This window comes from Molothrus aeneus, chromosome Z (genome assembly GCF_037042795.1).
Source record: "Molothrus aeneus isolate 106 chromosome Z, BPBGC_Maene_1.0, whole genome shotgun sequence".
In the NCBI taxonomy this organism is placed as follows: Eukaryota; Metazoa; Chordata; class Aves; order Passeriformes; family Icteridae; genus Molothrus; species Molothrus aeneus.
This window is the reverse complement of record NC_089680.1, coordinates 46,821,658-47,110,015: the sequence shown is the minus strand read 5'-3', so window position 1 is coordinate 47,110,015 and position 288,358 is coordinate 46,821,658. Positions and strand designations below refer to the sequence as shown.

The 288,358-nt window shown below is 41.0% G+C and overlaps 3 protein-coding genes, 1 long non-coding RNA gene and 1 pseudogene across 5 annotated transcripts; 3 read left to right on the top strand and 2 right to left on the bottom strand.

Annotated features, from left to right (window-relative positions):
* Positions 1–95,886: 95,886 nt before the first annotated feature.
* On the bottom strand, positions 95,887–97,456 carry LOC136568842 (uncharacterized). Its single transcript, XR_010785285.1, has 2 exons — positions 97,249–97,456; positions 95,887–96,519 (listed from the first exon to the last, which is right to left on the bottom strand). It is a non-coding gene; the product is annotated as an uncharacterized lncRNA (long non-coding RNA).
* Positions 97,080–117,007, top strand: RIGI (RNA sensor RIG-I). Its single transcript, XM_066569040.1, is given in 18 exon segments — positions 97,080–97,185; positions 97,277–97,411; positions 99,244–99,542; positions 101,269–101,446; positions 102,271–102,384; positions 103,273–103,426; positions 104,288–104,546; positions 105,251–105,417; positions 105,828–105,925; positions 107,992–108,211; positions 108,838–109,048; positions 110,162–110,264; positions 110,947–111,103; positions 112,602–112,676; positions 112,678–112,753; positions 114,594–114,737; positions 116,433–116,469; positions 116,472–117,007. Coding segments are annotated over 18 exon segments (2,781 nt in total). The 3' UTR covers positions 116,720–117,007.
* A 2,741-nt stretch (positions 117,008–119,748) lies between these two features.
* Positions 119,749–175,189, bottom strand: ACO1 (aconitase 1). 2 transcript variants are annotated; one of them, XM_066569749.1, is made up of 21 exons: positions 174,946–175,189; positions 144,578–144,701; positions 142,692–142,860; positions 140,431–140,568; positions 139,015–139,084; positions 138,727–138,910; positions 135,631–135,770; positions 134,428–134,599; positions 133,886–133,986; positions 132,773–132,889; positions 131,344–131,503; positions 128,074–128,209; positions 127,185–127,269; positions 126,756–126,912; positions 126,085–126,209; positions 125,180–125,284; positions 124,380–124,522; positions 122,855–123,002; positions 122,316–122,438; positions 121,189–121,374; positions 119,749–120,445 (listed from the first exon to the last, which is right to left on the bottom strand). In XM_066569749.1, the coding sequence occupies exons 2-21, from the start codon at positions 144,672–144,674 to the stop codon at positions 120,332–120,334; spliced, it is 2,670 nt and encodes an 889-aa protein (XP_066425846.1). In that variant the 5' UTR covers positions 144,675–144,701; positions 174,946–175,189; the 3' UTR covers positions 119,749–120,331. The 2 variants fall into 2 exon arrangements, with proteins under 2 accessions (XP_066425846.1, XP_066425845.1); XM_066569748.1 differs by lacking the exon at positions 174,946–175,189 and adding an exon at positions 156,062–156,144.
* Positions 163,617–164,446, top strand: LOC136569285 (Golgi to ER traffic protein 4 homolog; annotated as a pseudogene).
* A 385-nt stretch (positions 175,190–175,574) lies between the features above and the next one.
* On the top strand, positions 175,575–256,961 carry DGKQ (diacylglycerol kinase theta). Its single transcript, XM_066569747.1, has 23 exons — positions 175,575–175,788; positions 198,376–198,455; positions 207,753–207,852; positions 212,496–212,581; positions 213,298–213,423; positions 214,882–215,035; positions 219,523–219,591; positions 227,056–227,156; positions 228,644–228,867; positions 229,699–229,789; positions 231,942–231,996; positions 233,147–233,208; positions 233,471–233,621; positions 234,431–234,469; positions 236,133–236,248; positions 243,880–244,031; positions 245,387–245,535; positions 246,138–246,319; positions 247,812–247,912; positions 252,095–252,241; positions 253,314–253,425; positions 254,815–254,967; positions 256,099–256,961. Exons 1-23 carry the CDS (start codon positions 175,575–175,577, stop codon positions 256,267–256,269), a joined length of 2,835 nt encoding a protein of 944 aa, XP_066425844.1. The 3' UTR covers positions 256,270–256,961.
* Positions 256,962–288,358: the final 31,397 nt, after the last annotated feature.

The following is a 288,358-nucleotide window of genomic DNA, read 5'->3' as shown; positions in this document are numbered from 1 at the left end:
GAATCAGTCCCATTGCACAAGCTTTTTGCATTTTGATCAAAAGTATGGTGGCCAAAATCAGCAAAAAGCTATTGATTTCTCACTACAGTTGGGCTGCATACAAGCACACTGAGATTCTGTAGATTCAATTTAATCTGGTAGTAAACTATCCTTAATGATTGTTGCATCTTTATTGCTATGTACTTATATCACCACAGGGAACAAAGGAAAAAGATTTCCCAGTTACAGTCAACTTGTATTCAGCTCATGTTGAATTATTCCAAATGGGGCTGGGGGGGTCAGAGACAGAGCAATTTAGTACATTATTACACTATACAGAAATTTTATTTACTTGAGCCAAGAGACATCAAGGATTACTTACTTTTTTCAATCTTTATCCAGACCATATGTCAGCTGGTTGCAAAGTGAGCTTTGCTGGCTGAGTGTTTAGTGAATGTTTCTGAAGTTTTTGGCAGCTGTGCTTGTTCTACGCTTAAGTAAGGAACACAGGGAGAAGATTAGGATATCTTTTAGAAGCTGACCTGCAAAGAATTTGTATTAAATTAGTTTCGTCCCACTTTTGTAAGGCCCATGAAGTTTGAAGAAAAAGAGAAGCATTAGGAGTTTTCTTTCCCTCTAGCCCAATTTGCTTTGTAGGTCAGCTAGAACATTAGTTGTTAGGAATACCAAACTTGATCTTCCCAACCTGTTTGGCAGACTACTGAGGAGAGGAGGAGTCTCTATTCAGTACAGGTATTAAAAACCCAAGGTATGAGTCACTAAATGACATGCTTTAGATTATCACATTATAACTCCCAGCAATTTTGGTGATCTTTAGCTTTTCTCTTAATTTTATCATCTCCTGTGGTCATGTTTTCAAACCTGTTTCATGAATCTAGGATCTTTCTTTTACCTAATCACACAGACCTATAAACTGACTATCAAAAAAGCAGGAAACAGGATAATGTCACTGCCCAGACTTGTCAGCAACTGAGACATGAACTCAGACTGGCAGGGCATCTGAATCACTCATTGATAGACAGAACCTGTTTTTATACATTATTTCAAGGCACAATACTTCCTTACATGGTAATTCTCACTACGTGATCTATCCCATGTTGCCACGTCAGCTTTCTAAATGTCCATCTATGGGGTGATCATGCCCTCTTCACCCATCTGTCACCTTTGGATAGGCGACTCTCCCATGGGGATCTGCCCAGTGGCACTTCCCCCCAAGGTCAGGTGCAGACAGACCTCTCTGTGCTGCCAGGTGCCTCTCTGTGCCACTGTGTGCTCCTTTGTGCTGCCAGATGCTTCTGAAGAGGCATCCCACAGCCCACAGCACAGCTCCTATCTCTTCCCACACAGACTGGTCACACCAAAGCATGTAAAAATTCACCAGAATGGTGAAGCATTGGCTTTATTCTAACCATGGCATTCTTTCTTCAGAACATTCATTAAGTGCTGGAAGTAGGTGTTTAGCTGAAAACTAGAGTATTTTCAAATCCATAAGCAGTTTTATTCCAAATATTGAATTTTCTTGCTTCTTGTCATGTCATAATTTCCCCTATTCATCAGGCTTCATACAGTCTTCCAAAATAAAGGAGGTGTTTACTCTGATAAGTCAACTTTACCTGATGTCTCTCAGACATCAAAACCAAGTCTTCCCACTAGCTTGGTCTTTTGTTATTTGCCATTCAAAGCCCTTTTGCAATAGCTAGAAAATGGAAACATGGATATGCAGATGATGCCTGAGGGTTTAATCAAACCTCACTCTTAGGCAGGCAAAAGTATGAGTTTCTGTGCTGCAAAAGGGATGGTACTGTTGAAGTGACTTTAAAACATTTGTGTCAAGGCACTCTGATCTCACTGAACTTACCTTAAACTATTTGATACTTAAAATACACTTACTTTTCCACCTACTAACTGACTCTTTGATAAATTACAAGGCAAATCTCTTTTGCCTTGGAAAAGGAAGCATAGGCTGGAATTTTAGATTCTATCTAGCTTTAGATTCTATCTATTCCACTTTTGAATATGGACAGTTTTTCCTTACTTTCTTATCAGTTTTGTTTTTTTTAAAAATATGTATTATAGCTTCAGGATATGCTGCCAAAAGTAACATCAGATAGCTCCAGTGTCAAGGGATGAGTTTTGGGTCTGAACCTGGACCAAGACCAAACCTAGGGATATGGTAGATCTGATTGAAGACATTCAGTATTTAGGAGGACTGATGATGGAATGGTGTTTGAAGTTTGGATTTCTTTATTATTCTGCAGTTTTTATGTACAGCACCACCCAGGAGGACTCATTATCCAGATAATTTGTTTGCAAAGTGTTTACACAAATAAAATAATTTTCAGTAAAATGGTGAGTGCATCTTATGTGTGCAGTATTGATCCATTTAACATGTGCTTTGTAGAGTGTGTATTTACTGCAGAAATGTTGATGATGGATGAATCAGGCAGTGGAAAGATATCTTCTCTACATTTCTAAAACACGATTTAGTCTTTGTCTGTATTCCACTTTAATGTGTTCACTGGTGTTTCTGATTCATGTGTTGTGACCTGAAGTGTATCCTTTCTGTGATTGCTTTCTAGAACCTTTCTAGGGTTCTACAGTTTCAACTGTTAAACACTCTGTTTTATTGGTAAGGTTTTCTTCTCTTTAACAATTTCAGGGGATGCTTGTTTATGTTTGTGTCTGTAGGCACAACTGGTGGTGAAAGTTAATATCTTCCACAGAAAAACAGGACTAATAAGGCAATCAAATCTGATGTTACACGTGTACAGTTATTTTAGTATTTACTGATGTTGTTTTCTATACAAGAATCTCAAAACACAAAATTCATCTATAAAACATTTTTATTATTTTTAGTTTATTGTTTATCCATAATAAACTACAAGGAGACACCATGTGATCAGGAAAGAGTTACCTTGATATTCTGCTGGTTTCTAAAAGGCCATGACCTTAGACTGAAGATAAAGTAGGTTTATTTTTAACATGAGAACACAGACGCTTTCTCTAAATAGAAAAATGAAAGAGATTTGCCTTGGAATTCATCAAACAGTCAGTGAGTAGATGGGATAATAAGTGTCTTTTAAGTATCAAGTATTTTAAGGCAAGCTCAGTAAAATCTTAGTATTTTGACACAAATGTTTTAAAGTAACCTCAAATTTATGGCAGTGCTGGAATTCTTGTGCACATATGATCTCATCAAATAGAATGGCATATTTTGTAAGACATACATAGACTACATGGTTTTAAACAAAAAAGAGAGTATGATATGGTTTCAAACTAAACTGTTTCTGCCTGAGGAGATCTCTGTTGTATGTGTTTTATCTTTTTCTTATTAGACTGGTTAAGCTGTAAGATTTCTGTCATTAAAACTCCTTTTTGGCTATTTAATTTTTTTTTAAATTGTAATGCTAAAGCCTGTGAAAGCCTTGTGTCACATTGCATTTTAAATTTCTTATGTAAGCAGCATTTTCTAGAAATACTTTGGTAAGACTACCTGTCAAAGAACAATCCCATGGAAATGTAGGTTGAGACATTTTTGTTTATGAACAAGTACAGTTAGTACAGTTTTCTCATGGTCCAGGAGGCACTGTGATTCTGGAGATTTTATGTGAAGAGTGATAGCAGACTCCTCACTACTTGCAGCCTTAAGGTGCTTTCTTAAAAGCTGAGTCACCTGACTAGCCTTGTTTCTCGTGATGCTGTATTTCATTATTTCTCTTCATATTTCTGTTTATCTTGGTTACACATAGTCACTGTAGCACCACAGACTTTGGTGAAATTAATCCAGCAAAAGCACAACCATCTGTTTGTGAGCCACAGAGGGTGCTCAGAGTGAGAAAAAGACAATATATTTACTAGTCTGTGTTGGCGGTTTTTTGTGAGAAAAAAAAAAACAAACAAAACAAAAAAAGAAAATAAAAAAAAGCTCAGGGTGATTTTGATGCCAAACAACCATTCACATCCCATTTCAGGGGCAGAATAGCTTCTGATTCTTTCATTGCTTTCCTGCAGAGGCTGAGTAGTTAGCCATGCAGCAGCTGCTGAGCATAGCAGGAGTATGTACCTAATCTGCTGCTTTTGATGCTCTGTGGATGCTGCAGTGCAAGCTGCTGTGTGTGGTACAATGAATTACCACATACTGTTTTATTGGGGACTGGGGACAGCCTATGATGGCTGCTGTCAAGCACATTTGGACATGTGTTTGTTTTCAAGTTACATATTCACAAAAGGCTTCTGCTTAGGAAACACAGGTGCTTTGCTTTCTCTTGCCTCTGGAATGGCACTGTGCCCTCCTGTCATAGGATACTTGCACATAAGTTACCATTCCTAAAGTCTCAGATATCCTTAACCACTGTGCAGTTCTCTATAAAGCTGTATTTATTAACTCCCAGTTTTATTTAAGTACGAAATTTGATTGAAAGTTTCTTCTGAAAAGGAAAGAAGGTTTTATTTACAATAAGGGAAAGCTGAGGGTTTGTTTTTGTTTTACTTCCCTTTCAGTTACTAATTTCTCTCATGTTTAATGATCTTCCACGCGCTGTGGAATCTTGCAGTGACCCGTAATGTACTAATGCAGTACATCTGCTTGATTGTGCTAGCTGCTCCCTTCAAGTCTAACATTCTACAGCTCAGGATCCCTTCTTCTATTACTCACACAGCAAAACTTCATTATCTGAAGTGCAACTTCCTGTCTGATTCCTCAGAGTAATGACAGGGTTTCTGCAGCTGGCAGGACAGCCTCCTTTGCAGAGGAAAGCCATTAAATCCCAGCCTAGGACCTGCTTGCCATGTCTTCATTCATCAGGCTTGCATCAGCCCTTCTGCTCCAAATCAGTGACTGTACCAAGCTGAGAGGCAGAAACCTTGGGTGCCGGAGTGTACCACCTGCTGCAGCAGGTGCAGTGCTGGCCTCCCAAGAATGGGTTAGTTTTGGTTGGTGTCATTTTCAGGTCTTTACAGTGTGTATCAAGCATGTGATTTCCTCCACGTGTGCTGAATATAGATTTTCCATCCACCCAGTTGAATGTGAGGGCTTCTGACTAGCAAAGTTTTATGCAGATTTTGAAAAAGCAAATTTTAAAAGACAGAAGAGTTGCTTAACAGTCAGCACTGAGAAAATGGAGAATTTTGGAAGACTTTGTGAATTGTACCTTATAATCTTAAGTTCATCCCTTTGCATTTTCTGATTGTATGCATACCTATATGGCCCATGATGGTTATGGCCTGTGGCCATCCTAGTTTTATGTGCTACTATATGTCTGGTGTTCCTTTGAGGTGACAGCAAAGCAGAGCACTATTACTGTGAGTGTTGTATGAATAAAGCTGTATGAGTAAAATAAATATAATGTGGCTGTTTGCTTATTTGTTTGCCCCTTCTCCCCCTAGAACCCCTATATTTTTAACAGCATATATTCAAACATCAGTAGTAAGCACCAGGACTTCCAAACACAGAGGAAAGAGTACAGTGAGGAAGTGATCAACAAGATTACTGCAAGAGAGGAACTCCCAGTGGTGGAGAGACGGGGCATGTGGTCAGTGTGATGTTTATCCATGGGTAATGCCTGCAAGCAATGGGATACTGTTTTTAATGGATGCGTGGTGTTTATACCTGTGTCAGATGCAACCATGGGCCATCTGGGTTGCAAAAATAGTCCAGGCAGGACCAGCACATGTAAAAGCACGTGCTGGCTTGGCACACTCCAGTTCCAGAAGGCGTGGCTCTGCTTTTGGGGCTGATGGTAAGCAGACCTCTCCATGTCTGTGGGAGATGGAAGGTTGCTCTGAGACAGCTCTAGGGCAGAACTAGGCTTTCCCATAATCTTCACGTGGTTATATTTTAATGTAAGTCAGTCTTCCATGTAAGACTGACTTTAACAGTCCAACCGTTTCCATGCCCTACCCCCAGATTTCAAAGCCAACTGCAATTTTTCAAGCATATGCTTTTTGAGGAAGGCTTTTACTCTTTGCAATCATTGCTTTTACCAGGGGATATCCAGCACGGTGCCTCATACCACACCTGCTGGCCTGCCTCTCCCTGCGGAGTCTGCAGCCTCACTCCTTGCCGGGGCGGCGGATCTGCTGCTTTCTATTTGTTTTAAAATTCGCAAGCTGGAAAAGCTGGCAAATGCCATGTCGGAGGCGAGTGCAGTTTTAGGAGAGGTACGTGTGCCATCTAGAGGAAGCGCTGCCGCCTGAGGGGAGACAGAGACGGGACGCGCAGCGCTGTGGTTTTGGAGCAAACTGAAATGAACATGGGAACCTGCAAAAAACCCCCCCATCACTCATTGGCGACTGAATCCCCTTGGGAAACCTCAGTAAATGGCGTGCTATACCTCTGTGTGTGCAAAGATTTTGCATATCCCTATGAAAAAACACTAAGAATGAGGTATTCTTTTCTATTCCAGTAAAAGAGGGAATGCCTGTTTGCATATTTTAGTAGCCCTGGCATTTATTAATGCTGTTCAGTTCCTAGCATGCAGCAAGAAACAGTTCTGACCTGGCAAAACTAGATTTCATCCTGCCTTCTTGCCATGTCTTTGTTTTTTGAATGTTGCACAATCGGAGGCTTCTGGCATGTATCAGCTTTCATCAGTAGACAGAAAGTTCAGAAATGGTTGTTTGTGAGGGTGTGAGCACCTTGAGAGCAGGTGACAGAACCTCATAACCTCATTCCCTGTACCCCAGATCTTGTAAGGCAGCAAAAAAAAAAAACCAAAAACTTTTTCAACTATGACAGCAAGATGAATCTGTGTGATGTGCATAACATTTCCTGTGGGTAAGAAACCCTCAAATACTGCAGGTGTGAATCTTCAGGCACTGCCACAACTGCAGAGCGAGGTTTCAGAGTGGCAGTCATTGCCTGACAAGGTCAGTTGGATGTTTTCCAATCAAAGTTTTAATGAATTTACCTTGTTAAAGGAACTGTCCCATCCCGGGGCCTTATATTAAAGTTGAAGGAGGAGAGAGGAAGTTAGATCTTGTTAATTCAAAGTCTACTAAGCACTGGCTCCTTGAAGACATGTAAATGCTGAGGCACAGTGAAATTAATTTGTGATTGTTGCTGCAAAACAGCAATCAACAGACAATCAACAGACAACAGACAAAAAACAGACAAACAGCTTGTTGTATTAGATAACTTTCTCCTGAATTTGTTGTCACATTAGAAGATTTTTCAATTGAAACTATTGTGACTCAATGACTTTAAAGAACTGAAAATTTTCCCTAAAGCTCATTGCCATATTGCTTGCAAAAAAAAAATCTTGAATAATAGTTAATATGCAGTACAGTCTATTCACATTTTGAAACCTATCATGACTTCTCTGATAATTAACTAATACTAGGGGATGACTAACAAGGATCAGTGTATATTTGGCTTGGTTTTCTCTGTGACTTCATTTGAATGACATCAACCTCACAACAAGGGTTCTGTTCGAAAGGACACTTTATAACATCTCAGTGACTGTTTGATACCACGAATTTTCCAAGTGTTTACTGCAAATTGTAAACCAATTAACAGCAAGGAATGTGAAGTACTTTGTCCTGTAGGTACGTCCCTTGCTCACTGTCAGAAGCTGAGGAAGGTGCAAAAACAGAAGGACAAGCTCAGGTGACAACTCGTGACTTGTCTTCTAGTGCATGATACTTTCTAACTGGCGCAAATGTGATGAAGCTTCTCCATCTGCATAAGGGGAACAAACAGCCTCCCCCCAACCCCACCAATTTACTCTGCCCTATTTAATGAGGTCACAGTCCACGGGGGCAGGCCAGATCTGCAGCTGTTCAGTATCACCCTGTGCAGCAGCAAAAGAACCTGCATCTGGGACACTGCACAGCAGCAAGAAGTAATATTGGGCAGTTGCTCTTGCAAAAGCAGATACCTTGTGAGAGCATCCTGGCATTCTAGAACATCTCTGCACAGCATCAGGTGGCACACACAGACCACAGACTTACTTGCACTACCTGGGAGCAGTCTGGCTTGCCTACTGAAGTCAGTGTGAAAGTGCATTTCATTGCTAAGTATTTAATTATTCTTCTGCTGTATTCATTGCTTCTCATGCTCATATGAGGCAAAAGCCATGTAAAGCAAGTCTGAGAGCATGGACACACAAGTGGTTTCTCCCTGTACGCAGCATAGAGTCTGTTTTCTGTTGTGTGTAGGGCAGATGTGAAGTTCGGCTTCCTGCTGCAGAGAAGAAAAATGCAGCCTCCCCAGCATGACAAGGTGACAGATTCACTTCTTAGAAGAGAATGTAGGATAAATTTAGTTCTTAGAAGATAAGTGGTCAAGTCATGAGTAAAGGAGTCATCAGAAGAAGAGGAGGTGCCTACAACTCCGTATTTCTTCCTAGCACCTCTTTGTCAGATGGCATTGCAGATGAAGTCATCTCTGGGTCAGGTTTATTATCAGAAATTAGATTGGGAGGCAGGGGAGGGGAGGTGGGGGATTGGGGTATCCCTTTCTCTTTTTAACAGAAGGAAGGCTTTCCACACAGGGAAATGGGGTCCTTCTATTAATCCATCCTGGGTCCTACATCAGCAGGCAGAGTTTTCAACTCAATTACTTTGATCCTATATCTTTCTGGAGAAAAGATAATTTTGACATTGGTCAGTTCACTTCATTATTTCCAAGCACACCTTCTGGGCCAATATGGAATTTAGAGGAGGCACCCACTAGGAACTTAGGTTGGAGTTTGGTTTTATTTTGATTTGCAGTAACAAAAGAGACAAAGCTCAGCAGAGAAGTAAATTAAAATTACATTAATTTTGAAGTCTAAGTAATACTTTCTGTTTGTACCATGTTTGGTTTCAACAAGCCAGACTTGCTTCTGCAAGCAAGATGTGTGGGGGCTTGTAGGACTGTAAGAAAAAAAAAATTGCAGGAAATGTTTTTTGCAAGATCAGTGGCATAATTATCTCTAGGTCTGTGTGCATCTCAAAGGTAGATTCTTAGTTGAATATTAATTAAGTAAAAAGGGCATGCCACAGCTCCCATTTAGAATACACAATGGTTGATCTTAAAAAAAACCCCAAAATTCACAGGGAAATGCCATAAAGAAACCAATGCTTTAAAGCAGATTTACACATACAGACATAATTTCTTTCCTTTCTATTCTGAAAAAGAATTGATCGCATACTAAGTAAATAGGATTAAATATGAAAATCTGCTGTGGACAAAAATATTTACTTATCCATGACTAGTAATGTTTAGCAACATGGGGTGGTTTAAAAATGATTAAGCATTTAAGGAAAAATAAAGGGTTGTGCATCTAATACCAAACTTAATATTATACATAGTGTACCTGCAAAGTGTGACTAAAGGTGAAACATTTTTAAAATACCTCTGATAATGAAAGGATTTGTTGTAAAATATGTCTTAAATTGTGCCCACACAATTAGAACAAAATACTCATTGTGTGGGCACAAAACTGCTTTATTCAGCAGTAATTCTTGGATTTAGCCCTTGATGGGGTTGAGGTGCAGGAAGAGTGAAGGATTTGACAGCAGGGGAGCTGGAATCCATAACAAACACCTTTTTAACATAGGGCCATAACCACAATGCGATTTGGAATGGGAGAGCTGAATTTGATTATTTTTTTCTGAGTGCCTGGAGTTACCACCGCATGTGCTAATATGCTCATAAAAAATGTATTTAATGTGCAAGATGTTGAGGACAGATACTGCATCAGAAAACTGCATGGCAGGTTCCTCCTCAAGATTTCAGAGTTCCCTTTGGTTAAGTGATCACAGAGCACAGGGTGTTGTCTTCTCTCTTTCTGTCAGCAATTATATCCTACTGTGTTTCCTCATTCTTTGCTGATTTGTACATGCTCAGGGCTCCTAGAAAGTCAGCCTTGCAAGCACTCTGAAGAATGATCAAATACCCTTACCAGATGCTTTTGGAAAAGCTGCACACACCAATTTTGCTCCTGATTCCCCAGTGTAAGAGTCTGTCTCACTTTTGCTCATTCATACTCTGAGAACATCTGAAAACAAAGAACTCAAAATTTGTCCCAGTGAGTAGCAAACAAGAAAGAAGTTGCTTTTTGCATGCTTTCTTTGAAAGTCGTCAGTTAATTAAAAAAAAATTGTTTCAGAGCCATGTATTAAAGCCCTTTTCCTTTTTTAAAACTTTCTTCTCACACAATCTTGTTCTGAAACTGCATGCTTTTATCTCTCTGATGATTTCTTATCTTCTTTTTGCTGTTTTCTTTTTGTGGGACTCATAGTGGTTCAGCTGGAAGGAGAGAAACTTCAAAAATTAGAAACTAGATTATAGATCAAAAAAGCCCTAAATATGGTTTGGAATAGCAAGTTTTGGCCCTTCTTTCCAGAGAAACAACCTTACCATGTGCTTTAAAAATCTCCCAGTCCAACTTAAACCCCATTTTTTCACCCATTTTAGATACACCTCTAGTCCAGCCAGGATTGTTAAAAGGTGCATCAATCAGTGGGCAGATTACAACATGACTTAACCAAACCTACCTTCTTTTTCATTTGGGTGGCTTCAGTGGAAATGAGTGGTACTTTTTGTGTACCTTTGTGTTGCTTACTAGCTGATGTTCCCCAGTCAGAGAGATGGGAACTCGTACGTTTCCTTGTTTCTATTGGCACCTGGGATTGCAATGATAGCTGAGTAAATACTGTGACAATCTTGTTCTGGATAGCTAGTTTTGATGTATGTGTGTGCCAAGCAGAATCAGTTACTGTGGTGAGTAAAATGTGTCAAGGCTATGTTCGTGGGTAAAGTGAAAGTGGCAGTGTCCCCACAGAATGCCATGCAGACCATCAGATGGTGTAAACTGTGGTGGAAGCTAACACAGGCCTAGGCTAATGCAGACTAGCTAGGGACCCAGCCCAATGTTTCCCACTTCCAGATTTTATATATCACCTCTAAAGCATAAAATTGGGAAGATAGAGCCTACAATCCCAATTCTCTGCTTTTTCTGTTTTTAAAGTGTCATAGACATATTTCTGTGTGTCAGGAAAGGCATCTTAAATAGAAAAAAGACACTTTCAAAACCAACACATACTGTAGGGGCTTAGATCATTATTACTTGTGGCTCATGCTACTTAATTTTGTCATGAAGAGATAACAATTAGATTATAATGAAACAAAGTCCACCTGTTGCTGGATGAAATTCAAGTCTTGCAGACTACTCTTTGGCCTTCTGCAACCTGGTGAAAACTGCGGTGAAAACTGTGAATTTGGAAATGCTGTGAGACTTTCTTAAGCAGTAACACACATGCTGGAGGAAGATGTACGTCATCTTGACACAGCCCACTGTGTTCCTGTTTCTGTCCTTCCCAGAAAGACAGCTGGCTTTTATTTCCCAGCTTTTCCAGCTGGCTGTCATTTGAAAATGAGCACAGTAAGGTGTCATGGTTACTTCAGTGCCAAATTTATGTTTTTGTGATGCTTGCTTACAAATTTTTAAGACTTAGAGGTTAAGGTAAAAGACCTTGGAGGTCCTTAGCTGTTCCTATCTCCCAGTCCCTAGGTTCAATGACAGTGCCTCTGGTACTGAAAGGAAAGGCTCCATCAGGAAATGAGACAGGTTCTTATTTTCATAAAGCAGAGCAGCGCCCCTGGGAGAGATTAAAATGTTTCAGGCTATTTAACTTCTAACTCTGTCTCTGATTTGTGGGGAAAAGAATGGATTTTTTAATATGTTTAAGGATCTTTATGTGGCTATGATTTGTAAGCTGAAACAACAAGGCGTTCAACAAGAAGACACTGATGCCCTGAAGGAGGGGTATGAACAAGATGAGGATCAGCAGGGGCCAGCTTGAGTTGAAATAGCATCTCATATATCCCTACAGACTAAAGAATTTTCTTCTAGAAAAGAAAATTTAATGCAAGTTAGGACTTGGAAGGAATAAAAAGGAACATAAGATAAAAAAAGTATAAACTGAAATTAGGATCCATAGAAATTCTGAAGTACAAATTCTTATAATTACAAGAACTGATAATAAGGTTTTCTAGTACAGCAGAAACAGAGAGACTAAAACCCAATCAGAGACTTTTTTAGCTGGTTAGAAGATAGAGAAACCCTGATACTATACATTCATCATTCATCCTTTCAATTTGCTGTTTTTTCCTGAGTAAGTTTGTAGACATATACTCCATGCTTACTATCTTCAAGCAATAGAGATATTGTGAAAGACAATTCCTATGAAATAACTAAACACTCTGTTTAACTGTACATGTCAGGTAAGAAGACAAAAAAGATAGATAGGAGTTGGCACTGAGTTTCAACTTGAGTCGATTCTTTATTCTGTAGCATTAAAAAACCTCCTGAATTTGAATTAATTTTGTTAGCTGCATATACTTATCCTCCTTTCAGACGAGTTGTTGAATGGATTAGCAAGGAATTTGTAAGTATCTTTGCTATTTCTTTCTCTATGTTAAAAGACATGATTCAGGGAAGAAATGGAGTCTTACCTCAATAATTTTTCCATACATTTCCATAAGGAAATCACAACCATCCCTAATTTTCTCATCTATTGGGAAGTCTCCAAACACCATTGAAGAAGTAACCAACAATTTAGCAGTTTCTGACCAGATTTATTCCTGAGCTTCACTAATTTATTTGTACTCTGATTTGTTTCGTACCATAACCGGGTTATAATTCTTCATGCAATTCTTTATGAAAGAATTACAAAATTCTTACTAAAAAATAGGAAATAGTCTCTCAGGTTACAGAACTCCAGATGTCTCTCTCAGAAGATTTGGGCATGAGATCAGATATTCATATGATGGGCTCTCAGCCATCAATCACCACACTTCCCGCAAACTGTTGCACCTGGGCAGATTTACGCAGCGCTCATAGGTGCACTGGTTTGCCTTGGCAGTGGTGGCATGCTAAACAGAATTCAGAGGGATTAATTTCATTGTTACAGCCACAACAAAGACAGGATTAAGGGTGTGTGTTCTTAATCATTTCCCCTGCAAATTTTTGAAAATGATAGTCATAAAAGGACTTGAAAGTTTGGGTATTACAAGCTCTTGCTACTCATGGGTTCAGCATAGGGCGAGTTTTTATTCTGCTCTTCCGTCAGAGAAGAGGCTGTGCAGGTGAGCCAGGCTGCAGTGTTGATTAACACGTAAATGTGGAAAGAATGCGTTGTCAGTGCTTCATGTATGTCATGAGGCAAACATGAAAGAAAGGGAGGGAGGTACCTGTCAGGTGATGCTACTGGAGAGGTTCAGCAACTGAATATATTTCAGCAGAAGTTACCATGGATTATTATGTACGAGTGTAAAGAGCAAATCTTGCTTTTCCTCTTCAGCTGCCATATAGATGTACCTGTTAGCCTTTTTTATCTCTACAGAATTTTACAGCACCATGAATTCCTTCTCCTTCTTACCTGGTATCCCAGCTTCATTGCCATCTGTCATCATACCTGAAACAACTAGCATGTCACATGCTGAGCTTCTCCCATTCATATTGGCTAGAAGACAGGGCTGAGATCCAAAAATTTTGTGACATAGGTTGAGGCATAGCCATATAAATCTGAGACAGATCAGGGTTTCATGGAATCACAGAACCATAGAATGGTTTGGGTTGGAAGAGACTTTTAGACTTTGTTGTTCTCCAGTCAGAGGAACGGACACCTTCCACTAGATCAGGTTGCTCAAAACTGCATCCAAACTGACCTTAAACACTTTCAGGGAGGAGGGATCTACAATTTCCCTGTAGATACCTGTGTCAGTATCTCACCACCCTCACAGTGAAGAATTTCTTCCCAATAGCTAATGTTAACATACTCTCTTTTAGTTTAAAGCCATTCCTCTTTGTCCTGTCACTACATGCCCTTGTAAAATAGTTCATCTTCAGATTTTCCTGTAGCCCCCTTTAGTTACTGGAAGGTGTTTTAAGGTGTCCCAGGAACCTTCTCCTCTCCAGGCTGAGCAATCCCAGTTTCTTCAACCTTTCCTAGTAGAAGAGGTGTTCCATTCCTCTGATCAAATTGAGGGTATCCCCTGGACTCGCTCCATTAGGGTGATGACCTTCCTTAGGACTTGGGACTTAGGGGGTCCTAGAGCTGTAAGCTCTGTCTAGTTCTTATGTCTGGTCTCATGTCTAATTCCCTTACTAACACCCATTTAAAAGTTTGATGAAGTCTTGAGTTGGAGTAACAGGATGCAGAACTTGAAACAGGGCTACAAATTACCTGGGAATAGACCCAAGTCCAAACATTTTCTTATACACTTTAGGAGCAAAATGGTGGCAGTTGCTTTTTACATGTATTTGAGGCAGAAGGTCTTTCCTCTGTCAGGGTTTTATTTGCAATGTTATCTAACTTGAGTTTTTGGTTGCACACGTATTAATGCAGTCATAATTTGCCTCAGGGGCAAAATTACTAAGATGTGTACCTGAAAAAAATAGAAGCTGATGCAAGACTGATACTAAAATTAAAGAAACAGATATATAAGCAACCATGTAAAATATATCTGACTTGCCAAACCCAGCATTACTGCTTTTAGAACTGTGTAGGGAAAATTTCCTGTAAATTTTTCCTGTTGTGAACCTGATGGACTATTGAATAGTGTCAATTTATTATTTTTCACTTTCAGCTGCTATGCTAACCTCATTTATAAGAACTGTGTTGGGTGAACACCTCTGGAAAGGAAAGAAGAATATTCCTCACTTCAAAAGCAATGGAATGTGCTCAAGGAAATATGGGCCCAGACAGTAAGGGGTGCCCTGATACCTGTCTAGATCCAGAGGAATGAGCAAGGAACCTTGCAACAGAGGTCTTGAAGGGAGCAAGATATATCCATAAAGTTCTAAAGGGTAGTCTAATGGTGAGTTAATTGGAAGAAAAATGTCTCAGCAAGTTTACCTCAAAGCTTGAAATACCATCAGAGTAAGGGCAGCTGAGACTGGGAAGACTTCATCCTTGAAGATCTTCCTCCTGTGTTTACAAAAGAAAAATCAATTGTTTCACAGAAGAAAACCTAGTCAGCACCAGTCATTGCTGGGCCAGTGGTGTTAAGTAATGCTCTGTCATTACTGGATCCCAGAGCCACCTAAACCCCTGATGAAGACTTCACATGGTCAGGTGCCAGATAGGCAATTCATCAAAGCCAGTGACCTGGTGAGGCACCTCTAGGAAATATCTGCAGAGGAGGAAGTTTCAGGAGGTAGAAGACTCTAAAAGCTGCCAAACAAATGGAAAAGTGCATCTCTTCACAGTTCACAGCCACAGATTTCTCCTGAAGTTAGACAAAGAAGCTGGTTTAGGTGATACTTCTAGGTTCCGCCTCTCTTCCTTCTATGTCCAAATACCGACCAGAAGTGTGAAAAAACACTGTTCAACTCTTCTTACTTCACCTGATTTTAACTGAATCTTGAAATAGATATTTGTCTTCCTTAAATATCTCCTTTTGAATGTTCTCTGCTTTGTTCAAGATATGGAGAATCTTGATGCTGTCCCAACCTGTGCTCTTATTCTCACTCTGATACTGTGCCATATTTTACTTCTCCGGGAAAAGGCTGAAAAACTGGAAAGCATTGGTTTCCATCTCTTTTTTCCTGCTCTCCTTGCTGCTGTGAAATTAACATTTCAGTATTAAATACTGACCAACATTTTTATTTAAGCTGTGGGGTTTTTTTCCTGATGCAAACACCCACCTTTGCATGCCTCCTTATAAAGATACAACTTCATCACTTCTCCAGTGCCACGCAAATGTGTAGTAAGACTGTGTGAGGGAACTCTTGTAATGTTCCTGAATATGTGTGATTAAATATGTCTACTATGAAAGAGTTAACTTTCTCTTTCTCCATGCATATACTGCTTCTGAGTTTTATGCGGAGTTCCTGAAGTCTGGGTTCATTTTAGCTAAACTAATTTTTGTTTGCCCTGTTTTAGAAATTTGGGTCCAAAAGCTTTGCTGACTATAGAGTATCAGAAAGGAGGAAATGCAATTGTTCATTTTTTCCCTAAAATATTCTTCCCTAAATGACTTGAATAAAGCTGCAGAGTTTAATGGCAACAGAAGCGAGGACTCAGGGGTATTGTAAACATTCAGTGTTGGCTTGTGTTACCTGGTGAGAAGACTCTTCTGAGAATAAACCATGAGGTAGTTTTTCCATTTGTCTTTGTTCTGGGAGAAAACCAGATGAAACATTTCTCATTTGTTTGCTTTCTGGGTATGTCTACAACTGAATCAGTTTACAAATTTGTTTCAATTTTAAGAGTTAAGAAGCTTCTAGTGATCTTTGCAAAATTAAAACTTTTTCCTGATAAAAGATACTTTTAAAACGCATAAAAGAGGTATATATATTTCATATATATCCCGCTGTGTATATTTGCACAGCAAAGTGGGAAACAGGAAGTTGCAGAAGTGGATAGATTTAAAGGGATTTGCTCTTTAAAACATTGAATGGGAGAACTCATGGCCTGTTTTATTCATCCAAATCTCAGTGAAGCTATCACTCACTGCGAAGACCACAACCAGATGACCAGACATTCTCTTTTACAATGCAGTTATTCCTCTCTCTTTCTGACATGTGCCCCACATGCAGCACTATCAATGTGGGATAAACCTGCAGTGCCATTACCCCTTCCTCAAGAAGTTCTTTATGTAGATGCTCTTTCTAAGCCCAGGGCAGTACAATATCCACACTGCTCTTGGTAGACAACTCTAAAAAATAGTCATTGCTTCTCAGCTGAACCACTTTATCATCCATCAGGCTGTTATTCCTGGTGATGTGTTTGTCATAAAAGGGTTGGTGTGCCCAACCTCCCTGGCAGAAGGTCAGTCCTGGGATAAGTTGTGGGTTTACAGCACCTTATTTGAGGAGCTATGCAAACACAGACATCGTTTTGATGTTTGGGCAGAAGAGGAGAGATATGGGTGGGAAGGGAGGACATGAGAACTACGAGCTGGAATCTGTGGTGGGAGCATACACAATGAGGGCAGGAAGGCTATTCCTTCTGTTTTATGCATACTCCATTTATACAAGCATGCCAATAACATCCACATCTCTGCCAATTTCAAAAAACTCTCAAAGCTCCCACCTGCTGCATCTTCCTTGGGACTGTAAAATAAAAACTGTCCCAACCTCCTGTCTCCAGAAGCCATATTGTCTAAGCTATGAGCTGCTATCTGTGTTTTTGTATTTCCCCAGTACACACAGTTTTACCCTAGAGTAGTAGAACTGGAGCATTTCTGGTTCTGGTCCCTCCTTTGCACTACTTCTCACTGTTTTATCTTGTTTCTTCTGCCTTTGTTGAGAGAGTATTAGCATACTTGCCTTTCTCCCAGCAGACTTGAATTGTAAAACCTCCTTGAAAGGCTGTAGGGTGCTGACTCAGGGCTGGTGGCCACAGCACTTTGTGTCAGTGTTGACTTTACCCATGTAGATGGGTGGAAAATTACATCAGAGTGCTGGGCTGGTATAAAGATATGAATTTTAACAGCATAAAAAACAAATTAGTCCTTTAAAGCAGAGGTCTTCATGGAAGAATACATCACCTAACTTGTCTCCCTCCAAGGAAACATGCTAAGACTAGTGCATGTAATTTCCCAGAAGTACCAGATCTGTCTGGGTTTGAGACATTGGGCCATTTCTGTAACCAGACAAGCCAAGTGGCAGCACATGAAGCCGGGAGGTTTGTTGGTGTTAGGTGTTTACCCCTGGGAAAGAAAAAAATTGATACAGGGCAATACATAATCTGCTCACTGTTTTGTTGTAAATGTGTAAAGGCTGCTGCCTTGTTTTCTCCTTTTGGTCAGTACACCTGGCTTTTGTTCTCTAAAAAAACTTTTAATCTAGGACTTCACAAACTCTCAGTTTGGACTAAACTGAGGATTTGCAGATAGTTCCCTGGATAAGGATACCAGTGGTATTTGCTTCCTTCACAAGATTGCCTTCCTTTGGCAAAAATTACCATTTCTCCCAATCTTGGAATAGTCATGAATATTAGGCTTATTGGAGGAGACAGAAGCAGAGATGGGCACTGTGAATAACAGTAACAACTATTTTCCTGTTACACTGAACATACTGGAAGCTGTTTCTGGAAATGTTTGCGGAACCTACTAAGAGATCCTGTGTCACAGAGTTTGGGTCTGCAAGTAGACTGCATTAGAAACTTCACAAGGGAACTAATCACACACAGTCTGCCCTTTTGATTCAATTCACTGTGCATCTTCTCTTATAAAATAAGCTTCAGAGTTCATTCTCTGCCCACCAGGCTACCATCATCCAGTGTATGAATGATTTACTTTTCAGTACTTCTCTACCATGTGGTCTGAAATGATCTGTAATAAACTGTGGCAGTTGGAAAGAACTTTGGAGGTCTCTGGTCCAACCAAAAAGTCCAAGGTGCTATTCTGGCTTGAGCTACACCATATGCACTCAGCTCTGTCCCCTGTGATTTGCAAGCAGATTCCCGTCAAGTGCCCCAGAACTGGATTTGTTACTGTCCCTGACTGGTCCCTGTCAACAGCCTGACACCACTGTGGGCATTGCCAGTGTTGGGGGCATACTCTTTGTGTGTGCCATGAAGCAGCCCCATCCTTACTGGGCCTTTCTGACAATATCAGTGAGGAAGTTGCTCCTCGAAGCAACAAAGAGCAGGAGAGTGAAAGGCAATGGCCAGAGACTGCAATAGGAGATGCTCAGTCTGATGAGAAGGGAAAGGCTTTTCCCCATGAAGGCAGCCCAACAATGCAGGAGGGGCCAAGAGAAGCAGTGCCATCACCATACTTGGAGTTTTGTCAGCCCAGTAGTATAAAAAGCCCTGAGATACCTGGTCTGACCCCATGCCTGAGTCTGCTCAGGGCAGGGGTTAGGCTGGAGTCTTCCCAAATCCCTGGTGAACTGCATGAGTCTGTGGTCCTCAGGCATGTAGGCAGGGTGTCTTCAGGCACTCTGCTGTGCTTCTATCAGGAACAAGAGTGCTTGTGTGCTCCTGCTGAGGAAGTCAGCACATTCCCTCTTTGCCTGAAAGCCATACTGTGGTTTCAGCCAAAGGCCTCAGAGATAGGGGGGATGTGAAGAAACAGATCTTGTGGGGTTGGGGAGCTGTCTATCCAACATGAACTAGCAGCTACAAGTTGAAATGAACATGAAATGCTCTGCTTGAGTTATTGGGCAATAGCAACAGAATTATTTGTCTGATATCATGGAAGAATGATGCCTATTGCATTTTAACTCTGTGTTATCCTTGCTTTTGTTCTCATGGTTGGGTTGGTTCTTACAAGAAGTTTGGTCACCAAATGAATTAAGGAAAGCCCTCCAATCTTCTTGAATACAAGGTCAGTTCTTTTTTGCAAAATGATCAGGTAGAAACAGTCTTTTGCAAGCATATGAAACTGAAATTAATTTTTTTAAGATTCGGCAAGCTGAACTAGTGACAGGAAACCTCAAGCACTGTATTACTAAGCAATTATACCAAGTATTACTTTCAGTAATTCCTGGAACTCATTCACAGTATTACTACATTTCTTGGTAATTTTGTGAAGGTATTTCCATCTGCCTCTCTTAAATTCTTCGTACTGGCTCCATTTGAAAAACAAAGTGCTAGAAGAATATTTGAACATAAACAAACAGAATAGAAGAAGCCTGAACATAAAAAAGGAGATCATTTAAATGCAAAAACTGTTGGGTTTTCTCAGAAAACCCTTGGTATGATCCAACCTAAGCAAAACAGTTTTCAACATAATGATAGAATGGGATACTGACAGACTAGTAATGCTCTTTCAGAGCAGGAATACAGAGGTCTGAAATGGAAAGACAGCTGTGACACTGCACTGTGAAGAGCACCATGTGAAGTGCCTGCAAACTTCAACACAAGATATGGAGCTCAGTGGCTCAGATGAGCCTTATATCACTTACAGGTTGCAGATATTATTTCTACTTGGCAGCATGAAAAACTGGAATATGTTTGCCTGACTGTGGCCACAGATAGATGCATGTACACATCCAGGATTAAGAGAGCTCCTGGCTCTTCCCCAGTTGGTGACCAGCGACAGCATCTCCCAAAGCTTGCTGTGAGATTAAATGTCAAGGAATAGGAAGGAAAATAGTGTGTTAATCTGAGAGACAAAAACATCAACCATGTAAAATTGATTCTTGGAGAGGTTTCTATGAACCAGTAAGGGTATGGAATAAAGGCAGAGCTTCCTCTTCTGTTAGAAGGATTCCACTCATGTTGCATTTGTTGGAGAAATTTCTTCTCCTTCTGAAGTGGATTCCTCTGTCTCTTCTGATTACCTGTCTCTTCCTGGTATGAGGACTGGCCTTTTTTCTTATATATATATAAGGTGGTTGGAAATGCAAACCACCTGAAGTTTCTATTCTAAATTTCTAAGTCCAAAGGAAGGTGAATTGCACAGACACACAGATGCACAGACACACACACACACACACAGAGATTGGTCTCATCTGCCACAACAGGGAAAAAGCAGTTTCAGGCTTTAGGGAAGTCTTGATTTTTATGAGTCAAACCTAGATTTTCTGAAAGAGACAGTCTGCCGTGGGGGAGCACAGTGGCAGCCTAGGGGAATTGTAGGAATCCTGGTAAGGCAAGAGGTGTAACTTGCAGTATTTTAAATTAACTGCTTCAAGATTCAAGGAATTGCCCTTTACTGATGGAGAGGTGCTTTCTTCGCATTATTATTATTTGTACTGAGCTGGTGATTTCAAGGTGTATTACATTGTAAATTTCTTTATTTAAAATTTAATACTGAAGAATTTGTGTTCAATACTAAAGCCAGCAGTGTAGATTTCAGTGAATCTCTACAGTTTTTGCAAGTGAGTACGGGAAAAATGCTTCCATCTGGAGCAAAAATGGACCTGCATACATGTATGAATTATATGAGGAATAGCAAAAAGCTATTTTATACCTTTTGCACTTGCAGTCCAAAGACATAAGGAAGTAAATATGTCTCCAGTAGCATAAAGGAGTGTTGGGACACTGCTGGGAATAGTACTTAGATGCAAAGTCTCAGAGTAGTACTCCCAGATTACAGCCTTGCCAGCTTCTGTGGAGAGGGCCCATTAAACTATCTGCTTGGTTTTGTATTGGTTTCTTGGTTTAATCTGGTCTTCCTGTGAAAAAGCTAGTGTTCTGTTTGGAAGATTTTGGATTTGAGTTTTTAAAAAGTCTTAAGCTTTTTCATAATGTCATACCATTGAAACTGAATGTGTTTAGCCCTGTCAGTGCAGGGAGCCTTAAAATCAAGACTTGCAAAAGAATAATGGAATTTTAATTTTTTCTCATTTCCTTTTCCAGACTAAAAAAAAATTATTGTTTTGAGATGATCTTAGAGGCAATAATAGAAAGATATTTCCATGGGGTAACAATGTAATTTTATCCCTTTCTCATATCTATGTTTCAAGTACTCCTTTCATTTAAAATTCTTTGATTTTTGATATTTCTGTAGTTTCTCCCTGTGATTGGGAATATTTTCTTCTTTTTTTCCCACAAAAATTCTTCCTACTTCACTCCTTGATGGTGTCTGTTCTTGGCTTCAGGTGTTAATCTTTCAAGGAAATTCCCAATTATTTGGTATTTTTAAAAGCAAACATGGGTTTTGCTTTTCTCAGATGAGAAGAGCAAAATGCTGGCTGTATTCCAAGACAACTTGTAGTGCCTTTACTGTAAGACTTGAGAGCAAGGTGCTAAAATATGAAAGTATTCCAAACCTGGCAGCATTGATAAAATAATTTTTATTATGATGTGCTCCAGGTTGGCTTTGGAGAAATGTATACATGTACAACATGTAATCCGTGTATCATTTGTATGTGATCTCTAACATAATATATTCTGCCAAGCCAAGAGTAGAATTGCCCATTTTGTCAGTTATAATCTAGGGCTGTGTAAGTTGCAAAATTTCAAAGCTTACTTGCTGCAACAAAAGCAAAAACAAAATAGGAGCATTACCGCACCCAGGGACCCCGACTTCCAGTTTTATTTTGATGGTCAGTGAGCAGTCAAAAGACTTCTGAAAAAGAGAGCTTCTTGAAGAAATTTTCTTTTGGCTTTGTTGCTTCTGTATAGAGGAACAAAGAGAAGTGTACTCAGGAATGGAAACCAATTGAAAAAATACACCTGGGAGGAAGGGGGAGGGGGAAAGAGGAGTAAGGGGTATAAGCTGCTACTGGAACATTCTGTGATGAAGAGTATGAGTGTGGGAAAAAACAACATTGAGGGGAAGATGGTGGTGGATCACCTGAAAGAAGTCTTGGGCTGTTACTGCATGGAGCTCAAATATGTTGATGAGGTTGATCAGGTGAGGGTTGACTCACGGCCAGCCTTCTATAGAGAAGGCATTTTCAACCCTTCTGCACTTCAGCTCTCAGGCTCTTTTAAAGAATCACAGAATCACTAGGTTGGAAGAGACCTTCAAGGAAGATCATCAAGTCCAACGTATGCTCAAATACCTCAATGAAACATAGCACCGAGTGCCACATCCAATCTTCTTTTAAACACATCCAGGGATGGTGAATCCACCTCCTCTCTGGGCAGACCATTCCAGTACTTTATCACCATTCCAGTAATTTATCACTCTTTCCATAAAATACTTTTTCTAATATCCAACCTAAACTTCCCTTGGCACAGCTTGAGACTGCATCCTCTCATTCTGTCATTTGCTGCCTGGAGAAAGAGACCAACCCCCACCTGACTACAGCCACCTTTCAGGGAGTTGTAGAGAGTGATAAGGTCACGTCTGAGTCTCCTTTTCTCCAGGCTAAACAACACTAGCTCCCTCAGCCATTCCTCACAGGGCTTGTGTTCCAAGCCCCTCACCAGTCTTGTTGCCTCCTCTGGACACGCTCAAGTGTCTCAACATCCTTCCCAAACTGAGGGGCCCAGAACTGGACACAGCACTCAGGTGTCGCCTCACCAGTGCCAGTACAGGAAGAATCACCTCCCTGCTCCTGCTGGCCACACTGTTCCTGACACAGGCCAGGATGCCATTGGCCTTCTTGACCCCCAGGGCACACTGCTGGCTCATGTTCAGCCGGCTGTGGACCAGCACCCCCGGGTCTCTTTCTGCCTGGGCACTGTCCAGCCACACCATCCCCAGCCTATAACGCTGCAGGGGGTTATTGTGGCCAAAATGCAGGACTCGGCACTTGGACTTATTAAACTCCATCTTACTGGACTCTGCCCTTCCACCCAACCATTCCAGGTCCCTTTGCAGAGCCCTCCCACCTTCCAGTGGATCCACACACACTCCCAGCTTAATGTCATCTGCAAATTTACTGATGAAAGACTCAATACCCTCATCCATGTTGTCAGTAAAAGTATTGAACAGAACTGGCCCCAGCACAGACCCCTGAGGGACACCACTGGTGAGCAGTCACCAGCTGGATGCAGCACCATTCACCAGCACTCTGGGCCCAGCCATCCAGCCAGTTTTGAACCCAGCAAGGAGTCCTCCTGTCCAAGCCATGGGCTGCCAGCTTTTCCAGAAGTGGGCTGTGGGAGACAGTGTCAAAGGCCTTGCTGAAGTCCAAATAGACAACATTCACAGCCTTTCCCACATCCACCTGATGAGTCACCTGGTTATAAAAGGAGATTAGGTTGGTCAGGTGGGACCTGTCTCTCCTAAACCTATGCTGGCTGGGTCTGATACTCTGGCCATCCTGTAAGTGCTGTGTGATGACACTCAGTATAAATTGTCCCATTACCTTTCTGGGTACTGAGGTCAGGCTAACTGGCCTGTAATTACCAGGATCCTCCTTCCCACACCTTTTGTGTTTGAACATCACAATGGCCAGCTTCCAGTCATCTGGAACCTTGCCAGTGAGCCAAGACTGTTGGTAAATGATGGAGAGTGGCTTCAAAAGCTCATCTACTAGCTCCTTCATCACCTAGTTGATGGGGTATAATCTTTTAAGGATGAGCTGTTATAGTTTGGAAACAAGGCTCCTTTTCTTCTATCTCTGGAAGCAAGGGCTCTCTCTCTCTCTGTCACCAGATCACAGCTTTTCAGCATACACATGCTCCAGCACAAGCACCTTTTTCTCACAGCCTGCGGGTGAATGGTGTATCCCCCCCATGCACTTCATGAATTACAGGGAAAGAGTTTGTTGTGTTACAGTCCTTACCATGGCTTGCAGAACAATCTCAACTCTGACATCTGGAACACCTCCTCCTCCCCTTCCCTCCTTTTCACCAACCATAGTGTTGCTGTGTTGTCCTCACATCTTCATTTTTTCCCTTTTCTCTGACTTGGGAGAGAATGGTGTTTTATGGGTGTTTTTTCAAGTTCTATCAATTGAAAAGTTGTTAAAGATTTCTGCAGTGCTGAAAGATTGATTTTGTCCAGGCTCTGCATCAGGGAATTGCTTGCCATGCCTCTTACTGCTGATCATGTGGTCCCCACTGGTACCATGCAGTGGGGGGATGTTTTAATCATGTTTTAATGATTTAATTTTAAGTTGAGACATCTTTATGAAGAACAGCTCAGTAGGCACCAAGTGTCCCAAAGAAGGGGTCTATAAAACCCAGAAGCGATCTAGCCAGCCACCACGGTACAGGCTCCACTTAGTGCCTCTCTTTGTGCAGGGTGCCCAAAAGGAGAAGCTGCTGCTGCTGCTGCGTCTGCCCTTCTGTTTGCAGTGTGGCAGGCTAGAAGCGGCCAGGCAGGCAAAGTCCATCACTGGCCATGCCAGGATGGCAGCAGCCACATGGCTGCTTCTGGCCTGCCACGCTTCAAACAAAAGGGCAGAAGGGTGGCAACAACCTCTCCTTTTTGGCACCTTGCAGGAAGAGAGGTGCTAAATGGAGCTCGCCACATGGTGGCCAGCCAGCAAGGCCCATGTGGTTGCTTGTGGTGCCAAGACGGCCTCCCCACAGCATGACCTTGGCAGCTGCAGCAGAAAGGGCCCTGGCCCTGCCAGGAAGGGGCCTGGCTGCCCTGCTGGAAAGGGGCCCTGGCCCCACTGGGAATAGGCCCTGCTGCCCTACTGGAAAGGGGCCCTGGCCCTGCTGAGAAGTGGCTCGACAGTCCCCTCCCCACTCCTCAGAGGCAAGGAAAAAAGAGAGTTTTCCACAATTTTTCCCCTTCTTAAATATGTTATCACAGAGGCATTACAAGCTTTTCTAATTGACTTAGCAGAGTGCCTGTTCTCAGAACCAGCCAGTGATTGGTTTTGCCAGGCACAGAGAAAGCTTTTAGCAGCTCCTCCCAGAAAATCACTTCTGTGGCTGGTTTCTTCCCGCCTGACCAAAAATGAAGCCATACCAGCAACGGTTCAAGTGCAGGGTCCCCAAAACACGGTCTTCACGTGCAGGGACAAAACAGCTTGTCTTGGCGGTCCTTGGCATAACACCTTCTTTCATTTGCCCCAGTCCTACCTACTTCTGATTTTGGGAAAGAGAGGCCATTCACACCATGTACCAACAGCGTAACATGCCATGAAAATTTTGGTGGCTGTGGAGACCTCTGTCTAGCCAAGGAAGAATCCAGACAGAAGGGCACAGATGAAGTAAAATAGTTTTAGCTGAAGATTTTGGGGCTGAAGTTTGCTCTTGGGGATTCAGGCTCTTCTTCCATTCTTGCCACATCTGCTTTCATTAGAGTGCAAACATTAAAAATGTCCTGTTTTAATGATTTAAGTTGAAAAGCCTTTATGAAGAACAGGTCAGTAGGCACTGAGTCTCCCAAAGAAGGGGTCTGTAAAACCCAGAAGAGATCTAGGTTCTGTTAATGCCAGGAAAGAAATGATTTTTACACTTACCAGAGTCCTTGATTTTAAAAAAAGAAATAACCATAAACCCATAGCTATTCTACTCTAGGTTTCTAAATGGTTAGTGCTATTTTTTTGTAATATTAGTTTAGGTGGCTGAGTTAGAGCCAGTTTAGTTCCCCCTACCTGTGTGTATTTGAGGCAAACCTCCCCAGGAAAGCATTTGCAGAAGTGAGAGCTTTTGCTCTCTCATAAACCACAGAATCTGCCTGTATTAGGGACCCAGCTTTTTATTAGAAAAAATTTACCTTTCCAATAGTCTTCTCCCTACATTTTTTAAGTGAGGGGGAGGAAAACAAAACATGCAGAAGCTCTACAGTCTTACATATTACATGATTTATGTCCCACTGCAGCAGAAATGGTATGAGTGTTCTGGAATAAATATGAAGTCTAAACTAGTCAGAAATCTCTTTTCCAGAAGGAATGCAACTCCACTGACTTACACCCACTCTCAGTTGGCTCCATGACCTGGGTGGAGCTTGCATTTGTTTATCTGTTAAAATAAACAAAGCAAATTTTGGTGGACTATAGAGTCTCAAAGCTTGTGGGGTCTGAATCAATGTAATTGAAAATACTTGTTTGTTCAAGAAAAAAGGTAGTTAAACATTTCTTACATTTCTGGAGTAAGCCATACTAAAGAAAATTACAGCATCTTTTCACTGCTTTCACAGGTACATATACTGTTCTCTTAAGACACTAGTTTTCATAGAACTACATCAGTTCTTATTAGATTGATTCAGAGCTCTGTAACTAAAAGATAAAATCCTGAAAACTACTATTTGTCATGTCCTTTTTCATTTTGGCAGTTGCTCACTACAATTACGAACATTCAAGAAAATTTTAAATAAAGTTGCTGTGCCTTGCTAAAGCTTTGAAAAAATTCCTCAAGTTTACTTGCACTAGATTTGATATGGAAATGAAAATAAAATTTTGGGCCAGGAAAATAATTTGGCATTGTGGAATTCATGCCACACTATCTTAAAATATATTTCTGAGGATAGAGAGGGAAGAATAATGTTGAAATAGAAAAAAATACACTCCCAAACATAGAACAGTAAAGATATGGTAGCATCAATCTATGTGAAATAAAATAATCAAAGATTCTTTTTAATAGGTATTATTTCAGGCTATTTGTGTCATCAATACTGTTGTTTCTAAATGCAAGCTTAGACCAAATTTTAATATAAGCAGGACTTATTTTTTTAACAAGGGCGTTTGCCAGACTGTCTTAGTGCGACCCCGACAAAGCTATAGAGATCAAAAATAGCACCTTGTAGGATATGTTCATCTTAAAAAGTAGCTGCTTCTCATCCACAAGCTAAAAAAGCGGATAAAAGTGCATTTTCAGGATGCTTGTCCTCAGCTGTTACTTGCAGGGATTCTTATATTATTTTGGGTGAAATTCTTACTCCAATGAGGTAAATGTAATAAGATTTTTTTTAATGAGGTCTTGATGAGTCATTTACATTGAGGTATTAAAAATTTTGAAAGTTGAAATCCTTGAACTCAAGTGTCATAGTTTCTTGGTTGCTCGCAGAAAACTCAATTTAGAGGGTATGAGTGATTATAACTTTGAAAATAAATATTGCATTTTTGTATTTGAATTTTTGATATATTTTTATTAAATGTGTCTCAAACACATGTGTTTATGTGGACCAGTGGGTTATTTTTTTTTTACATTTTCACATAAGAAAATCCTTGTGACTCCTGACAACAAACTTCTTTCCTACATAATTTTTTTCCAGGACAGTCAGTGGTCCAATCTGCAGGTGCTGTGCTGTCAGCAGAGGTGACCAGAGCTCCAATGTCCCCCTCTACTCTCGCCTCTGCCCTGGCTTATTTCATAGTCCTGGCAACCAGTCTAACACCTTGGGTGAGTCATTACCTGGTATAAATTGTCAGGGTGCCATGTAAGCCATTAGCACTGGCAGTGAGGCTCTGGCTCGATGTGCCTTGGTTTACTCTTGTGATTAAATGAGCAGAACTGGCTGTGCTTACGACATTATTTACCTTGTGTGTTGCACTGGGTGAATAATGAAAAGATGTCAAAGGCTCTGGGCTTCTCCAGTGGGGAAAAACCCAATCACCCACCAATAAAAGAAGGTGCAGGAATGGATAGGGGTGTTGTTATCTTCAGACGTCTTCATAGAGATGGCAATATATTATTAGGAAAATGAGCTGTGGTAAACACCATTTACACTTAATTCCTCATTAAAATATTTTATTACAGTTCTAAATTTGAGCCATTCTTTTGGAGTCATGGTACATTTGACTCATGTACTTTTTAACTTGCGGTATTTTATTTGCTCTAGATTTCAAAAGCATTACGAGCTCAAATGTTGCAGGAGAGAAAAAGTCAAGCAATATCTGAGTTTCAGTTGGGCTCCAGGAAGTCACAAGGTTCTTGCTTAAAAGTAAACACTTGCGCCTATATTTTGTTCATCACCAGCAGCTGCTAACTACTGTTATGCTACATGGTCTGAATTACAATTTTTTCCCCTAGGAAGATATCAGGTTGCTAAAATACAGAATTAGTCATACAAACCTAACTCTACATAATGAAAGTTACTTCTGCAAAGTACTGCTTGAAGCTTGGATTTTCTTGTTATATAATTTTTTATTTATTATTATTAATAATAATTTTTTTATAATAAGTTTTTTTTATAAGATGCAAAAAATATTTCTTTCCAAGTTTTAATAAAGAGCTGCCATGCAAATGATAGCAAAGAATTGGCAAAGTTCCTTCTGATGGTTTTCATGGCTGCTTACATTCTTTATCAGTCCTATGTCAGGAAACTGGAAAGTGGAGGAGCCAGTGCTATGACATGCCTGACACGAGAAGGGTGCAAGTGGCAACAAAGCCAGTGGGGAGCACAAGCTGTTCTCAGCTTGCAGAGATGTGGGATGCTGCTGCAGTGGGAGGTGGGGGGTGAGCAAGAGTGGGAGTCCTGGAGGTGTCCTGGGAGGTGGAGGATGGTCTCTGAGGAAACCTGGGGGGTCACCACTGGGCCTGAACACCTGGTGGCTCCAGGGACTGCAGTTTTAAGCCTGGTAACAAAAGCACATCTGCAGGCTTGCAAGTGCTCAATTTTAGTAATTGCTGATAAGACTATAATCTCTTAAAGGAACTGCGGTTGTAGGGTCATGGGAGTTCCAAAATTCATCCTATTTCTCAGAAGGCTAGACATGTTCAGTGAGGATACGCCTTCCTCAAAGCCACCCAGCAGCCACAGCAGGAAGCAAAGAAATCATCATTGGGGTGAGCTTGTGGAGTGGGGCTGTTTGATGCTCTACAAAGTGAAAGACTTCAGTGCTGTTACCCCACCACAGAGAGGAATCTCATTCCAAAATAAGAGCTGGGGAAAGTAAAGAGCTCCAAACGGGTGGTAGCAGCTTGCAATAGCTGTTCTTTGTTTCCATGTTCTACCTTTAACCTGCCCCTTCCTCTGGCTCTGGTCCTGCTGGTGCTGCAGGGTGCCCCCTGGTTGCTGTAAGCCCTGCAGGAACATCTTTCTCCTGCACTAGAATTAATTTGCAGGGCTGCAGCTTTTATGAGTAACTCAGGTACCTCCTTCCTGTTTGCTCTCTCTCAGCCTTGTTATATCTAAATTTTGTTAAATCATCCATACCAGCCTTTCTGAGAGTGAGTAGTATTGTAATGCTTGACAGGGACTGCTGGGAGGATGAACCTTGTTACAGCTTCCAGAAAATCTACACAGTTTAGGGTTGTTAAATGATTGTTTGACTACATGACTATTAATACCTCGTCAATGATCCTGGGAAAAAAAAATCAACACTTTAGGCAAAAATGTGTTTCCATGCAATCTGACATATTTTAGATTTGTACTCTTCTCATAAATCCAAAGAAATAATCTTTGCTATCCTTATTATCCCCACCTCCCAAAATTTAAAAAACATCTGCTTGCACATAAACTTAGAAAAACAAAGAGAGGAAATTATTCTACTAATTTAAGATATTTTAGAAAAACTTGAACCAAATGAGATCTCAGTTGAAGAGAAAAAAACCACAAAAGCCTGAGAAGTGATTTGATATAGCAACTAAAGAAACATGTATCTGTCCCGATGAACTGTACAAGGCCCATGCATGGTTCACTGGATACCAGTATTTCTATAACATAAGTAGGACTCTAGCCCTTGCTCTTGAACGCTTAATTTCCACCTGTGAACCAGATGGAGAGGGCTCATGGGTAAGGAGGAACACTTTCACCTCTGGTGTGGTACCAGACATGCTGGAGGAGCTCCGTCCCTTGCCCACCAGTGTTTCTCTCTCTGTACCATCACTTTCATGTTGCTCCGGAATAAATCTCCACAGTTCTGGGCATTGAATCTGTGGGGAGGGAAAAGCTAGTAAGCACCAACTACGAAAATAATGGCAGAGATACAAGATGGACATGGGGATGCTGTTACCTGCTTTGTATCTGCTGCAGTAGAAACTTGCTGAGCATTTTCACCTCTACCTGCTCCTCCTTTCCTATCCTTCCTCCAGCCTATTTAGAAAATGAATGACTTAGGGCATGGCCTGTCTTGACAGTGTGCATGTGTACAGTGTCTACTTATGATCTTATCTGAGATTGATGCTCCAGCTCCAGTAGCACCCAAAATACGTGTTTAAGAGCCAAGTAATTGAACTCTAATCTGTTAGTGAATGGTGGAAGTCCCCTCTGTTATACAGCAATCACAATTTCTGTTCTGAGTCAGTGCTTCCATACCAAACACTTTGGGATCTTTGAGAAGTTAAGTCTCAAGTGCAAAGGGTACATGGACAGCATTTTATGCTTTGAACATATCCATATGAAACTATTTTGCTCCTGTGTATGTAGGGCATGCTTCCCTGGTACTTGACAAATTCTCAAAGTCTCTTGTCAGGGATTTTTTGATAACAGTTTGCATTCCCATAATGTTTGTTCAATTCCTCTCACTTTCCCAACAGTACTGGACTAGACAGAGGTATTTAAAACAACTACCACTCTGTTTTATTTTTCTCTAACTATATTGCATCTCACATTTCTGAAACATTTTGATGGACACCCTGGGGATGTATGTCCTGTGCACTCCCTCAGTGAACTCCCCTTGAGACAGATGTTAGAAACATTTTCTCTGCATTGCTGGTGGAAAGTTGTAGACCCTGGTGTGGTGCCATTCCCACTGAGCTGAGATGGAAATGTACTCTTCAATGCTGGCAGTTAACTTATCTCCAGCTTATTAATAATTACAGTACTAAGCCTGTGCTGGAAGTTCTGAGCCATTGGAACTTCCTGTTGGAATTACAGCAGGCCACCCAGAAGTCAGACAGCAACAGCAGAAATGTAAATGCTGCAAGGCTTTTCTGCTTCTTGTACTTTGTGCTGCCATATGGCACATGTAACACAGTGCCTCCCAGAAACTCTTCCAACCTCCTCACTGGGACAGAACAGGATTTTGACTGGAGAAATTAAGGTGTTGCAAGCAGTGAAGCTAGTAATGAGGAGTAGCTGCAGACACAATCGTCACTGGAGATACACAGAGGTCAGACATTCTCCTTGCCAGGAGGTGCTCCTGGAAGATAAAGTTTTTGCCTGTCTTAATAGGAGATAAATGTAATCTTCTCCATTCTTTAGTTTAGAATAGCAAACTATGGAGAAGAACTAGTGTCCTGCTGGCAATATATCTAACACCTAAAGTAGAAAATCTCTCAAAAAAAATTTTTCAATTTGCGATGGAGTAACCTTAAAGTCTGTCTGTATGAGGCAGCAGATCATCCTAGTGCGAATTAACTGCATGAGATTGTTTTCAAATTTCTTTTTGCAAAACTGTGAATTAACCAGGCATCAGGTACATGACCCAACCTGCCATTACCCCAAAACGATGTGATGTTTAGTTTTCCACTGAAGCATGCAAAAATGGGTTTGTAGACATCAGAGTACAGTACAAAGAGGGGTAGTCTGACTGGGACAGCAAGAGGAACGTCTTGCATTTTTATGACCTAATGTCACATCTGGAAAGCTGCTGCCCTCTGGTGAGTCAGCACACAAAAGATCATGCGAGCCTGATCCTCCAATCACTTGTACGGACGAAATATGTTCTGCTCCTGCCAGCAGACTCATTATTACTAAGCCTCTCCCTTTATCAGGGAATTTTGAAAACCCTGCAAAGATACCACTAATAAACTTCCACCTGTTTTTCTTGGCTGTAGCCTTGGTTACTGCCACTGACTGTAACCTCCATTACTGCCACTTGCAGATTTTCTAATTGAAATAAATGTGTGTTGCTTGATGAGCCTTTACCAGCTGTGCTCTCACTGGATTGGGGCAGGAATATTTGTTTTTGACTGTTAGTGCATGTGTTTGTGTTCACACCTGAAGCACCACAGCCCTCTTTCAATATGAAGTGTAGTGGTGGGAATAATGCACCTGGCATGCTCCTCTTTTGGACAGTCTGGATCTAGTTCACAACTCATTTGCTGACAGGAAAAGCAGAAGTTCAGAGAAAATGTGTAAAAAGTAAATTTTTGTATCTTCCCTGTGGTTTGAAGTCTATAAAGGTTTCTTGCATATCTTTTAGTGCTGTCTGCCATGGCTCTTGAGATGCCAACCTAATTTTTGTTGTTGCTTCTGAGCATCTGTTCTCTTATTCACTGCACATTTTACTAGTAGGGAAAAAATTAGATACTGTCCTATCATAATGATTGCAAATATCAAACAGGCTCACATCAAACAGGTAAAGCATCTTTTTGTTGTGGTTTGCTTCAAGAACCCTGTTGTTTTCTGCTGCAAACCAATTAGAGAATTACTCAGTGTTACTTATCAGTGTCTCACATATTCTGTAATACCTCCTCCATGTTCCTTTCTCTAACTTTCCATCTTCAGAAATGCAAGAACCCCTGCAGAGAGAGATTAAGATGAAGACAAAGAGACTATTGTTCATCTGGGGAGAAAAGTGGGTACTTACCACCATCTCCAAACAGCATGGACTATCAATCTTGCTTAGTAATTTCTGTATGAACCCCACAGTTGTGCTTCAGTACGTCTGTGGAAAGATCAGTTTTATTTATCAGAAAACTTTCACTGGCAGACAACCAATCCTCATCTTAGTACCCAGTCACCCTCATTTTAAAAAACTATACATCATTTTTGTAGGCTTGATTCTGTTCAGTTTTAACTTCCAGCCATTAAATGGCATGTCTCTTTACTTGTTTGATTGAAAGAAGCAGATAGTATTGGAAATGTGCCCTAAATGTAGGTACTGACAGGCTGTGATCAAATCACTCTTTAGGCTTTTGTTGTGGTAGTTGGTTAGATTTCTTGTTTATCTCTTACTGAAAGGAAAATCTTTGTGATTAGGGATTGTCATTCTTTTTTGCCAGAATGTGCTCTGAAGCACAGACGTCAGGACTGGACAGAGACTTCCACAGTCAGTCGGCAACTGGTGTAATAGTTGCAGAAGCAACATAGAACTCCAATCCTTGCTAACAGCTCTGACAAATCTCTTGTGAGATCTAGGGTCTACAGCCTAAATATTCATATTCTGAAATAAAAATATATTTCACATATATTTTTATTAGTAGCAACAATTGACACCACCATTTTTGTGTGATTATAGCTTTATGAGAGTTATATGTCTAGTTCTTAGCAAATCCTTACAAAGCTGTTTTAAATTGAGTGGGACTTAACACATGGGAATTGACAGTTACTGAGAAGTACATTATTCTAGTCTTAATAAAAAATTAGAATCACCCTCAAATAAGTGTTCAAGACAAATAGGAAGAGTTACTTCCTGAAAGTGACTGTCTCTCAATGCAGAGGAACCCAAAACAGCTATTGTAGACTTATTTCCTGATTTTCAGACACCTAAAGGTGAAAACTTCCCAAATCATTTTACTGGTCTCTGTTCTGGATTTGAATAGGCTTATAGCTTTACAGGTAATGGTGCTGTTTCTCTGGTGGATTGCTGTCAGGGACTGGTGTTCAAGCATGAGAAACTGAGACTCTTTCAGGGCCTGGCAAGGCTTGCACACTGTAAGCATGGAGCGCCTGGACCTTAGATAGTGAGGCAGCTGCTTTTTCCTGAGGTGGGAAAGGGACTTCTCAGAAAAATCCTTCTCCCACCATTCCACTATTCCCCTCCGCTTTTCCTGAAAAAAACAAAATGAAACAAAACCCACAAAACAAACAAACAAAAAACCACCTAAAAAAACCAACCCTGCCCACCTGAAGGCTGTCCACAGAATTTCAGGAAACAGGCTACTTTTATTTCACTTGGATCCTAATAGCATGCTGGGAGGACCACTTCAGCTGAACAGGAAGGAAAAGAGGTTAGAGCATAGCATTATCCCAAAAAAACATTGCTGGCCTCTTCTGTTATCTCCTTGATGGCTGCTTTAAACAAACATCTCCTTTTCCATTCTGCATACAACTTCCTGGCTCACTCAGCTCTCTCAGACTTTCACACAGCCTTGAACTTTCACAAGGTCTGAGCGATTCTGCCCAGTCATTTTCCAGGTAAGTCTGAACAGGCTCTTGGCAGAGGTGCATCCCTGAAGCTCTCTTAGGACGGTTACTGCTCCAGGGCAAAGCCATGCACAGGTGTGTCCCAGGCAGCTAAGTGGGTATCAGAAAGGGTTTAGGGATGTGGAAATCTCTGGAAATTGGCCTCTGTACCTTGCTTTCTTCACAGTACCACCTAGAGGCTGCTTGAGACGTTTCTGTCCCTAAAGGAGCTTAAGATGAGTTGTAATGAAAGCTGGGTGGTGTTCATACCCACTGAATTTTATAAAGCTGTTCTGCACTAAAAAAAAAAACCACCAGAATTTGAAAGATGGAGAAAGAGCTGTTTTGAAGACCACATTAAAGAGTTTATTTTTTGGAGACTTTTCTCTACAAGGCTGTTGAACCTCAACATGAGAGAAGCAGTTATGAGCATATAATGTGTGAAAAATGCATGTTTGCTTTTCAGATTTAGCAATGGTATTAAAAGCTTCTTTTACAAGGAAGGTGGCATAGGCAAAAAAACCCTATAAACAAACCCAAACCAGGATATTTTCAAAAAGAGATATGAATTTAGTGAAAGCAAACTCTACCCTTACTGCTGTTGGTGGCTTCCTGGTGAATTCTGTGCTGTCAGGCAATAGCTGGGAAAGTCACTTCTTGAGTGGGCAGAATGTATGGAACACAGGCACAGCCACTCCTTCCTACCACTGCAGCATGAAACACCTGAAAACTCACCTGCAAAGGCAGGAGCACACCCAGCCAGTGTTGCCTGCAGCATCAGAAATTTGGGGATGCACACAATGCCAAGTGCATGAGCATATGAATACTTCTCCTGCATACAACATATTCATTTCATCACAGAGACAAAAATAGAGGTACCATTGCAGACTAGACTTAGAAGGTATTATTAGATTTTGGGATACCCATGCGGTCCCACTCCACAGAGTAGCAGATATCTTTGTTTACTCTTCAGAGAGTTTGTGTTAATGGCTTGAAGAATGCCTATTATTTCATCCAAGTGAATAAATACTTTATCTGATACCACATCAAAGATATTCCAGAGTAGATTTATTTTCATATTGTTAGAGAAATTGTGGTTATAGACCACCAACATTCATTGGGCATCTATCAGACAGACTCCTATGCACATTCCACAGAAATGCTGGGAAAAACATGTACAGTTTGCTATTACTGGCAAAATCCTACTCCATCCTATTAAGTGTGGGTAGCACAAAAAAGTAGATAGTAATAAATACAATATGTGGGTTTATTAAGTAGGCAAGTGTTTGGAAAAACAAAGACTAAACAAAAACCTATTTGAGAATTTTATGGCTTTAAAAAATTTGAGCATGGCAAAGAAGGGTAAGCTGCTATTTCCAGGAGTTGGTGGAAACAAAAACTAGAAACCTACTTAAAGAAAAAAAGAACACCCCCCCTCAAAAACAAAACAAAACAAAAAAAACAAATAAAAAAAAACCACCATAGAAAAAGGTTCATATTCTGTAATTTTCTGAGTGTAGTATCATAAGTTGCCATCCAGTCTAGCCATTCCGCCTGCACATAAATCACATGCTTACTTCTGTGGCCTGGAAATGGTGTGTGTGGAAGTCCTGCTGCTCCTAAATATAAATGTTCACCTCTGATTTTGGAACTACATTATGCCCCTTGTTAAGTACTGAGTCTCTGTTGAGGATGGGAAGAACTTCCTCCAAGTATAGGAAGCTCAGGGCAATACTGCTGCAACATTAGTCTGAACTGTTGGAACACCAGTTTAACCTAATTTCTACCACAAAACCAATGGGTTTCAGTGGTCAAGGCAGGACATTGGAGACAAAAGTCTCACCAATTGGTGCTGTTCAATGCATAGCTTTGGGATATTTCAGTTAATTTCTGCAGGCAGCTGTGTCAGTGTCCTGTTGAAAGGGAGGGCTGAATACTTCAGGTAAAGCCTTAGCTTTACCACAAACCTTTGTCAAAACTGGTTTGTGTGGCATGAGGAAAACTGAATCAGTCCTAGAGTACCTTGCCTGAAGGCTCGCTGCAGGGACCACTTCTGCTTGGGTCAGTTATTTTTGAAGAGCAGTGCTCAAATGCAGAGGAAGACCCCGGGCTCTGTGCCTTCAAGGACGCCTAGTTGCTGCTGGGAACCCGAAGGCTGCTTATGAGAAAGGAGTGAGATTGAGTCACACCTTTCTCTACTGTGTTTGCACAGAGGCTGGTTTTATTGTACTCCTTCCTTGAGTATTCTTCCCTCTGCTTCAACATGCAGGGACATTTGACTGTTGCTGACCTTTTGGATTTCACTCTAAGGACCAGACGCTGGAGTGTTAGGTAACTCAGCATCTGACTTGAGGTTAGGTTTTAATTATCCAGCCTTGAGTCGCATGTCTGAAGCTACTGAGCCAAAATCTCCCATGTTCAGAAGCCTGGTTTTTTGCAAGCATGGAATAAGAGCAAACTCCTTTTCCTCCACAGAATTTTCACTTAGTTTTTCACCAATATTGAAATGAAACGTGAGAAGAGACCTACATCTAACTCATCAGCAAATGCCTGAAAAAAATCTGACAGCTCCTGCCTGCCCCTTGCCTTTTCCCATGAGGGAGGATATCTAGAGGAAGGTGGCAGAAGACAATATCAGGCAAATCTGCAGTATAGTTCAGACTCATGAAAATTAGGGGCATAGTAACAGCTCAGCTTCTTGTGAGAACAAAGGAATACTTTACAGTAAGGCAGAAATTTGCTTCAGTTATTTTGGGGGTTCTCTTATAAATACTGATTTATTTTTAATGCCATTTTCCTGTTGTTTTCAACTTGTTTTCTTAGTATTTTTCAAACTTTTATAAAAAGAAAATTATGTCTTCTGTTTCATATTCATATAGCACTTGATATTCATTCACTTCATATTTATAAAGTGATTGATTGAGCACATAAAATATAGCTATTTATTTAGCTCTGAAGAGATTTGTTAGGATAGGTAAGGTAACCTTCTAACTCTATCTCTTCCATCATCTCACACCCTGAAATCAGGGGTTGGAAATTGCTAAATTTAATGAAAATTGGGGATGGTTTTGGCTTAATATTGAAATGTCAGTTTCATTGTCATTGGAAAAACATTTTACATGGGACATAGTATTGGGAAAATGAACATAGAAATGGTTGCTCAGAAATGTCTGTACAGGCCATTTTTTTGAGCAGAAGATTATCTCACTAAGAAGTCTACCCAGGGCAACCTGAAGCTGACTTACTACACTTGAAGTTATTAGAAAATATTTTTACCTCTTCTCCTACCCTCCCCTTCAGAGAAGTTCTATTTTGCATTGGCCCTGCAAGTTTGGGGAAATGACAATATCCCTTTTGTGTCAAGGATAAGAGTAAAAATCTTAAAAGCGTGTTCTTAACCATGTTTCTGGAGGAGATTAGCTGAATTTGACCCAAATTCTCCCTGTGTCAGTGCTTGGAGAAGTTCAGTGCTGTAGTAGGTTGTTGGCTCTTGACATAGGAGATGAGTCATTATATCGTTCTGGCAGTGAATAAACTAAATAATGAAACTTGCACTTAAATAATCAAGGAAGGATTTTCTTGTTGTTTTTGATGACATACTCTTTTGAAACATGAAGTTGCCTGCTACCACTGGCAGCCTGTTTGTAAAAGCAGGTGACTATGGGTGGGGAGTGGAAAAGAAATCTAACAGGTTGTTCACATGGCATTTTCAAATCACCTCCTCAAGCCCATTAACTTTAACTCTTGACCTTTGTAACATAGCCCACAGAAACCCCACAATTTATCACCCTGGCTCTTAATATTATTGCAAAAGTGAAAAAAAAAAAAAAAGAATGCCATACAACCCTTCTGGATAGAGAAGGTGATAATCCCTGACCCAACAACTGTGAAAGTAACTGTATCCTGAACTGGCCTTTGAACACCTTCACTCAGTGTCCAATCAATAGTCAGCACGTGAACAGGTTCTACAAAGCCTAGTACATTGCTCTCTGCATAAATCCATTATTGTTTCAGGTCACCCTTCCCCAGGCTCTCCTTCCAGCCCAGGCCTGCAGCATCCTTGTCTCATTCATCACAGACCTGATTGTAGCTGCCATCTCAGTCAATTGTTCTTTATTCAAGGAAGAGGACTTTAGATCTTTACTGGCACAGAGATCCAGAGTGAAAATGACTGTGCAAAGAAGATCATCTGATGGCTAGAGATGAGTGGGAAATGTTCAGATTAGATATTTGCCTTGGTTACTTTTTATGGGGCAGAAGAACAAATGTTAAGTCTTTTGGCAAATCTGCTTTCAAGACTATAGGTCTCTGTTTTTCTGTGTACTTTGGCAGGAGATAATGCAGATGATCAGCCACTGTTTACAGCCTCCTCTAGAGGCATGGGGAAGTTTGCTTTGTCTCCAGGTCAGAGATGGATGGGCAGAGACCGTGCCCGGACCTGCAAACTCTCAGTGAGCAATGGTTCTGAAAACTGGTACTCAGTGACAGCGGATGAACAAATTTTCCTTTTCTGCTTCATTCTAAATGAAACTGAAGGGACAAGGACTATTCTTTAAAAATATCTTGTTTGAATTTTGGGGAGATATAGCAGACCTTCAGGTTTTCAGGTTCTGAAGAGCGTGGTCTCTATAGCAGTCACTCTAAGGATCTTCCTTCATCTAAATATTTAAAATTTATTGCAGTCAGTCAGTATACTTGTCATAAAGATAAGCGCTGGAATTAAAATTACTTTCTGGGTTATTAGCTGATAAAACATTTCTTGGTTCCATAAACTGAGTTACAGTTCCTTTCTCTGTGTCAGCTGACAGCAGGCTGAGGAGACAATGACCACCGGAAGGAGATTGAGCTATGAGCTTTGGTTTTATTGCATTGGATAATCTCTTGTTGGTTGTTTGAACCTTTTCCCCTGCCCCTAAGCTGCAGACTGGGCAGGGATCATTTCTGCATGCAGGTATGATTTTTAGGAGTAGCTCTTACACTCAACTGTCTGAATGGCTGGGGCTCATCCGCAGGGCCACAGCAGGTAATTCTGCCAGTAAGTCTGCCAGGGCGTGTAGGAACAGCCCTTTTATTTGAGTTCCTCAGAGTCAGGCAAACACATTCTGATTATGAATAGCTAAACAGTAAGTTGCAGCAAGGAGATGTTTGCATTTCAGAAGGGCATTAAAAAAGTAATTTGGTTTACGCCTATGATGGATTATTTCACACATCATTTATTGCTTTTTTGTCTAAGGTGAGAAGCTTAATAGTATTGAAGGATCTCTTGAGAGCAAAAATAAAAGTATCTCAAGCATCTTGAGAAAGAAAAATACTGTTTTCTCCGTATGAACATCAGGCAGAAGTGCTTTAGAAATATTTGTGATATCAACATTAATCTTTATCTGAAATGCCTACTGTGACACATGGCACTTGCTCTGGATTTGGAGAGAGTTGTCTCTAGAGAGGCACTCACAGGTTTGTGTGTCACACATGGGCTTCTGAGACCATGTGGAGGTATTAAAATGCTCATACCTGGAAAAGGTCAAACTGCCAAATGGTACTAATATTTTCTTGAGTCCACTGACTCAGGTTCATGTGGTAAAGACAATGAGGAAGATGTGTCTCTTCTGAATCTCAGTCATGCATTCCATGTTTGAAGAAGTAATTTCAAGAGTGTCAGAGCAGACGAGCAGGTGTAGCATTAGGAAGGAAGAACAGGATATCCATGAGGCTTTTTTAGATATCTGCAGAGGCCAAAAGCCCAAGTCACAGATTAAAGGGAGAAGTGAGGACATAGAGGAGCATAGAGTACTTTAGAGAGCCTTGGGATAGGTGTGGCTGAAACCTTGTGCTCTGTGTCAGCAGCAGACAGACTCTATTCATTCCAGGCCTGCAGCAACTAAACAAATATCTGGGGTACAGGCAAGGAGGACGTGTCACAGCATTGGTCAATGCATCTCTTGACAATGCAGATGATGAGATAAATGGCAGTCTTGGAAATATGGCAATAATACCAGACTGGGTGAGGCAGTCAATGTGCAAGGACTGCTGTGCAGACACACCTGAATCATAGAATGGTTTGGGTTGGAAGGGACTTAAAGGACATTTGGTTCCAAGCCCCTGACTTGAGCAGGGACACTTCCCTCTAGACCAGGTACCTCAGAGCTCCAGCCAGCCAGGTCTTGAACACTTCCAGACATGGAGCACCCACAGCTTATCTGGGCAATCTGGTCCAGTGCTTTGTCACCCTCACAGTGACGAATTTCTTCCTGGATAAGTCCAGAGAAGGGTCACTGTGAGGGTCATGTATGGAGCACAGGGCATTCAAGGGCAGGTGAGGGTCACTGGGCTAGTTCAGCCTGGGAAGAGGAGGGGATGGAGAGAACCTGTTCCTGTCTACAAATGCCTGGTGTGAGGGAACAGAGAAAATGGACCCAAATACTCCCCAGTGGTGAACACCAACAGGATGACTTACACTGAACACGACCTGGAACATGGGAAATCCCATTATATATTAGGAAAAGCCATGTGAGAGATCAGGAATTGAAACAGAGCCAAGAGAGTGTGTGAAGTCACTGACCCTGGAGAAACTAAAATTTGACTTGACAAATCTCTAAGCAGCCTGATCTAACTGGACCTGCTTCAAGCAGTGACATAATTCCAGAGGTGTCCCTTCCAACCCTGACTATTCTATGATTTTATGAAAATAATTTGGAATTTAAAATAGCTACATTTTAAAAATAAATAATTCACTGCCCATTTGTTCAGTACACAGAATTAAACGGGTTTTTTAACGTGCTTTTAAAAGTCCAAATGTTACTACCAGTCCATTTCTGCAAGTTTTCTTAATTATGCATATATATAAAAGAAATTGGTGCGACATTATTATTATTGTACTTTGTACACTGTTATCATTATGTGTTATTAAATGCAGTGAAAATTTTCCATTTAAGTTATCATCCACTAGTTACATTTTAATTATCATATTTAGGACCATTAGCCACATATTAGAATGTGACAATGCAAGGTGTTGCACAATTCAGGTCCAAAAAGACAGTCTATACCACAGGGAGATTCTGAGCTCAATAGAATGAATGTACTTGCATTCTTGAAGGTTTTCAAGTGGGTTTTTTTTGTTTTGTATTGTTTTGTTTTGGTTTGGTTTGGTTCGGTTTTGTTTGTTTGTTTGTTTGACTGAAGTTTGGGACAAACAAGCAAGAGGGAGAAATGATGTGAACTGTTGGACAGACTTCTTGAGTAAGGGAGATCAGAAGGCAATTATGAAAAATTTCAGATTATATAGGCTTATTATGTCATAAAAAACAGTAGCAGAGTGCAGAGTAGTGGAAGAAGCACTACGACAGAAATTCAGAAATAACCACGCTCGGGTATTGTCCAGCCTTTGACTTTTTCACTGTCTTCAACAGTTTTTTCTCAATGTACTTTCTTTCACATTTTCTCTAAAATGAAGGAAGTCATGGGGGCCTTACAGTAAATGCCCGTTCCTAAGCCTGATCACTGCTACCTGTCACTCACTCATGTTAAAGCATCTTTCCCCACTATCTTTTAATTTTCATTCACCTAGAAGACACCCACAGTGATTTACCAGGTTTATTTGTGCACACATTTTGTGTGCAGCCTCATATTGCCTTGTACTTTAGCCTTACCTCACTCACAAGGTGAAGCCATTCAGCTTTCCAAAAAACTGGTTCTCCTTCTTTCTGTAACTAGACTCCCCATGTCACAGAGCAAAAAGGGAGTTGATGCATGATTCATATTTTTTTCTTACAGCTCAGTGGCAAGGCTCTGATAAAAAACAGATGCAGAGAACTTGCCCAAACACTTAACAAACCAAGCTGATCTTCCCTTGAAATCTTTCCTTCATTCCCCAGCAAGAGCTTGCTTGATTGTAAATTGTCTTTCACAAGGCACTTTTGCACATCACTGCTTCATAAGGGCTGTTCTGATTATTTAAGTGATAGATCTCAAAGGCTTATGGGAGGAAATGCATGAGCAGAAAACAACTTCTAGCTCTTGTACTACTAACTGGGTAATTTTGAAGCTAAGTAAGAATATTTCAAGTTTTCTTTCTTCCTCTGTCCCCCACCATACTCCCCCCCATATCATTTTCTTAAAAGTTGAGGCTTGTATTCTGAAAGATGGTCGTTCGTTTCTTTTGCAAATCTTGGGACTTCACAAATCTTGGGATTCAATACTTCAACTCCTGCTGAAGTATTGAATATCTAAAATGCTTTAAATATCCCAAAGACTTGGTGAATGCTGTATGTGGACTAGAGAATATTTTCCACTGGTGCCTAAACAACTTTAATCCTGTTAACCTGTAGGAGTCACAATTACAGAAAAGGGAAATAACACTAAAAGGCTAGAGTGCCTTTGGTGTTGTGGTTACATGTGTGGCCACGGCAGATAATTCCCATTATTTTTAAAAAGTTTCACATTCTGTATAGAATCTGAGGCACCTTAAAGCAACTGTATTTACCAGATGGGAGGCATACATAAATAAAAAGTACTTCCACCTTCCTTGTCCTTGTGCCGATGTTTACAAATGATAGAGTAGTAGCTATAAATGAAACAAAAAGCTGCTATCACATTAACTTCTGTATTTGTCCTTGAGTAGTTACCATGCAGATGGAGCCCTCATATTTGTTGATGGAGTTACACCTTGCAGATATTTCTTTTGCATTAGCTGCTATATCATATCTTAGATGTCATAACTCCACTTAGAACAGAGATGAACTAATGGTTAGAGGACACCTAAGGTACGTGTGATTGATGTGCAATGGTGTCCACGCATCTTTCTTCCTTGAAAGCTTGTTCTGTTGTTTATTTCTAGCTTTTTTTTCCTTGAATTTCAGACAAATGTCAAAAAACCCCATGGTTTTAGTTTTCTAAAAATATTTTGTCATTATTTTTATAAACAAAGATATTTATTATTATTCATCTTGGATGATGTTCTTAGCAATGAAGCTGCTGAAGACAAAATAGATAAGAATTCTGCAAAATGCTGAAGGAGTAAGATAACTTGGACAAATACTATGTAAAGGACAAACATTTATTTTGTGTTTGCTTATAGCCTTGAGTATGTACATGTGACTTCTGGTAAATTCCATTCTAACTGTGCTGGGTACAGTTTTATGACTAGCTTTTCAGTGATAAGCTAGCCGAAGTAAAGAGCTGCTTTCAGCACAAAGTGCAAGACCTCTAATGGAGCTCAAATCTGGAGTTTTTCCATTACTGAATAGGAAGGGTCTTGGTTACAAAATTCAGCTGTGGATGTTGTGTACCTGCAGGTCAGGTCTTTCACTTGCCCACAGCAACCCTTTCCAGCTGTCTGTGTTTGTGGGTGTATAAATATGAAGGGTTGTTTGCTTAGCCACTAGGAAGAAGATATTTTATTTATTTGAATTGAGTCCAGATTTACAATTCTATCCCTTGGCATTGGAAGTCAATGTTTGAGAGTTGCATTTGGTCCAGATAAGCTATTAGTTAAGCTTGTTAAGATATTTTTCCTTGAATCAGGTACAATACCTATAGTCAGAAACATCCATTAAAACACATGTTTTTTAATTCTGTGCTCTCCACCCACTGCTTGATAGCATTGTGTCCCTATCTGGCCAGACAGTATGAGTCAGCTCATCACCTTTCAGGGCAGAATTGCTTGGAGGGAAAACATTCCGCTGAAAAGAATAGGATGCACTGAGTGAGGCACCACTTTGTCCTTTTCCTTAAATTATGAAGCTTATTCCTAAATGAATGACCCTTATATGGTAAACGTGTCCCCTGCTCTTTTGGCCCTGGCGTGCTCAAAAGCATCATTTTTAGGCGTGTTTGGTATTAATGGAAGACAATATTATTTTATCTTTAATCTCTAATAAATGATGAATCTGAACACAGTGCATATTTACTTCCTGCTCCTCCTGAAAGGGGCATGGAAAAAAAGGGATTAACCAGCCAGACAGCTGTTCTAGCTGTCTATAATACTTCCTTTCCTTTTATGATAGCTTGGTACCTGATGGAAAATTCCTATTGCATGCAATCAGAAAGAGACTTTCAGCTGTTTTACGTACCTGTTCCACCAAATTCAACAATCAGTTACAGTCTTCCAAGTTGGTGGTGGTCTTTAGCAAAACCCAAATCATCTACTAAATTCTATGAACTTGAAATTTGTGGGAAGTGTCTAGAATTTAGGTGTCCAGAATTCTGGTCCATTATATGAGGCAGTTTTCAAGAGGTATTACTTTGAGAGGATTCCCATCCCATAAAGAGGAATTAATTAAATGTGGATGACAGGCAGAAGGACATGATTTCTGACCAGAACATTAATAATTTCTTGGAGGGGTGGGGTCTTCTCCTGCTCACTGTGACGCTGTGTTCTTGATGGGCCTGGTCTTAGAATCTTTCTCCCAGTGAAAACAGACTTTGTCAGCTCTATGTAAGTGGTAGCACTGACTGGGTTCTTCTAAGAAGAGAATTCATTCTGATCCAAGAGATATACAAACTGGCTACTGGTAATAGGAAGCAACAGTAGCACTTCTTTACCAGTGGACATCTCTCAAGGGAATACCTTCAGTGAATGTTCAGCTGGGCTTTGTGCGTGAAGCTGGAAGTCTGGTTTCTTCCAGAGCTGTGCAGGTGTCTCCCATGCCCATCCTCTGGGCATGAATCAACAGAGAACACATATTAAAGATGTGTCTTCATGGTGCAAAAGAGCACCAGAGTGACTCAGAGGGGTGTCAGACTCCTGTCATTATGTCTGAGGGTAAAGCTGCATGAAAAGCTACATGTTAGGACTCCTCTGAACTGAAAACACCAAGTGGTACAAATTCATCACATAAACTTATTCTGATGAAAGTGTGTTTAATACAAGGTGCTGCAAATGAGATTTTTCTTTGTTTCCTTCAGTCACAATGCTATGTTGTCTGTTTAGATACGTAATTTCTTCCAAGTCTGTCAGGTAAGGGAAGCCTAGATAACTTCAATACTGGCAAAAGTTAAGTTACAAGGCAGGCAAACTCTGATTAGGCCTCTTGAGGAAAGATTTTTTAGCCTGTGTCAGAATTTTACAATTTCATTTCCCCTCCCCCAAATACTCCAGGGCTTTTTGTGGAGAAGCAGGAACCCAATTTAGACCTGAAGGAGTGGCTTATCTTTGCAGAATCACAGAATCACAGAAAGAGTAAAATTGGAAGGGTCCACAGTGGGTAATCTAGTGCAACCTCTGCTCAAGCAGGGTCATTCCAGAGCATTTGGCACTGGATTGCATCCAGATGGTTCTTGAAAATCTCCAACAAGGGAAACTCCACATCCTCTCTGTACAATCTGTTCCAATGCCCAGTTATCTGCACAGTAAAGAAATTCTTCTTCATGTTCATGCTGAACTTCTGGGCATCAGTTTCTGCCCATTGTGTCTTGTCCTTGCTTGCTGCCTGGCTCCATTCTTTTGACACTGTCCCTTCAGATACTTACAGATATTGATAAGGTCCTCCTGCAGTTGTCTCTTCTTGAGTCTGAACAGCCCCAACTTGCCCAGCCTTTCCTCATAAGAAAGATGCTCCAGTCCCTTAATCATCTTTGTGGCCCTCCAGTGGACCTGCTCCAGTGTGTCCTTGTCTTGAACTGGGGACCCCAAAACAGGACACAGAACTCCAAATGCAGCCTTGCCAAGGCTGAGCAGAGGGGCAGGACCATTTCCCTTGACCTGCTGGTGATGCTCTTCTCAATGCATCCCATGACACGCTGCTGTCTCATGCACAGCTTGTTGTCCACCAGAACCCCCAGGTCCTTCTCTGCAGAGCTGCTTCCCAGCAGGTCACCCCAGCCTGTGCTGGGTGTTGTTCCCACAACAAAACCCTGGTGCCTGGGGTTGTTCCTGCCCAGGTGCAGGATCCTGTATGTGCCTTTGCTGAATTTCAGACAGCTTTTCTCTGCCCAACTCTCCAGCCTATCAAGCTCCTTCTGAAGAGCTGCAGAGCCCTCTGGGCTATCAGCCACTCCTCCCAGCTTTGGGTCATCAGTGAACTTGCTGAGGAGGCATCTGCCCTCCACCCAAATCATTGATGGATAGGGCAAACAAGGCTGAGCCCAGTATGGAATATCAGTGACAGATCTCCAACATGAACCTGTTTCACTAACTCTCATTCAGCCAGTTCTCATGGTCCACTCATTCAGTTTGCCTATGAGGATGCTCTGAGAGACAGTGTCAAAAGCCTTGCTGAAGTCAAGGCAGACAATATCCACTGCTGACCCATCATCCATGCACAGCTACCTCCATCCAGGTAATCTTCTCATTGTAGAAGAAAATCAGATTGGTAAAGCATGATTTACCTTTATTGAATCCATGCTGGTTACTCCTCATCATCTTCTTGTCATCCATGTAGATAGAGATTACCTATAGAATAAGGCACCAGCTCTCTAAGGATTTGAGGTGAATTCCATTAGGGCCCATGGGCCTGTGGATGTCAAGTTTGCCTATGTGTTCTCTTACTCAATCCTCTTTGACCAAGGGAAAGTCTTCCTCTCAACATTCCTTTACCCTGTGTCCTGGGTTAGAGAGTCCTGATGCCTGGTCATAGTGAAGACCAGTGCAGAGAAGGTGTTCAGTAACTCTGCCTTCTCTGCATCCTCTGTTACCAGGGTCCCTCTTCCATACAGTAACAAGCTCACACTATCCCTAGCTTTCCTTTTGTTACTGATGTATTTGAAGAAGCCCTTCTTGTTCTCCTTGACATCCTTGGCCAGATATAAGACCTTGGCTTTCCTCATCTTGTTTCTGCTTCCTCTGACAACCTCTCTGTGCTCATTCCAAGGGGCCTGACCCTGCGTATTTTGCCTTTGTATTTCCTGTTTACAGTTGAGGAATGACAGCAGTTTTTTATTCATCCAAGGTGGTTTCTTGCCTCCTTTGTCTGATTTCCTGCTAATTGGATGCATTGTTCCTGTCCCTTGCCTGAAGGAAAAAGTGGCATATGACTTTCAGCAGGCAGTTCCTGTGACCTGGCTTTCTCCAGTTGCCTGAAAACTCCCAATCTACTATTAATTAGGTAACAAGTGGTGAAAGGGTTTAAAAGTTGAAAGTGGGACAAAAAGACAAAGATTTACAAGTTGTCATGGTTTCACCCCAACCAGCAACCAAGCACCAGACACAGCTACCCACCACCTGCCCTACCAGCGGAATCAGGGAGAGAGCTGTAGGGATAAAAGCTGGAAAACTTATGGGTTGAGATCAATTCAGTTGCATAGGGAATGCAAAAGCTGCACACAAGCAAAGAAAAACAAAGTCATTCCCTGCTTCCCATGAGTGGGCAGGTGTTTCACATCTCCAGGACAGCAGGGTTGCTTCATGCCTCACAGGGACTTGGGAGGACAAATGCCATCACCCCAAATGTTCCCCATTCCTCCTTCTTTAAATACTTGCCCAGCTTTAAATACTTGCCCAGCTTTAAATACTGAGGAGGATGTAAAACGGTCTGGAATGTCCCTTTGGCTAGTCTGGGTCACCTGCCCTGGCTCTGTGTCCTCCCAGCTTCCCATGCACACCCAACTTCCTCACCAGCTTGGCAGCACAAAAAGCAGAAAAGTCTTTGGCTCTATGTAGGCCCTGCTCAGTAATAACAAAAATGTCTATATATTATCAACCCCGTGTTCAGCTCAGATACAAAACACAGCCCCATGCCTGACATTCTGAAGAAAGTTAACTCTATCCCAGCCTAAACCAGCACACAATTGCATTTACCATTACTCCTATAAGAACAAGTAAAAAATACTGCTATATAGACATTCTACCTAACATTTTGTTTGCCTTAAACCAGTCCATAGTTCATTTAAAGTATAATTAAAAGAATTTTATGTGTTATTTCTGACTGTCCAATCACAAATCCTACCCCTATGGTATCAATGACCTCTAGTGGTTGCTGTAATTGGGCCCCCTCTCCCAGGATGTTATCAGCCATATGTTTAGAAATTTGATTAAAAGTGGAAGTCAGCAGCTGGCCACAAAAAAGACAGCAAGCCGCATGTCTGTGGAAGTGAAGTAACTGCATACATATATGTAGGTGGAAAGTTGAAAACAAACTTATTTCCAAGCAAAAATGTGAGGCAGCATGAATGTTACCTTGGCTGGCAAACTCTTGGCACACATTGATCTAATTTACCCCCTTCAGCTTCTGTAGTCAATAACAGTCAAAACCTTTGAAGCAGCACACATATTGCAGAACTAACTGGAGGTGTTTTCATCTTTGAAAGGCAAAATTTTTATCATGCAATGAAACAGCCTTGTGATAAAATCTGTTATATTTAGCCTTGGGACCATACTAGTGTTCTGGTCACTAGTATAAGGTCTAAAAAGATTATTATAGTGTGCCCACCACAGATTTTTTTTTTTTGAGTCGTTCACTGCTGGCAAAATTGACATAGTTTCAGCACCAACCTTTCTTCAGCACTGCCCTGCCTGCACACACACTGTTAATAGCATTCTTAGGGTTATTTTCCTTTTGATTCACAGTGGTGAATGACAGCACAAAATAACTTGAAATGGAGAAGCCTGTGTGGGCAACTTGTTCAGATATACTTTATGGAAAGCAGACCACTTGAACAGGTTGCATTCACCTTAACAGATGCCTTCTCCCTGCACAGTGTTACAGTCTCCAATTAAGTTTCTCCAAAGACGCAGAGTTTATTTGAAAGGGAGAAAATGCCTACATGTCTTTTCCTTTATTTACATAATGCAAAAAGAAAGCTGAAGTAATTGTTAACTGATTCTGGCTTTTTGAATTTTTTCTTAAACTTATGTTGATGGATTTAATAAGACAGTAAAATCAGAAAAAAAAAATTACATATCAGTATTTCACACATGCATACAGTCTGGAGGGTAACTTCTCAGGAAGCGGAAAAGAAAAAGATGATGTGTTCTTCCAACCTCGCAACATTTAAAAAGAGAAGAATATCAGGAAAATGAAGTGGTTTGTCTCTAAATCACACATTTAGAACATTATGGCTCATAATTTTATTTATGGCGTATGTAATGGCATTACAAGTCTGTATATTTCAAAAATGAAGGAAAAAAAAGAGATGAATAGGAGATGACATTGCAACCTGTCATATTTTCCTTTTTTACAAGTCTTTTACTTGCTCTAAATTTATTCAGGCACCACATGTTCTTGGGTATATCCCATGACCTAATGAGAAATTTCAGTCTCTCACCCAAAAAAGAATGCATACCTCGTTTCAGAATTTCCTGAAATATTTCTGGGCATGTTCTACCAGAAACAATGTTGGGGAACCTGCCTTGTTATGTCTTAACCAGGCAGATGGCTTCCTCACTGTCTGCAGTAAAGCTGTAAGACAGACTAATTTGTACAACACTAGAACAGTAGATTTTAAAATATAAAGACTTGAAGTCTAAGCTTATTTAAGAAAAATAGTTTATAAGTACTAGACTACAACAGTATGCAGTTTGAAAGGTCGTCACACCTAATTTCCACAGAGATGAGGGAAAAGCTGTAATCCTATAATCTGAGCAAATGTCATTGGCTGATTCATTTTGGAGGCAGAGGGTTATGGTTGTGCTTTGTTGAATTAGCAAAGATGAGCTTTTCCTCATGTAGGTCATGGTGGCTGTTAACAGAGAATTCTCAAGAGTCTCACCAATATCTTGGAGGATAGAAGGACTTTAGAACAGAACTTGATTCATCAATGTCTAAAGGCAGAGTTTCAATGGGAAATGACACGAAGCAGCTGATTTCAAGGAGCAGTGATCATCAGCTAAAGAAAGGCAGTGCCTGAAGGCTGCAGTTAAGCTTCTAAAGTTAACCACCTTAGAGTTGTTTTGATTTGTGACTTATTAACAGCTGAGGTTAGTATAAGAGTGTGACATTTGCTTACAAGGTGGGACAAAGACAATAGGTTAGTAAATTATTTTTAATAGACAATCAAAAAGTTGGCCATTAGGCCAGAAACCAGATACCAGCCTGGCTGATCAAATGAGAGCCCTGGTATAAATACGAAAGTTCTACTCAGCCTACTGGCAATTTACTGTCATGAAGAGTATGGTAGATTACAGTAATAAATGGCAGTATATATTTAATTTTCTGCTGTATGTAATGTATGAAAGAGCAGAGACTATATCACCAATGTCAGGAAGCGCAACGCAGCTCAGCTGTTCAGAGCCACTTCCTCATCCACTTGCAGCAAAGAAATGTCTGTCCCACAGCCTCCCTTGATCAGAGCCACGGGTGCCATTGGTGTCTCATACACGGCTGGCAGCAGGAAGAGCCAAGGCTGTGACTCTCCGGAAGCTCCTCAGGACAGAACTATGTCCATATGTTACTTCACTGTGTGAGGCTCTTTTCCTTCCTAATAAGCACAGAGGCTCTGAGGCTCTGTGTTTGATGATCACCTTCTCCAAAGCTGAGTTATTTGACAGCTGACTCAACAAGGAGCAGTGAGAGTGTAACTCTTACCAGCATGAGAGCTGCTTGAGAACCTCAACACCTGAAGCTGGCTGCAGCTGGTAAGAGCATGGGACAGCAATGTGCAGCTTGGGACTGCACTTGTTCCTCAGTTACACTCTCTCCCTAATCTCAGACAGGACACTACTTATATATTTGTCAGTAATGAAACCCGAATTTCTCTTGCTGGTCCTCTGAAGATTGGTGTGTGCACTTCTGCTGTATAAAATACCTTGTGCTTTAACACTCAATAGTGAAGTCAGGGTGTTTGACAGAGATAATGTCACTTAAGTGGCTATGGTTTTTTCACCTTTCTCCAGGTATCAGATGGAATAAAAGATTAAACCAGATTTTCTTCGTGTGGACAGATAGAAGAACAAGCCTTTCCCACAGTCAAAGAGGATCTGTGGAAATACATTAAGATGCTAAGGATTAGCATCTTAAATAACAAAATAACAAAAGAGGTAGACAACTGAAAACTGAACTAGATGAGGTCAAAATGTGTGTGTGTGTGTGGACATGAGGAGGGAGGGCACTGCTATTCTCTGCCTCCAAGACAGTAGCCTGGTGACGTATGAAAGAGAAGGCAATGCTTCGCTGCATGTTCCATATTGACAATTCAGGGGCTGTTGCAGAGGCAAAAGCTTGTTTGTCCTCCCATTTAGACTGTGTGATGACTACCTTCAGGAAGTCAGCATGTACAGGCCTTAAATGTGTAAAAGTTATTCTCATAAGACCTGAAATTCTAGTTAAAGTATGCCTCATGTGTGGAAGCAGATTAGGAACCTGTGAGTATCAGAAATTTCAATAGCCAAGCCTGTTATGAAAATTCTTGAGAAGGTGACATATTTTTTAAGCATTCAGATTAATATATAATAACATAATTATCCCATAGCCCAAGAAAACTGTGAGGTGACTCAGAGTAGAGAATTAGAATCTCACAAAAACCTGAGCATTGTAGCAAAGCTATGAGAGAATTTTGTCAAGAAGAATTAGCCATTTTGGCAGTACACTTTACATACTTAATTTTAAATAAGTTTCTTCTCTTTTATTTCCTGAATGCAGTATTATAAAGGCTGTAGAGTCACCACTTAAAGTTTTGAAAGAAAAAATATTTTTCCCACCATAGCAATAACTCCAAGTCTAGCAAAAGAAGTGTTGCAAGTAGCATTGATATTCTTAATCAGTGTCATGGCAGCAATGGTGTGTGCATCCCACTGCCTTAGAATCTGATTCAGATTTAAATTTTCTATAGGACTGACATCCCAAAAGAAAGAAATGTAGCACTAAATAACACATATATCTTTCTCTTCATAATACAGTATTTAGCAGCTTTGTTTTGAAGGATCTCAGGTCATCTCTTCCTCCTTCCATCCTCTCCCTATTCCCCCAGTTCTGGTTCATGAAAGTGTCTTCTGCTTTAAGACCAGCTTTGAAAATTTGAAACAAAATTTTGTTTTCATCCTATTTTATGATGTAACCCACAATTGTCTGTATGCCTCCTTTAAAACATCATTAATGTCACAGGTCTTCTGAATTCTTACACATTCTTGCTAAGTTCCATTATTAAAACCCTGTAAATATTTCATTACACTTTGTTAGCGTTGAAGACATGGTACATTTAAATAATTCTACATCAAGTGCAGCATGTATAAAAATGAGATAGGCAGATTTAATTCCTTAACATTTTACTCAGAGCCTGAAGTTCTTCTTCATGTCTAAACTTACTGTTTAGTAAAGGATCTACTATGGACCCCAATACTTACTGTATTGGCAATTACTTTACAGACTAAACTTGGCTCATGGGAAGCAAAATATTTTAAGCAAAATATTTTTAATATTAATTCCTGTAAAACTGAATGAGGAGATGGGTGAATCAAGGTAGATTCTTTCACTTATACGCAGAAACATGTTCAACTCCAGGACTGCAGCTATGAATCAAGCTGTCTAAAAGTTTGTTTTGCAAAAAGTGTACACCTCTGAAGACAGTTAACAGCTGAGTACAAGAAGGCAATGTAAATTTATGCCCTGAAAATTTAGGAAATTTTTCCTATTGTGCCATTCTAGCCCACCCTTATCAAAGGGAGCTCATCACTGATTTCAAGAGTGACATAGTGAAGGTGGCTGTTAAACACCCACGCTTGTTCTGCAAAACTGGATTTTGCCTGCTCTCAGAGGAGATAGAGAAGCTGTATGTAGGTTTGATCTGCAGGATGCCTGAGTGAAAACAACTGTGTTGTCTAGAGATCACAGAATAATTTGGTTTGGAAGGGGCCCACAGGGATGATCCAAGTCCTACAACAGGCTTGATACTTAAGTGTACAGGACAATAATTCAGATTTAATCTTGACTTAAATGAGCTTTGGGTAGGATAATAAATCTGTTTGATAAAGGCCAAGGAGGGAGATAGGGCAGAGTGAGTCAATAGTTCATTAGTTTTTGGATATTGGCTCAGCACTGAGTTTACCAATGATTTGTCTCCAATCTGTGAGAAAATGGTTACATTCAGATAGGTTTATGCACAGGAAGGTGCTTTAAAACATAGATTGAGTCTTGCTTTGTCATAGACATTCAGTGTTCACATTCATTTTAAAATTAGCCTCCTTCCTGCAGTGTATCCCTTCTGCCTTATACTGAAAAAGATTGTTTAAAGCAGTGTTCCAGGAATTACAACAATATGATTCAGTTTTGCACTTTGCTTCATATAGTCTTGTAAGCTTCAGCACCTCTTATTTCCTACATCTATGAGATGGGAGACCAGGGTGGATATCATATTATATCCTTGTTTTGATGGCTAGTCTGAAGATAAACAAACCAAACTACATTGGTGTTCAATGACATGACAACAGAAATGTACCTGTATCTCAATAGAACTCAGCTGCATCTTACAGCAAGCTAGCTTTATGACCAAAACCTGTCCTCTTTTCCAAATGAGAACTGTATTATAAATTTTTTTTAATGTTAATCCATTGAAATTATTCCCCTTTAGCTTAAAATTACTGGCAGTATTTGATCAGTTAACAAAACTGATTGTAAGTCAGCAGCAATGTTTATTTGTTAGTATTCTATGTTTAGAATTTAAGGTATGTTTTAAAGAAGTTTAATAAGCTTCATTGGCTGCCTGATTGACAAATAATGGCTTTATAAGCATTCTTTTAATACTTTACAATTGCAAAATAAAACACTGTGATAAGAAGGGGAGAAATTTCAGGAATCTTGAAGCATTTGCAATGAGAAAAATGATTTTTTCTGTTTTTTGCCTGGGATAGCAAGACACCAATCCTCTCCACAGCACATCATAAGCTAAAAATAAAACAAAGCATTTAAAAGCTCATCTTGATAACATTATAGAAGGTAGAAAACCACATGAATTTTTAGTGTTCAACCTGAGATGGTCTTTAGCTGATGTAAAGGACAGACAATTATTTAGGTGTGACTTATATGCATTTTAATCGATCTATTGTATTTTGCATGTAGGCATGTGTGCTTGTAGGACTCATTTGCTCCCAGCACAAGTATTTGGGAACAACATGTGCCAATACATTAACATTTTCCCACTGCTAGTCTTTAAAATTTCAAGGCTCTAAAATCAAAGACATCCCAACAGAAAAGGACTGCATCCCATTATGGAGAATACAATTATCATTTCTAGGCTAAGTAAGATGCCCTCTTACAGACTTATTAAAGAAAACAAAAAAGGATTTCACAAGCTAAGCTCACAAAGCTAATTTCTTTCACAGGAATTTGCTAAAAGAAGTGATAAACCCAATAGTGCATACACAGATCATATTGCTACAAACATATTGACTTCACTAGACCTTACATTAATTAAATTCCTGTAAATCTCAAGTTTGAACAATCTCCAAAATTAAAAAGAAGGTCTCACTTGTACATGGGTGCTTAACCTACTCAGTAATTAAGCTCCCATTAGAGGAGCTTGTTAATCAGTTACTCAGCCAAACAATAACTATTTCAGAATGAATCATCCATTCTGGGTAATCCCCCCATGAGGATTAGGCTCGCTTTTCACCTGAAAATTTTGCTGTCAGGCCAGGAAGCCACTGAGTGCATTAGGCCAACCCATGTGAGAGAGGCATGAAGTAATTGAAATCACACAGGTTCATGTGACCAGCTGGGATGCACCCAAGGATGGAAGGAGCTGGCCAGTGTCATTACAAGTGTGTTCTCCACCACCTCCATCTCTACCACCTTCATCAATGCCCTCTTAGATTACTTAGATTTCTGATGAAGACAAGAAAGACGAGTGTTTATGTGGATTTTCAAGACAGGCAAGACAGGATGCAGGGATCCACCTGCTGGTCAGCCACACTCAGTCCTTGAAAGGTGGTAGAAAAATTCCTCCTGCAAGCCACTTCCAGCCATGGAAAGGACAAGAAGGTGATTGGGAATGGTCCAGTCAGACAGATGTACCAGGGACAAATGGTGCTCAACCAGCTTGCCTGCTTTCTACAGTGATGTAAGGGAAGGAAGTTCTAAATTTAAGTAAGGCCTTTGGCATGGTCTTCCATAGACTCCTTGTAGCCAAACCAGTGAGATACAGGGTATGCACACCATAAAATGCACGGAAAACTGGTTGGACTGCCAGGTTCAAAAGGTGGTGATGGCAGCATGAGGCCCAGTTAGAAGCAGTATTTTTCAAAGACTAGCAGTGGGACCAGTAAAGTTCATTGCCTTCATCAATGATCTGGATGATGGGTTGGACGGCAGCACTCTTGGTGTGTTTGCAGATGACCTCAAATGTGGGTTTGTGCCAATATGTGTTGAAAGATTGGGCTGCTGTTCAAGCAGAACAGGTTTGTTGAACAAACACCAGTGTAAATGTGGTCCTCTGGAATGGACAAAGCCCTGCATTAGGACAGGCTGGTGCCAGCCAGCTGGCAACAGCTCTGCAGAAAATTCCCAGGGATCCTGGCAGGATGCAAGTTGTCCAGGACGCAGAAGTGCACCCATGCAGGAAAACATTGCAGCAGCAAAGGGAAGGGATCCTCCACAGGTTCTCAGCAGTGGTAAGAGCACTCCTGGTGTGCTGTCCTGGGCTCACAGCAGAGAACAAATGCTGACATACAGGAGGGAGTCCAGTGGCTGGAACACAGGGCGTATGTAGGAAGTGGAGTTCAGTGAGCTCATTCAGCCTTGTGAAGAGGAGGGAGAGGGGAGATCAGGCTGTGGTTACTGCCTGGTGGGAAGGTACAAATTCTGCTCAGGGATGCACAGCAACAGGTTTAGAGGCAACAGGCATGCACTGGAATGTGGGAAAACCCCATTAGGTATGAGGAAAGTCTTCTGCAACATGGTGATGTTAACAACTTTGGAACAAAGTTCAGGGTAGTCCTTGGAGATATTCAGACCTTAAATTAACAAAGTCCTGGCACAACCTGATCTAACAGGAGCTGTTTCAAAGTGGGAGTTGGAGCAGATTGATTACAAAATCTTCCAATCTAAATTATCCTATGATTACTTTTTAATGGTGAATTACTTCAAGTAAAACAACTCAACTTCTTTACAAAACAAATTTAGAGGAAAACAAATTATTTTGTGTAAGTTCTAACTGATAAGAACACATTTGTTGATAAGAATACAAATGTTTTGGCAGAACTGTTTTAAATATATCAGGCCAAATGAATTTGATTAAATTTACAGGTACAGAAATTAGCTTTGCTGTTGGAATAATGCCTTTTGCTAGAAGGGTGGTTTTCTCTTCAGCTAACAGCAGTGTTGCCCTAGGGTCTGTGCCTCACAGATATCAGAGAATCACAGTGCCCTTTTAGAATGCAGCCAGATAGACAGATGAAGGCACATATTTTATCTGCTTGTAATGATGTTGGACTTTTGCTTTTAACGTAAATTATACATGTTAAGAAAAACAGATTCACCTGCCTAGACAAATGGAAAATGCCAAACTGACTTTGTAAGACGAAAATAATAATTTGTGCTAAGTTCCATCAACATTTCTTTGATAAGGGTTTCAAACCACACACTGACTATACTCCAGCTACAGAAGAAGGAACAGTGAACAATTTCCTTATCAATGTTTAGAGATTGTCTGAAATTCATCTTCATAAGAAAACTGCACCACTCTCTTTTAGACATCTAAGGTAGCAAAGTAATATAACTGAGGCTGAGGAAGCTTCATTCTGCTTTGATTAGAGTCAAGGGGGAGCAGAGAGGATGGGATAAGGGAATAGGCTTTGAGAAAATGCCCACAGCTAAGAAGGACTGGCATTATCCCAGCTTTCCTTGCAAGGGGAAAGAAAAATTTTAAGTGGCTATGATGCTGAGAGTAGCTCAAAGGAAAAGTCAAAAGTTGTTATTCCAACAGTTCATACAGAGGAGAAGTCTTCTGTGGCTCTGTCAACCCAGGTATCACTGACAACGAAGCAGGGATCAACTGTGCTTTTTCTCTTCTCGTGGCAAAAGGAAAGGATGGTTGACTGTCTCCTGAAGATAAACCTGAAATTACATCTGCCTGTGTAACCTCTGTGACGAGTGGTGTATATGAAAAGTGACACTAGTTTATAATTTTGTCCTTGTTTTTGAGTCCTAATGGCTGCAGGCCATATTTTCTGCTATGATTACATATGATACAGCAAGAGTTGAGACTTCTAGGGTGCTTATATCAAAGGGACTGTAGTTTAATGACTGGCACTTTGTCATATAGTCACTGAGATGCTCAGCAGAGGCTGAGCAGCAGTGCTGTGCACTGAACCAGAGCCTGAGATGTGAGAAGCATGCTGGTAAACATGCAAGTCTAAGTCTGTCTTTCTGAAAAGCCTTAGGATGTGGATCAGGGCGTATGCTTTTTCTCATTTCCTTTCACATGACGCTGCTCTATTATTCTTGCATTTAAAAGTCATTTATTGGCATAATGCTGTGTATTACTGCATAGTCTGAAAGACACATCTCTCTCAGTATTATTTTAGTAGAAATACACTTCTGCAGCAAATAGTCTTGTTTGGAGAGAATGTCAGTGAGTCAAACAAGGCATTGGGAACACCAATGTACAGATTTACTTCCACATCTTAGCATCCCATGTTCTTTATTACCCATCTTAGCATCCCATCTTCTTTATTATATCAAAATAAATGTTTCATATGCTAGGTTCACATGTGAATACCTGACTTTTCATCCCAGTGCATGTTCTTACTTTAATTTTATATATCAGTTTCAAGGTGTATTTCCATGGCCTGTGCTGGACTCTCCAAACTGGTTTTACTGTGATACATCTCCTTGTCTTATTAATTTTTTTTCTTGCCACAGAAAGCTAACCTATTGTGAAACAACTGAAAAAAAACCTCCAACCCTACGTTGAAGAAAACTGTTAACCCTATAAGAAACACCTATTTTTAAGACAATCCTGACAGGACATTGGTGTCACAGATGAAAAAGGTCCTGTTCTGTTTAAGAATGAACTGCATCGTGCACATTTGAGATTTTGGAAGGATCTTGAATGAGAGCTTTGGTACTGTTGACCCACTGCCATCTCCCTCTGTATGGGGTGTCTCACCCATACCTCATAATCTGTCACGTTTTCCCATCCCAACCATGCTTGGCAGATGCTGGAAGAGGTGAGGGCTCTCTGTGCCTCTGCACGGTTTTCCCTGGCCCTAGACGCTTCAGGCCTGACAAGACAGACAAGCAACCTGCGTCCCAACGCACCGCACCCTTTAAAAGGAATTTGCTGTATCTGCTACATTGCTCAACCACAGGCATTGACTGTTGCGTCACAGCGGCCTACGCAAAACCAAGGGTGCCAACCTCAGCCAAGGTCTCACGTCTTTCAGCTCCTAAGGGACTCCTGTCAGGTGTTCACATGTGAACTTAGCATATGAAACATTTATGCACAGTTTCTTGCAGCCTTCCTCCCCCAGGTCCTTTTTTCTCAACCTACTTGGGCAGAGGGGGATCAGGAATTATGGCATGCTACCTGAGGCATGGCAGTGCCTACAAGTGGGTTTAAAGAAGAGCAAGATGAAACTTGTGCAACGAGGTGTGATGGCTCTTCTATACAAGTTTGCCCCCTGACGTGCACTTTGCAAACCCAGGTGGAGGATGTGTGTGCAGCCTAACAGGTCTGATGGCCACAGAGAGCAGACCAGGTCACACCGTGCTTTGAAGGAGCACTGGACACATCAGCAGGCCACTGAAGATCAAACAGCACCCTGACACAAAACTGCCAGCAGGAGTGATTCCACCTCAAGCTCCCAGTAACACCATCTTTCCACATAAAACATTTTATCTGTATTACCATTCTATCTGTATTTTGTGTGTGGAGGATCACACATTGGTCTGTTTCTCCTCCTGCTGGCCATCAGTTAAATTACTGCTAACATTGAGAGATCACAGCGCAGGATTAAAATAAATTGAAAGGAGTAGAGATCTGGCTGTTTGAAGTACAACTGAGAAATACTGAAAAATACCTGCAACAACTTATCTGATTAAGGCAGAGAGAAAATTATCTAAAACTAAAATTTTCCATTTTTGAGCACTTTCTGAACAACTTTCTTAAAAGAACAGAATAGTGATGATGATAACAATGATAAAGCATTTAAGTTCTGCATATAAAGTGCTCTTGTGCTGTCAGAGAAACAAAAAACTTTTGCCTTTGTTGTTGCAGAAAGGAAAAAGGTTTGTTGGTCACAGAAGCCAGGAGACCCGTGTTTTTATTTCCAGCTGGGTTGCACATTTCCTGTGTGACCTTGCAACTCCCCCGTACCTCCGTTTCCCATTTTTTATGTTGTATAATAAATATCTTGGTGAAGCAAGGCTGATACTCTGCTCACAGAAACAATTTGCAACTTTTTATTCACATGGTGCCAGAGAAGTCTAGATTTCCTTTAATGATTTAATGAGATTAGGAGTAATGGCAAGGGGATCCTTGCCTGTGCTGCACAGGGAGTTTGTCGCTCTCTTTTTCAGTGACATTTGGGAGGCTGCTTTTGGAGAAGTGTCTTCCCAGCTCCTTGGGGTGCTACAGAAATCCAAAGTTGGGAGGAGGTATCAAAATTGCCTTGCAGCAATGGGAGGTGAATGAAAGAAATAGTCCCCAAGCCACTGAAACTTACTGGGTCCTTCACAAGCCAGGTTTCATTTTTAGGCTCTTACCAACACACCCTTCTGCCTTTTTCTGGAGACAGAGGAACATACTACCTTTATGCCTTATTTAGTTTCATTCCTCTGAAGTGTATTTTAAGGGATGATGTCTTGTACTTGTCTTGCACTTGTGGAAACTAATGCAAAATTCTACTACACTGTGCTTTGTAAAGCACAAAACTTTACCTTATCACACAAGTCTTTATTTTGCTCAGGTGAAAATATTTCATTTCCAGGGGAAGGAAATGGAAAGGCATCCTTTCAGCTTCTCCATCCCAACCTATGTTCCCACAGCTTCTTACCAAACACCACTCATGGCTGTACTTATGCAATACAGAAGATCTGGTGGAATTCCAGGGATTTCCCATAAAATTTTTTCCCAGCCTGAGTCCAAACAGAATCTCCTGAAGCAACCTATGGTATATATGCAAAAAACAATTCAAGGACAGGTTTCAAATGACACTCAAAATAGGAAACCCATAGCCAGCACACAGCTGGACACATTTAAACATGGGAAAGGCATTGTCTCTCATAGCCTCTGGGATTTCCTTGTAGAGAACAGCAGGGTGTGTGGAGGCTGGTGAGTACATTCTGAATCCCACTGGGATGTGGCTGGGATGTTTCTCCTGCTTAGCAGCATGGAGGTCCCTGTGGAGGTCCCAAGGGGTGGGGGGGTGGGATGGGCACAGCTTTTTGATTTAGGAAATGTCAGGCTCTCTCAGCACCTTGGAAATTAAGGGTGGTTGACAGAATCTATGCCATCCCAGAAAAACAGGTCATGGCATTATAAATAAAACCTAAGCCATCATTCAAGTCCACAAACCCTCTATTAGGGTCATGGTTTGTGTTCATGAGTTTTTAGGAATGTCAGGCTGAAAAACTGAGTGAAGATGTCCAGCCCATTTTGCAGTGGCTTTTTGCTGGTTTAAACAACCTGGCAAGGGAAGGATTTTTTTGGCATTAATTTATGAGTGCAGGAAGCAGTTTAAGAAAGATGCAACCTGTAAGTTCCTGTGTTTCTTCCTCTTAAGCAAGGATCATGCTTAAAAACAATGAAACTGAAGCTCTGATTCACCTTTTTTAAACTGTGTTCCTGTCAAAGCGTACAGATCACTTTTTGTGCCAGAGAATTTATCCATGAAACCTGGCATTCTCACCTTTTGCCATTAACCCCTGTGTTTCACCACGTCTGCTCTCTGCCACTCAGACACTGGCATTTGTGAAGCCTTCATCTTCCTGGTCAAATGTGTAGCAAAGATGAAAGCTGAAGTTTGTGGTGAGACCTCTTCTGCTCCAGGAGACACAACTTCCAAAGTGCACACACTGCCTTTGGGGTGTATTGAGGGGAAAATTGCTCAGGGGGAGTGTGTGGTGTTTTCAGAAAAGTGCTGGTGGGCAGGACACCTTCCTTGGTTTGACATATCCAACCTGTCACAAAGTGCTAGCTAGGACCACCCTGTAAGTTAAGTGCTGTTAAATAGCTATGGTATTAACACATATCACTGCCCATCTCCTGTGTGGATGTTTAAAAGGCAGATGGTGATTTTGCAGGCAAGCAGTGCTGAACAATGCTTGAGTGCTCTTGAAAATTTCATGCCACAAGCAATACACAGGATTGAACAAGAAAGTGCCTGCTTTGAACTCCAGTCTCCCTGGTGTGAGAAATTTGCCAGCCAGGAGAGGTAAAGAGTTGGACTGCCAGTGAGCCTAGGCCATATTTTTCACTAGATGTATTTTGGTCAGTCCTGTGAGCTAAGTAGGAGCCCTTGGCAGATGGTCTGTAGAGCACAGCAGTAGAACAGGCTGTCCAGGAGCACAATGGCAATACTGTTTCCCATAGACTAAAATAGTGAATCATGGCTTCCTCTTGCTACTGTCGTTCATGTGACCTTTACAATAATTTATAATTAGATTAGTTGCCCTTTGGATAGGTGCCTGTGCTTTTTTTTAAAGGGTTGCTAAGGTAACTGATGATTTCCGTATTTCATCCTGTGTTAGAGGAAATTTTACTTCCTAGTGAGTCTGAACTCGAGACTCATTGAAAACAGATGCTTGTTTATCAGGAGTCTCAGTACTTCTATAGTTATCAAGCAGAGGACTCTTAATGTGTATTATGGAGTGTTGATTGTACTACTTCATTTTCATAGTAAAAGAAGAGCTATTGTAACTCACATGAATTGTTGAATCTCTATGATAAGGGAGTGAATTTTTGGGATTTGAATCTTTACAAGTCATTTGACACTTTCTTGTAAACTTTTACTCAGCCTGTTTGTTTTGCTCTTTTCTTTCCTCTGGTTATAAGAACAGTTACTGCTCTGCATGCAAAAAAACCCAAAAACACCACAAATGAAAATACCAAAAGAAGTCTGTGTGGGTGGATGGCAGTGTGCCTCTGCTTGACCTGACCAATTCTCTCTTTGAAGACCAGGAATTGAAGTTTTATAAATCAAAGAGCTGAAGGGAAGAATGATTCCTAGATTTCCTCTCTTCTCTCCTACTTATTCAAATTCAGAAGCCCAAGAACTAAGGGGACTCAGAAGCTAAGCTGTTTGTCTCTCAGCTGTAAACTTAATACCCACCTTCAAAATAAACAGAAAAGTTCCCAGTGTCCTTGCCCTGTACCACTTCATGGCACATGACAAAAGTAGAAAAGTCCTCTGGCTTCTGTAAAAAACCCTAACATGTCATCATCCTATATTAGGCGGCCAGCTGACTCCATAAACCCTCTGAGCCCCTGTGTGCTGTGTAGCAGCAGCTGTCCCCATCCTGCCTGCACACTGTGAGCTGCCTGCTCCCAACAGCCTGCTTGTGGTGTGAGCAAACAACCCACAGGGCAGCAATGCTCTGGGACAGGGCCAGCCCCGGGTGCCAGGTGACGTGACACTGGGAATTTCCCTTCTCTCACTGAAACTCCCTTGTGACCTTGCTCCAGCAGATTTATCCCCAAGTGCTCTGGCTTGTCCTCATCAGTGGGGTTGAAAAAGCCCGCTCCAGACAGCTCCCCACTGCCTGTCCAGAGTGTGCATTTGTGCCAGGCACCAGTGCTGCTAGAAGCACAGTGCCAAGTCATGGTGCTTGGCATCCATGCTGGTGTGTAGAGGTAAAATAAGTTTCTCCAGGAAACACTGGTTGTAGGTTTACAAGTAGTCTCTAATTTAATGAGTTAAAGGACAAAGGTGAGTACCTTTTATTATTTAATCTGTCATAAAGTTCATTACATTTCAAGGCTATTGTAAAAAATATAAATTTTTACCTAATCTTTCTCCATCTGATTAATTGTGAATTGTGTGATATGTCCTCAGTGACAGAGGAATGTATAACTATAACTATAACTAAGAAATAAGCAGATAAGAGTTTTAAAGGGTATATCCCTGGTTTTATATAAAACAATGCTAAAGACAGACACGTCCTGGAATACAGGTCTATATATATATATATTCCACTGACAGTGTGCTGCTCTGATGTATTTTCCCACAACAAAAGCCCACAGAAATTCTTCAGACTTTCATCCTGAGAACTTCCACAGCTAGCATTTCTATCTCTCTCCTCACCCCTCCTTCATTAAGGGAATTTTATAACACTCTCAAGTAAGAGACACCAATATTGAGAACAAAATGGTTGATACTGTTCTCCTATTTGACCACAGCAGACGATGTTATTTTGAGTCACTAAAAAGAAAAAGTTCCTGTTCTTCATCAAGAGTAAAGATTTGTGTCAGAAGACGTCTCAAACTATGAGAAGTGTGAAATGTGAAATGTGAAACTCTACACTGTGCCTTTCCTAATCTAATTTGATTGGTAAATTGATGTTTTTTGAGGAGAATAATCCTTTGAAAAAAGTCATATTGTAATCAAAGTTTTCCATATGAAAAAAATTACTTATATGAAATTTTTTCCTGTCAATACTATTTAATTTTCTTTTTAGCTGACAATTTAAAAAATTGCACCTTTGATTTACAAAAGTATTTTAATTCAAAGATAATTTGAATCATTTGACAATATATACAATAATAATAAATTGATTATTATTGAGAGTAAGTCTATGGTCAACATTAAACCAAAATTCATTATGACATATAGATTTTCAAAACTTTTTGCTTTTAAATGCTTTTCTTACTTTTAGGACCTTTTGTCCTAACTAGGTTTGGGACTTTGTGTTCCATATGGAAAACTTCACTTGGAGGCAGGAACTATTTCTTTCTTGAGATTTCCAGTTTAAAAAAGGGGTATTTACCTGGTAAGTGCACAAAAAGATACAAACACGGAGCAGGAGTAAGCAACTGGAAAAGGGACTGAAAACATCTTGCAGATCCTGAGTTTATTCCATGACTTCAATCCTTTTCTTCTGGATATTTGCCCTGTTTTACATAAATTAAAAGCTCGTCAGGAGAACCATGACAATTCATTCTTGGAAAGGCCAACTCTTTCCAAATGACCAGGGAATTTTAAGCCACTTATACTGCCCATGGGAGCAAGGTGCACCTTTGGCGTCATTATGGTTTCTCCAAGAGCAGCGGCAGCACTCTCTGACTGGCAGAAATCCCAGCTGTTGCCTCCTGAAGCACAATGGGGCTATGGAATGCAGTGGCCTCTCCAGAGCTAAGATTTTCTCTGTGCTAGGGTAGGACTTGGATTGTGTGCACAGTGCATGGGAAAGGGAGGCTGCTCCTGGAGGAGGTGTGATATTCCCACACTGGCTCAGGTTGATAATTGGTCTGTTGGAAGGCATGTTGGAGCATGTTTGCACTAATTGTTTCCCAGCCAGAGTGGGGAGAGTCACAGGATGAGTAACTGTGGTTAAACCCCTGCATGCCAGCGGGGAAACAGAAGATAACACATTGCAAAATGAGCACCCCATTATTTATAGATGTATCTTTTAACTTGGGAAAAAAAAAATCAAGAAACCATCTTAAATAAGAGCTCCTTTTCTGAAAGTTGGAGTTCATCTGTAATACTTGGAGGAATTAATTGTTCAAGTGATTTAAATTATCAAGAAGCTAAGTTGCAGCATGTGTGTATAAACTGGAATTTCAAGGTTTTTTAGTAGAAACAGATTATTGGATTTCAGAGTATCAAAGTGAAAAGATAATTTTTAAAGGTATGAGGAGCAAATTAGGAAGGTTCAAAACAAAAGTGGTACTCATTCTTGCATAACAGGACACCCCACCTTAGCTTTTTGAAGTGTATTGAGTCTTTACCTCATCAGGTGTTTCAGGTCTGAGAAATAATACAAAATTGGTGACCTGTAAACATGGATGTTCTGTGGACTTGTACAACCACAGTCTTAAAGGTGGCTATTCCCTTTCTTTCTAGAAAATCAAAGTAAAATAACAGAAGTTAAGGACACAGCCATTCACACAGAATTCTAGGGACACATTAACACTGAGGAAGGAGATGAAGAAGTAGGATATTTCAGAAAACTTAACCAAATCATGGCATTAAATTTGCCACATGGCATATCGAAAAGAATTTATAAATAGAATGCTATGTATCTATTCCACCTCAGTCTTCTCTAATTTCAGAACTAGTACACTACATAGCATGTAATAAGATACACAGAAGACTGACTGTGTCAAATTAAGACTTTACTAATTATTTACGTGCAAAGAATAATTAACATTAAAATTACACTATTTACAATACATTGAAATGTCCTAGGCATCTACAGACATTCTGCTGGAATAGATTATACATAAAATATTGATGCAAGCCATCTATATCTGAATTCATAATGCATCTGCAGACCTTTATTTTGGCTTTGGTACTCTCACACAGAAAAAGGAAATTCCTCCTCTGAGTGTTTCAAATAGAAACTTACCAGTGTTAGCAATGGCACACATGTAAAACTATGCAGTCTATTTGAATAAACACTTCTTGCGTTCACTTTGGTTTTTGCGAGTGTTTGATCAGCTACTTCTCATCCAACAAGAATATAGTAACAGTACTATCATCTCCTTTCGTAGTATACAGACAGCATGTGGTAACACCCTGAGCCATGGTAAGTTAATGCCAACCATGACTGCTACATGGTTTTGTAACACAAATAATATAATCACTCTGCACTTAGGGGTTATGCCTCAACCATGCACAACCTGAATTCCTGCCAGGTGTCTTTCACCTGTACCTTTGTAAGCAAGTGCCTGTTCAAATACACTCCCGCTGGCTTTTATGACTTCCCATCAATCACACGTTAGCTGTTCCTCAGCTTTCTCAACATTGAAAGCACTATCCTCCCTCCAGCAAAGTCTGTTTTTCTAGAACAGACAGTCTTTTGAGGATGCTGCAGAGATACCTACTGCTGCTCCTTCTGCCAAGACGCCAAGACACCAAGCCCTCACCCGCAGCCGTGACCCTTTCCTGCACCAGCTAAGTGTCATACTGCCTTTGGGTGAGAGGGCAATGATTTTCCACATTACCCGAGTACACATTTCATCCTCTAGATTTGCAATGCCTGTGGTGTGATCACAGTTATTCCTGGCAAGAAATAGGGGAATTTCTGCAATAGCTGTCTTTGTACAAATTCTGAATCATGAAAGGTATGAATGTCTCACAAAGCACCCAGTTTGTTCAGACCTTGGTGAATTGGGAAGTGCAGGAGATTTGCATCCTCCTTCTGCTGTGTTTCACCTGGCAGAGGCTAAAGGGGCTGAAGCAGAGCCTGTTTGTTCAAAAGGAGGATCCACCATCTGGTCTGGGGAACTTTGCATCTTTAAGTATTTGAGGTGAACATTGTACAGTAAGGAATTTCTTGACTCAATATTTTTGTTTTGTCTATATGCCCAAGGGTTTCAGCTTTAATCTCTGCAACTGAGATCTCTTTTGCAGGGATTTGGGAATTTCCAAGAGAAACCTCTGGTGGGGAGAATGTGCACTCTGCTGCTGTGGTGGCACAAGCCTAGGTCAAGATCATGTTGAGGTGAAGAGCGACTGGTGGCTCGCTGAGGCACCAAACAGTACATGGCACTCTCACTTCTACTTTTTGAGGTCTCACCCCAGTGCTGGCAGCAACATTTATGCAGCACACTGGTGTCACATCAGCATGTGTTACCACAGCCTGCCCATACTCAGCCTTAATCAAAGACTATTCTTCAATTAATGAAGTACAAAATTCATCAGCATGTAATTAGTGACCATGCTTCATTTATCAAGCTTCATTAATTAGTTTCAAGTGGAGGGGCCTCTCTTTCAAAGGTACTAAAAGCTTAGCTGTCTGCTCCCACGTGTGTTGGTGGGATTGAGTACATTTTTAATCATTAATAGACTGGATTTTCATTCACTAGATGAACTCATGAAATCTTCCACTGGTAGGTGACCCAGCATAAACAGACTTCTGAGCAATGTGAAGCTGAGATGTGCAATGCTAAGCAAGACAAATATTTGCTTTCATAAAATCCGTAGGCAAAACTTTTTTTCTCCTGTTAGAACTTCAGCTATTAACATTGTAACTTCTCATTTTTAGTATCAACTGCAGTTTTTCTCCTGCTTGCATGTTCATGATTTCTCCTCGGCTGATATTAGCACTGCCCCTCTAATCAGGCATTGCAGTCAACTAGAAAATGGGATTGGAAAGGGGTCATAACATGTAGGCTTTTATGAAAGAAAAGAATGACTCTGAAGGACTCACCGCAAGGCTGTGGGTGGCTACATCCGTTTGTATCATTATTGAGAGACAAGTATCCAGAGGTTTCAGTGGAAAAAAAGAGTCAGGAAGAAAGAGGAAATTCAATACATTCAAAAGATCTGCTAAGCCCTCAAAAATTGTAAAGGAATGATCCTAGAAACAGGCAATAAAAAGGGAAATGAGAATAATTGGGGATTTTTAGTGTATCCTGTGATTTCGCTTATAAAACATTTGCTTTTAGACAATTTTGATATACATTTTTCTTTATGATATGCAAAGAGTTTTCATCTACCTCTGACTTCAGAAGGCTTTTTATTGCCAGATCAGGATTTTCTTGATTCTATCTATGGGTGCATGGTCTTTTAGGAAAGACTGAAGATTCTGTTCTGACATCTGTGGCCCTGTTTTCTGAAATCTCAAGGAAGCCCCTCTCCCATGTGTTGAACTTAGAGTTCTGTGAATGGGCACAAACAGACAAATAATTTGTGTTCTTCAGTTAAAATGTTCCCTTTCCTAGTAACTAAACAATGTTTTCCTGTTGATCATTCAACATAAGTAAGAAGAATCCATGGATCATGATCCCCAGTCTTACATTGTGTTTTTAACACACGAAAATGAAAAAGATACTACAAATCTGGAAACCTAAATATTTAATGACTGAATGACTTAACCAAAAATGTTTTACTGCTGAGGTCATCTACAAGTTTTATTACATGAGCCTTTGTCAAAATTAATAGGGTGTAATAACACCCAAGCAAAACGCATGCAGGCTTGAGTTTGAGAGTTAAGTAATCTGAGCTATTCTAAAAGTATTTATTCTTTATTCACAGTACTCAAATTAAGACTCCAGGCCCCAAAAAAGGAGAGGGGATGGATGTCAATGGACTAAATGAAAAGAGAAAAAAGGAAGCAATTGCTTATGCATTCAAAGCAGGATAAACCAGAGCTATGATACATAATATGGAAGGGGGTAATGATACTAACAACAGTTGAGAAGACATTTCAGAAAGTGAAAAACAAAACAAAATTTCTGTCTGGAACAGAGACTAAGTCAGAGGTCAGAGGTGCTTATGGGTAGAATCTATAGGCTGACAGAACTGACGTTATGGGCCAAGGAGAAGGCATTGGCACAGGGAGGATAAAACAAAACAAGCTATAAAGAGCAAGTGCCAAAGGTTTTGGTGTGAAAGTTTAGCCTATCATGCAAGTTAGGAAGGAGCAACAAGATGTCTGAAAAGAAAGGACTGAGTCATGAAAGAAAAAAAGCAAAGGAACTAATGATTGATAAGGAAAAGAAAAAATCATTTGGAAAGCTTTCAACTCAGAAGTACATAAACACTATTTAATTATAGTGAGTAACAGGAAGAAAAATCCCATGACCCTCTTTAAATCCAAAATAGGTTGTAAATCCAAAACATAGGAAGAGGAAGAAAGCATGAACAATATTGTTTCCTAAAGCAATAAAAACTACACACATGAGATACATTGAGTGCAACAACGCATTTGTCTGAATGAATTAAATTTGAATAGGGCATGTTATGCTTTCTATTGAGTATGAGAGCTAGCTAGCTAGCTAGTGCTTTCTTGACTTTCCTTCCTGCTCTACTTGTCTGTTCACACAAGCATCCCAGTCACAGAAATTTTGTGTACTGCTATCATATCTTGACTTGTTCTTGACTGTCTTTGCATCTGTCTGGGTCTATATTTAACTCTGAGTTTCATCCACAAAGCCAGTTGGCAGCAGAGGGCTGAACTCAACTCAACATATGCTTTTTTTTTCCACAAACACAAACGCTTGAGATGACACACCCTTTGTGTGGTAGTACCAATGAACAACCCTTCTGAGAATCCACAGTGGGAGGAAGAACACTGCATATATTTCAGCAGCTGGAAACAGGCAGATGTTTGATAAATATGCTTTTCAGTGGATGGTTAGTGAGGGAAGTGGTTATTGGGGCTGCTAATTATAATGACTGTCACTTACACCAGGCTCTTATACACAAGACTGATTTCTGGGAGTTGATTTCAAGCAGGATACCCTTACAAATTCAACAAAGCTCAATTTAAAAAATCTTGGATGCACTGTGAATTAGATGCTGAGGGAGAGTGTCAGTGACTTTTGGCCACAAGGCAGCAAACCCATCCCTGTATCAGCAATAGGCACACAGACATTGGAAATTATACCTGGATGAAGAACTCCCACCACATTTCTATCTTCTGCCCTTCTCCATGCTGGGATGAGACACTATATTTTCAAAGCAGGGATGAAGATGAACTTGGTTAGAAGAATGTGAGGCAGCTTTAAATACAAGGTGCAAATACTGAGGGAGAATTTATGTCTAATCAGAAGGCTAGGGGATGTGGAAAGCCTGGCACATAGACTGTGGGATTCTTTATGTTTGTTTTTTACAAAAAATAAAGTCCTTTCTTATGAGCCCATTCATCCTCAACTACTAGTAAATCTTGATTCTGTAAGGAAAAAGCACAGTTTGAGTCAGAGGCTGTCATACTGCCTCCTGGTAATGGTCAGGTTTAAAAATATTCCTTGAAGATACTCACCTTGTCTGATCACAAGAGCAAGTGAGATAGCGTAAAATACCTTGTAGTCCAGAATTGAATCTGATACAGAATAGCAGAGATCCTGATGCAGTTGTACTGGTTTTGTGCCAACCAAAGCACCTATTAATCCCCAGGAGGTTCTTATACCTGCATTTTCTAAAGGGCACACAGTAATTATAAATAGTTAACAATTGAATAGACTTCTGTAATGAGAATAAGTCAATAAGTCTCAGCACGAATTGCCAAGAAAGACAGATGTTTATTTTCATCTCAGGGGTAATGCTTTTTAATAAATTTTGCCAACTTTTGGTTTTCTTTTGCTGTCAAAACATCCAGCATATTTCTATGTCTATTGCTCCAAGGCATATTTGTAAAATGAAAAAAAACCAAAACCACAAGAATCTAAACCCATCTCTAAGTATAAACTATGTGAATTAACAGAATATGTTTTGGCATTGTCCTTGGTTTCCTCTGTGTCTGAATTATTAAGATCATTCTCTGAGTCTTACAGTGAGATACAAGAGTAGACCTCAAATTAATTTGTAATGCTTCTGAAACTACCTGTGTTCCAAAATGTGTGTACTATTTCCTTGGAAGTGATCACTTAATATTGCCCATGAGCCCATATATTAATGGAAAAGGAAGCTGCATGACAACACTTATTTTGAGAACACTTGTAATTAATTAGGAAGTTCTTCAGACAAATGCATGCAGTCAGGTGATCAGCCAAATTTAAAGTGATGGAAACATATTGTTATTATGGATATTTTCTTAATCTAATTTTAATACCTTTTATTGCATTATTTTCTTGTTCTACCAGAAGAAGATTTGGAAAGTCAGTTGTGCAAGTGTTGTCTGAGTCTTGAGCTAATCTATTGTTCCAAAATTCATCTGAATCAGTAATTTTCTCTTTCAAAAAAAAAAAAAAACCTTTAAGTTTGGAGAAGTTTCATTCATTGCCAACATCCAAATATTTGAATTAATGCAAAGCATTTAGAGGAAAAAAGAAGACAGTCTCTGAAGATGCCTGTAAGATAGTTACATGAAAGACAGCACTTTGTGACTTAGCAAATATTGTTAATTTTTAGTAATTCTTTGCATGTGTAGAGATGTGTATTCTCTGACAGTGAGCTTCATTTATTTACTTCAGGATTACTTCTTCCTTTGAGCTGAAAAAGCATGCATCAGAAGACAAATAGTTTGCAATGATACACAGGGTAGGGTCTCTAGACCTCTTGTTTGTATCTGTGTAATAGTTCACGAAGGTTATTTTTTAGTTGGGTTATTTTTTGAAATTACTTCCAGCAGGTGACAATACTAATGTGACACATTCTCACAGATTTCTGTGGACACAGGAACACTGAAAGAAGAAAAAGAAGGAAACAGAGTCTGAAGGCAGTGGAAAACACAAGAAATCATATTGCCATCCACAACAACAACAACAACGCAGATTTTGCTGCCTAGATGCGTTGTGGACTTAAAACTTTCAGATAAAGCATTTGGGGTCCGATGAGAAGAATTTTCAAGAAGAAATGTTGGCACTGAGCAGTATTGTACCAAGTAAGTCCTCTGAGGTAAATATGAAATCAATGGGGCAGCTGTGTCTCATGAGGCTGGTGGGATTGGCCAACTGTGAAAAGAGGAAATTTTGCTATCCCTCAACACCCACGCACTTCCTCATCAGCACTGAACTTGATAACACATTCTGTAAAAGACCACTGATTTCCCTGCCCCTTGCTGGTAACAGCATGCACTCCACACCTGGCACTGAGCTCTGCAAAGCATATGGAGACATGCTCTGCTCCAGGAATTGTCTTACCCACCCCCCCCCCCCCCCACCTCACTGCTGCTTGGCAGTGATTGTCTTTGTTGTGGAGTCCTGATGTCTGTCCTGAAAAACTCAAGGAGAAACAGGAAGGAGCCCAGATCTCCTGTTTTGCTGAAAGGGAGACTATGTGGGAAGACTTAGAGATTGGGGTGTCTCTGTGGGGTGGAAAATGGAGCTTGAAATAAGGAAGGTGAAAATCAAAAAAAAGTCCCTTCAGTTATTCTGGAGATGACAGAAAGTACAAACAATGATGGGAGCAGTTTGGATTTTCCCATCCAGATCGTGCCTCTTGGCTTTCTCACTCACCCATGCGAAATGCTCTCTGCAGATGTGAAAGGCAAAGGTTGATGGTCCTAGAGGATTAAACCAATATCTGTCAAGTTTGCTTTGGTTGATGTGAGCTAGTTAAGGGCTATACAGACAGCATCCAAGCAAGAAAGAGGAGAAGGATCCAGTGGGGTCTTCACAGCACTGGTGCTGAGAGAGCAGAACTGATCTGCGGCTGGTGTCTCCGCAAGGTGCCCAAAAGGCTCCCCAGGGAGGCAGGGTGGGAGTGGAGGTGCATGTTTCACAGGGCTAAGCACTGCATATCCTATGGAGTTTTTCTTCCCCGAGAGTTCCTGGCAGTTGCTGCCAGTGGACGTGTCCTGTTTGCAGCTGGAAGTGCTCAGCCGGCCGAGCCCCCCGCCCTGGTGCGCTGTGTTGTTCTGCAGGCAGGCACGATAAGGGTGTGAATCACACCATCCCAAAGGCTTGCCATCCGCATGAGTCACTGTTTTGCTGCCATGTTTTACAGTTCCTTCCTGTTTTGCAGTATCTGGGGGTTTGTTGTCCTTCTGACCTGCCCACAGGGCTTTGAAAACTGCCAGAGGTTCAAATGTAAGGGTTGGCTGGGCATAGTATGTTTTGTGTCCGAGGAAATCTGACAATTACAGAATGTTTCAAAGAAGAATTAAATTTAAAAAAACTCTTAAATACCCCCCAGGAATAAACATTTTGAAAGGTCCTTTGGTTGACTGGCCTTTTAATAACCCTTTAAACCTTTTTGATTTTAAAATATTTTTCTTCTGCTTTAAGTTGTTTTAAGGTTTCTAAAATTATCCTAAAGAAACACTGAAAATTGTTTGAACTGAAAAATCAGTTGCCTTTATTAAAATGTCACTAGCAATTTTTGACATTACCAAAACACAACACTTACAAAATTCTACCAATATGGGCCCTGTTTTGAAGTGTGATTTTAACAAAAAAAACAAAAACAAAAACCCTATTATTATTTCTGTCAAAAGGATCAATCAAAATATTTCTGGGCTATCTCTTTGTAGACAGCTGCATACAAGAAGAGATTGGCACACACAAAAACTTGCTGTAAACAAAAGATGAAAATTTAGAAATACAAACATCTAAATTGAAAGTTATGATAATTTTATACATTTTGAAGCAAGTATTGGAATGCTTTTCCCATTTTCATTCCATTAAGCTTAAATCTAATACATTTGACACTTGGCCAGTTACTTAAGGAAAAAAAAATAAGATGGCTAGAATCTAAATTCTTCATAAGACAAATATTGGAGAGTTGCCAGTCTGTGAAGAGATTACATCGTGGATTTTGCAATCAAATCTAAATATTTAGGTAAAGGCAGTAGGGTTTTGTAGCTCAGGGAGATTAAATAGGAACCAGTGAGAAGATATTTCTGGGTGGTATGTAAGCAAGTCCCCCCTGTAATGCCAGCACTAAAATAGCCTAAGAAATGTATTGGGAAGTATTAGGTTGAAATGAAGCTTTTTTTTCCCCCTCTTATTTAATATGTGCCACCAATGCAACTATTTCTGCAGTGTTATTAAAGATTTTGGTAAAATACACAGGGTTCATGTTAAAGCCACGGGGATGAGTAATGACTTCAAAAACATGTCCCACACTAGGAAACTCAAAATTGTTGGCTTACCAAAGAGGAAGTTAGGAGATGATCTGGTCCCAGAGGGTCAGCACGAATAGAGTGAGCAAGCCTTTGACTATGTCTCTTAAGCCTGGCAGATTAAAATATCACTGGAACCAGAGAATGACAAGTGAAAATTTGAAATAAATCACAGATTTTGGCAGAAAGTCACTAACCATTGAAACAATGTTTCAAAAAATGGGGCAGGTTTTTCAGTTGCAAGTTTTAATTTGGAGTTTAGGTACTTAAAAGACAAGAAAAACACTTTTGTCAGATAAAAAATACTTCAGCAAAACTTACTGGTTTACGTTATTTAAGAGGTTATCTAGACATCAGGAGTGATCCCTTTTGGCCTTCCACTCTAGAAATTATTGGTCTTTGTTTACCATCATCTTAATTTGGCATTCTTTCCATCAAGAAGGTGTGATGGATGGTGTTGGTGTTGCTTGAGTGTTTACAATGATATATTGCATTTCATTAAAAAGTGAAGAGGTTGGATTCAACCCTCCGAAAAGAAAGGGAGTATAGGCTGCTCTTGCCTAGGCAGAGATCAGATATCCAAGCACCAGAGGATTGGAGGAGAAGGGCAAATTTCCTAAAGAATCCTGGGAAAAATCTACTACTGCTCAAAAAGTCAGTGGGTTGGCTACAACCAGCCATGGACATGAGGATCTGCCTGCAGAGAGGCAGTGGGCTAGGGAAGAAATTCAACCAACCTTCCTATTTCCAGACTGTCTGAATTGGTTGCTGAGAGTTTTCCTGATTAAGAAAGTGAACTGTTCTAATTTTATTTCCATAAAAACTAAGCTCTTCTCACTAAAACTGATTTTTGGTGTTTTTTCAAGGCCCTAATTTTGGATGAGGGTCTAGTCAAAAAGCCTTAAAGACTGACCAAATTAAGATACCCTTGTATCTTTTCTATGTTTATTTAATCCCCTCAATACTGCTGGAAGTACTAAAAACTTTGATACTGCTTCTCTACTGTGTGGTGCCCATGTGACATTTTGGAAGGCCTAGAATGTTCCGACTGAAATTGTGGTAATTTTATTCTCTAAGATAGTTATTAGTGAGGATTATTTGTTGGCCATGTTTACAATGATGTTTTGTTACAGAGACTTTTCAGACTCCCTGGGTGACCCGAGACATCCACACCCGTTTGATCTTCACGCCCCTTAGTGCAGGTTCCTTAAACTTGTCACTCCCACTGTTTTCCTAGCCTCCCCTTCATCCTCTCTCAAGCAGATGACTCTATATGTCTCAGGTTTTCTTTAACAGCTTTATTTTGTAGTCTTATGATCACCCTCATTCTCTTTCTTCTCTTATGAGTCTCCAGTTGTAATATATGTAATTTATGTATGAAACGTCAGTATATTTCATCCTTCTTAAGACAGGATGCCTAAAACTGAGCACAAAAATTGTTTGAAGATATATCAGCAGAGAACAAGCAATTTCTCCCTGGGCCTCAAGTTGGCCACCTGATCCCGTGTGCCAGGGGGACCTCTTTGGTTTCAAAACCCCTCCCTGCAGATGCCTTTCTACAGAGCTACAATTGCCCAGCACTTCTTACCCTGCATTAGCTTTATTTGATGGCCATTTTTTGTCTAGAATTTTGTATTTTTCACCACAGAAAACCGAACCCAGTGTTTCCAGACCTCTTCTTTGATGTTCAAAAACTGCTTTAACCTTGCTTTCTAGCACATCTAACTTTGCAGCTCATACAACACTGATGGTGCAATAAACACATTCGCTCTTCCATCAGCCAAGTGGTTAACAAGAACATTGAATACCTGCCTGAGGTAGACCCAAGGAAAACTTACTTGATACATACATCCTGTTTGACATTTTTGCCTCCATTGCTTGAAGTGTGCTTTCTAAAAATGCTTAGCAACCAACCTAGAACACTATAATACAAACCATATTAACCTTAAAAAATGTCATATGGGACTGTCCTTCAAAAGTCTTATTTAAATCCAGACCTCTAAAAAATTGAAATGCTTACCAGTGTACACCTAGCATGCTTTTCCTTTATTTCCAGGATCTAATGTCCCCACTTCATGCAAATACTCACTTTTGCTTTGACATTAGGTTTATGCTACCTTCAAACATCTAGAATAATGCAGATTTTTAACTACTGAACAGTACATAGAAAAGAGAAAAGTAACAGCTGTCTCTGCAACCACTGCTTTTCATTATCTTCATGAAAACCAGATTATGATTTTGGTTTCTTAGGAAAACTTTCATAAAGGGAATAGTTTGGATGGGAGCTTAACACAAACAGGATAAAAACCCACAGTGTGCTAGTAACAATACCATGCATTTATAAAATTGTTTTCTTTAAGACCTTCTATAGATTTTCTATAGTAATTGTGTTTAAATAAGCTTAAACAGATAGAGGAGAAATAGTATCCATCATAACTTGAATGGGATGGAAAGATGCAAAGGTGAGAATTGCAATAGGAAAACTCCTTTAAATCTTTCATTAATGGTATTCCATGTGTCCTGAATTGTACATTGATATCTTGGGAGACTAATAATAGCAATCTGTATCAGTTGCAGTGTCATTAGCTGCAAATGCAACTGATAGAAGGAGGAGAATGAGCACAGTAGTTCCCTGTGGGAGCAGTAAAGCATAAAATGTGGGATGCACTCATTGCCCTAGGGAAACTGTTGTTATCTGCTTTCCACACATCAAGAATAATGGGGCTGTGAATTGGGTGGAAAAAGATGGTTACCATCCTCCTAAAGTGTAAGATCTCCTGCTTCTTGTCCTCATTTTCCCTTCACAATGCTTGTATTCTATTCTCATGGAGGTTCCCAAAAATACATATCATCCTACTGTACAACTCACCAATCCCCTTGCTTGGGATCCCAAATGCTCTATTCCTGTTATGTAGTTTTATCCATATGACGAGTGCAGTCTGGTTGCTCTAGCATTTACCTCTGTCCTCAGTAATGGAGCTGCAGTCAGTAAGGAGGTGGTACCTGGGATCTGGGAACTATAGCATACATACATTAACTTCAAATTACTGAAAGCTCTGCACTTTCAGCTGCTGAGGATGAAATTCACATAACAAAACTTGAGGTGCTCTCTAAGTCCATTGGTCTTGCTTTGCACTTCTGAGATCAGCTCAGCAACTCAAAGGTTTGCACAGCTCAGTCACCTTTTCCTTCAAAGCAGGTATTCACGCTCATCAAGTAGTTTATGAATTTGAGAATGCAGGTCTTTCACTGGCCCCTGACCCTCGTCACAATCTGAAATTTATTGATTTGCAAACCATTCACACTGACTTGCTCTATTTTCTTTTCCAGCGAAGTCCAAGCCATGGTCTGAGAAATTACCTATGCTCAGCTAAGCAGGATATTTAGAGGTATTCAGCCTTTGCTCTGAGAAACACGTGGCTGAACAGGCTTCATTATTCCCCTGCAGTGTTAGCTAGGTGTTAAACAGCAGGTGAATGCCTTGGCATATCTTCAGAGAAGCTCTGTGGAAAGGCCAAATAGCTTTACTGACAGTAGCAGCATCAGAATGCATTTTCAACCTGTGTATATTTGGTCTTCCCTTTCAGACCCCTTTCTTCTGAAGTTTTCCCATATGGACTCCTATATTCTACAGCAGATTAAGCTCAGTATTTCTCCTTTGGAGGAGAGGGGCTGCCTCAGCTGAAGGATTTATCTTTACATTTCCAAGAAGAGAGAACTTCACTTTAATTTTCAGTATCCTGCTGATGTTAGACCAAGAGCTTGATCAGTAAGGAGCTTATTGAGATAAAAGTAAAATAAAGATATAATGCATTACAGGTCCTGTCCAAAGAACTGTCAAGATTTCAGCCCAAACACCTTTTCTGCTGATCATCAGAGAAGAGAGGTATTATATCCTTGCATCAGAAAAATCAATATTGCGCCTTTCTCTGCAAACAACAGCAAAAATCACAAGTGTTTTTGCTTTAGCTGTGATTGTCAGAAAGGAAGCGTCAAACAGGATGCAATCAGACAGTTCATAAAATGGGCATGATTGTCTCACCGGAACAGTTACAGTGAGGTGAACTTACAATTGTTGCTAAAACTTTGCCCAAATATATTCATGTATGCTTAGTCTGGGGCTTTGGCAGGAAGCTTTAAGGCAGAAACAGCGTGCCCTTCCGTCCTCAGTGTGTTTGAAAGCTCTTTCAGTGTGAGTCATCGGAATCCTGTGGTTTGTGTATCCTGAGAGGAGAAGGGTTTTCTGAAAAAAAAAATGAAAAAGCAGCAGTTTGAAAATAAAATGATAAGGAAGTTAGTTATTTCATAGGAAATGTCTACTAATGACTTTTTTTTCCCTAATTTCTCCTACTGGCTTGCTGTCATGTGTGGACGTCTTCTGAGTGTACACAGTCCTCCCTAGTGTGGCTTCAGAGAAAAGTGTCACTTTCCAGAAGTGCTACTGATTGACAGAAGGGGGCTCTGCTTATGGGCTGAAAAAGTTAAGATTTAGAAAACTACACTCCTGAATGATGTTCTAATTCCTGAACTGATGTGCAGATGTGTGCCACTGCGTGACACTCTTCAGTAGCTGTCAAGGTGTATCTTATCTTACAATATCTGATGGGAAAGGTGTCCATTATTATGACCTCTGTTAGTGCCTCAGTGACACACAACAGACTAAATCAAACATATTTCCCCAAAGTGACGTGGATTTCTTGTTATGCTTTCTCAAGATGGTTCTCAGCAATTTTGTTTGTGTTTATATCCTCATAAAATCAGTGCCCTGTCATTGTGTTGTATTGCTGTGACAGAAAACACTAACAAAGTGTTCAAATGGGATGAAGAATTAAAAATTTGGGTCTTTTCCAATCTCCTGTTATGCCCAGAGTGAAGTTGTCACCATGTGGGATCTCCAACCTTTTACAAAACTATTTCACAAAAGAGCTTTAAGAGAATGCTCTCACTGGCATATCTGGGAGGTATTTGCCTGATGGGCTCATTGAAGCAACAGGAGTACCCTTGAGAAAACTCTTCTCTTCCTGGAAGAATAAAAAGTAACCCCATAAAACTAATCATTAGTGACTAGTTTAGCAAGTTTGTGAAGCTGAATAACATGGTTTGTGAAGCTGAATAACATGAAGAACTGTGGTTTGTGAGTTTACTTAGAAAAATAAAGGTCTCATAACCTTTCCAAAGATCTTTAATCCCACAGGAGGCCTTCTAATAATAATAATTTAGAGAAAATCCAAATTCTAGGAAGCATCTGGAACACATGGAAGGCATGTATAATATTTGAAGAATGATTTACAGAGTCTGTAGGCTGAACTTGAACTGATGCCCTTAGTATTCTTTTTCTGTATTTAAAAGGATCATTTATGAGTAGCAGTCGAGTTGCTGTTTTACTGGAGAATGTGTGCATGCCACCTCTCAGCCCCTACCCCAGTACACAGGCTCACTAGCCTCAGCAAAAACTCTGTGTAGGATCTGATGACCACAGCTGTGTTGCAGTGTTATGGGCTGCAGCTGTACAGGTATTTAGACAAAAGCAACCAAGCCCACTGCATTTAAATGGCCACTGTGCCATATTAATTAAGTAGGAGCCTCTTACTGTGTGAATAAGATCAATAGTCTACCCAGTGTAGTAAAGTGTGTTGTAGCCTGAAGTAGTAACTGCTGTTCTTTGTGTTCTGTGTCTCAGAAGAAGCTTATTCTCCACACAACCTTTATCTTGACAGCCACTTTATTGATAGCAATAAATATGCACATCACTTCTAGAAAATATGATTAAAGATTCAGGGTTATAAATGACTGCCAATTTTTTTTATGTCTACAGGACATCAATGAGGTCAGTCTTAAGTAAAGTAAAATATAATTTATGTGAACATCTGGGTGACATCCAAAGTCTTTGGTTAAATAGAATTACATGAAGAAGAGAGCTGCAGCCAGTAAAATACTGGTAATTACAAAGTTAGGTACAGTAAGTGGAATTCTTCTTAGATGAGGTAAAAACAACAGACTACCCTTTAATTTTCATTTGGCCAGTGTTTAATTCCAAACACAGCAATTTAGAAGCGAAACTTAAAAGATGGGTGATCTGGAAAAAGGCAAAAATTTGCATGAAGCATTACTCAGGAGAATGCAAATGAACTCTGTTTAACCCAGGACCCTGTGTAAGGGATTCCATTACAGAGGACGGAACAGTTATTTACAGTATATTGATTCATTCTTAAATTTGATAGGGACTCTCCACAAAACTCCCAAGACATACACAGAAAATGTCATGAGCACAGTCATGTGCTCTATTAGTCTTCTTCAGAAACATTAGAAAATGTAACTCCTGATTTTCCACACAGAGACTGATGTACTCACAATGTACATCAACATTTGCAGTGGCTTAATTGTTTATTGTTCTTCCAAACACAGGGAAGACTCGCTTTTGCAATCTTATCAACCATTTGGAAATCTTGTGCCAACATTAATCATCTGCATCACATACACTGGGGAGGAATTTGGCATGAACTGGTTTGCAAGTTATTGTAGGTTTTAGAGTAATTTCAAATTATAAGTTAAATAGCAGCTCTAGAAAATAAAGGATATGTTTATAAACAACAGTGTCTGATCTTGTCATATTTTATTGCTATACAATTAATTCTAAATCACAAACCAGAGAGTTCCTTCCTATTGCATAAAGTATTTTCCTACATTCTCTTTCCAGTATTGAGTGAAGTCAGGAGAGAAGCCTTCACTACTACATGGGATTTGTTTCATTGTAGGAAATTATTTAGCAGAATGTCTCAGAAGAATTAGAAAACCTGTTTTTGTGCTGATATGAGTGTGCAGATATGTTTGATTCAAGTTCAATAAATATTGCAGTAAGTCATGGTGTTTTATCAAACACATGGAGTTGACAGTCTCAAAAATTAATGAGAACTCTTCAACCTCTGGACCACTCCAAACATCTGACATGTATCGGTGGGGTCCTTTTTTCCACACCTCCACTAGACTGACATTTTTACGGCTCCTTATTCCACTCAGAAATAATATTCATTCTGTAGGTTTTCTCAAAGCAGAAAACTTTAGAACACAAGTTACAGACATCATGTGTATTGCTGAAAGGAGGCAAATGAGATCTGACACCAAGCTCTCTCCTTCCTTACAAGCAACATAACAAACAGAAAAAGTATTTGTATGAATGGCATGATTACACGGCCTTTCTGTTGTTAACAAAGTGGTGCAACCCACCATTTAGGGTTTTTATTGGTGGCAGGTGAAAGCCTGTACAAATTGCCAGCTGATGCAGAGCTCCTGGAGATACCTTGTGTTTAGAAGGAGTTTAAAAGGACAATACACTATGTTTTATGGTAGTTATAGTGTACTCACTTTTATGTACAACATACTATGTCCCATTTCTTTTGCAGGATTTCCTTCATATGAGATTATATTCCTACCAATAAAGGTGCTTTTCTCAACATGCCTTGCAGATGATAAGTTTTGCCGAAATCAAAATTTCTTATGTTTTTAAAAATTAACTGCAGGTAGGAACATGAAAATCCTACTAATTTTGAAACAAGCCCAACCAGGGTGGATTTCCTACAGGGCGTATGTACTTTTAGATGTGGCTGCCTGCTACAAGGAGTGTCTGATGCTCCTGTCAATAACCAAAGTAAAACTTCAATGAAAAATTTTTTCAGCCTTTGCTGAAATCCTTCTAACAGCCATTCAGCTTCATTCATAGAGTGCTCTTTAATCTGTCTTTGGTCATGGTCCTATAAGATCCTCTCTCAAGGCTCCTCACCCCAGGCCCTTCCATTTTTGTTAGAGAAAATCTTTCTACTGCCAGTGCCATGAATATCTCTGACTTGGATTTGGATCACTTGTCCTCCTCACAACCTTCAAATCTTCTTTCTTTTCACTAGACATGCCAAATTCAAGAATTCATGAAATATTTTCCTGTTTTTTCCTATACTTCTTCCTAGGTGTCTGAGCAGTTTCCATAGCAGAATATACCCCTCCTTTCCTCCAAATGAACTGTTTCTCCAGGCTTCCCATCAGCTTTCCCAAAGCACCGGTTTTCTTCAGTAAAAGGTCGTCTCCAACTTGTTCATTTGTGCATTGGACAGGGCAAAGGTAGAGCTTGCAGTTAAGAATGCATAAGACATGCAATGCCCAGAAAGATGAGCAGAGACAGTCCCAAGTGCACTCTGTAAAACTGGAGAAAGGAAGCAAGGATGCTCAGCAAAGTGCAATCAATGTATGAGGAGCAAAACCAAGTCAACACAGTTCATGTGAAAGTGAGTAAAGAGTTAAGTTTCCAATTTCACCCTGGGTGTCTGAGTGGAAATCAGTTTGCTTTATGATTAAGAATGTTCTTTTCAGGTGTCTGTGAAAGGAATGTGAAATTCAGGAATAGAAAGATGAATCAGAGTCTGTTGTGGTTAGTTTGTAAATTCCCAGTGTGTAGCGTAAGATAACAACACCCCGAGCCCTGAGTTCCTCCACTTTGAGGAAGCCCAACAACAGCACCAAGGCAAGCTATTTCTGCACATATGGATGTACATGCCTTGAAATCATGGAGAAAATTCCCTGTAAAGCAGGATTTGAAAGGTTTTGTGAGAGAGCAAGTGGATCACAGAGATCTTATTATACAGCCTGGTAACCATGGAAGTGCCTTATTGTGGGTTACTTGGCAGTGGATTTTTGTGGAAGACAGTCCTTGTGAAAAAGAAACATGAAAGATTTGAGGTGTATAAAAAGGATTCTGGTGAGATCAGTCACTTGGTTCAAAAATATTGGGCATATGTTCCCATAATGTATATATGAAATTCTAAGACTCACAGTACCACAGTATTTCTATTAATGCTGTGTTAATTGGTGCAACAGATGACAGAGTACATTTTGGTAGGTTTAAAATCTTGTCACTAATTTGGGTATTAGTGACCACAATACCTAGAGACTTGTAAAATGCAGATGATTTCCCTCAAGATAACTTCAGACACACAGACACTCAAGGGACAATAACATAAAAGAAATAGTGCATTAAAGACATTTTAGGAGGCTAGTACAAAAAATGAGATTGTGAAATATGGGAAAGCTACCTGCAGCGTGCTAGATTAGTAACCACTGACTGTTTTCTCTCGTGTTAATCTAAAAATTCTAATTTTTTTTCCTTTCTGTTGTGCCCTGAAGCACTAAGTTGTGCAGTGTTAACAAGAAAGCCTGACTTAAAAGTTCAGTAAACATTAAACGTTCCATATTCTTGAATCTCTTTGGCCTCAAATTTTGCTATTGATTTGGCCTTACAGTCTCCTTATTTCCAGTGAGCAATTCCCCCAGGAAAAGAAGGAAGACTTTGATGTTGGGAGTGGGTGATAGGTTGAGAGGAATTATTTTGGTAGCTAAAGTGGGAACTAGAGGTCGCTTACATACTATGTCCTGTCTCTAGAATCCAGACTGCAAGTTTCTTGTACACTTTAACCTGAAAGTCATTAGCAACCAGAGTTTGTGTCTCTGAGCTGCCCAGGACCAACCTCAATGAGAAGTGGGATATTTTCCATGCATTTTACACTCCACCTAAGCCCATAAATTGGGCCTATCTGCTTTACTAGGGGATCCTCATTCAGAAGCTGTACTCAAACCACACTGGAACATGTGCTGTTGCACATGTGCATGTTGTTAAGGGCCAGCCAGGTACTCTTTATTTTCCTAGAACTGTATTCACTAGACCTGTTTTGAGGCAGCATTTTCATTTAAGTGGTGGAAGCAGTAGAAAAATAAGCTATTATAATATTCCTGTGTTCATGACTGAAATGTTGTGTCCTCTGCCATTGATCTGAAGCTGGGTAAAACACATTGCACTCTTTTTTACCAAATGCATTGGTTTTGCTCTTGGCAGTATTTACTTGCACAAATCCTCAAATAGCCATATAACAAACAGTCTTTTGTTTGATACCACACTCTACTTTCTCATCTGTTCTTGCTTTCAATGCCAGCTTTTCTATAACATATTGACATGATGACTTTTTACTGACCTAACAAGATACTGTCTGCCTGGCAGCAACATGAGGCAACAAAATTCCCTCCCTAACGTAGCAACATTTAACCTGCTCAGCAAGGGAAAAGAGGATGTTTGTTTGAAATGCAGAAGCACAGGTCTGTGGTGGAGGCTGTGTGACACTTCAGTGGAAACCTGAACTACGTTCAGAGCCTGTAGCACACTTATGGCACTTGAAGTCAGGGACACACAGCAAAATCGGTTATCACCTCTTCAGGACACAGATCCCTGTGTTTGGGTGTGACAAAAAAATTTCAATCATAATCAGAAAGGTTATTCCAGGCTAGGACTGGGTGATTAATTCTCTTTTGTCATGATGACTGAACAGGAAGAACTGCTGACTGAACAAGGAATAGAAATTAAATAAAGTCTGACTGAAACAGAACTACTTTCTGCAAAGGAAACCAAGAACTAACTCAGATTTATTTGAGCTCTTTCTAAAACCAAATATTTTGCATATTTCTACTATGCATACTATGGTGCTTTTTTTTGTCCCTTCTTCTTAAATTAAGTCCCATTTTCAAATTAAAAAAAAAAAAACAAAAAAACCCAACCAAACAAAACCAAACCAAAACCAAACTAAAGCAACAAAACCAAAAAACCAACCAACAAAAAAAAAAATATACCAACCTGAAAAAGCCCCCCAAAAAACTCATCAAACAAAAAATGAAACAAAAAACCCAAGCATGGAAAAAAGCAAACTGTGGTGAAGTTTTAAAAATCTTCCTGTGCTCTATACTTAGACAAGATTTGATGAATTAGTGTGTGATTTGTGAATAGCTTTTCACCCTGTGCTACTTCTTTTTCCAGTGAAGTAATAAATTATTTAACTGTTTTGTCTAGCTCTGTTCCAGCCACTTGCTTGTCGCATGCAAAACTGAAAAATACGTCAGTATTATCTGTGGTGCTTTGTTGCTTGGATGTGGTGCACAGCAAGAAGAGAGAAACCATCTTACTTGAAGAGCTATGTGTCAGTTGCTATTAATTTACAAAAGCATAGCTGAAGCCTATCCATGACACCAGTCTTAACTGTACTATTCCCAGATCAATAAGCAGTGTTCCTGCTGCACAGTTCTTCAGAAGATGCTCAGACGGTCTGCTGATCTTCAGGGAAACCCCTAGATTTCCTTCCTTATTATTCATGGGGATTTCCCAGTGTGCTGCAGAAAAACAAGGATCAAAGTGTTTTACGTGTTGCCTCATGTCTCCAGATTCTTCATCTCACTTAAATGCCTAAGGAAGTAAGTGGCCATACATAGAATTCTTGAAACACTAGAATTCGGAGCAACACAAACATATTTTACAAACTGTTTTATACCTTAAAGTTTTGGGGGTCTTTTTCATACTACAGGGAATACTGGGGAGCAAAAGAAAGTAAATCTGTAGGTTTATAATTATACTGGGTTTTTTTTATTGCAAACTCTTATCCTTAAGACAAAGCTGGGAAGGCATCTTATAGCAAAATGAATTAGAGACAGGCCTGTGTGCAGTCTTTGAGATCTGTCTGTGTGATCAGCCTGTTTAATTACAAAGTGTTCCATTACACAGATTGTTCAAACAAACAGGGCATTGGGCTATAGAGTGGATTTCTGTCTGTGTTGCTTGTTAATCCAGCAGGAGAACAGCCCAGGTTTGCTCTGGGTTTGATCTCTGCACAGTTCTGCACAGGTCCCCCACTGACATGTGCAGCGTGGTGGCCCTGCCTCCTACAGTGAACCAAGCTGGTTAAATAAGTGCCACCTTTAACACAACATACACTTCCCTTAAATGTAGTAGAACAGAATGTGGTACTCAGAGAAGGCATTTTCATGTGGTACTCAGAGAAGGCATTTTCATGGGTGGTTGATTGATACCTTGTTTTCCAACAGTGACTATGTTGAAAATGCTGACTTTCAGCCATTGCCTAGAGACACCACATGAGCTAGGTAAAAAAAGACTCAGACACAAACCTTGCCAGAACATACCCTGCATACCATTAACCAGTCCTTGACAGCTCTGAATTTCCATTTCCCTGTTGAACCTTGTATTTGAGACAGGTATTAGTTATAGTAAGGGTAAACAAATATTTAAATATTTAAATTAATATATGTAATGATGTTGTTACAGTCCACTGGAGATAGGAATTCCTTTTAGCTGTAAAACTTATTTGCTTATGTGTTTAGAACAAATGTGAAATCATGACAAAAGAAGGTAATTTCCCACCAAACTCTGATGTAAGTAGGAGTGACCACATCTCTGTCTAGCAATATAGTGTTTTTACTCCCTGCTAATTTCAAACTAGGAGTTTTTCTTGATGGATCTCACAGAATTTTGGTATCAAGTTAAAAGACGAGAAACCTGTGTGCCTACACTACTGATCATATTGTTCAGTTTTTGAGCAGTTCAGGGATGGTTGCAGTCCACCTGCATGTGTGCAAAACCCCCCTTGTTTGTCCTTAACTAACACATGTGTGCCTGTAATCACACCTAGCTTTTTAAAACATGAGGAATTTGAAAATGAAAGAAAGGTAACAACTTTCACAGTAGATGAAAGTCTGTCATCATTAGGGCTGAAATTTACTGCAGTTTGCTAAATTATGGTGAATGAAATTTCAGAAAAGCACTGCTCATGGTTAGAAATAAAAATAGCAAATATTAAATAACTATGGTTTTGTATATTTTGAGAATAATGGGCCAAGTAAACCTTAGTAAGTGAGATTTTAATGGAGTTGATCATGGGCTTGATGACCATTTTCCTCTTAAGTTTGATTCTGCTGAATTCTATGTGAAAAAACCCAAAAAATTACAGCTCTGTGCTAAAGAATTAGTGGAATTACACAGGAGCTAATTGTATATATCAGGGGAATCTGAGGGCTTGGACTGCTTGGGACAGAGATGCCTAAGAAATCTAACTGCACAGCATGTTCCCAGGCTGTGGAGAGATGCTGGAATAAGCTGCCTCCACCCAGAAGTGCCACAGGAGCAGAAGGCTCTCTGCTTTGTTTCACTTCTCTTCCTAACAGAGGAGAAGATTCCCACCTAGACTCCCAGCACTCTGTGTTGATAAAGGAACGGGGCTGCAGAGCTGCCTCCCTGGTGGCGCCCTCTCAGGCCGCTGCAGTGGACAGCAGTGATATTGCCAGACTTACGTCCTGCAAAGGGGACTGAAGCTGGGAAAAAAACCTCTCTCTTGCTCTAATGGTTGCTGCTCTGTCCAAAAATGAACATAGGAAATACACTGCTCATGTCAGATTTAGCTGTGAAATATGCATTCAGATGTCATTTGAACCTGCCAATGTCATAAATTATGAAAACTTCACTTCTTTTGGATAACAGAAGTGGTGAGAAAACTCTTTTCCTTAAGACAAACCCTTCAGCATGGCCAGATAGGACAGTAATGCAAAACTTAAGAATGCAAAGCTGCCCAGCTGCCTAATTTACTGAAAGGTGAACACTAAAATTGTTACAGCATTGTACCTAATTTATTGGAAAGATGGGCTCTGATATGCTTCATTTGCTGTCATCCAGCTTGATTGCTTTACACTTTATCCCGATGAAGGACGTACCTACAATTTTGGCAACTTTTCCAGTCGCCTTTTGTCCTGTCCTACTGTGGTGGGGTAAAAGTTTAAGGGGCTGGGACACAAAGTGCTTTTTCCAAATGACAACGCTAGATGGTGTCCCTGCACTTCCCAAAAAACCCACACAGCCTAGCCTCAGCTTGGAAATCTCAGAAACAGTGAAAACAGTGGAGTGATATGATACGATATGATGTCATGTATTACGTGTGCATGTGTCTCTGTGTTTTAACCCTCATACACTATTTATGGGCTTAGTTAATGATATGTGAAGCTATTTTCTCTGTTAGTCTCTGGTAGTAACTATTTTTAGCATATGCATGCTTCTTCTTTCCAGTTTTCCCCAAACACCCACACAGAACCGGAGGACAGTTAATTTGAGGATGTTAATGATAATTCCAGAAGACAGGACAGATGTTAGTGGTTCTGGTCCCAATCAAGTGAATGCTCTCTGTTTAAGGGGCAGCTCTCCTAATCCAAGTTACCTTGAATTCCAGTGTAGTGTTTGTGTGCATGTGTCTCTGCCAGACTGACACCTGCATATCCACAAATGTCTCTCTAATAAAATGTTTTCTACATGCTGTACTGAATCTAAAACACTAAAGATTTGAATCTTTGTTCTCTCAGAGAATCATACAGAACTTCATTTGTGAGAGAAAAATCCAATGTGAAAACTTAGATATGAAGGGCTTTTCACCTTTGTTTTATAGTGATTTAGGTGTTTTGGGGTTATTTTAGGATTTTTACAAGAAGCATGGAAATTGCAGGGAGACACGACGATTGCAGTGTGATCAAATGAGGAATAGACATACTGAATGCCTCCTGCAGCACCCTGCAAGCTCTTTCTCCAAGGCTAAGCTGGGTCTTGCAGCTAGTCTGGTTTATTCATCTGGGAACTCTCTGCTACTTGCAAATCCCTGAAGGAGCTGATGGGAAGAGAGTGACAGAGACTAAAGCACAGATAGGTCCTGGACAGGGTCTTGCTATGAGCAACACAGAGCAGATGACACATCTCAAGCTTCTCTGTAGCTGTGTTGTAAATTGTAGTGTCCTCCCCTGAGAGTGCAGTGGTGTGGCGGGGGGACAGCCTTGGAGGCAAAGCCAGAATTGTGCTTCCAGTGCCCAGGATAAACAGCAGCCAGTGGTTGAATTTGGTGTGTTTTGGTTCAGTTTCAGTGCATGGTTGGCACTGTCAAGCATGCTGAGGGCTCCCTCCCCACTTCCCACACACCTGGGCCATACAAGCTCTTTGCGTGCCTGTGCCAGGAGCTTCAGAGAGTGGTCAATTCTTCTCCTGCTTGTGGTCAAACAGTGAGCCCTGCTGAGACCAGGGCTGGTGCCATCAGATTTCAACCCTCCTGCTGTTCACACAGCCTTGCACTTGGTGCTCTGGGGTCAAACTTCCTTCATGAAGGGTACTTGAATGAGATGATTGTTCTGGACCTCAAGGTCATGTAGCCTCAAGTTACATGAAGTAACTGCTGCAAGGAGAGGATGCTAACAAGCTGTGCAGCTACTTCCCCTGGCAGCATTCCATGCTGGTATTAGCAAATACCACCCATTTTTATCTCTCTGGTTAAGGATGTGGTGAGTTTTAGGGTGAGTGTTAGGGTTAGGTTTTTGGGAAGATAGAAAGAGTGAATCTGGGTAATTAATTTTCGTTTTAGAAGGTGGAGTCAGATTAAGGTTGCGAAAGCAATGTGATTTGTTCACAGTATACTTAGGAATAGAAGGTGATGATGTTTTAGAGGAAGTGACTATGCTGGTCACCAATGTATTGGTAAAGACTGGGAGCTGCCTTAGGGAAGGAGAAGGTATGAATGGAGAGCAGGCTTCATTTATATCCAGCTGTCTGTTTCCTTGTTGCCCTTTTTTCCAACTGAATAGGTAAATTCTGAGGTTGGGACTACAGTCTATGTTACTAAAATACTCTGAAAAGTAGAGGTAACCCTAATTCAGTACTATTTTTAGTTAAGAACACTGATCAGTGTCAGATCTGGGCTAAAATAGCTCACAGTGAGTGAACTGTTTCTTCTTTGAAAGGGAATACTATGGGAGATGCAAGAAAGGACTGGCATGTCTGTGAAATTGATCTTTGCTGTTGTGCTGAAAATTTCCCTACATATGTCCCTGATAATCTTCAAAAATGCAATTCAAAGACTTGGTAGTTGAAACTAACTTTACTTCTTATCTTTCAAGCTCTTGGCATGTTCTTGGTGCTTCTGTACAGGTCCACAAAGACACAATTGTAAGCCATGGACAAATCAAAATAATGAGTGAAATGCTCCTAATTGTACATTTCTGCAGAAAGTCAGAGATTATCTCCTTATTTTGTTGAGTGAAGCACATGTAAGCAGGATTCACAGGAATTTTCTCTCTCTTTAGTCCCCATTGCCACAGATTTGTATTATACATGTGTGTCTTAACAACAGAGGACAGATGCATTCTCTGAAAATTCACCAAAGACTTATCAGGACATGTGTGTCTGTGTGTCTGTGTGTCTAAGTACAGCCATGCAAAAAGCAGTGGCCTGTTTAAAGGCCTGAAATGCCCTGCCATCTGGATTTCCAAAAGTTAGACAAACAAGGAAGATAATAAAATAGAAATACCAAGCACTCTGCAATTGATATATTGAATGCTCAAATGGAAAAAAAACAGCTGGGATAAGGCAATGTTTCATAGAAAAAAGGGCCCAACTTGCCTTTTGCTGCTCTGTGTGACTTAACAGGAAATAAATAAAATATTTACATGTATGGCTGTTTAGATAGAGATGTAGATAAAGAACCAGACACTGCCCATCAGTGCCCAGTGAAAAGACAAGAGACAACGCACACAAAGTAAAATACAGGAAATTCTACTTAAACACAATTACTATTTTTTGCGCTGTGAAGGTAATTCAGCACAAGAGTACTCATTCTAGGAAATATTTAAAAAAACTGAGTGGAAACAGGCTTGGACAACCTGGTAGACCCCATTTTGAGCAGAGAACTGAACTAGGTAATTTTCAGAGGTGCTTCCAACCACAGCCATTCTGTCATTCTGGGAAATAATTTTTTCTTATAGAATAACTTCTATAGTTTTAGATTAACCACAGCAACAAAAACAAGAATGCTCAATACACTAACAGTAAACTGTCAAGGGAATTGACAGTTAAGAGAACCTTAGAAATTTAAAAATCTAGGATTGAGATTTTAAGACCAATGTGTCAGAAGTCTGTCTTGAGACCTGACCTATGACCTATCTAGGTCTATATTAATTTGCAAATCTGGCTTTTTGGTCCTTGGCTTATTTTGGAAACTTGATCACTTGTCTTATTTTGAAAAACATACTTCAAAACTCCTGTTTTCCTGGAGTTGTATGGAAAGTGAACTTTGTGATGAAATTCCACTCTGAACTATTGAGCACTTTTTTAAAGCAGGCATGCTTTAATGGCTCGGTGTGGTACCAACATGCATAAACTGCTACTTAATTCAGCATTAACTCCGGCAGGAGCCATTCATCTTCACAGTACTTTATTACCTGGTGTAGTGATAAAGCTTAAAATTATTAGCTTATTGTTTTAGGCTTTGTGATTTTTTTCAGAAGAGCATTTAGAGCGACAAACTTAGTAAAAAGGGTCAGATATATTGTATTTCAATGCTTTTTTCTAGAATTGCTTTCTTAGAAGGAAAACAAACTGACTCCTTAATTTCATTTTTCATTAAAACATCAATGATGTCCACTCAGCACATTAATAATTCTTGTAATTATAGTATTACAGAGTGCAAGAGTACTTTCCCATATAGAGTTATGTCATTGTGAGACTCACCAAGATCTCTGTGCAATTATGAGTTCTGAGAGGTTTTTGGTGTGGTTTTGGTTTGGGTTTTTTGCTTTTGTTTTTTGTGATTAGAAGTCTTACATTTGAAAAAGACCCCCACTTCACTGCCATGGGATATGCACTCAGCAGTGTCCGTATCAATGACATCATGCCTTAAACAAAAAGTGCACTGTGTTGCTTGATTCACATCCCAAAGAGGGAGGTCTGGCCCCTGTGGGCAATCGTGTCCCCAGCAAGTGCCTTTGCCAAACACTGCAGGTGAACTCCTGGCCCACACCCCTGGAGAGACATGGGCCAGCACTGCCTGCACCATGGGAGCGGGGAACATGGGAGCTATTGCCTCCTCTTTCCTTACAAGTTTTTCAAATCTTCCACACTCAGTCAACTTCTTGAGTTTTTTTCTGTGGGGAGGACCTTGCCTAGTGTGTTAAAACTAGCTACATACAAGCCACTGAGGCCACTATGTACCATTGGTTTCCTAGTTTCTGAGCTCACAATCCATGGCACATCACAGATTTCTATCCATTGTCCAGAACACAATTAGCTATTTCTGAAATACACTAGCAAGAAGAAGCGGGTCAGCAATCACAGATTGATGTCAACAAAATCAAAACGCCTTGTTTTAACCGTGACACTCCTTTTACTGAGTAGTTAGCCTTCACGCTGTGGTACTTCTGTGAGCCACCTTTTAGTGACTGGGCAGTAGGATCATGGGGGAATTCAGGAAATGTGAGAAGTTGCTGGGTGTTGTTAATTCAATGAGAACTGCTCTTCATGCTTATGTGAGAGATTTTATTGGACGACACCAGTGTAGGCTCTCAGGGTGGAACACCACAGAGCCAGTCACTGCTAAGGGATTTTGGGATTGCTCCTCTACTTGCTACTTCCTTACAGGTCAGGGATACATCCACTGAGGTCAGTGACCTTCATTCGTGGAAACAGCCTGAGAGGATAAACAAGGGTTAAAGGACTTGAGTCATGTGAGTCATCCTGTGCTTAGGCCAGTGGCTAAGGAATTAAAAGACTTAGGAGGAGAGGTTGAGGTCACTGGAGAGGAGAAGGCTGTTTATCTGGAGAGGAGAAGGCTGAGGGGTGACACTATCTCAGTCTACATCTTCCTCAAGCAGGGACAGCCAAGGCAGATATGTTGATCTCTCTCTGGTGACTAGCAATAGGATCTAAGGAAAGAGAATGAATCACAGGAGTTCAAATTGTGACATTTTTCTGGAGCCTTTAGTGCTTGAGTAAACATCTAGTATGCATGCTCAATTTAAGCATGCTCAATTTAAGCATTTTGCATTCATTCATTCATTCACTCATTTGTTCACTCATTCATTCATTCATTCATTCATTCATTCATTCATTCATTCATTCATTCATTCATTCATTCATTCACCCAAAGATGAAACCAAAGGAGGGTCAATCAGGCACAGTTATGTTGATGCACACAAACTTACTGACATGAACAGTCTCATTGTGTGAGTGCTGCTGTGCTTGAGAAGGATGGTAGAGCTCCTAGTGACTTCGACAGCAGCAGCTTTTACCCCTGAATCCAACTGGATTATCACATGAACAAAGTTTGGTGCAAACAAAGCCATACTGTACATGAAGCCAGTGGCTGTGGCACTGCAGTGCACCTGAAGTCTGTGTTTATCAGCTTTACCTGCTGAGCACCGGCTTTACCTGTGCTGTGGAGGAACCAAGTATTTGCATGGGTGCAGGTGGGCTTCAATGTCATGGAAATGCTTGATGTGCGAGAAACTTAGCCTCAAGGTACCCACGTGGTCAGCAAGACTCTGCCAAAGGGACACCAGACTGAGAGATGAAAATATGACACCCCATGTATCAGGATTTGCTTAACAAATTGAGCACCCATCAAGACACAGGGTTCAGGCTGTTCCTCTTCACACCTGCCTGTCAGTCTGTACTGCAAAAGGAGATATAAATCTTTCTTAATGGGCTCATGTCCTTAGACTGAAAATGTTTCACAGTTTTTACACTAATTCAAATTCTCATTAAAAAAGATAATTTCATAATACGGGAATGTTTAGATGGTTCTCTGTCAACATGCTTATTCTAGCTGGAACGTCACAGAAGTGGTATTTATTTTTCTTCAGCAGACCTTCTCCTCAAAGACACTTACTAGGATGAATGTCCCACTGTGTGCATACCCATGGCTTTGAGAAATTAGTGAACGGAGCATTCTCTATCTAAAATCTACTTCAGATAATGATGAGGTTAGCAACAAACCCCACCCAGTGTGTCCTACAAAGTTTGTTTCATTGCTCCTTTGCACATCAGGCATTATTCACTTATTTTTACATTTTCACTAAGGCCACAGGTAAGTTCCATGATGTTTGACTTGGCTGATAATTATTACTGTTTCCTATTCATTACCTCATATGGGAGGGAGTCCTTCTGGCCAGTCAAGCTTGTAAAGACTTCAATGCACATTACTTAGTGGAATGTTTTGCTATCTATGGGACACGAGTGTGCTGAATACTATGGGGAATGCACAAGATAATTTCAGGGATTTACTTTCCAGCATGAGCTTTCTAACAAAAAATAAGACACTAAAATAATTGAGATAATGAAGATTTGTGCATCTTCAGCTCTTGTCAGTCATAAATGCTTCTTATCATTTTATTGCACTAGTTTCCAGGATTTAAAAAATTTCCTTGGGCCAACAACTCTTGCAATATTTTGGAGAAGAGGACTGTGCAGTACCAAATTCCTGTGGAAAATCAGTACTGAAATATCATAGATGTTGGTTGACAAGTACACTTTAGAAGTCTTGTGAAAAATAAATTTAACTCCCAGATGGGCAAAGTTTATCAGTGAGCAGCACCGAATAGCCCTGCTGTTCATGAGACACAAAACATTAACAACCATTGTCAGCCCCCTCTGCTCTTCCCTGTTTCTTTGTATGTTCAGCTCTTGAGTTCAGGTGCAGTTTCGGTCTTGTTGTAAAGTAACACTCGACCTAAAGTACTTGAGACAAAACACACTAGAATAAAAACTGATGTTCATTTCACAAGGAAAGGCTGAAAGCATTACAGGGGATCCAAGCCTACTTCAAAAGTAGTAATATCTTGAATATTTGAAGAAGGCAGTATCTTGAAGATTTTCCTTAAGCCGAAGATAAGAGTGTCACAAAGACAGTATCTCTGTTACAAAGCTACTTATGTGCTGTGCTGAGTTCCTGACACAGAACAGGCAAAAGTAATTTCAATAATTTTTTTCTTCTATTCCTTGTCTTTTGGCTTGTAAACTGTAAAAGTAAACTCTAGCATAATTTTAGTATCTTCTAAGATCTCTGCAGGGTGTCTTCCCATGCCTTTGTGAATGGGATATAAAAGTCTTCAGAAAAGAGAAAGAACATTTTAAGGTGAAGAAAAGCATTTTAAACAGAGATCGTGTTTTTTCTCAAGAAACATAAAATGCCATGCTAAACGTCACTTTGAAAAGACACTTGCTGATCTTACAGGTTAACCCAAGGGAAGGTTCAATGGGATAAGATGGAGGAGCCACCAAGGAATGAGAACAGCAGTGTTTGTTCAAAAGTTTTTTCAGATTCTTGGTTTAGAGCCAGAGGATTTTGCAAGAGAGGCAGTAGATACTGCAATGAAGCAACCAGTCCAGCACCTTATGTTTTTTTGAGGCATAACAATGCATTATGCAGTAATGAAAGGATTGGGAATTGCATCCATCCTTGTCTGCTCTTTTCTATAAAAAAATTTATGCATTTCTCCTGCTACAAGAGATCCCATCATCTGATCTCACATAACACTATTTACAATTTTATAAGTGTATTTAATTACTTTCTAATTTTTTATTCTCTGCATGGTGGATGATTATTGAGGAACTTACAGAATTGGGCAGTTTTAAAGATCACCTTAGATTCCCTCTTTAGAAATAAAACAAAGCTCAGAAAGCTGCCATTCTCCTGACTTTTAGTCTAGTGCGATTCAAGTCTTGATCAATAGAGGGAGATACAGCATAACTTATCAACTCATTTCTCAGGCCAGAATACAGTCAAGTCTTCCACACAAAATTCAAGGGATTTAGCAAATCTAATTAATTTGGTATTGGTGTTCATAGTTACTGTAGATTAACCAGTCACTGTACATATAATATTACATTCTCAGGACATCAAAGAGCTACATTGGGTCTCAATGCCAAAGCAACCCTTGTTCTTGTGTATTTTACTTTTTTCAGCATTAGGCATGGAAAGCTGAAGCAGGAGTCTGTGCATGTGGCAATCAAGGACATTGTGAGGAATGGAGGATCCCTGGCAAGTGACGTAGGATAATCAAATCCTTAAACGGAGGGATCAATCCACAAGCAGCTTTCTTGCATAACGATGGAAATAAGGTCTCTGAAGTGCCTGCTTTTTAAAGACTTTTGCAAAGATCCCTAATGACCTTTACAGCTTTTTGAGAAGAACAGTACTTTCTTTATTTACTGTGAAACCACAGGATCACAGAACAAATTAGGTTGGGAAGGACCTTTGAGATAACTGAGTCCAACCTCTGACCACCTTGTCAACCACACCATGGCACTAAGTGCCACATCCAGCCTTCTTAAACACCTTCAGGGATGGGTCACTAGAGATGGTGGTCCCACCACTTCCCAGGGTAGCCTATTCCAATGCCCAATCACTCCTCCAACAGAGAGAAGACATAAGAGAAAGAAGGATATTAGATACTTGAGAGTAAAAGTGGACTAGAAAAGAGTAGAAAAGTGAAGAGGGTCCCGATTGGAGAGTTGGCCGAGTCACGACAGTCACACCAATGTGGCTACATCTCGTTCTACTTTATTCAGCAACTTTGGCATATTTATCCCTCTCTATACATTGTCTCATGCCACTAATGCTTGATGCTCATTGGTTGAGTAACTATAGTTATACATACATGTTAATTACTGACTGGTTGTCACACTATAAGCATCTTTAGCTAAAGTGTGCCAAATTAGCAATTCCCACAATGTGCTTGGCATCTGGCTTCATCTTGGCACAATGCTCCTTCTTCCTTGTTGTATCCATTCGAGGACAGTACATGGTCTATCTTGTTCCAAGGAGAGTACATGGTCTTCAAAGTAACTCTGTAATCTGCAGGCCAGGGTTGTCCAACTCACGTAGGAGCATATCCTGGCCTTGTTCTGCTAGAAATCTTTCTACAGAAAATGAAATGTCAGTGCCTTCCTCAATGCCCCTCCTTGTGCTCCTCCTACCCCATCTGTCCTGTGGAAGACCATGACTCAACTCAGTGGTCTTGTGTTGGCAGGCTTTAGGAAGCAGGAATCTTGTGCTGGGCCAGTAGCTGTCAGTTGTCTGAGTCTGGCACATCCACTCAGCACATGGTGAGAGGGAGGCTTGCATGTGGAGCTGTCATGTTTAGCAGCACTTCCGACTGTGGGTACTTTCTGCCCTGCAACAGGATTGTCCCCTTAGTAAGCCTTCTCCTTTGATGTTCACCTGCCTCATCCATTTTCTAAACGCTTTTAGAAGTGTTTCTATCTTTAAAAAACAACAAAAAAAACCCCAAACAAACAAACAAACAAACAAGGAAAAAACACCAAAAACCTGAATGCAGCCCATAAAAGCTCGTTCAGCTGTTTCTTGGGACAAAAGGGAAGAGAAGGTAGGCCGATGCATTTACTCTTATTTTACGCTATGCTTTTTCTCACCCTGGCAGCCGCAAAAAGGGGCTGATTACAGCTTTTCCAACCGTATGCATGAGCATACGATTAGTTGGGGTGGGGGTGGCAGTCCCCTTTTTCTTTTGCTAAAGACAGACGCAAGAGGAAACCAGTGCTCCCCTTCCAGACTGCTTTCAGTTTCCATTCTTCTGCTGGGCTGAAGTTTCTTTTCCCTGTCGCTCCCTGCTTGGGGGCGGTTCACTCCCTATTCACCCAGCTCTCCCCGTAACACGGTTGCGGCGGGCTCCGCGCACGCAGCCGGGGTCGCGGGGCCGGGATCGGCCCGGCCATGACGGCGGAGGAGAAGCGGAACCTGCGGTGCTACAGGCGCTACATCGAGAGGAGCCTGAACCCCGTGTGCATCCTCAGCAACACGACGGAACGGCTGTCCGACGGTGAGGGCCGGCAGCGGCGCTGCCCCTGCGCCCGCCCACCCCGCCCCTTCACGGTCCCCTCACCGCCTGTCCTCTGCCGGCTTCTCGCTAGAGGTGAAGGAGAGAGTCCGACAGGAGGAGGAGAAGGGCGTGACGGCGGCCGCCGCGCTGTTCCTGGATGCCGTGCTGCTGCTGCTGGAGGCGGAGGGCTGGCTCCGGGGCTTTCTGGATGCCCTGGTTGCAGCCGGTGAGTGTCCCCGGGCGGGCTCTGTCCGCCGCTGCCCGGGCTGGCACGGCCGCCCTGCCGCCCGCGCCCTGCGGGAGCTGCGCGGAGCCGCCCGGAGCGCCCGGCACCGACAGGGGCGTTCCCCGGGCCGTGGCTCAGCCGCCCGTCCTGCCGGACCAGGTCAGATGCCGTAGGAAAAGGCAAGCTGACAGTCTGGAAATAAGCCTGTTAGGAAGTGAAGCATCTGGAACAATTCTGAGGATGGAGAAAGCGTCATTGGCAGGAGACTCGCCCCTCTCAGAGCCTTTATAGAAGAAACAAGACAGCCATTGTTCTTACCAAATACAATGAAAGGAGGCTAAGTCCTCTGAAGCAGAAAGGCAAATGGATCAGAAGGTGTGTGGGGATTGACTGATAGCGTGGGATAACTTCACTTAACGACAGTCTTAAGTGACTTTAAATTTTTTTTTTAAATTACTCAGTGGCATTAAAAGCCTTTTGTTTCAAGAAGTAATGAACCACTAGTAGTTCATAAAGGTGATTGTTCCATGGTAGCTATAATTACTTGATGTGTAAGTTCCTAATCCAGTTTCCTTTATTAAATGGAACAGAAGAGAAGGTATAAAATTAGCAGCATCTGCCAGCTTTCCTCTATACATGTACGTTGTGTCATAGATCCTTGTTGGTGATTTATTAGATATGTTGAACCCCACCATCTCATTCCATAAGCTTCTTTTGTTTTCATTTCCTCACTATTAATTATGAATAATTATCTCAGTGAACAGATATTACGAAGTTTCTTATCACTTGGATGTAGCCCACTCATCCCTTAAAGCAAGTACTAGGTCCAGAGCAATGTTATACCATAATAATAATCCTGATGATAATCCTAATGATCCATGTGATAATCCTGATTTCTGAATTGCAGAACTGAGCCTGGTGGTAGTGTTCAGTTTGGTGTGTCTTCAGCAAAAAATTGAAACAGTTAGCCCTCTGATTCAAAGTGCTATCCCAAGTAGTTGTTAATTGGGCTGGGGACTAGAATTTAGTATTATTCTTCTTTTTGGCAGATGCAGGGATAAGTAATACTTAGACTAAAAACATTATGGTCGTAAGTATCCATGCCACTCTCCTGCTCTTCTAAAAGTAAATAAGAAGTTAGGCAAATTCCTTCTGTTTGACCACAAGTTCCTCTGGGACCCTGATGTGTATTTGTCCACTTCAGAAGCCTACACAGCAAATCACACAGGTCCTTACAATATGCTTCCCTGCTGCTGTCTGTTCCAGGACAGTATTGTCAGCTGGTTGATGACTGTCTAGATTGCAGGTGTCTGTACTGCTTCCAGTCAGGGACTGGCCTGCCTCCACTACAGTAGGGATTTTTGAAGGAGGGTGGAGCCAAGGACAAGAGTAAAAGATAAAATGCAGGTAAATAAAAGACTACCCGAGCATCTTGTGATTCTGTGTAGTGTCCTTTGCTCTGGGAATCCTGTGGAAGAGTATCATGGAATGCAAGAATTCCAAGGATTGTATGATTGAAAGACGCAAGTGGATATAGTTGCTTGGTGATATGGCAATATGACCTGTGACATAGTGTGGCTCTTTCTTGCTTTTGTAGGTGCTATGGCTCTTTTAGCACAGGGTTTTTCATACTAAACATACAAGTGCTACAAAGGAAAATAATCACTTATTAGATAAAAATTGTATGTGGCTCACCTAGATTTTTATCATTTACAAGAAAAAATAATTTTAATTTCTCCAGTGTGGCTGAGAAAATGGTTTTTTCAGCTGTTCCTACCTATTCTAGCTAGAGATTGAATTTACAGTAATGATTTGTCTCTTTTTTCTGAAAGGTTACACTGGACTGGCAGAAGCAATTGAAAACTGGGACTTCAGCAAACTGGAAAAATTGGAGCTACACAGGCAACTGTTGAAGTGGATAGAAGCAACAATGCTAGAAATTGATCCTGTAGCAATCATGCCATACATAAACACATGCCTGATAGAGAGGGAGTGTGATGAGATCCTGCCGGTATGGTAAAATCCTGGTATTTGCCTAGTTTTGCTTCAGAGAGGTGCTGGCTGCCTCACTTGTGGGATGAATCAGTGCCTGTGTGACAGGTGGCTGGGTGAGGACGATGGCTGGCCACAGGTCTGCCATAATTCCATAACTTTTTCCTTTCCTATTCTGAAATGGAAAGCCTCTCCTGAAAATTTTCTTTTTCAGGAGAATCAGACTTATTTAGAAGGATACCATCAGACTACTTTGTGATCAAAAAAGAAAAACCTTTTAAAATTTCTTTTAAATGTCTTTTATATAAAATGAAATACAAATACTGTCCTACAAACAGGCAGAAATTAGTTTTTGACTATTTTTCCTGCCAAATGGTTAGGCATGGTACCTTTTTTTTTGGTAAAGAGAATCAGGCAGAACAGGCTCTGAAAGCATAAAAATAGCCAAATAGTTATCTTCTTTCTTCTCTTATTAATTCAACTTTTGCCATCTTTTTGGCTGCTTGAGTTGTGATAGGTGCAATATATTCTGATAAAATATGATTAGTAATGTGATAGTCTAGAGAGTCACTTCTATGATCCCCAGAGCAGATCATATACCTTTTTCTATGAGAAATCGATAAGCAACCCTTCCCAAGTTATTATGCTCATATTTTGTAAAAGTGCAAAATTGTCTGTCTTAGACTTTGCTTTTGTCATTGAAATTATTTTGTCATTATCAAATTTTGCCATTGAATTTACCTTTTCCTCCTTGAAAAATACTTGTATAAGTAACCTGCAGCATAGAAGAATTTAGAGAAGAATACATTATTTTGCTCCTAAAAAAGTGATTTTAGATAAAGTGGATAAAGTGGATAAAGTGTATATCTTCATATCTACATTTGCCATCTCCCTAGGTGCTTGTTTGAATTGTTTTTTCAATTAGCAGAATGGATAAGCTATATTTAAGTGGCTTCTTCAACTATATTTCTTATTTTGAAATTTTTTTATTACTGCAGTCAGAGGTTGTAATTTCTTATCTGGATAACTAATTACTATATATGCATAAAGTTGTATACATAATTAATAAATTTATTAAAATATAGGTTAAATGATACATAACAGTAATATCTATATGTACATAGAAATTATTTTGTGTAGCTGTTGGCAATACATATTATATATTCACAATTGTATTTTTAAAGTTAAAGTTATCACTGTCTTTTGGGGCAGCTTCCTCTAATATCGAACTCAGTGAAGCCAAAGTCAGCCTACTGGACAAATATTGTCCATATTGGAGATGTTTTACTGCTGCCAGTTAAGAAGAGTCATTACCAGAAATTAATTGCAGATATTGTGTGCTTTCTGGAGCTGGACTGATGTGCAGATCTGTTCTTTCTCCGACTCCAAAAGCAGTGTTTTGTGATCATATGTTCTGTTTGCAAAGAAACTCTTCATGCAGGGCCCTGGGATGGTTCTTTGAGAAAGTATTAATTATAACACCAAAGAAAATTTCTCTTTGGATCATTGTGTAATATAAAGAATATATTCTTATAATTTCTTGGTCCTTTTGCAAGGTTGGGAGTAAGGGAGAGCAGAATCTTGAATTTACAAAGCTTCTTTGAATTTCTAAGAGTTTTTCATGCTTGTGGTAATGTCCATGTTACACAGTGATTTCCTGTCACTAAACACAGAGGATAAACTTTCCTCCCAATCTGTTGTCTCCTTGGTTTTTTGGAAGTTGTTAAATATGCATTGAGCACATGGTTATTCTAAACCCAAGATTCTCAATGGTGTCCATCTTCCTTGAAAAGGAGCCTGTGTGCAGCATCATTTTATGTAGTCTTTTTCTTCCAGCAACCAACTACTTCACCTTGTTGTCACAGCAAATACGTTTTAAAATCATAGGGATCAATAACATGCCTTTTTTCCCATTTATACAGATAATGGCAGACATTGATGGTGAAATGACAAATGTCTCTGAGAATTACTTTGAAACCATGATGACATTTTCTGAAGAAGCAGAATGTGATAATCTGAGCAAAAATCTCTCTTCAGTTTCGGGTAAGTCTTAAGAAGTTAAAAGTTTGTGGTTAGTATTTTCCATTTCCTTAGATTCCTGAAGGACACAGAGGTAGTGTACCACAATGGAAGGTACTGAGGAATTTGTGCATATCTCTGACTTGATTTAGCTGCCTTCTGTTTTAATGTTTAAAGGATCTCATGCTGGGCTTAGCAAATATTAGGGCTTGCCCCTCATTTATTACATGTCTAGTCAAAAGTTGTTCTGTTAGCACATTATCAAAAAAGGTCCCCAAACACCAGCCTGTTGTTTATGAACCTCTTCCCTAATATCATTAATTCACACATGACTTGATATTAACCAGTTTAGAGAACTGAATGTGACTGCAAAGGATCTGTGCAGTGACTGTCATGGCAAATTTTGCTCCACCAGTTATTTCTAGTTCCTGTTCCATAAGTCCAAACACTCTGACAAGACCACAGTTTAAGAAAGTAATAATTTCAAAAGTCTGTAGAGCAGAAGGCTAAAATAAATCCTGTGCATGTATTTGGGGAAAAAATAATCCCTTGTGTTTGCATTCTGAGTTGAAAAAAGACCAGCTGAAGTGAGCGTTGTCAGCCAAGACCTTAAATTATTTCATTTTATGAATCACAGTTGACGACTAACAAAAGTGTGCCATTAAACTCGCACAAAATTCTTGTTTGGTGCATCTGTCCTGTTAAAAGGCTTGTCTGTCGGAGAATGTTCTGTGTAGACTGCAAGGATGCTTCTACCTTTATCATTTTAGATTGCAAATATATGGGGCACAACATATTTTTCACATTTTTATTGCAGCACTCTTCACAAAAACATTGTTTTATCCTAGAAAGCATCTATGAGTCTTCATCTGTTTATGAACCAAAGAAGGCTTGGAGCTACCAGATTGAGCTTGTACAGCCTGCTTTTGGTGGGAAAAACACATTGATTTGTGCCCCCACAGGTAAGGAGACAACTATTAGAAAAATTCTCTTGGTGCATATGGCTGCGAAGCATAGGGAATGGTAAAGGTTGAATCAGACTTCTTCAGCCATTCTTCAGCTTCCAAGGAAGCTGTCTTCCTTGCAGTAGATCCAGATCTGCCCTACAATTAATGACCATGGGCAGCACAGATGCTGGCAAGACATGTCTGTTGGCACGTCAGTGCTTGTATTCAGCACATTCAGCATTCATTTCCATGTTCTGACTTCTGCTTTCTCACTCCTCAGAGTGGATTTTTCAGTTTAAGCCAGTCAATAATCATTATATTTAAGAAATTTGCAAGTTGAAGGAAAAATAGGATGAGTTAGCTTGAGGCTCCCCTCTCTTCTCTACTGCAATGCCTACAACATCCAGAGAGGTTAATTTTCCCCTGAGCTCTGGAGGAAAGTGGGATAACAGAGGCAGGGACAGAGAAGAGCCCTGGCACAGCAAGCCTGAGGGCCAAAGGAAAATGAGTGGGAGAGGAGCAAGGCTGCCTGGGGAAGTATGGAAGCTGAAGAGGCCTGGTGTCTATATATATAGTCTGATTTGATGTGAGAGCATATGCTAAGAGTGAAAAACAGACTCAGAGATTTCAAAGAATTCAAATACAGCTGCAAATGGATTTTAATCCCCAGTGACTGCTTATTGGCCTTTACAGACTGAGACTGTGAGAAAGAAAGGGGTGATTCCCCACCTGAGTAAGCAACATGCTTGTGTTCAAATCTGTTCCAAATGTGTTCAAGTCTGGAAGAGTACTGGCCCCTTTGTCAGCTCCCCTTTGTTACAAGGCATTCAGATGAGACAAGCTGCTGCTTACAAATGCACCTTTTCATACTAGTCCTTTACCATTCATGTTTGTTCTTTGAAGGATCTGGAAAAACTTTTGTGGAACTTATGATTAGTGAGCATCACTTGCAAAACGTTCCCTCAGGACGAAAGGCAAAAGTTGTCTTCCTTGCAACCAAAGTGCCAGTGTATGAGCAACAGAAAAATGTATTCAAGCAGCATTATGAAAGAAGTGGGTGTCATTCTCCCTGGTGGCTTCCTCCACAGAAAATAAACTGCCTTACAGGTCAGCTGTGGCTAGGGCAAGATGTAATGTGTTTACTGGTGAACAAGAGTGTTTGACAGTAACATTGGGATGATGAGTATCTGCAAGAATGGCATTGCCATGGCAGACTTTGTTTGGAGAGTCTGAAATGTGGTTCTGGAGAGTTTAAGCACTCATTGTTGCACATCTATGGAAATGGTGAAACTATTTCTGTACTGAAAGAGTGAGGTGTGTTTTCTCTTGAGACTCCTTTGACACCTGCTTTCAAAGCTGAGGCAGTTCCTGGCAGTAGCAGTGGGATTCCTCTTGCCATTCTCGGAGTCTTCTCTTTTCTAAATGGAAGGACCCAAACTTTGTTTTTTCAACCGCTAGTCAGACAGTGTTAGTCTATCTCTCAGATGGGACTGCGAATTGCTTAGAGGGGCATTAACAACATATATCTTTGGATTTTGAAGGAACTGGTTACTCAACATTCACATATGTATCCTTGTAGCTATGGGAAAAGAAGACTGCTGGGCAGAAGCAGTCCCATGATTCCAGACGTGTACTCAAAAGGGATGTTACGTGTGAACTGACAAATGCAGCTTAAATGTACAAGTTAATCACTCCTCAAATAGGATATATTTTTGTTAGTGGTAGTTGAAAATCCAGTTATTTACCCTCAGCTCTTTTTGTTGTTCTCAGCCTCTGTGGTCAAACTGCCAGCTCCAACTCTTTGACATTTGAAACTTAGTAACTGCCTTTCAAGCTTGCTGAAAAGCCCAATTTTCTAGCTTTCCATGACCTGCAAGATGCTCTTTTTCTTATCCTGTTTCTTGCATCTTCTTTCTAGATACTCTGTTCAAGGAATTTGTGGTGAAACAGTTGCAAATATCTCTGTAGAAAATGTTATACAGGACAGTGACATCATTGTGCTAATGCCCCAGATTCTTGTGAATAGCATGGAGAAAGGGATCCTTAGCTCCCTCTCCATCTTCACTCTGATGATATTTGATGAGTGCCACAACACTACAGGCAACCACCCTTACAATGTGTTGATGACCACATACCTGGATCAAAAATTTGATTCCTCTGCAAACCAGCTGCCTCCGGTAAGGCCCACCCCGTCAGTGGGAAACATTAAAGTGTTTTGCAATGCAGTCAGCAAAGTCTTGCCTTTTGTGCTGATCCAGTTCAAACTCCCATTTAGCAACAGCTGCAAATGGAAATGGTAGCATCTGGAGCATTTTTTCATTCTTGGACACTTCCAGGCTTTTTTGCCATGTTACATCTTCCCTGCAGCTGTCAAGGAAGACTGATCAAGCATAACAAAGACTGGAGTACTTGAGAGCAAATGGAAGAGCTGAACTGGGAGGAAAGCATGTAATTTAGTAATCTCCTTGTTACCTCTCTGTTGCTGTTTTCTTCCCAATAAAATGGGGGCGCTGCCTCTGCTGGCATGAGGTTTTCATCCAGATGAGAAGACATCTCTGAATGAATCAAAGGATGGGTCTGGGTGTGGGTTTGCTCTTCCTCTGTATGACAAGTACTGACAGATACACCTCATTATGGATTTAAGTGGCTGGATAGTTTATTTTAAGTTTAAATCCTCTAAGTTTGAATGCCTTGGAGTATGCATGAGTACATACAGGGTATGATTCTTAAGTTTTTGTGCCTGCTTCTTGTATACTTCTCTTGCCTGTTTTGTTTCCATGTTTTTGAAGATGGTGGCAATTTGGTGAGTGGTAACAATGTCTCCTGGTTTTATTCCATTTGTGATGAAGGAGCAACCACTGCTATTCATGTGTGTGCTTAGATTGTAGGTTTAACTGCTTCTGTTGAAGCTGGTAATGCCAAGAGCACTAATGAAACTGTAAAGCACATCTGTACCCTCTGCTCCTACCTTGACATGCAGGCCATATCCACTGTCAGAGAGAACAAAGAAGATCTGCAGAGGTTTGGGAAAAAGCCAGAAACACGTAAGCAGGCTTCCTTTTTATTTTCCTGTGAGTTGCAAAGCACCATGATTATGGCAGCTACTAAATTGCCCTTTATTTAGATTAAGATAAAAGCTTGAAACTAAGCTGGAGCTTCATTTCCTGCTAGCTTGGAAGAAGTTTAGGCTTGCAATCTCTTGTCCTGCAGTAAGGCAGTGCCCACTTGGGCATATTTTCTCTTTGCTGTTGATGCACCATCTCTAGTTTTTGTTCAGGTCTGCCAGTGAGGACTGAGGGCTGCTTATTCTGTGCACCTGCAGTGCTCATTAACAGTAAACTTGATTGTGATTGCATGGAGCACCATGTGTAGCATTCGTCTAGATAAGAATTTGTTCTGTGCTTCTCAAGGGAATGTTTTACTTACTCAGTACACTGACTTATATTTCTCTTCTCTAGATATCAGATTATAATGCGAGCTCAGAATCACTTTGCAGACATTATCTCTGGTCTGATGTCTGAGACAGAAGTGTTGATGAGGAAGATTTACTCAGTGGGTAACTTGCTGTAATATGCCTGTATTGCAGTTCAGTATTTGATTAAATCAGTGTGAATCCTTATAGCTGCTAGAACAGACACTATTTTTTCACTTCCTTTTTCCTTAAGTTTAAGTTACATTTAACCAATATTTCCTAAATAAGAGATTACAGATAAAAGAATCAATATATTCCTGTTATACCTGATTAGTTTGACAATCATAAACATTTTTACTTAAATTTCAGTCTGCCACATGCAATTAAAAACAGTGTGGTTTTGACACTGTCAGATCGTTCTGAGTTTAAAGAATCTGAAACAAAAGGGCTTGCATTCAAAATGCAGTGGGCTGGATTTCATTGATGAGTAATACCTGTGTGTTCTTATTTAAACATTTCTCCAAATCTTTTACACCCAATCTGTCTCTGTTAGGAAAATAAGAAATGTCTTAGTGGTATTACTCTGAATGTTGTAATTTTTCCCTTACAGCAAAAGTTAATTTTCACACTTGCTGCTCTGACACTTCTTGTATTTTCTCTGGTCTCAAAGTTGCACTTGGAGTTATTTCTAGGGTTGCTCTGGCCACCTTTTCTGGTGGCCATTCTGTCCTCTTTATGCTTCTGGGTACTCCTATTTCCACTTTTTACCAGGTCTCCATTGTTTTCCTTTGAAAAGCCTTTGAGGTAATGTTTCAGAGTAGGATCTGTGCAACATAAACATCACTGGAAAGAGGATATGGCTGCCCAAGAAAGGAAACAATTGTCAGTAGGGTTCCAGCTTCAGGAGCTACTCTGGTGGGAAGGTTTGCAGAGAGGAGATGCATGATTGTGAAAAGAAAATGGGTCTCATGATCATGAGATTAATTCTATAACCCTTCAGAAACAAATTGCTCTTTTCTGCTTTTGCAGAGTTCCTAAGTGATGTCCAGTGAGTGGCCTTAATAAAAAAAATGGAGAGCAGAAGGAGGTATAGAGCAGAGACCGATGAATGGATGTGCTCAGGATCAGCCTTGGTCTCTCCAGCTCTGGATTAAAGGATGTTGTCTGTGTTTAGACTGTTTTTTGCACACTGACTGCAGTGCTTTATACCTGTTTACTTCAGTTCTAGATTTACCCCCTGCCCTCCACTTCCCAGATATTTGAGAGTGAATTATATTCTGGGGCAGGAAGGAGAATTAGAGCACTCACACATTTAAAAAAATCCCCAACAAAACAACCGAAACCCAAGAAGCCTGATCAAAGAACAGACATTTTCAAAGTGCAGGTTACATTAAGCAAACACTTCTGAAGCTTATTTTGCATCACAGTTCCTCTTTTATGAATGACAGTGGCTTCCCTTCTCTGGAAGGGTAATAGTTACTGTAGCCCGTGAAGCACTCAGGTAGAGTGTGTATGCAGCAAAGAGGTACTGCCTAGTTCTGCCTCAAGGACAGCCCCTGGACAATTTGCTTCTGGACTATTTCATGAATGAATATAAACTGTTCAGTAGGTGGTAATTCAAGGACCATGCAGTTTTTTTGAATACCATGGGCTTCTTACAGGATAAGTGAGCTCTGATTTCATTACTAAGTCCCTGCAGATGTGTGTGTGTACACACATTCCTCAGTTGAATTGTACTGGGTTAATTTTAGGGTAACGTCTGGGTATACATTGAAACATAGGGAGTGAAGAAGACGGAGTCAGACTCTTCACAGGTGGTTCCCAGAGGTGGGGCACAAGCAGCAATGGGCACAATCAATGGGCCCAAACAGAAATATTTAAACAACAGGAAGAAATTTTTTGCTATAAGGTGGTCAAACACTGGAACAGTTTGCCCAAAGAAGTTGTAGACTCTCTGTCCTTGGAAGTACTCAAAGCCCATTTGAATTGAGTCACCTGCTCTGGGTGATCTGCTTTGAGCAGAGGGTTGAACTAAAGGCCTCCACAGGTGCCTTCCAGCCTCAGTAGTTCTGTAATTGTATCATAAAACTCTTCTTTTGCATAGGCTTTTTAGAGCCAATATTAGTGGGAAATGTATTCTAATTCTAATAAAAGCTAATTCTTTTTATTTGTTAATCAAGAGGAATATATTTTTTTCTCTCCTTTAATAGATACCATCCCCCAAATCAACAAGAATTACTTTGGAACACAGAGATATGAACAGTGGATAGTTTCCACTCAGAAGAAATGCAGACCATTGTAACTGGGAGATAAGGAGAAGGAGAGCAGTATTTGTGGAGACCTTTTCATTTGTACTGAGCACTTGCAGGTAAGTGTGTACCCTCTTTCCTTCCATACAGACGTAGAGTCATTCTGTTCCTTCTGTTAAAGGTATGTTCACCTAGAAGCAGACATTGAGCCAATTGTAGACTATCCTCCTACCATTGAGCCAATTGTAGACCATCCTCCTACTTGTGGGGCACAGCCGTATGGCTGTGCCCCACAAGTAGGAGGATGGTCTACAATCATGGGTGCTGGTAGCATTAGATAAGCCAACATACACTGCTCGGTGCACCGCCTAGCCTCCTGGCCAGTCTCAGTCTTCTGGGGAGAAGCAGGTGGCCCTTGTACTTTTCTTATTGAAAGTCAGAGGTTGTCACTGTTTCCTTACCTGATTTAGTTAGCAGTGGGCTATATTCCAGCCTGTGGTCTGGTGTGTTGCAGTGTTGACTGCAATTTTAAATCACTGGTCTGTCTCCCCTTGAGTTTCAGTTGTTTTCTTAGAAGAAATAGTGCAAGAGCTGAGTTTGTTTTGTTGCTGTCTTTTGACACACAGTATATCACAGAAATTCTCATGTCAGTTTGCTACAAAATGTGAGATATTCATAATTTGTTTATTTCTGGGGATTTTGTTGCATTTAACAGATTTCCCTGCTTGCATCTGAAAAAATGGAATAGAAAATAAAAAAAGAAGCTAAAGATAATGTGTGGTGTCTGAAAGCAGGTTTGTGGGGGAGTTCTGCTTTCTGCATTAAAAAAGGTAAATTTTTCAAGAAACCATTTGTTTGTTTTTTTTCAGAGAAAGAACAAGAGCTGACTGCCCTTTCAAAAGATGAATCAAATGAGAATCCAAAGTTGGAAGAGCTTGCTTGCATCCTGGATGAAGCATACCACTATAACCCAGAGACTTGCACTATTCTCTTTGCCAAGACAAGAGCCTTAGTAGCTGTATGACATTTGTTTTTAAAACTCCTGAAATGGGAAGTGGGAAAATAAAATGAGTCATCATATTACCCTTCCCATTTTGAACTGAAATAGAAAAATGTGCATGTATTTGATCCTTCTAATTTATTTTACTGTGTCTACCTAAGCCCTGATGCTCTGAGGCAGGATGTGTGAGGTTTTTTTCTTTTTCTGAAAACTACAGTACAGCTATGGTGTCTTTCATGATGTCTAACTACATGTTGTAGTTGACCATTAAGCCATCAGATTTTGATTTTAAGCCTAAAGTGAGTTACAATAATATGTAAGATGTTTTAATGTTTTAAGAGTTTTGGCTTCAAGGTAGTGGTGTTGTGAATCAGCAGCTCTACTCCATTACTGGCTGCACATCAGGAGGTATTTATACATTTCTCTAAGGGTTCCTATAGACCTAAAGAAGGTCTGTGTCCTAGCACCTGTTTTAGATCAAGACAAAGGAAAAACTTTGTGCAGCAGTTGTTCTCAGGACTCTTCTTATCAGTGGTCTACTTCATACTTGCCTATGATCAAGAATCTAGGCTGGATGATGGTTCTTTCCCCCTTACAATACCTTGCTCCCAGAAAAGGTTTGTGCTTGACATTAATGTGCTGCTAATCACTAGCATGAGTAGATTAAAACATTTACTGGAAATACCAGCTCTGTCTACTGTAAACAAATTTATCTGCTGAATGACCCAGCCCCCCTTTCTATCCTTTTCATTCAGACATACTGGATGAATTGCAGACCAGAAAAAAATTAAAAGCAGGATAAAGTCCAAACTAACAACACCAAGCATCTGCTGGCAGCTTTCCATTTTAGACTTAAAGGCTTACAGTAGCTTGGCTGAATTTTGTTCTTCTGTAAGAGCAGTTTGAATGTGCTACTGTCACTGTGTAGTAGAAGCCCAGTTTGTAAATAGCAACTACTTTCCTTTGATGCTAGAGGTGTAGAATTCAGTGACCTGTTATTTTATAAGAGAAAAATGCCAAATTTTTAGCAGTGAAAGGCTACTTGCTCTCTAGCCAGCCTTTAAGTTTCTACCTATCACAAACTAGCATTTCATCTGCACAGGGAATCTAACTCACTGATTTGTTCTCCAGGCTTTGAAGAGGTGGATAGAAGGAAACCTTCTTCTTAGCCACATAAAGCCGGATGTGTTGATGGGTAAGGGAAGAAGAGATCAGAAAACAGGTATGCAGATTTGCACTAAGATATGCTAAACCACTGGTGGCTATGCTGCTATGTTCTGCTTTTCCTGTGTTCATCTTCTGTGCCCTTACAACAGAGGAAGGTCATGCAGGTTTGCACTTGCATTCTTCCATATTGGGAAGACCTTGAATAGATCCTAAGGAGATGCTTGCATTTTCTGTCCAGAACCTTTGGTTAAAGCAGCAGTAACACTGTGAAAAATACTTTTCTGCATGATTCTTCTGCTGGTTGAAAAGCAGTTTAGAAACTTCACTATCATATCTTCTTGTGATTAATTCTCATATTATCTCTGTTGCTTTTATATATCCCTTTCTTATTTTGTGTTGGATGGCAGAAAGACATTTTAAGATAGAATAGAAGCTATAGCTAAAATGATTTACCTATGGCTTAAGTTCAGAGTTAGGTTGGGTTTTAACTAACTAAGCTGCATGGGTGTCTCCAATAAAGATCATCTGGGTGTTGTGTCTAAAATGGTGTTTCCCAGGTTGATAATTCCTGTGACACATCAATAGGATTCCCTGGTCAGTGGGTATGATATACACCCAGCTGCATATTGAACTTGAAGTAGTTTTCCAGATCAAAAGGATGTACTAATTTCTAATCACTTAAGTAAAAGCAAATGCGGTATCTTGCTCAAGGAGCTCTTCAGTGTTTTTTTGCTGACACAGTTTCTTAGTAATGCAGAAGGGTGTACTGGATGCATTCAGAAATGACAAAGACATCAGACTGTTAATTGCTACATCTGTTGCTGACGAAGGCATTGATATTACTGAGTGCAACCTTGTGGTGCTCTATGAATACTTCAGAAATGTCACCAAAATTATCCAAGTCAGAGATAGGGAATTTCAGAGCTATTACTGTAGAAACCTGTTTTGGCCTAGAAATGGACATGAAATCTTACTAAATGGCATCTTGGAAATACTGCAGCAATACATGCTTGCCTTGCTGTTGTTTCTCTGCTTTAGAGCAAAGTCAAGTGAATGATGGGACATGATAAATTTGTTCACAGATCCAAGTCCTTGATGCTGTCTGACTGAAAACAGGTAAATAGCCATGCTGCACAAGGTTATTGAACTGTTGAGGACTGATACCTCAAGTTGACAATTGCATATAAGCAGAACTATGGCTAGAAGAACTGTTGTCAGAAATATTAAAAATCATTCTGTGACAATTTACAAAGGACTGCTGCAATGGAATTTCTTGTATTGCCTTGGCTTCTGAAGGCCTTCCCCAGCCTGGTGGTTTATTACCAACACAGCTACTCCCAGGTACATGAGGCGTTCACCTGTGCAGATTTCTAATATTCAGGACCAAAAGAAAGACACCCTATGTCTGTCTTCCCTGCTTGTCCAGAAAAGTCTGTTGTGACTTCGGCCCTAAATTTGGTGATTTTATAGTATGGCCAGTAGAGGGGAACGAAGAGCCACACTAAATACTGATTTCTGCCTCACATTCCTAAGTGGAGTAAAACTGCCTGCTCTTTTAAGGGTGCATCTGCAATATTTTTTCCTATTTCCCAAGCAGTTAACATCATAATTTAATGTGATTTCCATTGTACTTACTCTGTACTCTACTTTCAGGGTTTGTGTATTGCGACCTTCTTATCTGTGTTTTGTAATGAAATAATTGGCCCAAAATTGACTTTTATGGATGAAAGGATAGTGTTTTTTATTAAGAAGCCATCAAAGGTGCAAAGAAGAGAGGTTATGTCAGTTTCAAACCACAGTCATGATTTTTGTGGAGTAAAAGCTCAAAGGCAAGTGTGAACTCTTTTTATAACCAAAATACTGCTAAATTGGTATCCCTGAATTTTGCCTTTGTCACAGCTTTAATAAACAGGCAGGCAGTAGGCATAGTCAGGTAGAAGAGAAGGTGCTTGCTGTTGTTGTCTCTGTTCTTGTCAGCACAATATTTCCAATTCCTTAGGTTTTTGTGATATATGGGGATTTTGGGTCTTTTTAGACACCAATTAGCAGGGCTGAAAACTAATTGAGAAAGACTGAGATGAAGTTTTCTCCTTTACATTTTTTTACATAACAAGAAGACAGCAAGATGCTACACAAAAATTGTATTTTAAAGCATGCCTGAACTCAGCACAGGGAGGCCACAGAAGCAGACAATATAGTACTGGCTAGGGTATATCCAAGAGGATACCTGGAAGGGGGCATCTTGTTCTGGTTCATTTTTGAAGAATGCTCTTCAGAATTGTCTGAATCTGAATATTGCAAACAAAAGCAGCCATACAGACAGTGCTCAATAGTCTCGTGGCAGAGCAGTCACTTCTGCACATGTTGTTATGAGTAACTAAAGAACATAAATGTGTTGCTATGTAGGTCATGGAAGGGCAAGAGACAGCAAGTGCATCCTTGTGACAGGTAAAACAGAAGTAGTTGAGAATGAAAAACTAAAGTTACAAGGAAGAAATTATGAATGCAGCTATTGAAAAGCTACAAAACTGGGATGAAACAACATTTGCAAGAAAGGTTTGTGATTTGTGCAATTTTCATACTCAAATTTTAAAGGCATAATCTGTATCAACCTTCACCTACTAGGGCTCTATGTGGGGCCAAGTGATAACCCAAGGGAAATGTTCATTGCACTTGATTTCTGACAAAGTCTAGGTCACCAGAGAAGGGATACTGTGTACTGCCATTTTGTGAATATCAACTGTACAGTAATTGCAAAAAACTTAAGAGTGAGAGGTAGAATTTATGACCTGTTGCTTATGGAAAGAGGACTCATGAGTAAGAGTTTGAGGCCATCTTGGGCACAGTATACAAAGATATTGTGATGTTTTTCAGCTGAAAATCAGGAGGGCCAAATCCCAACTGGATATTCATATGGAGCATCACCAAGGGCTAAGGAGGAATCCCCATTCTTTATTGGATATATCACATAGGGACAAAGATGAAAAGACTGAGGCTCTTAATGCCTTGTTTGCCTCTGTAAGACTGGTTGCTCTCAGGATATCCAGCCCCCTGAGCTGGACGACAGAGATAGGGAGCAGGATGAAGGCCCCATAATCCAAAAGGAAGTGGTTAGTGACTTGCTACACCACTGCGACACACACAGTTTTATGGGGGCAGCCGGGATCCACCCAAGGGTAGTGAGAGAGCTGGTGGAAGAGCTCTTCAATCCACTTTCCAGCACTTTTCAGTCCTGGATAATCAGGGAGATCCCAGGTGACTGGTGGTTGGTCAGTGTAACCACTCAAGAAGGACCAGGAGGACGCAGGGAACTACAGCCCCATCAGCCTGACCTCGGTGCCAGGGAACATTAGGGAGCAGATCACCTTAAGTGTATTACCCATCACGTACAGGATAACCAGGGATCAGGCCCACCTGGGAAGGGCTCATGAAAGGCAGGTCCTACCTGAGCAGCTTGATTTTCTTCTGAAACAGTGTGGCCTGCTTAGTGGATGTGGGGAAGGCTGTGTTTGGTGTCTCTCTGAACTTCAGGAAGGACCTTGACACCATTTCCCACAGCATTCTCCTGGAGAAACTGGCAGTTCATGGCTTGGATGGGTGCAGTCTTTGCTGGTTAAAAAATGGCTGGGCCCAGAGAGTGGGAGTGATTGGAGTTAAATACAGCTGGTGGCTGGTGTCAGTGATGTTCCCCAGGGCTCAGGAAAGCCTGGAATAAGGCAGTGGCAGGTACTGCTAACTCACTATGATTTGTGAGTCAAGGGGGTATGGGAGAGCTGACTAACAGAGCTCTCCCATACCCCCTTGGACTCACAGATCATCCTTTGTTTCCAGACAAGCTTTCAGAGATTGAGCTGTGCAACAAAGGGTGCCCAAGGCCCCCTGGTCTTTACAACATTTCTTCTCCTACCTCCAAGGCTTGGTGCAGTTGCTCCTATTTCTTCTTGGAGGATTCCATTCCTGCATTTGGTTCTCAGCTACAGGCTGTGCATTGTTCCTTCTTTCTCTGCCTGCAGTTTCTGCGATCTTTGTAGATTTCTTTCCAAACTGTGAGATTCCCAGAGCAGCAGCATTATTATGCTGTAGGGTCTCACATGACTTAAGGGTTCACCTTGACATACCAGCCTTAAGACCAGAGGGGCTGTTGGGGGTTAGAGGGGAGGAAGGAGCAAACAGCATAAATGCTGTTCATCACATAGTCTCATTCTAGCCCTGCATTCTAAATTGACAAATGTACCCTGTTCTGTCTTGGTATGAGTTGACAGAACAGAACAGAAGTGTGTTTCATTTTGTGTACTTTAAGTAATAAGTTCCTAGATGTTACATGCCCAAAGTCACATTTAGGCTGACAGTAGGACTTCATTTCATAACGATCTTGATTTTTATTTATTTATTGCAGATACATGGCCTGCAAACAAAGGAAAAGATGCTACGAGATTCCAGGAAGAACAAAACAAAACAAGAAATAGTAGAAGGGAAAAAAAATCTTTTGTGTGGAAATTGCAAAGCATATGTCTGCAGTACAGACATCAGAATTATAAAGGTATGTTTCCTTCTATAAAGGAACCTATATCCATGATCACCAGGGAAGTCAGCATTATTGAACTAACTGCATTGTTTATCAGTGTGGAAGTGGGCTATTTTGTGCAAACTGGAGGAGAATAGAAATTCTGAGTAAATCAGTAAACCACAGGAACAGTTGAGACGACTTCTAGTAGTATTATATGATATGATATGATATGATGTAATATGACATTATCCAAGGTGTGTAAATATGGGATGTGGTAGGAATCAGTTCAGTTTTCCTGAAGCCCTTCTGAAGCCCTTCTGACGAATTTTGTGGAAAACCCCCTGATCTTCAACTACATAACCTTCTAGAATTACTGCTGGATATTTACTTTCCTGATTAGCATCAGATGGAAGTCTCTCTGCTGTTGAGATATTTCTCCCACAATTTCTGTTGACTGAAAATTATCTACACAAAGTACTGGGATCAGCTTACAAACTCCTTGTCTTATGGGTCAAGTTTGAGTTTTGAAAAGCAAGGTAAATCATGGTTTCACAGGAAAAGCCCTACAGTTCTTCAGTATTATTTTGTTTTCCATTCTGTAGGTGCAGTTCACATTGCTTCTATGTATATCCTAGGGACATTATGATTGTACTCTTTCTAAACATGAATCGTTTCTTTGTAGACGAAAGAAGGCGATAATCTTTACACACGGAAAGTGGTGATCATGGAAGAGAGGCTCTTCTGAGGACTTTGAGCCTTTATAGTTCTGCTTTTTTGTTCTTTTGAAGCTGCTTCTATTTGTGCTTCTCTGAAAAGTACACATGCAATGTCACGAGGGGCCTGAGGTCACAGCTGAGCATTACCATGGCTGCCTTCAGGCCCTTGCCAAATTTTTGTTTGTTTTTATCAGCTGCTTTTGGAATGTAGAGGGTGCTCACTATAGCTGAGCTATTCCCAACTCTGCAAGGAGTTTGGAATAGCTCAGCTTTGTGAAAACTTGGTTACATTTCTTTGACAAAAAACAAGGGCTATCTAAAGCACCTTTGACTTTTACTGTATTTTGTGCTCCTGGCTTATCACCTATACCTGTGCAAAAAGAGCCAAGAGTTCAGAAAACTCTTCAGTAAGTGGTTTTGCTTAGTACTCTGCAAATAACACCTCAGTTTTTAAAATAGTCCCTACAAACTGCATTTTCAGAAGATCTATCATTTTCAGACCTAAGCTGAGACTGTAAATATGCTTTCAAATAAGGCTGTTAATTTCTTTAATATTTTATTATCTATATTATAAACAATAACTGTAACTCCTTCATCATTTTAGGGTTATTTTTTCTACCACTCTGAAGTAATTGCATGACCCCTCATGGAAAACAGGAGTCTCTCAAACTTGTCCATTGTCTGAATTACTCAGTTTCAGGGACGTGGCTCAAATACTGCAAACACAGTTTTTAAAAAGCTTACTAAGTTCAAACATGTGTAAGCTGGTAACTGGGGATACAGAGTAATTTATTTTTGTTGTGATAAGCCCAGGTCTGGGTCCTTCTAGTACCTGGTATTCCATGAATGGGGGAAAAAAAGAGCAATGAGCCAAAGAGGCTGGAAAGTGAGCGTCCTGGATGACAGCAAGTGCCTTAACAGTGAGAATATGTATTTGAGGAGGGAAGGGGAATGACAACAAAAAATGAGGAATGTTGTTTCTAATATTAAGTGTTTCTGGCATGTGTTTCAGGTATCTCATCACACTGTCTTAGGTGATGCATTCAAGGAGCAAAGCCCCATAGGAAACCTTATCAGTTTGATGGTTTTGAGAAAAAAAGCAAGATGCATTGCCGAAATACTGAGTGTCAGCATGACTGGGGGATCATAGTGAAGTACAAGATATTTGATAATCTACCAGTGATCAAAATCAGAAGCTTTGTACTAGAGGATGTTGAAACAGGGACACAAATGGATTTTCAGAAATGGAAAAGTATTAATTTGTCTTTGAAGGAGTTTGATGAAGAAACATCCAGCTGAACTCAACATTTTAATGGATATATTGTTCTAGGGCACTATGCTGAAATAGCAGCAATGATCAATGATCAATTTTCTATAAAAACTTTCGTTCTTTATGCTAGGTCCCTCACCCACATCTGGCTAGATCATAAAAGGCTGGTAAAGCCACTAAAACCAGTATTTGCTATATAATGAAATATTTCACCAGAAGTTTCACTAGAAGGACAAATATGTGCCTAGGTGTATAGATAAAAATAATTATGGCTATGAGCAACCTGGTCTGAAAAAATATAAGACCAACTTGAGTGACTAACACCCAACTTTAGGTAACAGGCCTTCAAGAATTGAAATGCGAATCAGCCTCTTCTTTGGTACTGCTAACATGTAGTTGGATTGCACATCCTTGTGAACAACATGGTTTACTAGCACTTCAGGCAGTACTCTAGCTACTTTTGAAACTTTTAAAAAAGTTACTTTTAACGTTTTAGATGTTGATATATAAAATTGAAAGAAAAACGTCCAGTAACTTTTCTGTAAGGAAGATACTACAGCTCTTAAATCTATCTTTAATAGGAAATGCTTCTGCAACAGTAAGAAATGCAGTAGGGCAGAGCCCTCTTGACGATTCATCCTTGTGATTAAAATGGTAGCACTTTTTTATATCACTGCACCTTGATCAAGTTGCTGTTGCTCAAGTTGCAGAATGGGCACCCTCCTGTGCTGCTGAACTGAGCAATTCCTAATAGGGACAAAGTGCCCTGGATCATGGGAGGAGGTTCAATTTTGATGGGGATTAGCACTTACCTGGATGCCCTGTTTCATGGACTGTCACCTAAAATCTCTCAAGACACTGGAAATACTGTAAGCTTCCTATCAGAGTGATCTAGCATTCTTACAAAGTATAGGCATTAGTGTATTCAAATCTGTCCTCTTTACCCAGATCCCAGACTTCCCTAGGAAAAACAGAAATTCCTACAGAGGTATGAAATGTTGTACTTGAACACTTAAAAGCACCTGCTGATTCCACACATCTTCAATGAGCTCAGTATTCAGTATTTCTGGAACCAAAACCAAATGTATTTTATGTTCACTTAGTGTATTTGACAATGTGGTAAGGTATGTATGTACAAGAATTATGTTACAAGATGCCAGAACTGATTTAAAAAAACCCAAAACCAAAACACAATCCCCCCACCCCAAACCTAATTTAAGAGTTAAAAAATATGAACCTAAATTTATGAGTTCAAAAATTAATTTAAACTGCCCAAATCCTACTTAGTGAGGCTTGTGGTGTTCTTGTAAAGTATTGTGTGGCATTAAAAGAAAAAGAACTTTGTAAGCACTGCTTCATGTTCCACCTCAATCCATGGCTTTTACTGTGAAAGCTGTATGCACTGTACAGGAAGGCTGAATCTCAATCCTACATTAACTTCCTCTGTACTTAGTTTTTACCTAAAAGGAAACACAGAACAATGAATTAAGATGATTTATGGTTTAGATAATGCCTCCCCTCCAAAAATACTAGGAACAAAATACTTTTGAAAAAGGCTGATTTAGCACTGTCAGATTGAAACATGGAAAAATCACAGTTCTTAAGTATCAAGTTGCTCTGTGAAAGGACCATCTGCTTTGGAACTTTTGGCATTAAAAAAAAAATCAGTCCAAAATTCCAGTTTATAGTAGTAGCTGCTGGGCAGTTGAACTTGAAAGGTTTTGATATTTTCCTATTCTTAAAACACAAGGATTTCAGAGTAAAACTTTGCAATTCAGCCTAAGTAAGTACTAAATGTTGATGGGATAACATATTAATAAGAATTTAGCTTGATACAAGAAGCCTTTCTTTCAATACACTGCTTCAGTGAAGGTGGGAGGGTGGGGAAGAACACCAGCACTCTATTTGGCCTTTGAGAATATCTGATTTTTTAAAAAAAAAAACCCTGAAGCTGAAATTGCATAATTCTTACAAAGATTACTACCATATTAACTATGTTCACAGAATCATAGAACAGCTATGGTTGGGAGGGACCTCTAAAGGTCATTTTGCAACCCAAGGAATTGCCCAGGACAATGTCCAAATGTCCAGACAGCATCTGAACATCTCCAAGGATGGAGACACCAAGACCTCTCTTGGCAATCTCCTCCCACTGGTGCTTGGTCCCTCAGAGTGAAGAAGTGTTTCCTGTTGTTCACAGGGAACATCCTGTGTTTCACACTGTTTGAGCCCACTGCTTCTTGCTCTGTCATAAAGCAACACTGAAAAGAGCCTGGCTGCATATTCTTTTGTGCCCTCCATTCAGATATTTGTACACAAACAGCAGAGATATCCCTGAACTATCCCATCACTGGACTAAACAGACATGGCTTTCAGCTTCTCCTCATGAGAGACACTTCAGACCCTGCAGGATTGTGGTGGGCCTCTGATGGATTTACTAGAGGAGCCACTATCAAGCAATAGCCTGTTTCAGGTACAGCACAGTCTTTGTGCCCTCCTGAAGTCTCTTATTTCATAACTGTTTTAACAGTTGTTTTTTATCCAGAAACAGCCAGACCTGACTGCACTAAAAACATGTTAGGAAATTACTTTGAAGTAATTTCTCCACTATATTAATTGTTGTGGTGGTTGCTGTAAATACAGTTAAGAGTGAGAATTGTTTATCTCTGAGTAAGAGTGGTTTATCCCTGTAAATATATTCACATGGCACTGTTGATTGGGCAGTCACTGACTACACTGAGTGCATGAGTGTAATTACTAGTTGCTAACTGACATAGAAATTGCTGATGAGGATCTTGAAAGTGTGGAGATTGTCTTCTTGATGGCACAAAATAGATGGAATTGTACCATGCCAGTATTCTCTTAGGTTACAGAAGACTGCCAGTATCTGACAGTATTTGTATTCATTCTAGCTCATGCAAACTTGTCAAAGAAACTAGAATTAAAATAAATGGAAAGTCAAGACTCCTATGATTCTGTTCCTACAGGGACAAGAAGATTGTAAGCTGAAGTTTTGCTCTGCATCACAACACTAAGGATAAAATGACAGAACCACCAAACTTTTTAAAAATAAATTTAATTTTATCTATTAGAAATATCCCCAATAAGTCCACCTTTCCACAAAGGCTTAGATTTTAAACAGAGTTCACATTTTTTTAAATGAATAAACAGCTAAATAATGTTAATATTAGATTCAGATTCTATTTAACTGAATAAGAAAGCAAGTCAGTGTCAGGTAATCAGGAAGGAATAAAAATTTTTTATACTGTCAGTTAATTTCTAGATCACTGATATGAGCATAGAACTTCAGAGTCAAGCAAAGTGGATCAAATACATGAAATCAGCATGTGATCTTCAATGGTTCTACAGATGCCAGCAGTATTTTAATGACTTTCGCATTGTATTCTAAGGTAAGTCAAGCCAACTGTCATACAAAACAGTTAATAAATGCTGTTTACTTTATATGGGTGTGTCCAGTTTCCTGATACACGGAAAAATTCAGCACTGTAAACAAGCCTTCTAATACAATCCACAGAAAAATTGTTCGTTTTATGGTTCACACTTTAGCATGATTACTATAGTTTCATTGTGCTCAGGAGAAGCAGGTTTGTACCTGGACCTTTCTGTTTAATTGTTTTTGATTAGGATGCCATTTTCCGGATCATGTAGTTCAGAATGCCGCCATTGTGGAAGTAAGTGAGCTCCACATCAGTGTCAAATCTCATGATGGCATTAAAGGTTTTCCCAGTGTCCAGCTGTTAGGGTCAAAAAAAGTCATTCAAGCAGCAGAACCTTGCACATGTTACTTGACATCATAGTAAAATAAAGACTACTAGCATAGTTTTGCTATCTTAAAAAATTGTGATAGAAAGCTAAAATGAACAGGCACCAATGCTTCTATCCACACTAGACTACAGGAAGCTGCTTGAGAGGAAAATGGTTTAAAACAAACCATAACAAACACAGTATGGAATCTCTTTGCATTTGCTGCTTCATTTATAACTGAGAAATTTATAGTAGACTCTGAGTGACTAGTCCAAAATACAGGATGGCTTTGTGCTAATTAAAACAGTTTGAGCATCCTGCTTTTGTATCCTCTCATAGTAAATCACAGAATGGTTTGGGCTGGAAGGGACATTAGGGACCACCTAGTTCGAGCCCCCACTGCCATGGGTAGGGAACATTCCACTAGAGAAGGTTGCTCCAAGCCTTATCCAACCTGACCTTGAATCCTTCCAGAGAGAAGGAATCCACAGCTTCTCTGGGCAGTAGTTCCAGTGCCTCATCTCAAATTATTCCTTTTATCTAACCTAATTCTACCCCCCTCCAGTTTAACCCCTATTAGAATAACTATTTTAATCTCCTTCACCATCTCAATTCTTCTCCCTATTTTAAGCTAATCTCACTGCCATATGACAAAGCATATGTTTTGAAGAGACAGTTAATTTTGAGTAAAATTACAGAGATTCAGAGAATTCAGCTCTTAGGTGTCTCATACCTTAATCTGGACATTCATCTGTGGTTTTAGGTTTTCAGGAATGATAATAGTGTAACGCTCCCGTCCAGTGAGTCCTAAAGTTCCTGCATCCTCTCCAGGTAAATACTGCAGAGGAATCACTCCCATTCCTACTAGGTTGCTTCTATGAATTCTCTCATAGCTTTCAGCAAGCACAGCCTTGACACCCTGGGAAATACACAACAGGTTGAGTTATTTCATAGTTCAGAACAGTCTTTCTGTATTCACAAGAAGAAAATGGGTTTGTTTGCGGTCCCCTCCATTTCATTTACCAGCTACTGGTAGAGTCAGCAGGTCTGTCTGACAGCAAACTGTCCAGGATGACTTGATTGTACATTAACTTTCACACCTCTCTAAAAGAAGCCTGACTCAAAGAAGTAACACATTTTCTCAGGAATCCTACATCTACTTTAACATGTCTTATGCAGTGCACCACTAAACATTTCCATTACTCTTCCTAATTCAATGTTGCCCTCCTATAAGCACCAGTGTGCAGTTCAATTAATTTTGAAAATTTTACATGTTAATACAGTTAACACAAAAACTCATTGCCAGAAAAAAACTCCCAAAACCTAGATGAACTTAAATACCAACTCTCTTGTGCATTTTTCTAATAATGCAAGAAAGCTTGAATCAGAGGTCTTTATGTAAACAGTGTAAGACTGGACAGACAAAGAAAGAAACAGGTATTTCACTGTGTATGGATCTGGATTTGGCTCCCATGGTGAAGCTGTGCTAAATTTAATTTTCACTGATAGTCTTCTCTTACACTTTCTTGTTTCCTTGCTAAGTGAGCTTACGGATGCTTCTGAAAGCAGACCTATAGCTTATGGGGCTACTGAAAGTGGAAGTAAAGAAATTGGCCTTTCTAGTGTGGCCTTGTGGACTTCTAGATGAAGATTAATCAAGCCTTCCAGTCGGAACAGGAACTATTAATATTAAATAGCTTTTGCCAACTCTACTGTGTCTCTTGGAGGCAGCTGAGATTTCAAAATATCTCTTGCTACCAAAAGTGAGAATGAGTTACCCAGGATTTGGTCATAAGCTATTCGTACTAACAAATAAATGCACTGTTAACACTGTCCTCCTAGTTTACTGTAGCCACTCACCAAGAGGAATGGTCCTTTAGCAGCCCAGTCTCTGGAGCTTCCTGCACCATATTCCTTCCCAGCCAGCACAATCAGAGGATGACCAGCCTGCTTGTATCTTTCTGCAGCATCAAACACGTCCAGCTGGAATAAAAATGCCAAATGCTTTGTAAACTTTTTGCGAGTGGAATCACAGTTCCAGGGAAAGGAGGAAAAGAAAGTGTCCCCACATAAAAAAATTGAAGCCCACAACTTCACCAAGCAGCAGTTTAAGGATATTGACCATACAGCACTTTGTGGCTTCTAGTCTGATCTCTCTCCCAATGCAAACCTGCACCTTCCATTGGTGCTTTTACAGTGGTTACATTGTCCACTGATACGCCTGAAAGGACCATATTGCATAGGTATATGTGACTGCCTCCCTGAGTCAGCTCCTGCCCCCTCAATTAGCTTTACTTAAAAGATACTGAAGTAAATTACCTAAGCTGGTAAGAAGGAAAGCCAGCAGTAATCCACTCTGTTGTCAGTACGGCACAGTTTAGAGCAGCATGTGTACTTACAGTTTCCCCAGAAGGGAAGTGGATTGTCTGAGGTCCTTGTTTATCAATAAACTTGTTTACCAAGCGAATGTTTGCAAATGTCCCTCTGGCCATGACAGCATCATTCCCTCTGCGGGAGCCATAAGAATTGAACTCTCGAGGAGTCAAGCTATTAAGGGAAAAGAAGAAGGGAAACTGTGTTAGTTTTGGACTAAAAGCACTCTGCTCTAAAAAAAGAAAGTAATAAATTGGTGTTTCTGAGGCAGGTATGTATGTAGTTCCCACCCTAGCTGTAGCACCCACTTCTCCTTTGAGACGTTTTGAAGGAAAAGTAATTTACACATAGCTACAGTTTGGTCAGAAAAAGCAGCTTTCATAATGTTCTCAACTCTTGCCCTAGAAATAGTGTCCAACAGTGATGCAAAGATATAATTCACATTAAGTCAGCAGATGAAACACTAGTTTTTTTTAATAGCTGGTGCCCAAAAATCCTCATTGTTTATACTACTATAGCATCTAGATCAAGGGCAGAGCACTGTGCTGAATATCTAAAAGGCAGCAAGAATCTCTGCTGCACGTTAGAACTACAGAAGAAAAATTTCACTTGCAAACAGAAATATGAGAATGAGGGCACTCATCACTGCAGCCTAACCAGCAAACAAAACGTGCACTAGAATGTGACAGAAAATTAGACGGTGTGCACTGGGCTACATCCAAACCACAGCTATGACATACAGCATCTGTTTTGTAATGCATGTAGGACTATTCAGATTTCCTCGTAACTGACAGCAGGGGCTCAGAGAGTCCAGAGCAGTTGGTTTTCAGTATATCACTGTTTTAATCCATTCTCTTTCCAAAATTATTAGGTCTAGTGAGTTAGGACTTTTTATGTCAGTGCTGTCGCTCAAAACACCACTGAAGTTGTAAGAAGTGCTAAAATCAGAGAATAAAAGCATTATATTACCTGTGAAGTCTGAATAAGTCAACTTGGTAAGTCCCAGTCTTGCCTTAAGTTGAACCTCACGTACTAAACTGACAGACTGGCCATCGAAAAAGAGGAACATTTTACAAGACTCCAATCACAATAGATTTGCCAGCTATTGCAGCTGCACTGAAACCTAAGCTTCTGGACGGTCTGTAGTGCCTAAGAGCCTAGATATGTGAAATAGTTGCACACACTAGAAGAAATTAATATAAAACTCATTTTGGCACTAACGAAAACAGTCATTTTGCTTTGATAGGGAGACAAATCTTGATTCCTTTATTTATGAATAAATGTACAGGCTAGTTGTCTTCCCCTATTTCCATAAAAAGGTCTTTAACTCTACAGGGAAAACAGATGTACACACTCTATTCTACTTCTTAAACTTAGTGAGAGCTGCTGAAGTAGCAGAAAGAGAAATGCTTTTCTTTCTTAATTTATATGTTGTCAAGGTATACAAGTGTATGTGAACAGACAGAAGGTATGTGTGCCTGTTACATGGCATAACAGTAGTGGTTTGTTTTCTCTTCCCAATGTATGACAAGAACAATAAGCAGTGCTTACCCTCTGCTGGTCAAATAACGGGCTGCAGGACTATTTCTTGCTATGTTCCCAGCTGGAGATATGTGGTCAGTTGTTACAGAATCCCCAAAACTCAACAGGACATAAGCACCTTCTACTGTTTTCGGGGTCTGAAGAGCCAAAGTCTAAGCCATCATAAATACAAAGAAAACAATTAATGTATGAAAAATAATTCCTTTACCTTCCTTAAAAAAGTGGAAATTGCAAAATGAAGTCTCCCTTCTTATACAGATTAGGAGAAAGAAAAAAATCCAACACTATTAAAAATCTTTATGTTCTTGAACAAATACGATGCCCTGGCTGTCTGCCAGCAAGCTCATGCATGAAGAAAATACAGCAGACAAAAAACCAGCCAAGGCTTCCCATGATACGTGAATGAAAATTGAGAATTCCTAGACATGTGCAGGCATTAAAGTCTCCATTTACTTTTAAATGGCACTGATTTACCAATTCAAACTGAACTATTTGCAAGCTGGCAAAACAGTGCATTTGATTTCCTGTTGTTTTTCTTCACTTGCTTTGTGATCATTTAGAAGCATTTCAACTTAGAAGGAAAAGGAGACTTTTCAAGAGCCCTGAGGTGAAAGGGAATCCTTACAATTTTGAGATTCACTCATGCCTTTGTATTAAAATGAACACAATAGCACAATTCTAACATTTAAGAACCAAGGCCTCAATAGGCTTTTATGAATCCTCTCAGGCCACTTCAAGTGGCTTTCCTTCTCCTTCAATATGAGTCAAGATCACTGCACACTTTGGCTTGATTCAAAGCACGTACGTACCAGACCATCAAAGAAAGGAGGAGACTTGATATAAGTAGACTTGGGATTCCAAGTATACAGTTTATCTGAAGGAGCATCTAAGGCATTCCAAGCTTTGTTTACTGTCTGAAAAACATACAAAATCCTTTCATTGATTTCTAAGTTTTCAGAAGCAACATAATTACTTCAGAATCCAGGTAAAATTACAAATTAGACTTTAGCAAAAGCCTTATGTATTTCTTAGAGCACTTTGGAAAATGCAAATGCTAAAATAACTATCTACATTATTTTTGGGGTTGTTTTTAATGATTCTATCTATTAAAAGATTTAGGAAAATCCTAATTTCATTACAAAAGAAGAGACATTCATCCTGTTTTTTGAGAATAACCTGTATTATGTACACAGGTAACACTTTATAATTGTCTATTGTTTTTTTAAGTAATATTAAGAAGCTTCCCTAACATAAAAACAAGAATATAAGAATATTTTGTTTCAAAACTTGAGAAAGATTTGTAGGAAGATATTATCAAGTACAAGTCTTTTTTCTGATATCAATCCTATTAGTTAATGCAAATGAATTTTATGTCAGCTGAAAAAAATCAAACATCTGTGAAGCTGGAATATTCCACCTTCTAGTATCAGCTGGGGGTGGCTGTTGAAAACATATCATTGACATGTTACCTTAAAAATACTGTAAGGAGCAATTTTCAAAACATGAGTGTCTGAAAGAATGAATTAATTATCCAGAAGATTGTTTTTTTTAAAAACCCTCATCTGAATATCTGTCAGAACAAGAGTAAAATCTAGACAGGAGAAAGTGAAAATGAAAATTGAAAAATTGAAAAATGGAAATTTCATTATCATAATCATCTTATTTCAGAATAGCAGAGTACATCAATCAAATACTGCCAAGAGAATTAATTCACCTCTATTTTTTCGTAGACCTCCTTGAACATCCCAGGAATAACAAATTGACGCTCAACAGCCTGAATCTCATTTCTTGTTGGCCAGATATCTTTCAGGAAAATCTTCTTCCCCGAAGCATTTATTCCTGTATAAAATGATATCGTCAATTTTGTTGCATATATTTTTCATTAAGAAGAAAGAGAAGTTTACCCCTGTGTTCTCTGGCTATGTGTTTCTTGTAACACTCACAGGACACACTTTATTTCACTTGCAAGGATCTGACAGAAAACTGAATCACAAACTTGATAATACCCGTACATAACTCTTCTTTTGTGATTTCCAATCGCCTTCCAGAATAATTTATAGAATCATTTATGCTGGAAAGGCTCTTTGAAGGTTCTTGAAGGTCTTTGACAATCTACTACCTCAGGTTGGCTCTTGAAAGACTGTCACCTGATATAACCAAAAATATGATCCAGTGGAATTAGGGGGAAGCCAAGCCAGATCATTATTCTTTCTCCATCATCTCTGACTCCTTTTTGCTCTGACTCTTAACGTTGTATAATTTGTCTCCCACAGGCAGGTACTTAGTACTTCAAAGCTCTTCCCTAGGACAAATATTTCTGAAGTGCTTAATTCCCAAGAGTTTAGTTCATAAGCTGTGAAAAGAAGCATCCCAACACTGTCTTACCTAAAGGCTCTTTCTCAAAGTCGATCCGGATGGTCCCTGCAATTGCATAGGCTATCACCAGCGGTGGGGAGGCCAGGTAGTTAGCACGGGTGTTGGGATGGACACGCCCTTCAAAATTCCTATTGCCAGACAACACACCCACTGCCACAAGGTCTCCCTATAACACGGAGTTTGAGACAAAGATAGGTCAGGCTCTTGCAGAATCCACACACACAGCAAGTCTGCAGAGCCACACTGCACAACAACAACAATGGCCAGTCACAGAACTGTCGCCTGAACAATCCCAAAACAATTCCCACAGAAAAGAATATAGACTGAATTTACTTTGTACAGAGCTGAAAAGAGTCAACACACAGTATAATACATCTCAGAACAGCACACAGCAGAGAGCAGCTAACATAAATGAGCTGCACAAGAAAAACTGCATACCTGTGTAATGGCCTCAACAACAGACTCTGGTAGGGGTCCACTATTGCCAATACATGTCATACAGCCATAACCCACCACATCAAACCTATACAAAGTATAAAAATAATGATGAACAAAAAGCTACCTTGGAGCAAGACATTTAACCACTCAGCAGATGGCAATGGTTACTTTCAGGAGAAACACTGTTTTAACGAATGAAATGCTACTGATAACAGCATTTTTAAATGCACTATTTTTACCACTGCAGTGACTGTCCATGCACACAGAATGGGAAATGTGTTACCTAGCAAGAGAAACAACAATACAGTGTCATTTACACTGTTACGAAACAATTAGTCTTGAAAATAACCCATTCTCCTGCTTAAGAACATAAGTCTTCAAGAAGTTACAGCAGGCCTTCATGATTGGTTCAAAGCCAGCCAGCACAACAGCAATGTGTTTACTCATGCAGGATCACACCTGGAATATCTTTTAAGTTGTACAGAGAAATAGTAATTCAATTGCATCACTTGCTTGTGGATGTTAGCTTGGTCAGGGAGAGAGAAATGGCAATAGTTTCTCACAGTGGTTTGTGAGAATTTTAGGGAGTTGTAGAAATGTGATAACTTATTAGTATAAACAATCTGCACATGGTGTTTTTCCACTTTGTTTTCTTGTTCTTCTCAAAGACAGTGTGTGAGGAAGATGTTTTTTATTAACTAATTAATCAAGTAAAATGTATCATATCAGTTTATATAAACTGGAGAACTCTTTGTAACAAAGCTTCTTTTCTCTTCTTACAATTGAGTCTCTTGTCTGTTCTTGTGTCATTCTTAGCTCAAGAGTAACACTTGTTGATAATGCTTTTAGTTAAGCAGCCATAGCACAACAGTAAGAAAAGCACTCTTACCCTAGCTGTGAAAGGTAACGCATAACTCCACTCTCCCTCAGATAGTAAGTGACAACTCCGCTTCCTGGGGACAGGCTAGTTTTAATGTACGGCTTCACTGTCAAACCAGCTTCAACAGCTTTCTTGGCAAGTAATCCTGAAAAATACAGAGGATAGCTGCAGATTTTCCTGGAAGTGAGACAGTTTGGTGGATAAGCATGTTAGGAGAGATACCATTACAGAACTGGGAACAGAAAAGGCACCAGCAATGAAATAGTACAGCAAGCCAACGGCACTAATTCCGTGACAACCAGCTAGAGGACAAGTGCTCTGTTGAACAGTACATCCAGCCTGCAATTTCTGTTCCACTAGAAAATTAATGGAAGTTGCATTCAATAAGATGCACTCACTGGGGCAGCAAGAAGACATTCAAAATTCAGAGCACTATTTGTAAGCCAAATGTCTCACAAAAAATGCAATGAAGACCTGTTAAGGTCCCACTTACTATGGTGCACTAATCCAGAGAAGAAACAACTGCCAGCATAGGACTGGCTGTCCTCAGGAGCAGAAGGCTATGAGAGCACCAATGCTGGCCCTTGCCTCAAACAAGCCATCTCACAATCCACAGATTGTTACACAAGTGCTGTTTTACCACTCCTGGATTTGTAATATGCATAGAGATATTTCAGTGGAAGGTCTTCCTAGACACACATTTATCCTGCATTCTTTCCTTTGAAATAAATTGTCCATACCAAGATGCATGTTCAGAGAACAAGTCCTCTCCAGTTCTTTTCCAGGATGAACATAAAAGAAGCACCAGATAGGCAAACTATGCAAAACTTCACATTCCCATGCTGCATTTTCCCCCTCACACATGACATTCATTTAGATAAGAAAATAGACATAAGCTGTGCTTTGATCCAACGTGATCTCCAACAGGAAGATGTCATCAAACTGGTTTGTCTTTGCCAGCTGTCTGGCACCTCTGTTAGACATGACCTGGACCATGACACTTTTAAGTGTTGTGTGAGATGGCTTACACATGTAAATTTAAAGAAGCGGTCCTATTCCTGAAGTTGCTGAGATTCCTTAGCTACTAGAAGAATCTGCAGAAACTACAGCTCTTGAATACTTCTGCAAATGAGACCATGAACAAATACTCATCCTAGGAACTGACAGTTTGACAACCTGTTTGAAAGTGTTGGCCTCCATCTTGCTGCTTATACCATCTCCAAAAAGATAGCATAGTCAAACTCTCAAAGTTGGCAAGGAAATGCCAGAACTTCAGTTCCTCTGAGTAAAATTAATCCAACACCTCTTTAAGGTCAGACTAGGCTATCAAAGTTCCTACAGCACATACCCACTATCCCCACAGACACACAGCCCCTGCATAGTGCACAGGATATATAGCACGGAGTTTGAAACAGCTGCTCGTATCCGGGATTTTTTTAGCTTGGTTACTTAATTGGGAACACTGTATGTTTATTTACTTGCATTTGAAACCTCATCCTGAAAGCCAAACTATTGTGTTTCTTCTGGGTATCTCTTGTGGGTATTCTCAACACTGCTGTTTACTAACAGTTATCAGAGACTCACAGAATTAATTTTTCCTTCCTTGGCAAGGTCAAAACATAAATGTTTCTGTACAGAAAGGCAGCAAAGGTGAGAGTAGCCACTAAATCTGAGCACATACACCAAAATCCTTAGGACTACATTCTTGAGGGTGCTGTGCATTGCATAGTAGTGAATGCACTCAAAGTGCATTCAGCATCCCTACTGCTTCAGAGAAGGTTAAAAATGCATGTCATTAGCCTGGGAGTCAAACATTAGAGGAAACTATCCTCAACAGGCACAACTGAAGGATACATCCACCTAGAACTAAGGGAATATACAAGGCAAACAGAGTCTGCCTGGAGAAAACCTACTTCTTGATCCTTGGAAGAAAGAAATACAGATATATTTCGGTGATAATGCAGAATGGACCCGAGGAAAGTGGTATGCTGCCTGGGCTGTCCTGTTAAAGTCAAGTGGATTGGGACATCTTGTTCAATTCTGAACTCAATTCAATTCCTCTCAAAGTGGTAAGAAAATGAGTAGGTCTCTCCTTTGCTTCTCCTTTGCCCCACATCTTAGTTGATGATGGACTTTGAACCTGTTGCTAGAGTTTAAAAGACCTTTGGCCTGGGAGGGGGTGAACTGCTGGTATGTAAAGTATGCAAAGATAGATGCTAATCTAAAAACAAGTGATAAATATCACCTCAAAAAGCCAAACACAAAGTGACTGTTGACAGCCCAAAAGCTTCCCAGCACCACACAGGAACTAACAGAAATTATATTTCTTTAACCAGGAAGTAATCCCCTCTGGTGAAGGGCCTTTGTACTGCCCAGTGCACATCCCTTCTGACCTTTGTAGGAATAAAGTCTGCATCCCATGAACGGTCTGACAGACTTGTAAGCCTCTATGCAGCGATTATCATACAGTGACAGATACCATCTATGTATATGTTTACAGAGGAGAGAAAGAAATATGTAAACATGTAGCCAAGCACCTGGGAAACTGGGCCAAACTTGTCCAGCATAGACTGAACCCTTTGAGCTGACATTCTTCATTCCTATTTTGTTGCCAGAAGCACACGTTAGGAATGACAAATTTTCTGTCCAGACTAGTTATGTTAAAAATGAACAATCTCATGACCTGAAATTTTATACAACCAAGTCAGACTAACTGTTCTGTAGTGGTGCATACCAAGCTCACCTCTGGCTTCCTCTTGGATGCAATTAGGATGTAAATGAAAAGGCTGTGAAAGCTGGCAATCCCTGAGAATACAATTTGCTTCCTCCCCTCACACCTACCATGTCTCCAGACTCTCGTAACAGCTTTAGAGGACAACCTCTAGCTAAATGTGTGTTTTTCACTCTGCTGACAGATCAGAGCACCTTCAGAGCACCCCTGAAGATCATTCTTCACTGTCCCTCTTCTGGCAACAGCCTCTGCTTATCTCTTTATATCAGCTTCTGTGCATTTGGAAAAGTGTCAAAAGTGTTGCTTAATTAAGTTCCAGCTTGCCTTGTAGAAAAGACAGTGCAGGAAGAATACATTTTTGTCAACTTATATTTCTAAGTACCACTTCCACAAATCCTTCACTACCCTTAGAAACTAAGCTCAGTTTTAACACTCCAAATGACAAAACCAGCACTGCACACCTTGAATTACATCAGTGTTGTTGCTGTCTTTAGGACACACATTCAGAGCCATAGAGAAACTACTGAACATTAGGAAAATCAGCTTACCTGCACCCAACATAACTGAGGGATTACTGGTGTTTGTACAGCTTGTAATGGCAGCAATCACTACTGAACCATGAGCAAGCTCGAAGTCATGGCCCTCAAAATTAAATTTCACTATGCTGTTGTGTCGGTCTGGTGCAATCTGGAATCCCTTGAATCCTTGCTGTAGGAGGAGAAAGTAAGAATCAAAATGAGTGGTTAACATAAACATTTTGACTGAACATTAGTATGGGCTGTTTTTTCAGCAATGAAAAGCATCTGTTAGTCACATCCATGCTTGTGGTTTTAGGTCTGATCGTGAAGGCTTGCATCTCTAGTCAACCAAAATTTTGGACAAAATTTTTTTTTGCTGGAGTTTCTCCTCTTCTCTGTTTACTGGTAAAACAGGCAGTCTTTGCAGCAAAATATATTTGTATTTTCTTCCTGCATGAATATATCCTTCTTCGGATTTCTCAGATGCTTCTTACTCCTGTTACAGATCTTACAGATTCCTGATCACACATAGTCTTAGCACACAATCTAGTCCTGAGATTTTAGCATAACATGTAAAATTTTTAAGCCAGGATTATCAAACAGCTTGAATGTATACCAGGAGCTGATTTGAGAGGCAAAGGTCTGATAGCTGGAAAAAAAATAAAGCACAAAGAGCAAGTAGGCACTATTCATGACACGAAAAATTACATTTAAAGATCTGAAAGTATAAGATCACCTAATGGAGTTTGGAAAATATAACAAACCAAGAATTATGGGGAACTGCTGTAGTCTAGGTTTCTTTTACATCACTGGAGTTCTGTAGTGCCTTTAACAAGGGTGGTTACTGTAACAGGTAAAGATTCAAACTGATTTAGAAAACTTAAGGATCCAGGAATATTCATTCAAATATAAATTCAGCTTCTCTTTCAATGACCACTTTTGACTGGATGATGCAGAATGTAGTCATTGTTTTCCGTCTTTATCACCAACATCCAAGAGTCACAGAGACACATGCAGTTCTGCTCTGCTGAACAGATTCAATATTTAGTGCAAAATTACATGGTGGATTCAGGGCATTACCTGCTTGGAATGCTTGGAGAGCTGAAGAGCTGGGTAGTTATCTCAGAACTCAGTGCAGTAGGTATTTTGTCCCCTCTATTAACAACCCCCCATTGTGGCAGAGTTCAGAAGTCTCTAGTCTATGTCAAAATCGTGTTAGGCCTAAGATCAGAAAGAAATACTACTCCAATAGGGCATGAACATCTTCATGCAAGAGAAGCAACATCACAATTTTAAACTACCTGTTGCTTCTCTCACCTCCAAAACTGCAGTCAAATATCCTCATTTATTTTTCAGTAGGCAAACAAACAATACACAACCCCAGAACGTAGTTCCTGAAGACCAGACAGCTTTTAGAAGCATGAATTAGTTTGTTTGCCCAAATGTTCCTACTCCCTACCTTGGCTCCCAGACAAGTCTCAAAGTCCTTTTTCATATCTGACACAGCAACTTTGTCCTGAGGTCTTTTTGGTCCACTGCAGCAAGGCACAACAGTATGGAGATCCAACTCAACCACCTGTTCAAGTAAGATAAACAGAAAGTGATTGAGCACTGCCTGATAAGTTGAAGCCAGGTAAGCCACAGGTATGCCTACCTCTGCTGTTGAATCAATGCTGAGTCTGATATGCTAAGTCTGCATATTGTTATTTGCAGAAATTATTGAAAACACTTAAGAATGGGAAGAGCAGAAGAAAAGGAATACTTCTAATTTTAGATGCTGCCAGCTCACAGGTATGGCTATCAAAAGTACTAAAGTTACTGAAAAACCCAATGTAACTAAAGCATCTAAGCATTATAAATTATTTTTTAATTTGTCTTTTCACATGCTAGAAGCAGGTTAAAAAATGATGTGAAGAGATACCGGAACTGATATAAAACAAAGCAGACTATTCATCTACTCCTCACCCATTTTCCAACTTTGTTTTCATAATGTGCTACATCCTTCCAAATCTACTAAGATTTTTGAATAATCATGCAGACCCAAACACAAGTTACAAGATAAAATTTTACAGTAGAGAAAACCAGAAATACTCTTGACTTTCCTGGATACAGAGTACGATCCTAATTTTCTTGCACAGAAAATTAACTGTGTGCTTTGTGGTTACCACAGAGGGTTTCTAAGGGTCCTGATTCACACCGTAAATAACTGACTGAACAGAAAAAAACTGCAAACAAGGCTTACACACACAACATCCACATTATCTCCATAGCTACAATTCAGAGTATCCTTCAGTCTGGAAGGCCTTCTCAAAGCTCCATCGAATAAAACTGAAAGAATCTGCACCAGCTGGAGGTCATCTGAGAGCCAATCTATACCTACATCCAAGTTTTCACACCTGAAGAGCCAGCTGTCTCATTCCATTGGGCCTTAAAATAAGACAGCTGTGCAGACCAAAGCAAAGGACAAGGAATCCCTTGACTATTTCTTAGTTTCTGTGAAAAACAGACAATTGTCGCAATAAAATAGGACAGGGCATAAAGCAAGGAGCCAGAAAACAGAGTAGTTTCTAACCTGTGTGAAGTCTGGATCCTGAGAAGAGTTTGTGAAATCTCTTAGCATTCCCACAGCCTCAAGATACCTTTTTGTGCACATAACCTTCTCTTTGTCACGGCCTAAAATGAAAGCCACATACAGCAAAACCAAAATGCAAATTGAACAGAGGAACCGTCATCTGACAGAATAGAGCAAAAAAAGTGCATTACAGGCATGCTGTCAATAGCACTACAAGACTCTTTCAAGACAAATACTAGAGATCCACTAAAAACAAACTGATTGCGCAGACTTAGTGGCTTTTGCAGAACAAAATCTTTGTTTCCTATTTTTGTCATCTGGACAATCTAGGTTCAGATTTTTGCCAGGCTGCCATAAGTCCAACACTCAGCTCTTCCTAAACATGCATCCTAATTGCAAAAACTAGTCTCAATAAGTAAATAGCAAGAAAAAAATGAACTGAAGCTCAGTAGGCTTCACCTGATTCAATTCTACTGCTAATGTCATATAGACCTGGCATCCTTTAAACTACCCCTTAACTTATGGTCTCTTCTTATACTCACCAGTTTGTACCAGGTACCCAATGCTAATATCATCCACTGGAAAATAGGCAGCTGTTGCTCCATACTCTGGACACATATTGGCAATGGTGGCTCGGTCAGCAATCGACAGCTGGGCAACACCAGGACCAAAAAACTCCACAAATTTACCCACTACTCCAACTTGACGAAGATGCTGTTATAAAAATACAGTGCCTGTGTCATTGCTATGTTTCAAATGACATGAGCATGTCTGTTATGAAATCCAGCTTTTTACTCAGAGAAATCTCTTGTGAAGATTTCTACAGCCATTTGAAACCAAGAAGTTTTTGCTAAACTAAATCATGAAGATGAGGACATAGAGATGTAAAGTTTCAATAATAACGTACAACATAGGACCATATTTCTTCTAAAACTTGCTCTTCCTTTCATTTAAACTAGACTGCCTTACAATTGTATTTTTCTCAACATGATGTTCTAAGAGGAAGAGAACTGCCTGGGGAGTTTTCACACAGCAAACCCAGGAAGATAGAAAAATAGGGAGAACCAACTGCACAAGTACATGTGAACACACACAACATTTGAATAAAATGATGAAAAAAATGTTGCCTTTCCCCTTTTGAAGGTCTCTCTGTAGACAATATTCCATGATGAATTTCTGTACCAGATTTCTGACTTCCAACAACACTAATGCTGACCCAGTAATACTGTTAATTCAGTGACAATGTGCAGAGTGAGTAAGCATGTTATAAATATATGACAAGAGTCAAACACCTGCACATGAAAGAAATAAGACTGCAATGCTTACTGTCTGGTTTCCAGATTTTATATTGCCTAATTTTAAGTAGTGAACTCAAAAAACAAGTCATCAGGGTTCTTTTGAGGCAGAGGAAAAAGCACTGTTGCTCCAAAACACTACTGAATTCCAAAATATCCCAACATACATTTTACGTGGCTTCTGGGAAACAGATTTGCCTAAAAAATTGAGCTGAATCCAATTCCACAGACAGTGATAAAGGTTTTTAAAAATTCAAAATGGCTACCTGGAAGCACACATAGGGTTTTTACACATTCTGTAAGAAGCCTCTGTGTGCTTCCAGGTAGCCATTTTGAATTTTTAAAAACCTTCATTCATTTTGAATTAATTTTGAATTTTCACATCTCTGTCCTACAGAATATATTTATCTCTCAGCAGTAACATCAAAATATCAAATCTTGGTAATTTACCTTGGTAATGGTGAGCACAATGTCAGTGGATGTTACCAGTGGTTGAGGGTTTCCTACCAGCTTATAGCCAACCACCTCAGGAAGCACCATGCTGATCGGCTGTCCCAACATCACTGCTTCTGCTTCAATGCCACCCACACCTGCACACAACAGGAGGACACAATGTGACTATTCAGAAAGATACTAACATGTCAGAGATAAACTTGTGAAGTCAATTGCCTGATGAGTGCTCTATTTAAGGTGTGAAAGGGGAGAGAAACCATACAGTCTGAGTCTTCTGCTAAGAGGCATTTCTCATCTTGCTGCTGTTCCTGCAAGGTTGGGCTTTTAAATTTCATTTAGTTTCATATTTTCATCCTTGTTCCTAAGCCATTAGATGGGATACTAGGTGAATCTAAGGATGCTTAGCTTTTACAAGAACAGATGTAAAATTTTTATTTAATATCTTAAACATGTAATGCAACAAACCACTGACATGGCACTGAATATGTGCTGTGAGTGAAATATACACAGACCATGATTGCTGGTCACCAAACACAAAATCAGAAATTATTTTGAAAGAAAGAAATGTTACTAAAGAATGCTAACATAAAAGGTACTTGTTAAGACAGAAATATCTTCCCTTATGTCCACTATGTTTCAGCAGGGTTTAGGAATGTGTAGTTGGAAACTGTTCCATAAGCACACCTTCACTATCAGAATTCCAGCTACTACTTAATATTGCTAATTTATTAAGGTAGCATATCAAGATGTCATAGTCATGTGCAATCTAACAAAGCCATGATGTTTATTATCTAGCAACTTAGCATTAAGCAGCCAAGCCATCAAGCAGTTTTGTAACTGTCTGCCTGTAGAAAGTCCCTCATATATTTATCTTCTCTGAAATGTCCTTCTGCCTTTTGTTTAGTATAATTAATACTAAGCTAAGAAAAACTGCCTGTAATAGCTGCTTATGAATGCCAAATCACTACTCCAATCTTTTTTCCCACTTAACCTAAGAATAGTTCTGAAAAATAATTTCTAACTTCTTTCATTCAAAATTATATACCTCTGTTAATTTAAAAGATAATGCTGTGACAGAACCAATCATGTGGCTCCTTTCACTGGGTGTTGAATAATTTTTAAACATTTAAGTAAATAAATAATATTTGGAATAACTGATTGACTACCACTGACAGTCACGAACCAAGTTCAACATCACCAGCCTCTGAAAAAAATGTTGGATCCAAGAATATGCAAGAATTTGAGCCCATATGCTATAGACTCTGTCCAGCCATACTTTTCATATTCTGGAGAAAAATTGAAGCTAAGTGTCACTATAGGACACGAAAGAACACAAGCTCACACCGTTGTTCTCAAGGTGAAGAAAAAAGGGAAGTTTATTTTCTGACTCCAACATTTATAGTTTTCCAAAAGTGACAGCGGACTGGAGGGTGACAGTGCCACCTCTCCAATGACACTGGTCAAACCAACAGTCCATCAACTTTCTCTTCTTCGATAAAGGAATACAAAACAATGAGTTATTTACAGAAAGTGTGTGAGAAAGTTCACTACAAGAATGTCAGCATCAGAAGGCTTAGAAAATCTTAAAAAAACAGGGTGACAGCTAAGAGCCACACTTTTCCAAGCAGCTTTTAGTGCTACAACTTCATCTAAACGATGGCTCCATGCATATGCTGTAACCAAATATAGAATAAGAGATGTGTCTAATCCCAAAGGTGTTATGCTTTAGATGCATTGAAGTTGTTTACCTTTGTATTCTAAGCCAGAAATTCTTTCACCCTTGATTCAGAAAGTTTCACTCAACCAATACTGCTGCAGTACAATAGGTGGGTTATTAAAATCAGAAAGTCCTACCATCTGTGGTGCTCAGAACTTTACAAGCACATTAATGAACAGCTAACAAATACTCTTTAAAAACACAATGTGTTCCATATTTGTAGAACAGCTGTTTCAATAGTGCTCCTATCACCATATCACAGGAAAATAAAGGCTCAGCTGAAGTCTTCGCTACTGTATGGGATGACTACAAATAATTCCACTCCATAGTTACCTATTTATTCAATAATTCAAGCACTTCCATTCACCACTACAAGGAAAAATAAATTATTTATATCTATTCCTGTAACAAATATTGTGCAGAGAACTGGTATTAGAACATCACAGTTCTGTTTTGCATAATGTCCTCTCCAAACATAATTTAGTCATTCAGATTTAATTTTCAGCACCTTCCACCTAACAGTTTTGTATTTGCAGTACTTTTTGGATAATCCAACACTTTTAAAGTAGCAAAGTGACACAAGAAAAATCAGATGGTCAGTGATACTTCAATTCTCTTTTTTTACTTAATATTTTCTTTATCTACTTCCTTGTCATTTAAATGCAGAATGGAAAAGAATATATAAAAAAACCCAAACAAAGCCAACACGTGTAGCAGAAATCACCTGAGGCAGTTATCAGAAAGGGGAGCTTAGTTACAAAGTCTTATATATCTGTAAGAGACCATATCGGGCTACTTGCATTTGGGGTTACGCTATGTAAGTGTGTCTAGCTGGCACAGAAATCACTTTTCTTCACAGCAGCCCATACACTGCCATGTTTTAGATTTGTGACTAAACCAGTGTTGATAGCACACCAGAATTTTAGCTATTGCTAAGCAGTCCTTACACAGCATCAATGCTTTTTGTTTCTCACCCTGCCCCTCAGCAAGTACTGTGAGAGGTACAGCCAGGACAGCTGAAGAGAGCTGAACAATGAGACATTCCATGCCATAAAACATCAGGCTCATCACCAGTTGGGGAGGTGGGTTTCCAAAGTAGCCACTGCCCAGGGACTGGCTGGGCTTTGGCGACTGCCTTTACATCACTTCTTTCATCTCCTTTCCCTGCACTCACACCTCCTCACTTAAACTGTGTTTGTCCCTAGCCATTACTTTTATCTTGCATTTGGACTAATAGTCCTCTTCCCCATTGTGCTAGCAGGAGGAGGGAGGAAGTGACTGGGTGGGGGTGATCTGCCAACCAGGATCAACTCACGAGAGCCCAAACCACAGCGCCCTGAGCCAAGAGACTGCTCACAATACACTGCTATACATACCCCAGCCAAGCACCCCCAAGCCATCTATCATGGTGGTGTGTGAGTCAGTGCCAACCACGCTGTCTGGATAGTAGTAGCCATCCTGATCCATCACCACTCTTGCCAAGTACTCCAGGTTCACTTGGTGGATGATCCCAGAGCCCGGTGGAATAATCCTCAAGTTTTTAAAAGCTTGAGAGCCCCACTGAAACAAAAGGAATTAAAGTAAAATATTTTCAACATAAGCACTGGAAGAACTTTCATTCACTGAACTTTTCTCCATGCAAATAAGATTATTTTTGTCAGTACCTTTAAGAATTCAAATCTTTCTTTGTTCCTTTCAAATTCCAGCTCCTGATTTTTTTGCAAGCTGTCTGGCCTGCAAATGAAAATTATCAGCTGTCAGAACCAAAATTACCATGTGAATTTTATATCTAGTCAAAGATTGAAAGAAAAGAAGATTTATTAGCTAATGTGAACGCTGATCCATTGCACCATTTTAATATCACTACAGGCAACCAATGAAAAGGATTTAGGAAATCTTAAGAGATAATACCTGAACTCTGCTTCAAATGTGAATACTAATCTGCATTTGGCAGGCTTAAATACTGTAGCCTGAGAAAAGCAACACTGAATGTTAATGAAATGTGACTTTTCCAACAACAAAATCAGAAGGAATCAGCAAGGCAGTAAAGGAAACTGGAACACAACTGTCCTGCAACTTCCACATTTGTGGTCACTATGATAGAGTGCTGTCTGAAGACTCTGTGTTTCAAAACAGTGTCAACAAATTCTTCACTTCAATGAGCTGCCTAACTTGGATCTGCAGAGTTTGAAAGAACTGAAGCATAAATCTGACCAATGTTCTCTATATGAGAGAAAAATCTCTATTTTCTCTATTTTATGAGGTTAACAGAAATAAAATAAGGCTGTGACAAAAAATAATTATTTGTAATTGCATGCCAAAAAACTTCAAGATGGAAGGAAACCACCATAAAACATGTGATTGCAGGATCTGTTTGGAAAATTAGTTCAGTAGGCCCATATTTATGTACCTTGGAGGGCAGAACGACCTGTATACAGAGGTCTTTTATTTCACTGTAGGTCTAGTGAATCCTAATGCGTCTTGGTATCTTTGTCCTCATCATGCTGAGGACTTAATAGCCTTTCCAGAACTCATAGGGGCCATAGTAAGCAGTGCCTCATGCCCTTCTGCTTGGAGGCACTGAAGCAGAAAGCAGTTCCTCAGAACTGAGCCTAGTGTAGATCACCTCTATCCTTAGAAAAGTGAGGAAGAAAGGATGAATGAGAACATTTCCTTTCTTAAAAACACCTATGGGGTCAAAAAAGTGTACTAGGGAAAAAATTCCATTTCTGAGCGATTAATAATAATGCAGCATTATTAAAGAGAAATACAATAAACACAGGCCTGGAATGAGTCTGTTTCTATCAATAGTTTAGTACAGGCTTTTGCTGCTGATAGATAGACCACAGATAGAGAAAATTCTCCCCCCAACTCACCACAGCTGATACAACAGTCTAACTTTAAAATTTCCTAGTATCTGGAATGTTGTAGTACAAATGCTACCAGTATGTTAGCATTGTATGCTAATATATGTATATTGTAGTACAAATGCTAACCAGTAGAACTACCTTGATGACCAGTAACTGGATTCAGTTGACTTATTACCATTAAGAAGTAAAGAGTGATTTTTTTATTCTTACTGCCTGTTAAAATCCACCTGGATGGAGTGATCTATCACGAGATCAGCAGGACAGATAGGATTTATTTTTTCAGGGTCCCCACCAAGTTTCTTCACAGCATCACGCATTGCAGCAAAGTCAACCACAGCAGGCACCCCACTACAACAGAAACAAAATAGGCATGGTGAAACAATTTGGAAAAGAGAAAAAAAAAACCAAAAACAAAACCAAAAAAAAAACCAGTCCTGAGATACAGAACAGACAGCTACTGTCACATACAAAGCAAACTGTACTCCATTTTCAATGCAAGCAAATAACGAGTAGCAACCAGAACTTCTGGAATTTCAACACTTGACTTGTCTAAGAGATCATACACTTTTCAATATTTCTTTTAACACAGCTTCTGATGCTTCTCTGCCCACACATCTTCAGTTTTCTGCTGAGGTATATTCTACCATAATATCTTCAACCAACTTGGAAAACCCTCTTACTTACCTATCTGATTTTGCTGGGTGCTAAAACAAAAAGAGTTCTCTGATGTGCTCATAAGGATCTGGCATCAATGAGCAACCCACTGAAAAAACTACATTTCTGTAAGAGCTTCCCAAAGCAGTAAGGGTTTATGTTTTTAACTCTGACCATAAGGAAGTTATTACAATTTTTTTTAATATCAGAAACCATGCAACAACAGCAGTAAAAGGCTTTTTGGTTCCTACTGAATTTTACCTTGAAAATCCTGAATAATTACCAAAAAATAAACAGGAAAGAGGATCCACATTATCTAAACTGGACACAATTAACTGATATTGTTCAGCAGTTTGACATTCCAGGATAAGCTTTTTGTAAGAAAAATAGGAAATTCTGTGTTATTTTACCTATGGGAATTTGAGGGGAGGGGTAGGAGGAAAACAGAAGAAGAATTATTTTGTCAACTTATGAATGTTATTATAATTACAATTAATATGGAACAGACACAATATCCTTCTACAGTCTTAGAACAACTAAAGATAAATACAGAATAATCCTAACTAGGAAGTTAGATAATTCTAAACCAGGACAACCTGAATGTAATTGTTGCATGGCTTTTGGAAAGTTGCCAAAGCTGCCTTTTTCAAAAAGGTCCTCAGAGGCCTGTCCAAGAGCTCATTTTCCAGGAATGCAGTTGCTCTGCAGACTTATAGGCACATTTTTAAAACTCAACAGGAGTAAGGGGCAAGAAAGAAGAGTAGTAAGAGAAGGAACAACGTTTGCTTGAAAGTTCAGCTTCCTCTCTGCTCCAGTTTTTCAAAACATTAACAACAGCTAGTGGATGAAAAAAAGCTAGGAAATAAGCACTTCTTTAATTTGATGTTTTGCCAATTTTTTCTAATGTCTTTAAGTTGAGCTGTACTGGGTCTCTAGCACTTTGAAAACCTCTGTGAAAATAGGTAACAGAGATTATGACAGCTAAGACACTCTACCGTTGAGGAAGAAAATCAACTGGCAATGTAGCTGCACTGGGCTTACCATGGATGTACTAAAATATTTTATAAAGACAGAGGACAAAGATACAAAGAACAGTGAGTAGACTTGGAAGTCAAATGCTGTATTAGAACAATTAAATGCTATTGTTCCACCTGAAAACTGACTTTCCACATTGAACAGGGACTATTATATGATTATTACTGACATCTGAGGACCCACTGCAATAACAAGGCTCATTTTTTAGAGTCCATTAGGTAGGAATCTCAATTTGCATTTCTGGGAAAAATAATATGCTCATTTTTTCAGCAGCAGATAAGTCCTTAAAAATATATTTATAATAACACAGATTTAGAAGAGGAAGAAATTATGTGGGTTATAAATGAGAACTGAAATAGATAGAAAACTGAAAGCAAGAACCCCTGGGGAACAAAACCAAATGAACAAAAAACAAACAAAAAATGCGTGTGCGTGAGAGAGAGAGAGAGAGAGAATAGACAATACCACCCCTTCAAAGAATAACTTCTAAACACTAAATTTCCTCAATTGCATGCAATTTATCAATATAATTTTCTTTCCCTGTTTTGAAGTTTTGTGAAGATATTTACTTCTTGATCTCAGAAAAGTTTTTTTCAATGCTCTTATTCTGAGTGTTTGCCTCTCCAAGTGCTGTCTGTAGCATGACATCCAGGAAAGCTGAAAAAGGGTTTTCCAAATATCTCACTGCTATTCTTTCCCTCAGCTCACCCCTCCACCCCAAGCTGAGCATTGTTGCACTCTCAAAAGACCCTCTTCCTTGCTTTGGAGACCATCAGACTCACGTGAAGTCTTGCAGAATAACTCTTGCAGGCTTAAATGGTACTTCAACATTCTTGTGTTGCATCACTTTCCAGTTGAGAATATTCTCAACATCTTCTTTCTTCACTAGGAACTCATCACAGTTACGGATCGCTGCTTCCAGGAGGATTCGAATGGAAAATGGCAGGTGAGCTGCATGGGTAAGAGGCAAGAAACAAACTCAGTTTTTAGCTTAGGGCATTTGTCAGCAAGTGCGAAGTTCTATGCCAGGGGCAGACAGGTCCTCATTTTCTCACAAGGCTTTATTCTGATTATCCAAACCCCTCTTCCCACTTCCAGCTTGGCCAGGAGGTCAGTACTAACTGACCTGTTCCACTTGATGCTCTCAGCAGGTTTATTATCTCAGTTCCTGTGACACAGTAGACATCTTTGCTGAGGGACTTTTCCATCCTCCATAGCACAGCAACCCTGAAAACATGCTGTGCTCACCTTGTTTTTCTGCAGTTTGCTCTCACTCTTGTCACTGAATACAGACATATAAATGTACTGGGAAAAGCATAGTTTTCTGCCTGCCATGTTGGAAAGCACAGCTTTAGTGGTTTATGCAGTCCCTTTATCTCAAGAGATGGAAGATGAAACTGAATGAAAGTCAGACTGTGCATCAATCTTTTTTTACTTCAAATCAGAAATATTTAAAGATGATGGCACAAAATACTATTGGAGCAGTCCTGACAGCTCTACTACAAGGAATGGGTGTGAAGAAAAAGCCCAAACACATCTCAGTCCTTCCTCCTCCAGTCCACTTTAATAATACTTGTTTGATTGCCTCTCAAAATATTCACATTTTAAAATCTTTTGAGAAGTTTGTTCCAACTTTCTACAGAGGGCTGGCCTCAAGACATAAAAGTCACTTAATCTCAGTGAGACCTCATTAGTGCTATTGTAAAAAAAAAAAAAACAACATCTATTAATCAGGACACAGTAATTCAGAACAATTTGAGTTGGTTGTTGCTGGGAGTTTTGTTCTATTTGGGGATTTTGTTTATTTGGGACTTTTGGGTGTTATTGTTACTGTTGTTGTTTGGAGGTTTTTTAGAATCTTCTCCTGCCCTTCCCTGCTAAGCTATTCGCTTTTTATGCCAAATAGTGAGAATTGCATCCTTTGTCCTTTAAAGAATCTGGAGTTTATCACTCTTGGAATCCTGGAATGGATCAACTGGTAACACTGAATGTGTATTTGTCTGTTCTTTAAGACTCTTCTCTGCTTTTTGCCCACTAAGACTGACATTAACTGACTGGTCACATATCGGAGCCTGTAATGGATATATGTTACTGACATTCAGAGAAAATGCTCCTCCTCTTGTTCCCTGAATTCTCCTTAATCACCTGTCTCCTTTTGAAACACCAAGCACCCACCATAGATAAATCTAAAGTATAGATACTCAATGGCACAGTCAATGGCACAGACACTAAGATTTTTAGCAGTACCACTGAAAGATTTGGGAAATGTCAGAGGAACTAAGGAAAAAGCCTCTTCAGAAAGGATTCTCTACCCACTACTGTTTTCAAAACTGAAAAATCTTTCTGATTAGTTCAGTCATACATATCAGTGTTAGATCCTTTCCAGCCTTTAGCCTTGTGCTCTTAGTTTTGCCTAGCTCTCCTCAACCACTCAGCAAAAACAAGACTGCCGTGTGCACAGTATGTTGAGGAAATAGTACTGCGATCTTGCCAATATTTCTGTCATTCTAAATTTCAATAATTACATTTTGCTAAAATTTTGTTTCCAACATTCTCCTTTTGAATTCATAGCTCTCGCCAGAGACCAAGTATCATCCAATGTGGCCAAGTCTGTTCAGGTTCTATTTATCAGTATTAACAAAACGCTTCTCTTATGTTGTCAACGTACCATATCTCACATCTTCCAATTTGCTCAGATTAAAGAATTTCTTCAGAGGCTGTTTTGGGTCCAGTGGCTCCACAATCTGTACGAAAGGGTTGCTCATGGTTGTTGAAGGCCCTAGTTAGTGTCCCTAAAACAAAAGAAAAATCAAGGGCATTTTCATTACATTTGTCCTTCATACCAAGTACATGTCCCACAGCCTACAATGTATCTATCCCACACACAAAGGCCTGCACCAGAGAAAAAGGTACTGTCAGTCATTCCCTTTCCACCCCAAATCTACTCGTAACGTCCTCAGAAATAAAAGGTCTGAAGAAGATAGCAGTATTGTGAAAAATACAGATATACCACATGGTTTAGAATCATAGAATCTTAAAAACTGGAAACAACCTCTAAGACCATCGAGTCCAACTGTTAACTGAGCACCACCGTATCCACCACAAAACCATGTCCACAAGTGCCACACACACACATACCTTCTGATGATGAATCCATCACTTCCTTGGGCAGCCTACTCCAATGACAGGAATAAATTTTTCCTAATATAAAATATAAACCTCCCCTGGTACAGCTTGAGAATATGTTTCATCCTGTCACTGGCTGCCTGGGAGAACAGACTGTCCCCACCTGGCTACACCCTCCTTTCAGAGAACTGTAGAGTGGTAAGGTCTCCCCTGATCCTCCTTTTCTCCAGGCTAAACAACCTCATCTCCTTCAGCCACTCCTCAGAGAACCTGTGCTCTGACACCTTCACCATCTTTGTTGCCCTCCTCTGGTCACAATTTCACAAAGGAAATTTAATGTCTTCATTATTCTCTTCTTTATGCTGCTTCTAGACAGCCATTTGTGCCTCTGTGACTTACAAACCACCATGACAACACAGTCTCATTTCTAAAGTGTGTTGTGGTTTAACCCCTGGCACCAACTAAGCACCCACAGCCACTCTTTCACTCCTTTCTGGCAGGAAAAGGAAGACAATCAAAGCAGCAAAATGAAAAATTTCATGGGTTGAGACAGAGGTGGTTTGATAGATAAAGCAAAATCTAGACCTGCAAGCAAAGCACAACAAAGAATACATCCACTTCTTCCACAGCAGTTCAGCCATCTCTAGGACAGCAGGGCCCCATCATGTCTCATGGTGATTTGGAAAAATGAATACCATAACCCTGAACATCTCCCTCTTCCTTCTCCTCACAGCTCTATATGCTGAGCATGATGCCACATGCTGTGCGATAACCCTTGGGTCAGTTGGGGTCAGCTGTCCCAGCTGTGTCCCCTCCCAGCTCCCTGCACACCCTCAGCCTCCTTGCTGGAGGGGTGGGTGAGGAGCTGCAAAGGCCTTGGCTCTGTGTAAGCCCTGCTCAGCAGGAACTAAAACTTCCCTGTGTTATCAAATGTATTCCCAGCACAGCCCCATATTAACTATTAGGGACAAAATTAACTGTATTCCAGCCAAAACCATCAGAAGTGGCATTGATCTAAAGCTTAACTGACAGACATTTACATTCAAAATTAAAAACAATTTAAGAAAACCAGAAAACACTATTATTTGAGACAGAAAGTATTACAGACTAAGATTATAAATGCTATCAGAGACAAAAAGAACTCTCCTAATTTCAGAAAGATTTGTTAGGGTCACCACAAAAAGAAAATTTACATAGGCTCTATTGTAAATGTCATTTTAGTTTGAGATATTTTCTTCTTTTGTCGTTGCTTACTGATTTACTGGTTTTTGTGGCTTAATGGTTTACTGGATAATGCATTCCTCTGGGACCTAGGACTTTTAGGTTCACATACAGAAATTAAAAGGCCCTAAGATAATCCCCTTGCAAGGCCAACTAGTAGCAAGGGGCCTAAATTCACTACAGAAATATCTCTTAATGTCCAGAAAAGGTTAACCATACACAAACTACTTAATGGAACACTTACTAGGACACACTGAAGACCTGAACTCTGCCCAAGCCTCTTCTGGAAGTGTTGGCTTAAACCAACACATGCCAAGGATCAAGCTAACAATTTAACAGTGAGAACAATTCTCTTGCAGTGCCTGGCAACATTCCCAGTCATGATTAAAATTTTTTTAGTAGAGAGATAACCAAAGGTCTGATTTTCAGATCCCTTGTTTTCCCAGAGTACAATTCCTGTCTTCATTCAAGTACCATTATCTTCTCTTGCCCCAGGTTTTCAAATGAGAAAATTCACAACAAGGCAGGAGATACACATGACAGGCCTTGGAGACTGGTACAAAAGGATGCACAAAGTCCAGTACTTGTTAAAAACAGACACAGCATGGCCAAAGAATTAATTTATTTATCTCACCTGCTAGTTTCATGCAATGTTCAGGAAATACTACTATGTGGAACACATTTATGGGGGGTTTTTACAGTATTCCAGTATTTTCAAAATTCAAAATTCAGTTTTTTTCTTAGAAGACAACCCAAGAGAAATAGCAGAAATGGTAACAAAAGAAAGTCCAGGGTGTAAAGCAACAAGATAATGTAGAGAAAGAAATATTTACAGAATTCTTTCAAACAAAATAATGGATGTTTCTAGATAAAAAGCTGAATGCCCAAGGAAGCTGGAAGGTCAGCAAATGAACAGACTGCAAACACACACACAAGCTCAAATGCATCATCTCTCACATTTCCATTGACAAGTTATTTCTGAAACTCCTTTTCCCAGCTTTGCAAATACTCACCCTGTACACAAGCCCGTAAAGTTTTAGGTGTCATGATCTTTAATCAGCATGAGCTACTAGCTATTCCTCTAAGCAAACTCTGTGCTTCTACAACTGAGCATGATCAAAATGAATTTCTTCCTTCCTCTTCTTGCCAGCTACCCTCCTGTTAAGATTTACTTTTTTGCATTCCACTTTGAGAACTTTATTTTATTCATATCAATTTCTCATGGGAAAGTTTAAGAGTAGCCATAGATAGAAAATATTCGGATATCCACTGACAGATAAAGCAGATCATTAATTTGATATGACCATGAGTCCACTGTACTCAGTTCACATATTCTTATCCAACCAAGTATAAACTGCAGTTTGAACATTTTCCATCCAAGTCCATGTCTTGGCAAATCACAGCAGAAATTCAAGATGCTATGACACATTATCTACATGTTAACATTACTTATCAGACATCACCCTCTTCCCTGAACAGCTCACAGTATAAGATACTTCACTACAAATCTCCTCTCATCAGTTATTTACACAAATAAACCAAACTGTTGGCTAACCAAGCCCTAATCACAAATTCTTTTCATCTGCCTTGTCACACTGACATGAACAACACTGTTACAAACCTGGAAGCCATTCAGAAATACCTGAAAAGAGGTAAAATCTCTAGAAAAAATACCAACTAGCAGCATTACTATAGTAAATTTCCCAAGACAGGGAAGCTCAGTCATACCAACTACTATTTCCACATAGTAAATTATAAACCAACTTGCCCCAGCACAGAACTCTAAACTAGTGATTTGTCAAAAAGAAATCTGGGGGCGATACTCTGCACACTGAATATACCAAAACTTTTGAAGTCATCCTTGCAATAGATACAGGTTAACTTTTTTATTAACTTGATACAGATTAGCAATAGATACAGGTTAATTTTTTTATTAACTTGATACAGGTTAATTTGTGATTACAGCAAGGAATATTTATTCGTGTTTTGCAGGCACTGAAATATAAATATGCAAACATGGGTGAGCAGACATTTGTCTGCCTGGAACTGGTGCAGCACACATGGTCACACATGCTGACCATGGCCAACGTGTGACCACATTGATACCTGCTCAGAAATACCAAAACAAGCACTTGATCTTCTGCCCAACAACCTTAAAACTGTTTGTGTGGAGATTACATCAAAAAAAATGGATTATTCAAAAGTGAAAATGCAGAATAGCATTAAAAAAGGAGCATCTCATTACTGATACAGACTCATAGAATATTATGAGTTGGCAGGCACACAAGGATCACAAAGTCCAAGTAAATGGCCCATATGATGTTCTATTCCACAACCCTGGCATTATTAGCACCATGCTCTGACCAATGGAGGTAATCTCAAGATACTGGAACCTCCTTAAAGGGTTGCATGACTTGTATGAAGTGTGCCAGACAAACAACATTTCGATTTTAGCCCTTCCTTAGTGCCTACTATTAAAAATCTGAGAACATCCACAATCTGGTCCACACTAATGCTGATCATCTATGAATCTGAACTCCCTACCAATATTGTTTCCTACTCACCTTGTTACATCAATGCAGCAGCTTATTACTGTGCCACCACACTCAATCTCTTGTTAGAAGGCACCTCAATTCACCCAGACTGCAGATTAGCTCACCACAGAAAGTCTGATTTCTGTTTTTTCCCTCTCCCTCAGAGAAGCAGAAGTACAGAAAGACTGTAACCATGAATACCAGGAGGGACAAATTTATCTGGATAAGGCCATAACTTTCCAAATATAAAAAAGGAAGTAGTGTTTTGCAAATGCAACATCTTGCCCTTTAGGGCAGAGAATGAACCCTTGGCCACAGCAGCTGTTTGTTGCTGTTTGCATCCCTATATATGACACAGTTCAAATTTCTCTGGAAACACAAGTTTTACACTGTGATACTCTAAGAAGTAACAAAATCTTAGTATAACACTCCTCACTTCATCTGTATTGAGTGTGCCAGCAAACTCAGCTTTTACCACAGAGACCTCAGATGTTCACTAGCACCAAAAGATCATTGCAAAGATGCCTGCTGGCTGTACTGCCTGTGGTTATCTCTGTGGTGTCCTGAAGGACACACCCCTTGATGATCATGACATAAGAAATGTGCACAAGTCCAAGGGGACAGAAGGAAAAAGGTGTCTGTCCATCCTCTTCCCTTGTCTTCTCTTATTAATCAACTACATCAGATACATTCAAAGTACATTAAAGTCTCATGGGGATTTCCATAAAAAGGTTTTAAGTAAGAAACTTAAAATCTTTTATTTAAAAAAAAATCACAGGAGATTTCAAGGTATGTTTTATGTGTGCTTTCAAATCTTCAGCTGTTGCACCTTTCTGAGTATCTAACAAACACAATACTGGTCACATCTCAACAACATTGATTGGAAAAGGACTTGGTTCAGTTTAAACCACATTCTTGATTGACAGTGACTCCTTGACTCTACTCTACCCTTTTAAAAGCAGTTTTGTAACTTGGAACAAAGACAACAAATAAATTTTACTGAAATTAATGGAATTGAAAAAATATAATAATATATCTTTATACTTGCATAAATTATCTCATGAAGATCACAGAGAAGGAAAAAATGTATTTAGTCTCTTGCCATATCTGAGAAAATCTGAAAACTGTTCTAGACATCTTTTTCTACTCTCTCTAGAGTTGAAGGTGAAACTGAGAACAGCTAGTCAGATTAAAAGCAGCAATCTCACATCCAAAAAAAAGAGATTCTTTATAAAAAACACAGCATCGTGTATACTCATTGACTGTAAACAGATCCATACTATCAACAATATGTATTCTTTTGGGGGTTTTAGTGATATCAGAGCATCCCACTCATCTCTCACCATGCAGAAAAGGAGAAAACTGTAGCACACAGAGTGGTTTCCTACATATATGCTGACAGTAAACCATGCTCTTTCTGTAATACACAACACAAATGTTTACAGAAGACTCATGATTAGTAATAACCACTTTTATTACAGAAGTACCTGACAATAAACCAAAGACACAGATTGTTTGATCTGCAGAAGGGAAAAAAGGCTCTGGATGAGAAAACTTCTATCTAAGCTTCAGGGCATAAAGTAGCAACAGAATAGCCATGGTTATTCAGCATTTTAGCACAGACATATATTTAATCTCACTTGGAGAAACATGTTTCAACAATTGTTTTTTTCTATTCCATCTTTGGTTTCTTAGTTGCTGTCTTTCCAATTATGAAAGGGTGCCTATGTTATCAATGATAAGAGGTTAATTTTAGACATCACTACATAAAACTAAACACCAGGTATCTTAACTGAAACAGATTTCAAGTATTAAATGCTCTTTTTCCTGAAATGTGGGTAAATTCCTGGCCATCACTGGGAAGCACACACTCAGCAAAGAAGCGATTTAATTTCAACATTTTACCAGACTCTAGAAATGCTAAAAAAGATTACACTCAGCCAAAGCAAAGATGCAATTTTATCAGTCATCAAGAAAAAGGGGAAAGCTCAGACTTGCTGGTACTTGAAGAAACATGACAAAATATGATGTTTCTGTGATGAAACTTCCAACTGAAAACTGGGGAAAAAAAGAGGTGAGCTGGCAGGACCACCATGGTAAAAGTCCTTTCCTGGTGATAAGGCAGGATATAGGCAATATCCATGGCCTTGCTTGAAAAATGCAACATTTTTCATCCATGCTGGATCTGATCTTACCACCTTTTGATGCAATGATCACTCCCGTGCCCACAAGTTATTTCCCTCGGTTTTGTCCATTCAAATGAGTGCCACTGTGTGTATCTGTACTTAGCTGCCAAGTTTGCAACAAGCACCTCCAAATAGCAAAAGCAAACAACTTAAAAAATCTAAGTGGAGCTGCAGCAGAGCAGCAGGATACTGAGTTTTAAATTCTGCATCACAACATTGAGCATGCACTTCATGACATTACTAGTAGTTACATATAACTGAACAGCACTTATTTAATTAAGGGCTATTCCTCATTTCCCCTGGGCCTTTAAAATTTCTCAAAGCTCTTCTCATGGTTTCACATTCTACTCAACAAGGAGCCCACATTAAAAAAGTTGATGACTAATTTCAGTTCACCTAAGTTATAGATGGCATAGCCGTGAACAAAGATCTCTGAGGAGGTTCAGCATATAGGAATTTCCATCATACTGGAATTGCACCATGTTCTGTGCATGGTGCAATTATCCAATAACCAAGGAAGGAGAATACCCATGTTAAGCATGTTGACAAAAGCCTGCCTTTTTTATATGGAAAGGCAACCAACCTCTCTTCAGTATCAGTCTGGTGTTTAAAGAAGAAAACTTCACTAAGTAAATACATCCATAATTCAAGTCATTTTAGGAAAAAAGTCCTAATAAATACATCCACGTTGCAGGATTTTTTTTTTTTTTTAGTTTAAATATTCAAATTGCCTAAGAAAAATGTTTTTGTTACACTGGGTAAATCAACAGACAGATAGAGATGACCAGACACATGACAACACAATAACAAAAAACCCCACCTACCCACCAAACAAATGGCAAAAACCCAACCAAACAAACCATAAGCAAAAAAACCCTCAAGCCCACACATGCCCCTAGCATTTGGATAGACTTCAACACTAGAAGTAGAACAAGCAGAGTCTTGTTTTATAAAAATATAAAATGCTATAATTACTCTTGGATGTCCAAAGAACAGATGAATGCAATTACTCTTGCAATAAATACACGTTTCTTCTTTTGATTTAGAGAAGCTTTTATTATTTAACACTCTACCTGTGCAGATAAGGCCACTATGTAACAAATAAATGCTGTTCCATTGCTGCTAACAGACACTGAGGAGATTTCAGTGTTTAAAGAGACTCCAGAAAGAATCTTTGTGTTTCTTTGTTACACAGAAAGGTCCATCATTACACATAGATCCTTAAAGAGAAGGCCACTAACAATTTGATGACTGAGCAACTATTCTGCCAGTATAAACTACATCAGTATTCCACACTGGAAAAAATGCAGTACTAGAAAAAGGAGGGTTTCTTAAACAACCTCTAGGCAAAGTTTCAGAGAACCCCTTTCAACTTTAATGCTCAAGAGAAACACTGTACTAAAACAAACAGAGCTTTGGATTGCAGATGTTCCTGCTTTCTCCTGCTGCCTGAAACTTTTGATAGCAATGCTAAAATACTTACTTATTCAGATCCATAAAGTGCTAAACTTCCAACACACCAAACAGGTTGCTAATTGCATATTCCCATAATCTGTGTATTTCATAGGCTGTCATGAGTATTCTGACCATTGCACTTTGTTAGCAATGCTGTATCACACACATTGGAACTGAAAGTTTAGGTCAGAGATCGAGTTTGTGAAATCAAACACTGAGGTCTTAAAGTAACTCTGACTCCAAGTGAGCTGGAAGTTCCAAAGTGTAGATATTAAACTCCTTCACATCATCCCTCCAGAAAGCCAAATGCTACCTCCTCTCTCACCTCAACATAGCTTAGAGGGACAGTCAAAACACTTCTCTTGTATAGATCTCACCAGCCTTTGGTAACCCACGTGAGCACACATATGTAGTGTCTCTCATGTGCTCTCAGACAGCCTCTGAAATGCAATCTAGTCTTAACAAAATCCAGATCATAATTAAGCAGGTGTAAGTGTTAAGGGAATGCTTTCTCAGCACACTCACCACTGAGTGTCCCAGATAAAAGTAGAGACTAATTTTTATTTTTTGCTACAGGAAAATGAGCAGCCTTACACCCAAGAAGCTTATTTGGAGACTACCAAACACTGAAAAATAAAGTGTTGAAATTTCTTTCCTACCTCCTGGGAGAGCAGCTCTGAACTTTAACCTACTTTCTACTTCTATACAAACTTGCTGCTTTTTTACCCAGTTTTACTAGTATGCTAGTACTCTTAGACTGTTCATTAACAAATATGCAGCTTGGACCAGTTTTAACAAAGAACTAGCTTTCAGTGTTAGTTACAAAAAACACAAAATCAACATGGAAGTGCTGCAAGAAATGTGGAATACAGAGCATGTGTACAAAGATTTGGTCTAGAATTTTGGTTCAATGTCAAAAGGCATTGGTCTGTAAGTTTCAAAAGACTTCTATGAAGGGTGAAGAAATGCAGGAGAGGTGCATGGGAAAGACAAACAAAATGAGAGTATTGTGAATCAGCCCTGTACTCATGCCATTACCATTATATGAGCTCTATAAACTGCTCTCTCAAGACCTTGAATACTCTTCTTCTGCAACTTGAAATCTGAACTGTTTCAGAGCTACTGAAGATATGTAGGTGGAAGGATCCTTTCAGGATGAAGAACTGATGAGAGGATTACTTCTGTTGTGAAATAATCTGACACTGTGGGTTCCTAACTTTCACACACAAGATTTCCACACAAATCCTGAATTTGTTGTCTGAAAATAAAGATAACTTTCTCACACCAAAAACTTCTACCGTAATCTCAGCAGCTATTCAACTATTTGTGCAGATGAATCCAGCTTTCAAATACCCACAGCTTCAGTCTGTAAGGAGAACAAGTGTGTGTCTGATACAATTTCATGAACTCAAACTAGCTGTTAGCAGAGTTTTCTGGCCAAGCTTTCTGAGGAGGCAAACTAAGTTCCACTAAACATTTCAAGTCACCTTTTTTATAACAGTTTTCACACAGAAAGGGTAGGCAAAAAAAACCCCTCAGCAACCAAAATTAACAAGCATCTGAAGTCCTGACCCTACAGCTGTGGGATGTTCCAATTCTTTCAAGGAAGTGCCAAAAACCTAGAGGAAATCTTCTGAATTAATCAATCCCTAAGGCAGCAGCGAATGCAAAAACCCCGAAAAAAAATTATCTCATTTTCATACAATTAAGACTCCTCTCTACCTTCTCTATATTTCAAGACACAAAGGGACCACTCTTCAGTTAACATCTTTCTATTTAGCTTAAGTAGATTGTTACTCCAAGGAGGGAGCAAATTTCCAGCTCTTACTCTCACAATGCTACAGTGAGAGTCTATGCTGGAAAACACTGGCAAAAGAGATTTGTTCCATTTCTTACTATTCAAATGTTATTTCTTCTTTATTTTTCTGCATTTATTGTTGCTGCTCTTCCACTATTACTATAAAAACAATTAGTATCAAAGTTGGAGTGGCCAGAGACAACCAGAGAGAAAGAAAGGTGCTAAATTACAAATATGATATGACAAAAACCTGCAGTTTGAAAGCCCTGTGGTCTTTTCAATTCAGCAACAGTCTGCATGATGTTCTCTGTAAAGCATTGCTAAGTGATCAGACTTCTTTTTACATGGAAAGCTTCTCTGGGAATCTCCTCTATCTTATAAAGTCCAAGAAGAGTAAAGTATTGATAATTTTCCTAATAAATCTTCACACACACCACAGATCCTGGAAGGCACAAGACTCAGCTACACTTCCTACTCTATGCCCATTACACTCGTCTTACTTTCTTTGAAGCACTAAGTAACAATCCCCAGAAGTTTATTAGGACATTCTGATGAAGCACAATTGCTTTTAAGCAAAGCATTACTAAAATAAACATTCCAGTGTTAATATTTCACTAGGGTGGTCTTCCTTTACTATGGTTTTGCGGATTGATAAAGCCAGTCTGAACAATAGCAACAGCACTGAGTGCTCAGAGATATTAATTCAATTCCAATTGTTTGGAGAGAGAATCCTCTGTTTTAGACCAAGTTTCCTGCTGATATTAAAAAATACTAAAGTTCAGCTCTCTCTGTCCTGCCCTTTATCCCCCTCCCCCCACCTTTACTAGCTTTAGAGGTGGAAACTAAATATCAAAGTACAACCTCCAGTTAAAAAATAAATAGGAACTGTGGTGATATTATGAGATGTGGAAACATACTGAACACGAACAGGGTCTGATCCAAATATACCTGATCCAGTTATTGAAACCGGGGATCTCCACCACCACAGTCCTAAGTCAAGTTAAATTAGAAGGCAAATACTTGCATCTGTGCTATGACCTCCAGGACTCTTACAGAACACCTGCACCTGCTGTCTGTGCCATGAACATGAAACAGATTATTTTGTCACCCAAAATTATTAAAACCCAACACTTATAGCCATCACCTTCCAATTATTTTCTTTCATCCTTTCCCTGTCCTACCTATGTTGCAGATCTACTGAGGTCTTTTCCAACACAGAGGAGTTGCTGCGTGCTTAATAGGTATACTTCACACTATCCTCCACTATTTAGATACTACTGAAATACCAATAGACAAGGCTCGAGCAGTTCCAGGAGGAAAATCAATGTTAAAGCTTCACCTACATGAGGACAGGGCAGCACAGCTTCTCCTCCACGCCCGCTCTTCTCGAGCTGAATCTATTCCTCTTTCACCGCTCTGCAAAAGCCGCCCCCTGTACTCCCTGTGAGCCGGCCCCAAGCCGGGTGCTGGAGATTTCGCCAGCCGGGGCCCGGAGCCGAGGCGGGGGCCGCACAGCCCGCCGCCGCTACGAGATGGTGGCTCGCAGAGGCTGCTCCGCCAGAGCCGCCTTCCCTCCGCAGCATCCAACGACTCTTTCCAGCCCCCACCGCGGGAGCCGGGGCCGGGAGCCGGCAGGATCCCCCGTCCTGCCAACGGGCCCTGCTAGCCGCCGGTGCCCGCCCTCCGCCCGGGCCCGCTCCCGTCCCGGCTCTGCCCCGAGGGGCGCCCCACAACCTTTCCCCGCGGCCGCCGAGAAGAAGCGGCTCCCAGGCACCCGAGCCGCCGGCGCCGGGGGGGGGGGAGAGAAGCGAGGCGGCGGGGCCCGCACTCACCGGGGAGCGAGGAGCACAAACCGCCGCCGCTGCCACCGCTGCTCGCCGTCAGGGGCCGCCGGGCGCAGGCACAGGGAAGGGGCGGTGGCGGCGGGCTCCGCCCCGCGCCCCAAGGCCGGAGCGGCGGCGGGATGGCCGCCAGCCGCCCGAGCGGGAGGGAGGGAGGAAGGACGAGAGGGAGGACTAGCGAGCGGATGACCAGCCCGGCGGAGAGGGCGCGGGACTGGTGGGCTCACCCCTCCCTCCCGCAGCCCTGGCCCCGAAGAGAGCCGCTGCTTTCCTCGGCCAGCCACTTTCCCTGGATGGAGGAGGAGGAGAGAGAGCGCTGTGAGTGTGGAAGGGTGGGCAGGAGGGTGGTACCGAGGTCAAGGCCAGATCTGCTGCGGTGAGAGTTATCGGAAAGACGGGCACTGTGACATGGACAGCAGGGTGCGGGCAGTAATGTGCCTTGTGCCGACCGTAAGTGCACCATGTGCTCACAGCCCGAGCGCTTGCCCAGACTTTGGAGTCCAGAGGTGCTGTCAGTGAAGCCTGGAAACAGGTGTCGCTCAGGACACCACCTGACACACAGGACTGCATCCTCATCCTCGAGGTACTGCAATAGGAGTGGGACGTCCTGTTGTTTCTCTTGGCAGGAGGAGAGCTGATTGTCCTGGCTGTTGGCAGAAACAGGCTGTTACTTACAAGCTGGTCAAGATCAATATCATGACGTCAATATTAAAGAACAATATCAGAGTAGAGAACATCCTAGAGGACATAATTTACATCACCCCCATAGCTGAGTGCCATGGAGACTTTATCAGTGTCCAGCATGTTCCCAGTAGAACAGTATATGGTTTGGGCCTGAATAATGTTGAAGAATATATTCAGTGCAACTAGTTAGGGTACAGCTGCAGTGGGACAGCACATTGAGCTCTGGATAGCAGGAGCCAGAAGTAAGAGGCTAGGAACTGGCATTGACCCAACAAAAACCCTGTGGCCCAGCTAGGTGAGCAGACACTGAGTGACACAGCAGGAGCCAATGATTCAGCTGGAAGACCCCAGGCTTTCACACACTTAGATTGTGAAGGTATAAAAGCCCAGAGTTTGCTTTGCTCAGGGTCCCTCCTCAGAGACACCAGCTTGAGCTGTTATTTTGTCACTGCACCATGATTAAACCATTGTAAGAATCCAGGAGTCTGAGACTCTGTCATGGGAAGCCTGGCGTCCAGCCAGTAAGGAAATCTGGTCTGACTGGGTGAGAGTGTGGTCTGTAGGGAGTCAAACAGGGCACCTCTCAGCTCACTGGAGCCACCATTGTGAAGTGACCTCCATTCCAGCTCACGTGGTCACATGGAGTGTGCCTGCCAGAGTGATTCCTGGATAGTCAGACAGGAAACTTTGCTTAACAATTAAGAAAACTAAAAAGTATCTAATTCCAGGAAAATAATTGTATACATAGTAGAGAAGAGTTGCATGTAAGGAATGTAAATATTCTGTAAGTCTTGGTCAGGTCTTGGAGGTCACTGGCTAGGAGACATGCTAACCACTGACAGTTGGAGTAAGAAAAGGTCCATAATGTTTTGGTTTTACCTGAAGAAAGCTTAGGCTAAGAGCAAACTGAATTACCTGCTGGCTTTGCTGCAGAGGAGCAAGTCTCAGGTAAGTGAAAATGCAAGTGCTTAGCTCAACTTGTAAAGAAGGATGAAACATAGAAAATGCCCATTATGTCTCACCTGGATGTTTGTGGGCTGGATTCCTGCACACTGACCTGTGCTGACAGATCCTCCTGCCTACATACACTATTCAACTGGAACTGTCAGACCAGAAGAAATCAATGGGAAGGACCCCAAGATCTAGCAAAACAAGATACATTGAGTAGGATTTTTTTTAAACTTAATATGGAAATCCTGGCTTTGACATACCTGGTATTGATTTCACTGGAACAGTTGAGACTTCTAGGGACTATCTGTAGTTAAACCTGCTATTCTCTGACCTGATACCTCTAAATAGCCTGTAATCTGCAACATATAGTACTTTTGAGTTATTGGTCAAAATTGCTTCCAGGTTGACCTGCTTTCTGTTATGCATAAATACCACCTGGAATAATTCACTTGCACTAAGTTCTTCTTTTAGAATTCTATTGGGTTTTAGAACATATGATTTGCTTTACCAGATGGTTAACATGGAACTGGACATTAATTCATAATATTGTTTTCAAACCTTTGGCCAGAGAGGTTCCTAAGACTGAGTTTGGCAGAACACAGTTATGTTTGTAGTTTTGCTTTTGGCTCTTGAAGGTGGAAGCCCATGTTTTTACATGACAACAAAATAGTAGATTACTCTGATGGTCTGAAAAGTTAGAGAATTTCTAAAACCTCTTAGAGCTTTAGATGTTTCATTATTTGATAGACATTTTTATTTTTGTATATAATTAATAGTAATAAAGGCATTTCAAATATGTTCCTCTTTGTGGGATTTAGTTCTATAATGCTTCTCTGGGTCACTTCCTTTAAAAAGAAAATTTTAAAATTTTAATTTGGTTGTTGTTGTTGCTGTTTCTAACAGAAGAAACTTCCAAGGCCCATGTATATCACTAAGTTTTGAATCATGAATAAAATCCTCCATACCTAGATACCAAAGCAATTGCTGCAAAATCTGATTGACCTAAAATCTCTGGGACAAAAAGCAAAGACTAGTGAAAATAGCAGGTCAGCAACAGAAATGGGAAATCCATACATCAGCTCTGACTTTTCCCAGTGAGTGTCTGCAAGGTTTGTACTTTCTGTTCTGCAGGGAGGGAAGGCCCCTGAGGTTGACAGTAGGGAAGGGAAGATTCTGTGTTCCAGAAAGAGAGACAGAACTGCTTCAGCCGCTGCTGATTCTTTGCAAAGACAAAGAGGCTGTCATGGGATTGGAAGACAGGCTGTTCATTCAAAGGTTTATGGCAATGCTGTCTGAAAGTTATTGCTGGTGTTTCCAGAATTTTACTATTCTACTCACTGGGGCTCAGTTTACAATAATGTGTCTTATTTAGCACATGACTAAAAAAGTGAGGGTTTGCCTTTCTCCCAAGGCTGCCAGGAGGTGAGAACTATATTAGATCTATTGTTTGTAGGAAGATGTTTACTGAAATCGGTTCTTGGGTTTAGGATCAGATTGCAAGGATGTCCAACAGTTTTCTTGGACAATCATGCATTGTGCTAAATCAGGATTAAAGAAAATTATTTTCTGTTCTTGCAGTGAAAATTTATGCAAATAGGAATAACAATGCCTTTCATGTTGCAGTCGTGTATTCTAGAGTGCTTTTAGGGTTTTTCATGAAATTATTTCACAACAGATGAGGAACTATGTGTCCTTTGTCCTTTCTGTCTTACTGAAATCCATTTCCAAATAGCTTTGTCTAATATCAGATTCTTTTTGGAGTGTTCTTTGAGTGTTCTTATTCACCAACATCCTGGAAGTCCAGGGAGCACATCATATCTGTTGAATTGCTGACTTCACTGTTGTGTCTCAACAAATTTCACTCTTTCCCATCCTGTCGAGAAGTTTAAAATGCTTTGAATTGCCAAGAGATTGTTTTAGGCTTGTTACAGTCAATAAAGCTTTAACATACAGCAGTAGACTTCAGTGTTGTAGCAATCTTCCATGCAGGCTCAGCTGACCACTGAGGCTGCAGCAATCACAGGATTGCTGCAATCACAGGATTGCTGCAATCACAGGATTGCTGCAATCAGTCTCAAGCTGGGCCAGGATAGGTCAGACAGGGAGGCAATAAACTTGAGCTGGCAGCCTAGAGGACCCAGCTTTGGAGCTGTCAGCAAAAAGAAGTGTCTGCATGTGTCCTGCTTTTCCTGGCTCTCTGTAGTATAATGAAAAAGCTTGTTGAGCTTTGCTCTGGAGTGTTGTGTTCCTATAAGCAGCACCTAGGGGTATATCATTTAACATACTATGTTCTACAAAACATATGAATTTATATATTCAAATGAGTTCAACACTCAGTAAAAGTGTTCCTGACTCTGGGAAGCCATCTGTGAATGAACTGAAGAGATAGGGAGATAGTAGCTTGCAGGTTATGGCTTACAGCTTGTCCTGATTACAGGAAAATATATTTGGTGGCTCATGAAGGAGTTAGTGGTGAGATTTCATTGTTAGTCATGACTGTTTTAAGCTGTTCAAATTGTAGAAGTAAAAGTCGGAAAATAGAGATTTTGAGAGCTCCCAGATGACAACTCAGAAATACCATAGTAGATTCTGGTTATTGAACTAAGTGAGGGCCTACTGCATCTCCCTCTTTAATTAGATGATTGTGCATCCTCCAAAGGAAATTCTGTGGTTGGCATATTTTAATAAATATGTTATAATTTGCTTCTGATCTTAGCACTGGTTTACTTAACTGTCTTTCTTTAAATGAGTCTTCAGAAAATTGCAGTTACATTTACTGAACTTCGTTTTCAGCAGCAAAACAAAGATTAAAGTTCTGCCATCTGCTGGTTTAATGGGGTTCAGCGGAGGTTTGTTGTCACTCCTGTGAGAGGGCATTGACTTGGGAGTTCAGATCCTCCTCTTAGTCCCAGGTAGAAACTCACAAACATGTATTGTCAAGGAATCCTACTGTTTTCTTGCAGAAGAAAAGCATTTGTTTGACTGTGCCACAGGAACTGAAGGAAAGGGACTTGAAGAAAAAATTGTCTGAGATAAGTAAAACTCTTCACTGCCAACACTGCACCTTCAGCACCAGACTATGTAATGCTTTTGGAGAATTTCTTCCAGAGTAGATAATCTGTGATCAGCTTATAGTTGCTGTACAGAGCACGAGAAAGAAAAACTGTTTGCACCATTGAAGTGGAAGGATTGTTCTTGTCCCTTTCAAGAGTAATGATATAACTTGCAGTAAATGCAGAAGTCTTTGCTGACCACCAGTGTCTTTCCTTGCATATTTGGAATAGTGTAGAGGACTAACCCAGACTAGATTCCTGTGAATGCTCATTTGAAAACAATCGATATTCAAAATGTTATTTAAACCTTTGGTGTATAGGTAATGTACATCACCCTTGCACACAGTAAGCCTGGACTTATGCTGTTCATAGTTTGTGTTGCAGTAGCACTAACACTCCCTTACTGAGCTCAGGACTCTGGCAGAACATGTTACTCATCTGATAGATCAGGATGAAGTGGGAGTAAGCTAATACCAGAAAGTTGGTAGAAGAAACAATCTCTGGAGCCCAGGCAATTTACCATCTATCATGTGGCTAGTCTAAGACAGCAGTTTTCACTTTGCCACTGTACCTGTCTAAAGAACTTGCACACACACTCCCTAACCCTTACCTAAGAGGAACCTGTTTCCTACTACATGCTTGCTACATGCATTTGGTGACTGGTAAATGTAACAACCTTGGACATTCACTGCAGCACTACACTTTCATTCCTTGTACTGATTAGTAATTGCTTGTAGTTGCTCTGATATCTAAAACTTTATTAAAAACAAGGGGCACATTATAGAAAGCAATGGAAAACATGCTTTTTGAAAAGAGGTCCATATTTTATGCTGCTTATACATACATATTTTGCTCAAAGAGCATTAAAGATGCACAGAAGAGCAGTAGGAATTCCTTTGCTGCACCCTAATGGTGGACTTTTTTTCTGTAACATTTTACTTATTGTTATGCCTAAACGAGAGACTGTTCTTAACTACTTTTCAGTGAAAAATTGGATACTGCCTATTCTCTCAAGATGTTTGTACTAGTATTTTGCTTTTTGATTCCTCAATTTTCCCCCAGCAAATTAACATGCTGAATAAAACCGGCAATCACAATTTAAGAATACTCTACTTAGTTGCTTCCAAGGCTTCTTGAAGAGAGGAGATCAAATCTCCTATGACATAGCGCAGTCAGGATGGATGCTTCTCTGACATATTTTCCTGCCTCTGAGGGCAGAGAGCAAATGCATCATGACGGATATACCCTGACCACTAGTGCAAGTGAGAGCACAAAGCCAAATTACATCTCACAAAAGTTGTCCTTTTCACCCATTTGCAAGTAGTTCAATTCTTTGCACACAAACACAGAAGAAGGGGATAACATAGCAAAGAACACAGAGGTTGATGGGCTTTTTTACCCTGTTTCTGAGCACAACATCTAGATGCCATGAGAGTGGGAAATCCTCTACTACTCTATGTGCAAATAGTACCTCTATTGGTAATCTCTCCAGTGAACAAACTGCCTCATTTACCAGAGACCTTAATGAAAAGCAATTGTTCCAAGAGAAAGCTATCCAATGGGATCTCCTATGAAGTGTTACCAGGCCCTCAGTGCTTCATTTCCACCAGCGAAATCTCATTCACCTTTTTTATTCCTAATGCACTTCAACACTCCAGTGCTTAGATTTCCATTGTGTCAGTGGTCTGTGGTGGCAATCTGTTGCAGCAGACCTCTTGTTACTGGTAGAAATGAGCCAAGACACAGACTCTCATTTAACAAAGTGAAAAGGGTCCCAGTTTATTCTTCTCTTTAGAGCTTAGCCATCCTGACTCTGACTACAGCAAGCTTCTACTGTTGGTTTCTCTGGCAGACTCTGACTGCTGGCTATTTCCTGCTGGAAAATGACTCCAAGTATTTCCTTGCTGCCTCTGACCACAGACTTTCACCTAGCTCAACTATGACTGCAAGCCAGTCTCTTAACTCCATCAGACCCAGACTGACCTCACAGCAGATCTTTTTCAGCAGCAACTCTCTTTCTTGTTTTGTTCTTCTTTGTCTGTCTGGATTGTTCATTATTCCTCAGGGCTCCTCTACCTGCTCAAGGTCCTCCCTGACTGGCCAACCCACCCCTTTTATCACACTTATCTTTATTAGTCACAGCTGCAACCCATTAAGGGCAAGGCTGTTCTTCTTTGGTATTTAGAACTACTGGGACTTATCAGGGGCAAGGTCACCTATATTTCCCCCCTTTTCTTTTAATTAAAAAAACATGTTTAAATAGACATATTTACATATTCTGCTTAGGATTAACAATTATACAAATATTTAAATAAAATACCTATGTTTTACTAGCATATAAAACTGCTCTGTTTCTGGTTCTTGAGCTGGTTTATCTCTCCGTAGTCAAGTTGGTGTCTCACAGCTCTCTGTGGGTCACCATATTGATGATTCTGTCTCTGGGAGCTCTGTTGCCGCTCCCGTGTTGCTGCTGGCTGCTTTCTCCATACCACCCTGTCGCGCCCTTGGGTTGGAGCAGTGAAAGAGCCAGGTCCAGCAGGGTGCTTGCCAGTAGGCCGGGCATCCGTGCACCCAGGCGGAGCCAGGGGAACGTGGCACTGCCCCAGGACTCTGCTGGACTGCAGCCCTTTCTCTTTTTACAATCAAAACCCAGATTTCTGCAGCTCTTCTCCCAGCTATGCTATTTCTCATTTCTCACAGCTCTTTTTTGGCCACTGTCTCCCTGCAACTCCAGGCCATGTTCCTCCATAGCTCCTGGCTGTCTTATCCTGGGCAACTCTCGGGCTGCCTTATCTCTGCCTTCCTTCTTATCATGTCTTGTTGCTATCACGTCGATCACATCAGGCCATCGCCAGATGTACCAGGCGTTCTTCTTCAGGTATATGTCACAAGGAAAACATGCAGAAGCAAGAGAACTAATGTATTCAGGGGCTTACTATTCTTCAGTCATAACCAGCAAAACAGTGCTGCTGATCACTGATGCTGGTTTTGGAGTCTTTGGAGAAGTCAGATGCAAAAGTAGCAGAAGACCTTTTAGAAAACTTAGCTAAATTGTTTAGTTTAATGGATCCAAATTCTTGTGAAAGAGTGGCTTTCATATCCAGAGCACTAAAATAGTCCAGTGGGGAATCAGGAATACTTGGACATCCAAAACTACACCAGTTACTAGCTATTATCGTGTGGAGAGAGCAAAACTGTAGTGAATCTCAGTATCACTTGCACTCAACAGATGGTCAGGGCTGTGCAAATATGCTGGTGGAATACTCCTTGTCCCACAGATACCACAGTGGAATTCAGGCAATACTACAATTTCTCTGCTTGAAAAATAAGACCAGCACATCAGTTGTTTTTACAACATACACACAGAAAAATCCTTCCATAGAGAAGGGCCCACCCTTTGTGCAATCACTGCTAAACTTCATCTGGTTTCTGTTGGCAGTTCATGGAGGAAAACTAACAGTACGAACAGTATTGTGTGAATAGTATCACAAAACTTCGCTGAAAAAAGACCCCCTGTATAATGAGTATCTAGATAGAATAGGACAGCTTTTCTTCAGAGTTCCACCCAAGCAGACCTCATCCTGGGGGGGATTGCTAGGAAGTCTTTTAAAACAGTCTGATGGGAACTGGGGAAGGTAATGACACAGAAGATGGTCAGGAAGACAGCAGTCCTGTTGAGCTTGACTGAATGTTGTTGTCATTGGCTGCTGTGTAAATCTGATGATTCGATGACTCTGAAGACACTTTTGGAATTTGAATCCTGTTTCTTGGCTTCTAAAAGAAGGGCTCTTCTGGTCTTTTAGAAATGATTGCTGCAATGCTTATACTGTCAGTCTGTATTATTTATGGGGGAAAAGAAAAAGAAAAAAAAAGAAGGAAGCCAACAAAGAGTAGCCAAACAAACCAATCAGAGCAGTTGCTGGGACTGATTAAACAGTTTCTGATGCAGTATTTCCTTTTGCACAGTCTTTCAATAAAGCATAAACATAGGGCTTGTTCTTCACGGCCTATCCAATACCATCTCTGTTCTGAGAAAGCCTCCTTGCCTTCTGCCCTCTTCCAAGGAAGATCTTGAAAGGCAGGGAATGCAATTGAATAATTGATTTGCAATGCTAGTGCCAAAAGTACTCTGAGACAAGCCGAGCAGCATAATTTGAGATACACATCCAAGAGACATTGATACAAGGACTTGCTTCCAGTGCCATGAGTAACATACAAACCCTTCAGACTGCATGCTCCTCTTCCTCAAGGCTCCTCTACCTCCTTAAGGTCCTCTTCCTCAAAGAGGAAGGATCTCCCTAGTCAGCCAACCTACACCTTTTATCACACTTACCTTTATTAGTCACAGCTGCGACCCATTAAGGGCAAGGCTATTTAATTAGTACAACTGTGACTTATTGGGGGTGAGGTCACTTATAATCCCTTCTTCTACAGCTACAGGAATCTGCATGATTCATGGTTATGCTGTCCTGTAACCAGCCTGTAGGTGACTCCCTGGATTTGGGATGAGCTTTCAGCTTCTTTCTAGGCCCGTCACAGCTTTGGTGCTGGAGGTGCTGGTGCCTGTTCCCATATTGGAATGCACAGGTGCAGTGGTAGTCCCATTTTTAAATTGGATGCTCATTTCTTTTGGCCCATGGGGAATTTAAAGACATCAGTTCTGCAATAATAAGGGTCATTGCCCCTTTTCCTTCCCTGGCTGATCCTCTGGAATGTCACACTGTTGCCCAAGCTATTGGCTGCCCTGCACACCTTGAAAATTTCTATCAATGACTGCCAGTTGGTTCTGTTCAGTTATGTCACAGAGAACACAAGCAAGTTTTTAATTGTTTTACTTGCAGCATAGGTTGGAAAACTCACATTCTTTCTGAAATCTTGAACTAAGTTACACATTGTGAAGTCATTGTGAAGTTTCATCTGTATAACAAGGTGAAGAAGCAAGACAACAGTCCTGCTGGGAGAATGTGGGGAACTGCTTTAATACCAAACTTGGGTCTAACCATAAGGTTGCCCCTGCTCTGAGCTACAGAGTCCTCTCCTATTCCACATTATTCAATGAAATAAACACCTACAAAACCAGTGCTTGCAGCAGCTTACTCATTAATTATCTTTCCATTAATCAACCATGGACTGCACTCAACAGAACCCATTTTAGTTACAAACTGTTAGAGAACAGAAGAAGGAAATGTAGTGGTAACCAGGGATAGCAAATGGGGACTTGGCACATAACAGACCAGTTTATTTTTTACAGATAGAAATACACTGCTGCCTCTCTTTCTGTTTTCCTTATTGTGGAACATAGCATTTCCAAGTCAGTGCTTTCCTGATCAGGGAGTGTTTACTTCTGTTCAGCTGTACCAGAGGAGAGCAGTGATCCACTGGTGAGGGGCAGCTGGCTTTAGCACAGCACTCCCATTACAGAGGACACCAAAGGTGCACAGAAGAACTGCTGCAGACTGTGCTGGAGCCAGCACAATAGCATGCCCCTTAGCACCAGCTCAGATGCTGCTCCAAGAGAACATGGGGGGCCCTGCAGGTGTAAGGTTATATGCAGTGCCAAGTGCCTCTTCCCAGGGTGATACTGAGGAGGTTGAGGTCTGGCTGAGGTGTAGGGCTGAGGTACAGAGCTGCCTGGTGCAGAAGCCATGGGAGAAGGCAGCAGACCACATAGCACCAGGGAGGATGACCAGGAAGGCAACAGGATCCCTCCAAGGAGGTGCCTGTGCAGAGGTGAGTGCTGGAGCCCTCTGCAGCAATGATAGGTGCAGGACTCTGGCTGAGTGAACAGCACTTTGATTCAGGCATCACCGCCAGTCAGCTCTGCTGTGCACACCCAGAGAACTGTGCCAGGCCTTTGACTTCTCAGGAACCAAGGAGTCTACACCACAACTTATCAGGGCCTAACAGAATCATCCTGAGCAGGACTAGCCAAAACTTAAACTGCTGTGGCTGTACTCCTGCACCAAGGCAGGTTAACTACAAATCAACCACCTTACGTTATAGACATCTGTAGCCCCACCCTTGAGGCCATTGTGTTCTCCTGTACAGCAGTGGGCTGTAGTTGTTTAATTACATTACTATTTAATTATCACTCAATAATTGTTTAATTATAATTTTATAATTATTTTATCATCAACAAACCCCTTTAACTCCACAGTGATGTCTTATTTTAAGAATTTATCTTCAATAACTGCTTAAGAGGTGGGACAGCTAAAAGGCAAGGCTGGACTCTGTAGTAGATTTGGACTAGCAAGGTGGGAAAGTTGAGACTCCCAAGGTGGAAATGTTGGGAGCTTATAACTCCTGGCAACAGGAGAATGACTCTTTCTGGTCATGCAAGTATGAACTGAAGGCACTCATGTGCAATACTCTGACAACAAATAAACAGAAACAAGCTTGGTTGGGAGACATGTGAGCCCCTCACAAGGACAGAGCAAGTCATGGTGGCTGGAGACTTTACTTTTGCTGACCTCTCTGTCTCAGAAGGTTTGCTGCTTGTCAGGGCCTTTGATCTGGGGTGCTTTTGTCAAGCCCGCAGATCACAACCTCCTGTCATCCATGTGGGCACCAGTGACACAGCCAAAGGAGGATCTCATGCATGAACACATCACTCTGGAGTCTAGCATAAATGGTATTTCTTTTACAATTTTTGCTGGGAGTAGATCTCTCCCGTACACCAACAGGTACTGTCAGGCATAGAAATAAATATATTTATAAATATTTATATTATAAATATATTTATTGTATATATATATATAAAATATATATAATATAAAATATTATATTATATATAATATTATATATTATATATATTTATATAATTTATATAAATATATATTTATATATTTATAATATATATTATAAATATATTATAATATATTTATATTATAAATATATCATATACACATACATTTAAAAAGGGTGTTTTATATACTGGGTTTCTGATACATTATTAGAGTGTAGAATCAGAAATTGCAATGTGGTTTTAACGACAAGACTTGGACCTTTTCTTTTCAGAGTGCACAACTCTTATTAACCTTAACAGCAATCTGTTATTCCATATGTGGGTGTTCTGCATATTTTGCATGTCAGAATGCATTAAGGTACTCTATTCATAAGAATTGCTGTCATGTTCCCTAGGTCCAGAGACAAAACATGACTAAAGAAGTTAAACTGGTAATCCTTTACAATAAAAAAATAAATCAAACCTTAGCTGTTTTTTGGTTGATTGGTTGGTGTATATCTCCCAGACAAGTGATTCATTAACTCTGAGCAAATCCTTTATGTACTCTGTCAGGAAGTTATTCTAAAACTTAAGAGCTGGAAATAAGCTATTAAATATTAAAATCAGTGTATTTGAAGCACAAATAACTTGCCTGTCATATCATCATATTTGCTAGCTGTCTGGGCCTTAAATTTCAACCTTTTGACTTTGCTATGTTGTTACACAGTTTTCTTTACTTTCAGCTCTGATATGGTTTATTATTTACTAAGTCTTAGTTTTGTTAGCAGAACTAGGGAAACTCCTGATATAGTAAGGAGTCTAAATGCTAAAATAAAGTATGAGTTCTACAGTTATGTCTGCTTCTGATAAATGCATCTATGTTTTCATTAAATACTTATTACTGCTGACTATAATGATTTTGGTGAAATAAAGATGGTTTTCTTGATGGGATTTCCATAGGGGTTTTTTCCCCCACAACAGATGGATGAATTTGTACGGAAGGATTTTCTTCTAAATCTCTGTACCTATGTGAAAAGTATGCATATATTTGATATATAAACATTAATACGTAATTTTGTTTAGATTATGCAGTCTAATGTGTCCCTTATTATAACCCTTATTTGAAAAGGTATAGCTAATCTGGCAATCAAATAAAAAGTTGAAAGACATACCATATCTTATAACTTGGAACTGATCAAGAACTTTGCTGGTTTTCCATAGCAGGGCTCTTGCTTCTCTTATTCAGGGGTTGTTGGTGCTTTTAACTAACAAGTCAGCACTTGATTTATTTCTAGTGTGATTAGAACAGTTTTTTTAAAGACTTTCTTTCAGAAAGGAAGTAACTGTAGAGCTATTATGAAGAAAAAAAAAAACAAAACCCAAAACCAAACTAATTATGTGCTAGGTACTAACCCTTTTTTCTCTCTCTTTTTTTTTTTTTTTTTTTGTAGTGTAGGTATAAGAAATTGAATTTCTCTTTTATTTTCCATTTCAAGACAAAGAGTGCATAAACCTGATCTAATACTTTTATTGTCTCTTCAGCTGTGAGATTTTGGGAAAAAAAGAAAGGTATCCTATTTCAATGAGCATCAGGATTTACCTTTAATTCAGATATCACCAACTTGAAGAGGTGAAAAAACTGCAAATCTGAAACCTCTCTTGCCTAGGAAGATGATACTTCATGAGCCACTTCCTTTCATGTGCAAAAAGAAGCATTATCCCTCAGTTTCCAAATATTGATGTGCTGGTTTAAACCAATAAAACCAACCCCCTTGTGGCTCTTCTTCCCTGCTGGTTGCCAACAGGAGGGCACATTCAAAGCTTTGGTTCTTTGAAGCCACAATTTATTTTAAACTTTCCTTTTCAACCTCCACATATGGTTTGTGTCATTCCTCTCTTCCAATTACTTGCAGTAATGAAGGGAATTCAGAAAAAGAAGTCAACAATGCAGAAGATTTCAGTAATCTAGAAACACTTTTGCTTATGGCTCTATGGGATAGGTACCACTGGATTTCACCAACACACAAAGAACACATTTTATAGAAACAGAAACTTAGTAAGCTTCTCCAGCATTTGGGAAGCTAATGACTCCCACTCCTATCATGTCAGTGGATGCATGAAATTGTTCATTGCTCTCTGAGAAACAAGGAAATGGGAAGGCCAGGACAGACCACTAAAAAACAGCACAGCTCCATCTGCTTTTCATCCACTACTTCCATATTTATACAGTCTTATAAAATCCTCTGGATCTCACCTGGACCTGACATGGTTACTTATTTTCAGGTTTTTTGAAGCTTGCTTACAAATAAATTGCTTCATGAAAGAATTGAGTAACTGAATTTCATCATTCTGAGTGACAAGAGAGCTCTGGTATAATGAACTGTGTTCCTTAAAGGATAAAAACATGATGTGATATTGACACTTCATCAGACTTATTTAATCCTGTACATAAATTTGGGATGATGTACCAGAACTTTCACTTCTCAGTTGTAGCAAAGGCTTTCTATCTGTCACAGTATGTTTTCTCCCTAGACATAAAGAGTACAAGAAGGTTACAAAAGGCTCAGAAGATCCAAGGTTCAAAGTTTGCTCCATTTACCAGAAACACCTCTACCAAGCCAAGAAACTTGTAAAAATGACAATTTTTCTGTACTTCCTGCCCAGGAGTTGCATAATTTGAGTTTAATGAAGTTATAGAATCCAAAGTGCCACAAAATGTTTATCAGGATGTAAAAAGAAGTAAATTTTCTTTTCAGAGGCCTTACATTTTTTTTCCTAATCTTGTTTTACTACTCTTGTCAAAACAAAGACAATGGATGTTCAAAGAATTTTATTTGTTTTTATCTTGAGGCACTTTTTTATTTAAAAAAATATAAAGGTATACTTAAGAAATGGTAGTTTTATCCTGTTTGTTTCATCTTTCAGTTACCAGCCTGTCAAGCAACAACTCCTGCATGAGGAAAAAACCACTTCTAATAAGTTATCACATTTGTGAATGTGACAGCTCCAGTAATAATTCTTTACCTCACTTTTTTTCTACTGTCTAGGGCAGCAGGTGTGCTACACACATGAAATGGGTGGCTAGCCTTCCACTGCTGCCATACTCCACGGCTGCTGGCAGCAGATGTTTTGGCAGACTTAGCTGATGAGAGCCCTTGGATGGTTTAGGTTGTTTTGACAGGTTATACAGATTGCTCAGAGATAAGATGAGAAATTAAAGCACAAAAATTTTAGTTCTTTCCCCTGTGTTACAACTTATAAGTATTTATCTGGAGAGTCAGTTGTTAAAAAATAGCCACAATTGCACACTTACTTGATATCTAAACTACAAAAACTACCATTCTCCAGTCTTCTATCAAAGAAACCTTGTAACTACCTGCCTGGATAAGTGATTCAGTAGTGTATGTAATTATTTGTTAATTGAATGCATTTTCACCTTTTTATTAAAAGATTAATTGATTATTTCCTCAGGCTTTTGAAACAGTCAAATTCTGATACGATTATAAGGTAGTTCCCCAGATTGTAGGAAAGACATGTTCACATGAGTTTCAGCTTTCCAAATCTTGGGCCTCTGACTCTTAACAGGGGAAGAACTATTAGATCAATACAAAAGAAACACATTTAAAGAGGACAGGCTAGGTTGAAAAAAAAAAGGCAAGACAGGTCAATGCAACTTAACCTGCCCCTATGCTTGACTGCCTTTAAGGTAAAGAGGTTTCTCCTCAAATCCAGCCTGAACACCTAGTTTGAAGTTGTGCCATTTGCCTGTAAAGAACCTTGATCTTTCCTCATTAAAACCTCTGTGTCAGTAGTACTGTGGTGCTAGGAGATCTCCTGATAACTGTCTGTTCTTCAGGCAGAGTCCTGCTCCCTCAGCCTTCTCTGCACAGGATAAGTGCACCAACCCGTAGCCACCCTCATGGTTCTCCAGTGAACTTGCTCCAGCAGTTTGTCATGCTCTTCCTTTATGGAGGTCAAAACTGAATGCAATAGTCTAATATTGTAGTGCTCGGAAGACAGTAATAGTCCCTTCTCTCAGCTGACTAGCTGTGTTCCTGGACAGCACAGGATACTGTTGATCCTGGTTGCTGCCAGTGTGCACAGCTGGCTCATTGACAACCAAGACACCCAGGACCTTTTCTGCAGTGCTACCCTGCTGTCTGCTCATTTGGAGGTCAGAGAAGGTGTGTCCCCTGACAGACAATGATGGTAACAATGATTGAGAGGAAAGCTGAGGTACTCAACAATTTCTTTCGCCGCAGTCTTCAGTGGTAACCCCTTTCCCACATCTCCTGAGTGGACAAACAGCAAGATGGGGACTGTGGGAGCAAAGTCTCTCCCACTCTAAGTAAAAATCAGATTTGTGGCCACCTGAAGAACTTAAAAGTCTACGGGAGCCAAGGAGATGCATCCTAGAGTCCTGAGGCAACCAGCTGATGTAGTTGCCAAACTCCTCTCCATGACATTTGAAAAGTTGTGGCTGTCAGGTGAAATCCCAGGTGACTGGATAAGGGAAAACATTGTACCCATCTTTAAAAAGGGTAGAAAGGAGGACCCCTGGAACAGCTGACCTGTGAGCATCACCTCTGTGCCTGGGAAGATCATGGAACAGATCCTGCTGGAAGCTGTGCTAAGGCACATGGAGGACAGGGAGGTGATTTGCGACAGCCAGCATGGCTTTACCAAGGGCAAGTCCTGTCTGACCAGCCTGCAGGCCTTCTGTGATGGAGTGACTCCACTTGTGGACAAGGGAAGGGCAGCAGATGTCATTTATCAGGACTTTGACATGGTTCCCCACAACATCCTTCCCTCTAAAATGGAGAGAGATGGATTTGATGGGTGAACTGTTACATGGATAAGAAATTGGTGGTATCCAGAGGGTATGAGTTCCCTCTCATACCTCAACAGCTCAGAGTTCCAATGGACATCAGTAACCAGTAACCAGTGGTATCCCTCAGGGTCTGTATTGGGACCATTGTTATTTCATAGATTAAGTGCACCCTCATCAAATTTGCAGGTGACGCCAGGCCAAATGCTGAGGCTGACATTCCTGAAAGACAGGATGCCAACCAGAAGCACCTGTACAAGCTCAAGAAGTAGGCCCATGGAAATGTCATGTGGACCAACAAGACCAAGTTCAAGGTGCTGCACCTGGGTCAGGACAACCCCCAGTATCAGGGGACAGGCTGGGGATGAGCAGATGGAGAGCAGCCCTGTGAGAAGGACTTGGGGGTGCTGGCGGGTGAGAGGCTGGACATGACCCAGCCATGGGCACTCCCAGCCCAGAGAGCCAAACGTGTCCTGGGCTGCATCCAGAGCAGCGTGGGCAGCAGGGGAGGGAGGGGATTCTGCCCCTCTGCTCTGCTCTGGGGAGAGCCCACCTGGAGCCCTGCATCCAGCTCTGGGGCCCCAGCACAGAGAGGACATGGACATGTTGGAGTGAGTCCAGAGGAGGGGCTGGACCCTCTTGGGTCCACCAAGATGATGAGAGGGATGGAGCATCTCTCCCACAAGGAAAGGCAGAGAGAGTTGGGATTGTCCAGCCTGGAGAAGAGAAGGCACCTAAATGTAGACTTCCAATAGCAGAGAGGAGCTTACAAGAGAGCTCTAGAGACTTTAAGAATAAATAAAGGTGTGTATTGGCAGAAGGAGGAAATTACTTCAAACTGAAAGAGAGTAAGTTTAGTTCAGATATTACGAAAACAATTATATTCTGTGAGAGTAATGAGGCACTCGAAAAAGTCACCCAGAGATGCTGGGGATGCCCCAGCCCTGGCGGTGTTCATGGTCAGGCTGAATGGGACTTTGAGCAAATTGGCCCAATGAAAGGTGTTCCTGAACACGGCAGAAGAGTTAGATGATCTTTAAGGTTCCTTCCAACCCAAACCAACCCTTTGATTTTATGGTGGGATTCATTTCTTATGTCTGTTCAGGTCCCTGTAGATGGCCGTGTAATGTCTGCTCCCTCAGCTTGGTGTCATGTGTGAGCTTGACATCCCCTGAGAATACTCTGTCACCTTCTCATGGTCTTGATAAACATGCTGAATGCCCAGGGCGCAGGAGAGACCGCTGTAACACTCCTCCCATTATGGGCCTCCAGGCAGAGTTCAAGTATGACCCATCAACTCATACCTTCTGAGTTCAACCATCCAACCTGTTTTTTACCTATCTCCTTGTCCACCCATGCGGAACCATAACACTCCACTATGGATACAAGAATATTGTGGGAGACAAGTCATAAACCTTGCTGAAGTCAAGGATACACTAGTGTCACCTCCTACACAGATTTACACATTTGCCATGGAAAGCAATCAAGTAGGTTGGGCATCATTGACCATTGTCAAATCCAATATTGGCCGTTCCTCTGTCTTTTTCCCCATGAGCCCAGAAATGTGTTCCAAGAGGCCTTGTATTATGATTTCTAAAAAGACTGAAGCAAGGCTGAGTTTGTGGAAGATAGGACCTATCATTATGTGCTTTGGCTGATTCATTGCATTCAGCAGACACACATCTTCAAACACAGGGGTTTCACACTGCTACCCTCTTCCCTTTCCTCCTGTGTATCTAAGACTTTGTACAGCCTCTGTGGTATCTTAGATGTTTTCTAAATCATGTTTGTAGAAGCAATTAGAAGTATTTGAAAGCTTATCTATGCAACTACTCACTCTTTCTCCCACCATAAAAAGTCGTATTACACTTTCTTTGGTCTCTTAATTATTTATACTGTTTCTCCTTGAGAAGGTCAAACCCTTCTGATCATAACTACTTTCATGTTCACAACACAGGAAGGAGACACACAGTAAGAGCAGTAGAAACTAGAAGATGCTAACAAATTTTAGAACTTTACTGTTGGTCTACAGGACAAGGATTTATTACAGAAGAGGTTTATTACACCAGCTTATTACACTTCATCAAATACAGATAAATCAGAACCAGGAACAAAAATTTTAACCACCCTTTGTTGTCTCTCATTGCTTAATGGAGGTACCTGGATGCTGTTTTGAACAGCTGAGTGGAGATTCCCAACACAAAGTTGAGATCAAGACAAGTTGAGATACACAAAATCCAAAGTGATAGCCTCCTTTCTTGTCCCACCCTACTCCATCCATAATAAGTTACCCAACATAATAAGTCACAGAAACAGAGGCATTCCAGAGACTAGCATCATAGAAACATGCAGGTCTGTAAACATTTTCCAAACTAGCAACAAGAAGGTTAACTGAACAAAGGACAAAAAAAGCCCTGTGTTATGGAGGAGGGAGACTTGGCAGAACCCTTTATCTTTTCTCATGAAGTCAGAGATGTTGAGTGTAGAAGGCAAAACCTGTGGGAAATCATTTTCTTCTGCCAATGCATCATCACAAATCTTCCTGAGGTGGAGCTTTGTGTTCTCTAAAATGGTATGACAAAAAGATAGCAAAACCTTCCAGATTAATGTCGTGGCAAAACACTGGATGTCTTACCTCTGAGTCCAGAGAAGGGCAATGAAGATGGCAAAGGGGCTGGAGAACAAGTCTTCCAAGCAGCGACCGAGGGAGCTGTGGCTGCTCAGCCGGAGAAAAGGAGGCTCAGGGGTGACATTATCAAATCAATCTCTACAACTCCCTGAGAGGAGCGTGGGGCTAGGTGGGGATCGGCCTCTTCTCCGAGGCAGCTAGAGACAGCAGAGAGAACCTATTCTCTAGCTGCGCCAAGGGAGATTTAGGACGGACGCTAGGCGGAGTTTCTCCACAGAACGCGCGGCCAGAGGCCGGGCCGGGCTGCCCCGGGAGCAGTCGGAGGGAGGACGGGCCGGGCCGGGCTGCCCAGAGAGGTGTTGGAGGACAGGCCAGGCTGCCCCGGGAGCTGTTGGAGGACAGGCCGGGCCGGGCTGCCCAGAGAGGTGTTGGAAGACAGGCCGGGCCGCCCCGGGAGCAGTCGGAGGACGGGCCGGGCGCGGCGCTGAGGGCGCGGGCGGCAGGGGGCAGCGCGCACCGCCCGCCGGCGCTGCCGCGGCGCCGCCCCCGCCCGCCCCCGCCACCGCCCCGGGGCGGAAGCGCGGGCGGGCGAGCGGCGGCCGGCGCGGAGCGCGCGGAGTCGGCGCCCGGCAAGAATGGCGGACGGGGCGCGCTCGCTGCGCGGCAGCGGCGGCGGTAGCAGCGGCGGCAGCCCGGCCTCCAGCCCGGTGCTGGGCGGGCGGGGCCGCGCCGCGGCGGGGGGCAGCAGCCCGCCGGGCCACGCGTTCCGCAGGGTGACCCTGACCAAGCCCACCTTCTGCCACTACTGCACCGACTTCATCTGGGGGCTGGCCGGATACCAGTGCGAGGGTAAGGGGCTGCCGGGGCGGCGGCGGCGGGACCTGCCGGGGACGCGACCGGGACGAGGTGGGGGGGAGGAAAAATTGCCTAAACCCACTGCTGATAAAAACTCTATTCACAATTAGTATCAACAAACTATAGTACTAAAATCTAATTTTAAAATCTAGTGCAAAACCACAGTACTAAAACGCAATACTGAAATTCATTAATAAAAACAGTGCATTCCATCACAAAAAGAAGTGTCTAAAGGCAGTAATCAAAATTCTAGTAATAGCCTAATAATAACAGTCGTAAAATGCAAAAATCAAGTCTGAAAACTAGAGTCGTGCTGAAATTTCTGTTCCTATTTTAAATTATAGGAGTAACTAATAATAATAATAATAATTCCTAACAAAAATATCGTAAAACCGGAGATGTGTCACTGCTCACTCGTGTGTGGTGACACCGGTGTGTGCGGTGATCCAGCAGTGTCCCAGCCATCCTGGGGCAGACACACTGTGAGCCGCCATGCACCCAGCAAGCTCACGGTGGGTCCATCTCGGGGGCACCCTTACCTGCTGAAATGCCTGATCCCATGGGGAATCTGAGACCTGTGTGGAGTTTGAACCTTTTAAACCTTGGCTGACTTCAGGAAGGGGAGAAGGAATTGCTAGGTTTCCCTGCTGGACTACGCGGCAGCCGAGGTTCTTGGAACAGATAAAAATTATGACTTGTTCTGATGCAGCAAAATCCAGTGGTGTCATAGCAAAAAGAGTGGATCTCTGTGTCCCTCTTTAAAGGAAAACAAACACACCACTACCAACAACAAAAAACCCGAACAAAACAGCACAAAACATGATGTCTTCATGAGCATTTGCAGTCCAGCTGGCTTGGGTTGCAGCTCCCAGGCCAGGTCCAAAGAGTCAGGTTGTACAAGAGCCTCATTGTTTGGGAGGGTGTCAAACAAGGCTGTAGGTGTAGAACAAGTACCCTGCAGTTCTTGAAATAGCTCCTGCCTTTTGTCATTGCCAGGGGTAAAGAGAGTGCTGGATTAAGTTGGGTGGAAGTCATGTTCCTGTGTGGTGCAAAGCAAGTCTTGCAAGGATGGTTTTTTAATTTGCTTAAAAGTTTTCTGAGAGAAATATTATTCTGTCTGTGTAGCATAAGGTCATTGCTTATCCTAATAAGCAACAAAGCTCCGAGCTCACATGATAATTTCTTTTATTGTGAAAATGCACAAAGCCAGTCTTCTGTGTTCTCTTCTATCACTGACTTAAAAAATGGCAAATTTTTTGAGTCATAAAACTGGGCATTCAGGTGCCAGTTTGTCAGTTAAAGATCTGAATAGTTTTGGTAATGCTAACAGCTAATGCTTGCAAAATGTGAAAGGACGAGAATGTCTCACTTTTTTTTTTATGCATTCACATAAAACATACTTAAAGGTAGTGTATTCCTGCAAGTTTCATTTAGGATTTTTTCCTAGTTTTCCACTGCAGTTGGTGTTCTGGAACTTTTCTTCCCCTTTGGCTTTTCCAGCTGAATTCTGGATAAGCATCTTTAGCACCACTTTCTAATGACCATGTGCTGATGGGGCACTTCCAAGCTGCATGGTTAAAATATCTCTTTTAAAACTACATCTGAAAACTCCACCCAAAGTAAGTCACCTCTGTGAGAGGTAATACAAGAGAGGGGAAATACTCTCAGTTTCCATTAGCTCTAACATTTTCTGCTCAGAGTGTGCAGGAAAACCCTGTAATGGCAGCTGGCACAGCAGTCTCCACTGGGTGAAGAATAAGAATTGGGGTTTTTTTGTTTGCTTGGGTTTTTTTGTTTGTTTTTTGTCCTTTCATCTGTTTTCAACCAGCTATGCTTAGAGTCATGTTTGTCTTTCCAACAACTTGCTGCTAAATAACAAATCTCAAAACCACCTGATGGATCATTTGCTCATGTGTCTGCTGTTGTCAAGTTCCAAGTTATTTAATAATGCTAATACGATTTCTTAAATTCCATTTTACTGTTATCTCCTTGTCACATTTACTTTAACTGATGGAGTTTGATCACTGCACTTTAGAAAGTGATAGAAGGAGTGCCAGGCTGTTAAAACAAAAAAGTAACCCACCCAGCTATTAGAGAAGGAAATGTTTTCTGTAGACTTGAAAAACATGGTAGATGATTGCTATCTCCTTTTTTTTCTCTGCAGAGAGTCTGGGTTTGCAGGTGTAATTGCAGCTGTCTTTGGACTCGGTTTGATGAACCACCTAAAGGCTTATGAAGCCATCAAAGGGCCTTTTTCTAAGTAGATTTGCGGTGGTTGCTCTTCCAGATCTGTAGGTTCAGATGTTCAGTCTCCTGATGCTGTTTGTGTTGACGTTCCCTGAAGCTGGTTATTACCAAAACAGAAAGCTTCCAATCTTTGAAGGGAACTAAACACGCTTATAATGTGACTCCTCCAGTTATTGAAAGGAAAGGAAAAAAAAAATAAGCATACCAAAAAAGCCCACCTCTTATCTGTCATTAGTTTGAGTAGCTGTATGGCCTAAATCACTGGGATTTTTGTTTTAATTGTGATTGAACTTTAGACTCTTGGAGAATGCCATCTTCTATGTGTGAATGATAAAGTTTGTAGGGTTTTTCTGTTAACTTATCAACTACTCAGTAGACTGGCACATCCCCATGTGACTTACATAGCTGTGTAGCAAAAGTACAAGAAAACAGAATGAATTCTCAAAACATTCTCATAGTGGAAGCCAAGATGGTCCTTATTTTTTTTCTGTGAATTCCAAAAAGTTTATGGAAGAGATGCTCTGTTGCTCTCCATAAAAGGTATAAAGTGTCCTGCATCTATTCTGATTGTTTAAAGTAAAATACTGTTTCCCACTGTAGTATGGGGGCCAACCACTGTCGCCAGCACTTTGTATGGGATTGACAGTACTCCAGGGGAGAATTGCAGCTCTCTTACTTAGATTGGCAAGATATTTTTACAAGTGAATTTTATAGGGAATGCAATACTGTTCCTGTATGGAATAGGTGTCCATTTGGGTCTGAAGATGTCATGTATTAAGCTTCTGTGCACATATTTATGTAATATCGGTCAACCAGGCTTGCATCTGTGGTTTTTTCACATGTCCTCCCCACCCTGACAAATCTGTTTTCTGTAAATCTTTTGTAAAGAACTATTTTTCTTACCACTTTGCTATTTGTAGCTGTGACTTCCTTTGATAAGTAAGCGTATGTGTGACAGAATAAGTGAAGCTTGAGTTGTAGCATGGAAAAACTTCTCTCTTATATTGCTTTTCTAATATATCTTGCTTTCCTAATCATGGTCATTTCAGGTTTGAGTGGGTTTAAATTTCCTCAGATTTGCCAAAGAAGAGGCAGTGTAAATGACTGAGGTTTTGTGCACGCATCTTAAAAATGAAAAATACTAGATAGATGAGGCGCGTATAAGAATTGTAAAGAGAGCTCTTATTGGTAGTTCACAGTAGGACCAATTTCATACACTAAAAGGTAGCTAGCAGATATTTTGTACTGGAGTTTGGGATTAGTTTCAGTCACCAAGAAATACATTTCTTTTCACAGTGCTTTTATTTTACATAAAACACTTCAAGGAAAAAAACGAGCTGGATGAATTGTGGATCTGTACATTTTTGGGGGCGACAATAATTTCCAGTTCTATAAAACTTTATAATGTAAAGTCAGTTTGGTTTACTTTGGCCAAGGATAAAATGTAGGGGATTTAAGTAATAAGCAAGTTTGATTGAAAATTTATAGTTGTTTAGCCATTTTAGGTTTTTTATACCTATGTATTTCATTAGAATATTTATGGGAAGCTGCAGTCGTGGACGTCTTTATATGTATTTGAGCAGATAGGGCACCTGTCTAGATATGAAGGCTCTAAGTCAAATAATATTTTGGGGAAACAACATCTTTATTTTCTGGTTTTGTTTCTGGGTGAGGAGTTGAAGGGATTTGGGGGGTGGGGAGGGGTGGGTTAAATTTTTTTTTTTAGGCTTCTAAGCAGACCATCCAAACTTATTCCAAGATGTATAAAGCTTTGTTTCCTTTAATCTGATTTAGATGTTGGCTGACAACACCACAGTTTTTCCAGAATAAAATGTAAACGATGGATCTGAGTTATATTTATGACATAAATCTCAGATTTGGCAAGACAGCCAGAAAGCTGCTGTAATTTATATGGGCATGTCCCTGATAAGGACAAGCCGTGTTGTTCCTTGTTGATTTAGGAGAGCTTGGATATGTTCAGACAGCATTTGCAGCAGTCTTCAGATGCATATTTTGGACAAATTTTGTATGCAGTCTATTAAGTTTAAAGGCTGTTATAAGAAAATAGAGTCAGAGAAGGTGTGTTAAAGCTGGGAGTTTGTTGCGATATGGAAGTAGTAGCAGGGAATAAGGGGACAAGGGGCTGTCTCCTTGGACTCTCATCCTTTCTAGCTCTGTTGTTGAGATAGGCATGTGAAACATCCTTCATCCTACAGTTTTCATTCAGATCTGTTTTGAAGGAAGTGAGTGATATATGAGATTCCCCCAAGAGTCTTAATGCTTGCAGTTCAAAAGGAAAAACATATTCTTCCTTCTTGTGATGAGCTTTGCTTGCTTTTAGTGCGTTACCACAATACAATTTCGCTTCTATCCTCCAATCAGTTTGTGTTTTCAAGACTTTGCTGCCTTTATTCTTCAGTGGTTTTCTTGCCAGTGGTGGGGCCCTTCTGTTCAGCAATATGTTCGGTGCTGAGATACTTGAGTGAGTGTGACTTTGCTACATTTGAAACTTAGATGGAACAAACAAAGACAGTCAAAAAAGAAAAAAAAAAAACAAAACCACACACATATCCAAGTAATTCCACAAAATAAAACCTTACACAGAAACTAGGCTCAGTTCAGCTGATATACGTGTTGAGAAAAATGTTTGGAGCATTGACTGACACACTGAGAAATGCAATTTACTGGTCTGTATTTGAAGGATAATCCATTTTATACTGAGGAGAATTCATGCTTTTCTTTTCCCTGCCTCCTTCTGACATTGCCTCAGAGGAAAATATCACTGTCACCATCAGTGATGCAGAGAAAAGGACAGGGTGCTTCGTGAGAATGCACACAGCTTTTGTAGCTGGAAGCTATAGTTTGTGTTGATAGCATTAGCTCAGATTTCAGTCCAGAAACTCAATTGGGTAGTAAATAACTACTGCAGAAAGTGCTAAAGCCTGTAATCCAATACCAAGCCTTGCACAGCACTTTCATATATCATCTGTGTTACTGCCTCAGTCTGACTCGTTAAGCAGTGACAAAAGCAGTAAGGAAGGTGCTCATCAACCCATCACGGTCTGAAGTGGCTGTGGCTGGTGCTCTGCAGATTCTCTTTCTAGATGATAATTTATCAAATATACTTAGACATACTATGTTCAGGTGTTTCTCAGCCATCTTCAAGGATAGTACCTTGGACTCCTTTTAATCTTGCACAAAATTTTTCAGTCTTTCTCTGGTAAGTTTCCCACAGACCATAGTTCTTGCAGTCCTATGCTAAGGGTCTGAAAATTGCTTTACAGCAGGGACGCTGCTTATGTGCAATGGGCATTAATTACCTATTTTTAATTGTAACTCAAGGTGGGGCCTCCTGCGTTTACTGCCAGGGGGAATGGAATGCAAGGTGCTTAGTTTTCATTCACCTGTGGTCAGTTTGTAACAAATGTTTCTGTTGATTCCACCCACCAGCACCACCCATACTTGGAATTGTAAGTCCAAGAATAATAAGTTTTTCCTTTTTTTTCTTCCTTTTTTTTCCTTCCTTTTTTTTTTTTTTTTGGTGGATTCCCTCTAGGCATGATGCCTTTGCTGGTCTGTTTCTTCTTTTTTGATTCCATGCTTTTTATAACTTGTCCATAATATTGCTTTGTTTCTTAGTATCTGTAGAAAGATGGTTCTCTTCCTGATTTTGGGGCACCCTTCTCAGGTGTCAGCTCTGAATTCTCATTGAACCATGCTGTCCCTGGATGAGCTTTACTTTTTGGTTATGTCACTTGTTTCTTCCAGAGGTGTTTCTAACTCTGCCTTTCATTAGCTCAAACTGACTTCCTTCTGGGCTACTTGTTGGTCAATTAGATCCATCCTGAGCTGGCTCTTGAAAGTACCTGTGGTGAAACTGCTTTTGCAACACTTAAAGAAAACAGGTGACTGTTACTTGAATAATGTTTAATTTGACTCAGGTCCAGTGGGGAAAGAGCAGATTGTGTGTATAGTATATACACGTTTCTAAAGGATTAAACAATACATGCTGATCAGCTCCTGTTCTTTTTGCATTTTCCCCCTCTCCAGCCTTTTAATTAATATAACTTTCAATTTGTGAGAAGCCTGTTAGGAAACACTCCCAAGCAGAGAGTGAAACCTAACATGTGTATATCACAGTGTGATAAGGAACATTTTGGAAGCACACTTCTTTTTTTTTTCCCTAAGTGTGCTACCACAGTATTCTTCCTTATTGTTGCCTACTGTTGTCTCACTTGTGGAAGTTTGTTATTCAGTAGAGTACAGTCAACCACTCATTTCACTTCCTGTTCTTATTTAAGCATTTTTATTTGCTTGGCTCTAGAAGGATGGGGGTGGGGCTGTGTGTATATTCATGCATATATATTCACATATATTTATGTGACTTTGTTGCTTTCTTTCCTGTTCAGGATTGAATATCAATGGATTATTACCAGTGAATATTACCAGTACTTGGAAATATGTTTAGGATTATTAATGTGATGCGCTGGTATCACCTCCTTGGCTTCTTTTTAAATACCAGCTCTATGATATAATTGTATGGCCCTTACTATTGTAAAAATATCATTATTTAAGACCTAAAGCAACTAAAAGAATAAACAATGTTGTATTTGACCACAGTTTAATCCATGCTTGAAGGTTTTACATACACAATACTGCTAGAGACATTCTGAATATTTAGCTAAACTGATTTTCTGGTAAGAGATTATTGAATTATTGAATAATTTGAATTTTAGGGGTTAAAATAGGAGCATTGTGTTGTTCTGGCGGGTAGCATTAGGTTATGGTGGCTAGGAAATACGACATCCAGTTTAAGTGCAAGAATGCATAGAAAAAAAATCTCAGTTCCTCATTGCTTTTCTTTCTGCTTGGCAGCTTGTGTCACTTATTAGTGTCTTGGTTTGTCATGCTATAATTCAGGAAATTAGTCTTTCCTTTTTATGCAATACTTTCTCTGCAGAATGTGAAAATAATAACTGGAACACCTTGTTAACCAGAACATAAGAAATAATTCACTAACCAGTTTCTTAAGTGGTTCAAGCAAAAATACTTCCTCAGTGCTGAAACCATGATGTGGTTAGGATCTTTGCCTGGAATCATCATAAATACAAGGAAATGGGTAAGATTCCCCTAAGCATGAAGATGGTGTGAGGGAAGGCTCTGAACATAAAGTGAAGGAACTGATTGCATTTGAGACTGTGAATGCTTTATTTCAGAATAAAAAAGCCTTTTTGTGAGATGACAGATTTTCTTCAGAATCTAGTTAGGATGGCAGAGTAAGTCATCACACATACAAATTTGCATGAGAAACTGATTAGGACTAGCAATCCTGGCATATATCTGCTATAAAAAGAATCCCTTAGAATTAAAACAAATATGTGGGCTGAGCACCAACCTAGGAGAAACTGCTTTTTCACATTCAACCTCTTGTCAAAACAGTATTGATACAGTGTACTGGAAAAGCTGATTTAAAAATCTTTGGATATTCACATGATTTAAACCTCTCAAGACACTTTTGCAGGTTGTTGCCCAGGTTTTGGGTGGATGCTGTTGGATGTCCCAGTGCATAGTGCAGTGCTGGAGCAGTTGTGCAGGTGAGCTGTGAGCAGGGTGTCTGCCCTCACTGCTGACAGTTGTCCGTGGTAGCAATAGCAGCCCTTCCAAAAGGGAGTCACAATCTCTTTGTCCTAGAAAATGGTTTTCAATTGCAGTTATGTTTGATGCTCCAACTCTCTGTCTGAATGCTGGGCAGACTTAATTCTGTTGACTGAAGATGCTGAGTGAGAAACCGAACACGTGATCCAAGATGAGGAGGTGTGAAAGAAGAGATGTAACCTTAAACAAGGAGAACTTAATAGATTCCTGTTTCAATTTCTGTGCAGAAATCAAGTACAGACTTACAGGCTTGTATTTTCTCTTGTGAAGAAGTTAACTAACAGCAGCTGGGACTTTTGGTTGCCAAATCCTTTTTTAAAAAATAGGCTAAAGTAGAAGGTAAAAATACTAGCATGTTAAAAATACTTTCAAAATAGCCAAATATCATTGTGTCCATTTTCATTTTGACCTCTGTTATTCTGTTCCTATTATATTTCTTTCCAGAATAGCTCCTGTTTGGCAAATGCATAAAGATTTCTTGACATTATTGTATTTTTCATTCAAGCACCTTTTCTTCAGGTGAACCAAATAGATTATTTAAAACTAAATCCATAAGATAATGGAGATATATTACATTTTTTTGGTTTTGCTTTCTTACATTTGCTTTTGCTCAGCTCAGTGTAACATTTTTCTTAAATATGCTGTCCTGGGAAACTTTAAGAACCTTTCAGTGTATATTGAAAATTCATGTGCATAAATTAATAGCTGATTATGCCACATAGGAAATTAAGATCAAGTGCTACAAGAACTTTCTCTGTCTGATCAATTGAGAAGACCACACCAAACGACACTAAAATGAAATTAATATATGAGCCTTGATATAATTTGATCCCTCTTTGGGAAAGATTTATGTCTTTTCAGAGAGAGATTTTGAGGTTCAGTGTTTATGGACAGAGTTATTTTATTTTTGGAAGTTCTGGTGTATTCATCAGTGGTATATATAAGTTGTACTGCAGGTTTCTGTTGTCCATATAGATGTAAACACTCATCTTCTATGAATTTTGTATGATCTTAGATACATGAAAGACTGTTGCTTTAATTCAGGAGAAATATAGTCCTCAATCTCATCAGTGACACAAGCCTAAGTGCTGGAACTAAAATGCTCACACTTTCTTAAAAAGAATCTTACGAAAATACTTTAGGTGAATAAAATGAAGAATCAGGATTTAAAAAAAAATCACGAGATCAGCACTTTCAATTTGCTTTATGGAAATAGTTCCTAGTGTTTTGTTTTCCTGATTCACCACTGTGTGAATCATTTGCCTTTAGTTTCCTGACCGTGTCAATAGTTTTTTAGTAACCACACTGGAGAAAATACTGAATGTACTTACCCAGTTGGCACAGGATTCTGTTTCTTTGCTTTCTGCATTTTTCCTCTCCATTTTTTCCAGGTCTGAGTATTTTTCACTCAAATCCTATTGTTTTATACACTTCTGAGTGTGATGCAACTTGGAAATGAAGCCCTATAGGAATGACAAGTAAAGGTTGGCATGGCCGCTCTGGGGTATCTTGGTTTTTTAACTTGTTTTGTGTTGCTGGGAAGTATTGAGATGCCTTAGATAATCCAGAGATTACCAAAATTAAATGTGGAAGAAAATTTATTTTGGGTTTATGTCGATTAATAATGGGACCTACATTTTAAATGTATCCTTGAAAAATTGTAACTGTGCTGTGGAGGCTTGTGGATGCTACTGCAACTAAGCTTAGCAGTGATTTTTCTTCTAGTATCTTCAGGATTTTTTATTATATTTTTATGTTGTGTGTTCAGTTTTTAAGCAGCAGAAGAGGGATTGCAAACCTTCTGTCTGCTGGTTATATCACTGAGTGGAAAAGATTGTGTTTATGTGAAATGCTGCCTGGCTCTCCTTGGTCCACACATAACATCTTATGTGAGTTTTGGAGGGAATTCTCACTTTCCCCCACTGCTAAGAGCGTAGAGCTAACTCAGTGAGTTCCTGTGCGCATGGGATACACGTGGGGTTTACCCTGGTGATATGCCCCATAGGTGCAGAACTGGTGTGTATTACAGCTGTCTGTAGCCTGTAGTGTGGAGAATGTCTCCAAGTCTTTGGGCGCTGTGAGTGTCCAGGCAGCTGTGTCAATATCACATTTTTCTGCCAAAATTCCGTCACAGCTTATGAAGTCCTACTGTGCATTAAGTTCAGCTAAGATACACCCTGTTTATTTCAGTGTAACTCAAATTCTTCTTTTTCAAAGTTGGAGATGTGCTACTGTTATTTCCCTTTTATGTGTGCAGAGGCATTTCAATGTAGGTATGTCTAATGGAGCAGAAGCATTAACAGGAGTGTTTTTGCACAGGACACGTCTGTGTTGTTGTTGAGGAGGATGACACTGACATGGCAGTGTGTGGATTTATTTGTGCTGTTCTGGGTAACAAGTGACAGTGATATAGGAGGCCACATGTGTGAGGGCTGGAACCCTGCAGTGTTCGTGCAGGCTGCCTAGCCATGATCACCTCGTGAAGTCAGCAAGTCTAAGGGCAAGGTGCTTCAACTGGCTGGTGGCAATCCCAGGCATAAGTACAGACTGGGAGAAGAAGTCATTTCACAGCAGCCCTGTGGTGAAGGACTTGAAGTTGTGATGGATGAAAAGCTGGACTCAAGCTGGCAATACCAGAATCAAGCACATCCTGGGCTTCATCCAAAGCAATGTGGCCAGTAGGTCAAGGTAGGTGATTCTGTTCCTTTACTCTGCCCCTGTGAGACTCCACCTGGAACACCGCATACAGCTTAGGATCCTCAGCACAAGAAAGACATGGACCTCTTAAAGTGTGTCCAGAGGAAGGTGATGAAGATGATTGGAAGGATGGAGTACCTCTGCAATAAAGACACACTGAGAGCTGGAGTTGTTCAGCCTGGAGAAGAGAAAGCTTTCAGTACCTTAAGAGGAAGTTATAAAAAAGGAGGAAGAGGGACTTTTTATATGGGCAGATAGTGACAGGAAAGGAGATAATGATTTTAAACTGAAATAGAGTATCTTTAGATTCGATGTTAGGAAGAATTTCTTTGCCCAGAGGCTGGAACAGGTGGCCCAGAGAATACCTCATTCCTGAAGATGTACAAGGCCAGATTGAATGGTCTGGTGAGCAACCTGGTGTGGGGAATGGCAATATGAGTTGAAACTACGTGTTCTTCAAGGTCCCCTTCAGCACTAACAATTCCATGATTCTGCGATGAAGTTTTTGTTGCAAGGATGCTTGCAGTAAATGTCAAATGGTTTTAGTGCATTTTCCTTTAAATTGAGAGCTGGATCAGTCTTCGCGGTAATTTTTGTTGTGCTGTTCTGAATGCTGTAAGCTGTAGCTCTTTGTTTTGACCAGTAGCTGTAAGTCAGCTGGACAGCGCTGGTAAACAATTGACAAAGTTCCTCTTTGTAAGGTATCACCCTGAAAACAGTGACTTGGCGAAGCTGTTGCAGACAACAGCTGCAGGGAGGTAAGCATTTATGACACTGGTGTGCATGCCCTGCAGTAGGTGGTTCTGTGGTCCAGCTGGATCTTCCTTGTTCTTCTGGTTTTAACCATATCATGTTTCTCTGCCCCTCCTGTCCAATTTCATCTACACATGCTGCCAAGCTGGCCCATCTCTGCTCCAGCCCCTGGGGTTCAGGTGGTTGCATGGGCAGTCTGCAGCAAAAGACATAAGAGGCACCAGCTTAAGACAGAGCCAGGAGAAATTTCTGATTGCTAAATGGTCTTCAAGAGTCTTTTAGTGATATCTGGTACTTGATTTTCTTATCACCATTGCATCTTGCTGAAACCATGAGTTGGGTGTCATTGGAGGACCTTCTTCTTTGAAGGTTATTAGGATGTCTGGCCTTTCGCTGTGTGTGCAGGGAGTGCAATCAGAGGTTTTTCTGTCAACCTTCAAACCGGCTTGACCCTTTCTAGCTGTGTAAAGGCTGCAGTCTGGAAAACCTGGAAAAAAGCCACAACTGTATTACATGATCTTGTATCTTGCTTGTGTGGGCAACCTTCATCCTTCTGCCTATACGGAAGAGCTGCTCAGGTACTTAATTGTTTGCCCTCGGACAGATTTCTGTGGTTCAGAGAAAATTTCTTTTTGGGCTCCTGTCTTCAGCATCCCTAAAGACTACTGATAGCTGGTGTGGTTGGGAGCCTGCTAGGAGAAGAGTCACAGCCTATGGCCTATTGCTGTTACATCGTTGGTGGCAAAAACTGTGTCCCTCCAGGCTCCCTGTGCTGCTTCACATGGTTAGTGGGAGGCCCCTGAAGGACCTCTTTGTCTCAGAATTGTCAGGAGATGAGTTGCTGAACTCTCTCCCCTAATGTAGCCCTCTTGGAGATTTTTTGTTTTCATCAGTGGACCAGCACCTTGTCCTATGGCACTGTCCTACCTTTGGCCTAATCTTAAAGAAAAGAGAAGGTGTTAGTGCTTTCTGGATGTGAATGCAAGTTTGAGACTAGCCATCTTCCATCTCTCTGAAGAAGAAAACACTCTTAATATTGGGGACCTGTTCAGTAACTAAAACTGCATGCCTCTGAAACTCTGTGTTCATCCTAACTTCACTGGTGGTGAGTCTGATCCAGCTGTCTTTTAAGTGGGGAAAAAGTCTATGCAGAACTCATCTTTCTCATAAAATTTCACAGAACAGTATCACAGAATAGTTTGGTCTGGAAGTGCTCTTAAGGATTATCTAGCCCAACACCCCACTCCCACACATCCCACACAATAAGCAGGGATTTTCTCAACTAGATCAGGTTGCTCAAAGCCCTCTTCAACCTGACCTTGAATGTTTCCAGAGATGAGGCATCTACCAGCTCTCTGGACAAGCTGTGCCAGTGTTTCACCACCCATATCATACCAAATTTCTTCCTTACCCCCAGTTCAAATCTACCCTCTTCTAGTTTAAAAGTATTACCTCTTGTCCTATTGCAGTGGGCCCTGCTATCTTTCTTATATGTCCCATTTAAGTATTAAAAAGTGGCACTAAGGGTCTCATTGGAGCCTTCACTTTCCAGGCTGAACAATCCCAAGTGTCTCAGCCTCTCATAGGAGAGGTGCTCCAGCCATGTGATATTTTTTGTGGCCCTTCTTTCAGACCCGTTCAAATGTATCCATTCTTTCCTGTGCTCAAGATCTCAGGGATGGATGCAGTGTTCCAGGCAGGGCCTCATGAGAGCAGAGCAAAAGTTAAGAATCACCTCCTTTCTCAGTTTTTTGTCCACTGACATTCCCAAGTGCTTCTCAGCAGTGCTGCTTTCTTTCTGTTCACACCTCAGCCCATATTCACTTGGCCATACTGTACAGACTGGAAAGAGAGTGGACTGCAGCATCCTAACTGGAGTGGATAGACCCTCTTCTGTGTATAGACATAGCTGGTAGGGTGTCTAGATTTTCTGATGGCTGTGGAGTTAGAAAAGCCTCTTGGCCAAACGGAGATAGCTGCTTTTGCTACTGTGGTACAACTTCTCTGTGCAGTTTTCTCCTTGAAATGCGAAGCCTTGGTGGGACTGAGCACACAGTGTAGGTGCCTTTGTCTCCAGCTGTTGGTGTTCTGGATTTTCCTGCTTAGCAGTATCTAAGAAACCTGCTCTGGGTAAAGTCAGGAGATGGGAAGATGGAGAGAGTTCTGTTTTGGCAAGTGGGGTTCCTTTAGTTCGTTTGTCAGTACTCGTTTTATGGTACCAGGAGGATGGAGAAGCAAGATGCAGTGTTGTAGGCTTCAGGGATGAGAGAGTGAGAAAGGCTTATGTAGCCCAGGTGTTTTGTGAGGCTAGTACAATACAAGCAAACCTACTATAACCAAATGATTGACATTTCAAGTATATCACCAAACTTATCTGACTGTTTTCTTAATAAGTAGCTTGTCTTATTTTCACTTGTCTTGTTACTTCATTTTCTACCAGCATATTTGAAATACAAATGAATAGGAATTCAGATGTGTTGCCTTGAAATTATAGAGGTCAGATGCTACAAAAGCATTTCTTTGCAGTATCTGTTCCTATAAAGAGAAGGTGGTCTCATGCAGATAATTCTGGGAATATAAAGTGCAAGGTAATTCACATAGTGTGGATGCAAACTGCATTTTTATCAAACAGGGTATATACTGGTATCTCCATTTAAAGCAGAAGCAAATATGACTGGTTAGTTGACAAGACCAGAGAATCCCAGAGAGAGAAAAGAGCTGTCAAATACAAGTGAACTATAAGGATACTCAGCAGGTCTCTGAAAAACCTTAACAAGGTTTTCATTTCTTTTGGATTTTCTGAAGAAGAGGATTTACAGTGTAGTGTCAAGCACACTGCAAGCAAAGCCTGAAGTTTCTCACCACAGTGAGAAAGGAACGGAAAGGAGAGTCTTTTTAATGCTCAACTTCTTAAAGATTTCAGAGATTTTTCCATTCCTCTCTCACCATAGTTTGAAATATTTTGGGAAGACCAAAGCTTCAATGACAGCTTTCCTGGTGACATTTAGCAAGCATTGCACAACAGAATTCTAAGCCTAAACTAGGCTGTGTTTTTGTCTGAGAGAGCACACCATTATTGCATACAGGTCTTTGCATGTTTCTGCTGAATTGGGAAATAAGCTGGTGAAGTCCATGTGCTGCATCCAGCATTCCTTTCAGTGAATAGTCACAGTATTCAGACTGGCCTGTGGTCACAGTTGTAAATGAAAAGCTAAATGCGTCTATGTTGGCAAGCTGCTACAATGGAAAAGTAGCTCAAAGCTGTGTAACAAATGTAAAAATTGAGTCCCACAAACTTCCAGTAAAATGAAAGTGTTGCTTTTAGGTTACTCCTGAAAATAGTGACTGCTCCACCAGCTTGAATGATCCTGTCTGGATAAGCAGTCTGGTGTTTTTGATATAATTTAAGAACACTGTGATAGAAAAAAATAAAAATATTTTTCTCCAATCTGTGACTAATTAGCCCGTGGGCATTTTCTGAAAGCTATTGTCTTTTAACTGTCAATGGATCTCTTCAGTGAACGCAAAGGCAGTCCTGATGAACAAAATAAGCCTTCTTGCACACCAAGGACAACTTCAGAAGGGAGTGATAAAACCCCTGAAGGAGAGAGGTGGATTAAACCTGTATTTTGGCTTCTGTTATGTCAGGCACATGCTATGGAAGAGCAGGCAGAGCAGAGGAAATAACCTCCTTAGTTTTGACCAAAATAAAACTTTGTTTTGAAAGAGTTAGATTGACTGAAGCTGAATTGTCTTGGTGCTGATATGCCCTTTAAGTCCCACTGATTCATTGTTTGGAAAGTAGAGACTGTTATTGTTGTCTTGCATAACAGCTTTGAAGCTTCGGTTTACTCCCTGGCTTCGCTAGATTTCTTGTTTGTTTTCCTCTGTCCATCTGCAGGCGGTTGTCCTTCCTCCTTCTGTCTTTTAAGCATGCTGCAGTAGCTGTGCCTCCTGCAGTGGCCATCTTTGCCTTGGTGTGCGTGGGGCACTTTTATTAACTAATTGGGGCAAGCTGATTCTTCCATGTTCAGCACTTCCGTACCCATCTTCCTTCCCCAAGCAGTCATCAACAGCTTCTTTGCATAAGCCAGTGCTGCAATTCCATGACTATGCATCCTGGCAGAACCAAAGTGGAAGTTGTGGCATCTCTGTGAATCATGGCAAACAAATTGGGAATTTTGAAAGCCCTTCCAGGTCCTGGAGTAAAGCGGTTTGGTTTGCAGACCCACCAGAAAGCAGAGAGCTGTACTGTGTTTCAGGGCAACCCTGGGGATATTGGCTGGACTGAACAAGTATTTACATCTCTTTCCTGAATAAGAGGGACAGTAAAAGAACATCTTGTTTTCTCATATTCTAGCAGTGATTGACAGTGCCCTTAAAAAAAGCTGTTTTTTCAGTTGGTGAGCACTATCTTGTTTTGTTTGTGGTTTTGTTTTTTCAGTGAGGGGAGGGGTGAGAATAACTACTTTAAAGGCTCTAGTGTACACAAATTCAAATACTTTCTCTTATTCTGGATGGTTGAATGCCTTATATAAGTTGGTGACTTATGGAACAAAGATTCGTAATAATTGTGTCTTTTTATGAGTAATATTTATATTGCTAGAAGTACTGATGGCTGTCTGTTCAAAGCACTAAGCTTTACAGAAAGCCTGGTAATGTTTTACCCTTAATTCATTATTTCATTTGATAAAAACAAGATGAATGCTACATGGTCGAATTTATAATCTGGTATATTGACTTGAAGTTAGAAATCTTTGACTTTGGTAAATTGTTATTTACCAAAGTAAATAGTATTTGCTTTAGCAAACTGAAAGTAGTTGTGCTGATTTACAGCATGTGAGAATCTGACCCTAGTTCTACAGACTGTATAGTCATATGTAGCTGTAGTGCACTCTTAGCAGTAATGCTCTCTTTACTGGAGCTACTGAAAATGAAAATTACTGGAAGTATTGAAAATAAATTCAATAGTCTTGCTGGAATGAATTACCCCTCTGGAGTAAATGGTAAGAGCCATTATTCTCTCTGTAGTACCTGTTGCATTTGAAACATAGCCATGCTTGCTGTGAAGGCACAAGGCTTGAAACTGCCCTGCACATCCTTCTGCTCTGAGGAAACTGCTCCCAAACGTCATTTGTTGCAGAGATTGCTGCTCTGTTGCACCAGGCGAGTGGTAAGGTAAAAGATGCCTATGCTGTCACCTTTCCAAGAGGTCCACTGAATCCATTTTCTGGGAAACAAAAACTAAATCCTACCCTTGGTGCTTGTCACCCTGGAGTTTGCAGTCATGACACTGTTGGCTCTTGGAACTACCTGCTATCAATGCAGGCTCTGGCCAAAGCCACCACAAGGTAATGTCCTTTTGCCACCTGTGGGGAGCTAGACTTCTCATGTACACCTTCTGGACTTCTTGTGTACCCTTTTGTGGCAATCAGAGCTTGGGTCAGTTGTGGCTTGCTGCAGTCTCATGACAGCTAAGTCTGGAAATATGTGGTGGGAAGTGTTAAGGGGCATAGATCTTTCTTTTCAGAGAATTATCATTCTTTGGTAGAAAACGTTGCTTCTTACAGCTGCTGGGACTTGTTCAGATGAAAAAAGAAGGATGTGAATAGAGATGAGTTTCATTAGATATGTGAAATACAATAAAGGGCTGAAGGTTGTCATATGGAAAAGGACTAGAGACATTCTTGGGATGTGGAAGTTTACTTGTGAGTACAGAGACACACTTCACTGTAGGAGTTAAGTTACACTTTAGATAGTAATGAGGACTTTGTCCATGTTTTTTCAACTTTTTTTCTTAAAAATAACCTTTTTAAGATGAGGTATTTAGATAATCTATAACACTTCTAGACACCTGTTGTTGAAAAAACCCAAATTGTTCAATATTTCACCTGGTAGAAACTTCATTTTATTTCATCCTGTAAAATTTTCATGTGCTTAGGAAGATATAAACAACATTCCCCTGGCCACCCAAATCTAGTGCCAGAGCCAGCTGGTAACCATAACCACAGCCTTTTCTTAGCCTTGCTTTTCTGAGCATCTTAGTAGAAGACACATATAAACAAAGATATTGTGTATGGAAGGTTCCCACTGGAACTGAAAGTTGGCATTCACAGTGTGTGAATAAAATAAAAACACACTGACTGTGTGCGTGGGTCTGGGTGTCAGATAAAAGCAATAGAGGAAAGCAAGGAACTCAGTCAAGGCTGCACATGGATTTGTGGCATTGTGGGGGATTGTGCTTCTCAGCTCTTCCATTAACAGTCCACAACCTCCTCTACAAAGGCCAGTGGTGAGATGAGCACTCACGCTGACACCAGCTGCTGAGGATTACAGAAGTATATTTCAGTCTCATTTTATTGCTTGGGGTGGTTGAATGTAAAGTGATGGTTCTGAAGGGGAGGAAAAGTTCTCTGACAAGCTGCTGAGTCTTTAGTCAGCTTTTACAGATAGGCAGGAAAGGGTCTTAGAGTTGTAATGGTGCATTCAGGGATATGTGTGCCCCTTGTGTAATTGTCAAAGAAAGGCAACTTGAATGCTAGACGTTGTTAGGAGAAGACTGGGGAGGAGTGGCAGAAAAGCCACCTCTGTGCCACAGCATGAAGTCAGCTTGCTGGTTCTCTCTGTGCAATGGCTGAGCTGCTGCTGAGTCTGTAGGTGTCTGATGCAGCATTAGATCTTGAACGTGACATTTTCCTTTCTCTACTTTATTTTAGTCCCCTTGTAATTCTTTCATGTAATCTATGTACATTTATAGGGCTTTTTGTAGAGGACTGTAGAGATTTTCCATTTATGTAATACTCTTACATATATCAGGCCATTTGTTCTAGTAAACTGTCCAAGACAGGGACTTCTTCCAAGTCTTACATTTAACAAGATGCCTCAGAGAATTACTGCACTTAATTTAGTTGTATTTATATCCACATTAATAAGCTGTGTATGTTCTTTAATGCATTGCACTTAAATTTTCCAGAAACGAAAAATTTATTGTAAAAAAAAAAAGAAAAAATTTATCCTCCCTGGAGAGCAATTTGATAATTCTACTTATTAAAATGTTTAGCAAATGCAAAGTTAGACTTCAGTGTTAAAGATAAAAGAAAAAAATAAGACCTAACATGTTAAAATACAAATATACAAATAAATTTCTGTTTAAGAAACACCAGAACTGAATTATGGTGAGTATTTTCCCAAAGAGGAAACAAAAGTAATTTTTAACACCACCTAGACTTTTCCTCAGGACTGAGTGGTCTCTTCAAAAGGGAGAGAAGTTTATGTGTTATAATTGATATTTCATGAGCAATTCTCACCCAGAATTCTCACCATTTGCACAGGACACCAATATATAGATAGAGTCCCTACAGGGCATAATTCACTGTTCTTCCTAGTTTTGGATTCTGGTTTGAAGTCTGTCTTGAGAACAGAGAGAAAAATGCTTATGTGGAAAAAGTGTGACATATTGGAGGGTATAAATAGCCATCCTTTTTCTAAGAAGTGTTACACAGTTCATGAGTTACTGTGATTCCCAGCTTTTATGTCCTGCCTTGCTGGAGAGAGATGTTTTCTGTTTCTTTTCAAGTGTGCTTTGGAAAGGTGCTGGCTGTACCTTCCATGAGTTGCCATATGTACACATGGCCTTTATTAAAACACCAAGTCAAACAGAATGTGGTAGGAAACGTGACCCAGGAAATGATTGCTTATGGGCAGAGCCTGCTGTAAAGCCAGATCTTGTGCTCCATGTGGACAGGCAGCAGCATTGTGATGCCCAATGTCCAGATGGCTTCTTGCTGAGCATTGGCAAAACCTAATTTTTCACAAGAAGGAAGTAATTTTTAATTGAATAGCAGAAGGCCTCAAGGTAAACTTATCAAATATGGTTGGTGCAGTATGCCTGACCAGATGCTTGGAGAGACCTCTATAAAGCCCCCTAAACCTTTAAGTAAATGTTTTGTACTGTGTCTGAAAGCTGCAATTGAATGGCTTTCTTTTGACTTAGACATCCCATAAATGTGTCTGCTTGTAGCTAGCTCATCACCAAGTTTGTATGGATCAAGAAATCTTCATCCTTTCAAAGATTCACCTGTCCTCTTCCTTTAAATGCTTTTCCTCAGAATTCTGCATTTCATCTACTGAAACTTCACACCCAGTGTCTTCTGGCTTGTTTTTCCTAATGAAAGGTCACCCCTTAAAACCCACAAAACCTCTCCTAGCTGTCAGAACTTAAGACCTAATTAAGCCTCTCTGGGACTATTGATACGAATGTAGGATTCTGCCACCTCCCCTCCCCACCCCCTAATATTGTTAATGCTTCTGTTTGCTGCCATTTTGGGTTTTCTTCTTTCTGTGTGGAATGTGCAAAATATAAACAAATTGGTGACTTGTAGGAGTAATTTCACCCCCTGAGGAATGTGACAAGCAGAGGAGGAGTTGTTGAGTAGCTCCTGAAAAACATGTGAAAATCTTTCACTGAGAATGTTACCTTCTATGTTTGGGCACTGTTTATCTCCTGCTGTTTGTCTCCTGATATTTCTTAATTTGATTATTTGCAAATGCTTCAATTTTCTGGCTGACATTTTAGGAAGCTAATTCTTTTCTGTGTTGTCTTCTTCTGTATGCATTCAAACAATTAAAACCTTTATGCACCTTCCTATTTTGCTCCTTGTCTGAAACATTCCTTCACTGTTTGGTTTTACTGATTCTCTGAAGTTGCTGACTTAGTATGCTTTTCTGTGTCATGAGATATTTCCTTATCTGAGCCATATGTTACTGTCTTTATACAGGACCATGTTTTGCTGGATTTGTCAGTGCAAAGATAAAATTGTGGTACTGATTGGCTTGGGGTGTGGTATGTGTACTGACTTGGGTTGTCTAAGTAAGTAGAGAACACCTCTCAAAGTCCATGGGAGGAACATCTTTTCCATGAGCTGGTTGTCTGAATTCCCTAGGGTATTTGGGTAGGGCTCAATTGACTTGTGCATTGAGTTTGTGTGCACTTAAATCTAATAGCCACTTAGAGAGGGTAGTCTTGCAGACTTCAGTTGCCTGCTGCATCTTGCAGATCAGAAAATTCCTGTGATCAATCTGCACCACCATGCTCTCTGCTTTCCTTTCTAGCCAACCTGCTTCTGAACTAGAAAAATGAGGTAAAACTGTGTCATTACTCTGAATTTCATTAGTCACTGCTGATTCCTCTTTGACTAGCTTTCACCTTTTTATTAAATTCTTGACACTTGCTTGTTTATATTTGAAGCTTCATACTCTGCTTTTCATGGGTCAGAGCCATGAGAGCCTTTGTCACAACACTTCTGCCTTCAGAGGGCATTTCCCCTCACCTAACCAGGTCAGATAAACTTTGGGCACCACTCTGAGACAGTGACAAGATTACCTAAACAAGTGGCTGAGGCAGATGTCTTCAGAGTATGAGTGACAAATTTCAGACTATAGGTGGGCATGGGCAGGTGGCCTTTGACCCTTTTGTCCTGTAGCTTCTACAGACCTGCTCTCACCACAAGCAGGTGACCTTCCTAAGAGCATCAGTAGAAATACTGCTGACACCTAAGGAAGGAGCAAGTTTAATTATGTTATCGTTATATTACCTCTATGTCCATGTTGAGAAAACACATACCAGCAATGTGGATTCACCAGTTCTCTATATAGACTCATACTTGTTTTCTGGAGCAGGAGATACATCTCTCCTCTGCCTGGATGATGACTTTGGTTTCCTCTGCACTGGTAGGCTGTGTGCTCCTCCCCACCATAGAGATCACCTCCAAATCTGTTAAGCAACTGCATTTGCAGCTGCAAGAATCCGCTTCATCATCCTTTCTTTGACTGTTTCTTTCCCTGATCTGCCTTATTTTGTTGGAAACAGCCATAAACCTTAGAGATGCACGTAACACTTCATAGCACCCAGCAGAAGATTTGGTTCTGTTCCTTCCCACTTTATTTCATCAGTGCAGTAACCATTCTGGGTTCAACCATGAATGATGAATAACACGTTTGAACACAGTAGTGACTTGCAGTGCTTCTTTTTCTGACTTGTAGATTAATGAAAAAAAAAGTGCTTACTGCTCATATTAAGATGGGTGCCAAAAGGAAAGGTGTCATCCTTTTTGTGCTACTAGAAGGAAAATTTAATTAGTGTGGGCTAGCAATAAGCTGTTTAGAGAAGTGGACCTGGATTTTAATGCTTCAGTTGGCCTGGAAGGAGAAGTGTGCAATTAAAAGTCAATGAGCTGGAGAAAGGGGAGGAAAGGAAATGGACTGCTTTTGGTGGCACTAGCGCATACAGCTAGTGGCAACAGTGGACTGCAAATGGGAAATTTGAAGCACTTGGGGTGTTGTCAGATACTTGGGAAAGCAACAGTTGCTGCTGGCAAGTGGTCTTCTCCCCTGGCACTGGGAGAGGTCTGAGCTTCCACTGAAGAGGTTGGGAGCCGAGCGCATGCACAAGGCTTCACGCTTGAACTGGTGGAGATTAATTCTGAAAGAAAGAGGACTGTAAATCCATAGCTGCATGGCTTATTAGTTTCTAATTAATCAGAGGTGGTGAGAATGAAATGAAGAATTCCTTATTTTCTTCACATAGCTTAATGTAATGCAAATTCATGGTAAGAAGCTGTGAAAAATATCCCCTCCATGAGAAATGATCTTTTAAAACATTGTCATGCTTGAAAGCATGCTTTGTGGAGCTTGGATGAAATTATAAACCTGTAATAAAAGAAATTAGTTAGTTACTCTTGACTTTCAAAGCCCCTATAATTGGCAACCTTCATCAACTATTATCAGTTTGTAACAATACTTTGTTTTCTCACATTTATGTCACATGCACTAGCTTGTAGAATAATTTACTTGCAAACATGTCCTTTTGCTTTGGCTACATCAAAGAGCTGTTTTGAACTGTTTAAAACTTTTTTTTAAATTTAAGAACTCATTTTGATGCTCATGGAGAGAGAGAGTGTGGGAGGACATGACTTGTGTTAGGCTTGTACTGTTCTGGGATAAGCTGTCCTTCCTTTTCCATTGCCAGCATCTTAGTAGCAAAACAACTTGGAGTGCATGCACTGCTCAGGGTGTGACAGTTGTGTACGTTCTCAAACTTAGGGGATAGCAAATGTGTTTAAAAAGATGTGTTCCTAATTGTATTTGACTCCATTTTTGGTTTTGTTTTTGTGTTTCTTAAAGCCCCTTGCTTCTGAAGAGTTGCTCATGGTTCTTATTTTATTTCCACAGTTTGCAACTTCATGTCTCACGAAAAGTGCCTCAAGAATGTCAAGATACCATGCTCATGTATTGCTCCCAGCCTTGTAAGGGTGAGTAAAGAAACTGGCTTGTCTCCTTCTTGGGGTAATACCACACATTTATCAGTAATGAACATGGTGCTGTATTAGCAGTGGGTTGTTTTCATATCATAATGCAAAAATTGTATTAGTCATCACTGAAGCTTTTATAGCTGCTCACAGGCAAAGCTACACTTCCTTTGAGAAGTCTGCTATGAGCAACTGTAGATACTCTGCCTTTGAAGATCAGTTATTTGCATTCTTTAAATGTTACTAGATGTTCTTACTGTGTGTCATTACCTGGAAGTTTCGCAATAAAGTACTTGCTTTCAGATGGCTTGTGACCTTCTCCCACAAGACCTTATGTGTAAGAGATTGAATCAAAGGGTGTGGAACATGAATCAATCTTACAGAATATAATAGGATGCGACTAAGGTACTAAGAAGCTAAACTGAAGAGAAAACGAAGTGTGTTATCCACTTGGGAAAGGATGACAGAAGAGGAACGGAAGGGGAGAGGGACATGAGAAATTTACTAGAGAAGTAGTAAAACACTACAAATACCTTAAGGTATTACCTTACCTTTGTATTTGTAGTGTTTTACTACTTCTCTAGTAATACCACAGCCAGAAGTTGAATGAGACATGGCTGTAAAATCAGTCATGTTCATTACAGACCTTGCTGACCCAAAGCACGTTTTTGGGAATCCATTATGTAGACCTGTGAAGGGAGCTGATTCCTTTCTTTGTGTCATAAAACATTTTACCAGCTCCTTTTTGTTGTGGAAGCCTGTGTAGGGGATGAGATGTGGAAGTTTGAAAACAATATGCAATTTGAGTTAGAGGGATTGGATGAAGAGAAATTATCCATTTGTTTTTCTTGAATATGCTTTGTCTAGGTGATAAAGCTGCTAGGCTGTGCCAACGCAAAGCTTTGCTTTTTCTCTTCTTTTACTTTTCCTCTTTCCTTACATACCTTTCATCTTGAGAGGTGTCAGAAAGGTGTCTGATACATAAAAATTTGCCAGTGAAACAGTAAGAAATACTGCTGTCTTAGAACCCATGGTAAAGGGACATGTAGGTAATGAGAAGTGCTTTTACTAAGAATTAGCATTGTCTCCTGTTTCAGTATGTTGACAATCAGTCAATGTAGCAAAAAGAATAGTGAATCAGATGATATAGGTATATACAAGGGTCTTTGGGAGGATGGCAAAAATCCAACTGGAAAATAGTAATTTAATTCAGAGTGTGGGCATTGTAAACATTTATGACTGTTTCTTTTGTGGATTTGCTCTAAATTTAATTCATTGTTCAAAATAGTATTTGTTCCTTTGCTTTTATATGGTTAAAGTCCTCAATTTAAACTTAATGTTCCCATTTGCATCAGTTGTAGACGTCAGTGTAATTTTTTTCTCTCTTGTCAGTCCTTGTAATCTATCTGCCCCAAAATGTTTATCTTGTGATTTATCTGTAAACAATAAACACAAATTGTACTGCACAGCGAGGATAGTTATTTGGTGCTGTTGTCAGTCTTTAAAACTGTTTGCAGTTCAGCATTGTTGTGTTTAGCTCTAAGAGTCTTCTGTGTTTTATGTCTTGAGCTGTAATGATTTTATTTTGAAAACTCTGGATTGTACTGTTCGTTCTGGACAGTCATGTCCTCCTTGACGTGGTCATCCAAGTTGCATTAATCCTGATCAGCTGTACAAGTGAAGGCTGCCATATGGGAGACGTTTTGCATGCAGGCTCTGTCAAAGCAAATACCAGACTTGGCATTTGCGTAAAAAATATAACGGAGCGAAAAACAAATGACAGCCATTTATACAATTTGTGGGAAGTTTATTTTCTTAATCTCTCCTTTCAGATTATTTATTTATTAAAAGGTCTGACGTAGGAGGGAACACTGGTGGGATTTTTTTCTGGTAGTTCTTTCAGCTATGTCAATATTCACTGTATTAGAGAAATGAGACTTTTTTTTTTTACTTGACTGGATTTCATCTAGAGAAGATGGCAATTGTTAAAGCTCATCAGAATGTGTGTCATTTGATACTAAGTCACCCATCAGAGAATAATTTTTCAGTAGATGTTTGGTGGAAACTTTTATTCTTGACAGTAGGGTTTCCTTCCCAGGGTCAAGTAAAGGCCCACAGCGTCACAAGCATGCCACAACTGCATCCAGTCTCAGATCATTCTTAAGGCTGACCTATGAATTTTTTTCTCAATTGTAAATCATTATCATCTGCATTTAGTATTCCAGAGTGGATACAGATCATGATGTTTCTAAACAAGCCTTTGTGGATCAGTCTTCTGAAAAGTTTGCAGGGCATATGATTTGTTCCAATGGTAAGGTCTCAGCAACTGTTTAAAATTCAAACTCTCTTTTTCCTACATTCCCATAAGTATTTACCTACTTTACAGTACACATGTTAAAAAACAAAGGGGAGAAAGGGAGGACAAAAAAAAATCCATACCCAAACACCAACACAAAACAAAATAACAGTAAAAACAAAAGGGTTTTGGGGGTGAAATGTGAAGTTTTGTCTTCCCTTGTTAGGTTGGAATTGAAGCTGTATTACAGCTTCTTAGAAGTGTAATACTTAGTGTTACACTTAGTGCTTCTTAGTGTTCTTGGAAAACTAAATTGAAATGAGACCACATGAAGAATGGTTTAGTGATGTTCAGCATTTGCTATGCTTATTTTCCCTTGTTGGTGTGTTGTTGCATTGCTCTAATGGGTTCTAAACATTTCCATTTTAAGAAGGTTTTGAAGTCTGCTCATGAGACTTTGTTGTGTGCTGTTATTCTTAAAGCCAGGTTGTCTAGAATGGAAAAATGCTAGTCTAGGTTATCAGATTCTGAATCTTTGTGTGCTAAAAATAAAACTTTCCTTTGTAAGGAAAGTTTCTGCATTAATGGGCTGGGGTAAGGAATGGGAAGGCTGTGGTGCTTGCAGGGGTCTCTACTCTTGTAATTGTCTGCTGACCTGAGTTTCTCCCTCTGGATGCTGGGTTCAGCTGTGTGCAGCGTGGTTATTTGGGTCAGTAACAATGGTCTGAAAGTCGAAGATCTTTCTGAGGGGCCCATAGCAATGGGGTGAGGGGTAATAGTTTTAAACTAAAAGGGGATGCATTCTGACTTTCTGACTAGACTTACAGAAAACATTTTTACAATAATGGTGGTGAAATACTGTCACATGTTGCTCCGAGAGGTGGTAGGTGCCCCATTCCTGGATGCCTTCAGGACCAGGTTGGACAGGGCTCTGAGCAACCTGATCTAGTCAAAGGTGTCCCTGCTACTGCATGGAAATTTGGACTAGTGACCTTTAAAGGTTCCCTTCCAACCCAAGCCGTTCTGTGACTGTGGTTTTACCTGGGCCCTTGCTGGGTAGCCCCTTTCCATCAAGAAAGTCTCTCTCCAGCACTTGACCCATGCCTGTGTTGTTTCAGTGAGGCAGCTGCTTGGAGACAGTTACATGGCATAATTTAGAATCCAAATGAGGGTTAAAACTGCTTGCTGGTAATCTTGTCACTGCACCAAGGTTTTCTCCCCTTTCTCCCTGAAGTGGAAACTCAGAGCTTAAGGGACAGAAGGGCTAGCTCCTCCTTGTTTGTAACCTCAGGAGAGTTTATTATGCTCTCTTGAAACTTGATCGGAACTCCCAGATGAGCTCTGCAGCTGTATCAGTGACTCTTCAGTTTCAGAAGCATTATGGGATGGCACTGTGTTTGTTTTAGTTCTTAATCTTTGTCTTGATAAGAGGACATGGACATTGATTTCCTCTGTAAAAGTAAAAGCAAGGAGTGAGTGACTTTTGCATGTTATTTTTTCTTTTTACACTACTAGGCCAAAAAGACTAGGCCAAGCAACTCTTAATTGCAGTGGAAAGCTTTTACATGAGTATTACTTTCAAGCAGAAGTATCGTATCATTCTGGTTTGAACTAGCATGGGATGCATTATCCATTGCAAAGGGTCCTTGAGACCTTGGAATGTCTAAGGCCAAATATCCTGTCATAGAGATCTGCAAGATGAAGAAAAATAATCCTGGATATAGTGAGATAGCATATAGATGTATGCATCATTCCCTTGCATTAGCCCCAATTAAAATTTTGATAATTAAGTATTTGATTTTGTCTCTCTTGTCCTGTTATGTGTTGAGCCACCATTTAACTCTGTATTCTTACTTCATTTCAGAGCTGCCATATGGAATGCATACTTACATTGCCTTTAAACCCCAGTCAATAAATTAAGTACTCAGAGCAAGAACATCAGTTTGAGCATAAGCAAAGAGTAGTTGATAGGCATTGTCCCTAAAATGCCAAAGCAATAGAGGACATTCCAGAGCACACAGTGTATTCAAGTTGCAGAAATATTTTGCTACTAAATAAGAGGTTTCAAACGAATCAAAGTGCTATTTTTGATTACTGAGTAATAAGGAAGTAATTGAAAATATGTCAATAAGGGCAAAAGTTGAATCACAAAGTTGTTGGCTTCTCTCAGAGAGGGTATGGTCTAGGCCTGGACAGAACAGTCATGGGGTGGAGTGAGGCGTGTTCACCATATCTACCTCCCTAGAGCAAAGGTTTACAGTGTTGGAGTGAACCTTAGAAACTTTAGATAAGGAAGTGCTTCTACACTTAAATATCCGTACATGTTTTTGTTTCAGAAAGACCATTTTAATTTTTATCAGGAAATTTTTTTTGGCCTTATGTTGGGAGCAGTCTTTGAGAATGACTCTTGTGTGACTGCCCTTGTGAGTGTCTGATCAAAATGGTTGCTTCCAAGCTGCTTGTGCTTTTCCTTAAAATGCAACAGTGTTTTTGAGCTGCAAGCTAGTGATTGTAAGTTAAATTCCTTTTACTCAACACTTGGAGGCTGTTGTTGAGAGTTTTAGAATCCTTCTTTCTGTTTACCCTTTCCTTCTTGGAAGCTGTTCAGCCCCACACTACCTTAGGTCCTGCCACCCTGGTTTCTTAATCTCTCTGGTATTTTTTATAAAGTCATGCCAAGTGAAAGTCACCCTGATGTGATGGGGGAGATGCATGGGCAAAAAAATATCTAGACATAGGCCTAGGAAAAGTTTTTAGTAGGTAGTTCCTTTTTAAGACTGCCCAAGACAGCAGCTGCCACCCTGGCATTTGATATATCTGTATTTCTCTCATTGCCCTTTGCACCTGGAAGTCCTTGCCTCATGATTTCAGATGAAGATTTCTTCTGCCTGAACTGGTAGAAAAGAAGCTGCTGCTGGGTGTAAAACAGGCCTTCCTGGAGCTGTATTTTCTCCCCTGCTGCTGAGGCATGCTGGAGGCTGCAGACCAGTAAGACAGCCTGGCCTGACTATACACAAATGAGAGGGTCTGGAGGGTAGCTGGGCCACTCTGTACAAAGTGACTCCACCTTAGTGGAAGGGTACTTGAATTCATGATATACTGTTGGTCACATGCTTGATATCCTGTGACATTTCAGGATGAGGAGCAGTTTTAAAAGGCACTATCAAAAGAAAGCAATTCTATCCTTTCTTTGTTCTATCCTTTCTATCTTCCAAAGTGTGGATTTTAAAAGCAGTTTGTTGCTGGTTTGGTTTTTTTGTTTTTTTTTTGTTAATGCAGAACTGCTGTGCACATGCACAGATTGCACTGAAGGAGTTAGAATCTTAGGTTTCTATAGGATCAAATTCTATTACAGGCTGATAGGAACATTTACAGATATTTATTACATTCTCTAATGCTTTGCATTCCTTGACAGATGGCAGGAAATACAACAGGAACTAGGAGTTTCTTGCCTCTTGAATGCAGAGTCATTCTGTAGATCATACTGGAGTGTTACCATTGTACTTTCTGTTGATATGCTTCTGATCAATATTGTAAGGGCACTTAGATGTCATTTAATGGTATTACTAGAAGAAATTTTCTGTATTTTTCTGTGGAAATTGATTTTTGTGGTTTCCATAAGGTAATTTAAGTAGATGGATTGGAAAAGCAGTTTTAAACTCTCATGAATTATTAACATTTTCTCTGTAGGCCACCTTATGCTTCTGTACTTTGCTGTACTTACGGAGGTGGATGTAATGTTCTGTATTCTTTCATGGTGTCTCACTGGCTTTTCTAGTCTGAGTTTAAAATATTTTATTTTTATATATATATTTATATATATATGTTAGGTGCTTGGAACTTGTTCAGCAACCAAAACATGTTTGGAGAAACATTATGTAATTGATGCATTTGTTATGTTGTACTTGCTTTTACCTTTTCTTTGTTTCCATCTTACTCCCATCCCATTTTCCATCAGGCTCTACATTGCTTTTATACCTGTCATCTTCCAAAGCATGTTTGAAAGACCACTCAAAATAAACAAAGTTTCTTTGGCTTGATTTGTAAGAAAGAAATTAAAGAAACTTTTTTCCCCCCTTCTTTTCCCCTTCTCCACCTGCCCTTAACATTTCAATCAGCAAGTTGCTCCATTCTGTTTGACAGTGACTTGAGACTTCAGACATTTGTTACCATGGTCTGAACAGCTGAAGAATTTTGACTTGGTCTCCTTCCCTTGAGTATTCTATATAAGTACAGTCAGACTCTGAATAAGTTTGCCTTCTGTCAAAGTCCTTTGTCACAATTTTTCCCAAAAGAAACACTGTTTTTCACATGTTCTTTATTTTAGCAGAACCTCTCTGTGACAATAATGAACAGCCTCCGTTTCTAAGCTAGGCTTAAGATAAAATAGCCAGACTCATGGCCAGAAAAGGAGTCCCCTGTGTTTCAAACCTGGGTTGTTGAGAGGGTTGGATGCTCATGCTGGGTGTCCAGAGCAGGTTGTTCACACCTTAGAGCTAAGGGAGGTCTCCACTGTGTCTGATTTCAGGGGGAATTCTTCTCCGTTGGGTGGCTGCATGATGCTTGAGGCTGTGGCAGGGGTAGGGCACTTAAGATGACACTTGAAACCAGAAGACAGGTTGGGATGTGCAGGAAAGGTTGCCTGAAAAAATCCCACCAGGGCTTTTCAGTACTCCTCACAGTGTCTGCATCAGGTTGTGCTCACATAGTCATTTCTTACCAACTTTCTGCACGTGAATTCATTGTGCAGGATTACTTTTGTGCAAGTGGCCTGCTCCCAGCAAACTTTTTTTTTTGGAGTAGCTAGAGTGAGCTGCAGCTCTGGCACTTTACCTCCACAATAACTAAGCCCAGGTAACTTGCATGACAGTGTACAGAGAGGTTTGTTTCTTTCTTCTCTTGAAGAAGAAGCAGGGTAGGTAGGGATTATGAGCCTTAAACTTCTTCTGGGATAGTTTGATTAAGGCTTCTTGGGCTTTCTAGGGTAATTTGCCCCCACCAAGAATATGTATTCTTTTTGTAAACATACATTATATGGCTCGAATATTCTGATTTAAAAAAAAAATTATGTAAGCCAGCTATGAACTTTATGTCAGAGATGGAGGGCTGCAGAGAATGAAATTTCAATTTGGGCTGAAAGGAGTAGGGTATGGACCTGAAAATAATGGTTTGGCTGTATTTTTTAATCCCCAACTTGTACATCAAGTTAAAACTTGAAGCTTTCAGAGGAAATGCTGTTAATATATTGTATTGGAGATACTGATATGGAGTCTTTTTTGTAGGCTGGCTGTCAGCCCAGCTTAGTGGGGAGCTTGGGATCTGAATGGGCAGTTTCCTGGTCAGTCAGGGACCAAGGATTCCTCACGGTCTCCTAGGGCAATGAGCTGGTTACTTTGATTCACTGGTCCGCTGCTGTGCACTATTCTGTTCATGTTTAGTGAGACAAACATATTTCATACCTCTGTTTGTCCTCTTTTACCTCCCAAAGCTTAATTCTGAGGAGCGCTGAGGAACCACATGCTTTGTAGTTTGGGGGTTACTGATTTTTCTTGATTAAATTTCCAGCATTGTTCTTTTCTCCTTGTGTTGCATCTGGCAAAACTTTACCTCATTTCTTTCATTGTTCATGCTTGAATAATAGGATTGTTTGATGTAACTGTTCCCATACTTTCTGAGACAGAAAATTCTTGTGGGAATTTGATGCTTATAACTGGAAGCAACTCCTTGGGTCATCAAATTCTGTGTTCACAGTACATGTCAGATTTGCTGCTAATAGTTCTCAGGAAAACCTCAATATACAAGGAGAAAATTCAAATCCTGATGAATAATTGAAGGATGTTTTACCAGTATATCTGAGAGGAAAGGCTGTTATCTGTGACTCCATGTATCTGAAGTCTTTATTTCCAAAGTTTTACTGGGAATGATTAATTTCATTTGAGACCTAAATAATAATTTGTCAGCTTTTGCCAGAAATACAACCACAAGATAAACTTGATGTGTAAAACTTCATTGTACCAAGAAGGGCATGTGAAATGCATAATACTAAATACCTAAATCACAGCAAACTTTTGTGGAACTCATTTGGATCCCAGGACTTTAAACATGCAGTTATGTTCTTTCCTTTTAATGTGACTGTCACTTTAGCAGAGTTGTGCATCTTGTAGGAAGAGTAGTCTCTAGAAAAGGTATGAAACTTAGGTATGTTTCTTATTCTTTACTTTGTTTCATCTGTTGATTCTTTGGTACTATCACTTCCCATGTTCATTATTAATCAAAAATTAATAATTAATAAAATCAAGCAAGAAAAAACCCAATTTAAGGTAAATGAATAATAAGAAACACATTTGCCAAAACTGTTGGTATAGATAGCTTTTGCAAGAGAAAATTGTAGTCTATCATTTTCAACCTACCGTCAAGAGGAAACTCAGTCTGGATGTACTTCAGGAGCTGGATACCATTCAGGCCTTGAAGCTTTGGATAAGGCAGGGGGAGACCAACCAATCCCTTTGGTCAGCCAGTGGCTGGGCTGTATTTGGGGAGGAAGTGAAAGGTGTGTGGAGAGCACTGAACTGCGGCAGCTCTGAGATGTTAAAAGTTGTCTTGTGCGTGTCTTTAGGGTATTTTGTTCACCTGTGCGGTAATTACTCTTTAATTGTCCTTGATTCAATTAAGAATGCTTAGAAGAACAGCTGTGATTACAGGTATGTCCCAAAGGAAGCCTTTGGATTCGTGTTGTTGTGAATCATCAAGAAGCTAATCAGCTTAAAAATATATACAATACATATTAATTCCCAAGAATTAAAAAAAGTTACATTTAAGCATTCAACGTATATTTCCAAGTATGATTATTCTTTAAAGGATGTTTAATCTATTTATTCTTGTGCTGAGTTAAGTTCACGTTGTAGATACTGCTCTGTTGTTGCAAGATAAAGCAGCTTCTATGAATTTTAACTGACGCTTTGAAAGTTGAAATTGATGATGTCTTATGCATTCTTTGCTGGCAGGTTCCAGTTGCACACTGTTTTGGGCCTCCAGGACTTTACAAAAGAAAGTTTTGTGCTGTGTGCAGGAAGTCCCTGGAGTCACCTGCCTTTCGATGCGAAGGTAACTCAAACCTTATTTGTACAGCCATCTGTGTGCCACCCAGTAACCTACAGTCTCCCTACACTGCATACCTTGAGTGATTGAGCAATATTTGCTTTGTTTATTATCCATTCATTGGTTGTGGGAAGGTGTACTCCAAACTAAGGAATAATAAATCAACCACCTTCCATAAAATGCAAATTATGTCAAACCTCTACACTCTTTTCAGCTTTCTGCCAGTTTACTTTGATCGAGTCTGTGGTGGTGTGCAATGAATCCCTGCCTGAGATGGGCAACGAATGAGGAGCTATTTTGCTGAAAGACTTGTCCTGTTGCAGTAATTTATTTCTGTTTCCACTGGAAACTTTTGATACAGAGAAACATCAGGTATTCGTATTTCTAGAAAAGAATGTAGAATTTCCTGTGTTACTAGTCTCAGATATCTGTTACTTGTAATGAGGATGAGGTACCTTCAATGGAAAGATATTTGAAAATATTATTTGTCAAAATAGTACTGCTCTGAATGTTCTGACATGGATTCTCTGAAAAAACAATAATTAAAGAAATCACCCAAATACCAGATTTTTATTTTGAATGTTGGCATGAGTATGTGACTGATTTTGATGTAGGACAGCTCTCCAATTCTCCATTGTCTTAAATGTCTATTAGTTGTTCAGTTGAGGTGTGAGGTTAAATAGAATTTACTGTTTTATAGGAATATTACCTCTGAACTGTTTAAAAAAAGTCTAATGAATGAAAAATCAATTCTTCAGGGAATTGAGTTGCTTCCAAAATCGCTGTTTTGCTAAAGATAATGTCTTATTAAATGTGATTTTTCTATGTGTATGTGTAGGGGAAGCAATCCTCTTTGATCACGGTATTTAGACTTGGTGTGAACAGTATTTCTGTTTCTGCTTTTGTCTGTTGAGTTGCATAATGGAGCCAAACTGTTCTTCTGACTAGTGGGAATATGTCACTTAGGATAGTCCCCATGTGACCAGGACAGTTTGGTAGGATGTTCTGTGAGCTACAGATAGCACAGGGAATTTTCTAGTGATCTTAGTAAGACTCAGAACCTGTGTGCCATTAGATAAACATAGAAATTTGAGAAGAAAATAGTTTTCACTAGTTATACCCTCTTAACTATTACAAATAGCTTTAGTTTACTGATCCAATTTAGTTAAAGCTTTCTAAATTTTGCTTTCATATTCTTACTCTATTAATTCTACTGCATTCTCATTGTATCCATTTGTTGTGGTTTCCCCCAGACAGCTGCTAAGCACCACATACACCACTTGCTGCCTGCCCTTCCACCAGGATCAGGGAGACAATTGGAAGCCAGATTATATTGGAAAGTATTATATGGAAAGTAAAACCCCCCCCACACACACAAGCAGAGAAAAATGAAGAAGTCATTCCCAGCTTCCAATGGGCGGGCTGGTGTTTTGCATCTCCAGGACAGCAGGGCCCCCTCACACCTCACAGGGACTTGGGAGGACAAATGCCATCACCCCAAATATTCCTCATTCCTCCTTCTTGTCCCCAGCTTTAAATACTGAGCAGGATGTCAGATGGTCTGGAATATCCCTTTGGCCGGTTTGAGTCACCTGTCCTGGCTGTGTCTCCTCTCAGCTTTCCCTAACTTCCTCCCCAGCGTAGCAGTTCGAAAAGCAGGAAAGGCCTTGGCTCTGTGTAAGCCCTGCTCAAGAATAACTAAAACATCTCTATATTATAAACCCTGTGTGCAGCACAAACCCAAAACACAGCCCCATTCTAGCCACTGTGAAGAAAATTAATTCTACCCCAGCCAAACCCAGCCTACAAGTGCAAAGGAATATTTTTTCAGATGTTTCCATTTAAGTGTTTGTAGATATGAAGCACATGAAGTCACATGTTGTAGTTAGATATTACACATGCACAGAATTTTTTTAATGGTTCGTTTAAGGTTCTGAATTGTTTTCCTCACATGGATTTTACAGTTTTACTATTTTGTGTGGTGTGATTTTTTCGGTGTCCTTTTTCTGAATACCAGTAAGTCTACAATTTGTTTCTCTGCTAATTTTTTTAACTGTATCTTAAAAATGGCAGCTGAAGTTTATAAAATGCACAAGATTCTTCCTTAATTCTTCAAAAATGCTTGTGGAATTTGGTTTAGAAGTCTAATGTTTTAAGGTAACGAACTTTTAAATTCAGATGGAGATATAGAACTTTCTTCCTTTTTTTTTTGTTTATCTCTAATGACTTAGCTTAATACTGCAAATCTAGTCTTGTTTATGATGTTCATGTCTGATACTAAAATTAAGAACTTTTCCTGGACTCTTTACCATAATTAAGATAAAAACAAAGGCTAAGATGGAGTTACCTTCTCTAAAGAAATGATTGACATCATTAAATGTACTTGTAAAATAATCACTTTTTTCAAGTGATTTTAATCACTTGATTTGCACTGTTTATATATTAAAATTGAATAAACTTTCTTGAAAGGAAGTAAAAGGTTTCACCCACATAAATCTTGTGGGTGCACAGTAGGGGACCTGTTCTCAGAAATGAGCATGCATGTTTATTAATGCATAGTGAAATAAATATATATGTGTCATTGGTAAAAATGACAATAGATTGACTCCAAATTCTGGTGACAGTTACTGATTGCTTTGGATAGCTATTTTTGCTACCAGATTTCACTGGTGCCAGTTGAACCCGGACTCATGATGTTGTTCCTTTTATTTCCAGGAAGAAGGGATGGAAAGTAAAAAATAGATATTGGAGTAATCCAAACATTTTTTTGTGCCGAATTCTTTACTAAAGTTCCTTAATAATCATTGGGCAGGAGCAGCAGATTGACTGGAGAAGGATGCAGTTAACATTTTAAAGGCTCTTCTCTCAAGTTTATGTATCTGAAATTAATCAGGTTGGGTTTTCTGGCAATCATAAAGAACTTTCATAGCTAGCTTGAACAGAAGATTGTCATTCTGTTATGTGTTAAAGAGTAATGCAGGTTATGGAATGGCTGATAAAGATTAAATTTCTTTTTGTAGGACCTCTAATTTAATCTTTACATTCAAAAACATCTTCTTTCCTACACCAGGATAGTCAGCTTAAGGGATTAACTCCCTAGGACATTCCCACCATTTATGTGAACATATTTCTTACCAATTTGGGGCTAGGGTTGGTGCTAGAAGCAGCAGATGTGAATTTAACAAAAGGTAAAACCCCCTCTGTGTTCTTACAAAGTATAGCAAAGGGCAGTGCATGTCTGTATTGGCAGAATTAACAATAAAACCCCCAATGCTTTTGTAAATTCCTTGAAGCTGCAACGTTGTCTATGGACACTTTGAACATTAGCAAGAGTATGACTCCAAGCATCTAGTTTGCCTGGTTAGTTGAACTGGCAAAAATGGAAAATATTCCTGTTACATCTATGAACAGGGAGAAAGGTGAGTGGAGGAGGGACTGTGCCACAGCTCAGAGAGAAGTTCTTGAGTGCAGTGAAGAAAGACACTGAGCATGGGGAGCTGTGTGTGTTTGTGGTTGACTTAGTCATGAGTTCGCTTCGGTGTGATGGGAGATTATGTCTTCTCTGGAGCTAGAAAACACAATGTTAATTCTGCTCTGGAAGAGCCCAAAGAGCACAAATTGGGTATTATTTTCTAAATAATAGCATTGTTTTCAAGTAAATTAATAGCATTGCTTTCAAGACACTTTCAGATAATGTGCTAATATGTGCAGTTGTTACCTTCCAATCTTCGGGTTACAGTTCTCATATTTTTGTGATATGCTTGGAGAAATAACTTGTTTGACTGGAACTGAAAGGTATTTGAAAAATTTGATGCTTGTCTCTTGGTTTCATTTACTTGATGAAAAGTTAGATGCCTTCCCAGAGTATTTACCGAGCAGCTACAGGAGGATCTTTTTTATCCATCTCTGTCTCTGAGACCCACAGAGAACCCTCCTAACTCTTGAAATGATGAAGCTAGGTATAGAGATCTATTAGTTATTGTTCTGGGAATATTTTTTTTTTTGTAACTCATAACTTTGTAGCATAACTGCAGATTCTTTTCTTTCACATCTGGTATTTCAAGTCAGCTTTTAAATAATGAAGGCATTTTAAAACCAAGACTTGCCTAAACATTTGCAGGGTTCACTCAAACTTCTCCACCTACAAGTATGTACCATATTTTAGAAGGCAATGTTAACCTTACTTAGGAGGCTGCTCTGAAAAAATAATTTCATCTTTTTTTGACAATGAAATAGTGATTTACCTTATATACAGTGATTGACTCAAAGTAGCCTTCAGGCACAGGTATGTTGGAGTAGGCAGCAGTTCCTCTGGAACTATGAGACAAAGCCGAGCAGTTGTACACATTCAACTTGCTCTAATTGGAGGAAATATGACAAGTGCTGTTTATGAGCAAAATTAGCTCAGCCTTTCCTTTATATTTGTTACACCTTTTTAACACAGAGGAAGTGGAGGAACACACAAAACAATGCTGGTGAACTTATTTATTGTCTACCGTTGCTGAATGTAAAGAGCGTGAAGGAGAAAAAGTATGGTGTGAAAAGGGTAGTAGAGGAGTATGGAAGGGAGGGCAGAAGGAGATGCAGAAAAACCCTGGGGTTTCCAGCCTAAAAAAGTTTTTTGTTTTTTTTTTTTTTTGTGCTTTTAGTTTGTGAACTACATGTGCACACAGACTGCATCCTCTTTGCTTGCAGTGACTGCCGACAGTGTCACCAGGATGGGCACCTGGACCATGTAAGTGCCGAAGCCTCTGCAGGGAAAGGTGGTCGTGTGTTTTGTGGACTAGAGAAGGAGCAGTCTTGGTCTTTAGTCTCACATGCCAGTTATCAAAGCACTTTAGTTGCTTATTGACAGGTAAAGGACCTGTGTGACTTCAGAATATACTTCAAAGAGTGAGGTGAACTTAAATGCTGGTATATTCACAATGCTTTTGAACTCTTGCTGAAAAATCTGTGGGATGTGTACAACCTCCAAATTAAAAAAAAAAAAATCACATATCTTATATAAAAGTTTCTTTGCAAAAGCTGGTGTGGAACTCTTTTCTTTTTTTTTCTGTATGTTGAGCTGTTGGCTGCATTGCATCCCTGGCAAATGTTCTCTTATCCTCATGCTTCCTGCAGTCTGACTGAGGCAAAACTGCCTATTTTCTTATCTTCTCACAGCACAGTAGATACAGAATACTGACATTGTAGGATGTTTTTTTTTAAAAGAGTTTTTTTTGTGGACTGTGAAGGAAAAACACAGTGATAAATTTTTTGATAATTTGATTAAACTTCTTTTTTTAGTGAAATGTTAGATTGTTAAAGATTCGTATTTATCTTGAGAAAAACTTATGCCCTAGTATCTGTTGCTATTTCCTCAGAGCTATTTGAATTACAGATTTTAAAGTTGTATTGAAAATGAATGTGTATCTGATTCATATAATGCTAAGTTGTGATGTGTTCCCTCAGGATACTTACCACCACCACTGGAGGGAGGGAAACCTTTCTTCAAGTGCTCGTTGCGAATTTTGCAAAAAAACCTGTGGGTCTTCTGAGGTGCTCTCTGGCATGAGATGTGAATGGTGTGGCATCCTGGTATGTTGTGCTGCTGCATGTATTTGTGGTAACCACATATATATATGGGCACATGCTTATTTGAACACTTGATATAAACATAATTTATTTGTGCACTGTATAAATACGTTTTTTTATACACTTTGTAAATACACTTAATCTATACAGTTATTTATTTGAATATTTTTTTATGTGTTAAATGAGAAATCTGATTTTTTAAATCTTCCTCATAGTAATTTTTATTAACAACTCTCAAAGTCACAGGGAAGCTTTGTGTAAATCCAGTGGAATTTAACAGGGCCTAATCATTATAGATCTGTGATTAGAAGCCTGCAGGCACTTTCTGTGTTAAATCAGAATTTATTTCAAATCATGAATTCTGCAAGGAATAAAGACTTACCATTCTCATATATTTGCTGTTATTTCAGCACAGAATAGGTCTTAGCCTGTGTGGTTGGGGTTTTTTAAGCTGTCAATGCCAGTTTCTGTGTTTTTCCATTCACATGACACATGTTTATTTCCCGTGCAAGTTGATGGCACCTTTCAGTAATAATTCTGGAAACCACAGCTTTTCACACACTGATAGACAGTGTGTACTGCAGATAACAATTAGTCCATCCACTTAATGCCACCTCATATTAAAATGTGGTGGAAGTGAAAGTAGCAGTAGATGAGGTGGGAACTGAAAGTATATGTAAGAAATTGTTAATTTGCTACTTAAGGCTAGATGAGGTACTCCATGTAGTAATGATTTAAAATAAAACTCTAGAGATTATTCAGTATTTCAGGTATGATTTCAATGATTTTAATTTTTTTTTTAATATTGTGGGGTTTGTATTTTAATCTGAGACATAATTTCTGAGGTGGGAGGGACTGTATTTGAGAACAGTCAAATACAGTTCTCAAATGTTCTACAGTTTCTCTAGGAAATGTAACATGCTGTGTGGCCATACATACAAAGGTACGTGTATTCAATAAAGGCAGAAGATTTCCAACAGTGTAAAGGCAGAAACTATCCAGTCACCTTTTGGAATAAAACTGAAAACAGTCTTACCTCAGAGTCTGCAAGTGGGTACAGCTATATAAGAGAATACTGCTCTTTTCAAGCTGCTCAATATAACCTGTGCACCTTTTCCATTTCCCCCATAAAATATCCACATAGAGTGGAGTATCAGAGTTTGAGACCAAAACTTCAAAGTTCTCCGTTTAGCTATATAAAACCCTTTCACTTTTAACAGAACAGGTTCATGATCCTTGAAAGTTTCTTGACATATTAAGACTCCCTATTACTGGTAACACAAAACCTAAATTAAACAAATAAAAATCTAGTGGCAGATGGGCCATTCATGTAATGAAGGTGATTTACAAAAGGTCTATATAATCCCTAACCTGAATTATACAATTTCAGTCATAGTTTGTTATGAATAAATTTACTTCCAGTGTGTATCGCAAGTTCTTAACTAATGCTGTTGTTTATAGGCTCATGCTGCTTGCTGTGTAATTGTCCCACCAGAATGTACCTTTGGAAGATTAAGGAATATGATTCTTCCTCCAAGTTGTGTTCAGTTGTTTTCTCGCAACTTCAGCAAATTGCATTGTTTTCGGATATCAGAAAATTTGCAAACAGAATCAGGTAAAAATTTCAAAGTTGAATGCAACTAATTGATGAGTTTTTTTAACCTAGAGTCATCAGTCAATTAAATATATTATTGCTACTTTTTATTGGCTTTTGTGGCAATACAGTAACTTCTTGCTATTTCTGGGAGAGATTAGAGATTTTTTAATGGATGTTGTGAAAAATGCAGAAACTTCTGTTTACTGGTGCAGGACAATTTGTGCACTATCCTTGAAACAAAGAAAGCAAAAACTTTAAAAATTGTGGTGTTAGTGTTATCATTGCTGGAAATACTTATTTCTTATATCATGTGTACAGATACTTTTATTTGTCTCTTGGATTAAGGATCTGTCCTTTTTAAGGTTTCTGTGCTAGAACAATACCATATGCCTAGGCAGGGTAATGTTCTGCTGCCATCTAGAGTGAATGTTTGTCTAACAGCTCTTTAGGAGCAAGAATTTTTTTAAGCCTGAGGTACATGGAAGTATTTTTTCATTTGTATTTTGATTATTACACACCTGTAAAACCTTTGTTTTGGTGCTTGAATGAAATAGGAAAGGAATTAAAAGGTAGGCAAAATACAGCTCATGAAAGTTAGATATTTGCAATTGCTCTTTTTTCAACATGGCAGATTGCTCTTGAACTTTCTGCTCCTGGCTCAGGTCTGGTTTTGGTGAGGAGAGCTGATGATGAGCAGGAGCCCTGTGTCCTGTGTGCAGAAACTGTGGCAGAAGCCCTGCTACCGCATGAACTGTGTGACCCGAGCTCTGCGCAGCCCAGACCACTCCAGTGACCTATCAAAGGCAGAGAGGAGGAGTTAGGTTGCTCTTGTGGATTGGGTTTTTTTCAATTAGTGTTTTTTCTTTTTAATGAATTTGCTTGCTAGTGGTAAAAGATGTAGTATAGCACCCACTTGAAAATCATGGACTTCCTAATGTTTCCAACATAAGAAGTAACCAAAACACAATCTGGATGAGCTTAATTGTGCTGCAGGATTCACTGTGAACTTTGATTCAGTTCCATTGTTAGGTATTTCACAAGTGTCCCAAAAGTTTATGGGATGATAAAGTTGATTATTACAGCTAAGAGAAGTTAATCATAAACCTTTAAAATAGAATCTTCGGTTTGACTTTTCTGATGCTAAGTTTCTCTCTTCAACAGTGGTGTGTTCTTTTAAGATGTGAGGCTTGCACATTTTTTTTATTTTTAAATCACCTCTTAATCAAATTGAACTTGGAGCACCTTAAGTGAAAGAATCCAAGCTACACAATTTTAGCTACACCTTCTAGTCTCTTCCTTCAATATTTTAAGAGATGGAAGAAAAGATTTTCTATTTCAGGACTATGCTACATGCCAAGTGTGTTATTTCATATTAGTTGAGGTTTTCTAAAGTAAGAATGGCATTTTTGCGTTGCTTTAATGAAAAAGTTTGTCTGATCCTTTGAATTGAGAGAATGCAGCCATTAGCTTGTGGTCAGAAGCAGATACATAGGGATGGAGGAATATTCACTAACTTAATTGGGACCATTTCCAGTGCTTTGTTGTCACATGAAGGGGAAAAAATGAAGTTGAATAAAACCCAGCTTGTTTGGAAAGCCAGAATGCATTTTTATAGTCCTTAGCCTGTGTGTCACAGAGGTATGGTATAGCAACACCTTGAAAAATCTCATTTGTAACACAGGTTCTCTTTCCTATGGCCTGTAAGAATTTCTGCCCCTTGAGCTTAGCTCCCCATCATCCAATGGGCAGCAGCCTCTCAGGATGGAGGCTTCACCCAGGGGAGGAGAGCGTGAGCCATGGGGTTGCTCCCCTTTCCTCCTGCTGCAGATCTTTTGCATGCCTGTGACCTTGACAGCTGCCTCAGCAATTGACATCTTCCTTTTTTAAATGGTCACTGAGCCACAGCTGTGGCTCAGCACAAGGCGTGGTGAGTAATACTTGTGGTGCACCACCTTCCTTGCTCTCTGCTGTGCATAAAGTGTTTTGTTCTGGGTTTCCGTAATTGACAGTGCTTTTTTGCTTCTTGGTTTAGCACCTACATGCTGAATATGTCTGGTGTCTCCACATGACTTCTTTAATATCATCCACATCCTGAGGCTTGCTTCAAGACCTGTTGCTGGATGTTTGCCATTCTCAGTCATCTGCTGAAGATCAGGTGTCTGCAGGTCACTGCAAATAGCACTGGATACCATTGCTATATTCTCTTTTTTTTTGCCCAAATTCTTCCTCAAAGGCAGAGCCAAGAATTGTCTTGAACTAGGTCTCACATCACCCTGGGTCAAGGAAGCTCAGGGCTCTAGCCTGTTAGTCCTTCTTGTTACCCATGTTCACAGAACAGACCTTTGTCTTCTTATGAAACCCCACTAGCTCCTGGTATGTGCTGAAAGTTACCAAGATGTGTCATGAATCCAGCAGCTCCCTGATACTCTCTTGGGATGTATTTGATGCTCCTCTGACAATGAAGCAGCTCAGGACAGCTGCCCCAGGAGTTGCTGCTGCTTTTTCAGGAGAAAAGCATAGACTCTGGGTGGCGAATCTTGCCTAAGATTGTGTGCATGTTAGGGATGTTTCAGGGGAGCAAGGAATTCCTTTGTCGAAAGATAATTAGCACTTCTGTGTGATGGCAGGCTCATTAAGAAGTTCTCCTGACGTGGCATGCACAGAGGGTGCTCCTCTGTTGCCACAGCTGACAAAAGACGTCACTCATAAGATTGTGAAAAGACCAGTTCTGAGGTACAGAGAAGTGTTGGCAGTTGCCTGGCTGAGTTGCCTGCTGCAGGCATAGGCATAGCTCATCCCAAGCTGGTGGCTGGCAAGTGCCATATGATTTGTCCCATGCTGTGAATGAGCGCGGCCATCATCGCTGACCTACTGGGGACCATTTGTCTGAAGCAACTTTTGCCACAGCATAAATGCTAAGCTTCATCACCAGCGAATCACCAAACATCTCTGTGTTGGAAGAGACTTCTTTTAAACTCTTGAGCTACCAGGAGATGCAATCGTAGAGCAGTGTGGAGCCTCTTCCTCCAAATGATTCCTATTGTAACAAATTTCAAAGTCATTGAACTTCACTGGAATAGTTTCAAGATGCTGTTGGTGTAGATTTCCCTACTATTCAGACTGAAGGAGAAAGTTTAATAGAAGAAGTCAGCTTCTTCTCATCTAAACTGGGAAAGAAAAGGGTTGGGAGCCATCAGGAGCAGTAATTTCCTATTGTTATATTTACTGCTTCTTTTTTTTTAAAAAAAATTATCTGGAATGAAATTCAAGAAGGCATTCAGCTTTCTCTTATTTTGAGGTGTTTCAAGGCCATACTATCTAAATTTCTCTCCAGTTTGTAACTTGGTCTGTTTGTCTGTCAGCTATAACAGCAAAAATATCTCAACACACTTTCTATATTTTAAAAGCCGCAACTCAAAAGCATTGTTGTTGGTCTTCTTGTAGACACTTGAAGCATTACCCAAATATTCAGTGAGTTTACCTGGTGTCAAGTTTAGGACTGTTGCCTAGGACCTTCTTGACATGCTATGATTCTGCTTCTTGGAAGTTCTCCTGCTTTATGGTTTTGACTTCTGCAGTATACCTCTTTTGCTCTGAAGATCTGCCTTTACTTGTTTTATTTTATACTTTATTTCTTGCTTTGTGCTTTGTTTTCTTGCTTTCTCCCTCAGCTGCAAGGCATAGTTTTTATAAAGGTGTTGCCTGGTTTATATCTTTTGGGAGTTTTGCCTGCATCCCAGTCAGGACTGACTGGGATTTTCAGTGGGTGTGAGTGTGAATACTGTTATTTGATGAGCACTTGCATTGCACTCTACTGCTACCCTCAGAGAAGGAAAATTGATCATGTTTGGATTTGCACTGGTCTTATATGGCTCTGAGTGTCAGGAGTAAGAACACAGTGAGGGTGTTTGCACAGAAGCAAATGCAAAATGTTCACAGCATTTATTTCAATCTTTTTAGAATATCTTATGTATGGCTTTACGGGGGTGCATTATTTTCTGACATGTTAGGTCTTAGCTTTTGTGAGAGTGATGACCCTACTGTCAAAGTCCTCTTCTGGGGAGCAGCAGTTTCTTTCTCTTTGGGTGTCAGTAACTTTGTTTTTCAGTTGTGGAAATTACTTCTATAACACCAGTATTTCTGACTGGAAGGCTGGATTGGTTTGGTAATTTAAAACTTAATGGAAACATCCATACTTCGGTGACAGTCAAACATCATGACTTCAGAAAGGAATGAATTGCAGTAGTTGCAATATTAAAACCAATACTATAAGGATCTCATGTATGCCTTCACTGTAGCTACATGATAATGCAATTTTGTTTTTGTAATGCAGTTTTAATACTATTAATTATTATCATAAAATAGGTAGAAAGAGAAAGTGTGCTTTTCTGACTGGTTCTTTTTGTGTTAGCTTGTTTGATGGAAATTGTTCTCAAATGGCCAACACCTTCTCCCTTCCATGCAAATTAACAAAAATCCTTTCTTAAAATGTCTCTCTTTTACAGATGAAGATGATGATGTTGATGGGTCAACACAAGGATCAACAAAAGACATTCAAATTTCAACCGATTCAAGTAAGCAAAATTTTAGTAAGGGATGAATAGTGACCCTTTTCTTTATTCATATAATAATCTTTATTCATATAATCTTAACTTGTATTGCCTTATGACAAAATATTAAATGGTTATTTTTCTAATGTTAGGTTTTAATTTCAGGTCCAAAGTTTTGGTCCAACATACTTACCCAGGGCCTTAGAAATGTCTCCTTGGTATTTCCATTGGTAGGTTGACATAAGTGGCAATCTGTTCATTACCTTGACAATGAGATCATTTCTCTCAACTTGGTAATTGCAGAAAGAAAACATGGTGTTAATAATTCATAGATAAACTACAAATTTGGAGGGCAGACAGCAGTGTCTTTTCAGAGCCTTTTGCTTTGATGTTCTCTGGATCCAAATGTTGCTGAGGACATCAGGTGAATTTTTTTTGGCTTGGGCATGTTGCAGTAAACAGGACTGAGTTGGACTGGCTGTTTATTATGCAGTTAAATATTTAAGCATGTGGAGTTTTCTGGGATTGGTAACAACCAAATTCTTGCTTTTTGGAAGATGAGATAAAACTGCAATTTAAGAGCTTCCCACCCCTATATCCATATTAGTAAGTAGAATAACATGGTACATGCTACCTAATGGAACTGCATGGACTGTTGTAAAAAAGGACATTTCAAATCAATAAATACTAATTATTTTTTTTTAATCTTGAAGTTCTTGCAAAATTAAGAGGCTGATTGTGCAAGTGCTATTTGGAATTTTTAAAAATCAGCTCAATAAGTAGTTAAGTGAGTTATAGAAGGGAGCTCAAGCATCTTCTTGTTTCACTTAGTTCTTGAGTGACTTAATGTTGTGATCTGCTTCCATACTTCTTTATTATGGGAAAATACTCTAACTGCAGTTTGTCTAAACAACTTTGATTTTTCCAGTGTTTTAAGTGACTTAAGTGGTTGAATGTGAGGGCTTCTACATTTCAACAATTAAGCGTGTTTCCCTTATGACTGTCAAAAAGAGCAGAATATGTATCCAGATATTTCAGCTGGATTCATTGGAAGCATTAGTAGACACCAGTTCAGCTTTAGTTTAGCCTTCCCAAAAGAAGAAAAAAGGTATGGAAATTCAGGGCAGGATACAAACTTTAATATGTCAATTGTTCAGGCCATCTCTGGACTGGAGAAAGCAGCAGTAGATGGTATATTTTCAATGGTCATGTAAAGTATCATTAGTTGTGTTTTTAAGAGAAAAGTGTCATAAAATATTGCTTTTTTGTAATGCATTTTCACAAAACTTTGGAGTGTGGAGTGCAGTAACTTCACTGTGATTTAGAAAGCTCAGCTAAAACCACACTCACAAAAGGAGTCAGAAGTAGCATTTGCTGGTAAGACAGGACAGACTGTGGTGATGCAAACCAGGGCATGGCCATGCAGTACCAACCAGCAACTTCTTTAAATGTGACCAACTTCCTTTGTCTCCCTATTTTTCTATTTTCCCACACTACTTCTTCCCCAAATGGCTTTGATCTCTCGCTTTGATTCTTCTCCTCAAGTTCCCCTAACAACCCTTGTACCATCCCAGAAAGCTTTTCACATGTATCTCATATATCCTTGCAAGCTGAGTGACCTCCTTGCTCAGTGAGATGTCCTACAGAACTTCCCCTGTGGACTCCTCTGGTGTGTTCCACCCCCAGATGATGGGATTGATGACCTCGGGTCAGCTCAGGACATGGCTTTTCTGATAACCTACCTGGTAAAGTTATTGAGGGTCACCTGCCAGCTGTTGTGTTGTTGTGCCTCTCTGTCTGTGGGGAGTCATAAGCTGCTGAATTTAACATGACAATGACACAGTTGTAGAGGGCTGTACCACTCACCTGTCTCGGGATAACACCATTTGTACAACGTGGGTCAAGAAGGAGCTGCTCACTGCTTCTGTGTGTTGACTCAGTACATCTGCCATGTCTTTGGGATGTTGCTATGCTTTCCCTCAAGAGTGTCTGAACTCAATTACATTCCAGAATACTTAGCTTTTCTTAATTCCAGCTCTTTATGTTTTAGGGGTACGTATTTCTAAAAACAATGAAAACAAATCAGAACAAATTGAATAATATTGATGTGGAAAGACACACATTTTCCACAGGAGAGAAGCCAGCAGAAAAGGATACCACGTCTGTAGTTTAATATTGTAAGAAGATTTGAATTAGTAGTCTACATTCATTTTTGTTACTTTGCTATTGTAATGGACTTGTTGAGTGAAATATAAAGTTAGAAGATCTAAGTCTTAATGTTGGTGGTTTAAATGTGTTAAATCAACCACTATATTTAGCCTACCAAGGTACTGAAACCAAAAGCATAAAATTAACATAAAAAAAATCACACGGTTTCTGAGTTGAGAGATTTAACAGACATACAAGTGGGTTTGGCAGAGGACTCTCTCTGCCCTGTGGGAGTCTCTCAGCACTCACTGGCTGCAAGTGAACTGATTCAGCATGCGTCCCTCTTCTGGATGGACAAAATTCAGCCATCAGTGAAAACCCATTCTGGAGGAGGTGTTAGAAGAACTTGTCTACCAGAGAAATGGGAGCTGCAGTGCTGTCAGCAAACAGATGTTTCATAGCATGTCCTTCCACAGCCTCTGTTTTGCCTTGCTCAGGTTACTGTTCATCTGCTGAGTAAGAGATTGAATGATTTTGTATTAGATAGACCCACGTTGTTGGCTTAGAGTTTGCTTATGTCTTGTCCCAAATCAGCAGACAATGCAGAGGAGATCTCCACTGTAATTCTGCAAGCAGGAACAAACTGTTTTCCAGAAGAAGCAAGGACAGCATGTAGGGAGGGATTTTTCCCCTAAAGATACTTAAGAAAACTTTAAGCTTTCATAAAAAGGGACACTGTGTTCTTCTGTAACTGCTTGCAAATAACTAAACATGTCACATGTTCCTCAGCAGATGCTTGGAAAGGCTCTAAAAACTAAGAGAAGAAGGGTTAAGATGTGGCTACCAGAACGGGAGGACAAGTGTTAACACAGATTTGTGCTTCAAAGTTGTCTTGAAGCTAGGGGAGTTTTAGCTGCTCAAGAAAATGAGTTCAGAGAGGACACACACCTGCCAATGGCTCTCTTGGAAGAGAAAGAGCTAGGGAAAGAAGGAAGGAAAGAAAATGAAGGGTGGGAGGAGGGAATCTGGGATTCTGAAAGGCTCTCTTCAAGGACAGTAAAAGAAAAAACACATAATTCTTACATACATAAATGCCATCATGTAGGGTTATGAATCCTAATACTGAGATAAACCAAACTTGGATAGTCCCCACTCTATGAAGTAGAAGAGTATAAAGCACGTAAATAACACAGGTTGTTTTGGAAAGAGTGGTTCTTGGTAAGCAACGTTGCTAGAATTTGGTCTTTCAAGAGTAATTTTCACAAATACACTCAGTATAGACCTTAAGCTTTCTTAAGTGACAAAATAATTCAGGACTGCATAATTTTCCTGTCTGTCACAAGCCACATGTAAGTCTTTTCAGAAGCCATGTCCTTTCTGTGGGGATTTGGAAGTCAGAGGGAACATGAACTTTGTTCATTGTTCATCCAATGCTGTTTTATCCTTTTCCCAGGAAAACTTGGTATCTTAGCCTCTGAAATCAAATTCCACACTTTGGTAAATTATGCCTGGAGTTAACTCTTTGTAGTTACTTTCCCCTTGGAAAGGCTAAGCGTTAATAACAGGTTATTTTCAGCTCAGGATCCCATGGTAAGAAAAAAAAGATGTGTTTTTCAGGAGAAAGTCCTGATACTGTGTACTCTGATCCAGCAGGAAAAGATAAAAAACATTTAGCAGTGAGGTGCCAGTATTACAAAACAGGCAGTAACTCCTTTAAATACCACAATTTGATAAGTGCATCTGTTTCATATTAGCAAGGTGTTTTTTATGTGTGTATATATATATATATATACTAAGCAGGGGTATGTAGACTTCACTTTGGTAGCTGGATGATTTTATAATATTTAAAAATTGGAACAGGTGGATGGAAGAGCTTTACCTAATTTCAGAAGTGGTTGTAGTTGAGCTTCTTGCCAAGGCTAGTTAGACAAATCAGACTGGCATAAAACACCCCTTAATTTACATGTGTTTGATGTGCTCTTGACTCAGTGGAGAAATGTATTTCTGGATGACTAATTGCAGTATGTAACTGTTTTTTCTTTTAGTAATGTGCTTCCAGAAGCTCATGGGCAAGCAAGCCATTTTTCGCAGTAAAAGTGTCCCCTCTGAGGAGGACAGTGACAAAATTAAATGTGATTTTTCAGTGATAAAGCTGAGGAGGTTTTTTGTGTGATGGATACCAGATTAGCAGCATTATGCTTATTTATCTAAGAAGTAGGCTTAGAGCTTAGAACATTACTACTGGTTCGTAGATCTAAACTTGTTCTTGTAAACCAGTTTATTTTGAGAGTCAATCCAACTGTTGTTTGACTGTTCTTAAGACATGGAGAGCTCATAAAATATTCTCCAGTTACAATTGCTAGGGATTCTCTCAGGCCAATTAGTATCTCATAAGAGCAGACTACAAAGGCACAGCAAATGAAAACAAGTACTAGAACTTGGATGAATGTTTTTATTCTCAGATGGTTGTCTACTTTCTGGATTGCTAGAGAAAACAGCAGAGATTTTGATAGTGTTATGAAAGTTCATACTCAGAACATCAGCTGTGCTGTCAGAAACCTGTGTTCACTTGTTTTCTCAAGTTGTGTTAGCTCTAAAGAAGGTCACCCAGGACATAGTGTGTCTTTTGGTTAACATTTGTCTATGCTGTAGTTACCATGGAGATCACTCTGACAGAAATCTGTGTGTAAAAGAATTCCACTCATTCTGGCATAGATCCAGCAGAATTTAAAGGAGTAGGTCACTTTCTGATGTGTGTTATGGCCTCAATGCAATGGTTGTTGGGTTTCAAGGGTACTTCAGAAGTAAGAGTTGATGATATTTATATCTTCCTTATATTGTGGCTAAAAAGAAATTGACAACAGATACAACCACTATGATAACTGGAAAACTGAAAATCCACAGTGATACTACTTTTCATATCAACAAAAAGAATTGAAAAGTCACAATGTATCATACCAGGTTGGGTGTTGCTCTGAGCAACCTGATCTACTAAAAGATGTATGTCCCTGTCAGGATTCTTGTACTCCATGATCCTTGAAGGCCACTTACAACCTGAACTATTTTATAATTCTGTGATTTTATTTATTCCATTTCTGTTTTTTCTTTGTACATCATCTGTTATACATGCTTCTCTCCAAAGAGTACAAGCATGGATGAGGTTGGAGGCAGTGTGGAGATTATCTAAGACAGCCTCCTGCTCAAGCAAGGTCACTCAGAGCAGCTTGTCACATTCACTAAGGTTTTGAATATCATAATAGAATCATGGAATGGTTTGAGTTAAAAGGGACCTCAAAGATCATCTAGCCTCAATCCCCCTGACATGGGTAGGGACACCTGCCAGTAGACCAGTCAACATAGCCAATTTTGTCAATTTAGCCAATTTTTGAGAGACTAGGATGACTTGGCAGTAGGATGGGAGGCTGTACTGGGGACTGCTTTGCTGTGCAATGAGGTCTTCATGCTATGTAATGAGAACATCCTTGCACACACATTCTGCCACTACCAGTGGAATTGATAATGAAGAAATATTCTTAAGGGGTGGACAAGTCTACACTGTAAAAGAAATCCAAGCATAGCTGTCACATTTCAGAATAAGGAGAAATAAAGGTCATAAGAATTAAGGTATCATGATTTATTTTTTTTTTTGAGTGGTGGACTCTCATTTTTAAAAGACCGCTTTCACACATAAATGATAATCCTTTAGTTAATCCTTTAGATAATCCTTTAGTTCTGTGGTGCCTGCTTTTGATTGAAGTTTGAGAGCATACACTGAAGCAAAAGTAGGTGGATTAGTTTCAGGCAGTTCAAGAAAGCTAGCACTGAAGTGCCTTGCTAAGTAGTTACACACTGCAGCCTTTGCTCATAAACTGCCACTACAGCATTGAGATATCCAGTGATGAACATTTCTGCCTGGATTCTTGCTTGCTTTTTAATCAGTCATCAGTTAGAGGTGGTTTGGTGGTTTTCTTCCTCCAGTTCCAGTTCTCCTTTTTAATCCTTCTATGGTAAATAGCAATTGCCTAGTGTGCTTCATTGAACCTAAAAGCCAATATTATTTGAGAGCAAAAGGCTCTTTGTATTTTATTCTGTGCTACAAAGTGCTTCCAAGCTGTTAGGGAAGCGTGGAAGTAGGGTCCAGTATGTAACATATCTCCTTTACAATGTGCATTAACAGGCTGCATGATTAACCAGTTGTGTGAGCATTACAGCTGGTATATGTGGCTTTCACTTAATATTTCTAACACTCCAAGAATTGCAAGTGATAGCTTCTGGTGGCTGTACCACTTGATGATGAATGTAGGTGTACAGATTTATTGTGAGATCAGACTGTAACACTGGGTGCTGTACAATGGGTGACTTCTGTTAATCACTCAGTCCAATACTGCAATGAAAAGGGCATATTCTGTCAGTGATAAATAGCTATGTCTGCTGTAAAGCATCAGCTCTGGGAAGTACCTGCAAGAACCTGCAAAAGTCAGCAGCCCATCAGGGTCTTCATAAAGATGTGATCAGGAGAGGACACAAGGTCTGTCTCAATGGGATCTCCTTTTTTGTTTGGATTGATTAACTTGGTTTCCTTTCCAGAGGCAGTAAGGACACATTTAATGCACTGGTAATATTAACTTGTTCCTAAAACCTCTCAAAACCTGCCTGTTCTATGAGAATATTGTTGCACTTTGCTATTACTTTTAAAAATGTTGCTTAAGAGAGAGATTTTGTGAAAGGTGAACCTGAAATCCTTCACTCTTCACCCTTTTACAGATGTTTGTGCAACAATCTGTGCTCAACAGTTTGAGCATGAATTTCATAAGGCTTTAGTGAAGTGAAACACAGCAAAAGGCTGAAGGTTTTCATTTGCTGTACCTTCTTTCTTCCAGTTTTTCTGTTGTCCCTGTATTTTTCCTCCTGTTGCCTGTACACTTAACCAGTTATTTTAAGGACTTTCTTTGGAAGCACTTGCTCAGAACTGGCAGTGCACTGGGAGGTATTCTGAAGGCAGTGGCACTTTGTCTTGGTCTTCAAGTTGTTCAGCTTCTCAATAATAAATGCATTCTTGAATGCTGAGGATGAAGAAGTGATAACATACAGAGTCTGGTTGTAACAGTTATATCAAAAGCCAGGATAAAATTCTGATTACTCATCCCTCTTTCCTCTCTGAATGTTCCCCTGTTTTAAATGAACCGTAACAAAACAAAATTTAAAATATTCAGCCTCAAAGCTTGTCCTATGACAAAGAATGTTCCCATGAAGAAACATTTCAGTGGGTTAAAAGCACGGGGTGGTTTGTTTTTTTTGATTCAAGGTGTGTGTTAATGAAATACAATTGTTTTCATTCAGGTAAACAAACACTAAAGATATTTGATGGAAATGACGCAGTGAAACGCAACCAATTTCGACTAATTTCAGTTCCAAGGATTGCAAAAAATGAAGAAGTTGTGGTAAGATACCCAGTGAGGGTCAGTTTTTCTGTGTGATACATGTAATTTCATATTACAATAGTAAAAAGCTAAGTTTTAGAAATGGAACTGAACAATAACAACAAAAATCTGTGAATGGGCTACAACACTGCAACATAATTTGACTTCTCCAGGTAGTGCTCCTATTTTAGAGCATCTGAGGAAACGGTGGCTTACATATCTATAGCATAATGGCAACCACAGTATCACATGTTAAACAGTCATTCTGCTTCCTGGTGTTACTCTGAAGCCTGATTTTACTGATACAAGCAATACAGGATAACCAGCTCTTTAGATCTTGCTCCTTTTCTCTAGTAGAGGTTTGGTATTTATCCTGGACAGTCACCAATATTGCACTTGAGTTAATCAGCTTTGAACACTAAAGCTTATTATAGTTATTTCCATCCCTTGGTTGTGAAAATAATCAATTATTGATCACATACTGGCCCCTCTCTAGCTTTTCCAGTGTTCCATCTGGGATGGAAAAATTACTTTGTAATAAATCAAGTGTGCTGTACTGATCTTTATTCACTGGGCTAGGCAGACACCCCATGCTGTGAGAGATAAATCCCAGAGGTGGAACAGGGTGGTTCACAATAAAATTATGCATGGTGAGGTCTCAGAGTCGTACAGACTTGGCAAAGAGGTCTGAAGAATGTATTACATCAGAATTTTGACAATATAAAGCTCTAAAGATCATTAGGATTTTTTTATCTTGATACTTTGCTCAAAATCAACCGGAGTTTTGCAAAAGGTTTGTAGTGTTCTGCATGTCAAAGATCTGTAAGAAAAACTATGTACAGGACTGAAAGCACTTTTATTTAGGAGTGCTACTTGCCTTTCAAGCACATTTTACCAGGCTGGCACTTTCAATACCAGAGAAGAAGTATACGAGTTCTTACAACTGAGCTGTATTGACTGCAGCATCTGTGCTAGCAGAGGCGCTGCCTGCATGGGCCCGTTATGGGTGTAAGATTTCTGTGTGCATCTTGCAAAGACAACCCTTCCCTTGTTTCTTCACAGGTGATGTATGGGTTCAGGGCAGTTTTGTGGCTCAGAAGCTCACTAATTTTTGGTGTCCCTTAGTGCAAGAAGACTGTGTAGGCAGAGTTGTGTTCAGTCAAGAGTAATTTACCATTTTCCCTGTGGACTAAATTTTACATGCATGAATGTAGATTTATTTGACCTGGATTTTTACATTTGGTCTTAAAATGACTATTACTTGCCAAAAATGATTGTGTTCAAATACATGGATATCTCAAGCTTTCTTTTTTCATGTTCACTGAAATTTGTTTTCAAAACTTCACTCTTGTTTTGATTTTTTTGCCATTGCTATGTATACACTCCTCTGAAGTTAGAACATGCATTCAATTTTCATTTCATAAATCAGGTATTTATAATATCTATGGCTGTATAGGTATTAATGGTGTCTTTTCAAGTGAATATTAATTCATCTTTCTGTGTTTTAGGAGGCTGCTTTGAGGGCGTACTACATAAATGATGACCAGCAGGAGTATGAGCTTCAGACCTTTACACAGCAGGTGCTGCTCTCTGATGATGTTATCAACAGGAATGATGCTGCAGAGGACAGCAACTTGGGCTCAGTATTCCGAGAATCTGTTCCTGAAGCCTGGATCATCAGAGCCAAACCAAAGGATGAAGAAGTGATCAGAATTTATCCTGCCTGGCTAAAGTGAGTATTTTCCTTCTTGATCACAAGGTTATTCTGCTTGGCTACATTTGTCCTCTGTAGTCTAACCCTGTTTGCTGTAATTATTGAAGCTGCAGAACTCTAACAGAGAGTGCCGTTTCTTTCCCTATTTCAGCATTCTTCTGTTCATTTTTCTGAATGGGTAATGTGCATAACGTTCATTTCCATGCCTGGAAACCCTTGGGTTTCTTTACATGTGTGGAACATAGAGTGCAACTTGTGCAGTTCTCTTATCATGTGTTTGGTTAGAAAGATGCAACTTTACATTTACTACATCTGCAAACAAATGATAACATACACATCACTTGAAAAATTAGTGGATTTTTTTGAAGAAATGTGATGTGGGAAGAACTACAGTGCAACTTCCCATGTGAGATGAGGAAGAAAAAAATTATATTAAGAAAAAACAGTAAAAAAAACCCAACAGCTATACAATTTACCACTGAGATAGTATGAAATTTAAGCATATTTAGTAGTGGAAATAAAATGGTCTGGACCTACTAATTTCTGAAGACTTGGGGGATAAAATTTAACCATGTGTTTATTTTGCTGTTGTAACTGCATTGACAAGTTGTATGAAAAACTTGCAGCTTATGTTTGTGATTAGGAAGAAGCTAATCTTTAGTGCTACAATTGTAATTAGCAGGTCCTTGAGATGCAAGTGTTTTCTTGTCTGTGGCGTTCATACCACATCTGCCATGAGTCTCAGTGAACAACTATCTTCAACTAATGCAAATATGTTTGAGAAAAAGCTACACTTAGTTTAAAAAGGTACACACGGGATAGATCCTAAAATAGGTTTTCTCTCCTTAGGGTGGGAATGGCATATGTTTCTCTAAGAGTAAATAAGGATAGCACTGTGCAGTCTGTGATCAAAGAAGTACTCCCATTACTTGGAAGGCAGGTAAGTGAAGATCTTAATCACATCCATATACCACCTGAGTGACCCTGAAAGTATGTATTTTTCTCTTCAGAAAAATTACAGCCCCTTAATTTGCAGTTATTACAAATGTTGTTAGCATTTGGTAGATGATCTTTTTTGACCGGCGTGCTGATAAAAGCTTAACACAATCTTCAGGGTAGGTAGGCACTGCTGACTCATATTCAACTTGCCACTGACCCAATCTCTGAGATCTCATTCCACTCCCCAGCTCTCATCCCCCAGTTTGTATTTTTAACCAGGAATTACCCCGTCCCAGCTTGAGAATCTGGCAGTAGCTCTTGCTAAAAATTTTGTATGGTTGGTGATTGCCCAGTTCTCTAGCACATCTACATCTCCCCATAAGGCTCCCTTATCTTTGAGGGTGTCCACAGTTCCTCCTAGCTTAGTATCATCAGGAAACTCACAGTGCATTTGATTTCTTCATCCAGACAATTTATAAAAACATTAAGGATCACTGCAGAAATTTTCTTCCTAACTTGGCAAGCAGCATCTCTGTAGCCCCCAAGGGATGCAAGGAAGGACTCAAGGTTGAAATGGCACCCACGTTCTTTACTGTCTGGATTGCTTCCCACATCACTGGAAAATTCTAGATACGTTTTGTATAATCTTGTAGATTATACAAAATAATCTTGTAGATTATTTTGTAGATGCTTTCCTTGAAAGATAATCTCTTTTCAATCTGCCTGTCCTTCTTAGGGTTGATGCCAAAACAGCATGACTTTCAGGAAACATGTTAGTAGACTTTGCTAGAACGCCAAGCCATTGACAGGCCCAACCTCCCCAGTGTGGAGACACAAAGCTGTAGTGTGCACATTTTAGTCAACACCTGGGGCTTGTGAGCACACCAGCAGATCAGCACAGTTCCACTGCTCCAGGGCACAGCACAGTCACAGAGAGTGACTGCTGCCCTTTGTGGTTATTCACAGGGCACATAAGAGCATGCTTGTGACTAGCTGTCTGCAGTTAGTGATGATCATACCTCTGTCTGGGTGTATCCAGCTGTGTAAAGCATGCAGCTTTTTTTGGCTACAGGATACTTCCAGGATTTGTTGTCAGTCCATTTCCTCAAGTGCTCTGGACCTTTTAACAAAATAGGAGCAACCATGTCCAAAGTTTTGTCTCATCTGAAAAAAGCAACTGACAGTTTAGTTGGAAATTCCACTAGGGAAAGATCTTCACACTTCTGTAGTTGGGCAGCTAGATATATGCTGTAAGAGACTTAATTCTTTGGCTCAGTTGCAATATCTCCAGTAGTGGTAATTTTTAAATGCTCTCGTTTCTCTGTATAAACACGAACATACAGGAAATCTCTTTTTAATATCCAGAATTTGCTTGTGCTCCAAGTTGCTTTCATCAAGTATCAGGCAAAGCACATGTATGGAGTTGAGGCTTTTAACAGCCCCATCTTGCTTTATGTGTCATGTTAATTCATGACACATAAAGCAAGATCATTTGTCTCTTGAGTCTCAAGGCCAAAATTTGAAACCCTTTCTCTGAATGTCCTTCAATGCTGAATGTTGTATATTCGCAGGGTTTCAGTTATTGTTGTAAATGGTAAAGCTCTTGGCTGTGCCAGCTCTTCTGGTCCAGCTGCAAAAGGGACTTGAGTGGTCCCTGGCAATAGCTTGGAGAAGAACTTTTGTTCCATCAGAGCTGGAGTGTCCCAGGAGGTGGGGAATGGTCAAGCCTGCTTTTGCCAAGCTAGCTCCTGGGCAGTCTTCTCCAAGAGCAGGCTCATTCCCAGTCCTGCATGCTTCCTCTGGAAGGACACTCAGGAAATACTCCGGATGAGCTAGCTGTTCATTGCTGAAGCAGGAATGGGATTAACTGTGCTGTACAGGGGTCCCTTCACAATGTGGCTGGGAGAATGCCAATGTTTTTAGGAGCGTGGGAGCATGATGCTATGAATGTGTAAAATAAAGATTATTCCTGTCTTGGAACGAGTTGGTTGGAGGAAGAACATCATGGTTGATTTTAAAAGATTTAATTTTTTTAAAATGCTTAATTTTCTGTGCTGTGTTATACACAGGACAGGATATAACACACAATAATGTAACATCTGGCAAAATTATGTCGGTCAGAAGCTGCATTTACGTGCTCTATCTTTTGGCAGACGGAGTGCCTCCAGAATTTCAAATTGGTGGAAGTGCTTATGGGCAGTAAGCAAGGTAAGTGAAGGAGCACTGGCCAAAGACACATCTGATATCTGTGAGTTTTTCCCCCCATTCTAACAGTCACAGTTCATGTTCTACAATAAAAAACACAAATGAGAATAAACTTCATGGTGATGTTGAAATACTTAATCAGAAGTGATGCTGATTCTTTTCAGTCCTGTGTGTCCTGTGGGAATAAGGTTCCCCTTCATTATTACATAAAAACTCATTTGTAGTTTCTGGTGGGTATGGATACTTTTGCTTTGTTTTGAGGAACTATGTTTAATTGACATAATTTTCTTAATTGCAGTTATTTAATAAAGATTAATTCTAAAGTTCAAATTGCTTCTTTCCTCCTGACACAGCCCCTGAAGAAGAGTAAGTTTGAGCCCTAAGACAGTCCAAGAAATATGTTTGTGTGTTAGGAAGAATAGAAATCTGCAGTTCTAGCATTGCTCAAGTGTTTTGTGATCCCGCACGAGCTAGGCTGGTGTTCTCCAAGTTAACATACCTTTGTGCTTCAGTATTTGTAAGGTTGCATGGAGAAATAAAGACCTTGAAGTAGTCTAATGCTCTGACCACAGCTGAATAAATATCTTGGTAGTTCAGATACTGTCTTGATGCTTTGCTTTATTTGCAAGCATTATTGGGAAGTTGTTTCATAAGGCTATTATAGCTTTGTGAATGTCATAATCTTGGTTGGTTTCTGGTGCTCTGTTTTAAAGGAACATTTGCAACCTTACATTCACTAGAAGTTGTTAGAATTGTTTTAATTGTTGATTAAAACAATTGTTTTAATGTTTTGATAAAACACAGAAGTTGGGTTTTGTTGTACTTGTTAGGAAATAGTTTGAAAGTCTTATGTCAAACTGTTAGATTATTACCAAAGTACTGCTTGTCTTTTGAGGGGTTCAGGCTATTTCTGCCCTTTTTTAAAGGAGGGTGGTATTTAAGAACTCTGGAAAAAGTCAAATTGTTCCAAGCACCTATGTGTTTTTATTGCTGGATAAGATGCAGCTCATGTCCGCGTGGTCCTTTATGAGAAAATTAGTTGTCTGCAGAGCTGTACTTTTCCCCTAATTTTTCTTCTTTTTGTTTTTGTGTAATTGAGCCTGATAATAATTTCCATGCTTTCTAACATGATGAATGTTCTTGCCCTCTTCAGTTCAGCGCATGGTCTTGGACAACCAGGAACCAATTCTTAACAGACTCAAGGACATAAGAAAGGTAAATCTGAAAAAGAAACATGATTTTTTTTTTGTTTTAGCAAGTATGGAGTCCCCTTTCTTACAGAAAAAGTGAGTCATTGGTTACCCCCTAAGCAGGCTCAAGGGTAGAGAAGCTAAGTGCTTGAACTGAAGTTTGTTTCTGTTTCTGATATTCTCTAGGCATAGAGGACATGATTGCTAAGTGCAGAACTATTTTGGATTTTGCCTCACAGTATCTTTTTGCCAAATGTCATATCATTTATTTTCCTTTATTTTGGTAGACTTCAATACGTCAGATGAATCAAACAAGATTTTACATTGTGGAAAACAGTAAATCCATTGTACAAGTAAATTTATTTGTTAGTGGCCTTCCACCTCAGCTTTCCCCTGAAGAATACACGAATATTCTCAAGGAAGAATTAGCTATCAAAAGTAAGTAAACAGAACAAACTTCAATAACATCAATATAATTCTAACCTCTTCTGGCCTGATGAAAAAAAATCATTCTGCCTTTTACTCTCACATGGGCTTTTTTAATAATTTTAACATGCGCACATTTGTAGGAGAGATGTGACAGCTTATTATTTACGGAATAATAATTACGTTACTCTAGTTATAAGTGACTACGCCTTTTCTTTTTTCTTGTTGTTATGTTTATATGAAAAGGCATCACTTTTTAGAAGAATTACACATACCTTAAACTGTGTAGAAAATACCTCTTGCCGTTTTTAACCTCTGACAGTTTTTGTCTGGGCTGTTCTCCATGTTAGTCATTAGCTCTGTGCCCCATCATGGAAAAAGATGTATGAGCAGTGTGTGCACCTACATATGGACAAACACTCAGGGAAAAGAATTTATTTTTCTTTTTCAAGGAAGTGCAATTGAATTTTCATAATAATACTCCTTAAACCAATACTTTCTATAAACAGTGTCAGGAATGTGTCATACTTTTTTGTTGCAGGAAACAAAGCATTTTTCCCAATTTGCTTTTATGTCACTTCAAGAGGAATTAAACTTGAAATGCCAGAAAGAATTCTTAGTCACCTTTTATGAAAATCAGTTTAGCTGTTCTTACTTGCAAAGTAAACATGAGAGGAAAAGTGTTAGCTGGAGGTTCTCCCTGTATTTGTATAACTTTTAATATTTATTTATATTATATTTATGTAACTTTTAAAAATACTTTAAATATTTACTCTAAATGTACCCAAGGTTTTATGTGTTTATATTTTTACCCTTTGCAGCAAATGTAGTATCTGTGAGTCATGTTTATCAAGCACAAGGTAAGCATTAAAATTTTTGGTCTTGCAAACAATGTCTATGTTCAAAACTGCAGTCTAATACTAGCGGCTGGAAGCTCAGAGTATGTTAATCTTACTGCATAAGCAAAAAGCCCTTCAGGTAAAATGCAACACATTGTATTTATGAAGAGCAGTGGATTAGTGTTACCTTATTAAAAAAAAGTTGAAAGGTTGGCTGCATGCCTTGTGTACCAGAAGGCAGTAATATTCCATCATAAAAATTAGTTTTGAAGTTGCACTTCAACTGAATAATCTAAAACAACAGAACTGTTAAAAAGAGTTCAAGTGAAGGATTTTTAGTCTCTTTGAGAATACTAAAATTTGGTGCTGCTTTTGGACTCACTGGGACTGCTTCATAGTTGCTGTTTCCTAGCAGTGTTAAGAGCTAGAGTTCAATAGCGGAAAGTTGAAGAAAATAAATGCATTCATCCTTTGAGCTGTTTCTTTGCTTTTGGCGTATGAATTTTATTTCAGCAAGATCGGAGAAGCCATGAGGCTTCTGACAGCTGGAGCAGCGGTGGCTCTGGGCAGCTTTAGTGCAGTGGTCAGGTGGAGATCGGCATTTGGTAAAAATTTAAAGTGTGGAATTTTTTTTTCTCCATGCTTAGGTGTCTATAGTTGAGATGTTTCACATCCTTTGGGAGGCTTATCTTCCACCTGTCTGCTAAATGGGTCTTTCTATAGCATGCTTTTGAAGACTGATGTGTGCTTCCTTTGGATTATTTGCTGTCTCCACATGACTAATTGATACTGATTGATTTTGATCTTTGCATAGGAAAAGCTGTAAAGCTTTCAGATGTACTTTCTCCTTTCCATATTTGTCAGTGGCCAATACTTGGTTTTGTGATACTCGTCCCGTGTCACAGCATCATTATACCAAATTTACATGCATGTGCTTTTTAGATGTTTCTGCTTGTATGTGATTTTTATTGCCACTTTCTTCTTATGAATGTATTTTTGTGGTTCTCATAACTTCCTAACTCTCCCATTTTGTCACAGCCAGGTTATGTTGCCAGCCTACATCTCATGTACTGTCCATTTTGCATTTTTGTCTTATCCTGCCCTGTTTTCCCCCTCACCAAATATCTTACTTTACACTAACTTGTCAATATTAATTTTGTCTTTTCTCTTTTGTCTTCCCTTGCCCAGCTTCTCCATTCAGAACCTAAGCAAACATAAAGATCTAAACTTGATTATCAGCCCAAATATTTGCTTGCAGTAATTCTTACTGAGATATTGTTAATGAACAGAACTACTGGATTTTTAATAATTGGATACCAAATGAAACCTGATACCTCTGTCACTTGTACACGATGAGAACAGAATGTTAGTAATGATGAAGAGTATTCAAATAGGCCCTACCCCTGAAGCTCAAAGGAAATCTTTAAATATGCATTAGTTCTGTGCTGCAGTTCTTGTCTTCAAGTTGCTTTGCTTTTACAAAAATCTGAGGGTAGGAAGGAAGGTTTGAAAACATAATAACACAATTCAGCTGATAACAAACGACTACAGAATAAGTTTTGCTGAATAATGGCCTCAGTAAACTGAGTAAACTTTTGCTGTAATATGAGTCTTATTTTCTAATAATAATAATAGAAAATATTAAAAGTATTTCTTTAAAAGTATTTCTGATGCCTCTTTACAGGTGCTGTTGTACTCCAAATTTCATGTTTTTCTGAAGCTGAAAGAATATATATGCTAGTTAAAGATACTGTTGTCAATGACAAGCCTCTGAATGCTGTGGTGATTCCTGCAGTTATGGTAAGAGACAGGTTTGAATTTAAAAAATGTCTTTAAAAGAAAAAAACTACTGCCTTAAAACTCTTTCTGCTAGAACTAAATGAAAATATGTTTTATTCAAATAGGCCTATAAGTAGTGTGAAAAAAAACAACCAACTTCAGAGCCTGTACTTCATGTATATGATAAATTCAGTGAGTTAAGTAATTTGTCCTGTTATTGTTCAACTGTCAATCTACAACTGCCTAACTGTACAACTATAAAGAAGAGGAAAACAAATTTTCTTTCTCTTTGTTTCTTTCAGTGATCAAAATGTTAAATGGGGTTTCAGTTTCAGCTGGTATGTCTTAAAATGCTTACAGACTTTGGTATGGGAGCTAAATGTGTTTCCTCATTAACTGTGAGGTAAAACACTTCTGCTTATTTTCACAGTGATATTATCTTCATTTCCCCCATTCTGTAGCAGAGGCAGTTTGACCTTGTTTACCCCTTGAGGATCTCAGAAGAACATAGTCTTCTGAAAGACTTAGTGCAAGAGTCCTTTCACAAATTCAGGCCTGATTCTGATTTATTCTTGTTGTTACTAATCACTTTCATGTGAATCAGTTTGTTTAATAATAGGTTTCATGTTAATAAAGTGAGTCAATGTGAGAAGAGGAAAATGATTAACTGAGTGAAGTGATATTTTTAATCAGGATTATGTAGGTTCTGTCCAAAAAAGAGTGTTGCCGTAGTTACACAACACCTCAGCAGAAAGTATCTTGCAATTACTATCTTTTTGGAACTGCATTATGGCAAGCAAAGTGTGAGTCCTGGTTTGACTTCTTGGAACATCACAGAAGGCCAAAAAAATTACATTTTTAGTGGGAATTATGAAATAGCTTTATATAGGAGGATATCAAATTCAATGGCCATAGTTGTTTATTCGCGTACCTGCTTTCACTGTTTAGAAATGAGTCCTACACTGGTCAAGACTTTCTGAAGGTAAAATTATATGGTTTTTATATGGGTAGATACTAGTGGTAGTGCTCACATGCAACTGGCAAAATCAAAAGTTTCACCCCCTCCTAAAAAACTGAGAGCCTTGTGTGTATAGGAATTACATTTTGTGAAGTTCTTAGAAATCAAGGCCCCCTTGTCCAGACTAGGTTTCAGAGTGCCTATTGTGAGAAACAGAAAGCAGGATGTATTTTTGGATAGCTGTTTTAGGTGTATTTTAGGCAAATCCATTATGAGCCTATAATTGTTGTCTGCGGTGTGAAGTTGAACATACTCCACTCTGTTGATTACATATGTCTGGTTTTCTGACACTGGATATGTTTGAAGAGAACTTCTTGATGCCAGGAGAATGTGGACATTGCTATCTCTTATCTGATGCAAGATATTTTTTAGAAACTCCAGTTCAGGGGACAGCTAGTGATTAATTTCTAATACACCAGCACAAACATTGTGTTTCCATTTCAGCATGTGTTGTTTATATTTGGTCATCTCACTGCAAGGAGCCAAGAGTTAATTTAAATGATATTTCAAGTGTAGTTTTTTGTATGATTGTCCACCCAGGCTTATGCCATTTACTAGTTACCCAGGGCAGACTAATGGGTGATCACCATCTTTACTTTGGGTAGCAGTTGAACTAGATGATCTCCCATAGTACTTTCCAACCCAGACTATCCTTTTAGCCTATGATGATAATAGTCTTTGTTTATATGTGTGTTGATTTAAACACAGTACCAGGAAATACACAGGAACTGACACAATACTAAATTTACACTATGTTTGACATTTCTTTTGTGAGTGAAATACAAAGAAGTTGGGAATGAAGGGCTAATAATTTTTCCAAATTGCCAGTTAAATTAAAGAAAAACCCAACCAACAAAAAAACAACAAACCAAAATATCCCTTCTTAAAAATTGGTAAAAGCACAGAAGTATTGGTGGTTAGCAGATTGCTAGTCTTATTTTTCTGAGGTGAGATTTGCTTACTCAGTGTTAGACATAAGGAGGAGGCATGGTTCAAGTCTAGCGTGCTCAGGTCTACCCAAGGCAATTCACCCTCTGATTTCCATTACTGAGAAGTCTGAGCGGAATCAGTTTGCATAAGCTGCTTATTAGAAAGTCAAACAGTTAGTGTTGTCAGATGTGTTGATCTGTTCTGCTGTTTCAGGCCTTTAGGAATTTAATCACTTTTTCATTTCACAGTATTCAAATAAATGAAAATACTCTCTCCACTGGAGTGTGAAAAAAAAAAGTGCAGTATATTATAAACCTGTTTAGCTGCTGTGTGTAAGGAACTTTGGGGACAGTTTGGTTTCACTCTTTGGTATCAATTCAAGGTGAAAGACATTGCAGGACTAAATCTTTCAATTCAAAACTAATTTAACAGAACTTCTTTTGCAGCACAGGCAAGCAAGGAAGTCAGCAGACAGTTGTTTAAAGCCAAAATCACCACAGTTTTTTTTGGCTTTATCAGGAATGCCTTTTACTAGTGGAGTGCCCTCTGATATACTGCATTTATATTTGTTAAGAGTAGCAGGAAAATGAGTAGAAGGTTCTCAAATAGATGAAACTTTCCATTTCATTCATTCTACTAAATCCTCACACAAATATTTACATCTTAAAAGCATCGTAGTTAAATGAGCATTTTCGCCAAAACATGAGTGGCTGCTTTTCACCCTTCTGAAAGGGTTGTTAACTTTTTCACCCTTTGCTGGAAGGGTTTTCAAGGATTGGAATGGAGTGCCCCGGGAAGCAGTGGGGTCACCAATCCCTGGAGGTGTTCAAGAAGTGACTGGACATGGCACTTAGTGCTGTGGTCTAGTCAACAAGTGGTATTCAGTCAAAGGTTGGAATTAATGATGTCTTTTTCCAACTTTTATGATTCTGTGATTCTTCCATTTCTGCAATATGCCAAAAAATAAAGAAAAGCTTATGGGTTGACCCAGCTGCTGCTCCTACTGTTGTGACACCTTGCACATAATTTCTCATCAGATAGTGGGTCCTTTCTGGCCAGGGTGGAGAAAATTTGTGCTTGAGGCATTGTGAGTCCTTGCACATGGAAGATGCTGCTGGCAGGCATTTGCAAATGTTGAGTTCTACTTGTCAGAGACATCTGCAGTTCCTGGAGTCAGCCCACCACCCAGGAAGATGTGCTGTGGTTGTCACACTGGTAGGGCTGGTGACACAGAACGCCTTGTTCTGCTTTGTTGTGAGATGGGATTACACAGTACAGTCAATGGAAAGGGGATTAGCATGGATAATAAACATCTTGCTCAGTTTAATGCCATGTTGTGCTACTCCTGACAAATTAAGCAATTCACAGTGATTGTCAGAGTGTCTAAGTCATGCAGCCTCCTTCAGCTGTCTGTAAGAAAGGAGCAATAAATTCCTTCCTGAATGCCAGCCAACACAAAACCCTTCTGCAGATTTCACTCCTCAAGCACAGTACTGAAGCCAGGGCTAAAGGGGGAAGGGAGTCCTCGGGCTGTGAGTCACATACTCTCTTCTGCCCAGTAACAAACTCACTCCTCTGTCCCCACTGGGGCTTTATTAAAGAACTTTTAAAAATTTAGCAGCATTAGAGTGCTACCCTTGTGGCTGTCTGTAATTGTAACAAAGAGTGTGCTCTTGAGAAGGCACAGCACCCTGCACTACTGTACAAACTGTTAAGACTTTTTAATTCTTACCAAAAATAATTTTCTTAAAAGCTGGTCATTATCTGGGATTTAGCAGTGTTTCTTACTCCTTTAAGCTTAATGAAGAGTTGTGATGGGAAGCAAGTTCACTGTAAGGACAAGCACTTTCTTGAAATCTTCTTTTTATTCTGGATAACTGCATCTAAATGGGTTTAGTTAGGAATTCACATTGGAAGTTACCTTAACAAAGGTGGGTTTGTAGTAGGACTATTCACTTTACACTACGTACAGATTTTTTATTAGCTCCAGGCATTCTCTGTAGCTGCTTGTGAATCTTAGTAGCATTCGGGGTGTATATTTAACTGGTTTGGGGGGTTTTAGGTATAGTATTGACACTTGATAAGAAATATAGTTGGCAATTTACAGTAAATACATATTTACAAGAATTTATGTTACTTGGGTAAGATCTTAGACAATTTTACAAAATACAGCTCTGCTTTTGAACGCCTTAGAGTGTACCATGTTTCAGAAATAGTTGTGATTCCCTTATGTTGCCTTTGAATTATTTCAGTTACTTGGTTTAAAACCCAGTGCATTAGAACGTGCCTCTAAAAGCAAGTAATATAAAACATGTGTTCAGCATGTCACTTCTAAATGTCCCAAACCAGTAATTTTAGAAACTGATTTCCTGAAGAAGAGAAGAAAATCAAATGTTCTTACATTCAAGTAAGGTATTTGTTAGACTCCAGAGCTGGGCTGGTTTCTTTGCTCTTCTTTGAAAAAGTTTTTGTCACTTCGAGCTGCAGAACTTCGTGTTATTTTCTTTTTATTTACACTGCTAGCCCTCTTTTTTTACACCCCACAAGTTTCCAGGCATTATACCAAGCCTGAGATTTCAGGTTGCTAGTTTTGTTCAGAAAGTTGAAATGGCTGGAGATAAATTTATGTACTTAAAAAGCTCTGAAGAGGAAGAAATGGGAAGTGGACAGGAGAGAGGGTAGGGCAGAGTAAAAGCTGGACAAGGAGTGCTGGAAGGGAACAATGTGCTCTGTTACCCCATGGGAGATGCTGTTTCCTTTCAGAGCTGCTCTGCCTTCTGTTACTCATGGGATTTAACGCCATGCAGCACTACAGGCCGGGCAGAGTGGCTGGAAAGCATCCCAGCACAAAAGGGGATGCTGGGGATGCTGGTCAACATCTGGCTGAACATGAGTCAGGAGTGTGCCCAGGTGGCCTTCTTGGCATCCTGGCCTGTATCAGCAATAGTGTTGCCAGCAGGACCAGGGCAGTGATTGTCCCCCTGTACCCAGCACTGGTGAGGCCACACCTTGTATGCTGTGTCCAGTTCTGGGCCCCTCACTTCAAAAAGGACATTGATGTGCTGGGGTGTGTCCAGAGAAGGGAACAAGGCTCATGAAAGGACCAGAAAACATGTCTTATGAGAACTAGCTGAAGGAGCTGGGGTTGTTTAGTGTCCAGAAGAGGAGGCTCAGGGCTGACCCCATTGCTCTCTAAAACTCCCTGAAGGGAGGGTGCAGTGAGGTGGGGGTCAGTCTCTCCTGCCAGGCCTGCAGTGAGAGGACAAGAGGAAATGGCCTCCATCTGAGATACAGGAGATTCAGATTAGATATTAGGGGGAAAAAAATATCACTATCAATGTGGTAAGGCATTGGAATAGGTTGCCCAGGAAAGTCACCATTCTTGCAGGTGTTTAAGAGGCATTTGGATCCGATGGTGATGTGGTTGAGTGGTTTACATGTTACAATGGCAGTGCTGGGTGGGTGGTTGGACTTCATGATCCTAAAGTTGTCTTCCAAGCTTGATGATTCTGTGATTATCAAAAGGCTATTCTAAGTGGGATATGGCAGATGATGGTGCAGGAACTGACAGAGTAACAAGATGGCGTTTGCTTCTGAAAACACCAGATCTCTGCTTACTCTTCCATTAATTCTTGAATGGCTCAAGGAGACGAAATCCACTTGTCTCTTTGGGATGCGTGGATCTTTGAGCTGTTGACTTAATACCTTTTGTGACAGTGGCACATTATGTTCCATAGACTTCCTTTGCTGCCTACAAATATCCTTTCCATGTGCTTAACAGAAATGAATATATTACCCTTGTTATGTGTTGGGCATGCTTTGAGTAATTGTTTCCCCCTTTCCAATAAGGCCTGAATGTAGAGGCCAAAGGTGTTTTGACTTCAGTTGTCAGTCTAGCATGAAGGTGGTTCCTTTGGAGAGAGCTGTGTGTACAGCTTTCAGCCTCTTTATTATCAACCTACTTCTTTTGTCTGCAGTGGAACCTTTCCAGTAAAATAAAGCATGAGGTTCTTTTTGCTATTTGTCCCCCAAAACAGCCCTTGTTTGGCTCATTTGTTTTTCAAGATAAATTTTCAAACTGAATGTCTTGTAGAATCTGAAGGATGAGTAAAGAAGGGATCAGTGTGTGCCTGCTTCACCAGCTTTTATACCTTAGTATAAAGTGCTTTTATACCTGCTTAGTGTTCCTCTTCTCAATGTGTTTTCTCTTTATCAAGAGATGAGTCACACTGGATGGCAGAGCACATTTCTCATGCAGTGTTAGAGGAGGAGGATTTTTATGTTTGTCAGCATCTTGACACATCTGGCAGGGTGTGACTTGCAGAGGATTAGCACCCAGCTCTTCTAAGAACAGAAAATTAGAAGAAATCTCCCAAGTACTGTGAAGACCCAAACAATCATTTGTTTGTAAAGTGCCTAAATCAGGTCACAGGTGTGGGGTGTCTCAATGTCGGACTCCATTTTTCATCCCCACAAATATAACTCATAAATTTGACCCAATTTCTCTGTTGTTCGCCTCAGATCATGGTCTCTGGTGGTTGCTCACAGGCAGCAGCTGAAAGGCTTTTTGGGTGCCGCCTCCTCCCGTCTGTAGCTGTTGGTATCTCTCCACATGCTTGCACGCTGCAGTCATGCTGCTGCCTCACCGACCCCTGAATCATTCTTGTCTAAATTGACTTATATTTAGCACTGTTGTTCTGTTCCCTGAATCCATCCGGTCAGCTGCATGACAAATTGCTGTTCCCTGAATGCTGTCCAGTTTGTAAATAACAATTACCACAACTTAGGGACCATGGCAAACATTTCTGTTTAGAGGTGCAGTTGTTGAAATGTCCAGTGGACTTTTCTGTCATGTACCTGCACCCCAGCTTTGTGTCAGGATGGATGAAAGGTGTGCTGGTGATTTCTAATCTTTCTAGAACTAGTTAGAAATAATTTTACAGAACTATTTATGGGCGGACAGGCTGAGTGAGCACTAGTCCCAAGGTGCATCTGTTGGCTGGAAATTTTGACCTCCAGTGAGGCTGCTCCTATGCAGTCCATGGAGTGCCCCAGGAAATCACACTTCTACCATGTCCAGTGGCTTCCTTTGCAGTTTCTGGAGGCTTTGATGGTCCCTTCAGCAGCAGCTTCAGTAAGTCATAAGATACTGGCACCCCTGAGTAAATCCTCATGATGGAAAAGCTTAGCTTACATATTTTTAAAAGAAGCTTTCAGCTTCTAATTTCATAGGCAGAAGTACACCACCGTCTGCCCCAAACATCTTAATTTTTAAATGCTTTGTCCTTGTAAATTGACATGCATTCTAAGTCAATCACAAAACTAAAGAAAGATTTTTCAGTTGGTTTGAGGAGAAGTTCTTGCTTTTCAGGGAAACTGTTTTAATTGTACAGAACTCTTATCCCTCACACTGTTCTTTAGCCAGGCTGTTTACTGAAAATGTGTAGGAAGGGCTACTTAAAATGCCTTTGTTTCTCATGTTGGGCTCAAATGTGTACTTGGAATCGGTTAAGGAGCCTTAAATTCATAGGGAAGTAAGATCAGCAGCTAACCTGTCCATTGGCTGGACCTTGAATCTTTTTATTTATAGAATCTGGATTTTTTAGTCGGCATCAAGGAAGCATCAGGTAGTATTTCTGAGATGCAGTATAATTTTCCTGCCTTTTCATGGCATTGACTTACCCTTTTTCTTGTCTTCTTTCAGGCTTCCAAGATACCACAGAATTGTTGCCCACTTCTTGTATTTGTGAATCCAAAAAGTGGTGGTCTAAAAGGCCGGGATCTGCTGTACAGTTTTAGAAAGTTGTTGAACCCACATCAAGTCTTTGAACTAACCAATGGGGGCCCACTGCCTGGGTAAGTCATCTTGGGGTTTTTTTGTTTGTTTTTTTTTTAAATTTACATTGTTCTGTTATTTTTTTAAAGGGTAGACACTTATTTTGAAGATCTAAATTTCTTCTGTTCTGTGCCTGAAGATCAGGGCAGTGGATCATTTCCTTCTGACTGCTCTTACTGTGAGAACATATTTAAACTTTAGGATTATCTAAAGAAAAGAGAATAGAGTAGTTCCTGATGTATATGCTTTTGTCAAATCTAGCACAGTCTGACCCTGGGAAAGTCACATGCACTTTACAGTAGCACATATTTAATAATTATTGAAAATAAATAGATTTTATAAATGAATGGAGATGGAAAGAGAAATGTAACATTTCCTGATGAGGGTGGATTTTTGCTTTTATTTCTTCTGATGTTTCATGGGAACTACCAGGAATGTATAATAAAATTTTCTATTTTGACTCTTGAAACTTGGCCGCAGTTGCAGAATTAACAGGGTTTGCCTGATCACAGCTGCAACATTTCTACAAGGAACAGAACATAATGTGCTTGTAGGAAGACAGGAACTGATGACTTGATTTAATGAACCCCACTTTGTTACAGCTTCATAAAACTGAAAGCTGTAGCCTATTCCTCATTCCTTCACTACTACTTAACAAAGAACTTGTCATGACAAGATCTTCAAAACAAAAGCTTTGTGGGAAAAATGCAGCTTATGTAGGAGACAAGATAAACAAGATACACAAACTAATTTTTCTGTCAGAGCTGTATAATTCTGTTTTCTTTTTAATGCACTTTAAGCAACTTCAGTAACCAGTTCCTTTTGTTTTGGCTTTGGAATCTTTCTGTAGCTTTATGGCAAAATGCTCCCACTTGTTCATTGCTTCTTGTGCAATGGGAAATAACAATTATTTTCCATGATATGTTGCTATGTAGGATGAAAAGCCACAAAAGGTAAGCATCACCAGGAAAACAGTACTATTAAGAAGAAAATGTACTGTGATACCTATGACTAAGTACAAAAACACCACCCATAATCAACATCTCCTCTAGGATTTAGAGATTTACAGATGTTCACATTGAAATTACGACTAGTTAGGTCTCTGTGCCCTTGAAAAAGGAAGTGATTAACCATTTAGTTCTGTCTGTGAAGAATTTTAGAGGAATATGGTTTTTCACTCCTTTTAAAATCATCTTTATCTACAACTTCATATTTTTCTATTAATTTTGCTGAATTTGATCCAGAATCTGATGGTAAAGGGGCATGAACAGAAATCAAATAATACTGTGTTATTTTAAATAGCATATTGGGACTTTGCATTTCCTATATTCCATTGTAACTTTTCTTTTCCCCTGTGCTTCGCTTCACGATGGAGGTTTCACACGTTCTCCAAAGTGCCCTCCTTCCGAGTGCTGGTGTGCGGAGGGGATGGCACCGTTGGCTGGGTCCTTGGTGCCCTCGAGGAGATCAGGCACAAGCTGGTGTGCTCAGAGCCCTCAGTTGCCATCTTACCTTTAGGAACAGGTGAGAATCACAGCAAGAACAGAAGCTGAGCACAGAAGCCCTCTGGAAGGTTTTATCTTTATCAGTCCAACACAGGACTTGGTTTTGCAGCTGAGATGCCACAAGATTGAGTTCAGGCTGGTGCTGGAAAGTAAACCACAGTATCAGCTTTTCAAGGAAATGACAGTCAGTTATTCTGACAGTCAGAAAAACAGCATCAGGAGAAACAAGCAGCAGGAGTGTTGATATGTGTGTGGGTGAGTGGGCAGGAGTTGGGAGGGCAAATATCCTCCTCCTGACAAACACAGGTGCATCAGCCGTTGCTGTAGACAGCAAACTTACTTGCTTCCTAGCGTCTCAACTCCACAACAGGTTTTTTTCTACCACTTTTTGTGAAAATGCTCCAGTGTGTCTGTATGCAGTGGTAAGCACATGTGCAGACACAACACAGCTTAGATATTTTTGATTTTTTTTTTTTTTTTTTGGTGCTAGTTAACTCTTTCTTCCAAATGAATGAGTTCTGTGACTTGATTGGAGCACCTTAGTGCAGTGTGATTTGTAAAACCGGGCTGATGCACTGATTGTGAAACAGTCACCTTTTGGTGTTCTTCACTGTTGCCCAGGTAATGACTTGGGGAGAGTCTTGCGCTGGGGAGCTGGCTACAGTGGGGAGGACCCATACTCCATTTTGGTTTCTGTGGATGAGGCAGACGATGTTCTTATGGATCGCTGGACTATCCTTTTGGATGCAGAAGAGCCAGCTGAAGGAGCAGAAAATGGCATTGCGGAACCTGAGCCTCCCAAGGTAAGCTGGGCACTGTTTGGGTGTGATTCTCAGGAACTGTTGCTCTAGTGAAAATCACAAAGAGGATGGGAATTAACATAGTTTAATTTTTACTGCTCACTTGTCTTTGTGCTTGGGCCTTACTGGGGTGTTTCCTAGTGAATACAGCACACGTCTGGACCTAGTGTTTCGGTTCTGGCAGGGCTAGTTGACTGCAGAGCATCTTTTGTCGCTGTTTAGCAAAAAGCATCTGATAGAGGATTAATTAAAATATTCACATGACGATGATGTTCCTACATGCTTCAGCTGGAAAAAAAAATTTCTCAAATAAGAAAAGGCTTTGGAAGAAATGCCAAAACATTTGTAAAACTGGAGTGTCAACCAAAAAACATTCCCTTCCCCAAGAGGCACTCTCATCTTTTCTTTCACAGTTTAAGAAATTACTAGGAGTTGCTACCATATACAGGAAGTAAATCCTTCCATCATCTTACTGCTATTGTGTTTCTGTATATGTGCCATCTGTTATTTGCTTTTTTTTTGTTTTGAGTGAAAGTCACTGTCACTTGGTTCATATGAACTTGTTTCTGTTTAGGAAAATAAAAATGTTGACTGTAAATGGTGATTTTGGAGCTCTATGTGAATTCTGTCTCTTTTCAGATGAAAGAAAGAAATTGGACAAGGGGCTTGCAAAAAAAAAAAAAAAGGCAGGAAACAGGAAATCATAACAATGGTAGCAATTGTCCAGGATTTTAGTCTGGTCACTGGAAAATCCTAGGCGTTACAAGTCCATTGGAGGATTTAAGATGCTCAGGTTCCAGCTATTTTTCACTTAGTGGAGACAGGGGCTTTTTTTCCCATCTTTTTTTTAAAAGTGAAGGATGGGAGAATAAGGCCTATGATAAAAGAGTTATGGAATGAACTGGCATGCAGAGAAAGATTTAATGGAAAAAGTGGTCGAAATCTGTAGAAACTTGAGGTTGGCATATAGGGAGCTAGTTAAAATGCAGCTGAGTAGGTGAAGTCAAGTTGTTCATTCATCTGGTGTAAGCTGGTCACCTTCTAAAGTAAGATTGTCTTCCCAATGATGTAATATAAATCCATGGCTGATGCCAAAAATAATAGTGGCATTAGTGTTCAGCAGCTTGTGGAGTTATTGCATAGAATTGCTTTGAGAGGTTGAGTTGGTTTTATTTCTGCATTTGGTTTTATTTCTGGTTTTATTTCTGCATTTGTTTTTATTTCTGCCTTATTATGCCTTTTACTTTTAATTAAAATATTAAATTTTGAAGTTTCTGATACTTTGGAAATAATGACTAAGCATGTCAACAGTTGTTCATGCAGCTTTATTTTTAGTGCAGTGTTTCTGGAAAATGTTTTCCAGAATCTGTTAAGATGCAAGTGACTTGGAAGAATCATCTGCAAAGCTTGCTTTTGTTGAAAAACTTTGGAATGTCTTCACTTTTCATTTATAAATGTAAGCAGGAAATGATACCTTTTTTTTTCTTTTGGTCAGATTGTACAGATGAACAATTACTGTGGTCTTGGCATTGATGCAGAGTTGAGCTTGGACTTTCATCACGCTAGAGAAGAAGAACCAGGGAAATTTAATAGCAGGTAATCCTGGGGAAACTAGGTATGAAGGTCAATTTTGTGGTATTGCATTACTTCGAACTTATACTGCAAATGATAATCTTAAATGCTACAGGTATCCACTAATATTGCTTGTGGCAGAGCTGGGACAAGGAGGAATTAAGCTAGCCAGGAAGTCATAGACACAAAGTTACTTTGTTTTGTTGGTTTGGGTATAGTTTGGGTTTTTTTCCCTCTACTGAGAGAGCAACAAAGCAGTTTTTGGAAGCCATGTCATTGTTATTCAGTATTTTTAGTTGTCAATAACTGCATTGTTGAGTTTAGTGAACTTTTGAGATAGTGGAAATGTCTCTTGCTCAAAGCCTTTTGCAAGAGTGAAGGCAGTGCTGCTACATGAGCAATAAACACTGTTCAGAAGTGTTCAGAACTTCTACTGTACGTTTTTTTGTTTTGCCTAGTGCTGTTGCAGCACCTGCATGTAAGCATAAAAACTCTCTATATCTCAAGTGAGAATGATATTAAAAATGTGTTGACGAGATCTTCCTCCTCTCTGGCATGCACATCAACCAGTAATGGGAATTTTTCTTCTTCCCATAATTGCTGAAATTGATAAGCAAAAGAAATCATGTCTGTGTAATTAATCAGTAATTACTTATAGAAACTGGTTTTGTTTGCTCTCCTCTGTGTTTGTGATTAAATGCCTTCTAAATTGTCTCTTGGTTCTCAGAGTTACAACAGCCAGTTACAACTATGCAGTGTTCAAACTGTAACCATTAAAAATATTCTCTGACCAGTTATGAGTGCAATGAGGTGTAATCCAACCTGTCTTGTAGTGTTCTGCCTGTCATTACAGGCATTGCTCATGGTGCTTTTCTTAAAAACTGACTAATACAGTTGTTGATGTAAGTACATAAGTTGCTATTAGCCACCGGTTTGCATTTTCAATACTTGACTGAAAGCATCTTTGATAGTAAAGTCAGGTAATAAGTTTGTGTGCGGCAGTGTCCATTCTAGTAGGAGAAACTTTCCTAGATGGACTTGTGCAGTTAATATAATGTACAAGTTATGTTCATTCTTTCTTCAAAATATACTACTCCATATTTGCAAAGCTGCAGCATTTCAAAATATTGAAATCCTCTTCTTATTGCCGCTGCATTTAAGGGATGTACTTTGATTGCTGTTGCCCTGTGTGCTTTTCATCCTTGTCTTCATCTCAGTCATTTCCCAGTGTGCAGCATCCATAGTGCAGTGGACAATGTCTTGGTATCATTCTTGCAGAGTGACTTGAAGGACTTGTGGGAAAGAAGAGAATTATTTTTTTTTCCCAAATCTAAAGGGTATATCCTTCTGTAAAGGAAACATGAAATAAAGAATTGAGGTACATTTTTGCGGACGCCAAAAGCTTGTGCATGCTAACAGTGCTGACAGATGATATTTACCTTTGACTGCCTGTGAAAATGACTGCTAAAATAGTTGAATTTATGCTTCCCCATCATAAGCAAGTGCACGCTCTTGCCAGTAATACTAGATTTCTTTTTTTTTTCCAAATTATTTCTAGTAAATTAACTAAAAGTGGTATCTACTTAATGCAAGATGCCACAGCTGCTGGCAGGCAAGCTCACTACTCTTGAGTGCAGAACAGGAAGGTTTGGATTGTGGCAACAGAAATTGCAGGTAGTCCTTGAAATACAGGCTTGAGTGCTCTTCTGAAGCAAGACCTTAGACTGATAAATGTCCCAAAAGCTGTGTGCTCTCTGGCCTCACTCAGAACAGTCTCTTTTTATGCTCTGGACTGCTTATCTTTAGCTAGCAGCTCAAAGTGCAGTGATAACACCCCTGCAGGAATTCAACACTCATCTTGCATTGTGAGGCAGATAAAAATAGTGTCTATTGTGACAGTGATGGTCTTTGCATTGGTGACTGCCAAACTATATAACTTTTTTTCACAGTGTAAAATTTAATGACAGGGCATCTGCCTTCATTCACGGAATCACAGAGTGGGTCAGGTTGGAAGAGATTACAGTGGTCATCTTCTCCAACCTCCCTGCTCAAGCAGGGTCATCCCAGAGCACTTGGCACAGAATTGTATTCCAGATGCTTCTTGAATATCTCCAGTGAGGGAGGCTCCATACCCTCTCTGGACAATCTGTTCCAGTGCTCAGTTAGACATTGTAAAGAAAAGTAAAGAAATTGTTCCTCATGTTCAGGTTGAACTACTGTGCATCAGTTTCTGCTCATTGCCTCTTGCCTTTGCTTGTTGCCTGGCTCTGTTTTCTTGATACTGTCCCTTCAGACACTTACAGACATGGATAAGGTTCCCTCTCTTCTTGAGGCTGAACAGGCCCAACTCCCTCAGCCTTTCCTGGTTAAAGAGATGCTCCAGTCCCTTAATAATCTTTGTTGCCCTTCACTGGATACAATCCAGGAGCTCCATGTCTCTCTTGTACTGAGGAGCCCAAAACTGGACACAGACTGAAGATGTACCTCACCAGGGCTGAGCAGAGGGGTAGGATCACCTCCTTCGACCTGCAGGTTATGCTCTTCCTACTGCACCCAGGATCCAGTTGGCCTCTTGGCCCCCAGGACACATGGACGTGGACAGCTTGTGGTTCAGGACATGGACAGGACACATGGACCAGGACACCCAGGTCCTTCTCCTCAGAGCTGCCTTCCAGCAGATTGCCCCCAGCCTGTGCTGGTTCACGGGATTATTTCTCCTAGATGCAGGACTCTCCCTTTGTTCTTTGTTGAATTTCAGATTGTTTCTCTCTGCCCATCTTTCCAGCCTGTCAAGGTCTCCCTGAATGGCTGCAGGTCTCTCTGGGGTATCAACCAGTTCTCCCAGCTTTGTGTTGTCAGTGAACTTGCTGAGGAGGCATCTGGTCTTCATCCAAGTCACTCCCAGGGGGATCCTGGAGCAGTCTTTAGGATTGCATACTGCAGAAGAGATCACATCTTATTTGTACCATCCAAAATGGCAGGAGATTGCCAGGGCAAGCAGTTTCCTAAATGCAAGGTTTGGGAGAATATTTTGCGCAACTTAATGCAAGTTTGTACTTATTTTACAGAGATATGTAACTGTTCTGCAGTTAGGGCACTGTGAAGTATTCTTTCAGTTTCTGAAGGCTTCCTTCTTCATGCAAGAGAAATTAGTACTTCTTGGGGATATTGCAAGTGTTGTGTTTTCTACTGATATTCTAGTATTTTTCAGTTGTATCCAAATTAGACAAAAGCTGTCTTAGCATAGACACATCTTGCATGGAGCAGAAGTGTATGTTAAATGGTATTACCTGAAGTACCTTTAATTTGGTGCTATTTTAAACTGTTAGGACATAGGACTAATCATTCCCAATGTAATAATTTAAGATAACTGAAAAGTAAGTGTCTGAAGATTTGGCTGTAACCTGCATTAGCTGTCTTCCCCACTTTAATGTCTACGGTATTTAGAAGTAATGCTAGAGAGATTTTGCAGAGATGAATTCCAACAACAACCATGTACTAGTAGAGTAAAATAATGGAAATTTATGCTTTTTATTTAAAGGTTGCCCTGAAAGCCATGTATCCAAAGGTTTCCATTATAGAAGAAAGTAGTCTGTATGTTTGACCATCTTTTGTTTATGTTATTCTTAAAATATTTTGCCATTTCTAGGGATGCTATAAAAATCTTCCTCATCTTTTTTATTCTAAAATTAGAGATATTAGAGCTCTGTCACAAATTGAGATTACTAAACCTGTTTTAAGATTCTGAAGCTAAATATATTTCAAATGAATTAGGAATGTATAAAGCAAAGATTTTCAAATTTTTTTTGCCATAAGTATTGTAGCATTGCTTGAGAAAACAATTTAAAATTGGTCATGATGACCTCTAAGTCTTAGTCAAAAATGTAATCTTCCGGCCCAGGAGTTTACATTTCAAAGAGGCATTGTATTCAGGCAATGCTTCAAGAAGGGACCATTTTTCTGTAATAAAATTTCACAATCTGCACATGCCTCAACAGCAGAATCATCCCTTAAGTAAAGGTATGTAGAGTAGCAGTTCATGGTTTATGCTTTGTTTTTATGCAGTAAAGCTAGAAGAATTTGAAATGGGTTTAAATTGAAAAACTCTTTAAATATACCTGCTAGAGGACAATAGTGGTATACATACAGGGAAGAGTGCTATGCTTTGCCTTACCTTTTAGTTACAAGATCCTTGTCTGCTCCTAGGTTTCACAACAAGGGAGTTTATGTGAAAGTTGGGCTGCAGAAGATAAGCCACACTAGAAACCTGCACAAGGACATAAAGCTGCAAGTGGACCAGCACGAGGTGGAGTTACCAAGTATAGAAGGACTCATCTTTATTAATATACCCAGGTAAAAAGAAGAGGAAGGATCCCTTGTGGGCATGCTGGACTGTGTGTTTAGAATTGCTGCTCAGTATTTGAGCATTCAATGCCAAATGGCTAGGTAACAGGATCAATGACAATCAACCTGCACACACTTTCTGACATGCTGGGGACTCGGTACCTAAGCAGTTCCTGCAGTGAAGGCCAGGATTTCACTGTAAGACACTGCCCAGGTCCTACAGGCAACTGGTCAATATATACATGAAGTGTGCGATGCTACCTGGGTAGCCATGGAAGACCACAGTTCAGATACCTCTACAGGTCTATGAGTGCTTCCTTGACACCTGCAGGGAGCTAGAGTAACTGTTGTGTAATTCCACAGGAGATCTGGCTTCCTTAGATGTGATGTTGATTGAGGTAGGTTTTTTATTTGCACAAAACCAGCAGGTAATTAATCCTGCTATTATTTTTTCAAGTACTGTCTTGTCTTAAACAACCTGTATCTCTTTGCGTTTCAGTCTGAAAATGTTTTATTCAAATACTCCTTTTTACATGTACAGAAATACACATTGCACATGAGAGCTGTGGAGAAGAAAAGATCCCAATTAAGTGATAAGTAGTTCATGTGCCAAAACAATAAGCAAGTGATTTGAGTGGGGAGGGTCAGTACTGCACAAAAAGCAGATGGTTTAAATTGTCAGAAGCATTTCAGAGGACTGAAGTGCATGAATATCTGCCTAACTACAGGTGCTTTTGGCCAAGTTCTTTAGTCTTGAAAATTAAGGGTTAGTTTAGCTGTAACCTGTATTTCCCAGCAATCTAAAACTCTACAGAGTTACCTTCTTCCTATTTACACCTTTGCTTTCCAACTGAAACTATTTACTTCGCTCCTTTTACTTCTAAAAGATCTGATAAAAATTCTTCCAGATTTTAGAAAAAGAGCTCCTGCTTTTACAATGCAGGAAAACTGCTCCCTCCAGCTGGTGGGGGAGCAGAGCGTGTAGCTTTTGAAGGCTATGAAACCAGCCACCTTTAGCAGGGCACGAGGGAGCATGCCTGGGGGCAGAGCACAGGTGGTCACAGGTGTGCTCTCCACACAGCTGGGGCTCTGGGGCCGACCTCTGGGGCTCTGAAAGTGACAACCGCTTTGAGAAGCCTCGCATCGATGACGGCCTGCTGGAGGTGGTTGGTGTGACTGGCGTCGTGCACATGGTGAGTTGGCATCCCAGTCAGCTCAAGAGAAACATGCATTTTATGGGACAGGCTTATTTCTGTGACAAGCAGCGCATTCCAAGTGCAATTATGCCTCTTTGTTAAGGTTGGATAAGAAAAAGGAATAGGAATTGAGAACTTGTTAAAAATCCATGGGGATTTTTATGCTTCGTGACTTAACTAGACTTTGAACCAAGTAGAGAAACATACATATGTGCATATATATATATATTATGCAATATATGTGTATATATAAATACAAATATATGTCTGTATTATGGAATGCACTGGCTTTCTCGTAACAGGTATCATGGTGTCCAAATGCAATGGTTCATGGGATGAAAGCAAGATTTTATTCTAATATTACAAAAACATGCACCCTTCACCTAGTGTATTTGCGAAAAGTCTTGTTGTACCTCATTACAATCACAGTGGAGATTCCATCAAGACAGGTTGCTTTATAATCATCTGCGACAGGCTTTCCAACACATATCACTGAGAATATGATACTTGATGCTCTTGATTTGAATGCTACATCAAGCAGGTGGTATGCTGTTCCTGCAAAGAATATTATGACTCAACTTATGGAATTCTTTTTTAATTCTTTCATGTATTACATATTTTTACAATGATTTGCCATTAGTAATGCACTCCTGTGGGATGGTAGGTTATTTTTGTCTTTGTATCTTACCACTGTTTAAAGAAATCTGCTGCTGAAAAAGTATATGTGGTCAGGTAACTAGAGATAACTAATCCATAAAACTGCCAAAAATGGAAACGTAGGTGCTTAAATTTTGTGGAGCTCAATCTTTAGTGTTGGTCGGCTTTATTTTGTAATTTAGATCTTCTAAAATACACTAAAGAGTTGTTTTGGTAGGGATCCTTAAATCTTTTGTGAAAGTAGAAGCAGCTTTGGAGTATAAATGTTAACAAACCTGTGCTTTGGATTTGTGATATTAAGGTTTTTACTCCCACATTTGGAGTTGAGTTTGGAAGAACTCTCTCTGATTAATAAACTGCTTTTAGACTTTGGAATTTCACATGTGCCAAAGTCTGTGTGTATAATTAGGTGTTTCTAGAAGTATTCACTGTGTTATGGAGGGGGTAGCCAAAGCAAACAAGACCTTTGTGAGTGTATGGTCCTTGGCCAACCTTTGTATACAAACAGCTTTGCTTTGGGAGTTGTTTTGCCTCCTGCAGCCTGCAGGGGAGTTCTCCTTCCTGGACTTGCTGAAATAATTAATAATTAGTTTTGCCTAAGCAGTTTTTTAGCTGAAACTTAAAATGTCAGGTGAGAATAAAATAATATCCACCCAGTTTAATTGCAGCTAGTATTTGTACTTCTTGTTACTTGGGGTGATTGATATCCTGGCTTTTACTCCCTAACAGGGTCAAGTCCAAGGTGGTTTTCGATCAGGAATCCGCATAGCTCAAGGCTCGTATTTCCGTGTAACGCTCCTAAAGCCAATTCCAGTTCAAGTTGATGGAGAGCCCTGGATTCAGGCCCCTGGCCAGATTATAATTTCTGCTGCAGGACCAAAGGTACTGGGTGTGGGTTTCTCTTAGCAATTTGACTTTGTTCCTGCACTGGATCTTACAGTATTATATTGCTTGTCTGTGTTCTCATGCTGAACCCTAAAGGAGCTGCTTAGCGCTACGTGGTAACTGACACGACAATTTCTAAGAAAAAAAATTTCTAAAGAGCACAGTTTGAAGGCTCTCTCCAGTGGCTCAGATGAGGCTCATGTTTAAAAAAATAGTCCCTGAGCTTTGTCCTAGGGATCCAATTTTTCCTCTGTATTGAGATCTGCAGGTAGTGTTGCTTTTCTTGGAGCAGGGCAGGTATAAAGGCCATGGTAGTAGTGCAGTGTGTGAGGTAGGAATCAGTCTGCTGGAGAAGGGAAGGTCTGTTAGACAGCAGTAGCAAAGGAGAAAAATTAATAAGAGAGGAGCAAGGCCTGTGAAAAAGACTTGGGTAATCAGTGTCTGTTTTTTTCTTGATTATCTCAATGTGTACATAAAAGACAGCATCAGCTCCCTAAGAATTTAACTTCTCTATTGACTTTGAAATTGTGAAATAAACATTTTGCAGTAGGTGACTGTGGTACACACCAGTCTGCACATTTGCTTGCCACCTTAGGGATGCCTTTTCAACTTACAGACATATGCTGCTGTAGGCAAGCTCAAAGGATATATAGCTATACTGGGAGGGGTACCAGAACCATTGCCTTGCTGAGAAGTGAAAGAGAGGGTCATACTTCAAAGTTTCAGAATATGTTAAAACTTTGTTCCTTTCATGAGATGAAGTGGAAGGGTAATGGAAAGTGAGAGAGAGAGCAAACCTAACTTGTACTTTAGTGAGAAACATTTTTTCTTCTTCTACCAGGTTACTGACTAGTTATCTCTATATATGGGTATATATACATATGTGTGTACAGGAATATATATGCACACACATTCATATATATAATGTGCATATGTTTATGTAAAAAAAGCAGTAAATCCTATAGCTTTACAAGGATAGGTGCACCAGATAGTTGTGTTGACTACACAACTACACAACATAAAAAAAAGTTTTTCAGCTTTTTACTTGGTTGTTAGTTTGTTGCCTTAGATCAGCTAATTGATGACTACAGATATTTTAATACCTTCCTTTAAATTTTTCAATTTTAGGTCCATATGTTGAAAAAATCCAAGCAGAAGCAGAAAAAAACTGGAAGCCTGAAAGAGATGAAGGTGGATAGCACATCACTCTCTGAAGGAGGACGCAAAGGGGAGACCTGTGTTCATTCCTATGGTAGATACCACCCTGGCCCAGGAAAACCGAGTGCAGACAAGTCGTGAAGAGTATTGCCTATGAGCGTGCCTTTCATTACATTTTGATAGTACTGGGTTCTTCTTTGTCTTTCAAAGATAGTACCTCATTGTCACAAATAACTATTATGTACCACTTGTCTCATCTGAAATGTTTACTTGGGGTTGCTTTTCTGTAAGCTGTTTCCCAGCCAAACAGATTCCAAGATGCTGAGATTTCTGCATTTGCCTTCACAAAAAATCATTCCCTCCTCCCAGTTCATTCTTAAAGAAAATCATTCCATAGATAATTTTTTTAATTGTTCTATAACTGAAAATGTTATTGTTATGTTCCTTTAAATTAATGCTCACAATAGCATCTTAACCAAAAAAAGGCAAAAGCATGAGCTGCTGAGAGCTCCTTAGATCAGTCCAAACAGCACAGTAAAACAGTATGAAACAGTACAAGTGTAAAGAGAAAAACACAAAACACAGGAGAGATTATTTCTGTAAAAGGATCCCAGTGCACTGGGAAGAGAGAAAGTACTAGAACAGTTGAGTCAAAATATTTCAGAGCATTTACTTCAACAGTATTTGGACAGCATGAATGAAGGGGAAACAGCCTGTAGAGCAATTTTTCAATTGTAGCTTAGTTCCTTGTTATTCAGCCAAAGCCAGTTTTAAAAGGCATTTGAATTTCATCAGCTACAACTCTCAAAATAAAAAGGAACAAGAATACCCAAGGCAATAGTATTTTATACCAATTCTTTTTTATCACTGAAACCATTAACTTTGACACCAGACTCTTCTGTCTTGACTTTACTTGTGTTGTTTCATTTTCATTAATTTGGAAATTAATGTTGCTTGCTGTTACATAACAGCAAGCTCAAGAATTATCATTAATTAGGTTAAAAGAAGTACCACTTAGTGTTCAATTAAGTAAATTAGCACAGTCATATATTAGAGCTGAACTGATGTGCAGCATAGCTTTACTGAGGAGCCTTAGCATCTAGGCTTCAAATAACTGGGAATGCAAGAGTCATCATGAAAATTCACTTACCTCGCTAGGCTTCTCAAGTCTTTGAGGGTGTTACTAGGTGTGGGCCCAGGGACACAGTGACTGTCTTTTCTCACTTGGATAAGTGTGTGCTCTTCAGAAGCTGTTTCTTCATCAGTTCCTGTGAGGTGAAGATCACCTCTCTGTGTTTACCCATCTGCTGAAGCTGTGGCGATCCAGTACTTTTACAGCTTTGTGCTGGAGCAGCCACACACCTGCCATACACCATCCAGATGTGCTATCCATGGCTATAGTTATGTTGTTCCTCACTCACATCTCTGCTGTCTCATCTCACTGTGGTTCCCCAGGAACTGAACCTTTCACTGTTGGTCAACATCATACACAAAGGACTCTGAGCCACTTGTGGGCAGGGGGTGGGACCTGCAAGATTTTGCCACTTCTGTGCATCTGCTGCTTGGAGCTGCTTAAGCCGTGTTGGCTAGAGCCTACTTAGCCATATGGTGGGCTTACCTGTCCTCTGTTGCACAGTAATAACTATTTCAGCTGTGAGTGGCATGAATTCATCACTTGAGTGTTAGCCTTTAGAGCATACCTCTTGCCAGTCTGTCTAGGAAAACATCTCTAGCTGCTTTGTGGGACTTAAGTGTAACTTTGAAATACACAAAAGCTGTTTTGAGATGGAGCCAGTTACATGCTGATGCAGTTCTTGCTGGGTCTCGTTGATGAGTCTGTACTCCTAGCACCGTGACAGCTTCAGCAACAGCTGACCATTACATGTGCTTTCTACTTTCTGGTCGTGCTACAACGAGGGTGTGAATGTCATCTATAGCAACAGAACGATGCAGCTAAAGCTAGAAAGAGAGACAAAACAGCTATGGAAAAAAGGCAGATGCTTGCAGCTTCTCCTTTCAATCTAGGGATTCCTTCTCAGTTTTCTGGTAGAGATGGAGTTGGAGGAATGACTTCTGTTTTCAGTGAAACCTTTTCTTAATTGTTTAAATTCTTAATTTATATTTGGGGATGTTCTTCAGGTCCCACAGTGTGGACTAAAACTTCGCTTTCATTCAACATGAAAACTGGACTCCTGCTGTGAAGGGAATAGTTTGGATAGTACAGAGCTAAAAGCCTTGTCTTCCTGATCATTAAACACAGGGTTGTCTTCTTTAGAACCTGGGCATGAGGGGTCAGCTGGACCTCTTCTGGCATCCTGGTACCAGCATTACAAGTAGGGAGGACCAAGTATTGTATTTCAGGATGTACACTGTCTGAATGAAGCTCACAAATTAGAGAGGAAATCTGGAACAGGCTGCTGCTTCATAATTGTCCAGAAAGAGAGAGAAACTGCTTGGTATCCTTGGGACAGCAGAAAGAATGCATGGTCTGCTTTTCAGCTGCTGACTCAGTAATGGAAGCTGGGCTTTTTGTTACAGAAAACGTGCATAAATTTTAAGATTTCTGGTACTGACTGTCTTCTGCAGCCCAAATAAATAAGGCTGTCTTACTATTTTTCCAGGCATATATAATCCTGCATCATGTATCTGACAGTGTTCAAGTTCTTGGCTTGTTAAGGACCTGTCTGTCTCTCCTTTTGCTCTGTTATCTGTTATCTGAAATAACATGAATAACATGAAGTCACAATATTTTAATCAGAGGGCCCCTTGATGTGGCATATTCCTTGTGACGATTTCCCATCCCTGGAACTCTGTAAAAGCCTGTTTTGGGATGGCATCATGGTAGCAAGGTGACTCTGAAGTATGAGTGTAATCTCTTCCTAGCTTCCAGAGGGCGTCCTGGTAGAGGACAAGAAGGCTTTGAGTTTTCTTCCCTTTTCTTTTTTTCCCAGAAACCAACTGCCATGTATTTGAGTAGATAAGTGCCACACTGGAATGAAAACATAGCTTAAGAAAAACACTTGGTATAGCCTCTGTGCATCAAAAATGATGCTTAATGTGTTTTGATGGCAAAACAGATTCAGTTGAGACAGGAAACTTCCTGTAAAGCTTTTAAAAGGAGAAACTCGCTCATTAACCCCTCTATTAAGATGTTCTAGTTTCAGGTTCTGTAAAGGCCATTATATCAAGAATATGTGTATGTGTGTGTGTATTTTTTTCTCACATTTTCATTGCATATGGTGTCTGAGAGGGCCTAGTATTTTCTTCCATGGTATGCAAGGCCTGCATGAAGGGAGGGGGTAAACTCTTCACAGTTAATATGAAACATTTAGACATAGCCTTTCCACTGAAGATAACAATGCAGTATAATTTATGTGACAGTGGGCAGACTGACTGACTGTTTGAGTAGTATTGTGAGAGAGCCTAGTGGTCACATGGCCAAGTACTTCAAATAATGCAGCAACATAAGTGTAGGGGAAGAGGCTCAGTTCTGTCAAGACAGGTGTTAAATAACATCAGGGACAAAGGACTAGGAGCTGTAACTGTGGACAGTGAAGAGATGCAGGCTCTTTGCTATCCGGAGCACACTCCTTCATCCTCTCTCCACTGCCTTTTTACCTTGCCTATAAACCATGGCAGGCACTAACAGCACAATTAGCATCTCTCCTGCTGAGGTACACTCTCCTGATCTTTTACTAGTGTCCTACTTAGGCATTGCCAGCACTGGGAAGAGAAAGGTCCTAAAAACCCTGGTTCCTTTCAGATACCACAATGTTGCAGAGTAGTGCAGGTGGTCAGTTGGTTAAAATCTATTTTGATGGATAAACACATTACCTCTGCCTTGAATTAGTAGAACTAAAATTCAAAAGCTCATCCCTGAGATACGGGTGCTACTTCAGAAAATTTGCTGCTTTTTTCCCCCCATGGCTTTTACCCTTGATTTGTACAGTTTAAATTGCTGGTGTTTTCACTGCATTGAGTTTTAGATGAAAGAGTTATTTTGCCAAAAACCTTTTGTTTATGTATGTGTACATACATGTGTGTACATACCTGTGTGTACATACATGTGCACACACCCTTTAAGACTACGCCTTATTGTATTTCCTTCCACAGTGCCTAATTATACAGCTTTTGCCCTGTTACAGCATTCTGATAGCACTCACTTGTGGAGCTTCCTTTCACCAGTTTTGGACATCAGGCAGGACTTGTACTTTCCAACACGACATGATGGCAATATAGTGAAAGCACAACCATGTTTAGAGTACAGTTTCTGCATTTATGCAGTTTGAGCTCTGCTTGCTCTTTCTAGATTTAGTCAAGTATCTGTGTGTCTAAAACCAGTAGCAATGGCTATTGTAGCATTTTAAGAACTAGGAAGAAGCTGTCACTGCAAGACTTACCTAAGGAACAAAACTAAATGAACTGTTATAGACAATTGTTGTTAATCCTCATGGTTACCCTCTTACAAATATTGTATTGATTTAATGTCTTTAGAGCAAATATTGTACTTGATCTGAATGTCAGCTGTTTCAAATTGCTCAGCATTTATGCATGCATGTGATTTTGTAGCAGTATGTTGTCATATAAATGTCATTATCAAATGAAACCTCTTTTTGTAGGAGGAGAAGGTAAGAGGAGCTGTTGTGACACTTAAAAAGGGCTTACGTTGAAGACACAACAGATTTGTTGCGTATGTATTTAATAATGTACTGACTGTAGGTATGCTCTGTCTTGCACAGTCTCCAGTCCATATTCCAGCACCAGTACTGGGGGCTCATTAGACTTTTGCACTGGCAGTAGATACTTTTTCAGTCTGCACCCCATAAGTCTTCCTTACCACCTTCAAAGTGACTGTACATCTTCCTGTTTCTGCCAGGCTGCCCTCCTGCCCTTTGGACCTAGTTCTGTACCAAAACTGGTAATGAAGGTATGAGCATGTGCTGGTGAATGTGTGTGGAGAGTCGGGGAATGGAGTTCCTGCTCTGAAGGCTGCTCTGTCAGTTTGGCTTAGACTATTCTTTAATTTCTACTTCAGCTTCTACTTTAGCCATTTAACAGCTGTGCAGCAAAGATTTGGCAACTACTGAATTGCCTTGGATTCACCGGTGACAACGTTGCCTCATTTTCAGGCTTCAATTTTATATGCATCAGAATATGTATAACTTCATTATACTTTTTGCACTTAACAGAAAATACAGGTTAGATAGGCTTAGAGTGTGGCAAAATTGCAATGTTTGTACTTTTTTTTTGTAAATATGGGGATGATTCTACAGATAAAAAGATGCACTTTCAGATAACAATGAGAACAAGTTTGTAGAATACAATTGTTTAGGAGTTTCTCCAGCTGCAGTGTTCCTGATCCCCATCTATGTCTAACACTGTGTTCTCCTTGAAAGCCTGCTTGGGGATAGAGATGGCTTCTCACATTGCAGAATGTATTTATAGCTGACTGACTGAACGTTTGTGTATGTTTTTGAGCAAATTTGCTGCTATTCTAAGTTTTCGGTTTTACTAGACTGCTTCTATAATGCGTAAAATAATGTTCAAGTTTTATTTATAATGTCAACACTTACTGATTTGACACTTAGTTTCAGGAGACATCCATCCCAAAGCCTTCATTCCTTTTGCTATTTAATATTTTTGTTTTGTTGTTGTTTCTTTTTTAGCAGTGTAGGCATTGTATGTGTGGAGTGCAGTGAAATGAATGCAAATTATTAACCTTAACCTGCAGTTAGAGTGGCAGTTTCAATGTTTACAGGACAGAGACTATTGATTGTAAACCCATACATGTCCACTGAAAGGGTGCACTCTGTGTGTTTGGGAAGCACTGTTTCTGCTTACCGTGGTAATTAATGGAATAGTTGCCTTCTGGTTTTAGAGTCCTGGTTATAGTGTTGCTTTGGAGAGATTTCAGTGTGGGTTATGGCTTCTCTGCCATGGACTCACAGGACAGAATTTGTACTGATACAAGTGTGTTATATTGAACATGTTTTCTGAAAGAGTGACTTTATTTTTTGTGAAGATAATTTATGAAAAGGTTTTATAGCAGATCAGTGCTGAAAAAGTTGAAGTCTTGAAATAAATGTTTGTAGATATTAAAGATCTATCCCAAAACAAAGTATTTTTTAATAGGGCAGTGTTACTGGTGTTGTTATCCCTCTGAGCTCTCCTGGCAGCATACCCATTTACCATGTCACTCTGCACTGGTCAAGTGTGTTATTTTGGGGACAACCTGATTTCAGAAGATATGGCTTCATTTATATTGTGCATATGCCGTATTACACCTCTGGCAGCAACTCCCCATATAAACATCAGCCATACAAGGCAGAGCTTCTCCCCATACAGATCACTGCAGGTTGAAGAGCAGAGAGCCTGCCCTTGTGCTTGACTGCAGAAAGGTTGTAAGTCTGGTGACTGCCTGGCACTTACAGTCTCTCTCTCACCACCACAGAGTGTGCCACACAAGCTCTTTTGCTTTCTGAAGGCAGGCAGGCACAAATCAAGAGTGCCCGAGTCAAACTGCTAATACCTTGTCTCACCATGGCATCCATTTCTTAGTGCTGCTTATCTTGCCAAACTGGGTAGCAAGAGGTGCTTGAAGTATTACTGAGTATTTATTGTGTAATTTTTGGGTGCTTATAAAGCCTTCACTGCTATTTTAAAGCAAAATTTGGGGATCTGTAACATAGCAATAGCTGTATAACTCTAGCATTCCAAACATGCCCAAAGCAAGTTATCCTTGTGATAGTTTAGTTAGCAATGGTGTAGCTAGCAGCAATCAGTATCTTAAAGCTACAAGTTCTGAATATTGGAAGACAACATCTCTGCTTTGAATGCAAAGCATTAGAGTTTGTAATTCACTATAGATTTCAGCGTCTTTCCTAGTTTAAAATGACTTAATTCTTCTCAAACTATAACTTAGCTATTGCTTAAATAACTGTTTTTCACTTCTGGTTATTTAAATCATCCAATTTACACAGTTGTATGAATGCTGTTTTATTACCAAGATACTCTTAAGGTGTCTTATAGCATTTCTTGTGAATGTTCTAATACATCAGTAATAAATAATCCTGACCCAATAAACTAATCTAAGCTGACAAGTTATTGTCTAGTGCTTATTCTTTGTGCACCTGCCTAATTCTCAGAAAAAAAAAAACAGCCTAAGTATAAGCATTAAAGTGGTTGAAAACAGTTTCCACACTGTGCCTCAAACCAGTAATGTGTTATCACACATTTACTTGTGGATTGGTCTCAAAAACTAGCTTTTAATGATGTAACTTGTTTCTCAATGTCTGCCTTGCAAATGAGACACATCACTATATTGTGGTAACTTGTCTACAAAAACATACCTAGTGTACTAATAGATTTTTTTTTTTAATTTATAAAATATGGACTTTTTTATTTAAACATCTGTTCATCCTTGGGTTCTGTTCTTAGAACAATTCTGTGTATATTTTGCAATACATGTTTTGTGTTTGACTGTACGTTTTGCACCAATATGAAATATTGTATTCTAAGTATTATTTACAAACTCCAGAGATCTGTAACTAGAATTTGCTGTGAACAAATACAACCTCTCTTCTACCCTGGATGCTTGTGGAGTAGTTATGCTTTAAAAATAGCGGAATACACTTCTGCAGAAACAAACATACTTTATCTCAGCTGGGCACTGCTTATAGGAATTTTGTAGCCTTGCTGTTTGAGATTGGGTCATGCCCTGTGAAAGGATGGCTGTGTTCTAACAGTGTGATTTCAAATGTTTTCATTTGTGAGACGACTTCTAAGTTTGATCCCTGCAACATTCAAGCACCTCTAGAACCTTTATTTCTGTGGTTAGCACTGTAATTGGTAAAGTCTTTATGTGATAGCACCAGTTTACTTCAATGCACACAGTTTACTTTAATGATGATCCAGATTTTCCAAGGTATTTTCGTACAATTCCTTGTTCTGTTTGCCCTTCTCTAGAAACACATGACCTAGTTTTCAGGCTGTGGGTAACAGGCCCACACATAGCCTTGTGCTTGGCTCAGGTGAACAGTGGTGGACCTGGCCTGCACAACTCAAGGGCCAGACCTCATGGACCTTGGCTTGGAGGGACTCAGCTGGGGCAAGTGGAAGGACTGCCCAGTGAGCCAGGCCCAGGTGGAAACTCTGCCCCACTGTGGGTGGACAGCTCACCCCTCCTCAGGGGTTAGGGTCTGCCTTTCATGGCTTGGGATGGTGGGGGGGGTCACTCAGCTGGACACCTCCACTTGAGGTGTTCCTGCTGCAGTAACCTTGCCTCTGGCAATGAGCAATTGGTTCTCCCTGCTCTGTTCAACAACTGACTGCAGAACTGAGGAGGCCTTGGTTATGTCCCAACACCTCTGGAAAAACCTTACTGTTCCTTGCCGGACTGCAAATCAACGAGCTCTGAAGCAGCTACAATTACATTTAAATCCATACATGGAAAAACCTCCGTTTGGGGCTACAGTTCTGGGAAAGGAGTGGAAACAAACAAAACACTGACCTTCATACAGAGAAAAGAAAAGAACAAACCACAAAACATCCAAACCTGAAATTATTCTTACCCCTGCCCTCCTCTGGGCTGAGAGAACTGCAAGAGGAATAGACAGCTACCAGCAGTCCCTCCCTGCCCATACAGGGTTGTGCCTTGCAATCTGGCTATACTGCTTTCTCATCCAGGGGAACTGGTGTCTGAGAATGGGAAAGATGGGTTGGACCATGAAAAATTCCAGTTTAACTTCAGTGTGGATTTAGCCACCAGTTAGATAATACTCTTTGAAGCACAGCTAAAAAAAGAAAAACTTTTAAGTAAATAATTAAGTCACAAGGAAATTAGGCTTAAGGGCTAATGGAATAATTTTGGACATCAAATTGATAATCAGATGACAGCTTTAAGCCCTATAAAAGATGCTTCCTTGTTGTGAACAACTGTAGCACCTGTGATCCCTCCTGCCAGGGCTGAATAACCAAATGCTGGAACACGCACAAGTGGTGGCATCACCATCTTGAAAACAAATCCCTACAGACAGAGCAGTGCCTGTGCAGGTGCCTACCTACAGGCAAGCAGCCTTGACATGAGTAACACAAATGGATAAAACCTTGCCTCCTCATCAACTAATAAGGCTCAGCATTCACTCTTGAACAAATCTCTATCCCTCACAATTTGCCCAGACTTCTCTTGTAGCTGGCACCATACTATATTGGTCTATCCAGGAAACCAAGAAATCCAGCCTAAGAGTCTACTAGGGAATTATAGAAAGAGAGAGGGATAGGAAAACCAAGAGCAACACAATGGTTATAGACAGGTTAGAGAGGTAGAACATCAGCAGAGATGAGGCACAGAGTCTGCAGAGGCAAGTGCTCTGACCAGAAGCCTGGTGACTTAATGCAGGGCCCTTGTAATCGGGGCCAGAGACAGCGGCAGGGTAGGCATCAGAAAATGTGCACAGTGAAATTGCACGTAGACATCACCTCACTCTACACCAGAAAGTGAGGAAGGGACAAGCTCTGTCAATTTCAGGGCTTCCCTCAGCTAACCTGTGCTGTTAATCAGTGATCCTTTACCACAATTAGCCACTCTAACAGACCAGCACAGGCACCTCTGCTGGACCAGTGTCCTCAAGTCTGTGCCAGAAAACTAGAAGGCTGCTGTCAGTCCAGGATTTCTGGGGATGTTGCTCACAACCTCACTCATTTGCACACTGTTTTGGCTCAAAGAAGCCTTCCGTCCTGCAATTTCCAAAGCACAAGCAGTTCAGAAGGCACAAAACATTCCCAGCAGCAAGGACATGTCGATCTTGCCAACCCTGCTTCAAACTGCCTAAGTGGAAACAAATTAATCCAGTCACATGGTCTCTACACAGCCTTGCATTGAAGGTCTTGCTCCCATATTTTTCTGTCACACAGGAATGGCTTGGTGTCCTCTAATGCAGCAGCCTCCCCAGCAAAACATGGAGCAGAGCTGATAGCAAGTCTTCTATGACTGACTCTCAATCTCATAAGTCACAGTCCGCACAGGCAACCCCCAACATCTCCAGTCCAGAAAAAACTCAGGGAGGCTGAGATCGCCATCTGACAGAGTTTCAGCATGTCTGCAACAAAGGTGTGGAAATTATACTCATCTAGGACATGCCAGAATTGAAGACACTCCATCACAACTGCTGCAAGAAAGGAGACTGCTTCAGTTGACTGGGTGGCACTTTTTTCCTGCACTCTCCCACTTCAGCTTCCCAGTCTTTGGCCCCTGCTGGCACCTCCTCCTCCTCATCAGCCATTCCCACCACAAGACCTGTCGTCACTCCTGTATTACTGCTGTCTACAATGGCTTGCCATATTTGTTCTCCTCTAGAAACGTTTAACACCTTTTTCAGGCTTCTTTGGGTTACCAGTGAACATTTTGAGGATTATTTCAGTCTTCTTAAGTTTTTAACTGTGGTGTGTCAGCAGTTCTGGTCATAAACGTTTCCCTGCATCCTGCTAAAACCTGTCCAAAATCATAGTTTTATCTGCCTGTTAGAGGGAGCTGTTTGAGTTTCTGTTAATTATAAATATTCTTCTAGGTGTCTGACAAGTTTTATGAGTGTTGGCACAAAAATGAAGCAGTGTCGAGTACCATGCTACTAAAACAGAGACTTTAGTTCTGGCAATTCCCTTTTAACATGAACACGGACAATTGCTGCTGGGCACGGACCACTTCATGATTTTCCTGGCTAGTTAACTCACTGTTAAACTGGAGGTTGCTGCCCTCTTGCTTTCTGACTGAGGATAGCAGAACCCGCCCCTGTCTTTGGAAAGGCTTTCAGGAACTGCCCAGACACTGGATGTGCTATTGCTGTGGTTTAAAAATTATTTTAAGAGAAACAATGTTCTGTAGTTATGCAAAGATTTTTATGCTTTAACTATTGTTTCATGGATTTTAAAAGCTTGTTCCATCTTTCTTTAAGTAATCCTCTGAAATTATAATCAGTTTGGGGAAGAAAACAAATGGCAGTATGGTGCGGTACTGAGGGCACAGGTTTCTAAGACTGCTCTCCCAGTGTTGCTGAGGACTGTATTGCCGGCAGGTCTTGCCTGGTTTCGCAGGGCAGTCAGGTGGTCCAGCCCATGGAGCAGCAGGGAGCATTGCTGGGAGGAGCAGCAGAAAGGTGTGGGGTGCTGCTCTGCAGGTGCCATTCCCCCCTGGAAGGGAGCACGTGCTGGGGAAGCATTGGCAAGCTGTGCCCTGGGGGTGGCCCACCACAGGAAGGGCACAAAGGACCCAGGCCCCTGTTGGGGGAAAGCTGGCAGGGGGAGTTTATCTCTCTGCAATTTGCCTGCAAAGGGACACTGGGCACTCCAAGGCATGGCCCAGCAGCCAGCCTCAGTGGTGCTTGGCTTGAGGTGAGCTGGGGTGTGCTGGTTTCTACTAGGATAAAGTGAGTTTTTTTCACAGTGGCTAGACTGATGCTGTGTTTTGGGTTCGTGCTGCACACAGGGTTGATAATATAGAGATGTTTTAGGCATTCTTGATCAGGGCTTACAGAGGGTCAAGGCCTTTTCTTCTTTTTGTACTACCATGCTGGGGAGGAAGGGATATTCCAGACCATTTGACATCATGCTCAGTATTTAAATCTGCATGCAAGAAGGAGGAAGAAAGAGATGTTTGGAGTGATGGCATTTGTGTCTCCAGGTCACCGTGAGATGGGAGGGGGCCCCTGGAGATGGCTGAAGAGCTGCCTGTCCATGGGAAGCGGTGAATGAGTTCTTTGGGGGATTTTGCATATGTGTGTTTTAAATTTGCTTTTGTTTTCCATATTATACTGTCTTTATCTCAAACCAATAGTCTTCTAGGTTTTGCTCTTCTGGTTCTCTGGTGGGGCAGTGAGTGAGTGGCTCTGTGTGGCGCTTGGTGGCCAGATGGTGTTAAACCAAGACATGGAGGAACAATGTTTCACGAGAGCATTCAGCAGTGGGGAACAAGGCCGAGCACTGCTCCAGGGCCAGCTCCAGGGGTGCTGAGAGTTGGGCAGCCTTGACGGCAAGGTTCTGCCTGCCCTGAGGAAACAGTGTGGCAACTGTCCTGTCAAGTAAGAGCCTGAAATTCATGGCTAAAGGCGAGGCCCCATGGTACTCTGCATGGGGGCACAGTGATGCACTGTGATGGCACAACCCCAGACAGACACCAGGTGTCTTGTCTTGGTGGTGGGGAGCAAAGCCCTCAAGAGCCCAAGGCCCTGCATGCATGAGCACAGATAATTTGGTGGGGCAGAGTCTGCATGGACTGAAGACTAGGTCCCAGACTGGACGGCTTAAGGGGACCTGAGGTGGAAGGAACTGCAGAACAAATCTCTCCTGCACAGCTAGATGGCTTAGTCTTCTGTTCTCTATGCAATAGTACCTTTAACAAAACAGAGCACAGAGCTGGTGACAGGTTTCTCCACTGCAGCTCCACCCTGCTTGCTGAGGATCACAACACTCAGTCCACTCTCATGACATTCAGAGCTGTGGTGCACATACACAGAGGCCCATCTCGAGTCTCCCTGTTCCTGCTGGGGCACTGGCCTCATCCCCTCACCTGCTGCACTCAGCACATCTTTCTTCCCTAGCCCCTACCCCCAAGTTTCCACTCCTCACACAGCTGCTGCCAGTTCCTCTGGCATCCTCCCTATTCCTGACACCTATCTCCTCATGCTCACCTCGGCTTCACAACCTCTGGATCTGCTGCCATCACCACCCACCTCCCAGCTGCTCCAAGTTGCTGTCTGGGCAAGTCCAAACAGCTGCTGCTACAGCCACAGTCCACACACAAGGAGTGTCTCCTGCCCCTGGGAAGAGCCCTGACCTTGAGCAAAGCCCTAGCAGATCCACACTGCAGCCCCAAGGCTGCCCCTTCCTCCTAGGGCACCTGCCTACTCCGTCAGCACTGTCTGGGGAACTGTCCAAAAAGCACACCCAGAAAAGCACAGCCACAGCAAAGGGACCTTTGGTGAGAAGCAGCAGGAAGGTTATCAGCTGTCAACAGAACACTGTGCTCTCAGGCACAAAATCTGGGGCTGGCTGCTGCTCTCATGAGTGCTCCAAGCACATCTTCCTCTCCCCTTCTCGTACCCAGACCCTGGATGGCACATGGAACTCGTGCAGGTGGGTGAGGCAGGACATGCCTGCTTTCTGTGGATCTTCCAGAAAGAGCAGGAACCACAGCAGGATTAAGCTGTTGTGCTGCTCTGGGCCACTCCACAGCTATGCCACCGTGCAAGTGGCACGCCACTGCATTTCCATTCAACGCCAGGCTGACTTCCAACCCAGCCCGGGCCGGAGCCCTCCCCCTGCAGAGGATTACTGCCACAATCACAGCTCCGGAGGACTTAGCACAGCCACAATGGGCAACAGCAAACACTTTCTCACCACCGTCAGCTGATGGCCTGGGGCGGCCAAAAGCAACACAGAAAGAAGTGATGGGGCAGCAGCTGACTAAACCCCCGGGATTAGAGAGGCTCAAATGGGGCTGAAAAGCAGCATGTAGCGCTAGCCCAGCAGAACTGCAGCTCCAGCCCTCAGCTCAGCTCACCCAAACACGGTCAGCTGGCTCCTGGCTCCCAGCACGCCGAGAAGGGGCACAAACACTGACGCTGCAACACAGAGTCAGGCAAGAGGGAAAGAACAGCCACCTGCACAACCATCACCCTCAACACACACATCACCTGTCAGGGTAGCTATGGCAGCATCCAAAAAGGTAAAGGGTTGTCTGTCTCTGTCCTGGGGTACAGACCCACAGACCAGTTCTGGGTCTCTGTGCTACGGCAGTGTGGCTTGCACCCAGGCATTCAAAAACCACAATCTCCACCAACACAATGAAGCACATAAAGAGACCCATCTCTCCATACAGTCTCAGAACAGCCATGCACCTGGAAGATGCCACAACAGGTTACATCTCAGGTAACCCACAGGTGAAAGACACAGTCTTCACTCTGCAAAACTGCACACTTGATACTCTGCAAACCTCAGCTCTGCCTATAAGGTGGTCGCACAGTCTGAAAAGTGGCCCTTCATGGGGCCAGCACTGCTACCTTGCTAGCCATGGCCCCCAAGGACCATCAGAGATGACCATTTGCACAGGAGCAGCACAAGAGAAACTCAGGGATTTCACCAGCACCTCTGAAATTTACCAAACAGCAGCTTCAAAAAGGATCTTTTCTCACAATTAAGACAGGACAATCAAAGCAGAAAAACAACAAAAGCAAGAGATTGCTAAGCAGCAAGCAACAGCTTGGTCCAGGGATCTCTCTTGTTCTAGGGTGACCCACACAGCCCAGGAAAATAAGGGCAATGGATGATGACACTAGAAGCCAGGGCAACCCCTCCAGCAGTGCTCTCCAGTTCATTCTTCCCCCTCCTCTTCCTCCTCCTCTGCTACACACCCAGCACCTTTGCTGAGCTGGCTCAACACAGAGCCACTGCCAGGAGGGCCTTTCCTTCTGAGGGAGAGCTCTCCTACCCCAGGAACTCCTACTTACAGATCAGACAGTGTACCTGCTGCACAGTCAGCACTGATAAAAACAGCAATCCAGCAGTATCAGAGCTTGAAAGGGCAGTTTTGTCTATGCTTGAACTCAAACAGGCACACAGTGCATATGCAATATGACCGCACAGAGGCAAAGAATCCTTTCTTCTTCCTCCATGTTCCAAAGGAGTACACAAAACATTCAGAAGCAGTCCCAGCTGTGACCAGACAATGCCAATGCAGATCTACACTCACTAGCCCTGTTCATTATGTGGCCAGGGGAGAGTCCTTTAGTATGTGTTTCCATGGATGGATTAGAATAGACCTTGAGAAATCTGAGACTATCATTTGCCTGAAAATCACCTCAGAAGATGGGCAGGAAGAGGATGGGCATGTGACTATGAAGCTCAACCTCCAACAAAAGGATGTTGCCTAGAGTGACCTTGCCCTGTGTAGACCACACAGTAGTCTGCCATGCAGCCTTTTTGCCTTGCTCAGCAGTTCTGCATCTATCCAACCTGTCAGAGCCACGTGCACCACAATGATGGCTGAAAAGCTCTGCAACACTGCAATGCTCATAATGATCCACTTGCCTTTTCCTGAGGAGTTCTGGTCCTTACGGGCCTTGCAGTAACTGTTGTCCAACAGGACAGATGTCATTGCCTGCTGAGACTCCTGTGTTTTAACTGCAAAGATGATGTAACTGTAAAGAATGACATGTAGACTTTTGGAGGAGCCTCTTATAGTCTTTTCAACATTATTCCAGGCACGTGATCCTCTGACACAGGGATTTTGTTCTGGCCTTCTGTTTTTTCAGCCCATGTTGCTCGTGTCTGGTAGGGCCATGGCATGCCCAGAGCTTGCCCCAGGGATATGCACTGCATGACCATCCCACTGCACTCTGCCCAGGCATGGAGCCTTCTCAGCCTGGATCGAGGGACAGACCTCGATCCATGTTCTGGGGACATGTCACGGTGCTTGCTGAGGCCTGCCTGGCAGCCACCTCACACAGCTCCACAGCCCTCGGGCACGTCCCAGTGCTCTGTGACACCTCCTGGCTCCTCCCCAAACAGCTCAATGCTTTTTCTACGGCCACGCAAAGCGGAAGGCCCAAGCCTGCCTTTTATCATTGTGCAATGCATTTCATCCACATCTACAGATTCATTCCATCAGCTCTCAAGAAAGACTGCTTTACCTACCTCAGGCTTATGATTTTACCATTACAAATCTCTCATTCATATACCTCTAGAAATGTCTATAATTAGCGTATCTAAGTATGAATCTACTGATTCATTCCTTCATACAGACAACTCTAAATATCTACATACCCTATGCATGAGCTGAATATAAATATTTTGATATCTGGGTACTTCCTGGTACAAGGAAGCAGGAGCTGCAACACTGAACAAAATGGCATCTCCCTCGCACAAAATGGTGGCAAGAAACCTTCCAGCCAGGGCTCCGGCCCAGGAAGTCTGGGCAGCGCGGGAGGCGCTTTCCAGGCCAGAGCCAGCGCTACCTAAAGCCCTCCCAGCCTCCCAACTCACAGAACTGCACACACTTGGGGCTTCTCCAGGAACACTCAGCTACGCCCTTGGGACCTTGGGGAGCGCCAGGCACAAGTGCTGCAGGGCAGGCTCTGTGCTCCCACCTGGGCCTCCTCCTCCCAGGCGCTCGCTCACCGCAGGGACACTCCCACCACGGGAACCTCCCTGCCACGGCCGGACACCAAAGCCACGGAGCTCTCGCACAACAACCCTGCTCTCCAAGTGTGTGCTGCGCACAGGCTCCGCTCCAACACTGAGCACATCACACTGGTGCACATCAAACACCTCGTCCTCCTCGCCCCCCAGCAGCTCATGTGCAACATGAGCACAGCCAGCGCTGCAGGACAAGGCCACCTCACTCTCCTCAAGACCCTCCAGCTCTAGACACAGCACCAGAGTGCCCCTCCTCCAGCACACCAAGGCCAGTGACTGCTGCCCACCTACCTGCACAAGGCTCTCTCACATCTGCAGCGCTGCCACCAGGGGCCCCATGAAAGGCTAGTCTGCACTGCTCTCCCCAAAGAGACCCTATCCCATCACCGCTTCCCTTCCTGGGGAGCTCACCAACTGGGCAACAACACACCAACTCCAAAAGGAAGAGAAATGCCAACCTCAGCACATTTCAGATGCCACCACACACACTTCACGCTCTCCCTTCCTGCACCCAACCTCACGACGGTCCAGCTCCGGGGCCACACAAGGAGGCACCGCATCAAGTCCTCTTCTGCACCCTTCCTTGGACAGTTTCACTTTATGCACACACAGCACTTCACTAACCCAACCGTACCTCTTGCTCTCTACGCTTATATTCGCACACAGGTACACCCATGTCCCTGCACCCAGGCAGACAGCACGGCCAGTACACCTCTTCACACACACACGGCTCCTGAACCCTGCCATTTCTGACCTTGCTGCTCCAGCGGGTTTCACTGACCGATCCTGCAACAATCCCTCAGCAGCAGCTGTCCTCACAGCTGCCCTCTGCTCAACACAGGCACTGCCTAGGAGGAGCAGCACACACTGAACCTGCACATCTCCACACAGCAGTGGGCAAATCTACACTGGGCACTTGCATCCTTCTCTTATCCTTTCAGAGACTTTGCAGCTGGGGCACCGAGCTTCAAAGAATCAGGAGATGTGACTGCCACCTGCCAGAAAAAGACTCAGGAATTCTCCACCTATTGGACCAACTCATTGTGGAGATGTCATGCACCACAGAAATGCAGAAGTCTCATCTTGGATTTAAAACTTTGATGTTAAAAGCATTCAAAGTCCTCTTCTCCTATGTCTGCCTGTCCATCACCCTATCCTGAGGTTGTCAGGGGTTCTTATGGTTGCCACAGCATCAAAGAAAATGAGGAGAGTAGACCTGCACTGTCACTCACAGCAGTTTTGGATACCTGGCTGACAGATGCAGGTTTTAGTCCTGTGCCATCTAACAATCCATAACCACAGTACACTTGGGGCACTGTGAGAAGAAGTTGCTCTCACAGCTGTGTCGTGTGCCCTTCTCACAGCACAAAATTTCCATCAGACCTGTTACTGGTGGTGTATCTGATTACCAAGCTACATGAGGTCTTTGTTGTGTCTTTGTTTGGTCTAGAATTTTGTCTCAGTCCTGGACATGCAAGCCTGCAGGAGACTGTGTTCTGGGTGAATATGTCCATTCACCTGCTCAGACTGGCAGAGTGCCAACAGCAGCCTTTCCAAACCAAACCCTGCCTTAAACCTTTGTGCAATTGCTGGAAATTACACCACTTTTAATTTTTTTAATGTAACTTTGGTGAGGGATTTGCTTGCCTTGGCCAGGAGGAAGGGAATTGAAGTTTCTCTTCAAATGATCCTGTTCCCCTGGCCTGTCTCTATGATCTTAACATCTATGGATTCCAAGTAGCCAGAAGATACACAGGAGATAAACCATAACTATTAACAGACAATAATGAACATTACCACTTCAAGTGCAGTGGGAGATACCTGGGCTGGGAAAAGATTGTTAAGAGAAACAAAGAATGAAGATGCAATTAACATCAAAGGTGATCAATAGCCAGTAGGAAACTGAATACTAAGAATTGCATAATTTAAGACTAATGAATGTGAATTTCTTTGGGGTTTAATGTATAAATATGTGAAAAGTCTATTGTACTTCCTGGTCGGAAAAACATCCTGGGCAGAATAAAGTAATGCCATGATTCTCTAACCCTGAAAACACGTTGTTGAAGAGTTTCTGTTTTTCCCACAGTTTCTGTGACTCCATCTCATCACACTTCATGGCTGTACTTCTCTATGCTTCTTGCTTCTCAAGGCCTTCACACCTGCTCCCTATTTCCCTCACTACATCATTGGGTTGGCGCTGCAAATATCTCATTTGACATAGAATAAGTGTGTCCAACAATTCTCTGTACAAAATTATGGCCACATTAGACCAAGAGAAGGAAAAGTAAAAAAAAAAAAAAGTAAGACCTGCTTTTCAAGGACAAGGATTGTGTTCTGGGCAGTGGCGTAGTGTTGTGTTCTGTCTGGCTTATTCCAGTTTTCCCCCCCCCATTTGTTTGTTGGTGGTTCAGTCTGGAAATCCCCTACTCCGGTCTGTTATATGTCAGTCTCCTAGCCCTTCCCCCGTTTCTATGTTTATGCGAATGTATCTAGGTTTTCTCCACCCCAGGCTCCCTGCCTATCACCCGACGACCCATCCCCTATCTCCAGAAACTTCTCTCCAGGGCGTTAGGTGGTTGGTCAGGGGACAGGCCCCCCCCCCCAAGCTCGTTTCATTTGTCAGATCTACTTGTCATCCAAAGCTGTACCCACCCCTGCTGCATCTCAGTTGGTTGTTGTATGTTGCCACCCCTACCCACCCCCTGTGTTTATAAGCTCGTGTCTTCCATATTTTCCCTTGACTTCCAAGTGTCACCCCACCCTCGCTCTTCCCCCCGGTTGAGTCCAATAAACTCAACTTTGCTTTCCCTGGCCTCAGAGTCCTCCCTTCTCTTCGTGTGCTTCGTGATTGTGCTCATGAGGCGTCCGTGGACCCACCAAAGCGCGGACCGGACCTCGAGTCTGGCAAGCGCTCCTCCACTGCGGGCTGGGCTGGTGAGCTCGCCAGGCACCCTCTTTCCATCTAAAGGCCAGCGCAACCGCAGGTTTGGCGCCCAACGTGGGGCAAATAATAGGATGCCGCCGTTCCAGCACAGCTTCGAAGAATCGCCCAGGGAGTCCCCCTGGAGAGCTGTCGGCTGGGACCGGAGCCTACTGCCTCGCGGATTTGGATTATAAATTTCCTTGTGGACGCCAAATCGCCCCTCTGTGCAGCACGCCTCCGTTTTAGGAGAGCGGTGCTCCGAGTGGATAGAGACAGTAACCCTTCCTGCGCCGGGAAGACTGTCTTTCACACGAAGATCTCCCCGCTGCCACAGCTTTAGTTTGTCCCTCCAGCGTGGTGAGTTTCTTGGGGCCGTTTGCGGCGGTCACCACCCTGCCTCTTTCTCTCTCCGGCTTTGTCTTCTTCCTTCCTTTGGGGCAGGGGCTGGCTTGGGACCCCCTTCTTTTCACTCTTATTTTCAGTTTTTTTGTTCTTTTTCCTGTGGTAGTGCGCGGTTGAGACCGTGGTAGACTCATTCCCTTTTTATAGCTCTCCGGGATGGGTGCAAATCTGTCTACCGCGCAGAAGGGATTTTTTCACCAAGTTGTGGGTTTCCTAATTGGGAATGGGGTTTCAGTTAAGAAGAAAGAGTTAAAATCATTAACCAGATGGCTGTTCGATCAGTTTCCCGACGTTTCCCCCGACAGAGCCCTAGAGCTCGCCCTGTGGAAAAGGGCGAAAACAAAGCTTCTAGGACAACTCAAGACGGGGAACGACAAATTAGAGAAATACCTTTATTGGATTTCCCTCATTATTCCTCTCTTAAGTTCTAAAGGAAACAAAGCGAAACAGCCATCTGGTCCCCAGTTGCACCCCAGTTCTATCCTTTCCCCTGCTCCTGCCCGATGTCCCCATACCCCTCGTCCCCGGACCGAAGCCCTGGGGGGGGCAGCACGCGCCAGCCCCGCGCCAGGTAGTCATCTTTCCCCGGGCCCCTCTCAGTCTACTCGGTCCCCTTGCCCTAGGAGTTCTGGCCAAACTCCTAGGGAGCCTGTTCCTACTTCCTCTGTCCCCAAACCCTCTACCCCAGTTGTTAAGCCCAGAGTTCAGTTTTGCTTGCACCCTCAAAATGGTTCCTCTCATCCACAAAATGGCGGGGACCGCGTGGCAAGAGCGGGAAAATCCCCGCCTTCTCCCCGAGATCCTCTTCGTCCTCGCCCCGCCCCTTCCCCTCCCCTTCCTCCTCCCCCGTCTCCGCCCTCCACTCCTCCTCCGTCTCCTCCCCTTCCTCCTCCCCCACCGTTTCTCCTAGACCCTCCCACCTCGACCCAAGAAACAGTGTTGTCATCTGTCCCGTCTCCTGCCCTGCCCCCTGGCCCTGCCTCCTCCACTCCCACATCCGGTTCCCACGCTCCCCTTTCCAGTTCCCACGGTCGTGCGTCCGGGGGGGGGGGGGGGGGGAGGCGAGAGACCAGCAGCTGGAGCCTGCTGCCATTCCCACGGCCGCTCCAGTCACTTATCATCCTGTGGGAGAAGATAGGGTGTAGGCCCAGTGGGTTCCCTTCCCCCATGCCCTCATGAAAGAACTATGCAAGGCTCAAAAGGAGTTCGGGCGGGAATCAGAATATTTTAGGGGGATTCTTCAAGCTACTTTGTCGGAGGCAACAATAACACCTGCCGACCTCCGGCGAATTTTCTCCTGCCTCCTCAATCCAACAGAGCAAGTTCTCTGGGAGGGGGCATGGAGAAAAGAAATCCTCAGAATCCTCCTGTCTCTATGGGACAGCCCGGACTCCCCTCTTGACATCGACGAGGGCATGCTTTCAATTGACCATCTATTGGGAATTGGGAATTGGGCAGACGGCCCCTCTCAAGCCAGGGCCATTCCTGTGGAGGCATTGCAACAGTCTGTCAAGGCAGCAGAGAAAGCATTTCTCGGGTTGCGAGCGGCCGCTCCTCAAATTCCGTATTCGAGAGTCTTGCAGGGTGCCGAGGAACCATTCTTGGAGTTCGTCGAGAGGCTCCGGAAGTCCATCAACTATCAAGTAGAGGGTGAGACAGCATGGACAGAGCTCCTGAAAGAGATGGCGTTTTTAAACGCCAATCCCGCCTGCCGTGATGCCATTAACAGTCTCCCCTTGGAGCCTCCGCCCACCCTGCGAGCGATGCTCGAGGTCTGTGCCAAGAAAGTCCTGGTGCCGTCCTCCACCGGAGCGCCGCCTGCGTTCAACAACCGTGCCCGGCCGCCGTCGCGTCCAGCCGTCGCCACCACTGAAGGAATGCCAGCCCCAGACTGTTGTCCCGCCACTCGCCCGACTTCGTCACCAGCTGCCCCGGGGTCCAATCCACCTGCAGCACCATGCCATCTTTGCGGTGAAGTGGGTCACTGGATGCCCCAGTGCCCTCTTGGCAAACAATTTCACGAGTTTAGGAAGGGGCAACTGGGAGCACCAGGAAAGCCGGCGCCAAAAAACTAATTGAACAGCGCAGTGCCCCCCTGCGCCAGGACAGAAATAAGGCGGGTCTTGGTGCCGAGACATCCAACAGAGAGGGGAGAGACGATGGGGATCCGCCTCCCACTGATCCTACCGCTCCAACTGCCAGGATCAACATTTCCGGACTCGACATTTCTCAACTTCCTGTAAAACCTCTGACTCCGTGTTGTGTCCCCTTTTTCAGGTTGCAGCTCCAGGAACCGCTATTCGTCCGTTCCGCAGATTTTCATCAAGCGTCTGTGCTTCCGGAGTGCCTCCCGGATTGGGAACGGATGTGCTGCAGGTATGTTGTCATCGGCGACACAAAGACGACCCCGCCAGGAGTGAACATTGTCCCGGGCTTGTTGCCCACAGGCCCGGGGCCATTTTCGCTCCTGCTGCACTGTGTCTGTCCTCCTCTTTTTCTGCCAAAGGGGCAAGTCATTGCCCAAGCAATTCAACTATCTCAACACACCCCCGCCCCCAGCTCTGTAGCTGAGGCCATTCCATCCACAGAACAACCAGTCCACACAGTCGCCTGGGCACAAGCTCTTGGCAGAGAAAAACCTAGAGTTATCTGTCGCATTTCCAACAGAGGAGAGCAAGTCGCGATGCGCGGCTTGTTGGACACCGGGGCAGATGTCACGGTCATTCCCTCTCGGGAATGGCCGTCGCATTGGGAACTGCAAAACGTATCAGGGCATGTCCGTGGTGTAGGGGGTCTTCAATTGGCCCGACAATCTAAGAGCGTTGTTCAAATTACGGGGCCCGACGGACAATTGGCTTCAGTGCGTCCGTTCGTATTGGATTTCACAGAGCCCCTCTGGGGAAGAGACCTGCTTGCCCAATGGGGAGCCAAAATTGACCTACCAGTGACTCCCCAGGTTTTTCGGGCAGCGGCCACTAGTGAGCGCCCCACCTGGAAGCTGGATTGGCTTTCAGATACACCAGTACAGGTGGCACAGTGGCCGCTCAATAAACAAAAATTAGCGGCGCTCAAAGAGCTCGTGCAGGAGCAAGTGCTCAAAGGACACCTGGTAGAGTCCATGTCGCCATGGAACTCCCCAGTGTTTGTCCTCAAAAAACCTAACAAAGACAAGTGGCGGCTCTTGCATGACCTCAGACAAATTAATAACATTATCAAAGACATGGGGTCTCTTCAACCAGGGATGCCCTCCCCAGCAATGCTCCCCCGAAATTGGCAAGTGGCTATTGTAGACATAAAAGACTGCTTCTTTCAAATTCCCCTACACCCGGACGATGCGCCGCGTTTTGCCTTCACGGTTCCCTCCATCAACCGTGAAGCCCCAGGCAAGTGCTACCACTGGACAGTTCTCCCACAAGGCATGAAGAACAGCCCTGTGATCTGACAGTGGTACGTCGCTTCCCTGCTGTCCCCGATTCGTGCAGCTGCGGGAGACGTCATCATCCACCACTACATGGATGACATTTTAATTTGTGCGCCGACTGACGACCTGTTAGCCCATGCACTTGACCTGACAACCAGTGTGTTGGTTGCTGCAGGGTTCAAGCTCGCCCAAGACAAAATTCAAAAGATGCCACCTTGGAAGTATCTAGGCCTGGAGATCACAAAGCGGACCATTGTTCCGCAAAAATTGGCAATTAAAACAAACATTAAGAGCTTAGCAGATGTCCATCAACTGTGTGGGTCTTTAAACTGGGTAAGACCTTGGCTAGGTATTCCCACCGAAGACCTAGCCCCCCTCTTCAATTTATTGAAGGGGGGAGAGGAGCTGTGTTCTCCTAGGACCCTTACCCCAGAGGCCCGGGCAGCACTAGAAAAGATTCAGGGCTCAATCACGGCCAGACAGGCCCACCAATACCAACCGGGCCTGCCCTTTCGATTCATTGTGCTGGGAAAACTGCCTCACCTTCACGGCTTGATTTTCCAATGGGACAGTGACAACAAGAAGAACAAGGACCAAGGCTCGAGAGACCCCCTCTTGATCATAGAGTGGGTGTTCCTCAGCCACCACCGGTCCAAGAGGATGACACAGCCACTCGAGCTGGTGGCTGACCTGATCCGAAAGGCGAGATCTCGGATCAGGGAGCTGGCAGGTGTCAATCTTGACTGTATTCACATTCCTATAAAATTCGATTCGGGCTACCTAAAAATGAGAATGTTTGAAAATGTCCTCGAAACAAATGAAATGCTGCAACTAGCCCTGGACAGCTACACTGGCCAAATTTCAGTGAATCGGCCAGCCCATAAATTGTTTAATCAAGAATTTACCTTGACTCTTAAAAAGATTCAGAGTAGAACCCCTCTGGAAGCTCTAACAGTTTTCACAGACGCGTCTGGAGTATCTCACAAGTCAGTTGTGACTTGGCGAGATCCTCAAACTCAGCGGTGGGAGGCAGACATCACCGTGGTTGAAGGGTCGCCACAAGTAGCTGAGTTGGACGCGGTCGTTAGGGCGTTCGAGAGGTTCCCTGAACCATTCAACCTAGTAACAGATTCGGCGTATGTCGCAGGTGTAGTGTCCAGAGCAGAGAATGCCATCCTTCAGGACGTTTCTAACATTCAGCTTTTTGAATTGCTCTCCAAATTAGTTAACTTGGTCTCCCACAGAGAGCAACCGTTTTACGTGATGCACGTCAGGTTCCACACTGATTTGCCGGGGTTTGTTGCGGAAGGCAACCGGCGCGCTGATGCCCTTGCCTCTCCTGTTCAAGTGGCCCCGCTCCCTGACCTTTTCGGGCAGGCCAAATTAAGCCACCAGCAGTTCCATCAAAATGCGCCTGGCCTAGTTCGCCAGTTCAATCTCACGCGCGAACAGGCTAGAGCAATTGTGGCAACGTGTCCCCAATGTCAGTCCCACCAAATGCCGACAATTAGCCTGGGAACTAACCCTAGAGGCCTATCAAGCTGTGAAGTGTGGCAAACAGATGTCACGCATATCCCCGCGTTTGGCCGGTTGAGCTTCGTTCATGTGTCTATTGACACCTTTTCTGGTGCCATCTATGCCTCCGCCCACACAGGGGAGAAGGCAGTAGACTGCGAGAAGCATCTGCTTCAAGCATTCGCTGTCTTAGGCATCCCTAAGCTCATCAAAACAGACAACGGGCCTGCGTATGCTTCCCGGGAGTGGCAAGCTTTCCTGCAGCAATGGGGAATAGAACATAAGACAGGCATCCCCTATTCCCCGACAGGCCAAGCCATGGTGGAGAGAGCTCACCAGAGTCTGAAGAAAGTCCTTGAACACCAGAAGACTTCGACCAAGGTCGAGCCTCCCCACATCCGTCTCGCACGAGCAATGTTCACTATGAATTTCCTGAATTGCTCGTTCGAGAACCTCAATCCACCTATGGTCAGGCACTTCGGCAACCACGACAAGCTGCAGCCAAATTCCAGGCCTCCGGTTCTTGTGAAAGATCCGGAGACTTGGAGAACCGAAGGCCCATTTGATTTGGTAACCTGGGGGAGAGGCTACGCGTGCGTCTCCACTCCCTCAGGTCCCAAATGGGTACCTTCAAAATGGGTCCGCCCCTATCTACCTAAGGACACCAAGTACAACACCAAAGTCAATCAAGTCAGACTGGCAAGTTGGAGAAGGAAGCGGAGACTTCCCAATCTTCCCTCACCAATCCTTGAACTATACCGCTTGTTCTTTACCGAACCACCAGACCTTTGAGTTTCCTTGTACCTAATTTTATCTGTTTTTAGTTTTATTCCAGAGATGGCCCTGACTCCAGCCTGCTTCACCTTACTTTTGGCCGCCCTGTGGCTCGCGCCTTCCAGCACCGGCACGTGGATAGTCCCCCAGCCAAAAGCGAACGTCTGGCGGACTCTTGTGAATGCCCTGGGACAAGACCACATATGCCTGGACACCGGCGCAACAGACGACCCCATGTCGTCCTGCCTTGTGGGGATCCCTCTCCCTCCCGATGAGTTGCCCCCTCCCTTTAATTATGCATTTTCTTTATCCACCACCCGTAGCGCAATAGCTACCTTTTGGAGTGCTTGGAGGGACGGGGTCCGGGGGCTTACCCCCTTAGACTCCGAACCCCAGGAACTCCACTTGCTCGGTTCCGCGGTTGCCCCAGTTTGTATTTTGTTCCGGTTTACACCCCGTCCCGGAGAAAAAGGCTATACGGTGATGAATCCCTCCGATCCCAGATACCAAACTACACAATGGTGCCAGAAGCCCATTAAAGTGCCGCTTTCCTCCACCCCTGGGGGAGAACCGTTAGCCCTTCCCCGAGGCATTTTTATGATTTGCGGGGACCGAGCATGGGCAAGCATCCCCTCTCACCGTATAGGAGGGCCATGTGCGTTCGGGCGGCTGTCGCTGTTAACGCCCAACATTACCCAGATTTATGATTGGCGAAATAAGAGTCTCAGCCGTGATTCGGCCTCGAATTGGACCCGTGCAAAAAGAGATCTAAAAGACCTAGATCCTGACTGTGACTCTGTGATCGAACATTGGGCTAAGCCTAAAATTGTGGCACTCACCATTTTCTTGCCGTGGGTGTCCATTGTGAAATCTCTAGGTGAATTGGCCCACCTAGAGTGTTGGGTTGAGAAACAAGCAAACTTTACCTCAGCCGCACTCTCGGACCTCCTAGCTGATGAGAAAGTGACAAGGCAAGCGACGCTGCAGAACAGGGCGGCAATAGATTTTCTATTGCTGCTCCACAACCATCGCTGCGAAGAGTTCGAGGGGCTCTGTTGCTGAACCTTTCGTCCTGGGCAGAAGATGCAAGAGTCGCCATCAGCAAGATGCACGGCCTCATTTCAAACATAAAGCAACAAACAGCCGATTGGCTGGGAGACTTGTTCTCGCAGTGGGGACTGTCAGGCTGGGCTGGGTCAATTCTCAAATCTGTATTGTATTTTTGTTTCATCCTATTTGTTGTCTTCATAGCTGGTGCCATCCTTTGGAGACTGCTCAAGCAACTGCTCGACAGAGCCCTCCGAGCACCAGACGCCTTCCCAGTGGAGACCTCCTGCCAATTACCGGAGGAAAACACCTGGAAAGACACCTCTTCTCAAGAAGAGCAAGTCGAGTCTCACTGCAGCATCTCAGCTGAAGAGTCTGACCCCGAGTCCGCATCGCTTTAAAGACTGATAATTGACTGTTGCCCTTTCCCTCCTTTTTAAACAAAAAAGGGGGAGATGTTGTGTTCTGTCTGGCTTATTCCAGTTTTCCCCCCCCCATTTGTTTGTTGGTGGTTCGGTCTGGAAATCCCCTACTCCGGTCTGTTATATGTCAGTCTCCTAGCCCTTCCCCCGTTTCTATGTTTATGCGAATGTATCTAGGTTTTCTCCACCCCAGGCTCCCTGCCTATCACCCGACGACCCATCCCCTATCTCCAGAAACTTCTCTCCAGGGCGTTAGGTGGTTGGTCAGGGGACAGGCCCCCCCCCCCCAAGCTCGTTTCATTTGTCAGATCTACTTGTCATCCAAAGCTGTACCCACCCCTGCTGCATCTCAGTTGGTTGTTGTATGTTGCCACCCCTACCCACCGCCTGTGTTTATAAGCTCATGTCTTCCATATTTTCCCTTGACTTCTGAGTGTCACCCCACCCTCGCTCTTCCCCCCGGTTGAGTCCAATAAACTCAACTTTGCTTTCCCTGGCCTCGGAGTCCTCCCTTCTCTTCGTGTGCTTCGTGATTGTGCTCGTGAGGCGTCCGTGGACCCACCAAAGCGCGGACCGGACCTCGAGTCTGGCAAGCGCTCCTCCACTGCGGGCTGGGCTGGTGAGCTCGCCAGGCACCCTCTTTCCATCTACAAGCCAACGCAACCGCAGCGTAGGTACTGTTTACAAGGCCTCAGGAAGCTTGCTCCGTACAAACTCCTCTTGGCCTACAACCTTGTTTTATTTATTTTAGCTGTGACAGCTAGATTAAGCCAAATTAAGTAAAAATTGTCAAAAAACTATGAACAAAGAACCTTTAAAGAAAGTGCTTCAGCCCTAAGCTGGTTGCAGCACACATATCCCCTCTTAGCAGTTGAAGACAGTATAGTAACAATATGCATATTCTAGAAGCCACTTAGGAGATTCACAACTGTATTGTGATTCTGCAATATATGCTACAGTCTGCAAAATTTAATGTGCATGTTTACTGCAACCGCCATATCTCCCTACTAAATGGAAAGCCCTTGTAAATTAAAATAGCCTCAAATGAGTAAACTTTGTATTAAACATTGGATCCTCACTGTGTGGATTTTCTAAAAATGCTTTGTCAGAGCATACTGGACTCTGGCAGCAAGCAGTCTCTGGAGGCTGTAGCAGTCACAGCAGAAGGTGGGAACCCCTTGCAGGCCCCTTGCTGAACTCCGTGAGGTTCAGCAGCTCCACTGCTGTCCTGGCATGTGCCCCTCTGTGGGGCCAGCCTCTGGCTTTGGCAGACCTCCACTATTTGGTGACCATGCAGCTTGGCCTGATGCTGCTTCCACTCTGGCTCTCAGAAGTGACCATCTACAGAGGGAGGAATACTGTTGCGGGCAACATGCAGGGTGGCAGGGTCCTTTGATAAAGGAGCGGCTGAGTAGCTCTCCATCACTAGTAACCCCTTGCATCACCTGTGTCCTTGGAATGCTGGACAGCACAGTGAAAGCTGAAGCTGTGGGTCTACAGCTTTCAAGAAGACAGTAGTGCCCAAGGTGCCTATGCAGATGCACACCACCTGGAAATTGGCAGCAACCTGGATATCGCCTCAGCAAGCACAGCCCTCCTGAGCAGGGCTGCAGCCCCATGGCAGTGCAGGCAGGCACCCACCAGCACCTCCTTGGTGGGACATGTACCTGTGGAGTGGTTTTTGTACAAGGTGACAAGAGAGAGCTCCAGCTGTAGAACTAAATTCAGTGGGTTTGGGCACTCTGAAATTGAGGCATTAAAGTGAATTAATTAGAGATCTGCAGGAGTACTGCATACAGTTCTGGTGCCTCCAACCCAAGAAAGACATGGAACTATTGGAACAAATCCAGACAAGGTCCACAAAGGACCTGAAAGGACTGGAGCACTTTCCCTATGAAGACAGGCTCAGAAAGTTGGGGGCTGAAGAAGACAAAGTTGTGTGGAAACCTCATTGCAACCAGTATCTGAAGGGTCGTATGAGGAAGCCAAAAAGGCACTGTCAGGAACTGCAGCAGCAGGACAAGCATAATCAGGACATAAGACAGGAAATTTAGGTTAGATATTAAGAGGAAATTGTTTGCTGTGAAGGCGGCGAGACATTGTGACAAACTGCCCAGAGAGGCTGTGAATGCCTCAACACTGGCAGCATTCAAGGCCAGGCTGGATAAGGCCTTGAGCAACGTGTTCCAGTGGGAGGTGCCCCTGCCCATGGCCGAAGGACTTGATCATTAAGGTCGTTTCTAACCCCTTAACATTCTATGTTCCTCTGCAGAAGAGAATTTGACGCTCTAACGGAGCTGTTATTCCTCAGCCGCTCCCTCTGGAAGGCGACTTTAGCTGCTGCCTTGTGACAGGACTGAGACTTCACCGGTTCCGTAAAAAGGCGGCAGGGCGGCCTGAGAGGGCACGGGCGCGGCCGGATGCCAGCCCCGCCGAGCCCAGCTCGGGTCCCGCCCGGCTACCGCGGCCGAGGGCACACGTGGCCCTTGCCGGGAGCGGCACGGCACGGCGCTGCGCAGGCGCCCGGGGCCGGAGCGGGCGGGGCGGAGGCGGCGGTCGGGCCGGGCCGGTTGGGCGGTGGCGCGGGGAGCGGCTGCGCAGCCCCTCAGTCCGCGGTCCCGCGCAGGGAGGCGGCGGCTCCGCCCGGCTCCGGTCCGGCCCGCGGCGGCGGCCCGAAGAGGCTGTGGCCGGTGCCTGAGAACCCCGGGTGGAGGAAGTGGAAAGGAAGGAGTGGAGCCCCGCCGGGCGTAAGTTCTCGCGGTCTGAGGGGAAAGGCAGCGCGGAGAGACGGGCGCTGCCAGCCAGCGGGAGGCTGTTCCTCCTCAGTGCTTGCGCGGTGACAGAGAAAGTGTCCCGTCTTCAGCGGGTTAGTGGATGCTTTCTGCCTTCGGAGACGCGTTCCCCGGGGGAGTGTTTGTACTCTGCGGAAAGCGAGGCTGTCAGGGAGTGCATCCCCTCCCTGCGGGAGAGCTGTCCGCATTTCCTCTTTTCCTTAGCCTGGCTAATGATCCGCAGCGCGGATCATCCGTTCTGAGCGTTCCGAAGGAAGTTTCGGTTCACGTGCTGGCAGAGGTGGTTTGAGCGATGTGCGTTGACTTAGTGATGGTGAGGCAGCTCGGGCTCCAGTTTCCAGTGAAGTGTCCTGCTGTCTGGAGGCAGTGAATCGCCGGGAAAATGTCAAAACTGCTGAATGACCTCATGTTAAAGCAGCTTAACTCAAAAACTATTTTTAAAAATGCTTCGGAAGCTACTCTGAGCTGTGTAGCTTTCTGTTAATGTATCGATGTTGTCACCATTACTGCCTTGCAAGTCTGTGTAATTGCTGACTATAGAAATGGGAAGATTGTAAGGTGTGGGTTGAGACTGGATTCAGTTTGACCTTTGTACCCTAGTACCTGTCACCTCCTTTAACTTGTCCTCGTGACTACTCCTCACAATACAGTTTAGGAGATGGACTTTATAATATGCTGTTTGCTATTTCTGATATATTTCAACTATTGCATTGGTATGCAACTAACATGTCTGATAGTGACATGATGTAATTCCCCCGTAATCCTCAGTTTCTTCTTTTAGTGAAGTTTTTCTTCCGAATCAACTTTTTAAACTGCCATTCCAGGTTATTTTATATTTTCTTCATCACTCCTTGATGTAGTGCATATACTGGTAATTTTACCTGAGTAGGAAAATAAACTCAGAAGGTTTAGGCAAGAGAATTTTCAAGAGCCATGTTAGCCCAATAAGAAATTGTGTCTACAATTTAAAAGAGACAGTAAGAAAAAAAGGCCCCCAAAATTTTCCTATTAGTTTTTCCATGTTTCCTGAATGAATGTAGCTTGAAAAACAGTTATAGACAGAAATTCATTTTTTGCTGCATTGTTCTCAATGCTTGAGTGTTTGGGATTTTTTTATATGATCAAGACTTTACATTACTTACAGGTTTCTGTGGCACATGATGTCATTTGAAACTGAGCGAGTCCAAAGGAGATATGAACCTCGTGTGTCTTTTTTCTTCTGGCAGGTGGCAATCACATCTCCTGATTCTTTGAAGCTCGGTGCCCCAGCTGCAAAGTCTCTGAAAGGATAAGAGAAGGATGCAAGTGCCCAGTGTAGATTTGCCCACTGCTGTGTGGAGATGTGCAGGTTCAGTGTGTGCTGCTCCTCCTAGGCAGTGCCTGTGTTGAGCAGAGGGCAGCTGTGAGGACAGCTGCTGCTGAGGGATTGTTGCAGGATCGGTCAGTGAAACCCGCTGGAGCAGCAAGGGCAGAAATGGCAGGGTTCAGGAGCCATGTGTGTGTGAAGAGGTGTACTGGCCGTGCTGTCTGCCTGGGTGCAGGGACATGGGTGTACCTGTGTGCGAATATAAGCGTAGAGAGCAAGAGGTACGGTTGGGTTAGTGAAGTGCTGTGTGTGCATAAAGTGAAACTGTCCAAGGAAGGGTGCAGAAGAGGACTTGATGCGGTGCCTCCTTGTGTGGCCCCGGAGCTGGACCGTCGTGAGGTTGGGTGCAGGAAGGGAGAGCGTGAAGTGTGTGTGGTGGCATCTGAAATGTGCTGAGGTTGGCATTTCTCTTCCTTTTGGAGTTGGTGTGTTGTTGCCCAGTTGGTGAGCTCCCCAGGAAGGGAAGCGGTGATGGGATAGGGTCTCTTTGGGGAGAGCAGTGCAGACTAGCCTTTCATGGGGCCCCTGGTGGCAGCGCTGCAGATGTGAGAGAGCCTTGTGCAGGTAGGTGGGCAGCAGTCACTGGCCTTGGTGTGCTGGAGGAGGGGCACTCTGGTGCTGTGTCTAGAGCTGGAGGGTCTTGAGGAGAGTGAGGTGGCCTTGTCCTGCAGCGCTGGCTGTGCTCATGTTGCACATGAGCTGCTGGGGGGCGAGGAGGACGAGGCGTTTGATGTGCACCAGTGTGATGTGCTCAGTGTTGGAGCGGAGCCTGTGCGCAGCACACACTTGGAGAGCAGGGTTGTTGTGCGAGAGCTCCGTGGCTTTGGTGTCCGGCCGTGGCAGGGAGGTTCCCGTGGTGGGAGTGTCCCTGCGGTGAGCGAGCGCCTGGGAGGAGGAGGCCCAGGTGGGAGCACAGAGCCTGCCCTGCAGCACTTGTGCCTGGCGCTCCCCAAGGGCGTAGCTGAGTGTTCCTGGAGAAGCCCCAAGTGTGTGCAGTTCTGTGAGTTGGGAGGCTGGGAGGGCTTTAGGTAGCGCTGGCTCTGGCCTGGAAAGCGCCTCCCGCGCTGCCCAGACTTCCTGGGCCGGAGCCCTGGCTGGAAGGTTTCTTGCCACCATTTTGTGCGAGGGAGATGCCATTTTGTTCAGTGTTGCAGCTCCTGCTTCCTTGTACCAGGAAGTACCCAGATATCAAAATATTTATATTCAGCTCATGCATAGGGTATGTAGATATTTAGAGTTGTCTGTATGAAGGAATGAATCAGTAGATTCATACTTAGATACGCTAATTATAGACATTTCTAGAGGTATATGAATGAGAGATTTGTAATGGTAAAATCATAAGCCTGAGGTAGGTAAAGCAGTCTTTCTTGAGAGCTGATGGAA

Bases quoted from the DNA above. Each gene is read 5' to 3' on its own strand.
- DGKQ (XM_066569747.1), top strand. From the start codon at position 175,575: ATGGCGGACGGGGCGCGCTCGCTGCGCGGCAGCGGCGGCGGTAGCAGC. The intron at 227,157-228,643 runs GTAAGATACCCA...TCTGTGTTTTAG, and splicing joins CAAAAAATGAAGAAGTTGTG to GAGGCTGCTTTGAGGGCGTA. The intron at 244,032-245,386 runs GTAAGTCATCTT...TTCACGATGGAG, and splicing joins AATGGGGGCCCACTGCCTGG to GTTTCACACGTTCTCCAAAG.
- ACO1 (XM_066569749.1), bottom strand. From the start codon at position 144,674: ATGAGCAACCCTTTCGTACAGATTGTGGAGCCACTGGACCCAAAACAG. The intron at 142,861-144,577 runs GTACGTTGACAA...TTACCCATGCAG, and splicing joins ATTGGAAGATGTGAGATATG to CTCACCTGCCATTTTCCATT. The intron at 134,600-135,630 runs GTAAATTACCAA...TTTTTATAACAG, and splicing joins TTGTGCTCACCATTACCAAG to CATCTTCGTCAAGTTGGAGT.